Consider the following 229177-nt stretch of genomic DNA (forward strand, 5'->3'; position numbering starts at 1 on the left):
CGCCGCCATTCATAACTTCTGTTTCACTCTTCACAAAACCGCTTGGTGGGTCAAGAATGAGTGGTTCAGTGTCATCGTCATTGCCACATTTTATTTGAATTTCACTTCAGTCCACACGAAACAAGATGTGGCTGGCGGTTTAGCATTACTAGGCACAATATATTGTGCATTAGCACGGCTCTTTGCAGGGGGGGGGGGGGGGGGGGGGGGCACCACCGTCACTACTTCTAAGCTCGACTGTGGTGTCCACTCACCCAAAGAGCCAGTTATGAGCCTTGATTTCCTCAAAATCAACGGAGTCTAAGCCTTCCGTTGGTTTTGCGAAAAGAGGAGATGCATAACTGCCTCAATGTGTAGGCGGACGGTACCGCCCACTCAAATCGCGACTGAGGTGTCCACTGACCCCGTGAGCCAGTCACACCTGAAGTTGCCGGGTTCGAACCCGACCGCAGCAGCTGCGTTTCGATGGAGGCGAAACGCAAAGGCGCCCGTGTGCTGGGCGATGTCAGTACACGTTAAAGACCACCAGGTGGCCGAAATTTTTCCGGAGCCCTCCACTACGGCACCTCTTCCTTCCTTTCGGCGCGCTTCAGGTGTCGCCGATATGTGAGAGAGATACTGTGCCGTTTGCTCTCCGTAAAAACCAATTTTCTAAATTTCCAGAATCTTGCGGAATTTGTGGCACAAGTGATTCCCACGACTGTGAACAAATCTTGTATTGCTTTAAAATCTACTCGTCTATTCAGAGATGGCATTAAGCTTTTCATCTCCTCAAGCAGCGCACAGTGTTGAGGAAATGTTAGGCGCCATATTTCAAGATTTACGAGGACACTTTCGGCGGCTTTGCTGTAATACCAGCACAACTTGAGTTGTTTCGGAACATAACGTGGTTATCGCTATATGTTCATTTTTAGATGCCACAGCAGTTCGTGACGCAGATGTTTCATACGACCGCTAAGCCTTGTGGTCAGTGTCGAATATGTGAATTGTAAGGTCTGATGATGTCGTCACATATAACATTGCGAAATTAGCAGACTATTTGCATGGTTGAGCGCGGAATATCGTGTAGGAGCATTCGAGTTCGCTGGTGGAAAATTTGTTGTTGGGGAAAGAAAATTGCGCAGTATACGTTTCACATATCGGCGGAGACGTGAATCGCTCCGTAAGGGGAGAAACAGAGAAAACTTTATTGTCAGTAAGAAGATGGTGCTCTTGGGTTTCTTCAGCCGAATTAGACGGCCGGCAGTTTGTCGGTCGGCGACCTCTACGCTCTTGCTGTGGCCCGGTACTGAACGTCTGGGTCCGGGCTGGCGAGAATAGCTTCCAATTTAACCCAAAGATCATCCAGTATCAAAGGTCAATGAAATCATTCAGTATCAAAGGTCAATGGTCAACTCAAGGTCGGAGGTCAAAGATCAACTAAGGTTCATGCGTCAATGTCAGAAGTCATGGTTTCCACACCATAACTGTACCACATATGGTCATACGCGGCCAACGTGGTTGGGCTGAAGGTCGATCAAGGTCATTCTGCGGCCTACGCGACTACTTTACCTAACGAAGAGAAGCTTTTCACCTCAACATTTTCGGCCACCTGGGTATATTTATCGTGCACTGACATCGCACAGCACAGGGGCGAAGACCTCCTCGAATTTGGGGAATCCTAGGGACCGAAACCTTTTAAAACCAGACGACGAGTGCCATGAGAAGGAATCCTCGATCATCCTCAGATCTTCTCAGATCCTTCGACCTTCCCCCATCATCCTCCAATGGGTTCCTAAATCTTGTAATAATGTAAAATAAACCCCCTCTACAGTTTCCTTGATAACCAAGTCCGACAACGTCATTCGTAGAAGGGACCTGCGGCGCTGAAAGAGTCCGCTCACTCAAGGACCCCTCATCTCTAACAGCGCCCGTGCGCTGTGCAATGTAAGTGCACGTTAAAGATCCCCAGATGGTCGAAATTATTCCGGAGCCCTGCACTACGGCACCCCTTTCTTCCTTTCTTCTCTCAGTCCCTCCTTTATACCTTCCCTTACGGCGGGGTTCAGGTGTCCGCTGATACAGTGAGACAGATATTGCGCCACTTCTTTCCGCCCAAAACCAAATTTTCATAAAACGCCGGTGGTGGTGGTGGTAGTGGTTTTATTAGGAATAAAAGTAAAAAGGAAGGAAAAGATTTTTGATAGCCCCGGCATCTGCCATCGATACTGAAGCACTGGAGCTGGGGCAGAGGAAATAAAGGATAGCAGGCAGAATGGAGAAATGAAATGAAAGAGGTGACGGGACAGGAAAAGAGGATAGGGGGAGAAATATGTACAAACTGTTTGACAAGAAATGTGTCCAGGTTGTGCGCGTGATTAGTTCATTTTAGAGGAATTAAATCACACACGCGCACAGCACTGTGTTGGTTACAACTGGAGTGGGGCGTCCAGTTACTAATCGTTCAAGGCAGAACTCGTGGAGCGTTCGGTCACTGCATGTACTACCTGACGGAGAACAGACGGGACATCAAGCCCGTGTGTTCGAGGAATTCACAGAGGCTCACCAAAGTTCGCTCACGAGTGCGCGCACTGCCCTGCGGCAACAATAGCGTCTTAATGGAGTCTGGTAGTATGCCGTGCGCCCTATAAACCGCGAGCATATCGCTACGAGCATCGGCGAACGCGGCACAGTGAAGGAGCAGGTGTTCTAGTGTTTCCACTGCACCGCATCCGTCACACACATCACTCGTCGCGATTCCGTGATGCACCCGTCGTTCCCTGGGGCACATGCAGGCAATGCGCGCGGAGGATCATTGCACGTTTTGACGGTGTAAGTGCGCGACAGCCGGTGACACTGTCGATGCGCTCACCTCCCACGATGCATGGGTCGGGGTGCTGCTTTCAGAGATGGTCGTGGATGGCCGCACGCACGTCCTCCAGCGCAAGGGGCAGATCGCTCGCTGACAGGTAGTTGGTGTGCAGCGGTCGCGAGGTCGTCAGCTTCTTCGTTGCCGGCGATGCCGCAGTGACCGGGCACCCACTGTGCACGCACGGCACAACCTCTCGGCGCGAGGCGCTCGATGCGCGAGCGAATTTCCCGCACTAGTGGGGTACCGCGGCCGTTAGATTGCTGGCGGCCGAGGGCGGCGCGGGAGTCGCACAGCAGAGCACTCATGGGCGCAGGAGGGCCGAGGGTGAGCAGCAGGTCCAGCCCGAGCCGGTTCCCCATCAACTCCGCCGTTGTGGAGGAGCCCAGGAAGGTTGCGTGTTGCTGGCAGTGCAGTCGCAGGGCGGGGATGGTGGCCGCCGCAGCAAGGGAGCAGCTGTCGCGGGCAACTGAGCCGTCGGTGTACACGAGGAGATGGTCCTGGAGCTCCTCGTATATGACGGCTCTGGCCAGCTGCTGCACAGCACAGAGGGGTGTGCTCCGCTTTCCCGCAATGCCGACGATCTCTCGCTGTACCTCCGAGGCAGCAGGCCGGGGCGCGCAGGAGCCGTAGGGGGGTGGGCCTTGTGTCAATTGCTCATACTCGAGCAGCGCCGCGCCCATTCGTGAGCACGGGTGCGAGCGCATACGCTGCAGCAGCGAGCCGCCGTCCTGTGCGCGGTGAAGCCGGTCGATGTGATTCAATGCCCTGCGCGCTGCTTGGAGCTTAAGTGGCCACGCTCCTGCCTCGGCCAACGTTGCGGCGCACTGCGAGTTTTTGGGCAGGCCTAGGCACACGCGCAGAGACTTGCGGTGCTGAAGATCGAGTTTCTTCCAGCACGGCTTGCGCACCGTGACGAGCGGCAGCGCATAGAGCACCGCCCCTAAAGCTGCGGCATTGCATAGGCGCAGCGTGGCTTGCTGGGAGATTCCCTGGCCTCGAGCGGTGAGCTTGTGCGCGGCGGCGGTGATCCTCTTCGTTTGCAAACAGGCCTTGATCGCCACGGGGCGAAAGGAAAGGCTCCAGTCGATGTCCAGGCCAAGGTACCGCACCGATTTACGCCAAGGAATCGGAGTCCCGTCCAGTGACAGGGGCGCAAGGTGCGCGCCCGAGCGCGAAACGAAGGCCATGGCCACCTATTTGTCCGCGCTCAGCGACACACCAAGGCCACGCTAGCTAACATCGATTGCGGTCAGGGCTCCCTGAAGGCACCCCCGCACGCGGAACGCCTCGCCCGGTGGTCCCCGGCACCACAGAGCTATGTCGTCTGCATATATGGACATGTACACATGGTGTCGGCTGCTCGTGGGGAGGGAGGCCGGCACCACCGATATGGCCACACTAAACAGAAATGGTGATAGGACAGAGCCCTGTGGCACGCCCATGTCCACCGCGCGAGGCTTGGAGAGCTTACCCCCTACTCCTACGCGCATGGTGCGCCCGCTCAGGAAGCCATGAACGTATTGCAAAACACCGGTGCACTGATGCGTTCAGCGGAGCGGTAGGTGTGGTCCATGCGACTCCTGCCGTGGAGACCGACGCCGCACACTGCGGCCGTAAGATTAAATTGGCGCAGGACCGGTCTCACATATCGGCGGACACCTGAGCCGCGCCATAAGGGATAAAGGAGGGACTCCGGAAGAAAAAGCGGCGACGGCGGCGACGAAGCGCGCGGCGCACCCACTCCTCCTCCCCGGTTGCCATGGTAACGGCGCACGCGCACAACTTGCCTTTCGCGTGCACCGCGAAATGTTCGACCGGTAGCATAGTGTAGCTCCCGCTACATAAGAGGTGCAGTAGTGGAGGGCTCCGCAGTAGTTTCGACCTCCTGGGGATCTTTAAAGTGCACTGACATCGCAGAGCACACAGCCACGTTTGCGCTTCGCGTCCATCAAAATGTGGCCGGCGCAGCAGAGTTCGAACCTGGGTACGCCGAATCAGTAGCCGAGCGCATCGTTTTAAGAAAGGAAAGGTCGCAGTAGCTCTCACATCTCGCTGGGCACCTCAAGCGCGCCTTAAGGCATGCAAATGAAGGTGCATATGTCATCGGTGCGAACCCCTGTCGCAAGATATAGCCTCAAACTTGACTAAAACATTTAATCTATATGGAAAGAGAAGTGCTGTCACAACACCCGGAATGCTGTACGATGAACGATTGCTCAAAAATTTTTTTCCAAACCTAGTCGGCAATTATGCCCCCCTCCCCAATTAGTTGAGCCAGTGACGCTATCACTGGATTTAATCTGTCACCACTATGATACTTGATACCTGATTTAATATTTACTGCGGGTCCTTGGACCCAAGATATTAAACTCACTTTTGGAATATGGCGGTGTGCTCGGCTTGAAGCACTCTGGCGCGGGTTTGCCCCGTATTGCACTGCCTCCCTGAACGGCCCGGGGCATATTAGAGCGCACATTTTCTTTCTATTTTTTCTTCCTCTCCTATCCTTTAACTCTCCTACTTTCAGCACGCAGCAGCGAGCGTGGCTCGTCTTGAGCCAGTAGGCAGACGTTCATAATAATAATAATAATAATAATAATAATAATAATAATAATAATAATAATAATAATAATAATAATTGGTTTGGGGGGGAAAGGAAATGGCGCAGTATCTGTCTCATATATCGTTGGACACCTGAACCGTGCCGTCAAGGAAGGGATAAAGGAGGGAGTGAAAGAAGAAAGGAAGAAGAGGTGCCGTAGTGGAGGGCTCCGGGTTCTAGTGCATTGGGTTCTATTTGTGGTTTTCTCCACGATTACATAATTGCAACTGGTAGGCTGATGTGCTAATTCTTTTAAAGTTCTACGAGCTCTTCTTTTTCACAAAAATGCTCTCTGTTATTTAACTGTCAATATTGTTCTCTTGTTTTTATTCATTGATTTTTCAAAATTCACGATTGGTGCTACATTTCTGTCATCATCTTCCATGGAAACTTCTTTGTTTATTCACCTACACCTTGGCCAATCCCCCCGCGTGGGTATGTGCCAATACCTGGGGTGAAGATGAAGAGGGCTCCGGAATAATTTCGACCACCTGGGGATCCTTAACGTGCACTGACATCGCACAGCACACGGGCGCCTTAGCGTTTTTCCTCCATAAAAACGCAGCCGCCTCGGTCGGGTTCGAACTCGGGAACTCCGGATCATAGGCGAGCGCCCTAACCACTGAGCCACCGCCAGTACGTTCAGCACACACATGTTTTTATTGGACACACCCCGCGCAGGGTTACAGAAAAGAGCTCTGTGCACACTCATATCCCAGTAGAAACGCGTATGCAATGGCGACGTACCCGCCGTGGTGGCTCAGTAGTTAGAGCGCTCGGCTTCTGATCCGGAGGTCCCGGGTTTCGAACGCGACTGCAGCGGCGGCGTTTTGATGGAGGCGAAACGCGAAGGCGCCCCTGTGCTGTGCGATATCAGTGCACGATAAATATACCCAGGTGGCCGAAAATGTCGAGGTGAAAAGCTTCTCTTCGTTAGGTAAAGTAGTCGTCGCGTAGGCCGCAGAATGACCTTGAACGACCTTCAGCCCAACCACGTTGGCCGTGTATGACCATATGTGGTACAGTTATGATGTGTAATCCATGACCCCTGACATTGACCCATGAACTTTAGTTGATCTTTGACCTCCAACCTTGAGTTGACCATTGATCTTTGATACTGGATGATCTTTGGGTTAAATTGGAAGCTATTCTCGTCAGCTTGGACCCAGACGTTCAGTATCGGGCAAAAGCAAGAGCGTAGCAGGTCGCCGACAGACAAACCGCCGGCCACCTAAATCGGCTGAAGAAACCCAAGAGCAGCATCTTCTTACTGACAAAATTTTCTCTGTTTCTGCCCTTACGGAGCGATTCACGTGTCCGCCGATATGTAAAACATGTACTGCGCAATTTGCTTTCCCCAACAGCAAATTTTCCAACGCCGGGGAACTCGAATGCTCCTACACGATATTCCGCGCTCAACCATGCAAAGTCAGCCAATTTCGCGATGTTATACATGCCGATATCATCAGACCTTACAATTCACATATTCGACACAGCCCACAAGGCTCAGCGGTCGTATGAAATTCCTGTGTCACGAACTGCTGTGGCATCTAATTATGAACATATAGCGATAACCACGTTATGTTCCGAAACAACCCAAGTTGTGCTGGTATTACAGCAAAGACGCCGAAAGTGTCCTCGTATTTCCTCAAATATGGCGCCTCAAACTTCCTCAACACTGTGCGCTGCTCGAGGAGATGAAAAGCTTAATACCATCTCTGAATAGGCGAGTAGATTTTAAAGCAATACGAGATTTGTTCACAGTTGTAGGAATCACTTGTGCCACAAATTCCGCAAGAATATGAAAATTTAGAAAATTGGTATTTACGGAAAGCAAACGGCACAGTATCTCTCTCACATATAGGCAACACCTGAAGCGCGCCGAAAGGAAGGAAGAGGTGCCGTAGTGGAGGGCTCCGGAAAAATTTCGGCCGCCTGGTGATCTTTAACGTGTACTGACATCGCACAGCACCCGGGCGCCTTTGCGTTTCGCCTCCATCGAAATGCAGCCGTCGGGTTCGAACCCGGGAACTCCAGGTGTGACTGGCTCACGACATCAGTGGACACCTCAGTCGCGATTTGAGTAGGCGGTGCCGTCCGCCTGCACATTGAGGCAGTTATGCATCTCTTCTTTTCGCAAAACCACCGGAAGGCTTAGACTCCGTTGATTTTGAGGAAATCAAGGCTCATAACTGGCTCTTTGGGTCAGTGGACACCACAACCGAGCTTAGAAGTAGTGACGGTGGTGTCCCCCCTGCAAAGAGCCGCGCTAATGCACAATATATTGTGCCTAGTAATGCTAAACCGCCAGCCACTTCTTGTTTCGTGTGGACTGAAGTGAAATTCAAATAAAATGTGGTAATGACGATGACAGTGAACCACTTATTCTTGACCCGCCAAGCGGTTTTAAAGAGTGAAACAGAAGTTATGAATGGCGGCGTTTCCTCCAGATGACCTACCTTCAGATAGCAGATCAGCTGTTGTAGACGGCTTACAATGTGTCTCAGAATGATGGTGATACATCTGACAAAATGAACTGAAAGTCGCCTTTAATTCAGTTTGTTTACTAAGTATTTCTTCTTTTGTTAAGGGTTCATTGTTAAAACAGACTCGGGTTCACTGACCTGTGACTTGACAGAGCTCTAAATGTGAAGTAGTCGTTTTTTCCCTCCCGCATAAGCATGCTGCAGGCTTCCTCAAAGAATTAAAAAAAACTAGTAAAGATGACACCTTGGCGTTAGGTAATCATCATCATCAACGGTCGCACACTCTCTCAGAACGTTTTCGTCTTCGACGACCAATTATTCGTTCTACGCCCTGCTCGAGGAGCGCGAGCATCGCGCGAGCATCGCGAGAGCACCAGCGCTGTCCACGCGCAGCAGTCTGCCAGCGCTGCGCGAACGAACGGCTTTGTTCTTTCGTGGCGGCGACTCGACGCAAGAAGGTGAGCCCGTCGTTTCCGTTCTTTGTCTTTCGCAGAGCTTCGCTGCCTATTCTGAGGGCGAACAACTTTGACTGTAGAGGTTGAGGCTACGCACTCACCGCGGGCGATGCTCTCTTGGCGAAGTAGGCAGGACAGTGCTATCCGTCTGTTCAGCGCGACGAAGCGCAGTTGAGGGGAGCTTGCTCTCGTAACGCCCGAGAAAGGAACGGTTTACTCGGCACTGGCTTCGAATGAAGGTGCAAGTTCGCGTCAGCCTCTAATTAGCAAACGAAGGCGGTTCGAAGCTGCCGAGACTGCTTGAGCCTCATAGCTGCATGGAACGCGTGCTCAGCTAGAAATCGTCTTTTTGCACCAGCGTTATGGCACCACTCTAGTTCAGGCTTACCTCAGAATTCAGTGAGGCTTCTCGATCGCAGCAGCCATGCGGTTCAAACTGAGTCTATCTCTGCCAGCGCAAATTATCTCTGCCAGCGCAAAACTAGAGATTTTGTTTTAGAACCTGATGCCCATTGGCGTAAGCGAAAGTTCCATCTTTTGGAGGAAAAATTTCCGTTTGGGGACTTTATTCGCTGCACCAGCTTGAAAACTCCGTCAGTTTGAAAAATTGAGACGATTTAAGTTCTTACATTTGCTGACCTTGCGCAAAAATCCCCAAATGGAACATGACTGTTCAGAACGAGCGTTGCTGGTCGCGCCTCTCCTACAGCGCCTATTGTGTTAGAGCCATTGGTAATTTCATGACGTTCCGCCTCCCCAAGCGCACAGACCTATCACCCACACTGCACAACAGGATATATTAACATTTAAGCCTCCCCCAAAGCCACTGATGCAGGGCTTTGGCAGCCCCTCTGTAATACCCCTGGATCTGCTGTGGCTTGTCACTCAATCGCACAGGAGCGTGATTTATAGTCACGACCACACACGTTATATACCCCAGTTCTACCACGTTACATCCCAAGTCTGCTAAGGCAGATGCTCAACTGCCTCATATGCCAGTAAAGTGACTAACTCGTGCGGGAACTCTCAGACTCTTTGGTGGTCGCCCGGAATTATTTTGCGTTTGGCTCTACTATAGATTGAGTTCAGTGTAATCGATATTTAATGTAGGGCAGTCATTTTGTGAGCTCTAGAACGCGTCACCGAATAGGTTTCCACCGCGACTGATTACACTAGTCGGCATGGACGCTAATCATTTTCGGTATTTTATTAACTGGGGATGACGCCCTGACTTTATACCCCTGCGGGTGTTGGGAGACGGTGTGGTTATTAGCAAAGGTTTTTGGGCCAGAACTAATAACTCCTTTTTACCGGACGCTGCAGTTGTCAAGTCTCAGAGAACGCCTGCTAGTACCAAGCTAGTACCTAGCAGATTCACCATCGCCGCTGAGGACCACTCGCAGGTACTCGAGCACCCGCCTTGTAGCCAGCGTGCAATGAGCCGGACTCCGAAAGCCGCTGCCGGCCCCAACCAGCTGAGGGAGGAGCTGAGGCAGCAGTTGCTGACCACGTTTGCAGCGAACAAAAGGGAACCAGCAATGGGAGATGGCCCCCAGGCCGCGGATGATTCCTGTCCCACGGCGTCCGGAGAGCCGCCGAAAAAGCAGCCCGTGTCAGTAGTGTCCGCAACTAGCTGCGGCTGCCACAAGTACGATGACATACACGTGCACGTCACTGTGCTGTGTCCGTGCTCTCGGCCGACCACTACCGACAGAGCGACGCAGGTATTTAAAGCGTGAACTGCGATATCCATAACATGTCACTGAAATTTTATGCATTTTTAAAACTGTTGCACACGTGTCACATACGCAACTAAATTTTTTACTTGGATCGAAGTCGTGTTTAGGAAGCCCCCAGCCAGTTTTTCAAAAATAATCTTTCTCAGTTATAAACCTCAGTTTCGCGGCATAGTAATATCTCTTTTGGTGGACATCAGAAAAGAGGCAAGGAATGTTACTATTAAGCTGCTAAGTAATTCCTCATAGTGAACTTTCTAACTTTTAAACATTTCGCAGATTGCTCGTACTGGCGATATCAGTTTTATAATTGCTATAACGCTGTTACCCTCGCCACTGTGGCTCATTTGGCCCCCGAAAGAAGCGTGCTTTTCAAATGCACTTGTCTTTGGCAAGCGCAAAGCAACGCCCCCCCGAGCACGTCACTCCAGGCGCAGCACCTGTACGGGACCTCCTTTCTCCCGTGTGGGTGTCGAGGGCGGGGCAGAGAAGGTCACATGACATGTGTGACCCGTGTGCGAAGAGTCGGAGAATCAGAAAGTATTCGCAAAATTCTTGCATAAGATGTCTGATCGTCCTGTGTAAGTTTTTTCTTAGTAGCTTTTTGCGCCTCATGTGCCTTTCCGTCTCTGTGCAGACTGACATGGCGCGCACAGACGAACAGCAGATGAGCACACCGCGAGGAGCTGGGATCAGCGTCGACCACCTCCAGACGTCGAACGAAAGGGTGTTTTGCCAGACATGTTCACACGAGCTTGGAGCCAGCGTTCCTAGCGGAACTCCCGTCACTCTCAGCCTCCAAGGGACTCCGAACAGCGCTGACATTTCTGGTGAGTAGCAGAATAAGCTTCATGGTATTAGACGTGGCCTAGCTTGCGATATCGTGTGCGCACATTAAATTTATGTTCCCAATAGGGACAGTCCATATTGGTGTATCGGAGTGCATAGATAGCCGGAACACTGACATGTGTTAAAGGAGTATAGGCACCTAATTTTGGTGACACGTTTTTTTCTCTACAATGATGGGCAAGACATTACTACGCATGAATCACCATGTGGTATTTACCTACGGTCACTACAAAATTTATAATCATATTTTCCCGGTCATGCTGTTTCGGTATCGGTTTCAACAGCCGAATGATGGCTGGGACGTCAATGAGTGGTTTTATAATCACTGCTTCATCGTTTTAATTCAATACAGTGCTTACAAGGCAGCCTTCCTCAAGAGCAGGAATGACAAGTAATGAGGAAGCAGCGATTATATTGCAGTTATTCATGCCTCACATGACAAAACCACTCTTTGACGTCACAGTCCTCATTCGGCTGTTGAAACCGAAACAGCACGGGAAAGAAATGCGATTATAAATTATTTAGCGTTGGTAGGAGAGTACCGGATGTGGATCCATGTATATCAATGCCTTGCCCATCATTACAAGCAAGAAAACGCGCACCCAAAAGTTACGTGCCTATACACTTTTAATGAGGACACGTTGAATTTTGCTCAGCATCTGCCTTCTCCGAGCCAGAACTATGTCTTAATGCGAAAGTGCTGCCACCATGTTTCGCGGCCTCTGTCAGGATTCCTTGCCTTGGCGAACAGAAATGTTGTTGATGCAATGAATTCTTCCCACTACATGAAACCTTGCGGCTTCAACGAGGTCGTTTGAGTAGCGATAGTAATAGTGTTTGTGTTACTCTGTATGAAAGCAGCACGAGAAGCTGTCCGAAAAGTCGTTCAAGAATGTCGGCCCAATTGAGAAAGGGTGCCGCGGAAATCGTGTGCCAAGCTGGTGTTTTTGGAATGGCAATTGCACTTTAGAACTGCCTGGTTGTAGCCAGGGGTGGAACTCAAGGCAGTTCCTGTGTTCCTGGCAGCAGCAGGTGATCTCTGCCTCCAGCCACAGCTTCATCATTCCGTGGAATTACCACCTGCAAACAGTTCAGACGAACTCGAGAAGCTCATAAAACGCAATTATTGAGGTAATGCAATTCCTTTGAGGACATCTTTGAGAACTTTCGTATTACAACATTGCAGAAAGGTACCCATCTGTTAACGCTTGCTACAGTATAAGTGCAACCAAAGCATGCAGGAGAATTATTCCAATAAAGGAAGAAAAACGGTTAATCATAATAATAATAATTGGTTTTTTGGGGAAAGGAAATGGCGCAGTATCTGTCTCATATATCTTTGGACACCTGAACCGCGGCGTAAGGGAAGGCATAAAGGAGGGAGTGAAAGAAGAAAGGAAGAATAGGTGCCGTAGTGGAGGGCTCCGGAATAATTTCGACCACCTGGGGATCTTTAACGTGCACTGACATCGCACAGCACACGGGCGCCTTAGCGTTTTTCCTCCATAAAAACGCAGTCGCCGCGGTCGGGTTCGAACCCGGGAACTCCGGATCAGTAGTCGAGCGCCCTAACCACTGAGCCACCGCGGCGGGCGTTAATCAACTTTAGTGTTTTTTATGTGTTTTGTTACGTTGCACTTTGAGTACTTTGCAAGAATGCAACAACGACATAGAGGGAGAGAATCTATATATTGTGGTAGGCACTCGGAATGCCTGTATCACCGGAGACACGCCGCTGTTCTTTTTTTTTTACAATCGTTGCCTGTTTACGTGGCTACTAACCGCCTCGGGCACTATCAGTGGCTTCAACGTGGCCAGCGGCCAGCAGCAGGTTGAGAGCGACCGTGTGTGTCAAGCTCATCGCGAGCAGCTTTGGTCTATTGCTCTGGGGTGCCCATTATACTGGTTAATGGCTTAGTACGATTCCTAGGCAGCCAAATTTTCCTGTTACGACACACGTTGTCTCATGCGTCATAAACGAAGTTTTCGCACCAATGTCTAATTGCAGTATTAGCAGGTTTCGTGGCATCGTTTTTTCTAGTTTTTGCTGTTGTGGTGCATAGTAACGCAAACGCAGCGAACTGCAAAGATTGCAGCTGTGCATACTTGATATTGTTGGTAAATACAGTGCGGCAAGGTGCTTGTCTTTTTCTGAGGTGAAACTTTGGAAGAATAGGCACCTTTGTATGAATTTGCACCCCTTGAACCGGCAAGACGCAAGTAGAGAATGGCTTTTTTTTTTTGGAACCAGGTTGACAGCGCTGAGATAAAGAGCTTTAAATAGGAAAAAATATATTCCCGAACCTTTAACTACGGCTTCTTCCGTTGGCCATCTGTTGTTTTATGACATTAAACACTATAAGTCATGCCTCTACGCGCCTTGAAGCCTTAAAAAGAACGATATATCAAACACGTGCAAGCCGCATTTTTAGACCGAGAGGACCCTGCTTCATTCAACCCTGTTACAAGTTTCGCGTTCCGGATGTAGCGAGCGAAATCAAATAACGCCGCTAGCAGGCCTCAAAATCGTGCTCATCTATAGTAGGATACCACTTAACAAAAAACAGCAGTTGCTAACACTGGGCCATGGTGCGCGGCGTACTGTATTACTCCGCTAGCTCATTGTAATAGTAAACGAAATCAGCTTTTTAACGTTTGACTATATAAAACAAAAGATGTATCAACATTCTAGCTCCTCTAATTTTTTTCTTGTGATTAGTTTTTTGTTTAGGCAACAAGTAAAGTTTTAACAACGGGCTATACGTTTTTGTCGTGGAGGAAATCTATGAAGCGGTCGTGAGCTTCACTGCAGACTTAAATTGTATCAGACTATACTAACATTGCCTCTTCTGGTGCCGCTTAATGCTCGCCCCGACTTAACTTTTCGATAGCCTAATATAATTAAAAGCATCGATTCTAATTATAATAACCCGCCGCGGTGGCTCAGTGGTTATGGCGCTTGGCTGCTGACCCGAAAGACGCGGGTTCGATCGCGGCCGCTTCGGTCGAATTTCGATGGAGGCGAAATTCGAGAGCCCCGTGTACTGTGCGATGTCAGTGCACGTTAAAGAACCCTCGGTGGTCGAAATTTTCAGCAGCCCTTCACCACGGCGGCCCTCATAACCTGAGTCGCTTTGGGACATTAAGCTCCCATAACCCAACCCTCTAATTATAATGGTTTAGTGGTTACATTGCCCGCTGAAAATTGGAACGATGCTGCGAGCAATGTGAGGAACCTGTTCTTTCGTTCGGAGATGAGCAATGAAGTGCAGAGTATTATATTGTATATATGCTGCTCATCCCTGATACTATTTTTGTGAAGTGATAAACAACTTTTAACTTTCCTTTCCGCTATACCACGGAGCGAAAAAGAGACTACTGTTATAACGGTGCAAGGTGACAGCTACTAACATTTTACCTGGACACGGGTCCTTATACATCCGTCGTTTTAAGATGTGCTTTCGGAGCTCGACCCATGCAGATGTTTTAGTGAATTGGGTGACCGCCTTCTTCTATCGCATTTTAATTGCTTCAATGATTCATAATACTTCACTCATTCATTGTCCGCAGTGCAAACTTTCGAAGATGAAGGAAACGTCAGCATAGAGGACGGCAGCAAGTAAGTTTCCAAAGGCTTAATTTTTTAAAAGCATGCCAGGCATTCCAAATGAAAGGCGTAAAATTCCATTTTATTCAAAACCAGTGTAACCTGTTATTGCTTTTGAATGCGTTTTTAAAACTTGCGCGACTTCGAACTGTGCATTCATATTAATTGCGAAAACAGAATTGTGCAGTCAGGGATCGCTTTGACTACACGCTGTTCTAAGGTAAAAGAAAACGCCGACAGTACCTCTGCACATTGTAGTTACTTGACGTTGTTTCCGCGCTCTTTCTTTCCACCGTAGCCATGCTCACAGTTACGCAGCGGGAACTGCACGCTGGCACCATTAACTGCAGACTGCATGTAATACACGGTACTGCTGAGCAGACAAAGGAATGGAAATGAGGGGATTGTTATGACACATATGAAGGAAGCCAACAGTCTACAGCACCAAGAAGCATAGGGGAATGTACATAATTGTTTTAATAGCGGTGTTGATCAGTAAGGGAATAATAGTGTACATATTTTATCGCTGAAAGATAATTGGTTCGAAAGCAGAAGAATAAACATGCTGCCGGCTGAATCTGAACCCACAATCTCCTAGTTTGGCGGCAGCTGGCTTCCTTCACGCGGTACCGTTTTTAATTACATCGAAACCATGCTCTGGTTTTTATTCTGCATTCAGAAATTGAGTAAATGGTTCGCTTTTGAAGCCTGTTTAACTTACTCCTGGCTCAAGACTGGCGTACAGAAGTGGCGGCTTCAACTGGCATCCGCCGATTCCGTGCCGAATTTTTAAAACGTCATTGTATATGACGGTATATGACGTCACTCGAGCAATCACGCCAGACAGTGCGGGATGCTTTCATAGTTAGCCTCTGATTGGCTGGCTGAAGCTGTGGCTTCTGGAATTTTCTTAGCCGGTTCGTGCGTATTTGGTGGCTACAGACGTGACGAGGTAGATACAGCGCACTGTACTGACTGGAACTGACGCAGAATGGACTGCAGGAAAAGCGAAAGAAGAGAAGTCTGATTAAAATTTCCGGCCATGCGCTGGACTGGACATCGCGACAAAAGCTCCCACAGAGGCGCCAGTTGAACTGAACGTTCACGCCCTGCGCTTACAATATGGACGGTCGATAAGAAAAAATGAGTTGAAGCCGCACATACCCGCAACTGAACACTGATTTCGTGGCGTATGTGTTGTTATAGCGTTACGATAACTAAGTATGTGCTAAAGTGTCGCTCAGTGCATAACCACCATGATCATCATCAACCTGACTACCCCCCCCCCCCCTGCAGGGCAAAGGCCTCTCCCATGTCTCTCCAATTAACCCTGTCCTCTGCCAGCTGCGCCCACCCTATGCCTGCAAACTCACTGATCTCATCCGCCCACCTAACCTTCTGCCGCCTCATGCTACGCTTGCCTTCTCTTGGAATCCACTCCGTTACCCTTAAGGACCAGCGGTTACCTTACCTTCGCAGTACATGTCCTGTCCAAGCCCATTTCTTCCTTTTGATTTCGACTGGGATGTCATTAAGCTACCTTTGCTCTCTCACCCGCTCTGCCCGCTTCCGGTATTTTAACGTTACACCTATCATTGTTCTTTCCATGGCTTGCTGCGTTGTCCTTAAGTTAAGCTGAAGTCTTTCTCGTTAGCTTGCACGTTTCTGCCCCATAGGCGAGTACCGGTAAGATACAGCTATTGTATCTCGACCAAACTGTCCCGCTTCTGGTTCTTTATGCCAGAGCTACCGCTGTAGCCGAAAACGCAAGTTCGCCATCACACCGCGGTATCGGAAGAGCGCTTATGTACTTCACGTTATGTCAAATCAGTGCGGCCTCTCCAGTTTGGTATTTCCGCCATCAGCAAGAAATTTTTAATGAGCAATTTATTGAAGTATTATTTTTTGTGAAAAATGTAATTCATTGTACAAATGGAATCGTCCACTCGAAGCTCCTTGGATAGATTTTTCCGCATACAGCCGACTCTGGCTCTTTTGTCACTGTTCCTTTCACATGTCCGCTTAATTATATCTCTTAATGTGTATAACTTAAATTTAATCATGTGGTCATAATAGTGTTTTGTTTGTTTTTCTTTTAATGACACAGTTTCTGCACTCCTCTCTTTTCACCTGTTTCCTCCTCCTCCTGAGGTAGCACGACGGCATGTTAAGGTTGCACGACGGCAGGGTATAAGCATGCATCAATCGCTGCACTCTAATTAATGGGGTCTGCATCATCGCATAACAGATCTTTGGCACTGTACCACGCAGGGAAGAGGGGTACCCAGCACACCAAGTTTTCAACGGCGCTGACACCTCGCGGATCTCGCCCGCCGACAGGAGGCGCAGCGTTCACGAGGCGCTGGCCCGCGTGCGGGACACGCTGTTCGAGGCGCTCCGGGACACGCCTCGCGCCATGGCTGCCACTTACCGAGCCGCCATATTCGAGGGCGTCTTTCCCGCCATGCCAACCTCGCCGACTCCGTCACCACCCACAGCGCAGCCGCTCTCCTCGCTGCTTCGGGTACGTGCACATTAACTTTGCTGGCACAGTGAAGCTGCCGCGTCGGACGAGTTTGATGCATCATTTGTGATGGCACGCTTGTCGACGAACTTCTCTAGAGAGTTCGAGCGACATCTGCCGTTGGCCTCTCGGTTCGAGCGGAGTGTGGTCCGTTACCTTTTGTCGCCTTCCGTGGCCGGCTGTTGCTGCGCGCCTATTTCGCTGCCGGACGCACTATTTGTGAGTGGCTGCGCGCATCGTACATGACGCAGTGCTCTTTCGGCTGTTAGAAACTGAGGCCCCGGCAGCCGTAGTTTCTAAATACTACCTAGAGGGAAAGCTGGCGCCACCACCTATGCGTGTTTCTTAAACAGCACTTATTCCACCGCGGGAATGCCGGGAAGACGAGGTTTCGTTCTTGGCTTGGCTAGTGTCAGGCCGAAAGCGTGGATTCTACCTCAAAATTAGTAGTTGGAACGCGATTCTCACCTCTTTGCGCAAATTAAATTCATTCAATACTGCGTTTTTCGCTTCTTCAATAGATTTAACACAATTGAAAGTTGTGTATTAGGGTAATAAGGAAGCTTTTACAGCATTTCTTCGAGGACTACTTCGACAATAGTCGTATTGTTACGGCTAAATCCACTTTTTATGCCCAAGATTAGCTAAGGCAAGTAAGAAACGTCATCTTCCCGGCATTCCTGCGCCTGTGCACATAGGCTGAATTGTAGCGCCGCCAGTTCTCCCTCTAGTTATAAAGCAACGCTATGCCGGCAGCGAACAATGCGCAAAGCGAAAGGCGGCCTCTGAAATCCGAGGCGTTAAATAACTTTATAAACACCGCATTTTCGCTTGCGTGTTTTCTTCTTTCCAAAGATACCTTAGAGATTTTTATTCATTGAGCACCCCGTAGTGTTCGCCTACGACCATTAAACACATTTTAATTGAAATTTTCTTCACAATGGTTCGGTTTCATCAACCGAACTATGGCTGTGACGTGTAGTAGAACTTTACGTCACGTGCGGCACGGAAAAACGGCAATATAACAGCGAACTCGGCGTTCGTTGTATAGATCTTGAAGAGTTTTGCTTTAAATGCTTTAGGGTCTGAAAACTACGGATCAGCATTAATATTGTAGTTTTTCCGCGCATCACTGATGTAGAATTGAACTACACGTCACAGCCATCGTTCGGCGGAAGAAACTGAAACCGAAAAACATGAGCAAAGAAATTGAATTATAAATTACCGCAGTGTCTAAAAAGGAATTACTCTGCCGCTCCACGCGTGCTTGAATTCCACCGCGTGGATTCAATCTTCCCTGCGGTTTAGGTCGCCGTGAGGACGTGGCGTTGAGGAGTATCCGGGTTTATGCTGCTTTAACGCCTGTGGTCGGGTCCTCCTGGACATGACAGACCCTGCTTCTGAACTGCCCCTTCTGTTCTTTAACCCTCTCATGCAGAAAGCAATATTTGCGCGATAAAAATATATATTTTGCGCTCGTAGGCGAATACCCCGTGGTGATCTTTGTGTTCTAATATCTAACGCATTATGTGAAAGCAGAAAACACGCGTTAAATTAGGTGCCTATGGCAGCACGCTCAGGCAGGCTAATCGCGAACCCAGAGGCAAACAGTAGATATCGCTCAAGCACTGAAGAGCACGCTCCTCAAACATTCTAAACATGTGTGTACATCGGCTCAAAGGGAACAGAACATTGATCATCACTACAAACACGTGCGCACTTTTTTGTGCACATTCTTGCGTCTATCAGTTCTGCAACAGTTTGAGTAAAGTTTTTCTGCGGAAGTTATGCACATGTTTTTTAACAGGAAAAGTTGACGCTTCGTTTCTTTATACTGTTTATAACTCCGGTAGACGAATGCCGTCTATGTTTTTGCCCAGAAGGCTATGAATTTCGGATACGAGGAGCTTTCATTAAAACAGGCCTCTTCGACTGCAAACCCAGTCGAATAAAAAACTATAGGATCGTGCCCGAAATTCGGAAAAAAAATATTTTCTTCTTTTCTCGCAGTGACTGACTTCCACTAGTATTGTAGATTTTGTAGTGGTTCTGTTGCTACTCTAAGGAACAACACAATACTACAGAAAATCTGCTCTAAGTTCATGCACAGAAATTCTACAGAAATATGTTTTCACGGGCGGAAGTTTTCTCTTGTGTTCTTCGATAGGCAGCTTTTTTACTAAGTGATAGAATTAAAGCTGGTAACCTTCTTACTAAACTTAGAAATGCACTCAATACCTAGAGTATTTCACTTACACAGAACCTTCAGCAGTGGCGATGTACGCGTGCCGTCGGATTGCTGGTGGTATTTTCACAGAATAAGATTGAATTATTTTCCTTCAATTTGCAGCACGGACCCAACATTTTGAAGGCGTTATAGTGACGCTAAAACATGAATTTTCAACAGAAAACAAGACGTACAATAAACGAGCAGTTGTCGTATGACAACCTCGGTTGCTTACGCGCCAATTAACCCTGTAAAAAACAGCAGCCGCTTAAATCACCTCCAGCATAGGGTAATTAGTACTGTCCCCGCAGTTGACGACGTAGAGTGCCAGTCTCATTTTTTTGTGTCATGCAATGACTACTGGTCCTTTTGGTGAAAGTGAAACAATGTTGATGGTGCTTACAAAGCTTCTCTTCGAAAAGGAGGCGTTTCAAGGGAAAGTTTGAATCTTTCAAATCTGGCACCCAGCGTAGCGGTAACTACCTGCCGTGACGTCTACATAAGGCAAGCAGTCATCGCTTATCCGCATCATGAGAAGAATAAGAATGGGGCGGAACGCATATGGCACGTATGCTCACATCATGAAGAGCAGCTCGCCTGTATCCCTCAAGAGAAAAATTAACATAACAGCTGCATCTTACCGGTATTCACCTATGGGGTAGAAGCATGCATGGAGGTTAACAAAAAGGGTTAAGGGACCGGAAGCTAGCAGAGTCTTGAGTAGGTGAGGGAACAAAAGCGGGTTAATGACACCCTAGTCGAAATCAAGAGGAAGAAATGGGATTTGGCAGGGAAAGTAATGCGAAGGCAAGGTAACCGCTTCTCCTTAACGGTAACGGGGTGGATTCCAAGAGATGGCAAGCGTAACAGGGGGCAGCGGAAAGTTAGGTGGGCAGATGAAATTAAAGAACTTTGCGGGGATACGGTGGCAACAGACCGCTGGTCGTTAACGGTAATGGAGTGGATTCCAAGAGAAGGCAAACGTAGCAGGGGGTGGCAGAAAGTAAGATGGTTGGCTGAGATAATAAGTTTGCGGGAATACAGTGGCCACAGATGGCAAAGGGCAGGTTTATTTGGAGAGACATGGAAGACGCTTTGCACTGCGGTGGGCGTAGTCATGCTAATAATGACGTCGATATCTTGCCAAAAGAGCGTCATTATAAGCAGGTTTTACTTGGGTAAATTTGAATGAATAGATATTTAGATACGGAGTACAAGAGCAAAATCGCAGTATTACCAGGTGTTGAAATTGATTGTTATACGCGGTGTTCAGCGAACTTTACAGCCATATCGAAATATAAATCGGCTGCGTTTTTATGGAGGAAAAACGACAAGGCGCCCGTGTGCTGTGCGATGTCAGTGCACGTTAAAGATCACCAGGTGGTCGAAACTATTCCGGAGCCCTCCACTACGGCACCTCTTCTTCCTTTCTTCTTTCACTCCATCCTTTCTCCTTTCCATTACGGCGTGGTTCAGGCGTCCAACGATATATGAGGCAGATAATGCGCCATTTCCTTTCCCTAAAAACCAATTATTATTATTAAATATAAATCGACTTCCAGCGACTTTGAAATCGGAAGGAAATATTTTCAAGAACAACCTTCAGCGGATGTAGTTTAAAAAAAAAACCATTGTAATTAGGTGGCTATTTAACCAAATTTTCTGTTGACTTTTAATTAACTGTCTGGTGGTTTGTGCCGAGGTCACTTCGAACCCATGAATAATAATTATAATAATTGGTTTTCTTGGGAAAGGAAATGGCGCACTATCTGTCTCATATATCGTTGGACACCTGAACCGCGCCGTAAGGGAAGGGATAAAGGAGGGAGTGAAAGAAGAAAGGAAGAAAGAGGTGCCGTAGTGGAGGGCTCCGGGATAATTTCGACCACCTGGGGATCTTTAACGTGCACTGACATCGCACAGCACACGGGCGCCTGAGCGTTTTTCCTCCATAAAAACGCAGCCCATGAACAAAATGATGCCAGATAAAATTTTGATAGGTAGTAAAACTAATTGGCTTCCGCTTTGCAGCGCAATGAAGCAGAGCCCTTTTTTTCCGCGCAGAGCCGTCATTAACTGTGCGCAGGAGCGCGCAGGAAGCTCGATGCAAACGCAACGTCCACTGATGACATGTTGCAGCGCTTACACTCTACACACAACACCTATATGGGAGTAATGGAAGTCTAATGCACTCCCTTTTATTAAAGGGAGTCCACTAGAGGACAGCTTACTCCCGTTTAAAAACTCTCTGTTCAAGGTGTACGGCGCCCAATTAAAACACCCTGGCCCGTTGGAGCACATTGCGCGCATTCTTTTACTTCGTCACTTGGTGCAAAGAAAAGGATAGTAATCGGCCACTATGTGTTCGCTACTTTTGAAAGTGACTAACCATGAGACTTTCTGACCGAACTAACCAGCTGATTGCTCTAATTAATTAGCTCTTTAGTGAGCTTCACTTTCTAAGATAAATAATTAGGTTATATGTAGACGAAATAACGCCGGCCGCAGCGGACACTTTCGTCCTGAAAAGATTTTATTTCCATATCGAAATCCTTACGTTTAGGAATTCGTTATTCTTCGTTGAGACAGCTGGTGGCGTGTTACATAATCTGTCCATTTTCGATTTGCTCATTTCGTCCTCTGTCATTGATCACTAAGATATACCCGCGGCTTTCAAACTTCGGTTGCATGGAAGCGACGCGACCATTGAAAGTGGTTGGCGACCGGATCTCATCAATGGCTGCCATTGGCTGCGATATGCAACTACGTAGTGGTGCAGTCCGGTCACAACCGCCCAATGGTAGGTTCGCTTCCCCCAGACGCTTGAAAGAAGCGTATATAGTTCAGTAACCAATGACAGAGAACGAAATGGGGAACAAACAGTTATAGGATACAGTCCCGTGGTATATATATATGCAGAAGCGAACAAGCAAGTTAAACCACTTCTACGTTGTGATCATAGAAGCGGAACTCTGCGAATGAACTGCTTACTTGGTGTAGTTTTGTTGAAGAAAAGCCGGAGCGAGGAAACACTGCGAGGAATTAACGTGTAGGTAGCACCATGCACAAATATTTTACTTTCGGCCTTACAGGATTTTATTGGCAGGTCAGCATGGCTTAAGAGCCACGCAAGACCTTTATAGTTCAAGCTGTGCGTGCAGGTATTCGTTTTCGCAAAATCTGTTGTTGTCAGGAATGAAAAATTGTACAGTCAGCTCGTGAATATGCTTGGTTTTAGTTGGATTTATGGGCTTTTATGACGCCGCAGTGAAGGGCTCAGATTATTTCGGCTACCTGGGGTTCTTTAGCATGCACTGTCTTCGCACAGTACACGAGCATCTAGAATTTCGACTCGATCGAAATTCGACAACTTTGGCCGGGATCAAACCCGCGTCTTTCGGGTCAGCAGCCGAGTGCCATAACCACTGAGCCACCCCGCCGGATATGGTGGAGCCGCTTCCGCGAAGCGTCCAACGTATCCATCATTTCTTTTCCTTAGTCTTCAAAAGTTAAATGTACGTTCACCGAATGCTTCTTTTTCCATATATATTTCGCGTATTCAGATAATTCACGCATTTTCCACAAGGCCAAGAGGATGAATATTCCAAGCTTTATGATGACGCTTATCTACACGACTCGGCAACGCAGTATATGTTCTCCCAACCGGCCTTAACTATATATAGCTGGCACCATTTGCATCTGGAATTGGCATTACGAGAGCAATTACAGAAAATGACGCCGGAATGGAAAGCCGAGTGAGTTAAATGTACGTTCACCGAATGCTTCTTTTTCCATATATATTTCGCGTATTCAGATAATTCACGCATTTTCCACAAGGACAAGATGATGAATATTCCAAGCTTTATGATGACGCTTATCTACACGACTCGGCAACGCAGTATATGTTCTCCCAACCGGCCTTAACTATATATAGCTGGCACCATTTGCATCTGGAGTTGGCATTACGAGAGCAATTACAGAAAATGACGCCGGAATGGAAAGCCGAGTGGAATTCCACTAACCGCTGTATTGGGGAATTGACCTGGCATTGACCCCGGAGTAGGAAGCCTTAACGAAATCTTGCAGTTTTTTTGCAAATGTTTTTAAATGCACTGCAGGCACATGCCGGTGGCGATTCCCATGCCATCGTGAACAGCCTCCTGGATCCTATCGCCGAGGAGGAAGAGGGCATAGATGCACGCTCAGAGGCTCGTCGCATGATCATCAGCGAGGAGATGACTACCATCTTCGAGCACATCGAGTCGCGGTGGACGAAGGTGTGCGATCAGCTCCGTGTGGACCTGAACTGCAGGTGAGTACGCTCTATGAAGTACGTCTTTCGATAGAGTAAACGTTTGCTCCGTATTTAACCCCCCTTTTTTTACAGAATCGCCGCATTAACTTTGAAGTATGCCTTCGTTTTCTGGAATCCGCAATTTGAGAATTTTGATTGCTAAACTTCAACGTGTGCACAATCTGGCTGGTATAGTCAGTGAGCAAAAGGTATAAAGAAAAGGGGAGCATCACAGCCATTAACGCTTGAAGGGCCGGTGGCTTCTTATGAATAAAAAAAAGTTGGTTTCTGTGGCCATATGCTGTGGATTCTGTGGTTGGATTCAGTGTTGGATTCTGGTGGCTTCAGGGGCCAGGGCTGCGGCGCTTCTATAGTTGAGGCAGCGGTTGGGCGGCCCTGGCATACCTGGTCAGCAGGCGAGTGCCCAGGGTGTCGGGGGTGATGGGGCCACAGCAGGTGGGCAGCTCCGATGCGGTGTGGCAGGTAGCAGGGCGGCCTGGTTACAGCAGGGTGGCGACTGTAGGTCGCGGGAGGGGCGTAGCGTCGGGCCCTGTGCGCGGCGCGTTGCCGAAGCGTGATGGTGCCTTGTAGTTGCTAATGATGAACGTTGTCGTTCTGATGTGCCCTTCTTTTCCATCTGTGCCGAAAAAGGTCCACACATGTATCCAACTCCCGCAGCGCGTGCTACGTCGCTGTTCGACCTTCACGAGAGTCATGAGGGTTAACGCAAGTCAGTCTTGCGTGACAGTGATTGGCATGAGCGGCCCTTACGTTCATGCACCTGACGAGACTGCCTGCCGGCTCGCGCCCTCGCTCTGGGCTGCGCAGGCAGATCTGCTTCTGCCTATAAGGCGCAACTTATACCGGGACGCGTGGTTCGCCGGCTGATCGCAGCGCTCGTTATCCGACTGCGGCGCGGGTCGGGCTGTGTCCTGTAACCACTCATCTCGCTGCACGTAGCGTTTCAGGTCGCATACGTGCACCGGTCCGCCTGTCGGTTTCGACCACTAGTCCTCGAGCCTGTAAACGATCGAGGAAAGTTTCTCTTGCACGCGGAACGGCCCGATCAATGTCGGCGCCAAGGAGGCCGCAAACTGTTCGCTAGCGTCGCTGAGAACGTGCTGGCGTCCAAGCACCAGGCCGCCCACTTCGTAGTGAACACCCCGGTGCGAGCGGCCGTACTGTGCTTTCTGCTGTGCCCTAGCAGTGCCCAGGTTGCGGCGAGCCTTGCGTAAGGCTTCCGTCATCTTAGCGCGCAGCTGCGTCACGTATTCAGCTCGTGCGGACGAAGCGACTGGCGTCTTCCTGCTGTCCGATAGCATCCGGTCTCTCGGATTTAGCAGCTCTTTTCCCAGATTGAGAGAAGACGGCGCATACCTAGTCGAGCTGTTAACTGTATATAACGCAAAGCAAACGTGATCTCCGGCAGATAGGAGTTCCAATCTTAGTGCCTCTCAGAGTACACGACAAGCATGTGCTTAACGTTGCGATTGAATCGTTCCGTGGGGACCGACTGAGCATGATAGGTGGTCGTTTTCTTGTGCTTAATGCCGAGTGCAGCGCACGAATCAACGAACACCTTGGCAGTGAAGTAGGACGCGTTGTCCGTTATCAACTGCTCTGGGAAACCGAACCTGGTGAATACGTCGTTTTCTTGTGCTTAATGCCGAGTGCAGCGCACGAATCAACGAACACCTTGGCAGTGAAGTAGGACGCGTTGTCCGTTATCAACTGCTCTGGGAGACCGAACCTGGTGAATACGTCCATCAGCTTCTCCATGAACCCTCGTGCCGTCAGCTTTCTGAAGGGGAAAAGTTCCACACACTTGCTGAAGTGATCTGCGACCACTAGCAAGAACTCGTTCCTACTCAGTGATACGGTCCCAGACACACATGGCACGAGCGGGCATAGCGTATTACGTCCCTTTTCATACCTGGCCAGATAGCGAAGCGACACAACTTACTGTAAAGGGCGCTTCACATGCAAGCGATTGAGCGAACTGAGCGAACTGAGCGACCAGCGGCTCCGCGCAGCGATCCTTTTCGCAAGGTTCCGTTTCACATGCGCCGCTTCAGAGCGTTTACTGCCACGGCGAATCCCAGTGTTGCTGGCAAAGAATGCGAGCTCGCGGTTGGTTCCGGTGGTTTGCAACCATCAACATGAACAATGTTCATGCAATTTTTTTTCCAAGATTGCGGAAATTTTGCTAAGAAATAAACAATTCTTGTTTGTTAGATACTAACTACTTCTTATTTTCATGCCAATATCTTTTTTTTTAAGTTCGTACTTGCGTGTCGGAAGTACGTGTAGTAAACAAACATTGTCTTTCCTGCACGAATCCTCTTCTTGACACATGCCTTTTCCTCCGTGCAGTCATTGGTCAGAGGGCGGAGCTATCGCGCTGTCACCGCAAAAATTTACAACCTTTAGGAAACCCTACGCTCTGGCCGGCCGAGCCGCCGCGATGGGTCGAAACAGGTTTTTACTGCGCGGCGACAGGATTCGCTGGCATTTTCGCTTGCACGTGAAACACGCTTAACAGTGCTGCTCTCAACGCTCGTGGTATCACCACCTTGAAAGCGTCATTTGTGTCGTTCTCGGAGGGGATATACCTCAGCAGGACGCCGTCGGAATCCAGCAGATACGAATCCATCGCGCTCACAGCACTGCCAGCTGTTTCCAAGTGTTCCGCATCGACAGCAAAACCAGCTGTCACTGTGTGCGCGGCGATCCTGCCGGCCGGCACCCGGAGCCCGTCGATCACCTTTCGACAAAACGGATCCTTCTGCTGAGCTTAGAGCAGCTCTTTTCTGCTGAACACGATCCCTACGGAACTCGCGTAGTCCACGTGGTTCACGCTCTCGCCCTGGATCAACGGTTGGTCCGCGCTCCTTACTTGCGCTACGGCTCGAGTCTGTCCCTCACTCTCTCCTGCTGTCGGGCGGTCGGTCGCGTGACCTTCCTTGCACTGGACAGGAGCTCGCGAGAGTGCGTCAGCCACAGCGTTGTTTTTCCCTTTGCGGTAGCGCATGGTGAAGTCGTAACGCTACAGCAACAGGGACCAATGCGTTAAGCGGCCGCTCGGCTCGCTGAGTCGTATCATCCAGGTGAGCGCATTGTCATCCGTCTCGATCACAAATGCCATCCCATCGACGTAGTAGTCGAACTTTCGCAGAGCAAAAACTATCGCGAGACATTCCTTATCTGTCACCGAGTAGTTTCTCTCTGCCGGCGTCAACGAACGGCTCGCGAATGCTACCGGACGGAGAACGCCTTCATGCTCCTGAAGCAACACTGCTCCTAAGCCCAGGTCGCTTGCTTCGGTTTGAAACACAAACTTCTTGTTTAGGTCGGGTAGCTGCAACTCAGCCTTGTCAGCGAGCACTTTGGTGAGGCTGCGCAGTGCATCCTCTTGCTCGTGACCCCAGCTCCAGCGCTCGCCTCTCTTCAAAAGCTTTGTCAAAGGCGCCTGCAGAGCTGCGCAATCTGGAATGAACTGGCGATAAAAGTTCGCCATTACCAGGAAGCGTTTGAGACCGGCTAGATCTGTGGGCGGCGGAAACTTACCAGAGCCTCAAGCTTATCATCGCACGGCAGAATGCAGCCTCTGTCAATCGTGATCGAACCCCAACAGCGTTATTCGGGTAGCGGCGATCTGTGGCTTCTTCGGGTTCAAAATGATTCCCGCAGATCTCAGCCTCTCTACGACGTCCCTGAAGTGGCGCAGGTGTTCTTCGAATGTTTTCGAGTACTCCGCGATGTCGTCCAGGTACGCGAGCGCATGTTGCCACTTCGCATCTCCTAGAACACGGTCCATTAGGCACTGATATGTAGCCGGTGCTCCTACCAAGCCAAAAGACATTCTCTTGAATTGGAAAAGGCCTCTGTGACAAGTGAAAGCCGTTTTCTCCTTATCACACCCGTTCATTTCGACCTGACAGAATCGGCGGCTAGCAACGAGCGTTGTAAAGTACTTCGCCCCACCTAGGTTGGACACTAGGGAAGAAATGGTGGGTAGAGGGTAGGCGTCTTTCCTCGTAACCTCATTCAGCTTGCGGTAGTCCACGCAAAGCCGATAAGTATCGTCTTTCTTGGAGCTAAGACTACCGTGAAACCCCAAGGGCTGTTAGACCTCTTAAGAGCACTATTGTCGATAAGTTCGTCTAAGACGCTGTCCAGTGCTTTTCTCTTAGCCAAGTTAATTGTTCTAGGATTTCCCTTCCAAGGCGGTGCGTCACCCGTGTCTATTCTGTGCCTGACTAGTGTAGTGAGGTCAAGGCGGTCAGTGAATGTCGCGTTGTATTCGTAGAGGAGCGATGACAACGGTGCCTTCTCTCTTTCCGACATGCTGTTCACTTCTGACAACAAGGCGTGCGCTGACCTTCCCTGCACGGCAGAGCAGTTTTCTACCGCGGCAACCTTCTCTCTGCCCTCTCAGCGGCGATGGTCCGCTCGCCTCCTAGTTCTCGGGCGGGCGGGGTGAATTTTTCACGGTCTCACCCCGCTCGCGCCACGTTCGAAATCTGAGTTGTCTGCGACGCCGCGGGCGCTTTCGCGAAAAGCTTCAAGCCCCACCGCGGTGGCTCAGTGGTTAGGGCGCTCGACTACTGATCCGGAGTTCCCGGGTTCGAACCCGACCGCGGCGGCTGCGTTTTTATGGAGGAAAAACGCTAAGGCGCCCGTGTGCTGTGCGATGTGAGTGCACGTTAAAGATCCCCAGGTGGTCGAAATTATTGCGGAGCCCTCCACTACGGCACCTCTCCTTACTTTCTTCTTTCACTCCCTCCTTTATCCCTTTCCTTACAGCGCGGTTCAGGTGTCCAACGATATATGAGACAGATACTGCGCCATTTTCTTTCCCCAAAAAGCCAATTATTATTAAAAGCTTCAAGGCGCCTGACGTGCGCTCCCTGTAGCGTCCGCATCTTATGTCTTTCGCAATATCTGTCTAGGCTAGGAAGTCTCGCCCAAGTATTACAGGAACGGATAAACAGGGAAGATGAACGAGGCGTTGTCGCCGCACGCGTCTTTCCAAGCGAACCACTATTCCAACTGCACCTCCTGACTGCGTTGTGCCGCTCGCGAGGTGAAAAGTGGTATCGCACTCTCTCAACCGGATTTTGTTCTCCCGGAAATGGTTTAACTCCTCGTCACCGAACAAAGTAGCGCTTGCTCCTGTATCGAGTAACGCGGTGAATTTATTTCGAGCTATCGTTAGCTCAATGAACGGCGCGGACAAGTCAACAGAACTTCCTACGCGACATGCCAAAGGCGCTAGCAAACTGGGGTTCTCTGTGTACGCCGCGCGGGATCGAAGGTCGATCACTGGCGGCTTTGGCCGTTTCCCGACCATGTTTGGTCACGAGCGTGTGGAGGGCCACATCCGCGGGTGCAGTGCCCCCGCTGGTTGCATGGGCAGCAACGGTTGCCCGGGCCCCGACTAGCTAGGCGCTGGTCGCCCCGTTCCGGTCGGTCGTCTCGAACTCGCTCTGCGGACGGTAGGGGCCACTCGCGCGGCCGTGTGTCGGCCTCGCTATCTCGCCTAGGTTCCTTCAGCTCTGCGGCAGTGTGTGCTGTTCGCAACGCGGGGCTGAATGGGTCGAAAGCGAGGTCAGACAACTCCCAACCTCTTGGGACAAGTTGTCAGCAAACTGTGCTGACGCTTCAGCTCTGGGTGGACTGCGCGCTGAGCTGCCATCACACGCGCAGCGCGGCTCAGGTGACAGCTGTGCGGGCGGTGGCGGCCGATACGCACGCGCAGAGAGAATGTCTCCCTGAATGTGCTTCGCCTAGGCAGCCAGCTCATCGAAATCTCCGAATCTGACTCCTCTCAGATAGGCCGTGAAGGTCGGGTGCGCTTGTCTCGTGACACGGTCCACATTCTCCGTGTTTCTGGCGCGAGGGTCAGCGAGGCGAAAAAGGTCGTCCATCGCTCGGACGTACTCTAACAGAGACTCGTCGGTGTGCTGGGTGCGGAGCTCCAGCTCTCTCCTCAAACACCACTCGTAAAGGAATTCGTCGCGGAAGATTGTGCAGAACTCCTCCATTGTCCTCGCTCGGTTGCTGGATAGTCGGTACCAGCGAGCCGCTTGCTCCGTGAAAGAAACAGGCACAACACGCGCGAGCATTTCGGCGTCTGCGATTCCTGTCTCTTGGTGATAATGCAGCACGCGGTCGAGGTAGTCATTTGCTCCCGTACTGTCATGGTCCCCCGCGTAGGTAGGCAAGTCTATCCTAACACGTGGTGCCTGGGCCGTGGCTTGCAAACTGTTTTGCAAAATACCCGCTAGACTCTGCATAACCTGCATTACGTTCTGCAAGAGCACCTCGGAAGACTGCAGACTAACGCCCTCGGAGTTGGGCGCAGCCGCTGATGGCGTACAATGATGAGGCCTCAGTGCTTCATTGTCCGCGGAGCGGCGAGGGGCCCGATGTGGAGCCCCCCATACCAGGCCTCAGCCCTGCCAACGCGTCAGGGGTTGTCCCTCGGCTATTCCGCGTGCAACGCCCAAGATTTGCAACACCAAACCCTTCCAAAGGCGCGTGAAGTAGGGAGCACTGGTTCTGTGCCACTAGGTCAGACAGCATGAAGTAAGACTTAAAGTCGGGCCTATCAGCTCTCATTCTTTGTTAGGGCGACGGTAGTCGCTCGCTCGTACAAAGTTCACAGCTCAATCGCCTACTTAACCCCACGTTGGGCGCCAAGATATTGTCACTCTGCGTCCAGCCGGCCTTCCGTGCCAGCTACACGCAGGCGTTACTATTACGCAGCACGTTTCCCCAACCCGGGGTGCAGAGTCGCAGCCACGACAGGTCCGGACGAAATAGGCAACGACAGAGCACGCTAGGATATAGTTTATTACACTAACACGAGGCAAAGTACACTGCGGAAGAATGTTCTATCAGAAAACTAGACTTTCAGTAGCTCACCAAGTCTTTGATGTCGACCGGCGTTGGGTTCGGCGGCCGGCGGGCAATGAAGGGGTTCCTCGGGGACAGTGCAAGTGCGGGCCAGCAGCGAGAGAGAGCGTTCCCCGCCACCAGTTCCTCCTTTTATCTCCTCAGTCGATGCCTCCCTAAGAGCAAATCGTTGCCGACATGCTCAGGCGTGGAACCCTCTCCGCAGTAGGCAGCGCGCTGCCGTATGTCACAGCAGTGCTGGGGCTGAAATGAGCTGAGTCGCAGGGGTGCCTTCTCTCCACATTTCTGGAAGAGCGCGCGCGTGGAAGTCACGATCGCCGCTGGCGCGGGGACGAGGAGGGATACCAGTATATCCCACATTTCGTACTAGCCGCCTCGGTGCCTCAGTCGTTATGGCACTCGGCTGCTGACCCGAAAGACGCGGGTTCGATCCCGGCCGCGACGGTCGAATTTTGGTGAAGGCGAAATTCTAGAGGCCCGTGTACTCTGGGATGTCGGTGCACGTTAAAGAACCCCAGGTGGTCGAATTTTCCGGAACCCTTTACTACGGCATCCTGTTGCAGCAGCAGCGGCCTACGCCACCGGAGCAGCACCAGCCGCCGAAGATGAAGACGCCGAAGTGCAGCCGAATTTCGAGTCATGTACCTTCGCAAGAACCCTCGTTCGCTGGTTTTCCGTGAAATTCTCCTCCCTTCGTGGCCCGTCCCCATATCTGCGGGACGTCGGCCGGAACTCCGCGCCCTTTGGTTCCCTCTGCCTTTCGGCGTCTTGTCTTCGATGCCCTCCACGGCCTGTCCCATCCCGGAATTCGCGCCACGCAGCATCTTCTCACAAAACGTTACGTCTAGCCCGGCATCAACAAGGACGTGCACGTCTGGGTCCGTGCCTGCCTGGCTTGCCAGCAGTCTAAAACACTGCGGCATACGACCTCTCCCTTCGGCTCGTTCCCTCCGCCGTCAGCCCGTTTTGACAACATGCACATCGATATCTTGGGTCCCTGTCCACCTTCCGCTGGACAGTCATATCTTCTTACTTGCATCGATCGGTTTACTCGCTGGCCCGAAGCGTTCCCTCTGCCTGACGCCACCAGTGTCACAATCGCCAGAACCTTCATCGCCGGCTGGGTCTCCCGGTACGGGGCTCTCTCGACCATCACCACTGACCGTGGCGCCGAGTTTGAATCTTCACTTTTCAATAACCTTATGACTTTACTTAGAACTTCACGAATTAGGACCACTGCTTACCATCCCATCGCCAATGGTATGATCGAACGCTTCCATAGTTAGCTAAAAACATCCCTCAAAGGCCAACTCGACACCATCCATTGGACTGCCCCCCTACCACTGGTTCTGCTCAGCCTCCATGCTACACAGAACAAGATCTTCGTTGCACTCCGGCAGAGCTTGTCTTCGGCTCACCCCTGCGTCTTCCTGGCTAATTTTCCGAATCTACCGATTCGTCTACAAGTCCCAACCCTACCGATTACGTGACGCATCTCCGCTATTTTTGCCGCCATCTCAGACCGCCACATCTCCGACCGTCTTCACATGTTCCATCCAAACTAGCGACTTGCACGCACGTCTTTGTTCGCCGAGACTGTCCGCAAGCCACTTCAGCACCCCTACAACGGCCCTTTCCGTGTAATCGAAAGAACATTCATGGGCGCACTGACAACGTTTCAATCGACCGCTTGAAGCCAGCCTTCACAGAGGATGCCCCGCCCACTAGACCTTCATGTGTGCTTTCTCTGCCATAACCGGCCGGCTGCCCTCCTCCGCCGTCTTTCCCTGTCACTCCTCAGAAGCGGAAAGTATCGTTCCGGCTCCTAGCTTCACCGGACTCCTTCACTAGCGGGGAGGGGGGGGGGGGGGGGGGGGGTCAACTGTAGCAGCAGCAGGGGCCTTACGCCGCAGGAGCAGAACCAACAGCCGAAGATGCTGACGCCGAAGTGCAGCTGAATTGAGCTCCCTCCTCGTGCCGGCGTCTGCACGCCATCCATACGTTCTCATACTTCAGCCAGTAAATCAATCATTTCCTTCATCGTGCCGGCCTCATGCTGATTGGCGCGACAGTCCCTCATAGCCTAAGTCGGTTTGAGACGTAAAACCCCCATAAACGATAAACCAAACCATTTTGTATTAGAAAATACAAGTACAACTCTAGGCTTTGCTGGTCCATCTGTAATCTGCGCGCAGTCTTTTCTTTTTCCTTCCTGCACTTTCTGTTTATTTTGTAGTTTCGGTCCTTTTATTCGTCTAACTTGTCTATTTTGTCCATGGTCTCTGCAGACTCCTTTTCTGTTTTCTTTCTGGCGTTTTTCGCCATGTGCATGTTGCGTAGACTGTATATTTATTTATTTTAACAGCCCATTTCACGAATGTAGGCCTACTTACTGCGAGTGCTACTCAGTGTGTACACGGTCGAGTACATATTTTTGCATGCATTTTTCTTTCTACTGTTTCCGTACCGGCCGACTTGCGTCATATACGCGCTGTATATATACCCCTATTACAATATTCTCTGAACGTTGCAAGAAATTAGAAACTTTCTTCCCTGCAGTGAAGGTTCGCAAGGATTTCTTCAGTTAGCCGTACTCTGCCGAAGGAGGCATTTCCCTGTTTAGGTTATTTAGATTAATAGCAAACAGCCTATAAAGACAGTTCACCGGCAGGTTTCCTGTTTTTGCGAGAGTACCACTTTTTCGTGTGTATGGCCCTGGAATTTTACGCCCTAAAGCTGCATGAAAGCAATCAGAAACGACGCTGCGGAGGCCTCCGTATTAATTTTTTCCACCTGAGGTTATTTTGTCGTACACTGGCATTGCACACTACACAGGCGTTGTTACACTTTGCCTCGCACTAAAAAGCGGACGCTGATGTGGTAGCAGCAGTACGAGTGCTTTTGGAAATGGACACATCAGTTATGTTTATTCGATACTGCCACCTTGAGTCGCTGGCACCATTCAATGTTATTGTGCGAAATCACAGAATGAAATACCGTTAACTATAAGAAGATTCATAGTTACTATTCACCCGAGTGTCTTCGCATGTTTTGTCATCGCGTTTTCAATCAAGGTCAGCCTCTATCCAGACATGTTCCCAAAAGGAAAGTTATGCTCCTTTTGCACAAGTTTGAGAGTACCCTTGTGCCTTGCGGCATCGGAAGAGAGGCGTTCTGAAAGCAAGATGGTTCGGGGGGGGGGGGGGGGGGGATTAAAGTCCCAAAGCGACTCAGACTATGAGGGATACCGTTAGGAAGGGCTCCGAAAATTTCGACCTCCTGGGGTTCTTTAACGCTGGTGGTCCAAATTATCCGGAACCCTTCACTACGGACTGCGACATATTACTAGCGTTAAAATACAAAGGACAAAGAGCAGAAACACACAGGACAGAGCCTAGCGTCTGTCTAGCGTCTGTCCTGTGTGTTTCTGCTCTTTGTCCTTTGTATTTTAACGCTAGTAATATGTCGCAGTCTGTGGATCAAAAGTACCAACTAGCCCAACTTAATTCTTTAACCCTTCACTATGGCGTCCCTCATAGCCTGTGTCGCTTTGTGACGTTGAACTACCGCAAACCAAGCCAAACTATCTTGTTTTCAGAACGCCTCTTTTCCGATGCCACAAGGCACACGGCTACTCTCCTACTTGTGTGAAAGGAGCATAAGTTTTCTTTTGGGAATATGTGTGGATAGAGAGCTGACCTCAGATTGATTGATTGCAGGAGCTTTACTCTAGAGCGGCGACGAAAGGATGTGCAATGTTCAATGCACATACTGTAGCATCGTTTATCACACCACGTCTATACACTGCTCGCCCTCTCCTCCGCTGCGTGACAGGTACAACCAGTTCCTCGAGGATTGCCGCACCTGCCTGAAGACCGAACAGGGCGGCTGCGAGCGCGACCAGCTGCGCCACGAAATGGCCGAAGCTCGGCGAGAGTTGATCGCCGACATGAAGGAGAACTTCCGCACCGCCTGCGAGGCGTTCGAAGACTGGCGCGAGCGGTACCTGCAGCGCGAGCTGCAGGCGTCCTGCACGCAGCTGCACCAGGGAGACCGGTTCCGGGTTCTGTCCGCGGTGCTCCGCCTGGAGATCCTGGACAGCCTGCCGGAGCTCGCCACGCGCACCCGGGAGCGCGCCGCCGCGCTGTGGAAGGAGCTGCTCGAGCTCTGGGGGCCCGACGTTGACACGCTCTTCAACGAAGAGCTGTAGAGTTCGTCCGAAAAGAACGCTCTCCTCTCTGCAAACTCGTCTCGGCTGTTCCTTCTATTACCCGCCGCGGTGGCTCAGTGGTTACGGCGCTCGACTACTGATCCGGAGCTCCCGGGTTCGAACCAGACCGCGGCGGCTGCGTTTTTATGGAGGAAAAACGCTAAGGCGCCCGTGTGCTGTGCGATGTCAGTGCACGTTAAAGATCCCCACAATTATTCCGGAGCACTCCACTACGGCACCTCTTTCTTCCTTTCCTCTTTCACTCTCTCCTTTATCCCTTCCCTTACGGCGTGGTTCAGGTGTCCAACGATATATGAGACAGATACTGCGCCATTTCCTCACCCCCTCAAAAAAGACCAATTATTATTATTCATTCTATGCCACTGTGGTTACGTACAGCCCCAGCAAGAGTAGATTGCAGTGATGAAGAGTGACGCTCCCGTGCTCCCTACAGCAGCAGTCGTACTGGGTATACTTAGTGTGGTGCCTGTCGTTGATAAAGCAGTGTGACGTAGGCAGGCTATGGTATGTAACTTACGACCAGTTGATCTAACCCAGAATAGCGGCTCGTCCAACAAGAATTCTGGCTAGTATTCCGTTCACCGTGCGTACATAAGATTTAGTGCCGTTGCCTAGGAATCGAAGCTTCTACCCTAGTAATACTGGGGTCACCTCTGGTAGTGGGCAAGTTAGGGAAAGTTCGGAGGAGCGTCGCGCCAGCTGCGCGAGAGACTGCTCGGGAAGAGAAACAGGGGTCGCACAATCCCCTACCGGTGGCTATGATAAGAACAGACGTTAGTAAAAATTGCTTCACTTTACACAAGGACTGTAGCCGCGTATATGAACAGACAAAACTAAAGAATAAGGGCCACACAAGTTGAGTCAAGAAATTGCGGGGCAGTTCAGACTTCTAGGAATACTACTACTTTTCAATACCACTAGCGCAACGCAGACGTGGAAAATGTTGTAAAACGCGCCTACCTGTGCAGTAGGCATAAAATATCAATTCAATAATGAAACACGCACACCAGGAGGCCGAATCCGCGCAGAACACCATACACATGCGGAAGGTGTCTATCACAGCTTTGATATCATGCTCGACGATTTGCAAGAAAATGATATATCTAGGTATGAATTCACAACTGCTACACACAAAAGTTTGTATAATATACACAAGTACAGGCACTCTGCTGATAAAAATTGTTCACACTAAGATATAAACTTAAATTTAAACCGACACGAGAGTCAATGCAGTTGCTACTACAAAAAAACCTAAAACACCACAAATATGCAAATTCGCAACCTCATTCCGAACAGTGGCATCTGCCTCGGTTTTTTGCTATTACATCCGACGACTTTAAGGACGAAATTGATCAAACACTTCAGTTATTGTTAGTTTATCTCAGGCGTCTGGCAGTGCCGGGTATTGAATGATTATGTTCAACTGGCCGTAAAACATTTATTCCTAGGAAAGAGCATGGTGCTAAGAGATCGCTCTAAGTGGTCGAGAGTACAGGTGCAGTCAAAAGTAAATGGAAGTCGCAAGAGCGTGCCAAACTGTGTCGCAGCGCTTTCTACCGCCGGCTCTGGTAACTGACTAGCTCGGCCGCCATCAAGCAGCGCGCGCTGTAAGCCGACCCTTATCTGGAGCGTACGGCCATCCCTTTTGGCGGCTCGAATGGATGCTTGTTGCTTTTCAGATACGACACCACGGATTTCTCTGGCCCTACCGGCGATGTGTTTGAAGAGAGATTCGCGCCGTTTGGTAATACTCAGCAGCTGGCACGTGCGGCATCGGGCATACCTGGCAGCGAGCACTGCCACGATTGTTTAGTTATGTTTTTGCCACGAGCAGCGTGCTGGTGAGCACTTGTTTCATTTCTTATGCTCAGGTTGGAGGGATGGATTGCACCGGTTTCTCAAAGCGCGATGCCGTCCAAAATACCTGAATATGAACGGCGCAACATAATTCCCCTCTACATTGAAGGTGTTCTTCAGCACACTATAAGTCGCCGAGTTGGACGATCGATCGGTGCTGTGAATAGGATTTGCCAGGAATATCAAGATGAGGATGGCCGCATTGAAGACGCCCCTCGTTAAGGGAGACCATGATTCACATCGACAGAAGTCGACGAACTCATCGCGGCAGCGGTGGTGGCTGATCCATTTCAGAGTACGCGAGAAATTCTAGAGGCGCTATCTCTGAACATCCGTGAGGCTACAATCCGCCGACGCTTGCATGAACCAGGAATGAGCGGATGCGTGGCCGCTCAGACACACTATTTAACAGATCATCAGCAGAAGCGCGCTCGACTGGACTTCGCGCGAGCCCATGAAGAATGGGGAGTAGGCGATTGGGTTGAGGTCATCTTTACTGATAAGTCGACTATAACCTCAAGATGTGATCAACAGAGCCGAGTATGGCGCCCGTACCACTGCCGGTAAGAATTAACTATATTCACTTAATGATATCGCGCTTTGCAATTGCCAGTACAATGTTTTCGGCGTGGATGAATAATTCTGTGTGCAATGCTCAAGTGGGCGTTTCGTAATTTGTTCCAGAGGCCTTTAACTTTGTCTGGAAGCTAGAGATCATGCCTGCACGTCAACAAACCGAATTTTAAAACCGGTTCGAACCCGACCGCGGCGGCTGCGTTTTTATGGAGAAAAAACGCTAAGGCGCCCGTGTGCTGTGCGATGTCAGTGCACGTTAAAGATCCCGATGTGGTCTAAATTATTCCGGAGCCCTCCGCTACGGCACCTCTTTCTTCCTTTCTTCTTTCACTCCCTCCCTTATTCCTTCCCTTGCGGCGCGGTTCAGGTGTCCAACGATATAAGAGACAGATACTGCGCCATTTCCTTTCCCCCCAAAAACAATTATAAAACGGCGCTTTCCCACATGTCTAACGATAACGTTTTTTTTTGCACGTAGGTATCAATTGGGGTACTTGCACTATGTGCTCAGCAGTGGTCGCACGGCTGTGAATGTTTGGGGAGCCATCTGCAGAGATGGACTGGGCCCACTTGCGCAGCTTCCAGCGAAGTTTAACTCGGCGTCCTACTGTGATGTCCTTGACAGTTACCTCGTCCCGTTCGCCCTGTACGAGCCCTTTAAGGATGGCTTTTACTGGCTTCAGCAGGACCACAGCCCCGTCCACAAAGCTAAAGTCGTCCAAGACCTAATAGAAGAGCGAGGAGTTCGACAGCTGCAATGAGTGTCAAAGGCGAGGACTTCAACATTGTAGAAAATGTGTGTGAGATCTTAAATCTAGCTTGGCGCAAATGAAATTGGGTGAAACAAGCAATTAAGAATTGTCGCTTGCTTTTGCAGCGGAATGAGACCGCATTAAGCAAGGCGGCGAGTTTGTGCAATCTCTGTACGATTCTCTGCCCCGGCGCATGGGAGCAGCCATTCGCGTTAACGGCAGTTTCACGCCCTCCTCAACCGCGTTTACTTTTGCTGCTTGTATTTTTCGTTGTTGTGAAACTAATTCGTTGAAACTCTGCCTAATAAGAAAAATAAAGAATCCCCTTGTTACGTTCGACTTCCTGAGCACGCGTTACTACCTGGCTAATTCGCAATGCGTGCATTTCGCGTATTTTACTTCGTCATCTGTTACATAGAACACACAGACTAAACCAGCATCGTGTCCTTTTGAATATTGAGTGCGTATTCGTTCTAACATATGCGAGGGTATATGCACAACTTAAAATAAAACAAAGAAGGCAGCAAAAAAATAAAGGGCTGTCCATTGCTGGTCCTCTTTTCATGCGCGGACACTGGAGAAGCCACGATATACCATGTAAACCTAAGAACAAGAAAAAAAAACGCCCGCGACACGCCGCTCACGGCAAAAACATAGCTAAACAGCCGTGGCAGTGCTCGTTGCCAGGTATGCCCGCGGCCGCACTTGCCAGCTGCTGCGTATTACCAAACGGCGCGAATCGCTCTTCAAACACATCGCAGGTAGGGCCAGAGAAATACGTGGTGTCGTATTTGAAAAGCAACCAGCATCCGTTTGAACCGCCAAGAGGGATGGCCGTACGCTCCAGATAAGGGTCGGCTGATAGCGCGCGCTGATTGCTGGCGACCGAGCTAATCAGTTACCAGAGCCGGCGGTAGAAAGCGCTGCGACACAGTATCCCACGCTCTCGCGCCTTCTATTTACTTTTGACTGCACCTGTACTACATAGCCCTCGACGACTTTGTCAGTCCACACCCCCATCAGAAGTTTGATTGTGGGGCCAGACCTAGCCAACACGGTCTCTCACCGCTCGAGCGAAGGGTTGGTAACTAGGTCACCCGGGAGTGGCACTTTTTTTGCAGTCCAATAGAATGTGACCGTAGCTGGCTTCTCGGCCGCAGTGTTTTTAATTCAGGCTGTATTGGTCAGGATAAATGTGTGCGAGCAATTATGGGCGCGTATAGACCTCGTCTGCACAGGACATCACGTAACCTCTTGTTCTGTAGTCAGGCTTTTGTGCGGAGGGAGAAAAGTTTTTCTCTCTAGTTTAAAATGATTGGATAGATCATGATACGTGATCATGGAGTTATTCGTGAAATTCAGGGAGCCAGACTCATCCGTTGCCCGGTCGACGACACTTCGGAGTTTATTGTGGATTGCTCAGCGCGCTGCACTATGCCGCCGCCAGACTGGCCGCCACAGGCTTCTTATAGGCGTCACCACGTGGCGCCATCATCTTGCTGCACGCTTCTCCTGCTTGCACCCTGGCCCTGGTTCTTTAAAGCCCGGGCGGTCGTCATATTCGCGGTACTTCCTTTCGTCTAGAAGTTGTGGTTTCTTCCACCACAAGTCAGCTTTAAACGATGTGTGCCTCTTAGTACATGCCCTTCTGCCGCTTTTCAACAACGCACCCCGTTCTGTCTAAAAAAAAGAATAGTTACGAATAAAGGGGGTGTATTCAGAAAAAAACAACGGTGGGTGCACACACAATCTAGGGGATGTTTTGGGAAGTCGCAGAACTCCACGACGTCGGCAGCATCGCAGTCCGAAAACAAGCAGCTTTCGCATTTGTAATACAGGTGGCGCCGTCGGGTGGCTAACCGAGTAACGATTGTTTCACTAGAAGCTGCGATGAGGGGGGAAATGAGCGGTTCATTTTGAGACGCTTTACTGACTGCTTTACCCGTATTTAGCACAAGCGTACCTAGAAATCGACTTCAAACGATTCACTCATCTCCCCCCACCCCCCCACCACCACCTCATCGCTGCGTCAATAGTAAAGCAATTGATGGCGCTTAATTCTGATCGAATCAGGCAGGCACATCATCAAAACGTATTCTCCCCACAGCCACGGAGCAGGCGCGAATACTAGCCAATGCGGGAGAGTAGAAAAGGAGGATAGAAAACTGCCTTGATCGGTCGGATTTCTGTATAAGGCTGGAATTGCAAAAAAGAGGAGGTGCTGGTACTGGAATCAGTAATGGACATGATAGAATTTTTATAGCTAAAAGCAGGTTACACGCTGTAGCTGCGCCATATATCGATGCACCGCGAGGAACAAAAATCTGAATTATAGAGTCGGTATGTGGTCTCCGAAGCAGTGTGCACATACGTACCTAAACGCATATTGAAACGTCAAGGCACTTGGGTGGCACGTATTTCCATGAAACGCCGCCGTACTGAGCTGCTGTAAAACCCCGCAGCCGAGAGCAAACAGCGTGACACTAAAGGGATCACCTGAGCAGTCGAAGATAAGCCCTTCAGTGCAGTGAAGTTAGCGACTTCATTCCTTGTAGGCTTGCCGCGTTATCCGGCTCGTTATCCAGGACTCTTCTTCAAGCAGCATTTACTCTTTACTGTAGTAGAATACATATCGGCTCTGTATAACAAGCAAGAAGAACAACGCCAAGGTTCATAAGTTAAGCTTATAGAAGAAACTCTTCGTGCATTCTGATACTTCTGCGCTTCCTAGAAGTACATCGTACTCTAGCAAGCGAAGTTCATGCGCCGTTAATGGGCGAAGTGCCTGGCCGTCCACTTATAAGCTGCGAGACTAGATGGCCCTTGTGCGCTAGGCCCACTATAAACGTCGAGAAATGAGCTCAAGCTGCGATATAAAGTGTATTATCCGCCATAAGCGCGGATAAAAGACACGTTCTTGGGATATAGGAGAAAATGCACATGTGTTGTGAAAGGTAACCACCTGCAGTCAAGCTGGTAGAGCAGTAACTGTAGCAAAGACATACTGTTTTTTTCCTCTATGACTGATTTCGACCAACTTTCACCGCTTCCAGAAGGAAGACGATGTCAAATCGCAGTTCCTATTTTTTACTGCGATATAAGTACCAGTGGAATATAAGTACCAGTGCGATATAAGTACCAGTGCGATATAAGTACCAGTGTGTGTGTGTGTGTGTGTGTGTGTGTGTGTGTGTGTGTGTGTGTGTGTGTGTGTGTGTGTGTGTGTGTGTGTGTGTGTGTGTGTGTGTGTGTGTGTGTGTGTGTGTGTGTGTGTGTGTGTGTGTGTGTGTGTGTGTGTGTGTGTGTGTGTGTGTGTGTGTGTGTGCGCGCGTGCGTGCGTGCGTGCGTGCGTGCGTGCGTGCGTGCGTGCGTGCGTGCGTGTGTGTGTGTGTGTGTGTGTGTGTGTGTGTGTGTGTGTGTGTGTGTGTGTGTGCGCGTGCGTGCGTGCGTGCGTGCGTGCGTGCGTGCGTGCGTGTGTGTGTGTGTGTGTGTGTGTGTGTGTGTGTGTGTGTGTGTGTGTGTGTGTGTGTGTGTGTGTGTGTGTGTGTGTGTGTGTGTGTGTGTGTGTGTGTGGGTGTGTGTGTGTGACAGACCGGGCCCTAGACTACGCGGAGTGCGCGACAAACTAGTCACCAAACCGCTCCTCAGAAATATGCTACCGGGCTTGCGCGCTGGCAGAATACAAGCCGGAACGCGGGCCCTGCATATAAAGTACCTCAATCCTCCTACAGCCCTATACACCGATGCAGCCGATTTTATTTTCAGACAAGGGACCTTCGAGATCTGCGTATCCAAACTGATAGCAGTAAGAAACGAGTGCATCTCTGCGGCCTCGATCGCGGTCAAGTTCGCGGAGCAAGCAGGTGAAACGGCCATAGCCTTTGGCCATAGCCAATACTGACGCTGACATCATTGTCAGTGATTCAAATACTGTCATACGCAACTTCTAGCGTGGGAGAATATCCCTAAACGCTAGAAACATTTTAAAAAATGTTACACTAGAACTAGAGATTGAACTGTCATGAACTCCTGCCCATTCATTAAACCCAGCGAACGAAGCAGCCCACCAACACCTCGAGGTTTTGTCGGCCGAGCGGTGGGATCTCGTCCCGCGGTACCCGAGATGCATGGTGTGATTTCTTATTACGACATTACCCAGTTCTACAAACTCTCTAGAAGAATCTATCCTCCTCTGCACAACTCACTCTCCAAACACCAAGAGGTGGTTAGGAGAAGACTTCAAACCCCTTCTTACCCGAACCAGTAGAGCGCATATGGCAGGTTCTCTCACGTCATGAATGTGTTCATTTTTTGTTAATATTACTGACAATGAAGTGTTTGCATTTTCATTGTGACTGCCCTTGTAATAATTCTTTTTTGTTTTGTACGACCTACCCCCTTTACTATAATGCCACTGTGGCGCTGTGGGTAAATAAATGAATAAATGAATGAATGACCTTTACCAACATGCCTCAAGAGAAAAGTGTACAACAGCTGTATCTTACCGGCACTCACCTACGGGGCAGAAACGTGGAGGCTAACGAAAAGGGTTCAGCTCAAGTTAAGGACAACGCAGAGAGGTGTGTAAATAAAAATGATAGGTGTAACGTTAAGAGACCGGAAGCGGGCAGTGTCGGTGAGGAAACAAACAGGGGTTAATTGCATTCTAGTCGAAATCAAAAGGAAGAAGTGGGCTTGGGCAGGGCACGTAATGCGAAGGAAAGATAACCGCTGGTCCATAAGGGTAACGGAGTCGATTCGAAGGTAAGGCAACCGTAGCAGGGGGTGGCATTAGGTTAGGTGGGCGGATGAGATTAAGAAGTTTGCAGGCAAAGGACAGGGTTAATTGGAGAGACATGGGAGAAGCCTTTGCCCTGCAGTGGGTGGTTATGATAATAATGATGACCCCCGCCCCTACAGTTTCAATGAGGTCTATAGACGGCTAAGTATCGAAAAGTTCCAGGTGCAGCGAACGGATTTCCCGTAAATACAAGGGGTTTGCACGCCTTGGGATAGTAAGCGGTTCTTCGTACTAGCCTCAGCGCCGCTTTGCTTGCGACCCTAGTGATCCTCTTGTGTATTCGTATACAGTTCATGCTATTTCCTTTTTAAATATTCACAATTTAAACTTTTCATGGCCGGCCGGCTCACGAAGCTCTGGCCATAATATAAGGATTGAGAATGAAGTTCGCGCCGCTCCTCGCCTTCATTTCCAGAGGAGGCCTACTGCTCAGGCTGCAATGCTCAAGTCCACCTTCACAGCAGCATCGTAACAAATATTAACAAATATTGGCAGGGGTTTAGCGCTGCCGTAGACGTGCGAAAGCAGGTGCTCATACTGCAACTCGAGCAGACACGTTAAGCTCAGCCATAAGGGCATGACGTGTTATGCTTATTGGGTTAATGCCCACATAAGCAGGACTGGTCATTCTGTATTTAGTATTCATGGATGGCGGAGAGTGCTCATCCTACCAGAGTAGTGGTCACTGCACTGGTAGAAGTCTGTTCTTATCATAGCCACCGGTAGGGGATTGTGCGCCCCCTGTTTCTCTTCCCGAGCAGTCTCTCGCGCAGCTGGCGCGACGCTCCTCCGAACTTTCCCTAACTTGCCCACTACCAGAGGTGACCCCAGTATTACTAGGGTAGAAGCTTCGATTCCTAGGCAACGGCACTAAATCTTATGTACGTACGGTGAACGGAATACTAGCCAGAATTCTTGTTGGACGAGCCGCTATTCTGGGTTAGATCAACTGGTCGTGAGTTACAAACCGTAGCCTGCCTACGTCACACTGCTTTATCAACGACAGGCACCACACTAAGTATACCCACTACGACTGCTGCTGTAGGGAGCACGGGAGCGTCACTCTTCATCACTGCTATCTACTCTTGCTGGGGCTGTACGTAACCACAGCAGCATAGAATAATAATAATTGGTTTTTTTTTTGAGGGGGTGAGGAAATGGCGCAGTATCTGTCTCATATATCGTTGGGCACCTGAACCACGCCGTAAGGGAAGGGATAAAGGAGAGCGTGAAAGAGGAAAGGAAGAAAGAGGAGCCGTAGTGGAGGGCTCCGGAATAATTTCGACCACCTGAGGATCTTTAACGTGCACTGACATCGCACAGCACACGGGCGCCTTAGCGTTTTTCCTCCATAAAAACGCAGCCGCCGCGGTCGGGTTCGAACCCGGGAGCTTCGGATCAGTAGTCGAGCGCCGTAACCACTGAGCCACCGCGGCGGGTAATAGAAGGAACAGCCGAGACGAGTTTGCAGAGAGGAGAGCGTTCTTTTCGGACGAACTCTACAGCTCTTCGTTGAAGAGCGCGTCAACGTCGGGCCCCCAGAGCTCGAGCAGCTCCTTCCACAGCGCGGCGGCGCGCTCCCGGGTGCGCGTGGCGAGCTCCGGCAGGCTGTCCAGGATCTCCAGGCGGAGCACCGCGGACAGAACCCGGAACCGGTCTCCCTGGTGCAGCTGCGTGCAGGACGCCTGCAGCTCGCGCTGCAGGTACCGCTCGCGCCAGTCTTCGAACGCCTCGCAGGCGGTGCGGAAGTTCTCCTTCATGTCGGCGATCAACTCTCGCCGAGCTTCGGCCATTTCGTGGCGCAGCTGGTCGCGCTCGCAGCCGCCCTGTTCGGTCTTCAGGCAGGTGCGGCAATCCTCGAGGAACTGGTTGTACCTGTCACGCAGCGGAGGAGAGGGCGAGCAGTGTATAGACGTGGTGTGATAAACGATGCTACAGTATGTGCATTGAACATTGCACATCCTTTCGCGGCCGCTCTAGAGTAAAGCTCCTGCAATCAATCAATCTGAGGTCAGCTCTCTATCCACACATATTCCCAAAAGAAAACTTATGCTCCTTTCACACAAGTAGGAGAGTAGCCGTGTGCCTTGTGGCATCGGAAGAGAGGCGTTCTGAAAACATTATGGTTTGGCTTGGTTTGCGGTAGTTCAACGTCACAAAGCGACACAGGCTATGAGGGACGCCATAGTGAAGGGTTAAAGAATTAAGTTGGGCTAGTTGGTACATTTGATCCACAGACTGCGACATATTACTAGCGTTAAAATACAAAGGACAAAGAGCAGAAACACACAGGACAGACGCTAGACAGACGCTAGGCTCTGTCCTGTGTGTTTCTGCTCTTTGTCCTTTGTATTTTAACGCTAGTAATATGTCGCAGTCCGTAGTGAAGGGTTCCGGATAATTTGGACCACCAGCGTTAAAGAACCCCAGGAGGTCGAAATTTTCGGAGCCCTTCCTAACGGTATCCCTCATAGTCTGAGTCGCTTTGGGACTTTAATTCCCCCCCCCCCCCCCCCATACCATCTTGCTTTCAGAACGCCTCTCTTCCGATGCCGCAAGGCACATGGGTACTCTCAAACTTGTGCAAAAGGAGCATAACTTTCCTTTTGGGAACATGTCTGGATAGAGGGTGACCTTGATTGAAAACGCGATGACAAAACATGCGAAGACGCTCGGGTGAATAGTAACTACGAATCTTCTCAAACTTGTGCAAAAGGAGCATAACTTTCTTTTTGGGAACATGTCTGGATAGAGGCTGACCTTGATTGAAAACGCGATGACAAAACATGCGAAGACACTCGGGTGAATAGTAACTACGAATCTTCTTATAGTTAACGGTATTTCATTCTGTGATTTCGCACAATAACATTGAATGGTGCCAGCGACTCAATGTGGCAGTATCGAATAAACATAACTGATGTGTCCATTTCCAAAAGCACTCGTACTGCTGCTACCACATCAGCGTCCGCTTTTTAGTGCGAGGCAAAGTGTAACAACGCCTGTGTAGTGTGCAATGCCAGTGTACGACAAAATAACCTCAGGTGGTAAAAATTAATACGGAGGCCTTCGCTGCGTCGTTTCTGATTGCTTTCATGCAGCTTTAGGGCGTGAAATCCCAGGGCCATACACACGAAAAAGTGGTACTCTCGCAAAAACAGGAAACCTGCTGGTGAACTCTCTTTATAGGCTGTTTGCTATTAATCTAAATAACCTAAACAGTGAAATGCCTCCTTCGGCAGAGTACGGCTGACTGAAGAAATGCTTGCGAACCTTCACTGCAGGGAAGAAAGTTTCTAATTTCTTGCAACGTTCAGAGGATATTGTAATAGATGTATATATACAGCGCGTATATGACGCAAGTCGGCCGGTACGGAAACAGTAGAAAGAAAAATGCATGCAAAAATATGTACTCGACCGTGTACACACTGAGTAGCACTCGCAGTAAGTAGGCCTACATTCGTGAAATGGGCTGTTAAAATAAATAAATATACAGTCTACGCAACATGCACATGGCGAAATACGCCAGAAAGAAAACAGAAAAGGAGTCTGCAGAGACCATGGACAAAATAGACAAGTTAGACGAATAAAAGGACCAAAACTGCAAAATAAACAGAAAGTGCAGGAAGGAAAAAGAAAAGACTGCGCGCAGATTACAGATGGACTAGCAAAGCCTAGAGTTGTACTTGTCTTTTCTAATACAAAATGGTTTGGTTTATCGTTTATGGAGGTTTTACGTCTCACACCGACTTAGGCTGTGAGGGACTGTCGCGCCAATCAGCATGAGGCCGGCACGATGAAGGAAATGATTGATTTACTGGCTGAAGTATTAGAACGTATGGATGGCGTGCAGACGCCGGCACGAGGAGGGAGCTCAATTCGGCTGCACTTCGGCGTCAGTATCTTCGGCTGTTGGTTCTGCTCCTGCAGCGTAAGGCCCCTGCTGCTGCTACAGTTGACCCCCCCTCCCCGCTAGTGAAGGAGTCCGGTGAAGCTAGGAGCCGGAACGATACTTTCCGCTTCTGAGGAGTGACAGGGAAAGACGGCGGAGGAGGGCAGCCGGCCGGTTATGGCAGAGAAAGCACACATGAAGGTCTAGTGGGCGGGGCATCCTCTGTGAAGGCTGGCTTCAAGCGGTCGATTGAAACGTTGTCAGTGCGCCCATGAATGTCAACGACGAAGAACTTCGATGTTCTTTCGAGTACACGGAAAGGGCCGTTGTAGGGGCGCTGAAGTGGCTTGCGGACAGTCTCGGCGAACAAAGACGTGCGTGCAAGTCGCTAGTTTGGATGGAACATGTGAAGACGGTCGGAGATGTGGCGGTCTGAGATGGCGGCAAAAATAGCGGAGATGCGTCACGTAATCGGTAGGGTTGGGACTTGTAGACGAATCGGTAGATTCGGAAAATTCGCCAGGAAGACGCAGGGGTGAGCCGAAGACAAGCTCTGCCGGAGTGCAACGAAGATCTTGTTCTGTGTAGCATGGAGGCTGAGCAGAACCAGTGGTAGGGGGGCAGTCCAATGGATGGTGTCGAGTTGGCCTTTGAGGGATGTTTTCTGCTAACGATGGAAGCGTTCGATCATACCATTGGCGATGGGATGGTAAGCAGTGGTTCTAATTCGGGAAGTTTTAAGTAAAGTCATAAGGTTATTGAAAAGTGAAGATTCAAACTCGGCGCCACGGTCAGGGGTGATGGTCGAGAGAGCCCCGTACCGGGAGACCCAACCGGCGACGAAGGTTCTGGCGATGGTGTCACTGGTGGCGTCAGGCAGAGGGAACGCTTCGGGCCAGCGAGTAAACCGATCGATGCAAGTAAGAAGATATGACTGTCGAGCGGAAGGTGGACAGGGACCTAAGATATCGATGTGGATGTTGTCAAAACGGGCTGACGGCGGAGGGAACGAGCCGAAGGGAGAGGTCGTATGCCGCAGTGTTTTAGACTGCTGGCAAGCCAGGCAGGCACGGGCCCAGACGTGCACGTCCTTGTTGATGCCGGGCTAGACGTAACGTTTTGTGAGAAGATGCTGCGTGGCGCGAATTCCGGGATGGGACAGGCCGTGGAGGGCATCGAAGACAAGACGCCGAAAGGCAGAGGGGACCAAAGGGCGCGGAGTTCCGGCCGACGTCTCGCAGATATGGGGACGGGCCACGAAGGGAGGAGAATTTCATGGAAAACCAGCGAACGAGGGTTCTTGCGAAGGTACATGACTCGGAATTCGGCTGTACTTCGGCGTCTTCATCTTCGGCGGCTGGTGCTGCTCCGGTGGCGTAGGCCGCTGCTGCTGCAACAGGATGCCGTAGTAAAGGGTTCCGGAAAATTCGACCACCTGGGGTTCTTTAACGTGCACCGACATCCCACAGTACACGGGCCTCTAGAATTTCACCTTCACCAAAATTCGACCGTCGCGGCCGGGATCGAACCCGCGTCTTTCGGGTCAGCAGCCGAGTGCCATAACGACTGAGGCACCGCGGCGGCTAGTACGAAATGTGGGATACACTGGTATCCCTCCTCGTCCCGGCGCCAGCGGCGATCGTGACTTCCACGCGCGCGCTCTTCCGGAAATGTGGAGAGAAGGCACCCCTGCGACTCAGCTCATTTCAGCCCCAGCACTGCTGTGACATACGGCAGCGCGCTGCCTACTGCGGAGAGGGTTCACCGCCTGAGCATGTCGGCAACGATTTGCTCTTAGGGAGGCATTGACTGAGGAGATAAAAGGAGGAACTGGTGGCGGGGAACGCTCTCTCTCGCTGCTGGCCCGCACTTGCACTGTCCCCGAGGAACCCCTTCATTGCCCGCCGGCCGCCGAACCCAACGCCGGTCGACATCAACGACTTGGTGAGCTACTGAAAGTCTAGTTTTCTGATAGAACATTCTTCCGCAGTGTACTTTGCCTCGCGTTAGTGCAATAAACTATATCCTAGCGTGCTCTGTCGTTGCCTATTTCGTCCGGACCTGTCGTGGCTGCGACTCTGCACCCCGGGTTGCGGAAACGTGCTGCGTAATACTAACGCCTGCGTGTAGCTGGCACGGAAGGCCGGCTGGACGCAGAGTGACAATATCTTGGCACCCAACGTGGGGTGAAGTAGGCAATTGAGCAGCGAACTTTGTACGAGCGAGCGACTACCGTCGCCCTAACAAAGAATGACAGCTGATAGGCCCGACTTTAAGTCTTACTTCATTCTGTCTGACCTAGTGGCACAGAACCAGGGCTCCCTACTTCACGCGCCTTTGGAAGGGTTTGGTGTTGCAAATCTTGGGTGTTGCACGCGGAATAGCCGAGGGACATCCCCTGACGCATTGGCAGGACTGAGGCCTGGTATGGGGGGCTCCACATCGGGCCCCTCGCCGCTCCGCGGACAATGAAGCACTGAGGCCTCGTCATTGGACGCCATCAGAGGCTGCGCCCAACTCCGAGGGCGTTAGTCTGCAGTCTTCCGAGGTGCTCTTGCAGAACGTAATGCAGGTTATGCAGAGTCTAGCGGGTATGTTGCAAAACAGTTTACAAGCCCCGGCCCAGGCACCACGTGTTAGGATAGACTTGCCTAACTACGCGGGGGACCATGACAGTACGGGAGCAAATGACTACCTCGACCCCGTGCTGCATTATCACCAAGAGACAGGAATCGCAGACGCCGAAATGCTCGCGCGTGTTGTGCCCGTTTCTTTCACGGAGCAAGCGGCTCGCTGGTACCGACTATCCAGCAACCGAGCGAGGACAATGGAGGAGTTCTGCACAATCTTCCGCGACGAATTCCTTTACGTGTGGTGTTTGAGGAGAGAGCTGGAGCTCCGCACCCAGCACACCGACGAGTCTTTTAGAGTACGTCCGAGCGATGGACGAACTTTTTCGCCTCGCTGACCCTCGCGCCAGAAACACGGAGAATGTGGACCGTGTCACGAGACAAGCGCACCCGACTTTCACGGCCTATCTGAGAGGAGTCAGATTCGAAGATTTGGATGAGCTGGCTGCCTAGGCGAAGCGCATTCAGGGAGACATCCTCTCTGCGCGTGCGTATCGGCCGCCACCGCCCGCACGGCTGTCACCTGAGCCTCGCTGCGCGTGTGATGGCAGCTCAGCGCGCAGTCCACCCAGAGCTGAAGCGTCAGCACAGTTTGCTGACGAGCGTGTCCCAAGAGGTTGGGAGTTGTCTGACCTCGCTATCGACCCATTCAGCCACGCGTTGCGAACAGCACACACTGCCGCAGAGCTGAAGGAACCTAGGCGAGATAGCGAGGCCGACACGCGGCCGCGCGAGTGGCCCCTACCGTCCGCAGAGCGAGTTCGAGACGACCGACCGGAACGGGGCGACCAGCGCCTAGCTAGTCGGGGCCCGGGCAACCGTTGCTGCCCATGCAACCAGCGGGGGCACTGCACCCGCGGATGTGGCCCTCCACCCGCTCGTGACCAAACAGAGTCGGGAAACGGCCAAAGCCGCCAGTGATCGACCTTCGATCCCGCGCGGCGTACACAGAGAACCCCAGTTTGCTAGCGCCTTTGGCATGTCGCGTAGGAAGTTCTGTTGTCTTGTCCGCGCCGTTCATTGAGCTAACGATAGCTCGAAATAAATTCACCGCGTTACTCGATACAGGAGCAAGCGCTACTTTGTTCGGTGACGAGGAGTTAAACCATTTCCGGGAGAACAAAATCCGGTTGAGAGAGTGCGATACCACTTTTCACCTCGCGAGCGGCACAACGCAGTCAGGAGGTCCAGTTGGAATAGTGTTTCGCTTGGAAAGACGCGTGCGGCGACAACGCCTCGTTCATCTTCCCTGTTTATCCGTTCCTGTAATACTTGGGCGAGACTTCCTAGCCTAGACAGGTATTGCGAAAGACATAAGATGCGGACGCTACAGGGAGCGCACGTCAGGCGCCTTGAAGCTTTTAATAATAATAATTGGGTTTTTGGGAAAAGAAAATGGCGCAGTATCTGTCTCATATATCCTTGGACACCTGAACCGCGCCGTAAGGAAAGGGATAAAGGAGGGAGTGAAAGAAGAAAGTAAGGAGAGGTGCCGTAGTGGAGGGCTCCGCAATAATTTCGACCACCTGGGGATCTTTAACGTGCACTGACATCGCACAGCACACGGGCGCCTTAGCGTTTTTCCTCCATAAAAACGCAGCCGCCGCGGTCGGGTTCGAACCCGGGAACTCCGGATCAGTAGTCGAGCGCCCTAACCACTGAGCCACCGCGGTGGGGCTTGAAGCTTTTCGCGAGAGCGCCCGCGGCGTCGCAGACAACTCAGATTCTGAACGTGGCGCGAGCGGGGTGAGACCGTGCAAAATTCAACCCGCCAGCCCGAAAATCAGGAGGCGAGCGGACCATCGCCGCTGAGAGGGCAGAGAGAAGGTTGCCGCGGTAGAAAACTGCTCTGCCGTGCAGGGAAGGTCAGCGCACGCCTTGTGGTCGGAAGTGAACAGCATGTCGGAAAGAGAGAAGGCACGGTTGTGATCGCTCCTCTACGAATAGAACGCGACATTCACTGACCGCCTTGACCTCACTACACTAGTCAGGCACAGAATAGACACAGGTGACGCACTGCCTTGGAAGGGAATTCCTAGAACAATTAGCTTGTCTATGAGAAAAGCACTGGACAGCGTCTTAGACGAACTTATCGACAATGGTGCTCTTAAGAGGTCTAACAGCCCTTGGGGCTTCACAGTAGTCTTAGCGCCAAGAAAGACGATATTTATCGGCTTTGCGTGGACAACCGCAGACTGAATGAGTTTACGATAACAGAAGCGTGCCCTCTACCAACCATTCCTTCCCTAGTGTCCAACCTAGGTGGGGCGAAGTACTTTACAACGCTCGTTGCTAGCCGCCGATTCTGTCAGGTCGAAATGAATGGGTGTCATAAGGAGAAAACGGCTTTCACTTGTCACAGAGGCCTTTTGAAAATGAAGAGAATGTCTTTTGGCTCGGTAGGAGCACCCGCTACATATCAGTGCCTAATGGACCGTGTTCTAGGAGATGCGAAGTGGCAACATGCGCTCGCGTACCTAGACGACATCGCGGAGTACTCGAAAACATTCGAAGAACACCTGGGCCACTTCAGGGACGTCGTAGAGAGGCTGAGGTCTGCGGGAATCATTTTGAAACCGAAGAAGCCACAGATCGCCGCTGCCCGAATAACGCTGTTGGGGTTCGATCACGATTGACAGAGGCCGCATTCTGCCGTGCGATGATAAGCTTGAGGCTCTGGTAAGTTTCCTCCGCCCACAGATCTAGCCGGTCTCAAACGCTTCCTGGTAATGGCGAACTTTTATCGCCAGTTCATTCCAGATTGCGCAGCTCTGCAGGCGCCTTTGACAAAGCTTTCTTCTTGAAGAGAGGCGAGCGCTGGAATTGGGGTCACGAGCAAGAGAATGCACTGCGCAGCCTCACCAAAGTGCTCGCTGACAAGGCTGAGTTGCAGCTACCCGACCTAAACAAGAAGTTTGTGTTTCAAACCGAAGCAAGCGACCTGGGCTTAGGAGCAGTGTTGCTTCAGGAGAATGAAGGCGTTCTCCGTCCGGTAGCATTCGCGAGCCGTTCGTTGACGCCGGCCGAGAGAAACTACTCGGTGACAGAGAAGGAATGTCTCGCGATAGGTTTTGCTCTGCGGAAGTTCGACTACTACGTCGATGGGATGGCATTTGTGATCGAGACGGATGACAATGCGCTCACCTGGATGATACGACTCAGCGAGCCGAGCGGCCGCTTAACGCATTGGTCCCTGTTGCTGTAGCGTTACGACTTCACCATGCGCTACCGCAAAGGGAAAAACAACGCTGTGGCTGACGCACTCTCGCGAGCTCCTTTCCAGTGCATGGAAGGTCACGCGACCGACCGCCCGACAGCAGGAGAGAGTGAGGGACAGACTCGAGCCGTAGCGCAAGTAAGGAGCGCGGGCCAACCGTTGATCCAGGACGAGAGCGTGAACCACGTGGACTACGCGAGTTCCGTGGGGATCATGTTCAGCAGAAAAGAGCTGCTCGAAGCTCAGCAGAAGGATCCGTTTTGTCGAGAGGTGTTCGACGGGCTCCGGGAGCCGGCCGGCAGGATCGCCGCACACACAGTGACAGCTGGTTTTGCTGTCGATGCGGAGCACTTGGAAACAGCTGGCAGTGCTGTGAGCGCGATGGATTCGTATCTGCTGGATTCCGACGGCGTCCTGCTGAAGTATATCCCCTCCGAGAACGACACAAATGACGCGTTCAAGGTGGTGATACCACGAGCGTTGAGAGCAGCACTGTTAAGCGTGTTTCACGTGCAAGCGAAAATGCCAGCGAATCCTGTCGCCGCGCAGTAAAAACCTGTTTCGACCCGTCGCGGCGGCTCGGCCGGCCAGAGCGAAGGGTTTCCTAAAAGTTGTAAATTTTTGCAGTGACAGCGCGATAGCTCCGCCCTCTGAGCAATGACTGCACGGCGGAAAAGCCACGTGACAAGAAGAGGATTCTTGCGGGAAAGACAATGTTTGTTTACTACACGTACTTCCGACACGCACGTACTTAAAAAAAAGATGTTGGCATGAAAATAAGAAATAGTTAATATTTAACAAACAAGAATTCTTTATTTCTTAGCAAAATTTCCGCAATCTTAGAAAAAAAATGGCATGAACATTGTTCATGTTGATGGTTGCAAGCCACCGCAACCAACCGCGAGCTCGTATTCTTTGCCAGCAACACTGGGATTCGCAGTGCAGTAAACGCTGAAGCGACGCATGTGAAACGGAACATTGCGAAAAGATTGCCGCGCGGAGCCGCTGGTCGCTCAGTTCGCTCAATCGCTTGCATGTGAACCGCCCTTTACAGTAAGATGTCTCGCTTCGCTATCTGGTCAGGTATGAAAGGGGACGTAATACGCTACGCCCCCTCGTGCCATGTGTGTCATGGGACCGTATCACTGAGTAGGACCAGTTCTTACTAGGGGTCACAGATCACTTCAGCAAGTGGGTTGAACTTTTCCCCCTCAGAAAGCTGACGACACGAGTGTTCATGGAGAAGCTGATGGACGTATTCACCAGGTTCGGTTTCCCAGAGCACTTGATAACGGACAACGCGTCCTACTTCACTGCGAAGGTTGATTTGTGCGCTGCACTCGGCACTGAGCACAAGAAAACGACCACTTATCATGCTCAGTCGGTCCCCGCGGATCGAGTCATTCGCAACGTTAAGCACATGCCTGTCGCGTACTCTGAGAGGCACAAAGATTGGGATTCCTATCTGCCGGAGATCGCGTTTGCTTTGCGTTCGACAGTTAACAGCTCGACTAGGTACGCACCGTCTTCTCTTAATCTATGAAGAGAGCTGCTAAATCCGATGTACTAGATTCTATCGGACAGCAGGAAGACGCCAGTCGCTTCGTCAGCACGAGCTGAATACGTGACGCTAAGATGACGCTAAGATGACGGAGGCCTTACGCAAGGCTCGCCGCAACCTGAGCACCGCTAGGGCACAGCAGAAAGCCCAGTACGACCGCTCGCACCGGGATGTTCACTACGAAGTGGGCGACCTGGTGATTCGACGTTAGCTCGTTCTCAGCGACGCTAGCAAACAGTTTGCGGCCTCCTTGGCGCCGATATTTATCGGGCCGTTCCGCGTGCGAGAGAAACTTTCCTCGATCGTTTACAGGCTCGAGGACTAGTGGTCGAAACCGACAGGTGGACCGGTGCACGTATGCGACCTGAAACGTTACGTGCAGCGAGATGAGTGGTTACAGGACACAGCCCGACCCGCGCCGCAGTCGGATAACGAGCGCTGCGATCAGCCGGCGAACCACGCGTCCCGGTATAAGTTGCGCCTTATAGGCAGAAGCAGATCTGCCTGCGCAGCCCAGAGCGAGGGCGCGAGCCGGCAGGCAGTCTCGTCAGGTGCATGAACGTAAGGGCCGCTCATGCCAATCACTGTCACGCAAGACTGACTTGCGTTAACCCTCATGACTCTCGTGAAGGTCGAACAGCACGCGCTGCGGGAGTTGGATACATGTGTTGACCTTTTTCGGCACAGATTGAAAAGAAGGGCACATCAGAGCGACAACGTTCATCACTAGCAACTACAAGGCACCATCACGCTTCGGCAACGCGCCGCGCCCAGGGCCCGATGCTACGCCCCTCCCGCGACCTACAGTCGCCACCCTGCTGCTGTAACCAGGCCGCCCTGCTACCTGCCACACCGCATCGGAGCTGCACACCTGCCGTGGCCCCATTACTACAGCAACACAGGGCCCTCGCCTGCTGACCAGGTATGCCAGGGCCGCCCAACCGCTGCCTCAACTATAGAAGCGCCGTAGCCCTGGCCCCTGAAGCCACCAGAATCCAACACTGAATCTAACCACAGAATCCACAGAATATGGCCACAGAAACCAACTTTTTTTATTCATGGGAAGCCACCGGCCCTTCAAGCGTTAATGGCTGTGATGCTCCCCTTTTATTTATACCTTTTGCTCACTGACTATACCAGCGAGATTCTGCACACGTTGAAGTTTAGCAGTCAAATTTTTCAAATTGCGGATTCCAGAAAACGAAGGCATACTTCAAAGTTAATGCGGCGATTCTGTAAAAAAAAAGGGGGGTGAAATACGGAGCAAACGTTTACTCTATCGAAAGACGTACTTCATAGAGCGTACTCACCTGCAATCAGATCCACACGGAGCTGATCGCACACCTTCGTCCACCGCGACTCGATGTGCTCGAAGATGGTAGTCATCTCCTCGCTGATGATCATGCGACGAGCCTCTGAGCGTGCATCTATGCCCTCTTCCTCCTCGGCGATAGGATCCAGGATGCTGTTCACGATGGCATGGGAATCGCCACCGGCATGTGCCTGCAGTGCATTTAAAAACATTTGCAAAAAAACTGCAAGATTTCGTTATGGCTACCTACTCCGGGGTCAATGCCAGGTCAATTCCCCAATACAGCGGTTAGTGGAATGCCACTCGGCTTTTCATTCCGGCGTCATTTTCTGTAATTGCTCTTGTAATGCCAACTCCAGATGCAAATGGTGCCAGCTATATATAGTTAAGGCCGGTTGGGAGAACATATACTGCGTTGCCGAGTCGTGTAGATAAGCGTCATCATAAAGCTTGGAATATTCATCCTCTTGGCCTTGTGGAAAATGCGTGAATTATCTGAATACGCGAAATATAAATGGAACAAGAAGCATTCGGTGAACGTACATTTAACTTTTGAAGACTAAGGAAAAGAAATGATGGAAACGTTGGACGGTTCGCGGAAGCGGCTCCACCATATCCGGCGGGGTGGCTCAGTGGTTATGGCACTCGGCTGCTGACCCGAAAGACGCGGGTTTGATCCCGGCCAAAGTTGTCGAATTTCGATCGAGTCGAAATTCTAGATGCTCGTGTACTGTGCGAAGACAGTGCATGCTAAAGAACCCCAGGTAGCCGAAATAATCTGAGCCCTTCACTGCGGCGTCATAAAAGCCCATAAATCCAACTAAAACCAAGCATATTCACGAGCTGACTGTACAATTTTTCATTCCTGACAACAACAGATTTTGCGAAAACGAATACCTGCACGCACAGCTTGAACTATAAAGGTCTTGCCTGGCTCTTAAGCCATGCTGACCTGCCAATAAAAGCCTTTAAGGCCGAAAGTAAAATATTTGTGCATGGTGCTACCTACACGTTAATTCCTCGCAGTGTTTCCTCGCTCCGGCTTTTCTTCAACAAAACTACACCAAGTAAGCAGTTCATTCGCAGAGTTCCGCTTCTATGTTCACAACGTAGAAGTGGTTTAACTTGCTTGTTCGCTTCTGCATATATATATACCACGGGACTGTATCCTATAACTGTTTGTTCCCCATTTAGTTCTCTGTCATTGGTTACTGAACTATATACGCTTCTTTCAAGCGTCTGGGAAAGCGAACCTACCATTGGGCGGTTGGTGACCGGACTGCACCACTACGTAGTTGCATATCGCAGCCAATGGCAGCCATTGATGAGATCCGGTCGCCAACCACTTTCAATGGTCGCGTCGCTTCCATGCAACCGAAGTTTGAAAGCCGCGGGTATATCTTAGTGATCAATGACAGAGGGCGAAATGAGCAAATCGAAAATGGACAGATTATGTAACACGCCACCAGCTGTCTCAACGAAGAATAAGGAATTCCTAAACGTAAGGATTTCAATACGGAAATAAAATCTTTTCAGGACGAAAGTGTCCGCTGCGGCCGGCGTTATTTCCTCTACATATAACCTAATTATTTATCTTAGCAAGTGAAGCTCACTAAAGAGCTAATTAATTAGAGCAATCAGCTGGTTAGTTCGGTCAGAAAGTCTCATGGTTAGTCACTTTCAAAAGTAGCGAACACATAGTGGCCGATTACTATCCTTTTCCTTGCACCAAGTGACGAAGTAAAAGAATGCGCGCAGTGTGCTCCAACGGGCCAGGGTGTTTTAATTGGGCACCGTACACCTTGAACAGAGAGTTTTTAAACGGGAGTAAGCTGTCCTCTAGTGGACTCCCTTTAATAAAAGGAAGTGCATTAGACTTCCATTACTCCCATATAGGCGTTGTGTGTAGAGTGTAAGCGCTGCAACATGTCATCAGTGGACGTTGCGTTTGCATCGAGCTTCCTGCGCGCTCCTGCGCACAGTTAATGACGGCTCTGCGCGGAAAAAAAAGGGCTCTGCTTCATTGCGCTGCAAAGCGGAAGCCAATTAGTTTTACTACCTATCAAAATTTTATCTGGCATCATTTTGTTCATGGGCTGCGTTTTTATGGAGGAAAAACGCTCAGGCGCCCGTGTGCTGTGCGATGTCAGTGCACGTTAAAGATCCCCAGGTTGTCGAAATTATCCCGGAGCCCTCCACTACGGCACCTCTTTCTTCCTTTCTTCTTTCACTCCCTCCTTTATCCCTTCCCTTACGGCGCGGTTCAGGTGTCCAACGATATATGAGACAGATACTGCGCCATTTCCTTTCCCAAGAAAACCAATTATTATAATTATTATTCATGGGTTCGAAGTGACCTCGGCACAAACCACCAGACAGTTAATTAAAAGTCAACAGAAAATTTGGTTAAATAGCCACCTAATTACAATGGTTTTTTTAAAACTACATCCGCTGAAGGTTGTTCTTGAAAATATTTCCTTCCGATTTCAAAGTCGCTGGAAGTCGATTTATATTTAATAATAATAATTGGTTTTTGGGTAAAGGAAATGGCGCAGTATCTGCCTCATATATCGTTGGACGCCTGACCCACGCCGTAATGGAACGGATAAAGGAGGGAGTGAAAGAAGAAAGGAAGAAGAGGTGCCGTAGTGGAGGGCTCCGGAATAATTTCGACCACCTGGTGATCTTTAACGTGCACTGACATCGCACAGCACACGGGCGCCTCGTCGTTTTTCCTCCATAAAAACGCAGCCGATTTATATTTCGATATGGCTGTAAAGTTCGCTGAACACCGCGTATAACAATCAATTTCAACACCTGGTAATACTGCGATTTTGCTCTTGTACTCCGTATCTAAATATCTATTCATTCAAATTTACCCAAGTAAAACCTGCTTATAATGACGCTCTTTTGGCAAGATATCGACGTCATTATTAGCATGACTACGCCCACCGCAGTGCAAAGCGTCTTCCATGTCTCTCCAAATAAACCTGCCCTTTGCCATCTGTGGCCACTGTATTCCCGCAAACTTATTATCTCAGCCAACCATCTTACTTTCTGCCACCCCCTGCTACGTTTGCCTTCTCTTGGAATCCACTCCATTACCGTTAACGACCAGCGGTCTGTTGCCACCGTATCCCCGCAAAGTTCTTTAATTTCATCTGCCCACCTAACTTTCCGCTGCCCCCTGTTACGCTTGCCATCTCTTGGAATCCACCCCGTTACCGTTAAGGAGAAGCGGTTACCTTGCCTTCGCACTACTTTCCCTGCCAAAGCCCATTTCTTCCTCTTGATTTCAACTAGGGTGTCATTAACCCGCTTTTGTTCCCTCACCTACTCAAGACTCTGCTAGCTTCCGGTCTCTTAACCCTTTTCGTTAACCTCCATGCATGCTTCTACCCCATAGGTGAATACCGGTAAGATGCAGCTGTTATGTTAATTTTTCTCTTGAGGAATACAGGCGAGCTGCTCTTCATGATGTGAGCATACGTGCCATATGCGTTCCGCCCCATTCTTATTCTTCTCGATGACTGCTTGCCTTATGTAGACGTCACGGCAGGTAGTTACCGCTACGCTGGGTGCCAGATTTGAAAGATTCAAACTTTCCCTTGAAACGCCTCCTTTTCGAAGAGAAGCTTTGTAAGCACCATCAACATTGTTTCACTTTCACCAAAAGGACCAGTAGTCATTGCATGACACAAAAAAATGAGACTGGCACTCTACGTCGTCAACTGCGGGGACAGTACTAATTACCCTATGCTGGAGGTGATTTAAGCGGCTGCTGTTTTTTACAGGGTTAATTGGCGCGTAAGCAACCGAGGTTGTCATACGACAACTGCACGTGACGTAAAGTTCTACTACACGTCACAGCCATAGTTCGGTTGATGAAACCGAACCATTGTGAAGAAAATTTCAATTAAAATGTGTTTAATGGTCGTAGGCGAACACTACGGGGTGCTCAATGAATAAAAATCTCTAAGGTATCATTGGAAAGAAGAAAACACGCAAGCGAAAATGCGGTGTTTATAAAGTTATTTAACGCCTCGGATTTCAGAGGCCGCCTTTCGCTTTGCGCATTGTTCGCTGCCGGCATAGCGTTGCTTTATAACTAGAGGGAGAACTGGCGGCGCTACAATTCAGCCTATGTGCACAGGCGCAGGAATGCCGGGAAGATGACGTTTCTTACTTGCCTTAGCTAATCTTGGGCATAAAAAGTGTATTTAGCCGTAACAATACGACTATTCTCGAAGTAGTCCTCGAAGAAATGCTGTAAAAGCTTCCTTATTACCCTAATACACAACTTTCACTTGTGTTAAATCTATTGAAGAAGCGAAAAACGCAGTATTGAATGAATTTAATTTGCGCAAAGAGGTGAGAATGGCGTTACAACTACTAATTTTGAGGTAGAATCCACGCTTTCGGCCTGACACTAGCCAAGCCAAGAACGAAACCTCGTCTTCCCGGCATTCCCGCGGTGGAATAAGTGCTGTTTAAGAAACACGCATAGGTGGTGGCGCCAGCTTTCCCTCTAGGTAGTATTTAGAAACTACGGCTGCCGGGGCCTCAGTTTCTAACAGCCGAAAGAGCACTGCGTCATGTACGATGCGCGCAGCCACTCACAAATAGTGCGTCCGGCAGCGAAATAGGCGCTCAGCAACAGCCGGCCACGGAAGGCGACAAAAGGTAACGGACCACACTCCGCTCGAACCGAGAGGCCAACGGCAGATGTCGCTCGAACTCTCTAGGCAAGTTCGTCGACAAGCGTGCCATCACAAATGATGCATCAAACTCGTCCGACGCGGCAGCTTCACTGTGCCAGCAAAGTTAATGTGCACGTACCCGAAGCAGCGAGGAGAGCGGCTGCGCTGTGGGCGGTGACGGAGTCGGCGAGGTTGGCATGGCGGGAAAGACGCTCTCGAATATGGCGGCTCGGGAAGTGGCAGCCATGGCGCGAGGCGTGTCCCGGAGCGCCTCGAACAGCGTGTCCCGCACGCGGGCCAGCGCCTCGCGAACGCTGCGCCTCCTGTCGGCGGGCGAGATCCGCGAGGTGTCAGCGCCGTTGAAAACTTGGTGTGCTGGGTACCCCTCTTCCCTGCGTGGTACAGTGCCAAAGATCTGTTATGCGATGATGCAGACCCCATTAATTAGAGTGCAGCGATTGATGCATGCTTATACCCTGCCGTCGTGCAACCTTAACATGCCGTCGTGCTACCTCAGGAGGAGGAGGAAACAGGTGAAAAGAGAGGAGTGCAGAAACTGTGTCATTAAAATAAAAACAAACAAAACGCTATTATGACCACATGATTAGATTTAAGTTATACACATTAAGAGATATAATTAAGCGGACATGTGAAAGGAACAGTGACAAAAGAGCCAGAGTCGGCTGTATGCGGAAAAATCTATCCAAGGAGGTTCGAGTGGACGGTTCCATTTGTACAATGAATTACATTTGTCATGAAAAATTATACTTCAATAAATTGCTCATTAAAAATTTCTTGCTGATGGCGGGAATACCAAACTGGAGAGGCCGCACTGATTTGACATAACGTGAAGTACATAAGCGCTCTTCCGATACCGCGGTGTGATGGCGAACTTGCGTTTTCGGCTACAGCGGTAGCTCTGGCATAAAGAACTAGAAGCGGGACAGTTTGGTCGAAATACAATAGCTGTATCTTACCGGTATTCGCCTATGGGGCAGAAACGTGCAAGCTAACGAGAAAGACTTCAGCTTAAGTTAAGGACAACGCAGCAAGCCATGGAAAGAACAATGATAGGTGTAACGTTAAAATACCGGAAGCGGGCAGAGTGGGTGAGAGATCAAAGGTAGCTTAATGACATCCCAGTCGAAATCAAAAGGAAGAAATGGGCTTGGACAGTACATGTACTGCGAAGGTAAGGTAACCGCTGGTCCTTAAGGGTAACGGAGTGGATTCCAAGAGAAGGCAAGCGTAGCATGAGGCGGCAGAAGGTTAGGTGGGCGGATGAGGTTAGTGAGTTTGCAGGCATAGGGTGGGCGCAGCTGGCAGAGGACAGGGTTAATTGGAGAGACATGGGAGAGGCCTTTGCCCTGCAAGGGGGGGGGTAGTCAGGTTGATGATGATCATGGTGGTTATGCACTGAGCCACCCTTAAGCACATACTTACTTATCGTAACGCCATGACAACACATACGCCACGAAATCAGTGTTCAGTTGCGGGTATGTGCGGCTTCAACTCATTTTTTCTTATCGACCGTCCATATTGTAAGCGCAGGGCGTGAACGTTCAGTTCAACTGGCGCCTCTGTGGGAGCTTTTGTCGAGATGTCCAGTCCAGCGCATGGCCGGAAATTTTAATCAGACTTCTCTTCTTTCGCTTTTCGTGCAGTCCATTCTGCGTCAGTTCCAGTCAGTACAGTGCGCTGTATCTACCTCGTCACGGCTGTAGCCACCAAATACGCACGAACCGGCTAAGAAAATTCCAGAAGCCACAGCTTCAGCCAGCCAATCAGAGGCTAACTATTAAAGCATCCCGCACTGTCTGGCGTGATTGCTCGAGTGACGTCATATACCGTCATATACAATGACGTTTTAAAGATTCGGCACGGAATCGGCGGGTGCCAGTTGTAGCCGCCACTTCTGTACGCCAGTTTTGAGCCAGGAGTAAGTTACACAGGCTTCAAAAGCGAACCATTTACTGAATTTCTGAATGCAGAATAAAGACCAGAGCATGGTTTCGATGTCATTAAAAACGGTACCGCGTGAAGGAAGCCAGCGGTCGCAAAACTAGGAGATTGTGGGATCAAATCCAACCGGCAGCATGTTTATTCTTCTGCTTTCTAACCAATTATCTTTCAGCGATAAGATATGTACACTGTTATTACCTTACTGAGGAACACCGCTGTTAGAAAAATTGTCTACATTCCCCTATGAATCTTGGTGCCGTAGACTGTTGGCTTCCTTCATATGTGTCATAACAATCCCCTCATTTTCATTCCTTTGTCTGCTCAGCAGTACCGTGTATTACATGCAGTCTGCAGTTATTGATGCCAGCGTACAATTCCCGTTGTGTAACTGTGAGCATGGCTGCGGCGGAAAGAACGAGCGCGGATACAACTTCAAGCAACTAAATCGTGCAGAGTTACTGTCGGCGTTTTCCTTAGAGCAGCGCGTAGTCAAAGCGATCCCTGACTGCATAATTCTCTTTTCGCAATTAATACGAATGCACAGTTCGAACTCGAGCAAGTTTTAAAAACGCATTCAAAAGCAATAACAGTTAACACCGGTTTTGAATAAAATAAAATTTTACGCCTTGCCATTGGAATGCCTGGCATGCTTTTCAAAAATTAAACCTTTGGAAACTTACTTGCTGCCGTCCTCTATGCTGACGTTTCCTTCATCTTCGAAAGCTTGCACTGCGGACAATGAATGAGTAAATTATTATGAATTATTGAAGCAATGAAAATGCGATAGAAGGAGTCGGTCACCCAATTCACTCAAATTTCTGCATGGGTAGAGCTCCAAAAGCACATCTTAAAACGACGGATGTATAAGGACCCGTGTCCAGGTAAAATGTTAGTAGCTGTCACCTTGCACCGTTATAACAGTAGTCTCTTTTTCGCCCCGTGGTATAGCGGAAAGTCAAAAGTTGTTTATCACTTCACAAAAATAGTATCAGGGATGAGCAGCATATATACAATATAATACTCTGCACTTCATTGCTCATCTCCGAACGAAAGAACAGGTTCCTCACGTTGCTCGCAGCATCGTTCCAATTTTCAGCGGGCAATGTAACCACTAAACCATTATAATTAGAGGGTTTGGGTTATGGGAGCTTAATGTCCCAAAGCGACTCAAGTTATGAGGGCCGCCGTAGTGAAGGGCTGCTGAAAATTTCGACCACCGAGGGTTCTTTAACGTGCACTGACATCGCACAGTACACGGGGCTCTCGAATTTCGCCTCCATCGAAATTCGACCGCCGCGGCCGCGATCGAACCCGCGTCTTTCGGGTCAGCAGCCAAGCGCCATAAAAACTGAGCCACCGCGGCGGGTTATTATAATTAGAATCGATGCTTTTAATTATATTAGGCTATCGAAAAGTTAAGTCGGGGCGATTATTAAGCGGCACCAGAAGAGGCAATGTTATTATAGTCGGATACAATTTAAGTCTGCAGTGAAGCTCACGACCGCTTCATAGATTTCCGCCACGACAATAAAGTATAGCCCGTTGTTAAAACTTTTCTTGTTGCCTAAACAAAAACTAATCACAAGAAAAAAATTAGAGGAGCTAGAATGTTGATACATCGCTTGTTTAATATAGTCAAACGTTAAAAAGCTTATTTCGTTTACTATTACAATCAGCCAGCGGAGTAATACAGTACGCCGCGCACCATGGCCCAGTGTTAGCAACTGCTGTTTTTTTTTTTAAGTTGTATCCTACTATAGATGAGCACGATTTTGAGGCCTGCTAGCGGCGTTATTCGATTTCACTCGTTACATCCGGAACGCGAAACTTGTAACAGAGTTGAATGAAGCAGGGTCCTCTCGGTCTAAAAATGCGGCTTGCACCTGTTTGATACATCGTTCTTTTTAAGGCTTCAAGGCGCGTAGAGGCATGACTTATAGTGTTTAATGTCATAAAACAACAGATGGCCAACGGAAGAAGCCGTAGTTAAAGGTTTGGGAATATATTTTTTCCTATTTAAAGCTCTTTATCTCAGGGCTGTCAACCTGGTTCCAAAAAAAAAAAGCCATTCTCTACTTGCGTCTGGCCGGTTCAAGGGGTGCAAATTCATACAAAGGTGCCTGTTCTTCCAAAGTTTCACCTCAGAAAAAGACGAGCACCTTGCCGCACTGTATTTACCAACAATATCAAGTATGCACAGCTGCAATCTTTGCAGTTCGCTGCGTTTGCGTTACTATGCACTACAACAGCAAAAACTAGAAAAAACGATGCCACGAAACCTGCTAATACTGCAATTAGACATTGGTGCGAAAACTTCGTTGATGACGCATGAGACAACGTGTGTCGTAACAGGAAAATTTGGCTGCCTAGGAATCGTACTAAGCCATTAACCAGTATAATGGGCACCCCAGAGCAATAGACCAAAGCTGCTCGCGATGAGCTCGACACACACGGTCGCTCTCAACCTGCTGCTGGCCGCTGGCCACGTTGAAGCAGCTCATAATGCCCGAGGCGGTTAGTAGCCACGTAAACAGGCAATGATTGCAAAAAAAAATAGCGGCGTATCTCCGGTGATTCAGGCATTCCGAGTGCCTACCACATTATATAGATGCTCTCCCTCTAAGTCGTCGTTGCACTCTGAGCATAAAGTACTCAAGAGTGCAACGTAACAAAGCACTTAAACATCACTAAAGTTGACTAACCGTTTTCCTTCCACTTCTGGAATCATTCTCCTGTATGCTTTGGTTCCAGTTATACTGTAGCAGGCGTTAACATATGGGTGGTACCTTTCTGCAATGTCTTTGTAACACGAAAGTTCTCAAAGATGCCCTCAAAGGAATTGCATTACCTCAATAATTGAGTTTTATGAGCTTCTCCAATTCGTTTCAACTGTTTGCAGGTGGTAATTCCACGGAATGGTGAAGCTGCGGCTGGAGGCAGAGATCACCTGCTGCTGCCAGGAACAAAGGAACTGCCTTGAGTTCCACCCCTGGCTACAACCAGGCAGTTCTAAAGTGTAATTGCCATTCCAAAAACACAAGCTCGGCACACGATTTCCGCGGCACCCTTTCTCAATTGGGCCGACATTCTTGAAAGACTCCTCGGACAGCTTCTCGTGCTGCTTTCATACAGAGTAACACAAACACTATTACTATCGCTACTCAAACGACCTCGTTGAAGCCGTAAGGTTTCATGGAATGGGAAGAATTCATTGCAGCAACAACATTTCTGTTCGCCAAGGCAAGGAATCATGACAGAGGCCGCGAATCATGGTGGCAGCACTTTCGCATTAAGACATAGTTCTGGCTCGGAGAAGGCGGATGCTGAGCAAAATTCAAAGTGTCCTCGTTAAAAGTGTATAGGCACGTAACTGTTGGGTGCGCGTTTTCTTGTTTGTAATGATGGGTAAGGCATTGATATACATGGATCCACATCCGGTACTCTCCTAACAGCGCTAAATAATTTATAATCACATTTCTTTCCCGTGATGTTTCGGTTTCAACAGCCGAATGAAGACTGTGACGTCAAAGAGTGGTTTTGTCATGTGAGGCATGAAAAAACTGCAATATAATCGCTGCTTCCACATTAGTTGTCATTCCTGCTCTTGAGGAAGGCTGCCTTGTAAGCACTGTATTGAATTAAAACGATGAAGCAGTGATTATAAAACCACTCATTGACGTCACAGCCATCATTCGGCTGTTGAAACCGAAACCGAAACAGCATGACCGGTAAAATATGATTATAAATTTTGTAGTGACCGTAGGTAAATACCACATGGTGATTCATGCGTAGTAATGTCCTTCGCATCATTGCAGAGAAAAAAACGTGTCACCAAAATTAGGTGCCTATACTCCTTTAACACATGTCAGTGTTCCGGCTATCTATGCACTCCGATACACCAATATGGACTGTCCCTGTTGGCAACATAAATTTAATGTGCGCACACGATATCGCAAGCTAGGCCACGTCTAATACCATGAAGCTTATTCTGCTACTCACCAGAAATGTCTGCGCTGTTCGGAGTCCCTTGGAGGCTGAGAGTGACGGGAGTTCCGTTAGGAACGCTGGCTCCAAGCTCGTGTGAACATGTCTGGGAAAACACCCTTTCGTTTGACGTCTGGAGGTGGTCGACGCTGATCCCAGCTCCTCGCGGTGTGCTCCTCTGCTGTTCGTCTGTGCGCGCCATGTCAGTCTGCACAGAGACGGAAAGGCACAAGAGGCGCAAAGAGCTACTAAGAAAAAAACTTCACAGGACGATCAGACATCTTATGCAAGAATTTTGCGAAAGCATTTGCAATTACCCTCGATGATTACTTTCCGATTCTCCGACTCTTCGCACACGGGTCACACATGTCATGTGACCTTCTCTGCCCCGCCCTCGACACCCACACGGGAGAAAGGAGGTCCCGTACAGGTGCTGCGCCAGTAGTGACTTCCTCTGGGGGGGGGGGGGGGGGGGGGGGGCGTTGTTTTGCGCTTGCCGAAGACAAGTGCATTTGAAAAGCACACTTCTTTCGGGGGCCAAATGAGCCACAGCGGCGCGTTATAGCAATTATAAAACTAATATCGCCAGTACAAGCAATCTGCTATATGTTTAAAAGTTAGAAAGTTCACTATGAGGAATTACTTAACAGCTTAATAGTAACATTCCTTGCCTCTTTTCTGATGTCCGCCAAAAGAGATATTACTATGCCACAAAACTCAGGTTCATAACTCAAAAAGATTATTTTTGAAAAATTGGCAGGGGGCCTTCCTAAACAGGACTGCGAACCCAGTAAAAAATCTAGTTGCATAGGTGAAACGTGTGAAACAGTTTTAAAAATGCATAAGATTTCAAAGTGACAAGTTATGGATATCGCAGTGGCACGCTTTAAATACCTGCGTCGCTCTGTCGGTAGTGGTCGGCCGAGAGCACGGACACAGCACAGTGACGTGCACGTGCATGTCATCGTACTTGTGGCAGCCGCAGCTAGTGGCGGACACTACTGACAGAGGCTGCTTTTTCGACGGCTCTCCGGACGCCGCGGGAGAGGAATCCTCCACGGCCTGGGTTCCCTCTCCCATTGCTGGTTCCCTCTTGTTGGCCGCAAACGTGGTCAGCAACTGCTGCCTCAGCACCTCCCTCAGCTGGTTGGGGCCGGCAGCGGCTTTCGGAGTCCGGCTCATTGCGCGGTGGCTACAAGGCGGGTGCTCGAGTACCTGCGAGTGGTCCTCAGCGGCGATGGTGAATCTGCTAGGTACTAGCTTGGTACTAGCAGGCGTTCTCTGAGACTTGACAACTGCAGCGCCCGGTAAAAAGAAGTTATTAGTTCTGACCCAGAAACCTTTGCTAATAACCACATCGTTTCCCAACACCCGCAGGGGTATCCCCAGTTAATCAAATACCGAAAATGATTGGGTAAAAGAATGCAGCGCGAAAAAAACAAGGACGAACAGAAGTGGACAGGACAGGGCAGCGCCCTGTCTTGTCCACTTCTGTTCGTCCTTGTTTTTTTCGCGCTGCATTCTTTTACCACGTTCACTGACCAACATGCCCAAACAGCCGCTTTAGTTCGAAAATGATTAGCGTTCATGCCGACTAGTGAAATAAGTCACGGTGGAAACCTATTCGGTGACGCGTTCTAAAGCTCACAAAATGACTGCCCTACATTAAACAATGGCTAACATCGATTACACTTAACTCAATCCATAGTAGAGCCAAGCGCAAAAAATTCCAGGGGACCACCAATGATGCTGAGGGTTCCCGCACGAGTTAGTCAATTGACTGGCATATGAGGCGGTTGAGCATCTGCCTTAGCAAACTTGGGATATAACGTGGCAGAACTGGTGTATATAACGTGTGCGGTCGTAGCTATAAATCACGCTGCTGTTCGATTGAGTGACAAGCCACAGCTGATCCAGGGGTATTACAGAGGGCTGCCAAAGCCCTGCGTCAGTGGCTTTGTTAGAGGCTTAAAGGTTAATATATCCTGTTGCGCAGTGTGGGTGATAGGTCTGTGCGCTTGGCTAAGAGGAACGTCATGAAATTGACCAATGACTCTACAACAATAGGCGCTGTAGGAGTGGCGCGACCAGCAACGCTCGTTCTGAACAGTCATGTTCCATTTGGGGATTTTTCCCTTGACGGGATTTGAGGGCCAATTAAAAGAAAATTTTTGCGCAAGGTCAGCAAATGTAAGAACTGAAATCGTCTCAATGTTTCAAACTGACGGAGTTTTCAAGCTGGTGCAGCGAATAAAGTTACCAAACGGAAATTTTTGCTCCAAAAGAGGGAATTGTCGCTTACGCCAATGAACATCAGGTTCTGAAACAAAATTTCCAGTTTTGCGCTGGCAGAGATAAACTCAGTTTGAACCGCATCGCTGCTGCGATCGAGAAGCCTCACTGAATTCTGAGGTAAGCCTGAACCAGAGTGGTGCCATAACGCTGGTGCAAAAAGACGATTTCCAGTTGAGCACGCGTTCCATTGACAAGCTATGAGGCTCAAGCAGTCTCGGCAACTTCGAACCACCTTCGATTGCTAATTAGAGGCTGACGCGAACTTGCACCTTCATTCGAAGCCAGTGCCGAGTAAACCGTTCCTTTATCGGGCGTTACGAGAGCAAGCTCCCCTCAACTGCGCTTCGTCGCGCTGAACAGACGGATAGCACTGTCCTGTCTACTTCGCCTATAGAGCATCGCCCGCGGTGAGTGCGTAGCCTCAACCTCTACAGTCAAAGTAGTTCGCCCTCGGAATAGGCAGCGAAGCTCTGCGAAAGACAAAGAAAGGAAACGACGGGCTCACCTTCTTGCGTCGAGTCGCCGCCACGAAAGAACAAAGCCGTTCGTTCGCGCAGCGCTGGCAGACTGCTGCGCGTGGACAGCGCTGGTGCTCTCGCGATGCTCGCGCGCTGCTCGCGCTCCTCGAGCAGGGCGTAGAACGAATAATTGGTCGTCGAAGACGAAAACGTTCTGAGAGAGTGCGCGACCGTTGATGATGATGATTACCTAACGCCAAGGTGTCATCTTTACTAGTTGTCATCTTTACTTGACCCACCGCTTGGTGGGTCAAGAATGAGTGGTTCAGTGTCATCGTCATTGCCACATTTTATTTGAATTTCACTTCAGTCCACACGAAACAAGATGTGGCTGGCGGTTTAGCATTACTAGGCACAATATATTGTGCATTAGCACGGCTCTTTGCAGGGGGTGGGGGGGGCACCACCGTCACTACTTCTAAGCTCGACTGTGGTGTCCACTCACCCAAAGAGCCAGTTATGAGCCTTGATTTCCTCAAAATCAACGGAGTCTAAGCCTTCCGTTGGTTTTGCGAAAAGAGGAGATGCATAACTGCCTCAATGTGTGGGCGGACGGTACCGCCCACTCAAATCGCGACTGAGGTGTCCACTGACCCCGTGAGCCAGTCACACCTGAAGTTGCCGGGTTCGAACCCGACCGCAGCAGCTGCGTTTCGATGGAGGCGAAACGCAAAGGCGCCCGTGTGCTGGGCGATGTCAGTACACGTTAAAGACCACCAGGTGGCCGAAATTTTTCCGGAGCCCTCCACTACGGCACCTCTTCCTTCCTTTCGGCGGGCTTCAGGTGTCGCCGATATGTGAGAGAGATACTGTGCCGTTTGCTCTCCGTAAAAACCAATTTTCTAAATTTCCAGAATCTTGCGGAATTTGTGGCACAAGTGATTCCCACGACTGTGAAAAAATCTTGTATTGCTTTAAAATCTACTCGTCTATTCAGAGATGGCATTAAGCTTTTCATCTCCTCAAGCAGCGCACAGTGTTGAGGAAATGTTAGGCGCCATATTTCAAGATTTACGAGGACACTTTCGGCGGCTTTGCTGTAATACCAGCACAACTTGAGTTGTTTCGGAACATAACGTGGTTATCGCTATATGTTCATTTTAGATGCCACAGCAGTTCGTGACGCAGATGTTTCATACGACCGCTAAGCCTTGTGGTCAGTGTCGGATATGTGAATTGTAAGGTCTGATGATGTCGTCACATATAACATTGCGAAATTAGCAGACTATTTGCATGGTTGAGCGCGGAATATCGTGTAGGAGCATTCGAGTTCGCTGGTGGAAAATTTGTTGTTGGGGAAAGAAAATTGCGCAGTATACGTTTCACATATCGGCGGACACGTGAATCGCTCCGTAAGGGGAGAAACAGAGAAAACTTTATTGTCAGTAAGAAGATGGTGCTCTTGGGTTTCTTCAGCCGAATTAGACGGCCGGCAGTTTGTCGGTCGGCGACCTCTACGCTCTTGCTGTGGCCCGGTACTGAACGTCTGGGTCCGGGCTGGCGAGAATAGCTTCCAATTTAACCCAAAGATCATCCAGTATCAAAGGTCAATGAAATCATTCAGTATCAAAGGTCAATGGTCAACTCAAGGTCGGAGGTCAAAGATCAACTAAGGTTCATGCGTCAGTGTCAGAAGTCATGGGTTCCACACCATAACTGTACCACATATGGTCATACGCGGCCAACGTGGTTGGGCTGAAGGTCGATCAAGGTCATTCTGCGGCCTACGCGACTACTTTACCTAACGAAGAGAAGCTTTTCACCTCAACATTTTCGGCCACCTGGGTATATTTATCGTGCACTGACATCGCACAGCACAGGGGCGAAGACCTCCTCGAATTTGGGGAATCCTAGGGACCGAAACCTTTTAAAACCGGACGACGAGTGCCATGAGAAGGAATCCTCGATCATCCTCAGATCTTCTCAGATCCTTCGACCTTCCCCCATCACCCTCCAATGGGTTCCTAAATCTTGTAATAATGTAAAATAAACCCCCTGTACAGTTTCCTTGATAACCAAGTCCGACAACGTCATTCGTAGAAGGGACCTGCGGCGCTGAAAGAGTCCGCTCACTCAAGGACCCCTCATCTCTAACAGCGCCCGTGCGCTGTGCAATGTCAGTGCACGTTAATGATCCCCAGATGGTCGAAATTATTCCGGAGCCCTGCACTACGGCACCCCTTTCTTCCTTTCTTCTCTCAGTCCCTCCTTTATACCTTCCCTTACGGCGGGGTTCAGGTGTCCGCTGATACAGTGAGACAGATATTGCGCCACTTCTTTCCGCCCAAAACCAAATTTTCATAAAACGCCGGTGGTGGTGGTGGTAGTGGTTTTATTAGGAATAAAAGTAAAAAGGAAGGAAAAGATTTTTGATAGCCCCGGCATCTGCCATCGATACTGAAGCACTGGAGCTGGGGCAGAGGAAATAAAGGATAGCAGGCAGAATGGAGAAATGAAATGAAAGAGGTGACGGGACAGGAAAAGAGGATAGGGGGAGAAATATGTACAAACTGTTTGACAAGAAATGTGTCCAGGTTGTGCGCGTGATTAGTTCATTTTAGAGGAATTAAATCACACACGCGCACAGCACTGTGTTGGTTACAACTGGAGTGGGCCGTCCAGTTACTAATCGTTCAAGGCAGAACACGTGGAGCGTTCGGTCACTGCATGTACTACCTGACGGAGAACAGACGGGACATCAAGCCCGTGTGTTCGAGGAATTCACAGAGGCTCACCAAAGTTCGCTCACGAGTGCGCGCACTGCCCTGCGGCCACAATAGCGTCTTAATGGAGTCTGGTAGTATGCCGTGCGCCCTATAAACCGCGAGCATATCGCTACGAGCATCGGCGAACACGGCACAGTGAAGGAGCAGGTGTTCTAGTGTTTCCACTGCACCGCATCCGTCACACACATCACTCGTCGCGATTCCGTGATGCACCCGTCGTTCCCTGGGCCACATGCAGCCAATGCGCGCGGAGGATCATTGCACGTTTTGACGGTGTGAGTGCGCGACAGCCGGGGACACTGTCGATGCGCTCACCTCCCACGATGCGTGGGTCGGGGTGCTACTTTCGGAGATGGTCGTGGATGGCCGCACGCACGTCCTCCAGCGCAAGGGGCAGATCGCTCGCTGACAGGTAGTTGGTGTGCAGCGGTCGCGAGGTCGTCAGCTTCTTCGTTGCCGGCGATGCCGCAGTGACCGGGCACCCACTGTGCACGCACGGCACAACCTCTCGGCGCGAGGCGCTCGATGCGCGAGCGAATTTCCCGCACTAGTGGGGCACCGCGGCCGTTAGATTGCAGGCGGCCGAGGGCGGCGCGGGAGTCGCACAGCAGAGCACTCATGGGCGCAGGAGGGCCGAGGGTGAGCAGCAGGTCCAGCCCGAGCCGGTTCCCCATCAACTCCGCCGTTGTGGAGGAGCCCAGGAAGGTTGCGTGTTGCTGGCAGTGCAGTCGCAGGGCGGGGATGGTGGCCGCCGCAGCAAGGGAGCAGCTGTCGCGGGCAACTGAGCCGTCGGTGTACACGAGGAGATGGTCCTGGAGCTCCTCGTATATGACGGCTCTGGCCAGCTGCTGCACAGCACAGAGGGGTGTGCTCCGCTTTCCCGCAATGCCGACGATCTCTCGCTGTACCTCCGAGGCAGCAGGCCGGGGCGCGCAGGAGCCGTAGGGGGGTGGGCCTTGTGTCAATTGCTCATACTCGAGCAGCACCGCGCCCATTCGTGAGCACGGGTGCGAGCGCATACGCTGCAGCAGCGAGCCGCCGTCCGGTGCGCGGTGAAGCCGGTCGATGTGATTCAATGCCCTGCGCGCTGCTTGGAGCTTAAGTGGCCACGCTCCTGCCTCGGCCAACGTTGCGGCGCACTGCGAGTTTTTGGGCAGGCCTAGGCACACGCGCAGAGACTTGCGGTGCTGAAGATCGAGTTTCTTCCAGCACGGCTTGCGCACCGTGACGAGCGGCAGCGCATAGAGCACCGCCCCTAAAGCTGCGGCATTGTATAGGCGCAGCGTGGCTTGCTGGGAGATGCCCTGGCCTCGAGCGGTGAGCTTGTGCGCGGCGGCGGTGATCCTCTTCATCTGCAAACAGGCCTTGATCGCCACGGGGCGAAAGGAAAGGCTCCAGTCGATGTCCAGGCCAAGGTACCGCACCGATTTACGCCAAGGAATCGGAGTCCCGTCCAGTGACAGGGGCGCAAGGTGCGCGCCCGAGCGCGAAACGAAGGCCATGGCCACCGATTTGTCCGCGCTCAGCGACACACCAAGGCCACGCAAGCTGGCATCGATTGCGGTCAGGGCTCCCTGAAGGCACCCCCGCACGCGGATGCGGACGCCTCCTTAAGCGAATCTCCAACAAGCATCATGGCATGCGAGAGTCCAACCTCCTGCGCCTCGTTCAAGCTTTCGTCTGCTCCCGCATCACCTACTCTGGACCCTACTTACGTCTCACTCGTGCCGAAAGCGAACGGCTAGACGCGTCCCTTCGAAAAGCATACAAGACGGCCCTAGGTCTTCCCATGTCCACAGCTACCCATAAGCTCATGGCTCTCGGAATCTCCAATACCGTGAGCGAACTGATCGAAGCTACCCTCACCGCCCAGTATGAGCGGCTCTCACTCACACACGCTGGCCGAGCGGTACTGCAGCAAGTTGGGATCTCCCCGCCGAGATCGGCCCCAAGTTACGCTGAACGTACATCGGAATATCGCCTAAATCTCCGCATTCCTCCCATTCCCAAACGGATGCACCGGGAACACCACGCCGAGAGACGGGCCGACCGGGCTCGTCAGTTCGAGAAACGCTTCAGCGGACGTCCGGACGTCACGTATACGGACGCCTCTTACCATCCATCGAGGCCAGCGATGGTGGCAGTAGCTCTCGCCCCTCACCGCAGCTGGTACACAGCCTGCAGCATTCGCAATGCAGAAACAGTCACCGCAGCTGAGGAGGTTGCCATTGCGCTCGCGCTAGCCGACCCTAATACCAAAGTCGTCATCAGTGACTCTCAACAGGCTATTCGCAATTACGATGCTGGCCGTATCTCTTGCCAGGCGTTACACATTCTACGTTCTACAGCACCCTCTTCCACATCTCGCTTACTTCTTTGGGCTCCAGCCCACGAGTCGCTCAGCGGAAACGCCCAGGCACACACTCTCGCTCGAGATCTCAGCTGCCGAGCCGAGAGTATGATCAGCCACCCAGCTTCCGCTGACACTAATATCCCACGCGCTTCACTATCTCTACTCACCACTTACACGGACATACTCCAGCACTACAGACTCCAAAGGTGCACATATCCTCCCGCACACCGCGATCTAACAAGGCGCGAGGCCATCCAATGGCGCAAACTACAAACTGGCAGCTTCCCACACCCCCTCTTATACAGCAGGATCTTTCCGGAACAGATAGCCCCCATGTGTAAACACTGCTCAACTCCGGCCACACTCATACACATGGTGTGGACTTGTCCACATTACAACAGAGACAACGCAAACACCCCAGAGACGTGGGAGTCTCTCCTGTGTACTTCCAAGCCAGCAGACCAACGCTGGCTTATCCAGCACGCGGTGGAGGCCGCGGCATCCCAAAGGATCCCCGCCGACCTCCTCTAAGTCAGCGCAACCGGTCCTTTGACTGGTCCCCTGTTTTTGGGCGCAATAAAAGAGTTTACCTACCTACCCCGCACGCGGAACGCCTCGCCCGGTGGTCCCCGGCACCACAGAGCTATGTCGTCTGCATATATGGACATGTACACATGGTGTCGGCTGCTCGTGGGGAGGGAGGCCGGCACCACCGACATGGCCACATTAAACAGAAATGGTGATAGGACAGAGCCCTGTGGCACGCCCATGTCCACCGCGCGAGGCTTGGAGAGCTTACCCCCTACTCCTACGCGCATGGTGCGCCCGCTCAGGAAGCCATGAACGTATTGCAAAACACCGGTGCACTGATGCGTTCAGCGGAGCGGTAGGTGTGGTCCATGCGACTCCTGCCGTGGAGACCGACGCCGCACACTGCGGCCGTAAGATTAAATTGGCGCAGGACCTGTCTCACATATCGGCGGACACCTGAGCCGCGCCATAAGGGATAAAGGAGGGACTCCGGAAGAAAAAGCGGCGACGGCGGCGACGAAGCGCGCGGCGCACCCACTCCTCCTCCCCGGTTGCCATGGTAACGGCGCACGCGCACAACTTGCCTTTCGCGTGCACCGCGAAATGTTCGACCGGTAGCATAGTGTAGCTCCCGCTACATAAGAGGTGCAGTAGTGGAGGGCTCCGCAGTAGTTTCGACCTCCTGGGGATCTTTAAAGTGCACTGACATCGCAGAGCACACAGCCACGTTTGCGCTTCGCGTCCATCAAAATGTGGCCGGCGCAGCAGAGTTCGAACCTGGGTACGCCGAATCAGTAGCCGAGCGCATCGTTTTAAGAAAGGAAAGGTCGCAGTAGCTCTCACATCTCGCTGGGCACCTCAAGCGCGCCTTAAGGCATGCAAATGAAGGTGCATATGTCATCGGTGCGAACCCCTGTCGCAAGATATAGCCTCAAACTTGACTAAAACATTTATTCTATATGGAAAGAGAAGTGCTGTCACAACACCCGGAATGCTGTACGATGAACGATTGCTCAAAAATTTTTTTCCAAACCTAGTCGGCAATTATGCCCCCCTCCCCAATTAGTTGAGCCAGTGACGCTATCACTGGATTTAATCTGTCACCACTATGATACTTGATACCTGATTTAATATTTACTGCGGGTCCTTGGACCCAAGATATTAAACTCACTTTTGGAATATGGCGGTGTGCTCGGCTTGAAGCACTCTGGCGCGGGTTTGCCCCGTATTGCACTGCCTCCCTGAACGGCCCGGGGCATATTAGAGCGCACATTTTCTATTTTTTCTTCCTCTCCTATCCTTTAACTCTCCTACTTTCAGCACGCAGCAGCGAGCGTGGCTCGTCTTGAGCCAGTAGGCAGACGTTCATAATAATAATAATAATAATAATAATAATAATAATAATAATAATAATAATAATAATAATAATAATAATAATAATAATAATAATAATAATAATAATAATAATAATAATAATAATAATAATAATAATAATAATAATAATAATAATAATAATAATAATAATAATAATAATAATAATAATAATAATAATAATAATAATAATAATAATAATAATTGGTTTGGGGGGGAAAGGAAATGGCGCAGTATCTGTCTCATATATCGTTGGACACCTGAACCGTGCCGTCAAGGAAGGGATAAAGGAGGGAGTGAAAGAAGAAAGGAAGAAGAGGTGCCGTAGTGGAGGGCTCCGGGTTCTAGTGCATTGGGTTCTATTTGTGGTTTTCTCCACGATTACATAATTGCAACTGGTAGGTTAATGTGCTAATTCTTTTAAAGTTCTACGAGCTCTTCTTTTTCACAAAAATGCTGTCTGTTATTTAACTGTCAATATTGTTCTCTTGTTTTTATTCATTGATTTTTCAAAATTCACGATTGGTGCTACATTTCTGTCATCATCTTCCATGGAAACTTCTTTGTTTATTCACCTACACCTTGGCCAATCCCCCCGCGTGGGTATGTGCCAATACCTGGGGTGAAGAAGAAGAGGGCTCCGGAATAATTTCTTCTCTGCATGTTTCAAACGAACTGTTAAAAAGGCAAAGGAGGATTATAATCAAAATTTAAACACGTATCTCTCAAAACCCCAGAATAAGACGGCTCTCTATAGATTCATGGCGCAGAATAACAGCTCTCCGGCCTCCAATCGCATAAGGTCAACGGTAATGTCTCCGCAGGAGGCTAAGCAAAACCTTGAACGCATCGCGCAGGGGCTGGCCTTACGTTTCCAGGTACAGAAAGCAGAACCTTTGCACACTCTCACCCCCAGCTCGGACTATCCTGAGGTCGACGTGTCGGAGCTCCTGCAAATTGTTTCCTCGATGCACTCTGCTGCTCCGGGATCTGACGGGATTACTGTGGGCATGTTAAAGATTTTAGCGCACGACTTTCCAACTCACCTTCTAGATATTGTAAATGCGTCATTGGAAACCTCTTGGATTCCTCACAGTTGGAAAATTGCGAAAATAATTTTACTTTTAAAAAATGCAGACAATGGATTTCAATTAGACAATATTCGGCCGATTGCTTTAACCTCAAATTTAGTAAAGCTAATAGAAAGAGTAGTACACAGTCGCCTCACAAAGCATGTTCATCATATTAACGGCCTCAGCCCCGCACAGATTGGCTTTCGTCGCGGTTGTTCCATATGGTCCGCGCATGTGGATCTCGAGAGCCGAATACGACTCTCAATGCGCCAGAGAGAAGTTTCGGCCTTGGTGACGCTTGACGTTGCGAAGGCCTATGACAGCGTGGAGCACACAGTCCTCATTAACAAGCTTGCTCAACTACAACCACCGCATTACCTCTACGCCTGGATTTGTGAATTTCTAAAAGATAGATTTTTCTTCTGTACAGACGGATCTTTTTGTTCTAATACCTATGGTCAATCAAGAGGTGTGCCGCAAGGCTCTGTTCTTTCTCCGCTGCTTTTCAACATATTAGTTCGGGACATCCCCATTCATCCTAACGTTACAGTTTATGTATACGCAGATGATATAGCTTTTTTCGCATCAGCAAATGATATTCATGTGCTCTACGGGTATTTGCAGGCATATCTGAATGCTCTTGGAGTCTGGTTGGACCAAATCAATTTATCACTTAATGTCAGCAAATGCGGCGTGCTGGTATTTCCACCCGACGCTCCTATGTACATCTCGCTAGCCTACCGCTCCACTCCAATTCCGCAGGTGGAGTCGGTTAAATACCTAGGTGTTACTTATGACCAAAATTTGGACTGGCGACACCATATTAAGAATAATGTTATTAAAGGGGAACGTGCACTGGGCCGTTTGACCCGAGTTGGCAATAAAAAGTTTGGCATGCGTCGTGACACGCTACTGTTGCTCTATAAGGCTTATATGAGACCGATTCTGGAATTTGGTTGCCCCTTGTTCTCTGGTAGCGCGAACTACAAGCTGCAGCCATTAGCCTTACTGGAAAGACGTGCCCTACGGCTATGCCTCGGGCTCCCAAAATCAGCTTCCAACGCTGTCCTTTATCTGGAAGCGCGTATCCCCAACCTCTATTCCCGCTTCCAACTTCTAACAGTGCGTACTTTCCTCAAGTCTTTTGACCCGGCCCCAGGCGTTAGTGTTCCAATTTTTTGTATCCCAACCACACCTTTTTTTGACTAATCACTGGCCACGTTATCAGCTTCCGCAAGTTAGGTTCACGCAGAATCTGTTAGCTCCGCTTCAGTTTGGTCTGATCTCCTTGCAACGAGTTGCTGACACGCAGGCTGATCCCGTCTTCTATTACGACTTTATTTTCCCGTCCCATGCGAAGCATATGCCCGCACATACCCTAAATGGTCTTCTTTCTGAACACCTACAGAATTTTCCACATCATACTGTTCTCTCCACTGATGCCTCCGGCAGCTGTGAGAAGGCGGCGATTGGCATATATTCGCAGGATCTAGATTGGAGCTACTCCGTTCGTATCCCTGATTATACTCCTATATTCTTCGCAGAGTTTCTGGCCATTGGTTTGGCTCTTCTCAAAATTCCCAGACATGTCGCACGGGTTCTTATTCTCACAGACTGCCTTTCAGTTATTGTCTCTCTCCAAAATTCGAAAAAATCTTTCTTGACTCGTTCACTTAGGTTTTTTGTTCCGAGCACAGTGCGCGAGATCCGTTTGGTCTGGGTACCTGGGCATTCAGGCGTCTATTTTAACGAGGTGGCTGATTTATTGGCAAGGTCAGCTCTCAGCGCACCTGTAATATATCCCGTCCCTCACCTCATTCTGTTAGCAGCTTCACGTTTCCAGCGGTTCCAACATATTTCAGCCACTTTGAGTGATCCGTTGCTGAATACCGTGGACTTTCAACACCTAAAGTACCCATGGAATATCCGGTGGTGTAAGTCAAGGCTTTGTGAAGTGTCCATGACGCTCCTGCGATGTAGAATCCCTCACTTAAACTTGTACTTATGCAGGTGCGGGTTCGCTGCGACAAACCTTTGTGTATCATGTGGGCAAGTTGAATCAATCGATCATTTTCTCCTCTCTTGCCGGCGGTTCGCGGTTCAGAGAAAGCAATATCTGGAGGTTCCTCTTTCGAGACTAGGACTGCCTCTGTCTCTTACAGTTCTTCTATCGTTCGGTGCGAGTGCCAAGGGATTCCCGTTAAGCAGTGTATGCGGCTACCTTCACGATTACATAAGTGCAACTAATCGATTATCCTGTTAGCTATACACAAAATTCTTTCGCATGTCCAAAAAGGCTAGATTGATTCTATTCCGGATGACTCATACCTCTTGAATTCATTTTATTTTTCCCAATTTTTTTTTTTATCTTGATTCAGTCTTCTGACGTTTCCTTCCCCGCGCAAATGCTTCATTGGCAATCTACCCTATACCTTGGCCAATCCCCCCACGTGGGTATGTGCCATATTACTTGAGGAGAAGAAGAAGAAGAAGAAGAATTTCGACCACCTGGGGATCTTTAACGTGCACTGACATCGCACAGCACACGGGCGCCTTAGCGTTTTTCCTCCATAAAAAACGCACCCGCCTCGGTCGGGTTCGAACTCGGGAACTCCGGATCAGTAGGCGAGCGCCCTAACCACTGAGCCACCGCCAGTACGTTCAGCACACACATGTTTTTATTGGACACACCCCGCGCAGGGTTGCAGAAAAGAGCTCTGTGCACACTCATATCCCAGCAGAAACGCGTATGCACTGGCGACGTACCCGCCGTGGTGGCTGAGTAGTTAGAGCGCTCGGCTTCTGATCCGGAGGTCCCGGGTTTCGAACGCGACTGCAGCGGCGGCGTTTTGATGGAGGCGAAACGCGAAGGCGCCCCTGTGCTGTGCGATATCAGTGCACGATAAATATACCCAGGTGGCCGAAAATGTCGAGGTGAAAAGCTTCTCTTCGTTAGGTAAAGTAGTCGTCGCGTAGGCCGCAGAATGACCTTGAACGACCTTCAGCCCAACCACGTTGGCCGTGTATGACCATATGTAGTACAGTTATGATGTGTAATCCATGACCCCTGACATTGACCCATGAACTTTAGTTGATCTTTGACCTCCGACCTTGAGTTGACCATTGACCTTTGTTACTGGATGATCTTTGGGTTAAATTGGAAGCTATTCTCGTCAGCCCGGACCCAGACGTTCAGTATCGGGCAAAGGCAAGAGCGTAGCAGGTCGCCGACAGACAAACTGCCGGCCACCTAAATCGGCTGAAGAAACCCAAGAGCAGCATATTCTTACTGACAAAATTTTCTCTGTTTCTGCCCTTACGGAGCGATTCACGTGTCCGCCGATATGTAAAATATGTACTGCGCAATTTGCTTTCCGCAACAGCAAGTTTTCCAACGCCAGGGAACTCGAATGCTCCTACACGATATTCCGCGCTCAACCATGCAAAGTCAGCCAATTTCGCGATGTTATACGTGCCGATATCATCACACCTTACAATTCACATATTCGACACAGCCCACAAGGCTCAGCGGTCGTATGAAATTCCTGCGTCACGAACTGCTGTGGCATCTAATTATGAACATATAGCGATAACCACGTTATGTTCCGAAACAACCCAAGTTGTGCTGGTATTACTGCAAAGACGCCGAAAGTGTCCTCGTATTTCCTCAAATATGGCGCCTCAAACTTCCTCAACACTGTGCGCTGCTCGAGGAGATGAAAAGCTTAATACCATCTCTGAATAGGCGAGTAGATTTTAAAGCAATACGAGATTTGTTCACAGTTGTAGGAATCACTTGTGCCACAAATTCCGCAAGAATATGGACATTTAGAAAATTGGTATTTACGGAAAGCAAACGGCACACTATCTCTCTCACATATAGGCAACACCTGGAGCGCGCCGAAAGGAAGGAAGAGGTGCCGTAGTGGAGGGCTCCGGAAAAATTTCGGCCACCTGGTGATCTTTACGTGTACTGACATCGCACAGCACCCGGGCGCCTTTGCATTTCGCCTCCATCGAAATGCAGCCGTCGGGTTCGAACCCGGGAACTCCAGGTGTGACTGGCTCACGGGGTCAGTGGACACCTCAGTCGCGATTTGAGTAGGCGGTGCCGTCCGCCTGCACATTGAGGCAGTTATGCATCTCTTCTTTTCGCAAAACCACCGGAAGGCTTAGACTCCGTTGATTTTGAGGAAATCAAGGCTCATAACTGGCTCTTTGGGTCAGTGGACACCACAACCGAGCTTAGAAGTAGTGACGGTGGTGTCCCCCCTGCAAAGAGCCGCGCTAATGCACAATATATTGTGCCTAGTAATGCTAAACCGCCAGCCACTTCTTGTTTCGTGTGGACTGAAGTGAAATTCAAATAAAATGTGGTAATGACGATGACAGTGAACCACTTATTCTTGACCCGCCAAGCGGTTTTTGAAGAGTGAAACAGAAGTTATGAATGGCGGCGTTTCCTCCAGATGACCTACCTTCAGATAGCAGATCAGCTGTTGTAGACGGCTTACAATGTGTCTCAGAATGATGGTGATACATCTGACAAAATGAACTGAAAGTCGCCTTTAATTCAGTTTGTTTACTAAGTATTTCTTCTTTTGTTAAGGGTTCATTGTTAAAACAGACTCGGGTTCACTGACCTGTGACTTGACAGAGCTCTAAATGTGAAGTAGTCGTTTTTTCCCTCCCGCATAAGCATGCTGCAGGCTTCCTCAAAGAATTAAAAAAAACTAGTAAAGATGACACCTTGGCGTTAGGTAATCATCATCATCAACGGTCGCACACTCTCTCAGAACGTTTTCGTCTTCGACGACCAGTTATTCGTTCTACGCCCTGCTCGAGGAGCGCGAGCATCGCGCGAGCATCGCGAGAGCACCAGCGCTGTCCACGCGCAGCAGTCTGCCAGCGCTGTGCGAACGAACGGCTTTGTTCTTTCGTGGCGGCGACTCGACGTAAGAAGGTGAGCCCTTCGTTTCCGTTCTTTGTCTTTCGCAGAGCTTCGCTGCCTATTCCGAGGGCGAAAAACTTTGACTGTAGAGGTTGAGGCTACGCACTCACCGCGGGGGATGCTCTCTTGGCGAAGTAGGCAGGACAGTGCTATCCGTCTGTTCAGCGCGACGAAGCGCAGTTGAGGGGAGCTTGCTCTCGTAACGCCCGAGAAAGGAACGGTTTACTCGGCACTGGCTTCGAATGAAGGTGCAAGTTCGCGTCAACCTCTAATTAGCAATCGAAGGCGGTTCGAAGCTGCCGAGACTGCTTGAGCCTCATAGCTGCATGGAACGCGTGCTCAGCTAGAAATCATCTTTTTGCACCAGCGTTATGGCACCACTCTAGTTCAGGCTTACCTCAGAATTCAGTGAGGCTTCTCGATCGCAGCAGCCATGCGGTTCAAACTGAGTCTATCTCTGCCAGCGCAAATTATCTCTGCCAGCGCAAAACTAGAGATTTTGTTTTAGAACCTGATGCCCATTGGCGTAAGCGAAAGTTCCATCTTTTGGAGGAAAAATTTCCGTTTGGGGACTTTATTCGCTGCACCAGCTTGAAAACTCCGTCAGTTTGAAAAATTGAGACGGTTTAAGTTCTTACATTTGCTGACCTTGCGCAAAAATCCCCAAATGGAACATGACTGTTCAGAACGAGCGTTGCTGGTCGCGCCTCTCCTACAGCGCCTATTGTGTTAGAGCCATTGGTAATTTCATGACGTTCCGCCTCCCCAAGCGCACAGACCTATCACCCACACTGCACAACAGGATATATTAACATTTAAGCCTCCCCCAAAGCCACTGATACAGGGCTTTGGCAGCCCCTCTGTAATACCCCTGGATCTGCTGTGGCTTGTCACTCAATCGCACAGGAGCGTGATTTATAGTCACGACCACACACGTTATATACCCCAGTTCTACCACGTTACATCCCAAGTCTGCTAAGGCAGATGCTCAACTGCCTCATATGCCAGTAAAGTGACTAACTCGTGCGGGAACTCTCAGCATCTTTGGTGGTCGCCCGGAATTATTTTGCGTTTGGCTCTACTATAGATTGAGTTCAGTGTAATCGATATTTAATGTAGGGCAGTCATTTTGTGAGCTCTAGAACGCGTCACCGAATAGGTTTCCACCGCGACTGATTACACTAGTCGGCATGGAGGCTAATCATTTTCGGTATTTTATTAACTGGGGATGACGCCCTGACTTTATACACCTGCGGGTGTTGGGAGACGGTGTGGTTATTAGCAAAGATTTTTGGGCCAGAACTAATAACTCCTTTTTACCGGACGCTGCAGTTGTCAAGCCACAGAGAACGCCTGGTCCTCGAGGCACGCTAGTACCTAGCAAATTCACCATCGCCGCCGAGAACCACCCGCAGGTACCCGAGCACCCGCCCGGTAGCCAGCGTGCAATGAGCCGGACTCCGAAAGCCGCTGCCGGCCCCAACCAGCTGAGGGAGGAGCTGAGGCAGCAGTTGCTGACCACGTTTGGAGCGAACAAAAGGGAACCAGCAATGGGAGATGGCCCCCAGGCCACGGAGGATTCCTCTCGCGCGGCGTCCGGAGAGCCGCCGAAAAAGCAGCCCGTGTCAGTAGTGTCCGCAACTAGCTGCGGCTGCCACAAGTACGATGACATACACGTGCACGTCACTGTGCTGTGTCCGTGCTCTCGGCCGACCACTACCGACAGAGCGACGCAGGTATTTAAAGCGTGCCGCTGCGATATCCATAACATGTCACTTTGAAATTTTATGCATTTTTAAAACTGTTGCACACGTGTCACCTACGCAACTAAATTTTTTACTTGGTTCGCAGTCTTGTTTAGGAAGGCCCCCAGCCAATTTTTCAAAAATAATCTTTCTCAGTTATAAACCTCAGTTTCGCGGCATAGTAATATCTCTTTTGGTGGACATCAGAAATGAGGCAAGGAATGTTACTATTAAGCTGTTAAGTAATTCCTCATAGTGAACTTTCTAACTTTTAAACATTTAGCAGATTGCTCGTACTGACGATATATGTTTTATAATTGCTATAACGCTGTTACCCTCGCCACTGTGGCTCATTTGGCCCCCGAAAGAAGCGTGCTTTTCAAATGCACTTGTCTTTGGCAAGCGCAAATCAACGCCCCCCCCCCCCCCCCCCCCCAGAGCACGTCACTCCAGGCGCAGCACCTGTACGGGACCTCCTTTCTCCCGTGTGGGTGTCGAGGGCGGGGCAGAGAAGGTCACATAACATGTGTGACCCGTGTGCGAAGAGTCGGAGAATCGGAAAGTATTCGCAAAATTCTTGCATAAGATGTCTGATCGTCCTGTGAAGTTTTTCCTTAGTAGCCTTTTGCGCCTCATGTGCCTTTCCGTCTCTGTGCAGACTGACATGGCGCGCACAGACGAACAGCAGATGAGCACACCGCGAGGAGTTGGGATCAGCGTCGACCACCTCCAGACGTCGAACGAAAGGGTGTTTTCCCAGACATCTTCACGCGAGCTTGGAGCCAGCGTTCCTAACGGAACTCCCGTCACTCTCAGCCTCCAAGGGACTCCGAACAGCGCTGACATTTCTGGTGAGTAGCAGAATAAGCTTCATGGTATTAGACGCGGCCTAGCTTGCGATATCGTGTGCGTACATTAAATTTATGTCGCCAACAGGGACAGTCCATATTGGTGTATCGGAGTGCATAGAAAGCCGGAACGCTGACATGTGTTAAAGGAGTATAGGCACCTAATTTTGGTGACACGTTTTTTTCTCTACAATGATGCGAAAGACATTACTACGCATGAATCACCATGTGGTATTTACCTACGGTCACTACAAAATTTATAATCATATTTTACCAGTCATGCTGTTTCGGTTTCGGTTTCAACAGCCGAATGATGGCTGTGACGTCAATGAGTGGTTTTATAATCACTGCTTCATCGTTTTAATTCAATACAGTGCTTACAAGGCAGCCTTCCTCAAGAGCAGGAATGACAACTAATGTGGAAGCAGCGATTATATTGCAGTTGTTTCATGCCTCACATGACAAAACCACTCTTTGACGTCACAGTCCTCATTCGGCTGTTGAAACCGAAACAGCACGGGAAAGAAATGCGATTATAAATTATTTAGCGTTGGTAGGAGAGTACCGGATGTGGATCCATGTATATCAATGCCTTGCCCATCATTACAAGCAAGAAAACGCGCACCCAAAAGTTACGTGCCTATACACTTTTAATGAGGACACGTTGAATTTTGCTCAGCATCTGCCTTCTCCGAGCCAGAACTATGTCTTAATGCGAAAGTGCTGCCACCATGTTTCGCGGCCTCTGTCAGGATTCCTTGCCTTGGCGAACAGAAATGTTGTTGATGCAATGAATTCTTCCCACTACATGAAACCTTGCGGCTTCAACGAGGTCGTTTGAGTAGCGATAGTAATAGTGTTTGTGTTACTCTGTATGAAAGCAGCACGAGAAGGTGTCCGAAAAGTCTTTCAAGAATGTCGGCCCAATTGAGAAAGGGTGCCGCGGAAATCGTGTGCCAAGCTAGTGTTTTTGGAATGGCAATTGCACTTTAGAACTGCCTGGTTGTAGCCAGGGGTGGAACTCATGGCAGTTCCTGTGTTCTTGGCAGCAGCAGGTGATCTCTGCCTCCAGCCACAGCTTCATCATTCCGTGGAATTACCACCTGCAAACAGTTCAGACGAACTCGAGAAGCTCATAAAACGCAATTATTGAGGTAATGCAATTCCTTTGAGGACATCTTTGAGAACTTTCGTATTACAACAACATTGCAGAAAGGTACCCATCTGTTAACGCTTGCTACAGTATAAGTGCAACCAAAGCATGCAGGAGAATGATTCCAGTAAAGGACGAAAAACGGTTATTCATAATAATAATAATTGGTTTTTTGGGGAAAGGAAATGGCGCAGTATCTGTCTCATATATCTTTGGACACCTGAACCGCGCCGTAAGGGAAGGGATAAAGGAGGGAGTGAAAGAAGAAAGGAAGAATAGGTGCCGTAGTGGAGGGCTCCGGAATAATTTCGACCACCTGGGGATCTTTAACGTGCACTGACATCGCACAGCACACGGGCGCCTTAGCGTTTTTCCTCCATAAAAACGCAGTCGCCGCGGTCGGGTTCGAACCCGGGAACTCCGGATCAGTAGTCGAGCGCCCTAACCACTGAGCCACCGCGGCGGGCGTTAATCAACTTTAGTGATTTTTAAGTGTTTTGTTACGTTGCACTTTTGAGTACTTTGCAAGAATGCAACAACGACATAGAGGGAGAGAATCTATATATTGTGGTAGGCACTCGGAATGCCTGTATCACCGGAGACACGCCGCTGTTCTTTTTTTTACAATCGTTGCCTGTTTACGTGGCTACTAACCGCCTCGGGCACTATCAGTGGCTTCAACGTGGCCAGCGGCCAGCAGCAGGTTGAGAGCGACCGTGTGTGTCGAGCTCATCGCGAGCAGCTTTGGTCTATTGCTCTGAGGTGCCCATGATGCTGGTTAATGGCTTAGTACGATTGCTAGGCAGTCAATTTTCCTGTTACGACACACGTTGTCTCATGCGTCATCAACGAAGTTTTCGCACCAATGTCTAATTGCAGTATTATCAGGTTTCGTGGCATCGTTTTTTCTAGTTTTTGCTGTTGTGGTGCATAGTAACGCAAACGCAGCGAACTGCAAAGATTGCAGCTGCGCATACTTGATATTGTTGGTAAATACAGTGCGGCAAGGTGCTTGTCTTTTTCTGAGGTGAAACTTTGGAAGAATAGGCACCTTTGTATGAATTTGCACCCCTTGAACCGGCAAGACGCAAGTAGAGAATGGCTTTTTTTCTGGAACCAGGTTGACAGCACTGAGATAAAGAGCTTTAAATAGGAAAAAATATATTCCCGAACCTTTAACTACGGCTTCTTCCGTTGGCCATCTGTTGTTTTATGACATTAAACACTATAAGTCATGCCTCTACGCGCCTTGAAGCCTTAAAAAGAACGATGTATCAAACAGGTGCAAGCCGCATTTTTAGACCGAGAGGACCCTGCTTCATTCAACTCTGTTACAAGTTTCGCGTTCCGGATGTAGCGAGCGAAATCAAATAACGCCGCTAGCAGGCCTCAAAATCGTGCTCATCTATAGTAGGATACAACTTAAAAAAAAAACAGCAGTTGCTAACACTGGGCCATGGTGCGCGGCGTACTGTATTACTCCGCTAGCTCATTCTAATAGTAAACGAAATCAGCTTTTTAACGTTTGACTATATAAAACAAAAGATGTATCAACATTCTAGGTCCTCTAATTTTTTTCTTGTGATTAGTTTTTTGTTTAGGCAACAAGTAAAGTTTTAACAAAGGGCTATACTTTTTTGTCGTGAGGAAATCTATGAAGCGGTCGTGAGCTTCACTGCAGACTTAAATTGTATCAGACTATACTAACATTGCCTCTTCTGGTGCCGCTTAATGCTCGCCCCGACTTAACTTTTCGATAGCCTAATATAATTAAAAGCATCGATTCTAATTATAATAACCCGCCGCGGTGGCTCAGTGGTTATGGCGCTTGGCTGCTGACCCGAAAGACGCGGGTTCGATCGCGGCCGCGGCGGTCGAATTTCGATGGAGGCGAAATTCTAGAGCCCCGTGTACTGTGCGATGTCAGTGCACGTTAAAGAACCCTCAGTGGTCGAAATTTTCAGCAGCCCTTCACTATGCCGGCCCTCATAACCTGAGTCGCTTTGGGACATTAAGCTCTCATAACCCAACCCTCTAATTATAATGGTTTAGTGGTTACATTGCCCGCTGAAAATTGGAACGATGCTGCGAGCAATGTGAGGAACCTGTTCTTTCGTTCGGAGATGAGCAATGAAGTGCAGAGTATTATATTGTATATATGCTGCTAATCCCTGATACTATTTTTGTGAAGTGATAAACAACTTTTAACTTTCCTTTCCGCTATACCACGGGGCGAAAAAGAGACTACTGTTATAACGGGGCAATGTCACAGCTACTAACATATTACCTGGACACGGGTCCTTATACATCCGTCGTTTTAAGATGTGCTTTTGGAGCTCGACCCATGCAGAAATTTGAGTGAATTGGGTGACCGCCTCCTTCTATCGCATTTTCATTGCTTCAATGATTCATAATACTTTACTCATTCATTGTCCGCAGTGCAAACTTTCGAAGATGAAGGAAACGTCAGCACAGAGGACGGCAGCAAGTAAGTTTCCAAAGGCTTAATTTTTTAAAAGCATGCCAGGCATTCCAAATGAAAGGCGTAAAATTCCATTTTATTCAAAACCAGTGTTAACTGTTATTGCTTTTGAATGCGTCTTTAAAACTTGCGCGACTTCGAACTGTGCATATATATTAATTGCGAAAACAGAATTGTGCAGTCAGGGATCGCTTTGACTACACGCTGTTCTAAGGTAAAAGAAAACGCCGAAAGCATACTTGACGTTGTTTCCGCGCTCTTTCTTTCCACCGTAGTCATGCTCCAAGTTACGCAGCGGGAACTGCACGCTGGCACCATTAACTGCAGACTGCATGTAATACACGGTACTGCTGAGCAGGCAAAGGAATGGAAATGAGGGGATTGTTATGACACATATGAAGGAAGCCAACAGTCTACAGCACCAAGAAGCATAGGGGAATGTACATAATTGTTTTAATAGCGGTGTTGATCAGTAAGGGAATAATAGTGTACATATTTTATCGCTGAAAGATAATTGGCTCGAAAGCAGAAGAATAAACATGCTGCCGGCTGAATCTGAACCCACAATTTCCTAGTTTGGTGACCGCTGGCTTCCTTCACGTGGTACCGTTTTTAATTACATCGAAACCATGCTCTGGTCTTTATTCTGCATTCAGAAATTGAGTAAATGGTTCGCTTTTGAAGCCTGTGTAACTTACTCATGGCTCAAAACTGGCGTATAGAAGTGGCGGCTACAACTGGCACTCGCCGATTCCGTGCCGAATTTTTAAAACGTCATTGTATATGATGGTATGTGACGTCACTCGAGCAATCACGCCAGACAGTGCGGGATGCTTTAATAGTTAGCCTCTGATTGGCTGGCTGAAGCTGTGGCTTCTGGAATTTTCTTAGCCGGTTCGTGCGTATTTGGTGGCTACAGACGTGACGAGGTAGATACAGCGCACTGTATTGACTGGAACTGACGCAGAATGGACTGCAGGAAAAGCGAAAGAAGAGAAGTCTGATTAAAATTTCCGGCCATGCGCTGGACTGGACATCACGACAAAAGCTCCCACAGAGGAGCCAGTTGAACTGAACGTTCACGCCCTGCGCTTACAATATGGACAGTCGATAAGAAAAAATGAGTTGAAGCCGTACATACCCGCAACTGAACACTTGATTTCATGGCGTATGTGTTGTCATGGCGTTACGATAACTAAGCATGTGCTAAAGTGTCGCTCAGTGCATAACCACCATGATCATCATCAACCTGACTACCCCCCCCCCCCCCCTGCAGGGCAAAGACCTCTCCCATGTCTCTCCAATTAACCCTGTCCTCTGCCAGCTGCGCCCACCCTATGCCTGCAAACTCACTAATCTCATCCGCCCACCTAACCTTCTGCCGCCTCATGCTACGCTTGCCTTCTCTTGGAATCCACTCCGTTACCCTTAAGGACCAGCGGTTACCTTACCTTCGCAGTACATGTCCTGTCCAAGCCCATTTCTTCCTTTTGATTTCGACTGGGATGTCATTAAGCTACCTTTGTTCTCTCACACACTCTGCCCGCTTCCTATCACCTATCATTGTTCTTTCCATGGCTTGCTGCGTTGTCCATAACTTAAGCTGAAGTTTTTCTCGTTAGCTTGCACGTTTCTGCCCCATAGGCGAGTACCGGTAAGATGCAGCTATTGTATCTCGACCAAACTGTCCCGCTTCTAGTTCTTTATGCCAGAGCTACCGCTGTAGCCGAAAACGCAAGTTCGCCATCACACCGCGGTATCGGAAGAGCGCTTATGTACTTCACGTTATGTCAAATCAGTGCGGCCTCTCCAGTTTGGTATTCCCGCCATCAGCAAGAAATTTTTAATGATCAATTTATTGAAGTATTATTTTTCGTGAAAAATGTAATTCATTGTACAAATGGAACCGTTCACTCGAACCTCCTTGGATAGATTTTTCTGCATACAGCCGACTCTGGCTCTTTTGTCACTGTTCCTTTCACATGTCCGCTTAATTATATCTCTTAATGTGTATAACTTAAATCTAATCATGTGGTCATAATAGTGTTTTGTTTGTTTTTCTTTTAATGACACAGTTTCTGCACTCCTCTCTTTTCACCTGTTTCCTCCTCCTCCTGCGGTAGCACGACGGCATGTTAAGGTTGCACGACGGCAGGGCATAAGCATGCATCAATCGCTGCACTCTAATTAATGGGGTCTGCATCATCGCATAACAGATCTTTGGCACTGTACCACGCAGGGAAGAGGGGTACCCAGCACCCAGCGCTGACACCTCGCGGATCTCGCCCGCCGACAGGAGGCGCAGCGTTCACGAGGCGCTGGCCCGCGTGCGGGACACGCTGTTCGAGGCGCTCCGGGACACGCCTCGCGCCATGGCTGCCACTTCCCGAGCCGCCATATTCGAGAGCGTCTTTCCCGCCATGCCAACCTCGCCGACTCCGTCACCACCCACAGCGCAGCCGCTCTCCTCGCTGCTTCGGGTACGTGCACATTAACTTTGCTGGCACAGTGAAGCTGCCGCGTCGGACGAGTTTGATGCATCATTTGTGATGGCACGCTTGTCGACGAACTTCTCTAGAGAGTTCGAGCGACATCTGCCGTTGGCCTCTCGGTTCGAGCGGAGTGTGGTCCGTTACCTTTTGTCGCCTTCCGTGGCCGGCTGTTGCTGCGCGCCTATTTCGCTGCCGGACGCACTATTTGTGAGTGGCTGCGCGCATCGTACATGACGCAGTGCTTTTTCGGCTGTTAGAAACTGAAGCCCCGGCAGCCGTAGGTTCTAAATACTACCTAGAGGGAAAGCTGGCGCCACCACCTATGCGTGTTTCTTAAACAGCACTTATTCCAATGCGGGAATGCCGGGAAGACGAGGTTTCGTTCTTGGCTTGGCTAGTGTCAGGCCGAAAGCGTGGATTCTACCTCAAAATTAGTAGTTGGAACGCGATTCTCACCTCTTTGCGCAAATTAAATTCATTCAATACTGCGTTTTTCGCTTCTTCAATAGATTTAACACAAGTGAAAGTTGTGTATTAGGGTAATAAGGAAGCTTTTACAGCATTTCTTCGAGGACTACTTCGAGAAGAGTCGTATTGTTACGGCTAAATACACTTTTTATGCCCAAGATTAGCTAAGGCAAGTAAGAAACGTCATCTTCCCGGCATTCCTGCGCCTATGCACATAGGCTGAATTGTAGCGCCGCCAGCTCTCCCTCTAGTTATAAAGCAACGCTATGCCGGCAGCGAACAATGCGCAAAGCGAAAGGCGGCCTCTGAAATCCGAGGCGTTAAATAACTTTATAAACACCGCATTTTCGCTTGCGTGTTTTCTTCTTTCCAAAGATACCTTAGAGATTTTTAATCATTGAGCACCCCGTAGTGTTCGCCTACGACCATTAAACACATTTTAATTGAAATTTTCTTCACAATGGTTCGGTTTCATCAACCGAACTATGGCTGTGACGTGTAGTAGAACATTACGTCACGTGCGGCACGGAAAAACGGCAATATAACAGCGAACTCGGCGTTCGTTGTATAGATCTTGAAGAGTTTTGCTTTAAATGCTTTAGGGTCTGAAAACTACGGATCAGCATTAATATTGTAGAGTTTCCGCGCATCACTGATGTAGAATTGAGCTACACGTCACAGCCATCGTTCGGCCGAAGAAACTGAAACCGAAAAACATGAGCAAAGAAATTGAATTATAAATTACCGCAGTGTCTAAAAAGGAATTACTCTGCCGCTCCACGCGTGCTTGAATTCCACCGCATGGATTCAATCTTCCCTGCGGTTTAGCTCGCCGTGAGGACGTGGCGTTGAGGAGTATCCGGGTTTATGCTGCTCTAACGCCTGTGGTCGGGTCCTCCTGGACATGACAGACCCTGCTTCTGAACTGCCCCTTCTGTTCTTTAACCCTCTCATGCAGAAAGCAATATTTGCGCGATAAAAATATATATTTTGCGGTCGTAGGCGAATACCCCGTGGTGATCTTTGGGTTCTAATATCTAACGCATTATGTGAAAGCAGAAAACACGCGTTAAATTAGGTGCCTATGGCAGCACGCTCAGGCAGGCTAATCGCGAACCCAGAGGCAAACTGTAGATATCGCTCAAGCACTGAAGAGCACGCTCCTCAAACATTCTAAACATGTGTGTACATCGGCTCAAAGGGAACAGAACATTGATCGTCACTACAAACACGTGCGCACTTTTTCGTGCACATTCTTGCATCTATCAGTTCTGCAACAGTTTGAGTAAAGTTTTTCTGCGGAAGTTACGCACATGTTTTTTAACAGGAAAAGTTGACGCTTCGTTTCTTTATACTGTTTATAACTCCGGTAGACGAATGCCGTCTATGTTCTTGCCCAGAAGGCTATGAATTTCGGATACGAGGAGCTTTCATTAAAACAGGCCTCTTCGACTGCAAACCCAGTCGAAAAAAAAACTATAGAATCGTGCCCGAAATTCGAAAAAAAAAATATTTTCTTCTTTTCTCGCAGTGACTGACTCTCACTAGTATTGTAGATTTTGTAGTGGTTCTGTTGCTACTCTAAGGAACAACACAATACTACACAAAATCTGCTCTACGTTCATGCACAGAAATTCTACAGAAATATGTTTTCACGGGCGGAAGTTTTCTCTTGTGTTCTTCGATAGGCAGCTTTTTTACTAAGTGATAGAATTAAAGCTGGTAACCTTCTTACTAAACGTAGAACTGCACTCAATTCCTAGAGTATGCCACTTACACAGAACCTTCAGCAGTGGCGATGTACGCGTGCCGTCGGTTTGCTGGTGGTATTTTCACAGAATAAGATTGAACTGTTTTCCTTCAATTTACAGCACGGACCCAACATTTTGAAGGCGTTATAGTGACGCTAAAACATGAATTTTCAACGGAAAACAAGACGTACAATAAACGTGCAGTTGTCGTATGACAACCTCGGTTGCTTACGCGCCAATTAACCCTGTAAAAAACAGCAGCCGCTTAAATCACCTCCAGCATAAGGTAATTAGTACTGTCCCCGCAGTTGACGCCGTAGAGTGCCAGTCTCATTTTTTTTGTGTCATGCAATGACTACTGGTCCTTTTGGTGAAAGTGAAACAATGTTGATGGTGCTTACAAAGCTTCTCTTCGAAAAGGAGACGTTTCAAGGGAAAGTTTGAATCTTTCAAATCTGGCACCCAGCGTAGCGGTAACTACCTGCCATGACGTCTACATAAGGCAAGCAGTCATCGCTGATCCGCATCATGAGAAGAATAAAAATGGGGCGGAACGCATATGGCACGTATGCTCACATCATGAAGAGCAGCTCGCCTATATCCCTCAAGAGAAAAATTAACATAACAGCTGCATCTTACCGGTATTCACCTATGGGGTAGAAGCATGCATGGAGGTTAACGAAAAGGGTTAAGAGACCGGAAGCTAGCAGAGTCTTGAGTAGGTGAGGGAACAAAAGCGGGTTAATGACACCCTAGTCGAAATCGAGAGGAAGAAATGGGCTTTGGCAGGGAAAGTAATGCGAAGGCAAGGTAACCGCTTCTCCTTAACGGTAACGGGGTGGATTCCAAGAGATGGCAAGCGTAACAGGGGGCAGCGGAAAGTTAGGTGGGCAGATGAAATTAAAGAACTTTGCGGGGATACGGTGGCAACAGAGCGCTGGTCGTTAACGGTAATGGAGTGGATTCCAAGAGAAGGCAAACGTAGCAGGGGGTGGCAGAAAGTAAGATGGTTGGCTGAGATAATAAGTTTGCGGGAATACAGTGGCCACAGATGGCAAAGGGCAGGTTTATTTGGAGAGACATGGAAGCCGCTTTGCACTGCGGTGGGCGTAGTCATGATGATAATGACGTTGATATCTTACCAAAAGAGCGTCATTATAAGCAGGTTTTACTTGGGTAAATTTGAATGAATAGATATTTAGATACGGAGTACAAGAGCAAAATCGCAGTATTACCAGGTGTTGAAATTGATTGTTATACGCGGTGTTCAGCGAACTTTACAGCCATATCGAAATATAAATCGGCTCCGTTTTTATGGAGGAAAAACGACAAGGCGCCCGTGTGCTGTGCGATGTCAGTGCACGTTAAAGACCACCAGGTGGTCGAAATTATTCCGGAGCCCTCCACTACGGCACCTCTTCTTCCTTTCTTCTTTCACTCCCTCCTTTATCCCTTCCATTACGGCGTGGTTCAGACGTCCAACGATATATGAGGCAGATACTGCACCATTTCCTTTACCCAAAAACCAATTATTATTATTAAATATAAATAGACTTCCAGCGACTTTGAAATCGGAAGGAAATATTTTCAAGAACAAACTTCAGCGCATGTAGTTTTGGAAAAACCATTGTAATTAGGTGGCTATTTAACCAAATTTTCTGTTGACTTTTAATTAACTGTCTGGTGGTTTGTGCCGACGTCACTTCGAACCCATGAATAATAATTATAATAATTAATAATTGTTTTTTTTTGGAAAGGAAATGGCGCAGTATCTGTCTCATATATCGTTGGACACCTGAACCACGCCGTAAGGGAAGGGATAAAGGAGGGAGTGAAAGAAGAAAGAGGTGCCGTAGTGGAGGGCTCCGGAATAATTTCGACCACCTGGGGATCTTTAACGTGCACTGACATCGCACAGCACACGGGCGCCTGAGCGTTTTTCCTCCATAAAAACTCAGCCCATGAACAAAATGATGCCAGATAAAATTTTGATAGGTAGTAAAACTAATTGGCTTCCGCTTTGCAGCGCAATGAAGCAGAGCCCTTTTTTTCCGCGCAGAGCCGTCATTAACTGTGCGCAGGAGCGCGCAGGAAGCTCGATGCAAACGCAACGTCCACTGATGACATGTTGCAGCGCTTACACTCTACACACAACGCCTATATGGGAGTAATGGAAGTCTAATGCACTCCCTTTTATTAAAGGGAGTGCACTAGAGGACAGCTTACTCCCGTTTAAAAACTCTCTGTTCAGGGTGTACGACGCCCAATTAAAACACCCTGGCCCGTTGGAGCACATTGCGCGCATTCTTTTACTTCGTCACTTGGTGCAAGGAAAAGGATAGTAATCGGCCTCTATGTGTTCGCTACTTTTGAAAGTGACTAACCATGAGACTTTCTGACCGAACTAACCAGCTGATTGCTCTAATTAATTAGCTCTTTAGTGAGCTTCACTTTCTAAGATAAATAATTAGGTTATATGTAGAGGAAATAACGCCGGCCGCAGCGGACACTTTCGTCCTGAAAAGATGTTATTTCCGTATCGAAATCCTTACGTTTAGGAATTCGTTATTCTTCGTTGAGACAGCTGGTGGCGTGTTACATAATCTGTCCATTTTCGATTTGCTCATTTCGTCCTCTGTCATTGATCACTAAGATATACTCGCGGCTTTCAAACTTCGGTTGCATGGAAGCGACGCGACCATTGAAAGTGGTTGGCGACCGGATCTCATCAATGGCTGCCATTGGCTGCGATATGCAACTACGTAGTGGTGAAGTCCGGTCACCAACCGCCCAATGGTAGGTTCGCTTCCCCCAGACGCTTGAAAGAAGCGTATATAGTTCAGTAACCAATGACAGAGAACGAAATGGAGAACAAACAGTTATAGAATACAGTCCCGTGGTATGTATATGCAGAAGCGAACAAGCAAGTTAAACCACTTCTACGTTGTGAACATAGAAGCGGAACTCTGCGAATGAACTGCTTACTTGGTGTAGTTTTGTTGAAGAAAAGCCGGAGCGAGGAAACACTGCGAGGAATTAACGTGTAGGTAGCACCATGCACAAATATTTTACTTTCGGCCTTACAGGCTTTTATTGGCAGGTCAGCATGGATTAAGAGCCAGGCAAGACCTTTATAGTTCAAGCTGTGCGTGCAGGTATTCGTTTTCGCAAAATCGGTTGTTGCCAGGAATGAAAAACTGTACATGCAGCTCTTGAATATGCTTGGTTTTAGTTCGATTTATGAGCCTTCATGGCGCCGCAGTGAAGGGCTCAGATTATTTCGGCCGCCTGGGGTTCTTTAGCATGCACTGTCTTCGCACAGTACACGAGCCTCTAGAATTTCGCTTCTGTCGAAATTTGACCACCGTGGTCGGGATCGAACCCGCCTCTTTCGGGTCAGCAGCCGAGTGCCATAACCACTGAGCCACCCCGCCGGACATGTTGGAGCCGCTTCGCGCGAAGCGTCCAACTTTTCCATCATTTCTTTTCCTTAGTCTTCAAAACATAAATTTGCGTTCACCGAATGCTTCTTCTTCCATATATATTTCGCGTATTCAGATATTTCGCGAATTTTCCACAAGGCCAAGAGGATGAATATTCCAAGCTTTATGATGACGCTTATCTACACGACTCGGCAATACAGTATTTGTTCTCCCAACCGGCCTTAACAATTTATAGCTGGTATCATTTGCATTTTGAGTTGGCATTACGAGGACAATTACAGAAAATGACGCCGGAATGGAAAGCCAGATGTGGCATTCCAGTAACCGCTGTATTGAGGCATTGACCTGGCATTGACCCCGGAGTAGGAAGCCTTAACGAAATCTTGCAGTTTTTTGTAAATGTTTTTAAATGCACTGCAGGCACATGCCGGTGGCGATTCCCATGCCATCGTGAACAGCATCCTGGATCCCATCGCCGAGGAGGAAGAGGGCATAGATGCACGCTCAGAGGCTCGTCGCATGATCATCAGCGAGGAGATGACTACCATCTTCGAGCACATCGAGACGCGGTGGACAAAGTTGTGCGATCAGCTCCGTCTGGACCTGAACGGCAGGTGAGTACGCTCTATAAAGTACGTCTTTCGATATAGTAAACGTTTGCCCCGTATTTCACTCTTTTTTTACAGAATCGCGCATTAACTTTGAAGTATGCCTTCGCTTTCTGGAATCCGCAAATTGAAAAACGTGTGCAGAATCTTGCTGGTATAGTCAGTGATTAGAAGGTATAAATAAAAGAACATCACAGCCATTAAGGCTTGATGGGCCCGCGGCTTCCCATGAATAAAAAAAAGTTGGTTTCTCTGGCCATATTCTGTGGATTCTGTGGATTCTGTGGTTGGATTCAGTGTTGGATTCTGGTGGCTTCAGGGGTCAGGGCTGCAGCGCTTCTATAGTTGAGGGCGTGGTTGGGCTGCCCTGGCATACCTGGTCAGCAGGCGAGGGCCCAGTGTTGCGGTGGTAATGGGGCCACGGCAGGTGGGCCGCTCCGATGCGGTGTGGCAGGTAGCAGGGGCGGTCTGGTTACAGCAGGGTGGCGACTGTAGGTCGTGGGCGGGGCGTAGCGTCGGGCCTTGGGCGCGGCGCGTTGCCGAAGCGTGATGGTGCCTTGTAGTTGGTAGTGATGAACGTTGTCGTTCTGATGTGCCCTTCTTTTCCATCTGTGCCGAAAAAGGCCAACACATGTATCCAACTCCCGCAGTGCGTGCTATGTCGCTGTTCGACCTTCACGAGAGTCATGAGGGTTAACGCAAGTCAGTCTTGCGTGACAGTGATTGGCATGAGCGGCCCTTACGTTCATGCACCTGACGAGACTGCCTGCCGGCTCGGGCCCTCGCTCTGGGCTGCGCAGGCAGATCTGTTTCTGCGTATAAGGCGCAAGTTATACCGGGACGCGTGGTTCGCCGGCTGATCGCGGCGCTCGTTATCCGACTGCGGCGCGGGTCGGGCTGTGTCCTTTAACCACTCATCTCGCTGCACGTAACGTTTCAGGTCGCATACGTGCACCGGTCCGCCTGTCGGTTTCGACCACTAGTCCTCGAGCCTGTAAACGATCGAGGAAAGTTACTCTCGCACACGGAACGGCCCGATCAATTTCGGCGCCAACGAGGCCGCAGACTGTTTGCTAGCGTCGCTGAGAACGTGCTGGCGTCCAAGCACCAGGTCGCCCACTTCGTAGTGAACACCCCGGTGCGAGCGGTCGTACTGTGCTTTCTGCTGCGCCCTAGCGGTGCCCAGGTTGCGGCGAGCCTTGCGTAAGGCTTCCGTCATCTTAGCGCGCAGCTGCGTCGCGTATTCAGCTCGTGCGGACGAAGCGACTGGCGTCTTCCTGCTGTCCGATAGCATCCGGTCCATCGGATTTAGCAGCTCTCTTCCCAGATTGAGAGAAGACGGCGCATACCTAGTCGAGCTGTTAACTGTGTATAACGCAAAGCAAACGTGATCTCCGGCAGATAGGAGTTCCAATCTTAGTGCCTCTCAGAGTACGCGACAAGCATGGGTTTAACGTTGCGATTGAATCGTTCCGTGTGAACCGACTGAGCATGATAGGTGGTCGTTTTCTTGTGCTTAATGCCGAGTGCAGCGCACGAATCAACGAACACCTTCGCAGTGAAGTAGGACGCGTTGTCCGTTATCAACTGCTCTGGGAAACAGAAACTGGTGAATACGTCCATCAGCTTCTCCATGAACCCTCGTGCCGTCAGCTTTCTGAGGGGAAAAGTTCCACCCACTTGCTGAAGTGATCTGAGACCACTAGCAAGAACTCGTTCCTACTCAGTGATACGGTCCCATGACACACATGGCACGAGCGGGCGTAGCGTATTACGTCCCTTTTCATACCTGGCCAGATAGCGAAGCGACACAACTTACTGTAAAGGGCGCTTCACATGCAAGCGATTGAGCGAACTGAGCGACCATCGGCTCCGCGCGGCGATCCTTTTCGCAAGGTTCCGTTTCACATGCGTCGCTTCAGAGCGTTTACTGCCACGGCGAATCCCAGTGTTGCTGGCAAAGAATACGAGCTCGCGGTTGGTTCCGGTGGTTGGTAACCATCAACATGAACAATGTTCATGCAATTTTTTTTCCAAGATTGTTGAAATTTTGCTAAGAAATAAAGAATTCTTGTTTGTTAAATATTAACTACTTCTTATTTTCATGCCAATATCTTTTTTTTAAGTTCGTACGTGCGGGTCGGAAGTACGTGTAGTAAACAAACATTGTCTTTCCCGCACGAATCCTCTTCTTGTCACATGCCTTTTCCGCCGTGCAGTCATTGGTCAGAGGGCGGAGCTATCGCGCTGTCACTGCAAAAATTTACAACTTTTAGGAAACCCTACGCTCTGGCCGGCCGAGCCGCCGCGACGGGTCGAAACAGGTTTTTACTGCGCGGCGACAGGATTCGCTGGCATTTTCGCTTGCACGTGAAACACGCTTAACAGTGCTGCTCTCAACGCTCGCGGTATCACCTCCTTGAACGCGTCATTTGTGTCGTTCCCGGAGGGGATATACTTCAGCAGGACACCGTCGGAATCTAGCAGATACGAATCCATCGCGCTCACAGCACTGCCAGCTGTTTCCAAGTGCTCCGCATCGACAGCAAAACCAGCTGTCACTGTGTGCGCGGCGATCCTGCCGGCCGGCACCCGGAGCCCGTCGATCACCTTTCGACAAAACGGACCCTTCTGCTGAGCTTAGAGCAGCTCTTTTCTGCTGAACACGATCCCCACGGAATTCGCGTAGTCCACGTGGTTCACGCTCTCGCCCTGGATCAACGGTTGGTCCGCGCTCCTTACTTGCGCTACGGCTCGAGTCTGTCCCTCACTCTCTCCTGCTGTCGGGCGGTCGGTCGCGTGACCTTCCTTGCACTGGACAGGAGCTCGCGAGAGTGCGTCAGCCACAGCGTTGTTTTTCCCTTTGCGGTAGCGCATGGTGAAGTCGTAACGCTACAGCAACAGGGACCAATGCGTTAAGCGGCCGCTCGGCTCGCTGAGTCGTATCATCCAGGTGAGCGCATTGTCATCCGTCTCAATCACAAATGCCATCCCATCGACGTAGTAGTCGAACTCGCAGAGCAAAAACTATCGCGAGACATTCCAGCTCTCTCACCGAGTAGTTTCTCTCTGCCGGCGTCAACGAACGGCTCGCGAATGCTACCGGACGGAGAACGCCTTCATGCTCCTGAAGCAACACTGCTCCTAAGCCCAGGTCGCTTGCTTCGGTTTGAAACACAAACTTCTTGTTTAGGTCGGGTAGCTGCAACTCGGCCTTGTCAGCGAGCACTTTGGTGAGGCTGCGCAGTGCATCCTCTTGCTCGTGACCCCAGCTCCAGCGCTCGCCTCTCTTCAAAAGCTTTGTCAAAGGCGCCTGCAGAGCTGCGCAATCTGGAATGAACTGGCGATAAAAGTTCGCCATTACCAGGAAGCGTTTGAGACCGGCTAGATCTGTGGGCGGAGGAAACTTACCAGAGCCTCAAGCTTATCATCGCACGGCAGAATGCGGCCTCTGTCAATCGTGATCGAACCCCAACAGCGTTATTCGGGCAGCGGCGATCTGTGGCTTCTTCGGTTTCAAAATGATTCCCGCAGACCTCAGCCTCTCTACGACGTCCCTGAAGTGGCCCAGGTGTTCTTCGAATGTTTTCGAGTACTCCGCGATGTCGTCTAGGTACGCGAGCGCATGTTGCCACTTCGCATCTCCTAGAACACGGTCTATTAGGCACTGATATGTAGCGGGTGCTCCTACCGAGCCAAAAGACATTCTCTTCATTTTCAAAAGGCCTCTGTGACAAGTGAAAGCCGTTTTCTCCTTATCACACCCATTCATTTCGACCTGACAGAATCGGCGGCTAGCAACGAGCGTTGTAAAGTACTTCGCCCCACCTAGGTTGGACACTAGGGAAGGAATGGTTGGTAGAGGGCACGCGTCTTTTATCGTAAACTCATTCAGTCTGCGGTTGTCCACGCAAAGCCGATAAGTATCGTCTTTCTTGGAGCTAAGACTACCGTGAAGCCCCAAGGGCTGTTAGACCTCTTAAGAGCACCATTGTCGATAAGTTCGTCTAAGACGCTGTCCAGTGCTTTTCTCTTAGCCAAGTTAATTGTTCTAGGATTTCCCTTCCAAGGCGGTGCGTCACCCGTGTCTATTCTGTGCCTGACTAGTGTAGTGAGGTCAAGGCGGTCAGTGAATGTCGCGTTGTATTCGTAGAGGAGCGATGACAACGGTGCCTTCTCTCTTTCCGACATGCTGTTCACTTCTGACAACAAGGCGTGCGCTGACCTTCCCTGCACGGCAGAGCAGTTTTCTACCGCGGCAACCTTCTCTCTGCCCTCTCAGCGGCGATGGTTCGCTCGCCTCCTAGTTCTCGGGCGGGCGGGGTGAATTTTTCACGGTCTCAACCCGCTCGCGCCACGTTCGAAATCTGAGTTGTCTGCGACGCCGCGGGCGCTTTCGCGAAAAGCTTCAAGCCCCACCGCGGTGGCTCAGTGGTTAGGGCGCTCGACTACTGATCCGGAGTTCCCGGGTTCGAACCCGACCGCGGCGGCTGCGTTTTTATGGAGGAAAAACGCTAAGGCGCCCGTGTGGTGTGCGATGTCAGTGCACGTTAAAGATCCCCAGGTGGTCGAAATTATTGCGAGGCCTCCACTACGGCAACTCTCCTTAATTTCTTCTTTCACTCCCTCCTTTATCCCTTTCCTTACGGCGCGGTTCAGGTGTCCAACGATATATGAGACAGATACTGCGCCATTTTCTTTCCCCAAAAAGCCAATTATTATTATTAAAAGCTTCAAGGCGCCTGACGTGCGCTCCCTGTAGCGTCCGCATCATATGTCTTTCGCAATACCTGTCTAGGCTAGGAAATCTCGCCCAAGTATTACAGGAACGGATAAACAGGGAAGATGAACGAGGCGTTGTCGCCGCACGCGTCTTTCCAAGCGAACCACTATTCCAACTGCACCTCCTGACTGCGTTGTGCCGCTCGCGAGGTGAAAAGTGGTTTCGCACTCTCTCAACCGGATTTTGTTCTCACGGAAATGGTTTAACTCCTCGTCACCGAACAAAGTAGCGCTTGCTCCTGTATCGAGTAACGCGGTGAATTTATTTCGAGTTATCGTTAGCTCAATGAACGGCGCAGACAAGTCAACAGAACTTCCTACGCGACATGCCAAAGGCGCTAGCAAACTGGGGTTCTCTGTGTACGCCGCGCGGGATCGAAGGTCGATCACTGGCGGCTTTGGCCGTTTCCCGACCATGTTTGGTCACGAGCGGGTGGAGGGCCACATCCGCGGGTGCAGTGCCCCCGCTGGTTGCATGGGCAGCAACGGTTGCCCGGGCCCCGACTAGCTAGGCGCTGGTCGCCCCGTTACGGTCGGTCGTCTCGAACTCGCTCTGCGGACGGTATACGGGCCACTCGCGCGGCCGCGTGTCGGCCTCGCTATCTCGCCTAGGTTCCTTCAGCTCTGCGGCAGTGTGTGCTGTTCGCAACGCGTGGCTGAATGGGTCGAAAGCGAGGTCAGACAACTCCCAACCTCTTGGGACACGCTCGTCAGCAAACTGTGCTGACGCTTCAGCTCTGGTTGGACTGCGCGCTGAGCTGCCATCACACGCGCAGCGCGGCTCAGGTGACAGCTGTGCGGGCGGTGGCGGCCGATAAGCACGCGCAGAGAGAATGTCTCCCTGAATGCGCTTCGCCAAGGCAGCCAGCTCATCCAAATCTCCGAATCTGACTCCTCTCAGATAGGCCGTGAAAGTCGGGTGCGCTTGTCTCGTGACACGGTCCACATTCTCCGTGTTTCTGGCGCGAGGTCAGCGAGGCGATAAAGTTCGTCCATCGCTCGGACGTACTCTAACAGAGACTCGTCGGTGTGCTGGGTGCGGAGCTCCAGCTCTCTCCTCAAACACCACTCGTAAAGGAATTCGTCGCGGAAGATAGTGCAGAACTCCTCCATTGTCCTCGCTCGGTTGCTGGATAGTCGGTACCAGCGAGCCAATTGCTTCGTGAAAGAAACAGGCACAACACGCGCGAGCATTTCGGCGTCTGTGCTTCCTGTCTCTTGGTGATAATGCAGCATGCGGTCGAGGTACTCATTTGCTCCCGTACTGTCATGGTCCCCCGCGTAGGTAGGCAAGTCTATCCTAACACGTGGTGCCTGGGCCGGGGCTTGCAAACTGTTTTGTAACATACCCGCTAGGCTCTGCATAACCTGCATTACGTTCTGCAAGAGCACCTCGGAAGACTGCAGACTAACGCCCTCGGAGTTGAGCGCAGCCGCTGATGGCGTCCAATGACGAGGCCTCAGTGCTTCATTGTCCGCGGAGCGGCGAGGGGCCCGATGTGGAGCCCCCCATACCAGGCCTCAGTCCTGCCAACGCGTCAGGGGATGTCCCTCGGCTATTCCGCGTGCAACGCCCAAGATTTGCAACACCAAACCCTTCCAAAGGCGCGTGAAGTAGGGAGCCCTCGTTCTGTGCCACTAGGTCAGACAGCATGAAGTAAGACTTAAAGTCGGGCCTATCAGCTGTCATTCTTTGTTAGGGCGACGGAAGTCGCTCGCTCGTACAAAGTTCACTGCTCAATTGCCTACTTCACCCCACGTTGGGCGCCAAGATATATTGTCACTCTGCGTCCAGCCGGCCTTCCGTGCCAGCTACACGCAGGCGTTACTATTACGCAGCACGTTTCCCCAACCCGGGGTGCAGAGTCGCAGCCACGACAGGTCCGGACGAAATAGGCAACGACAGAGCACGCTAGGATATAGTTTATTACACTAACGCGAGGCAAAGTACACTGCGGAAGAATGTTCTATCAGAAAACTAGACTTTCAGTAGCTCACCAAGTCGTTGATGTCGACCGGCGTTGGGTTCGGCGGCCGGCGGGCAATGAAGGGGTTCCTCGGGGACAGTGCAAGTGCGGGCCAGCAGCGAGAGAGAGCGTTCCACGCCACCAGTTCCTCCTTTTATCTCCTCAGTCAATGCCTCCCTAAGAGCAAATCGTTGCCGACATGCTCAGGCGTGGAACCCTCTCCGCAGTAGGCAGCGCGCTGCCGTATGTCACAGCAGTGCTGGGGCTGAAATGAGCTGAGTCGCAGGGGTGCCTTCTCTCCACATTTCCGGAAGAGCGCGCGCGTGGAAGTCACGATCGCCGCTGGCGCGGGGACGAGGAGGGATACCAGTGTATCCCACATTTCGTACTAGCCGCCGCGGTGCCTCAGTCGTTATGGCACTCGGCTGTGGACCCGAAAGACGCGGGTTCGATCCCGGCCGCGACGGTCGAATTTTGGTGAAGGCGAAATTCTAGAGGCCCGTGTACTCTGGGATGTCGGTGCACGTTAAAGAACCCAGGTGGTCGAATTTTCCGGAACCCTTTACTACGGCATCCTGTTGCAGCAGCAGCGGCCTACGCCAGCGGAGCAGCACCAGCCGCCGAAGATGAAGACACCGAAGTGCAGCCGAATTTCGAGTCATGTACCTTCGCAAGAACCCTTGTTCGCTGGTTTTCCGTAAAATTCTCCTCCCTTCGTGGCCCGTCCCCATATCTGCGAGACGTCGGCCGGAACTCCGCGCCCTTTGGTCCCCTCTGCCTTTCGGCGTCTTGTCTTCGATGCCCTCCACGGCCTGTCCCATCCCGGAATTCGCGCCACGCAGCATCTTCTCACAAAACGTTACTTCTAGCCCGGCATCAACAAGGACGTGCACGTCTGGGTCCGTGCCTGCCTGGCTTGCCAGCAGTCTAAAACACTGCGGCATACGACCTCTCCCTTCGGCTCGTTCCCTCCGCCGTCAGCCCGTTTTGACAACATGCACATCGATATCTTGGGTCCCTGTCCACCTTCCGCTGGACAGTCATATCTTCTTACTTGCATCGATCGGTTTACTCGCTTGCCCGAAGCGTTCCATGTGCCTGACGCCACAAGTGACACCATCGCCAGAACCTTCATCGCCGGCTGGGTCTCCCGGTATGGGGCTCTCTCGACCATCACCACTGCCCGTGGCGCCGAGTTTGAATCTTCACTTTTCAATAACCTTATGACTTTACTTAGAACTTCCCGAATTAGAACCACTACTTACCATCCCATCGCCAATGGTATGATCGAACGCTTCCATCATTAGCTAAAAACATCCCTCAAAGGCCAACTCGACACCATCCATTGGACTGCTTCCCTACCACTGGTTCTGCTCAGCCTCCATGCTACACAGAACAAGATCTTCGTTGCACTCCGGCAGAGCTTGTCTTCGGCTCACCCCTGCGTCTTCCTGGCGAATTTTTCGAATCTACCGATTCGTCTACAAGTCCCAACCCTACCGATTACGTGACGCATCTCCGGTATTTTTGCCGCCATCTCAGACCGCCACATTTCCGACCGTCTTCACATGTTCCATCCAAACTAGCGACTTGCACGCACGTCTTTGTTCGCCGAGACTGTCCGCAAGCCACTTCAGCGCCCCTACGACGGCCCTTTCCGTGTACTCGAAAGAACATCAGTTCTTCGTCGTCGACATTCATGGGCGCACTGACACCGTTTCAATCGACCGCTTGAAGCCAGCCTTCACAGAGGATGCCCCGCCCACTAGACCTTCATGTGTGCTTTCTCTGCCATAACCGGCCGGCTGCCCTCCTCCGCCGTCTTTCCCTGTCACTCCTCAGAAGCGGAAAGTATCGTTCCGGCTCCTAGCTTCACCGGACTCCTTCACTAGCGGGGAGGGGGGTCAACTGTAGCAGCAGCAGGGGCCTTACGCCGCAGGAGCAGAACCAACAGCCGAAGATGCTGACGCCGAAGTGCAGCCGAATTGAGCTCCCTCCTCGTGCCGGCGTCTGCACGCCATCCATACGTTCTAATACTTCAGCTAGTAAATCAATCATTTCCTTCATCGTGCCGGCCTCATGCTGATTGGCGCGACAGTCCCTCATAGGCTAAGTCGGTTTGAGACGTAAAACCCCCATAAACGATAAACCAAACCATTTTGTATTAGAAAAGACAAGTACAACTCTAGGCATTGCTGGTCCATCTGTAATCTGCGCGCAGTCTTTTCTTTTTCCTTCCTGCACTTTCTGTTTATTTTGTAGTTTTGGTCCTTTTATTCGTCTAACTTGTCTATTTTGTCCATGGTCTCTGCAGACTCCTTTTCTGTTTTCTTTCTGGCGTATTTCGCCATGTGCATGTTGCGTAGACTGTATATTTATTTATTTTAACAGCCCATTTCACGAATGTAGGCCTACTTATTGCGAGTGCTACTCAGTGTGTACACGGTCGAGTACATATTTTTGCATGCATTTTTCTTTCTACTGTTTCCGTACCGGCCGACTTGCGTCATATACGCGCTGTATATATACCCCTATTACAATATCCTCTGAACGTTGCAAGAAATTAGAAACTTTCTTCCCTGCAGTGAAGGTTCGCAAGCATTTCTTCAGTCAGCCGTACTCTGCCGAAGGAGGCATTTCACTGTTTAGGTTATTTAGATTAATAGCAAACAGCCTATAAAGAGAGTTCACCAGCAGGTTTCCTGTTTTTGCGAGAGTACCACTTTTTCGTGTGTATGGCCCTGGGATTTTACGCCCTAAAGCTGCATGAAAGCAATCAGAAACGACGCAGCGGAGGCCTCCGTATTAATTTTTACCACCTGAGGTTATTTTGTCGTACACTGGCATTGCACACTACACAGGCGTTGTTACACTTTGCCTCGCACTAAAAAGCGGACGCTGATGTGGTAGCAGCAGTACGAGTGCTTTTGGAAATGGACACATCAGTTATGTTTATTCGATACTGCCACCTTGAGTAGCTGGCACCATTCAATGTTATTGTGCGAAATCACAGTATGAAATACCGTTAACTATAAGAAGATTCGTAGTTACTATTCACCCGAGTGTCTTCGCATGTTTTGTCATCGCGTTTTCAATCAAGGTCAGCCTCTATCCAGACATGTTCCCAAAAGGAAAGTTATGCTCCTTTTGCACAAGTTTGAGAGTACCCGTGTGCCTTGCGGCATCGGAAGAGAGGCGTTCTGAAAGCAAGGTGGTTTGGGAGGGGGGGGGGATTAAAGTCCCAAAGCGACTCAGACTGTGAGAGATACCGTTAGGAAGGGCTCCGGAAATTTCGACCTTCTGGGGTTCTTTAACGCTGGTGGTTCGAATTATCCGGAACCCTTCACTACGGACTGCGACATATTACTAGCGTTAAAATACAAAGGACAAAGAGCAGAAACACACAGGACAGAGCCTAGCGTCTGTCTAGCGTCTGTCCTTTGTGTTTCTGCTCTTTGTCCTTTGTATTTTAACGCTAGTAATATGTCGCAGTCTGTGGATCAAAAGTACCAACTAGCCCAACTTAATTCTTTAACCCTTCACTATGGCGTCCCTCATAGCCTATGTCGCATTGTGACGTTGAACTACCGCAAACCAAGCCAAACCATCTTGTTTTCAGAACGCCTCTCTTCCGATGCCACAAGGCACACGGCTACTCTCCTACTTGTGTGAAAGGAGCATAAGTTTTCTTTTGGGAATATGTGTGGATAGAGAGATGACCTCAGATTGATTGATTGCAGGAGCTTTCTCTAGAGCGGCCACGAAAGGATGTGCAATGTTCAATGCACATACTGTAGCATCGTTTATCACACCACGTCTATACACTGCTCGCCCTCTCCTCCGCTGCGTGACAGGTACAACCAGTTCCTCGAAGATTGCCGCACCTGCCTGAAGACCGAACAGGGCGGCTGCGAGCGCGACCAGCTGCGCCACGAAATGGCCGAAGCTCGGCGAGAGTTGATCGCCGACATGAAGGAGAACTTCCGCACCGCCAGCGAGGCGTTCGAAGACTGGCGCGAGCGGTACCTGCAGCGCGAGCTGCAGGCGTCCTGCACGCAGCTGCACCAGGGAGACCGGTTCCGGGTTCTGTCCGCGGTGCTCCGCCTGGAGATCCTGGACAGCCTGCCGGAGCTCGCCACGCGCACCCGGGAGCGCGCCGCCGCGCTGTGGAAGGAGCTGCTCGAGCTCTGGGGGCCCGACGTTGACGCGCTCTTCAACAAAGAGCTGTAGAGTTCGTCCGAAAAGAACGCTCTCCTCTCTGCAAACTCGTCTCGGCTGTTCCTTCTATTACCCGCCGCGGTGGCTCAGTGGTTACGGCGCTCAACTACTGATCCGGAGCTCCCGGGTTCGAGCCCGACCGCGGCGGCTGCGTTTTTATGGAGGAAAAACGCTAAGGCGCCCGTGTGCTGTGCGATGTCAGTGCACGTTAAAGATCCCCAGGTGGTCGAAATTATTCCGGAGCCCTCCACTACGGCACCTCTTTCTTCCTTTCCTCTTTCACTCTCTCCTTTATCCCTTCCCTTACGGCGTGGTTCAGGTGTCCAACGATATATGAGACAGATACTGCGCCATTTCCTCACCCCCTCAAAAAAAAACAATTATTATTATCCATTCTATGCCGCTGTGGTTACGTACAGCCCCAGCAAGAGTAGATAGCAGTGATGAAGAGGGACGCTCCCGTGCTCCCTACAGCAGCAGTCGTACTGGGTATACTTAGTGTGGTGCCTGTCGTTGATAAAGCAGTGTGACGTAGGCAGGCTACGGTTTGTAACTCGCGACCAGTTGATCTAACCCAGAATAGCGGCTCGTTCAACAAGAATTCTGGCTAGTATTCCGTTCACCGTTCCTGCTTATGTGGGCATTAACCCAATAAGCATAACACGTCATGCCCTTATGGCTGAGCTTAACGTGTCTGCTCGAGTTGCAGTATGAGCACCTGCTTTCGCACGTCTACGGCAGCGCTAAACCCCTGCCAATATTTGTTAATATTTGTTACGATGCTGCTGTGAAGGTGGACTTGAGTATTGCAGCCTGAGCAGTAGGCCTCCTCTGGAAATGAAGGCGAGGAGCGGCGCGAACTTCATTCTCGATCCTTATATTATGGCCAGAACTTCGTGAGCCGGCCGGCCATGAAAAGTTTAAATTGTGAATATTTAAAAAGGAAATAGCATGAACTGTATACGAAAACACAAGAGGATCACTAGGGTCGCAAGCAAAGCGGCGCTGAGGCTAGTACGAAGAACCGCTTACTATCCCAAAGGCGTGCAAACCCCCTTGTATTTACGGGAAATCCGTTCGCTGCACCTGGATCTTTCGATACTTAGCCGTCTATAGACCTCATTGAAACTCTAGGGGCGGGGGTTCATCATTATTATCATGACTGCACCCACTGCAGGGCAAAGGCTTCTCCCATGTCTCTCCAATTAACCCTCTCCTTTGCCTGCAAACTTCTTAATCTCATCCGCCCACCTAACCTAATGCCACCCCCTGCTACGGTTGCCTTACCTTCGAATCGACTCCGTTACCCTTATGGACCAGCGGTTATCTTTCCTTCGCATTACGTGCCCTGCCCAAGCCCACTTCTTCCTTTTGATTTCGACTAGAATGCAATTAACCCCTGTTTGTTTCCTCACCGACACTGCCCGCTTCCGGTCTCTTAACGTTACACCTATCATTTTTATATACACACCTCTCTGCATTGTCCTTAACTTGAGCTGAACCCTTTTCGTTAGCCTCCACGTTTCTGCCCCGTACGTGAGTGCCTGTTAGATACAGCTGTTGTACACTTTTCTCTTGAGGCATGTTGGCAAAGGCCATTCAATCATTTATTCATTTATTTACCCACAGCGACACAGTGGCATTATAGTAAAGGGGGTAGGTTGTACAAAGCAAAAAAGAATTATTACAAGGGCAGTCACAATGAAAATGCAAACACTTCATTGTCAGTAATATTAACAAGAAATGAACACATTCATGACGTGAGAGAACCTGCCATATGCGCTCTACCACATTCTTATCCTTCTAGTTATTTCCTCACATGAGTCGTATCAGCTGTCACTACGTGCTCTGAGTAGATGTCCTCCTTTACCACTTCCAACACCTCGCTTCCAATTGTGAACCGTTGTTCCCTTGTTAGACTGTTTAACATTGCTTTCATGTTCTGCGTGCTAATTTTTAGATCCACCGTTCTGATCTGCCTGTTCAACTCATTGATCATGATTTGCAGTTCATCTCCTGAGTGACTCAGCAAGGCAATGTCATTAGCGAATCACAGATTTTTTAGGTATTCTCCATTAACTCTTATTGCCGACTGTTCCCAATTCAGGCCTCGGAACACCTCCTGTTGACAGACGGTGAATAGCATTGGCGAGATGGTGTCTCCTTGCCTGACGCCCTTCCTTATTCGAACTTTATTGCTGACTTTATCGACGACTATGGTAGCTGTACGGCTGCTATATATATCTTCCAGTATTTTGGCATGAGGCTTTTCTACACCTTGATTTCAGAGACATAAGTCGCGCTGAAAAGCCCGTCAGGCATGTCGAACACGTTGTGACGCTCATATTCCTCGACGTAGGCGCTGGTCCGCCAGTGCGAGAATAGCGCTAGGCGCGTCTATGCAAGTGTCACCATGGGCGCATCTACTGCCACCAGCTGGACGTCATTCCCCGCGGCTGTCGTTGCCAGAAGCAGCGACCAATGGCAGAGGTCCAAACGAAATGGAAAGGCAGCGAAACGTTAGAGTACGCGGCCTCTGCTTGGTTAAAGGGGGCCGGGAACGGCACTTAGTGGCAATCCATTCATTCTCAGTTTAATTTGGCCGTGACGTCAGTCGTAACGAAAGCAAACGAGGAAGCAAACGGCCGTCAGGGATACGGCCGGCCTAGTTGCGTCAGAGCCGCTGGCCAGCCTACTGGTGTACTGCACAGACTTAAGCCGGGCCGGGCCGGGAAATGAGCTGTTTCGCCGGGCCTGAGTCGAGCCTGGGCCGGGCTCGGGCTTAAAGTTGCGGGCCTAAGTCTGGCTGGGGCCCTGCAAAAACAGCCGACTTTTCATTCACTATTGAAGAGTGAAGTACACAGCTGCGGCGTTGAAGCAGCAACACGGATGAACAATGAGTAAAGGTACGCGCTTAGAAAAAAAGTTAAGCTTGATTGAATAACTTATTTATTGATTTCTCCGCCCCGGTGGCTTAGTAGTGAAGGCGCTTGATTACTGAACTGGGGAACCCGGGTTTCATCTTAAACTCGGCGGCCGCATTCCTGTTGAGGCGGAAAGCATGGCAGCCACGTGCTTTGAGGTGCCAGTGCTCGTTGAAGAGACTCAGGTGGTCGAAATGATCCGGAGATTTTTGCTTCGGCGTCCCGCATAACCTGACTCCCTTTGGGCCGTTAAGCCCGAAAAACATAGCCTTTATTTTATAGCGGTATTTTTCTTACGTGAGAAAATTTACGAACAAACCTCTACATCACCAGTAAGTGTAAACTTCAACCGGTCTTATTTGGCCATTGATCGTTCGTCTTCCCGAAACATAAATGTACGCTATTAGAAATTAATTGGGGAAGAACGCATCCCTTTAGAACGCTTATAGTCTTCAAACACACACCGCGAAATACTGTAAGTATAAGTACTAAGTATAATCATGAGCAATAAGTTTAAGCACTTACTTGCACAATGAAATAGTTTACTAGTTCTTTCTAAGAAACATCAGATGTACCACAGTTTTGTGGGGCTGCTCTATTTAAATAAAATTAAATTAAAACTAATTTTTCTTCACGAATGTGCAGTTTTGGTAAATTATCTTCGTCCCTCAACGTGTATTTGAGCCGTATAATGGAGCAATCACTATTCAAGACCAAAGACAAGGACAACCGTTATTTGCGCCTCAACTAAATATACAGCTTCACAGATCCTCTGAATGATCCCCTAGAGGGCTAAAAGCACACGCTATGCCCTAAAGACTTTTGACGGGTGTGTAGGTTACAGGATTTTCTGGCCTAAACTTGCCACGGTGCCTGTACTTCCGCGACTTCGCGAGCTCATAGCGCCAACAAGCGGCATGCGGTTGAAGCGATTGACGTCGAGCGTGCTGAAAACTCATGGACACGTGGCGCATCCTTTCGGTCGACCTCCTAACTACTGCCCTTTGTTGGCGGGAGAAGCGTTTTGGACCGGTACACTCGCATTTCGGGAACTGTCTTGCTCGGAGCAGAATAACGTTGCATTCGTAGAAGCGCTCATGTAAGAAGCCGTAACTACAACCGAGCAAAGCCCTCGGCGTCGACATGACAAATAAACATGTTTCTGATTCTGTCTTCACACGTCACTGGAGTAGTCACGGATGAGCGGCTTATAGTGAGCACGTTTTTTATATTCAGGCCTAGTGCAAGGCATAATAGAAACAGTTCAGTGCGCTGAGAAATTCTCTGTGTCTGTTGATATTTCACATGGAATCGCGCGCAATTTCAGTCAAGGTTGTTTGCTAGTTAGAATTGTGGCTGAGCCTGAGCACTTCATGATGACTTCTGCAGCTTTAAGCTGCCATAGCACGGTGGTTATGTTAGTAGCGCGCTATATCTTCGCGCGCATAATACATCCAAAAAGCTGCCTCTCTAAAAACTTTAGCTCCGCGACTTAACTTGCGATGGCATGAAACAGATGTCATGGGGCCGATCATTACCGCGGTTCTACCACGCAATTCATCCACTTATAATCATTGAGAGCTTTATATAAGGGTGCAATATTCTTTCCTTGCATCAATACTTGCTCGTAGCGTGTTGCACGCTTAGATATACAGTGCTAATTTTTCTTTTTATTCAGTGCAGCCTTGAGAAACACCAAGGCAATATGTAACAGATTATTTCTACTGCAACAGCGTTTTCCTCAGGCTCCACCACAGCTGAAGAGTCATTGATATTATTTATAGAGCTTGCAATATGCCCCACGGGGTTGGACATTTGGGGCTGCAAACCTCCATGCAAGGGAAAAGCACGGTGTCAGCATCCGACTAGCAATCAAGGGAGTAAATGTTTTGGATGACATAGGTTGGTCCCGAAAACTGTAACCCAATGCCCACAACGATGCCAGCGCAAAACTACTACTTTGTAACCGACCTTACTTTCTGATTAAGTATTGCTCACAGGTTTCTTCTCTTTTGAACATAATTTGGCGACTGGCACCTTAACTGCAGAATACAGCTACTAGATCCGGGCCAAACAGTTTTTTTTATTCAAGAAATGTGCCATGAGGCTTAAGTTGAGATAGGGTGAATGGAAGGCAGGAGATAGAAAGTTAGAAGATGGACATGATGGTGAATGAACTATCGACTTACGTCACTGTCAAAGGAAAAAAACTCTTTCAAATCGTAATTCACATTTCATCAAACCGCCATATAAGAGAGGTATACTATATTAAGCAAAGTTTTTTCCATTATCAGGACTTAAGGGCGCATTCCAGGCAACTTATCGGACAATGTGAAATTTGGGTTTCCTATTGTAGCATAGCTACAGTACGGTAGCATTTCGAGCCTTCAGCGTGGCGACGCCGTGGCGGTGCCGGCGCTGCCATCCGGTGGCTGCGCCGCCATGCAGTCATGCGGTCGGTCACGTGGTGCGGAGCAGCTGCTGGCGGCATGGCGCCTTGGCTGATCACGTAGTTCGTCACGCGGTTGTTCACGTGACCAAGTTCCACCCGGCCAGCTGCAGCTATCGCGTCACTCCAGGTTTAACCAAAACTAAACCACTGCCGATCTTTTTGTACAAGAGATAGCACAGACACTGCAGGACGCACATCGCTTTAACCACTCATAAGCATACAACGATGCATACCTCTAAAGACGATAACTGGCGTGTTAGCTGTGGGATGTTTGAGATTTATAAGTCTCCTGCCACCGCTCCGTTTATTGATCTGATCCTTGGAGATTAGAAATTATAGCTTTTGCTAAAACTAGCCATGTGAATATCACTGCAATCACTTTGTCAGTGAACAGGCTTAATATTGTCATAAATAGGTTGCAGAATCAAAGGGGGCAGGCACAGGCCTCAAGTAGCAGTGTTCCAGCTGCAAAAGCACGCGCGTCTCACTTCCTTGTCCTCAAGGCACCGCCCGGGGACACCTGGCAGCATTATTCCCCCTCCCCCCCCCCACCCCCAAAAGAAAAAGAAGCAAAAACAGGGGCGCACATGGTGAGAACGGGATACTAAAATTCCTGATCCCTCCACACATCACATCAATTCGATTTCTTTGGGTTCCTGGGCACAGGGGTCTTCTATTAAATGAATCAGCTGATGCTTTAGCGAAGGCAGCCCTGAGTGGACCGATTGTTGACCTGCTTCCAAAAACTGCTTACATCATAATAATAATAATAATAATAATAATAATAATAATAATAATAATAATAATAATAATAATAATAATAATAATAATAATAATAATAATAATAATAATAATAATAATAATAATAATAATTGGTTTTTGGGGAAAGTAAATGGCGCAGTATCTAGTAGTAGTATGTTTATTTGGCCATATTATATACAATATGCCCTCGAGGTGAGGCTAAAGGAGGTAGACCAAGCATACCTCCTGACAAGGCCTACACCCCGATCACACATCATGGAAAACGGGGGCCGAATGGACAAAAGATAAAAAACAATGAGCAAACATGATCACAATAGAAAATAGTTATTGATAGACAATAATAAATATCAATTAACAATAAACGAAACATTTCATAATATGCACATTCAAAAAAATAATAAAGGAAACAGAACACAAACACACACTCAAAAAAAAAACTAAGTATACAGAATTAGCTGAAATTTAACCGGGGGGGAAAAGAATCGTCAGTTTTTTCTTGAATACAGACACACTATAACTTTCTAAAGCAATCTGAGTAAGATACTGGTAGGCATTACACAATGTTATAATTTGATAATCGGTTGTTTGTTTATATCTTTGGACACCTGAACCACGCCGTAATGGAAGGGATAAAGGCGGCACGCTTTCGACGGTACACTGTAATGAACGAATTGGGCGCATCAGCGCTTACTTCCTTGGACGACTTCCAGCACCTACTGTTCCCTTGGAGAAGCTCAGTCTGGCGATCGCGCAATCTTGAAGTTTCCTTCACGAGGCTTCGTTGCCGGGTGCCGCAACTAAATTTTTACCTCTACAGGCCTGGTCTGGCGATCTCCCCATTGTGTCCGTATTGTGCGGAGCCGGAAACAATAGAGCACTTTCTTTTTTTTTTTGCCGTCGCTACTCATCGATTAGGAGGCGACTATTAGAAGTTCCAATACAGAATCTCAGTTTGCGCCTGTCTTCTGCGGTTTTTCTGTCTCTTGGCGCTTCTATGCTTGGCCATACCAATGGGAATGTTTTCTCTGCCGTTTAAAATTATCTCCTAGAATCAAAACGTCTACCATCACGAGCTTTCGTCCTGCCCATCCCATTATCAGCTTCTGTATTTCGGTTTTTACAACCACTTATAGTAATCCCTACCCCTTCTTTGCCTAAATTTTAGTTTGTATGACCCCCCTAACCTCCTGCAACCACCTCGGCTACGGAAACTGTGCGATCCAAATTTTGGTAGGTCATCCCATGCTTGCTACATGCAACTGGTCATTTAAATAGTCACCGCCTGGTTATGGCCAATCCACCTTGTGGGTATGTGCCATTGTGTGAGGTCAACAGCAACAACAAAAACAAGAACGGGAGGAAGGAAAACAAGCGATCACGGGCCGCCGAACGGCTGCGGGCAAAAATGAAACAAAAGAAAACGCAAAAGAGGCGCCCGTTAGTGGGTAAAGTAAGGCGTAATACACAGTGCGTGCACGACCTCAGGCTGAGGTCGACAGCGCGAACTCGGCAGAGTGCCATCGGGGAGGACTCCATACGTCACATCCGTGATGCGGCGCAGCACTGTGTATGGTCCAAAGTAGCGGCTCAGGAGCTTCTCCGGCAGGCCGGGGCGACGTACTGGAGTTCATGCCCAAACTTTGTCGTCGGGGTGGCACTCGACGTGGTGATGTCGTTGGTTGTAGCGTTGCGTATCTGTTGCCTGCTGCCGGCGAATGTGCATACGGGCCAGTTGGCGGGATTCCTCTGCGTGCCGGGTAAATCCTTCGGCGTCTGGCGTGAGCGCCTGGTCGTCAGGGGGACACGGAAGCATGGCGTCTAGCATCGTTTGTACATCAGGCCCGTATATGAAGCGAAACGGCGCAAAGCGAGTCATTTCCTGAATCGCCGTGTTATAGGCAAACGTCACATATAGGGGGATGTCGCCCCAAGTCTTGTGCTGTACGTCGACGTACATTGCGAGCATGTCCGCTAAGGTTTTGTTGAGGCGCTCTGTGAGCCCGTTTGACTGCCGCTGGTATGCAGTAGTCTTGTGGTGGTTGCTGTGACTCAGCTGGAACACCTTGTGCATGAGCTGCGCTGTAAACACGGTGCCCCTATCGGTGTTGACGGAGGACGGGGCGCCATGGCGTTAAACAATGTGGTGTATGAAGAAGCGCGCTATTTCAGAGGATGTACTGCGCGGCACCGCCGGGGATTCAGCATAGCGCGTCATATAATCAGTCGCAACTATAATCCACTTATTGCCAGGATACGACACAGGAAATGGGTCCAGAAGATCAAAGCCGACTTGGTCAAAAGGTGTGCGAAGTGGCGCAATGGGTTGGAGCAAACCTGCGGGCTTGAGCGGTGGTGACTTTCGACGCTGGTACTCGCGGCAACCTCTGACGTAGTGGCGGATGGATGGAGCCACAAAGCTGCGCCACCTAATGCGCGGTGTTAAAGAGCAGCTTTTCGTCGGCCTCGGGCGCAGCCTCCCAAGCACTGTTGCCGAGTTTCTAGCGGAGGCAGTCACGATGGAGCATGTCCTCCGGCAGCGTTCCACCCCGTACGACCGGCCAGTCCTTGCTGCTTCTGTTACGGAGTCCCTACCGGCTTTCAACTGCAGTACCAACTTTTTCCGCGACATGATCCGCGCTGTTGTTTGTGACGAGCTAGAGAAGATTTGTGGTATATCGCAGCCAGCGGCTGGCTCCCTTATGAGCGTTATCCGCGAACAAGTGCAGCAAGCTATCAGGCCTCCGTTACTATACGCGCCGAACTACAGCCTACCCAGAACGACTACTGCCGTTCGACATACGCTGAAGCTCTGCGACGCCCTGCCCCAAATCCAGCGGCAGTTTCTCCCAGCCATCACGACGTCCTGCTACCCTCCGTGCAGCCAGGGCAGCACCGCATCCCGAGTGATCGACAATCTCTGCGCAGAGCGGACGTCTGGCGTGGCCCTGACCGCCGGCGTTTGTACTTCTGCTGTGGGGAGCCCGGTCACCTTTTCCGCCGATGCCCATATCGAGAGCTTGGCCCGCAGGGTGTTTCCTCCGATGCGACAAGGCCACGGTTCGGCCAGCGGCCCCGTGAGATTGAAGAGTACGTAACCCAGCAACCTCTGCGGTCCATGGCGCGCCGTTAGTCCCGATCGCCGTCACCTCGCCGATCATTGTTTTCACCGAATGCGCAGAACGCCTCGCGAGCGACGGCGGACCGCTCGGCCAGTTCTCGCCGGGAAAACTGAGGACAGCGACCTCCGGGGGCGTGGTCGCTGGATATCGAAGCTGTAAAGACCCCCTGACGACGCAGACGACGCAGACAACCGATTAGACAGCTTTGACGACGTAGACAACAGCAACTGTACTAAAGGACCGTTTCTCCCTCAACATACCCGTGCTTCTCGATGGTCACAGCATTAGCGCGTTGGTGGACACAGGAGCGGAGTTTTCAATTATCAGCAGCAAATTGTCAGCGCTTCTGAAGAAAGTTACAACTCCTTGCTGTGGCTTGCAGATCCGGACGGCGGGGGGCCATATCATTACTCCGCTTGGACAGTGCACGGCTAGGGTCCAGATCAGCGACTCGACGTTCATAGTGTGGGAAGCCTGCTAGATTCCCGCCGTGGCGTCTGCGCGGCATCCCGCGTCGCCCTCTTTCCCTTTCTCCCGCCTCGGGCGGCGGAGAGACGGCTGGTGGCTAATCGCTGTCATTCGGCCGCAGCTCCGCCCCCGGCTTCCCAAGGGCCTTTGCCATTGGTGACTTTTGGCGGGAATTCGGGACCCGTTTGGGGTGGTCGCGCGACCTTCCGAGCGGGGCCGAGAGAGGAGAGGAGACCCCTCCGAGACAGCGTAAGGTGCGTACGTTACTGTTCGTCCGGGCCGGCCTCTGCCGTTCGGACCAGTTCATACTCGAGCTCGCCAGCGTGGGTCCTTGATCCGCCGCGGCTCGAGCCTGTCCAGGGGTCCAACGGCCTCTGACAGGCGCACCTTGCGTTGACTGCCCACTCTCTCTCGCAAACGGCCCAACGGCCGACACGAGAGAGATCACAGCACTGCCGCGGGGACAATATCCTGCAGCGGCGTGCTAGCGGCGCGCATTTCTCTTGTTGCCCCGAGCGCGCACCGGAGCCTTGCTCTGAGCGCGCCCCGGGACGGGGTGACTGTTGAGTGTGTGTATGTACCGCTGGAGGACGGCGTCAATAAACGTCTCCTTCGTGAACTTGGAGGCCTGTTTCTTGCGGCGAGCCGCTCTCCTCTCTTCAGAGGTTGAACGCCGCCGCAGCGGTGCCCCAGGGTGCGTGTGGTGACGGCTGATCGGGGCCCTTGGCTCGCGCGAAGCTCGAACCCGCGGTGGGTAGTGGCCTGTGCCTACTGAGAAACCCACAACTGGCGCCCAACGTGCTAAGTCACTGGCTCTTAGCCTTTGATAGCATATTTGCCGAGCAGGTCGCCTTGACGATCACGCTTGCGCACCATGTCTGCCACCCCCATCGGGGCACTCGGCAGCTACGTGTCGGCTCCCTTAGGAGTCGAAGCGTCCTTTGATCCGTTGGCGGCTGTTTCTTCAAATAGCCAAACACCGTGGTTGGCCGCGGCCCCCATTGGGGCATACGGCGCTACAACCCCCAACGTCGATCACGCAGCTCCCATTGGAGCTGTATCGGGAGCACCCTGCGGTGCACCCGTCAATCACATGCCTCCGCTGTGCGTGCTTTGCACCCAGTGCGAAGGTGGTGCGTGCGACGCTGCCGCAACCGGCCGTCCTGCACAGCAGCAGCCGTGCCCCGCGAGCAGTCAATTCTGCTCTGGGAACGGTGAGGCGCTGGCCCGGCTCCCTGTGGAAACCGCGCCGCTCATCGAACTGGGCGCCTTGCCTCCTGCGTTCGTGCAGCCCGCCCAAGCCTCCTCCGAGGCCGGAGCGCAGTCGCTGCCCAAATAGCGCGGACCCGAGTTCAGTTGCTAGGGTTCATGCTGGGCGAGGGCTCCATTGAGCCCGATGCGGACAAACTCCGAGCCATACTCGAGTTTCCCGTGCCCAAGGACGTACGCGGCCTCCGCCGTTTTCTGGGAATGGCCAATTTCTATCGGTCGTTCATCCCGTCCTGTGCCCGCGTGCAGGCACCCTTGACCAAGCTCTTGGGAAAGACTGCCGCGTGGCAATGGGGGCCTGAGCAAGAGCGATCCTTTCGCCTCCTGTCTAGTGCCATTGCCGAGACAGCGCAGCTCAGGCTACCCGACCTGACCAGACAGTTCGTAGTCCAGACTGACGCGAGCGATCTGGGTTTAGGAGCAGTTCTCCTACAGGATTTCGATGGCGTGCTGCAGCCGCTGGCCTTTGCCAGCCGCTCCTTGCTGCCCTCGGAGAGGAATTATTCCGTGACCGAGAAGGAGTGCCTCGCCATCGTGTTTGCACTGCGTAAATTCGACGTCTACCTTGACGGAACGCAATTCGTGGTGCAGACAGACCACAGTGCGCTCAGTTGGCTGATGCGGCTCCGCGAGCCTGCGGGTCGGCTGGCGCGCTGGGCTCTCCTGATACAGCATTACGACTTTTCGGTGCAGTATCGAAAGGGGAGCACGAACGTGGTAGCTGACGCGCTATCCCGTGCCCCACTCGCCAGCGGCGCCTTGACGCCAGCAGGCGGAGCGGGCGAAAAAGCGGACGAGCCGCCGGGCGGCAAGGAGGGGGAGCCCGCAAACGGGCTAACCCATTCCGCTAACCAGGCAAGCAGCGCTTCGCAAAGCGGGCGGGAGGCAAAGCTCCGCGTGAGCGCCTCGGAGACGCCGTCGCGAGCGGAAATTTTGGCTGCAAACCTGAAGGGGGACGAGACCAGGCCCCCCTCTGGGGTAACAGGAATCGTTTTCAGCCGGAAAGAGCTGCTGAAAGCCCAGCAAAATGACCCCATGTGTCGCGAGATGAGCGACGGTCTCAGGGAGACGGAGCGCCGGGACGCTACTTGTATTGTAGCGGGCGCAGGGGGTGAAAGCCAGCGTGTGTCGCGGCGAGCCCCGGGGGGATTCATATTTGCTGGGCCATGACGGGCTCGTGCTGAAATACATAGCCACCGATGATGAGTCCATTGATCTGTTCAAGGTGGTTATCCCCAAAAGTCTGAGAGGCGCACTGTTGCGATTTTCTCATGACGAACCACTGGCCGGTCACCTGAGTGGCTCCAAAGTTTTTGCAAAACTGAGTCAATCGGTGACGTGGCCCGGCATGAAGCGTGACATTTTCCGCTATTGCCGTTCCTGCCATGTCTGTCAAGCGGTGAAGTCAAGGGGCGGCAAGCCGCCCGGAATGATGAAACCAATTGACAGTGTGCGTCCGTGGCAGATGGCCACCTGCGATCTGATGGGGCCTTTCCCCAGGAGTAAGCAGCGCAAAGGCACAACTGGTGCTGCGGAACGCAACCGTACCGAGCACCGGTACAATCTGAGGCGACGGTCACCGATGTGATTGATGCCGGATGGCGGACTCTTCCGCAACCGAAGGCACGCAGCCTCAGCTAGCTGGCGAGCTTTCTCGCCGGGCCCTACCCCAGGTGAAGCACGGCGATTTCTTTTTTGTTTTGTTTTCCGCATGCTCAGTTCCAGCCTTGTGCAGTTATTTAGTCGTTTGTTTGTTTTAGTCAGTCTTTAACATGTTTTTGTTTCCAGTTTATTCGTTGTTTCTCCTAACGTTCCGAGATCTGTACATATGTAATATACGTTTGCGTTGGCGTTCAGTTTTTTTTAAACCAGACTTGTACATATGTAAAGTTCAGCCTACTCGCGATTGCACTTTTCTTGTAGCGCAGAGATGGCCTTCTTTTGTACAGCGCGCCTTCTTTTCATTTATGTTCTGACCCCACGGGTGCGGCGAGGAAGAACACGGGACCGGTTGGTTCGCGGAGGGGTCGGCGAAAGTCTCCCCTTCCGGCTGGGGAGTGGTTTGCTCGTTAAGGAGCGAGTGTCTCGCAGCATGGTCTTTGTGTGGCTATGGGGAGCGTGAAGAGTGCGTCTGAAGAGTGTGTCCTTTGACCCCTGCCACGGCGCCTCGGAACGATTCCGACAAGCGGGTCGTTGTGACTGATCAATGTCCGCTTCCGTGCCGGTGCGTGCCTGGGATGATGTGCGTGTTCCCAAGAACAAAGGCAACGCCGAGAACGGGGCAGGAAGGACAGCACCCTTTCCCGTGCGGGTCCTCTTCGGGATCGTCGAGCGTCGTCAACTTCCTTACGCTCAACTGTGATGACCTTGTGGATAACATGGGACCGCCGTCAATAAATCGTCTACCGGGACCCTGAAGGCAGCAAAAGCGTGAGTTGGCCGCCGACAGGCCCATTGGGCCTCGCCACCGAACATTATGAGGCTGCAGGCCACCTGTAAGCTGGCCTTGTGTACAAACAGGCCACCTGTAAGCTGGCCTTGTGTACAGTGTACAGTGTAGTTAGTTTTTTTTCTCCTTGGAACGTATGCAAGTGTTGTTTGTTTTCTGTTCTTGTTTGTTTGTCTTTTGAGTGTATGGCTGGAACTGAAGTGTGGTAGTTTTATGTGGATTAATTTTTTGTTTTTTATTTTTTTTTGCCGCATGCTTTCGCCGATGGGTAGGAGGGCATTTAAGGAGAGGAGGATGTGGGAAGCCTGCTAGATTCCCGCCGTGGCGTCTGCGCGGCATCCCGCGTCGCCCTCTTTCCCTTTCTCCCGCCTCGGGCGGCGGAGAGACGGCTGGTGGCTAATCGCTGTCATTCGGCCGCAGCTCCGCCCCCGGCTTCCCAAGGGCCTTTGCCATTGGTGACTTTTGGCGGGAATTCGGGACCCGTTTGGGGTGGTCGCGCGACCTTCCGAGCGGGGCCGAGAGAGGAGAGGAGACCCCTCCGAGACAGCGTAAGGTGCGTACGTTACTGTTCGTCCGGGCCGGCCTCTGCCGTTCGGACCAGTTCATACTCGAGCTCGCCAGCGTGGGTCCTTGATCCGCCGCGGCTCGAGCCTGTCCAGGGGTCCAACGACCTCTGACAGGCGCACCTTGCGTTGACTGCCCACTCTCTCTCGCAAACGGCCCAACGGCCGACACGAGAGAGATCACAGCACTGCCGCGGGGACAATATCCTGCAGCGGCGTGCTAGCGGCGCGCATATCTCTTGTTGCCCCGAGCGCGCACCGGAGCCTTGCTCTGAGCGCGCCCCGGGACGGGGTGACTGTTGAGTGTGTGTATGTACCGCTGGAGGACGGCGTCAATAAACGTCTCCTTCGTGAACTTGGAGGCCTGTTTCTTGCGGCGAGCCGCTCTCCTCTCTTCAGAGGTTGAACGCCGCCGCAGCGGGGCCCCAGGGTGCGTGTGGTGACGGCTGATCGGGGCCCTTGGCTCGCGCGAAGCTCGAACCCGCGGTGGGTAGTGGCCTGTGCCTACTGAGAAACCCACAATAGTTAGCTGCCTGGTGCTCCGCGACTGTTCACGTGACCTGATTTTGGGCGTAGATTTTCTCCTTGAGAATGGTGCTGTTATTGACCTGAGTCACAGGACCGTTACGTTTTCGACAGCGGAAGCCGACGACACCTCCGACGTTCGGCAACGCAGCTCCGACCTTCGTATTTCCACTGAAAGTGTCTTGATACCGCCGCGCTCCAGTGTTTTTGCAAGAGTCGAATGCGATGCTGGGCTACGTGATGAACCTGCAGTCGCCGAGGGCAACCTTTTCTTGCTGCTGACACATGGCATTTGCGCGGCCCGAAGTGTTGTCCACCTCCGTAATGGTCGGTCGGAAATTCTTATTACTCATTTTACGAAAGAACCTCGTCACTTTTTCCGAGCTACTGCCGTCGCGTGGCCGATCAAATGGCTGATGTTACTGAGTGCTTTGAGTCCGAGGCCATGGTATGTCCGGACACGTCCCTGCATCGCATCGATATCAGGTCCGGCCTCTCAGCGACTCAAGAGCACGACCTCCGTGCCCTACTGCTCCAGTACAAAACCTGCTTCGCATCCTCCTCGAAAGTGCGGCAAACGTCGGTCACGAAGCATCGGATCATCACTTACGATGACACTCGCCCCATGCGACAGCAGCCGTATCGCATTTCCCCGAAGGAACGCGACGCCATCCAAACGCAGGTGAAGGAGATGCTTACAGATGACATTATTCAGCCCTCTAAGAGCTCGTGGTCGTCGCCCGTCGTGCTTGTTAAGAAGAAGGATGGGGCACTGCGCTTTTGCGTTGATTACCGTAAGCTTAACTCCATAACGAAAAAGGACGTCTACACCCTGCAACCCATCGACGACTCGCTCGACAGACTTCTCCGCGCCAAGTATTTTTCGTCGATCGACCTAAAGAGCGGACATTGGCAGATTGAGGTTGATGAATGTGACCGCCAAAAAACTGCCTTCATCACACCGGACGGCCTATAAGAATTTAAGGTGTTGCCCTTCGGCCTTTGCTCTGTGCCGGCGACGTTTCAGCGCATGATAGATAGTGTCCTGGCTGGCTTCAAATGGCAAACTTGTTTAGTTTACCTAGATGACGTGGTGGTGTTTTCAGAAACCTTCGACCAACACCTTGAACGCCTGCGGACCGTGTTGGATTCCCTGCGGTTGGGCGACTTGACACTTAAACCCGAGAAATGCCACTTTGGCTACAAAGAGCTCAAGTTTCTCGGCCATGTTGTGAGCGCCGATGGCATACGACCCGATCCCGAGAAAACTGCCGCCGCAGCCCAGTTTCCCCGTCCTACTACAAAGAAAAGGCCCCAGCGTTTCTTGGGTTTGTGCGCCTACTACCACAGTTTTATCGCCGACTTCAGCAAGGTCGCTGAACGCTCACCCGTTTAACACGTGACGATGCGCCGTTCGTCTGGACTGCCGAGCAACAGGCTGCTTTCACAGAGCTCCGCCAACGGCTGCACACTACCCCGGTGCAATACCGCCAGCAGGTGTCCCCGGGCGGCGCCTTGAGGACACGGAAGTGAGACGCGCGTGCTCATTCAGCTGGGACACTGCTGGACCGCTTGCGGCCTGTGCAATGCCCTTTTTGGTTCTGCAACCTATTTTTTTTAATTGGTTTTTGGGGAAAGGAAATCACGCAGTATCTGTCTCATATATCGTTGGACACCTGAACCGCGCCGTATAGGAACGGGTAAAAGACGGAGTGAAAGAAGAAAGGAAGAAAGAGGTGCCGTAGTGGAGGGCTCCGGAATAATTTCAACCACCTGGGTATCTTTAACGTGCAATGACATCGCACAGCACAGGGGCACCTTAGAGCTGGGTAAATCGCCTTGGAATATGTCGCACACCCCTCCTAACACCGAGGACCCCAGACCTCTCCCTGCCGACACGCCATTGCACCGGGTCAGCAGCCGAAATCTTGGACTGCCCCCTGAGCATAGGCTATTGGAGACAACCTCGCCGCCTGGCCGACTACCCCCTGTGCTCAGGTCATTCGACTCTACCTATGCGCCTACCCCTCAACCAGTCACGCAATAGCGCGCGGGTCTCACTTCCTTGTCCTCAAGTCGCCACCCGGGAAGACCTGGCCGCAATATATACCAGGATTCTACAGGGACCTGGAAGTAAAACCAGAAAGCAATTATCTGGATACCTCATGGAAAAAGAACGCTTGAAAATCATGTAAGACCAAATTTTTATGGGTAAGATGCAAAGGTTGCGTGACTGCGTCACCCCATTGTGGGGTATGTTCCTACAGTCACTTCACAAGCAAGCTAGTTAATGAAAGGAGGAGGAGGAAAAACTTTATTCAAGGCGAGCACTAATGACCAATGAAGGAGAGCGCTTGCTCTGTTAAGACCCATTGTTCATCTGCCGAGCCCGAGTGAAAGCAAGCTATCTAGGAAGGAGGAGGAGGGAAGGACAAATAGAGAGAGGTGATTATAGCGTTACATGAACACAGAATGTGTTGCCTGTCCTGATCTTCGGACAGCTGGGACAGCTAGCTGTGCCATGCCATGAAAGTTGTAGAGCGTTAGTCGGGCAGGAGAGTGCTGGTTAGATCTTTGTGAAGGACGTGTTCTTGTTCAGTGCTGAGAGGTCGGTGAAGCTCAGGCGCTGCCAGCACTCCACGTCGTCCAGTCCGTGCAATATGTATGTCGACGTATCAAGGGAACATGCACGCAAGACATCAAACTTGTAACGTCCACGACAGCTCAGGCACAAAAGACTCCCAGTGCATGAAGTAAACATGCAGTACATAACATGAGTTCAGTACCTTCTGCTGAAATGAGAAAACAAGTTAAAAGTACATTATATTTGACACACGGCGCCTCGCATCCAGCTTTGACCGCTGTACACAACCGAGTGGAAATTTTGCCCATAGCTCAGAAACCTTGCCAACTGGCCCTCGCTCTGTGCTATTCTAGAGTGCTGCATTTTCCTTTGTCTCTTTGTATTGAATACCCACATTTTTCTGTCTCTAGGCGTCCCTGGCTGCAGACTTCCACGCCGGAGGTCCTGGTCCGTCAAACCACCGACCTGCTGGTGGTTGTTGAGATTCACAGATAGCGTGTTTGGGGTTTAGAGCAGGAACGAGGAAGCGTGGGCAGGATTTAGAGCAGAAAACAAGGAAAAAGGAGGCAGATGGCTCCTTCCTCGGGAGTCTCAACACATTGGCGCTTCTCGAACGGAGCGCTGATACCCGAAGAGCGGCAGTGTTCTCGTAGCCAGGAAACCCGCCCTCAAAGTCTCTCGTAACCTCCCTTCAACCGCGCCTTAACGGAAGAGGAAAAGAGTCTGGAGGGCATACAATTAAAGGCGTATATGTCGTTGTTTTGAGCCCATGTTGAAAGTTAGCCTCCAACTTGGATGAGGAGGAGGAGAAGGGCGAAAAGGAAGAGGCAGGGAGGTTAACCAGAAGAATAGACGGTTTGCTATCCTGCACGGGGAAGAAGGGCTTGAGGGGAAGAAAAAATGAAGGAGAAAAAAGAGTAGCAGAGAGAAGAGGAGAGGTGGTAGAGTAGCCTCCAACTTGACTTGCACGTGTTATCTATATGCAAAGAGAAATCACCCGGAACGAAGGACGACAAATGATTGTGCCATAATTTTGATACGGATGTTGTCGGGAAAACTGGCGCCACATGAAGGGCGGCCAATGGCGAGTATATAAAGACAAACGACATGCATAGTATTTCCTGAAGTGGCGTTGCTTGGTTTCCTGTGTGAGTCATACGGCGGCTTGTTAACGTCGCCCTTTTCTTTCTTGTCATCGCTGAGATTTTGAGCACCACCTGCGAGTACAGACAAACACACACGCACACACGTTGCCGGCATTGATAGTAATGGGACTAGTCGTAAGGGGTAGTCTTCCTTCAATCTCGAAGTACTTTCCAAAAGTAGCTGTTTCGACGACTTCTGACATTGATGTGATGAACCCAAGAAGGTATGGTCCGTTGGGCTACTCTCGTTTTCTGATTCCCACTTTGATTCCTTTGGCAGTGAGCATTCCGTAGCCGTTGCGGAATTCCAGAGGTACCTGGAACACGGGCACCACATAATGGACAGCAACACCTCCGCAATACACTGTGGCCTGGAGATGGCCAGAGCAAACACGATATGTGAATACTTCGCAGCCCGCTGCATTTTTTTCACGGGGCTTGTTTTAGCGATATCTTTTTGAAGCTTAAGCGTTTCTAATGTCCTACCTCATATCCACCGCGGTAGAAAATTTTTTGGCGCATGAGACGCGCATTTTTTGATCGCGCTACTGAGAACGGCCGCTGGACATGTCTAATTCGTATAGTTTAGTCGTTCGGATCAGTCTCTCTGCTTATACTTGACATTACAGCCTTGCTACACACCTCAGCATGTAAATCTCACTACAAATGCTAGGTACCTGCTTATAATAATTTATGTTCATATGTTCAGCGTGTGCCTTTGCAGCCCCTAAGCATGCTTAAAACAGAAAATTGGTGAATTGCGACAATTTTCGCAAATTCCCGATTGTGGCTGATGCTACTGGGCTCGGACTTTAAATGCCTCTATGCAAGGCTTAATGTTTTTTCTCGGACAATCCATGCGGAAAAAGGTATGAGATCAGTAGAACAGGTGTGTCTATACTAACTTTTGTCTGCTCAGTGCGAACGAGCAGAACGTTCCGAATGTTGTGGAGCACACAAAGCTTCACTGTGTGGAGTGCGAAGTGCGTGGCGATGCAGTTGCGCGGACCAGCTCCGAATGGAAGGTATGTGTACGGTTGAATGGAGGCCATGTTCTGTTCGTTGAACCTGAAACAGGCATTCACAGACTTACTGAGGCCCAAAGCATGTCTCAAAAGTGGACAATCACTGCAGAGACAAATGGACTACAAGCAGGATGGAAACTACAGGACTGGAGGGACCAGCACGGAGCTTCTTTCTAACCTTTCAGGGTTGTAGGTCAGCGGGTCTGGAAAGTACTGCGGGTCGTGGTGCAAGGCATAGACAGGAACTGTGACGATGTCGTCCTTGTTTACTTTGATGCCGGTGTCTGCGAAAATGTAGTCTTGGCAGGGTGCTCTCTCGAGTCTGAAAAGAGTATGAGAAAAATTCATGTGCGACTCTACTATTGGCCTTTTCTTAGCTCAAGTAGCTCTTGTACTGGTTGAATTCGCGATAATGGCGCTACCTCATACCGTGTTACTGGCAGTTACTGTTTAATTTCTCCTCCGACGTAATACTACTGGCAATTTGAGGTGCTTGAAATTTTCAACCTCAGACACTTCAAGTGACTGCAGAAAAGTGTCGCGAAAGGACATCTTATATTCAGTCGAAAAGGAATTGATTTGTGTACTGTGCCAGCTAGTCTGAATTAGAAGGAAATAAAACGTCGTTTCTTTTTTCTTTTATAAAGTTTGTAAATGCAATAATAATAATAATAATAATTGGTTTTGGGGGAACGGAAATGGCGCAGTATCTGTCTCATATATCATTGGACACCTGAACCGCGCCGTAAAGGAAGGGATAAAGGAGGGAATGAAAGAAGAACGGAAGAAGAGGTGCCGTAGTGGAGGGCTCCGGAATAATTTCGACCACCTGGGGATCTTTAACGTGCACTGACATCGCACAGCACACGGGCGCCTTAGCGTTTTTCCTCCATAAAAACGCAGCAGCCGCGGTCGGGTAAATGCAACCGCAATACAGTTTTTTAATGCTGATCGCATCGAGAACGTGCGCAGTCCTAATCTAACTACTTCACCAAAACATTCATAAACAATTATGTGAGGAATCTGTTCACTAATCTGGCAATCCCGGCCTTTTCTAACTCCACGAAAGTATCGATACCTATGGTAGCTTTCAACTACAAAGTATCTTCAATGAAATGCGTAAACTGCTCAATATGGCAGTGACTAATCACGGTAGATATGGCCTCAGATACTAGAAACTTTTGGCTGCACACAGAGAGAAATTTTCCACTGATTATTTTTCTGCTACTTGTTACTATTGCCCAAAGCGATAAATAGAAAGACGCCATGAATAATAATAAAAAAAAACTACGGAACGGCTTGCCGGCTAGGCGTTGGAGAGAATAGTAAGTCTGGTCCGAAAGGTACGCATCGTATTGTAACTGTACTCAACGAAACTTGGAATCGATCGACCAAGGTCAACTTTGAAATTAGTTTTCACTTGCACAGAAACTTTACTCAAGGCTCACAGAGAACTACAAAAAATCGGTCTCCTTTCAATCGCTTTTTCAAATACGATGCCTCAAGCGTTCGCTCATCGACAACCTTCTCGCCACTCAACGAATTCATATGAACGATGACACGCGCAATTGCCCAGCTGCTTTAATGTTCAGCTGCTGATTCCAAGGTCCTGTTTGCAATCCGAACCGCGACGGCCGTATTTCGATGGAGGCGAATTGTGAGAGTGCACGTTTGCTGTGTGATGTAAGCGCAAGTTTAAAAACCCAACATGGTCTAACTTAACCTTGAGGTCTCCACTACGTCGTCCATATAGCCCATGCATCGCTTCGTAGCGGTAAATTTTACAATTTACAAATTCTTAGGAGCAAGAACTCTACTGATTGTGGCTGCAATGTAAATTACTGAAGGAGATCGGCGTAATGCCATATTTGTCAGAATGCGATCGGAGCACAATAATTTCTTGAATCGAAACGAGCCAAGCGATTTGTGTTTTCGTAATGCTAATGCTCTTTTGCTCCTGTCGGTACAGTGCCCAGATGTTAACTCTTTATGGCAGTTTGCGGGCGAAATTCATGTTGACATAGGAGCTGTACCATAACAATCATCATCAGTAGCGGCAAACATTACCGGGGAACAGGCGGGTACATGCGCAGCGACTCCGAGACAACGCAGTGCAGATACTCAAGCTTGTTGACCTCATCAATGCCTGGGCGATCACCCTGAAATACAAAATGAATGTATATTTTTTTATGCAAGGCGTTAAGCACCGCAAGCGAGAACTGCATTGACAGCCATATATTGACAGCACTTGTACACTAACGCTTTCAATGCATTGAATTTCAGTGGTGCTGAGTAGCATCTTGTGAGACCTGGCAACTTAGTACCAAAAGACATGTATTTCATAGTCGCTGCAAAGGTCGAAGGTCGAGCTTCGTGAAGCCATCTCCCTCCCAAGCTTATTGCAGCCATCTCCCTCCCAAGCTTATTGCAAGTATGACCTGGTCGTTATGCAGAGAGAGGAAGCTTTATTATCAAGGAAGGGTGGAAAGATCGGACAGAGGAGCATGTCTCTGGAAGGCAGCTCGACATTAAAATGACATTAAAATGAAAGCAAAAAAATGGTAGGGTTTTAAAGCAGTCAAACTACGTAGACGTTCGAAAGCTGGTGTTCAGCCTGATTGGCTCATGGTTTTGCTTCGATGGTTCGTGGGCGCGTCTGGTGACGATATTAGACTCAGGTTAAGCTCTGGTAAAAGTTAAGTTGATGTCATCTGTTCGCGCCGCAGATGGAAGTTGATGCAGACGACGATGAGCAATGCACAGCGCGAGAGTGTGTCGCAGTTTAACACGAGGCGTAATCGGCTGCTGCGATAGCATTGACAGTAAAGAATACAAGCGGCGATAGCATTGTGGAGCGGGTCCCGGCCCTTCAGAGCTATGCTCACAATTTTGTTCCGCACCACTTATCACTTTTTGGTAGAGCGCAGGCCTGCAACATGTTTCTGGCAACAAAAACTTGTTACGTTTTGCAGGTGCTCCAGTGCGCGAGACACTACATCCAAAACTTTCACCGAACATTTGCGACGTTTATATAGTCCTCCAGTTTTGAGCCGATGCGGAGCGATAACCTATAGAGTCTTGTTTCTGCTGGCGGACTAGGTTTCGCACATCCCTATTTATTATAGTTAGTTTCACGTTTCTTTTTTCTGTTACAGCTCCCATCCAGTTATTAGGGCATCCCTGCAAACGAACTTTGTGAACCTTCTTCCCAAACTTAGTGGTCTCTTGTAATTTTATCTAGCGGCCCATATTATTAGGTATTATGAAGGAAGTTTATGACTCGGTGCGTTTTCTGGAAATTCTCTTTTCTCTATGAATACAAATTCTCTGTTTCACACAAAAAAAATTATACAAAGGATTGATATGTATGCTCTTTTTGCCTCCGTTGTATCACTCACTCTACTCTAATTGTATTTGTCATGATGTTCTGAGACCAGTACGTAAAATCCCGATTTCACCTTTGTACCAAAAGGTTTTTCAGTTTTTCAACTACCCGCTGAAATTCTACCTGTCAAAATGTGGCTTCGCAAAAAAATATATTTTTTTTCTTCTGTTAATCGCCGGTTATGTGATGCACCTGAAACCATCGAACAATGTTTTATTGGCTGCAAAGACGCGATATTAAGTTGGGACATTCTACAAATGACACTGAAGAAAGAATTTGTTTTGAATTCTCAAAATGTGCGTTACCTAATGGCCATCCAATATGACCACGTACCCGTTTACGTGATTTTCCTGCTCGGGCTGCATAGCCTGTGGAAAACGCGCATGTTGGACCGGAATGCTGAGCCTGTCCTCTCCCCCGCACACATTTCGGCCAAGTGGTGCACCAGCTGAAAGGCGCTTACGAAGACAGTGACTATCAACCGGACTGCTTCCCGTTATTGATGTCTTGTCTTTTCTTGCCACCGTTTTAATTAAGTTGTGTTAAGACGCGTGTTTTAGTTGTGTTGTGCTGTTTTCCCATTTAACTTGCTCGGCTACTGGCTTATTACTTTGTAAATAATGTATACAGCTCTTTCCTGCATATAAACGCGTCTAATAAATATCATGCTAAAAAAAAACTTTGTGCTCCCATGCAGTCGCCAACGAAGCTGACCTGTTCCAACTGCCCTGTGTTCAAATTCCAATTCCGAAAAAAATTTGTTTTATTTATTGGTTCATTCAAGGCGAGGTCAAGTCATCCGCATGAATCAGCTTCGGCAGCTTTGGTGGTGAAGTAGAGCTTTCTCTCTAAAATGTTAGAGAGCGAAAATGAGAGGTGATGCCTTTATAACTTCATGAGCCCTACGCAATATCAATTCAAATGCACAACACGTATACATGCACCAAGCCGTATAGTTTACTGGTTTGAGAGCCACAAAGAATGGCTGACGTTCCAGATGGGCGTCAAAAGTGCTCGACAAAATTCCTCTACAGCTTGTGCTGCCTCAACCTTTTCACATTCGCTCTGCATGTACGGGATAAAAAGTGGGCTAACGGTAAGGATATCTCAAAAGGTTTCTGAGAAGTAAATTGAGGCCCTGCGTTATGCCAGTACTCGCCCGCGAATTGGTATCATGCACTGGCTGCTGAAGCTTTGAGGATAAAGTGCTGCTTAGAACAACGAGAGTAGCACGTACCAAACTATTTACCGGAGAACAGCTTTTAGTGATGGAATGCAGCGTGGGTCAGATACAAAGCGCGGGCAGGTATCTTACATGAAATAAGAAAGCTAAATTCTAGCAGTTCTTCTGTGCAGAACAGGTACCAGTGGTTGACGGTATGTTAGTGTGGAAGTGCGCACACGGAATGACGGATTACGCAATCAGCAGTGGCCAATAATTAGTGAAGACGAGGGGAAGGGGGAATGTTTTGCAGCTGTCCTAGGGTAAGGGAAGGTACAGACAACTGGAGATCAGCGGTGAAGCCTTTCCTCCTGCAGTAGTAGCGAGACTGATGATTTTGATGACGAGCTCTTGAAGCTGCTGTTACAACTGCCGTGATTACATATTTGCGGTCAGTGAAGACAATGTTGACATAGCAGTTAGTCATGCAGCGAAGAATGGTGGCACATACATGAGCTGTGAAGCACTCGTCCACTTCCTTTCTGAGCTTCTCCTGCACGTCGGGATGAACGGCCAGCAGGTACAAGGTGAAGGCTATGGCACTTCCAGCCTTCTCTTGACCGCCGATGAAGAAGAGTATGCATTGCGCCATGGCCTCCTCTTCAGTGAGTTCTACGAGAAAAGGCGTAAAGACAACAACGATGAGAGAGGTTGGAAGTGATTAACCTTTGATTCGTCTCACCTTTGACAGCTTTTGTCACCGCGTAGACATTTTGAACACTGATCCGTAAAAGATTCTCAAAGGCGGAAAGCTTAGTTAAACCACTAACACTTATCCTATGTGGCTATAAATGTGCTGCCGCGAAGGTTACTTTCTTTAGTTTTATCTATGCTAGAAGAGTCCTGATTGCACTAGAATGACAGTGAGCGCGCGCATGAGCTTCTGCGGTCGTATAAACTTTTTTGGGTATTTTAGGCCATCTTCTTTAAAATATTCGTTACTTTCAGCTGGAGCATCCGGTATTCGTGAGCACATGCATAACGACTTGATGTAAGTTATAAATTCGTAAGGCATGCAAGGGTATTACACATGCTGTTCAGCAAACAAAAATAATAAAAATTCATAACTTGCTACAAATAAAGAGTGGAAGCAGTTTCATTCATTCGATGTGCATGGATTGCATGACTCCTAGAATGTTTTAGCACGGCATGGAATCAGGCTGACTTTGCATATGTGCTCTAAATGCGATGATACATATGAAGGCAGAGTAAACAATTCGCTGCGTAAAAGATCGTGATAAAATATTTTATAAAAATACACAAAACTCTGAAAGCTTGCAATGGAGTGCAAGTAGGATTTCAGGGTAATTATGAAAAATAAAAAAAATATTCATTTACAGCCTGCGTTGCTTTCGAGTGATGTATCATCGACAGCAAAAGTGGCGTATAGCACGTGAACTTACACTAAATTGCACGATTGCTCCAAGAGTACTATGCATGCAGTTTACTGCTCATCACGTACATAGCAATTTCGCTCCTCATGGTATACACATGTGGTGCGCTAGAAACGAACAACAAAACGAGAAATACATAAATGTGTATATACGAAAACAAGTGCTCGGAAAACAACGAAATAAATAACAAAGCAGGGGCCCATTGAGGGAGCCGTGAATGGCCACAAGTTATTTCAGAACGCTTTCTGAATGAACGATGCTGTTGACACCGTCCTGCTGAGTGCTGCGCATAGCAGCTGAAGCGGGACACAAGGGTCATTGCATCGCAAACCCATCGCGCCACGAGCATTCTCCTTCGATATTAACCTGAAATTAACAATTAGCTCACCACCTTAACCCACCCCCACCTTTTATATTAGAAATAACTAGTTTACCACGACCCCGGTTACGCCGACGGCGACACTGAAGCCAGATACGGGAGCCTAACAGCTATCGCTGTAAAATAATGACTAGAAACTACTGGTTCCATCCCATCTCTTGTTTCTTTGGACGGCTGTTAGCGTCATTAGTTTCGTGTTTCAAGAGTCGCACTTTTGCTTTTCTTCCAGGCTGATAGCATAACAAGTACAGCAGACCTCGCAGTATAAACTACAAATGCACTATAAGTAGCTTCAGTCTGTCAGCAATTCAGTTCAACCACGATGCATGTAGCACTCGTTGTCTAGTTGGACGTCTCCAGTCGTCCATCACTTTGGAAAACTACGGCACCGGCTAACACACGGTAGCGCCACTCACGCCACAGAGCGGGCCTAAAGCTAAACATGAGGACACTCATCAGCATACGTAGCTTCATTAATGAGACTCGACAAGAGACATTAGTGGTGAAGGGGAAGGGGCCGTGCATTCGGTTTTATTGGTGGTGTGCTGCTTTTTTGTGTTCTTCTACTGCACCCACGACACTAATAATTAAAAACACCGTTGCTTTCATACTTTCCGTCGTTCCTGAAGAGTCCTCTCTCTCAATGTCTGAGTTGAGGTTGAAGAGTCGATTGTCTCTGTCAGTGCTGCTTTCCGGTGTGTTTCCGCCTCTTTCTTCATGCGCATTCATTAGGAGTCGGAAAAAGCTTTCTTCTTGCTAAAGGATTTACAAAATGAAAGATATGACAGTCAGCACAACGTGTACGTTCAGGAAACGGAAGAAACTTTCTTACATCCTCTGATTTGTTGTTTATTATGCGCTGCAAGACGTCCCTGAAGAACTGGAGCACGCCAGGCGGGAGGAGTGAAAGGCTTATCATCTTCGCGAACTTCGGGAAAATAAATGTAAATCAGGAAAAAAAGAAAACAGTGTGTCACAGGTAACACACGTGATTTATTACTACCATATAATTGAAGACAATACCGTTCGCTGAAGGTGTAGGGACGTAACTTAGAGTTATCGACTACCCGCATAAACTCGCAGCGCGCAATTCCTCGAAGCCTAGCGTTTAACTAGCGCTATACGCACCTACCGGCTGTGCGAACTGCGAAGAGTGCGATCGCTGCCTGAGACGCTAACTTGACAATTTCTTCACTACTAACTTTCATGTGGGCAGCCGTGATCTCAAATTGTTTAGCGCACTTGGCCTATGTGCATATGAGCAAACCTTGTCGGAACATTACACACCTCAATTTTAACTGCTAGCTTGAATAATGCCAAGCAGTAGTGTGCACCTTACCTCATTCCCACTGGTAATTAAATGTATTCCGCTCACTTACTTGCCCTTGGCTACGCATCAAATTGGACATGTCCCTATGCTGCGACAGTGGCGTTCCTGACAACCACCATAGACGTTTCATATTACGACTTTAAATATTGGCACCGTAATGAAGGCCATTTATTTCCTGACCATTTGTCCCTATCCTTTGCCATGTTCTCTGTCTTTACCTGCCGCCTTTACGGAAGCCGATCGCTCCGCGGGGTTTCATGTTGGGGAAAAATGCTGGCACAAATAGCCTTCTTTCCTTCTAGCATTAGTGTGAGCCACGAATCTTAAGCCGGCATAGCTTTCTCTCGTTCTCAATACTTTGTGCCATCGTTCTCAATTCCGTCTGACACCGTTCACCTGCACTGCAGAGTATCAGCCTTGAGCAGGCTGATTCATAGCCCAGTTTCTGCATTTTATTTGCTTCTATTAATTTTCCTCCTCCTCTATTCGGTTGACCGCAGTTAAATATCATCCGTGATATCGCACAGAACTGACCACGGCATGTGAACATTACATATATGAGAAGACGAACGAGCTGGTATATCTACTATAATTAAGGAAATCTAAGGAAGCAACTATACAGAAGATATAAAGGTGCTCCTGTAGTTGTCGGTTTTTTTTATAACTGTAAGTGCAGCTGCAGCCCCGGACAAATAAGCGAGAGGTGCCACTCACTAATCAGCAGTATGCGAAGCGTGACGCCTTTGGGAAGGATTTGCTTTGACCGAGTGACGAACTCGTTCTCTCTGTCTGAGTGAGAGTCCAGCCTTGTGGCGAAGACACATCTGGCAGTCACGTCCATTGTGTAATCACAGAAGAACCTCTAAAGCATAAGCGGGAAGAGACGCGGCGAAATTCTCACGAATCAATTTGTAATAATAAATGTGAACGGCGATATTTATTGCTGTGCTTTCGGCACGGATTGCAAAATAATTGCGTTCCTAATAAGGATTTTTTTGTCCGTACCAATGTTCTTTCACTATCATCAAAAGACAAGAAAATCTTTCTTCACCTCTTCCCTACCCCCAGTGCCGAGTAACTCGAGAAATAATCATCGCTCAGCCCAATATGTGCGACATTTACTATAAGAAAGCCGCTTCTCTCTCCCTTAAACCTAGTGTATTTTATATACAGTGGTGCGAAGCATGCTTACTGCAAAGTTATGTTTTAGACAGCGGGTTCTAACGCACTTGTGTTTTCAGTGCGATAGCATTAGAAGCGTCATCGGGGAAAAAAGTTAGTCGTCGGTCATAAGATTCGCCCATAGACTGAAGAAAAATGACGTCACCAGACCGGGTAAATCCCATTGGCTGGACAGAAGCGACGTCAGTTCTGGAAGAGGTATCAACCGCCTTTAATTCTACTCATTGCCAGCGCATTATGTACCTTGGTGCCCCTGTGAATTTTTTTCCCTGTTTATTATGAATGTTTTCCTTTATTCTATGAGTTTTGTCGAATGTGTGTCATGCTGCTGCCGCTTTGTGGCCCTAATGAAGAACGACAGCATTAACAGCGACATTTCAGAATCTCTATGACCACGTATTTTTGTCCGTCGGTCTGCCCACATCATGAGAAAACAGGAGCAAGTAGAACACATGCGGAAAGGTATGAGCTTGAGTGGGATTTGAACTCACGCCTTTTAGTTACCAGTATGTAGAGCGAACGCAAGAAAAAGGAAGCGTATCGCACGGGGCTGCAGAAATTCAGGTGGGCGGATGAGGACAGGAAGTTTGCGGGGATAGTGTGGCCGCATTCATTGCACGTTACGACAGGGTTATTGGAGGGATATGGAGAAGGCCTTTGTCCTGCTGTGGCTGTAGTTAGGCTGGTGATGATGGGTAGCGATAGTACGGCGACCTCAAGTACCTGGTGCTGCTGTAGGCCGACGGCGCTGCTGCTCTTGTCACACGGAACTGCTGCTGCTGAGATCCAAGCGAGAAAGAGGAGGAAGGGGCACGGTCCCGTCGACTGTCTCCAACGGGGCTACTATTACTGCGACGTGAAGAGAGAAGGAAGTTGGTAGAAACATATGCGAATGAATGAATAAAACCTTTATTACAAAAGAGGGGGAGGGGAGGGGGCGTAGTAGCTCTCAGCAGCTGTTGGGGAACTAGGAGAGATGAGGGTGTAATAATAATAATAATAATATAATATTTGGTTGTTTTTTTGGGGGGGTGGGAGGGGAAAAGAAATGGCGCAGTATCTGTCTCATATATCGTTGGACACCTGAACCGCGCCGTAAGGGAAGGGATAAGGGAGGGAGTGAAAGAAGAAAGGAAGAAGGAGGTGCCGTAGTGGAGGGCTCCGGAATAATTTCGACCGCCTGGGGATCTTTAACGTGCGCTGACATCGCACAGCACACGGGCGCCTTAGCGTTTTTCCTCCATAAAAACGCAGCCGCCGCGGTCGGGATCGAACCCGGGAACTCCGGATCAGTAGTCGAGCGCCCTAACCACTGAGCCACCGCTGCGGGTCTCTCACATATCGGCGGACACCTGAGCCGCGCCATAAGGGATAAAGGAGGGACTCTGGAAGAAAAAGCGGCGACGGCGGCGACGAAGCGCGCGGCGCACCCACTCCTCGTCCCCGGTTGCCATGGTAACGGCGCATGCGCACAACTTGCCTTTCGCGTGTACCGCGAAATGTTCGACCGGTAGCATAGCGTTGCTCCCGCTACATAAGAGGTGCAGTAGTGGAGGGCTCCGGAATAGTTTCGACCACCTGGGGATCTTTAAAGTGCACTGACATCGGAGAGCACACAGCCACGTTTGCGCTTCGCGTCCATCAAAATTTGGCTGGCGCAGCAGGGTTTGAACCTGGGTACGCCGAATCAGTAGCCGAGCGCATCGTTTTAAGAAAGGAAAGGTCGCAGTAGCTGTCACATCTCGCTGGGCACCTCAAGCGCGCCTTAAAGCATGCAAATGAAGGTGCATATGTCATCGGTGCGAACCCCTCTCGCAAGATATAGCCTCAAACTTGACTAAAACATTTAATCTATATGGAAAGAGAAGTGCTGTCACAACACCCGGAACGCTGTACGATGGACGGTTGCTCAAAAATTTTTTTCCAAACCTAGTCGGCAATTATGCCCCCCTCCCCAATTAGTTGAGCCAGTGACGCTATCACTGGATCTAATCTGTCATCACCATGATACCTGATACCTGATTTAATATTTACTGTGGGACCTTGGACCCAAGATATTAAACTTACTTTTGGAATATGGCGGTGTGCTCGGCTTGAAGCACTCTGGGGCGGGTTTGCCCGGTATTGCACTGCCTCCATGAACGGCCCGGGGCATATTAGAGCGCACATTTTCTTTCTGTTTTTTCTTCCTCTCCAATCCTTTAACTCTCCTACTTTCAGCACGCAGCAGCGAGCGTGGCTCGTCTTGAGCCAGTAGGCAGACCCGTGCACTTTCCTTTTCTTCCTATTAGCAACAGCAGCAGCAGTACGTTCATAATAATAATAATAATAATAATAATAATAATAATAATAATAATAATAATAATAATAATAATAATAATTGGTCTGGGGGGGAAGGAAATGGCGCAGTATCTGTCTCATATATCGTTGGAAACCTGAACCGTGCCGTCAAGGAAGGGATAAAGGAGGGAGTGAAAGAAGAAAGGAAGAAGAGGTGCCGTAGTGGAGGGCTCCGGGTTCTAGTGCATTGGGTTCTATTTGTGGTTTTCTCCACGATTTTCATAATTGCAACTGGTAGGTTGATGTGCTAATTCTTTTAAAGTTCTACGAGCTCTTCTTTTTCACCAAAATGCTGTCTGTTATTTAACTGTCAATATTGTTCTCTTGTTTTTATTCATTTATTTTTCAAAATTCACGATTGGTGCTACATTTTTGTCATCATCTTCCATGGAAACTTCTTTGTTTATTCAACTACACCTTGGCCCATCCCCCCGCGTGGGTATGTGCCATATACCTGGGGTGAAGAAGAAGAAGAAGAGGGCTCCGGAATAATTAGTGCCATATTACTTGAGGAGAAGAAGAAGAAGAAGAAGAATAGAAGAAGAAGAAGAAGAAGAAGAAGAAGAAGAAGGGTGCTTGGCTTCGAGCTCAACTGTGGTGTCCTGGTGGTGCCTACGTGGTCATCTCTGGTGAGGCCGTTCTGTGTGGGGGATTTGGCCAGGTCTCAGGTTAGGTCTGTAGGCCAGGTTAATGTGCATTTGAGGGTGCGTTTGGCTCAGGTATGTCGCTGACCTCCCCGGGTGGAGGGACGGCAACCTGGTTTGCCAGCTTGCCCACCCAAAGCTTGCCGCTAGAAAATTTTCGTAAAAATGGAATTGACATCATCCCTGTGGCTCTCGTGCCGATCGGTGAGGGAACGATCAAGATGAAAAGCCCCAAGGTCCTTCAGCAGGAGCTAAGATCTCTCACCACCCACTACCTCCAGATCTCTGAGGTGCGACCGTTCGGCCGGAGAGGCATTGTTTGCAGGTCCGCTGACATGGATTGTGTCACAGACCTGCTCCAGTGCAAAATATTTCAGTCCTTAGCGGTTAAAGCCTTCATCCCGGAACAGCTCGCATGTTCCAAAGGTATTGTTCGTGGCGTGGACCCAGCATGTTCCCCGCAGGATATACTGGAGGAGTTTCAGGATGCAGGTGTGGGGGTTCTTTCTGTCTACCGGTGCAGTAGAGAATTCAATGGTGTGCGTGTTGCGACAGAGTCAGTTATCACTACGTTTGCTGGTTCCTCCTGTCCTTCTGAACTCAAGGTTTGGCCGATAGTGTATCGTGTGGACCCTCTGCAGCCCCGTCCTCTTCAGTGCAACAACTGTTGGCGTTTCGGTCACAGTGGTAAAGCGTGTAAGTCGGCGACCCGCTGCCGGGTTTGTGGAGAAGGGCATTCAGATGACAGCTGCGCCTCTGATCAGCCCCAGTGTTGCCTATGCAAGGGCAACCACTCAGCTGATGATGTCAACTGCTCGAAACGAGCCGACGAACAAAGCCTGCTCGATATCATTCAAGCGAAACGATGTTCGAGAGCAGATGCTTATGCACTTCTGGATCGGAGGGATAATACATATGCCAGCCGTGCGCGAAGCTCTGTTGCTGATATACCGTCAAGTTTGACTACTTCAATAGTGTCCTCAGTAGAACAGGCTCTTTCTGTGGTGGTCGAGCGAATGCTGGGCAGTTTCACCGAGGCTCTATCTCAACTTGTTGCTGACCAATCTCTGCCTACTGAATCACATGTTTCGGCGGCTACGCCGGCATCACTCCCGAGTACTGCTAGTAAGAGTCATTCCATGTCGCCTCCTACCGTGCCCCAAGTACCGCCTGCCAACAGCGCTCCTGACAGTGTCGCTCACGTAGATCCTTGTAGCATGGACGTTGAAATGCTCACCACTTCCCTGAAGCGTCGAGCTTCTTCCTCACCCTCGAAGTCAGCTGTTCCGCAAGTCAAAGCAAAGAAAGGACCCCCCAAATTAATTCCCCAGACTGATGTGCTGAAGGAGGCTGTTGATGCCTCTTTAACCAGTCGATAATCATGGCGGGTCTAAAAGTTATGCAGTGGAATTGTCGCTCCGTACTTTCTTCTTTACCGGATCTTGAATTACTTGTTCATAAACATAATCCAGATATTGTGATTTTACAAGAAACGTGGCTCTCTCCACTTAAATCATTCACATTTAAAAAATTTCGTGTTTTCAGGGTAGATCGCGTGAATGGCAGGGGTGGTGGGTTAATAACTATGATCTCTACGAAAATATGTCACCGGGCATCAATCTCGCAGACAGTTATGCGCCCTGACTGTGAGTTGTTGGCGGTTGAAATCTCCCTTCCACAGTGCGCCAAAGTCACTAATGCTAACGTCTACTTCCCAATCGGTGTTCACAGGACAGACTGTTTGGACACCTTACTGAGCGGCGCAAACAGCACAGTCATCGCAGGAGATTTTAATTCGCACCACAGTGCCTGGGATAGTCGCTCTGACTCCTGCGGCCAGCTTCTGTGGTCCTGGATGTCAATGAATGCAGTGCGCTGCTGTAATTCCGGAGCAGTAACCTTTATGCGTGGAGGATCCCGTTCGATCATAGATTTAACATTAGCATCTCGTGGGGTTGGCGTATCTGCATGGTCAACTGAAGAATCAGGTACATCTAGTGACCACTTTCGAATAACCTTTTCTATTATATCCTCGCCTATCAGAAAAGGTGGTGCAACCATGAAATTTCTAAACCACATTATGTACAAAAAATTGATATCTGCCTCACTCCCCTCCATAGTTAGCTCAGGTCGAGCACAAAGAGCTCAGCGGACAATTACCTTTCTGCAAGATGCTGCTGAGAGTTCTGTATTCTCGGTGTGCACTACTGCTCCTGCCAGACAGCCGTCTCCTTGGTGGACGGAGGAGTGTGAGAAAGCTTATCGTCGTAGAAAAGCAGCCTGGAAAAGCCTTTCCTATAATCAGAGCCCAGCTAATTGGATAAATTATAAGTTCTTCTCTGCATGTTTCAAAAGAACTGTTAAAAAGGCAAAGGAGGATTATAATCAAAATTTAAACACGTATCTCTCAAAACCCCAGAATAAGAAGGCTCTCTATAGATTCATGGCGCAGAATAACAGCTCTCCGGCCTCCAATCGCATAAGGTCAATGGTAATGTCTCCGCAGGAGGCTAAGCAAAACCTTGAACGCATCGCGCAGGGGCTGGCCTTACGTTTCCAGGTACAGAAAGCAGAACCTTTGCACACTCTCACCCCCAGCTCGGACTATCCTGAGGTCGACGTGTCGGAGCTCCTGCAAATTGTTTCCTCGATGCACTCTGCTGCTCCGGGATCTGACGGGATTACTGTGGGCATGTTAAAGATTTTAGCGCACGACTTTCCAACTCACCTTCTAGATATTGGAAATGCGTCATCGGAAACCTCTTGGATTCCTCACAGTTGGAAAATTGCGAAAATAATTTTACTTTTAAAAAATGCAGACAATGGATTTCAATTAGACAATATTCGGCCGATTGCTTTAACCTCAAATTTAGTAAAGCTAATAGAAAGAGTAGTACACAGTCGCCTCACAAAGCATGTTCATCACATTAACGGCCTCAGCCCCGCACAGATTGGCTTTCGTCGCGGTTGTTCCATATGGTCCGCGCATGTGGATCTCGAGAGCCGAATACGACTCTCAATGCGCCAGAGAGAAGTTTCGGCCTTGGTGACGCTTGACGTTGCGAAGGCCTATGACAGCGTGGAGCACACAGTCCTCATTAACAAGCTTGCTCAACTACAACCACCGCATTACCTCTACGCCTGGATTTGTGAATTTCTAAAAGATAGATTTTTCTTCTGTACAGACGGATCTTTTTGTTCTAATACCTATGGTCAATCAAGAGGTGTGCCGCAAGGCTCTGTTCTTTCTCCGCTGCTTTTCAACATATTAGTTCGGGACATCCCCATTCATCCTAACGTTACAGTTTATGTATACGCAGATGATATAGCTTTTTTCGCATCAGCAAATGATATTCATGTGCTCTACGGGTATTTGCAGGCATATCTGAATGCTCTTGAAGTCTGGTTGGACCAAATCAATTTATCACTTAATGTCAGCAAATGCGGCGTGCTGGTATTTCCACCCGACGCTCCTATGTACATCTCGCTAGCCTACCGCTCCACTCCAATTCCGCAGGTGGAGTCGGTTAAATACCTAGGTGTTACTTATGACCAAAATTTGGACTGGCGACACCATATTAAGAATAATGTTATTAAAGGGGAACGTGCACTGGGCTGTTTGACCCGAGTTGGCAATAAAAAGTTTGGCATGCGTCGTGACACGCAACTGTTGCTCTATAAGGCTTATATGAGACCGATTCTGGAATATGGTTGCCCCTTGTTCTCTGGTAGCGCGAACTACAAGCTGCAGCCATTAGCCTTACTGGAAAGACGTGCCCTACGGCTATGCCTCGGGCTCCCAAAATCAGCTTCCAACGCTGTCCTTTATCTGGAAGCGCGTATCCCCAACCTCTATTCCCGCTTCCAACTTCTAACAGTGCGTACTTTCCTCAAGTCTTTTGACCCGGCCCCAGGCGTTAGTATTCCAATTTTTGTATCCCAACCACACCTTTTTTTGACTAATCACTGGCCACGTTATCAGCTTCCGCAAGTTAGGTTCACGCAGAATCTGTTAGCTCCGCTTCAGGTTGATCTGATCTCCTTGCAACGAGTTGCTGACACGCAGGCTGATCCCGTCTTCTATTACGACTTTATTTTCCCGTCCCATGCGAAGCATATGCCCGCACATACCCTAAATGGTCTTCTTTCTGAACACCTACAGAATTTTCCACATCATACTGTTCTCTCCACTGATGCCTCCGGCAGCTGTGAGAAGGCGGCGATTGGCATATATTCGCAGGATCTAGATTGGAGCTACTCCGTTCGTATCCCTGATTATACTCCTATATTCTTCGCAGAGTTTTTGGCCATTGGTTTGGCTCTTCTCAAAATTCCCAGACATGTCGCACGGGTTCTTATTCTCACAGACTGCCTTTCAGTTATTGTCTCTCTCCAAAATTTGGAAAACTCTTTCTTGACTCGTTCACTTAGGTTTTTTGTTCCGAGCACAGTGCGCGAGATCCGTTTGGTCTGGGTACCTGGGCATTCAGGCGTCTATTTTAACGAGGTGGCTGATTTATTGGCAAGGTCAGCTCTCAGCGCACCTGTAATATATCCCGTCCCTCACCTCATTCTGTTAGCAGCTTCACGTTTCCAGCGGTTTCAACATATTTCAGCCACTTTGAGTGATCCGTTGCTGAATACCGTGGACTTTCAACACCTAAAGTACCCATGGAATATCCGGTGGTGTAAGTCAAGGCTTTGTGAAGTGTCCATGACGCTCCTGCGATGTAGAATACCTCACTTAAACTTGTACTTATGCAGGTGCGGGTTCGCTGCGACAAACCTTTGTGTATCATGTGGGCAAGTTGAATCAATCGATCATTTTCTCCTCTCTTGCCGGCGGTTCGCGGTTCAGAGAAAGCAATATGTGGAGGTTCCTCTTTCGAGACTAGGACTGCCTCTGTCTCTTACAGTTCTTCTATCGTTCGGTGCGAGTGCCAAGGGATTCCCGTTAAGCAGTGTATGCGGCTACCTTCACGATTACATAAGTGCAACTAATCGATTATCTTGTTAGCTATACACAAAATTCTTTCGCATGTCCAAAAAAGGCTAGATTGATTCTATTCCGGATGACTCATACCTCTTGAATTCATTTTATTTGTCCCAATTTTTTTTTTATCTTGATTCAGTCTTCTGACGTTTCCTTCCCCGCGCAAATGCTTCATTGGCATTCTACCCTATACCTTGGCCAATCCCCCCCACGTGGGTATGTGCCATATTACTTGAGGAGAAGAAGAAGAAGAAGAAGAAGAATTTCGACCACTTGGGGGGAGTGCCGAAAGCAAGGCTGCACATCTATGTTCAGTACTGGACCATGCAAGGCAAAAGTCTGAATTTTTGGTTAAGAGAACAAAGGGTGCAATCGCGAACAGTTGGTGGAATTCGGAGTGCACGCGTGCATATAGACGACGGAAAGCAGCTTGGAAGAAACTTCTCATCAATCAATGCCCAAGAAATTGGCTGGATTATAAGTATGTTGCAGCAACATTTAAGCGCACTGTCGCCCGTGCAAAGGAGGAGTATAATACAAATCATTATGATTTCCTTTCCCAATCGGGAAGTAAACGAGCCTTGTTTAGTTTCATGAGGCGCAACAAGGTGATTCCTCCGACTGCCAACATTGAATCCCTCGTTCAGTCCCCTGCTGACATCGCAAAGGCCTTAGAAGATATTGCGTGTGGCCTAGAGCTTCGCTTTACATCTGCTTTACCTTCTCCTACTATATTCACATGCACCTCAAGTGATTTCACTGAGGTCTCTATGCCTGAGCTGTCGCAAATTGTTGTGCGCTTATCCCCAGCGGCTCCTGGCCCCGATAAGGTCACTTCATCTATGATCAAAATTTTGTTCAATGAATCTCCTGCAGACCTGTTGGCTCTAATTAACCATTCTATTAAAGGTCCTTGGATACCGCATGAGTGGCGTCTTGCTGAAATAGTTCCATTGCTTAAAAAGCAAGGGGAGGGCTTAACTTTAGACAATATACGCCCTATTTCGTTAACATCGAACCTAGTGAAATTGGTGGAAAGGGTCCTTCTCGGCCGTGTCATGTCATTCATTTCAGAAAATGCTGTATTGAATCCATGTCAAATTGGTTTCAGGCCGGGTTGTTCAATTTGGTGTGCTCATACTGATCTTGAGAGTCGTATTAAATTAGCTCGCAGTAGAAAACAGTTTGCTGCGCTTGTCACCTTGGATATCAGTAAAGCATACGACAGCGTGGAGCACTCGACTCTATTACTAAGATTACAGGAACTCAACTTCCCAAGCTATTTTGTAGCCTGGATTTCTGTCTTTTTAGAAAATAGAGAATTTTACTGCTGCCAAAATGGTATTTCCTCAAGGAGATTTCCACAGACAAGAGGTGTTCCGCAAGGATCAGTTCTCTCCCCTGTTCTTTTTAACATTTTTCTAAGCTCAATTCCATGCATTCAAAATGTGAAAACTTATGTGTACGCCGACGATATTGCATTTTTTGCATCAGCAGGTGACATTCACACTCTTTATCGAACCCTGCAAAATTACCTCAATGTTCTTGACAACTGGCTAGGAAGAATTCATCTGTCCCTTAATGTGAAGAAATGCGCATTGTTAGTATTTCCAGTTTCTGTTCCTGTAAACATCTGCCTGGTCTATAGAAATAACATAATACCTCAAGTTAAGACGGTGAAGTATCTCGGTGTAATATACGACTCTACTCTCTCCTGGCGGCCACACATTGAGCAAGTTTCTGCAAAAGGAGTTCCGGCCATTGGCATCCTGCGCAGGCTTTGTAGTGCTAGGTCAGGCATGAGAAGGCATACGCTTCTGATGATTTATAAAATGTACGTCCGCCCAATTTTGGAGTTCGGGTGTGTTTTATTCTCAGGAGCTCCTGCCTATAAACTTCGCCCTCTTGTGCTTTTGGAGCGTGAGGCGTTGCGCCTTTGTCTGGGGCTTCCAAAATATGTCGCCAATGCTGTTCTGCACCTTGAGGCGCGAATGCCTTCGTTATCAGCTAGGTTTCGCCTTTTCACAGTTCAAACATTTTTAAAATTGTGCGACTCCCCTCTTCACGCTTCCAGTATAATATTTCTTAGTCAACCTTCCGCCTTTTTTAGTGCTGCCTGGTCTCGATTTCATACCCCGCAGATATGTTACGTGCAGTCCCTCCTTGATCGCATAAATATCCATTTCACTGATGTCCGCCAAATATATAACAACTCCTCATCTGTCCAGATTGAATTCGATGACATTTTCCCATCGAATGCAAAGCTGCAGCCCTTCCCGCTTCTTCAGGGTCTATTGCAGGACCACCTAAGGTCCTTTCCCTCTCATGTTCTTATTGCTACCGATGCCTCGCAGGATCGCGAAAAGGCAGGTGTGGGAATTTTTTCACCTTCACTGGATTGGTCTTTTTCTCTCCGTCTTCCTGACTTCACTCCAATTTTTCTGGCTGAATTATTAGCAGTAATCTTAGCCTTACGAAAATTAGAATCTACCGTTTCCCAGGTCGTGGTTATGACAGACTCTCTGTCCATTTGCTCTTCCTTATCCTCGCCCACTGACTCTCGGCCATTACGCCTCTTTAAGTTCCTGATTCCGCTGCATCTAAATTCGGTAAGGTTGCTTTGGGTACCAGGTCACATGGGCCTTCACTTAAATGAGGTTGCAGATTCCTTAGCAAGAGCCTCTCTCAGCGGCCCAATTGTTGCTGTCCTACCATCGTGTGCATATACAGCTGCGGTGAGGTTTCGCAGCTACACAATATTTCAGGAATTTGCTGCCTCGGCTCTTACATCGTCTCCCGAATATCAGCATCTTCTGCATCCTTGGAGTAGCAAAGACTGGCGCTCACGCACACTAGAGGTCTCTTTCACGCGCTTGCGTTGCCGGGTTCCCCTTCTAAATTTCTACCTTCACAGATCTGGCCTGGCAGCTTCCCCACTGTGCCGTTTTTGTGCCGAACCTGAGACAATGGATCACTTCCTGCTGTTCTGCCGCCGCTTTTCTCATTTGAGGAAGCGTCTGTTGCAAATTCCATTTCATCAACTGGGCTTGCCTGTGTCTTCCGCGGTTGTTCTTTCCATTGGCGCTTCTTTGCTTGGACGAAGCGACAGGAGTGTGCGCTCTGCTGTGCAAAATTTTCTTCAAGAAACGCAGCGACTCCCATTCTAATTTCTTTTTCCTGATCTCTGTCAGTAAGACATTGCAACATTACAGGCATTGTGTACTATTATGCACATTAAGCAATTGTCCCGTCTTCGATCTCCAAGTAAACTGGACCCCTTTCCTTCCCTCTTCCAATCTATCAGACTACATACTATTTCCACTGCTTTTCCCGTCAAAAATTTCCTGTATCCAGTAATTAACCGCCTGTGTCTTGGCCACTCCCCCGTAGTGGGTATGTGCCAGCAACGTCTGAGGCCTTCCTTCCTTCCATCTTTAACGTGCACTGACATCGCACAGCACACGGGCGCCTTAGCGTTTTTCCTCCATAAAAACGCAGCCGCCGCGGTCGGGTTCGAACCCGGGAACTCCGGATCATAGGCGAGCGCCCTAACCACTGAGCCACCGCCAGTACGTTCAGCACACACATGTTTTTATTGGACACACCCCGCGCAGGGTTGCAGAAAAGAGCTCTGTGCACACTCATATCCCAGCAGAAACGCGTATGCACTGGCGACGTACCCGCCGTGGTGGCTCAGTAGTTAGAGCGCTCGGCTTCTGATCCGGAGGTCCCGGGTTTCGAACGCGACTGCAGCGGCGGCGTTTTGATGGAGGCGAAACGCGAAGGCGCCCCTGTGCTGTGCGATATCAGTGCACGATAAATATACCCAGGTGGCCGAAAATGTTGAGGTGAAAAGCTTCTCTTCGTTAGGTAAAGTAGTCGTCGCGTAGGCCGCAGAATGACCTTGAACGACCTTCAGCCCAACCACGTTGGCCGTGTATGACCATATGTGGTACAGTTATGGTGTGGAACCCATGACCTCTGACACTGACGCATCAACTTTAGTTGATCTTTGACCTCCGACCTTGAGTTGACCATTGACCTTTGATACTGGATGATTTCATTGACATTTGATACTGGATGATATTTGGGTTAAATTGGAAGCTATTCTCGCCAGCCCGGACCCAGACGTTCAGTACCGGGCCACAGCAAGAGCGTAGCAGGTCGCCGACCGACAAACTGCCGGCCACCTAATTCGGCTGAAGAAACCCAAGAGCACCATCTTCTTACTGACAATAAAGTTTTCTCTGTTTCTCCCCTTACGGAGCGATTCACGTGTCCGCCGATATGTAAAACATGTACTGCGCAATTTGCTTTCCCCAACAACAAATTTTCCAACGCCAGGGAACTCGAATGCTCCTACACGATATTCCGCGCTCAACCATGCAAAGTCAGCCAATTTCGCAATGTTATACGTGCCGATATCATCAGACCTTACAATTCACATATTCGACACTGACCACAAGGCTCAGCGGTCGTATGAAACATCTGCGTCACGAACTGCTGTGGCATCTAATAACGTACATATAGCGATAACCACGTTATGTTCCGAAACAACTCAAGTTGTGCTGGTATTACAGCAAAGCCGCCGAAAGTGTGCTCGTAAATCTTGAAATATGGCGCCTAAAACTTCCTCAACACTGTGCGCTGCTTGAGGAGATGAAAAGCTTAATACCACCTCTGAATAGACGAGTAGATTTTAAAGCAATACAAGATTTGTTCACAGTCGTGGGAATCACTTGTGCCACAAATTCCGCAAGATTCTGGAAATTTAGAAAATTGGCTTTTACGGAGAGCAAACGGCACAGTATCTCTCTCACATATCGGCGACACCTGAAGCGCGCCGAAAGGAAGGAAGAGGGGCCGCAGTGGAGGGCTCCGGAAAAATTTCGGCCACCTGGTCATCTTTAACGTGTACTGACATCGCCCAGCACACGGGCGCCTTTGCGTTTCGCCTCCATCGAAACGCAGCTGCTGCGGTCGGGTTCGAACCCGGCAACTCCAGGTGTAACTGGCTCACGGGGTCAGTGGACACCTCAGTCGCGATTTGAGTAGGCGGTACCGTCCGCCTACACATTGAGGCAGTTATGCATCTCTTCTTTTCGCAAAACCAACGGAAGGCTTAGACTCCGTTGATTTTGAGGAAATCAAGGCTCATAACTGGCTCTTTGGGTGAGTGGACACCACAGTCGAGCTTAGAAGTAGTGACGGTTGTGCCCCCCCCCCCCCCTGCCTGCAAAGAGCCGTGCTAATGCACAATATATTGTGCCTAGTAATGCTAAACCGCCAGCCATTTCTTGTTTCGTGTGGACTGAAGTGAAATTCAAATAAAATGTGGCAATGACGATGACAGTGAACCACTCATTCTTGACCCACCAAGCGGTTTTGTGAAGAGTGAAACAGAAGTTATGAATGGCGGCGTTTCCTCCAGATGACCTACCTTCAGATAGCAGATTAGCTGTTGTAGACGGCTTACAATGTGTCTCAAAATGATGGTGATACATCTGACAAAATGAACTGAATGTCGCCTTTAGTTCAGTTTGTTTAATAAGTCTTTCTTGTCTTGTTAAGGGTTCATTGTTAAAACAGACTCGGGTTCACTGACCTGGGACTTGACAGAGCTCTAAATGTGAAGTCGTATTTTCCCTCCCTCATAAGCATGCTGCAGGCTTCCTCAAAGAATTAAAAAAAAACTAGTAAAGATGCCACCTTGGCGTTAGGTAATCATCATCATCAACGGTCGCACACTCTCTCAGAACGTTTTTGTCTTCGACGACCAATTATTCGTTCTACGCCCTGCTCGAGGAGCGCGAGCATCGCGCGAGCATCGCGAGAGCACCAGCGCTGTCCACGCGCAGCAGTCTGCCAGCGCTGTTCGACCGACCGGCTTTGTTCTTTCGTGGCGGCGACTCGACGCAAGAAGGTGAGCCCGTCGTTTCCTTTCTTTGTCTTTCGCAGAGCTTCGCTGCCTATTCCGAGGGCGAACTAGTTTGACTGTTTGTGGAGGATGACGCTACGCACTCACCGCGGGCGATGCTCTCTAGGCGTAGTAGGCAGGACAGTGCTATCCGTCTGTTCAGCGCGACGAAGCGCAGTTGAGGGGAGCTTGCTCTCGTAACGCCCGAGAAAGGAACGGTTTACTCGGCACTGGCTTCGAATGAAGGTGCAAGTTCGCGTCAGCCTCTAATTAGCAATCGAAGGTGGTTCGAAGTTCCCGAGACTGCTTGAGCCTAATAGCTTGTCAATGGAACGCGTGCTCAACTGGAAATCGTCTTTTTGCACCAGCGTTATGGCACCACTCTGGTTCAGGCTTACCTCAGAATTCAGTGTGACTTCTCGATCGCAGCAGCGATGCGGTTCAAACTGAGTTTATCTCTGCCAGCGCAAAACTGGAGATTTTGTTTCAGAACCTGATGTTCATTGGCGTAAGCGAAAATTCCCTCTTTTGGAGCAAAAATTTCCGTTTGGTAACTTTATTCGCTGCACCAGCTTGAAAACTCCGTCAGTTTGAAAAATTGGGACAATTTCAGTTCTTACATTTGCTGACCTTGCGCAAAAATTTTCTTTTAATTGCCAATCAAATCCCGTCAAGGGAAAAATCCCCAAATGGAACATGGCTGTTCAGGACGAGCGTTGCTGGTCGTGCCACTCCTACAGCGCCTATTGTTGCAGAGTCATTGGTCAATTTCATGACGTTCCTCCTAGCCAAGCGCACAGACCTATCACCCACACTGCGCAACAGGATATATTAACCTTTAAGCCTCTCCCAAAGCCACTGATGCAGGGCTTTGGCAGCCCCTCTGTAATACCCCTGCATCAGCTGTGGCTTGTCACTCAATCGAACAGCAGCGGGATTTATAGCTGCGACCGCACACGTTATATACACCAGTTCTGCCACGTTAAATCCCAAGTTTGCTAAGGCAGATGCTCAACCGCCTCATATGCCAGTCAATTGACTAACTCGTGCGGGAACCCTCAGCATCTTTGGTGGTCCCCTGGAATTTTTTGCGCTTGGCTCTACTATAGATTGAGTTAAGTGTAATCGATGTTAGCCATTGTTTAATGTAGGGCAGTCATTTTGTGAGCTCTAGAACGCGTCACCGAATACGTTTCCACCGTGACTTATTTCACTAGTCGGCATGAACGCTAATCATTTTCGGTATTTGATTAACTGGGGATACCCCTGCGGGTGTTGGGAAACGATGTGGTTATTAGCAAAGGTTTCTGGGTCAGAACTAATAACTTCTCTTTACCGGGCGCTGCAGCTGTCAAGTCTCAGAGAACGCCTGCTAGTACCAAGCTAGTACCTAGCAGATTCACCATCGCCGCTGAGGACCACTCGCAGGTACTCGAGAACCCGCCTTGTAGCCACCGTGCAATGAGCCGGACTCCGAAAGCCGCTGCCGGCCCCAACCAGCTGAGGGAGGAGCTGAGGCAGCAGTTGCTGACCACATTTGCGGCCAACAAGAGGGAACCAGCAATGGGAGAGGGAACCCAGGCCGTGGAGGATTCCTCTCCCGCGGCGTCCGGAGAGCCGTCGAAAAAGCAGCCTCTGTCAGTAGTGTCCGCCACTTGCTGCGGCTGCCACAAGTACGATGACATGCACGTGCACGTCACTGTGCTGTGTCCGTGCTCTCGGCCGACCACTACCGACAGAGCGACGCAGGTATTTAAAGCGTGCCACTGCGATATCCATAACATGTCACTTTGAAATTTTATGCATTTTTAAAACTGTTTCACACGTTTCACCTATGCAACTAGATTTTTTACTGGGTTCGCAGTCCTGTTTAGGAAGGCCCCCTGCCAATTTTTCAAAAATAATCTTTTTGAGTTATGAACTTGAGTTTTGTGGCATAGTAATATCTCTTTTGGCGGACATCAGAAAAGAGGCAAGGAATGTTACTATTAAGCTGTTAAGTAATTCCTCATAGTGAACTTTCTAACTTTTAAACATTTAGCAGATTGCTCGTATTGGCGATATTAGTTTTATAATTGCTATAACGCTGTTACCCTCGCCGCTGTGGCTCATTTGGCCCCCGAAAGAAGTGTGCTTTTCAAATGCACTTGTCTTTGGCAAGCGCAAAACAACGCACGTCACTACTGGCGCAGCACCTGTACGGGACCTCCTTTCTCCCGTGTGGGTATCGAGGGCGGGGCAGAGAAGGTCACATGACATGTGTGACCCGTGTGCGAAGAGTAGGAGAATCGGAAAGTAATCATCGAGGGTAATTGCAAATGCTTTCGCAAAATTCTTGCATAAGATGTCTGATCGTCCTGTGAGGTTTTTCTTAGTAGCTCTTTGCGCCTCATGTGCCTTTCCGTCTCTGTGCAGACTGACATGGCGCGCACAGACGAACAGGAGAGGAGCACACCGCGAGGAGCTGGGATCAGCGTCGACCACCTCCTGACGTCGAACGAAAGGGTGTTTTCCCAGACATGTTCACACGAGCTTGGAGCCAGCGTTCCTAACGGAACTCCCGTCACTCTCAGCCTCCAAGGGACTCCGAACAGCGCAGACATTTCTGGTGAGTAGCAGAATAAGCTTCATGGTATTAGACGTGGCCTAGCTTGCGATATTGTGTGCGCACATTAAATTTATGTTGCCAACAGGGACAGTCCATATTGGTGTATCGGAGTGCATAGATAGCCGGAACACTGACATGTGTTAAAGGAGTATAGGCACCTAAATTTGGTGACACGTTTTTTTTCTCTACAATGATGCGAAGGACATTACTACACATGAATCACCATGTGGTATTTACCTACGGTCACTACAAAATTTATAATCATATTTTACCAGTCATGCTGTTTTGGTTTCGGTTTCAACAGCCGAATGATGGCTGTGACGTCAATGAGTGGTTTTATAATCACTGCTTCATCGCTTTAATTCAATACAGTGCCTACAAGGCAGCCTTCCTCAAGAGCAGGAATGACAACTAATGAGGAAGCAGCGATTATATTGCAGTTTTTTCATGCCTCACATGACAAAACCACTCTTTGACGTCACAGTCTTCATACGGCTGTTGAAACCGAAACAGCACGGGAAAGAAATGTGATTATAAATTATTTAGCGCTGGTAGGAGAGTACCGGATGTGGATCCATGTATATCAATGCCTTACCCATCATTACAAACAAGAAAACGCGCACCCAACAGTTAACGTGCCTATACACTTTTAACGAGGACACGTTGAATTTTGCTCAGCATCCGCCTTCCCCGAGCCAGAACTATGTCGTAATGAGAAAGTGCTGCCACCATGTTTCGCGGCCTCTGTCATGATTCCTTGCCTTGGCGAACAGAAATGTTGTTGCCGCAATGAATTCTTCCCACTACATGAAACCTTGCGGCTTCAACGAGGTCGTTTGAGTAGCGATAGGAATAGTGTTTGTGTTACTCTGTATGAAAGCAGCACGAGAAGCTGTCCGAGGAGTCTTTCAAGAATGTCGGCCCAATCGAGAAAGGGTGCCGCGGAAATCGTGTGCCGAGCTTGTGTTTTTGGAATGGCAATTACACTTTAGAACTGCCTGGTTGTAGCCAGGGGTGGAACTCAAGGCAGTTCCTTTGTTCCTGGCAGCAGCAGGTGATCTCTGCCTCCAGCCGCAGCTTCACCATTCCGTGGAATTACCACCTGCAAACAGTAGAAACGAACTGGAGAAGCTCATAAAACTCAATTATTGAGGTAATGTAATTCCTTTGAGGGCATCTTTGAGAACTTTCGTGTTACAAAGACATTGCAGAAAGGTACCACCCATATGTTAACGCTTGTTACAGTATAACTGCAACCAAAGCATGCAGGAGAATGATTCGAGAAGTGGAAGGAAAACGGTTAGTCAACTTTAGTGATGTTTAAGTGCTTTGTTACGTTGCACTTTTGAGTACTTTGCAAGAATGCAACAACGACATAGAGGGAGAGAATCTATATATTGTGGTAGGCACTCGGAATGCCTGTATCACCGGAGACACGCCGCTGTTCTCTTTTTTTTTACAATCGTTGCCTGTTTACGTGGCTACTAACCGCCTCGGGCATTATGAGCTGCTTCAACGTGGCCAGCGGCCAGCAGCAGGCTGAGAGCGACCGTGTGTGCCGAGCTCATCGCGAGCAGCTTTGGTCTATTGCTCTGGGGTGCCCATTATACTGGTTAATGGCTTAGTACGATTCCTAGGCAGCCAAATTTTCCTGTTACGACACACGTTGTCTCATGCGTCATCAACGAAGTTTTCGCACCAATGTCTAATTGCAGTATTAGCAGGTTTCGTGGCATCGTTTTTTCTAGTTTTTGCTGTTGTGGTGCATAGTAACGCAAACGGAGCGAACTGCAAAGATTGCAGCTGTGCATACTTGATATTGTTGGTAAATACAGTGCGGCAAGGTGCTCGTCTTTGTATGCACTTACACCCCTTGAACTGGCATGACGCAAGTAGAGAATGTCATTTTTTTGGAACCAGGCCGACAGCACAGAGATAAAGAGCTTTAAATGGTAAAAAATATATTCTGGAACCCTTCACTACGCTTTATTCCGTTGCCCACCCGTTGTTTTATGACGTTCAACGCCATAAGTCATGCCTCTACGCACCTTAAGGCCTTAAAAAAATTTATGTATCCATAAGGTGCAAGCCGCATTTTTGGACCGAGAGGACCCTGCTTCATTCAACTCTGTTACAAGTTTTGAATTCCGGATGTAGCGAGCGAAACCGAATAACGCCGATAGCAGGCCTCAAAATCCTGCTCATCTATAGTAGGATACAACTTTAAAAAAAAACAGCAGTTGCTAACACTGGGCCACGGTCCGCGGCGTACTGTATTACTCCGCTGGCCCATTGTAATAGTAAACGAAATCAGCTTTTTAACGTTTGAATATATTAAAGAAGCGATGTATCAACATTCTAGCTTGTATAATTTTATTTTCCTTGTGATTAGTTTTTTGTTTAGGTAACAAGAAAAGTTTTAACAACGGGCTATACTTTTTTGTCGTGAAGGAAATCTGTGAGTCAGTCGTGAGCTTCACTGCAGACTTAAATTGTATCCGACTATACTAACATTGCCTCTTCTGGTGCCGCTTAATGCTCGCCCCGACTTACCTTTTCGATAGCCTAATATAATTCAAAGCATCGATTCTAATTATAATAACCCGCCGCGGTGGCTCAGTGGTTATGGCGCTTGGCTGCTGACCCGAAAGACGCGGGTTCGATCGCGGCCGCGGCGGTCGAATTTCGATGGAGGCGAAATTCGAGAGCCCCGTGTACTGTGCGATGTCAGTGCACGTTAAAAAACCCTCGGTTGTCGAAATTTTCAGCAGCCCTTCACTACGGCCTTCCTCATAGCCTGAGTCGCTTTGGGACGTTAAGCTCCCATAACCCAACCCTCTAATTATAATGGTTTAGTGGTTACATTGCCCGCTGAAAATTGGAACGATGCTGCGAGCAACGTGAGGAACCTGTTCTTTCCTTCGGAGATGAGCAATGAAGGGCAGAGTATTATAATGTATATATGCTGCTCATCCCTGATACTATTTTTGTGAAGTGATAAACAACTTTTAACTTTCCTTTCCGCTATACCACGGGGCAAAAAAGAGACTACTGTTATAACGGTACAAGGTGACAGCTACTAACATTTTACCTGGACACGGATCCTTATACATCCGTCGTTTTAAGATGTGCTTTTGGAGCTCGACCCATGCAGAAATTTGAGTGAATTGGGTGACCGACTCCTTCTATAGCATTTTCATTGCTTCAATGATTCATTATACTTTACTCATTCATTGTCCGCAGTGCAAGCTTTCGAAGATGAAGGAAACATCAGCATAGAGGACGGCAGCAAGTAAGTTTCCAAAGGCTTAATTTTTTAAAAGCATGCCAGGCATTCCAATGCAAGGCGTAAAATTTTATTTCATGCAAAACCAGTGTTAACTGTTATGTTTTTAAAACTTGCGTGACTTCGAACTGTGCATTCATGTTAATTTCGAAAACAGAATTGTGCAGTCAGGGATCGCTTTGACTACACGCTGTTCTAAGGTAAAAGAAAACGCCGAAAGCACCTCTGCACATTGTAGTTACTTGACGTTGTTTCCGCGCTCTTTCTTTCCACCGTAGCCATGCTCACAGTTACGCAGCGGGAACTGCACGCTGGCACCATTAACTGCAGACTGCATGTAATACACGGTACTGCTGAGCAGACAAAGGAATGGAAATGAGGGGATTGTTATGACACATATGAAGGAAGCCAACAGTATACAGCACCAAGAAGCATAGGGGAATGTACATAATTGTTTTAATAGTGGTGTTGATCAGTAAGGGAATAATAGTGTACATATTTTATCGCTGAAAGATAATTGGTTCGAAAGCAGAAGAATAAACATGCTGCCTTCTGAATCTGAACCCACAATCTCCTAGTTTGGCGACCGCTGGCTTCCTTCACGCGGTACCGTTTTTAATTACATCGAAACCATGCTCTGGTCTTTATTCTGCATTCAGAAATTGAATAAATGGTTCGCTTTTGAAGCCTGTGTAACTTACTCCTGGCTCAAAACTGGCGTACAGAAGTGGCGGCTTCAACTGGCACCCGCCGATTCCGTGCCGAATTTTTAAAACGTCATTGTATATGACGGTATATGACGGCACTCGAGCAATCACGCCAGACAGTGCGGGATGCTTTAATAGTTAGCCTCTGTTTGGCTGGCTGAAGCTGTGGCTTCTGGAATTTTCTTAGCCGGTTCGTGCGTATTTGGTGGCTACAGACGTGACGAGGTAGATACAGCGCACTGTACTGACTGGAACTGACGCACAATGGACTGCAGGAAAAGCGAAAGAAGAGAAGTCTGATTAAAATTTCCGGCCATGCGCTGGACTGGACATCACGACAAAAGCTCCCACAGAGGCGCCAGTTGAACTGAACGTTCACGCCCTGCGCTTACAATATGGACGGTCGATAAGAAAAAATGAGTTGAAGCCGCACATACCCGCAACTGAACGCTGATTTCGTGGCGTATGTGTTGTCATGGCGTTACGATAACTAAGTATATGCTAAAGTGTCGCTCAGTGCATAACCACCATGATCATCATCAACCTGACTACCCCCCCCCCCCCCCTGCAGGGCAAAGGCCTCTCCCATGTCTCTCCAATTAACCCTGTCCTCTGCCAGCTGCGCCCACCCTATGCCTGCAAACTCACTAATCTCATCCGCCCACCTAACCTTCTTCCGCCTCATGCTACGCTTGCCTTCTCTTGGAATCCACTCCGTTACCCTTAAGGACCAGCGGTTACCTTACCTTCGCAGTATATGTCCTGTCCAAGCCCATTTCTTCCTTTTGATTTCGACTGGGATGTCATTAAGCTACCTTTGTTCTCTCACCCACTCTGCCCGCTTCCGGTATTTTAACGTTACACCTATCATTGTTCTTTCCATGGCTTGCTGCGTTGTCCTTAACTTAAGCTGAAGTCTTTCTCGTTAGCTTGCACGTTTCTGCCCCATAGGCGAGTACCGGTAAGATACAGCTATTGTATCTCGACCAAACTGTCCCGCTTCTAGTTCTTTATGCCAGAGCTACCGCTGTAGCCGAAAACGCAAGTTCGCCATCACACAGCGGTATCGGAAGAGCGCTTATGTACTTCACGTTATGTCAAATAAGTGCGGCCTCTCCAGTTTGGTATTCCCGCCATCAGCAAGAAATTTTTAATGAGCAATTTATTGAAGTATTATTTTTCGTGAAAAATGTAATTCATTGTACAAATGGAACCGTCCACTCGAACCTCCTTGGATAGATTTTTCCGCATACAGCCGACTCTGGCTCTTTTGTCACTGTTCCTTTCACATGTCCGCTTAATTATATCTCTTAATGTGTATAACTTAAATCCAATCATGTGGTCATAATAGTGTTTTGTTTGTTTTCCTTTTAATGACACAGTTTCTGCACTCCTCTCTTTTCACCTGTTTCCTCCTCCTCCTGCGGTAGCACGACGGCATGTTAAGGTTGCACGACGCAGGGTATAAGCATGCATCAATCGCTGCACTCTAATTAATGGGGTCTGCATCATCGCATAACATATCTTTGGCACTGTACCACGTAGGGAAGAGGGGTACCCAGCACAGCAAGTTTTCAACGGCGCTGACACCTCGCGGATCTCGCCCGCCGACAGGAGGCGCAGCGTTCACGAGGCGCTGGCCCGCGTGCGGGACACGCTGTTCGAGGCGCTCCGGGACACGCCTCGCGCCATGGCTGCCACTTCCCGAGCCGCCATATTCGAGAGCGTCTTTCCCGCCATGCCAACCTCGCCGACTCCGTCACCACCCGCAGCGCAGCCGCTCTCCTCGCTGCTTCGTGTACGTGCACATTAACTTTGCTGGCACAGTGAAGCTGCCGCGTCGGACGAGTTTGATGCATCATTTGTGATGGCACGCTTGTCGACGAACTTCTCTAGAAATTTCGAGCGACATCTGCCGTTGGCCTCTCGGTTCGAGCGGAGTGTGGTCCGTTACCTTTTGTCGCCTTCCGTGGCCGGCTGTTGCTGCGCGCCTATTTCGCTGCCGGACGCACTATTTGTGAGTGGCTGCGCGCATCGTACTTGACGCAGTGCTATTTCGGCTGTTAGAAGCTGAGGCCCCGGCAGCCGTAGTTTCTAAATACTACCTAGAGGGAAAGCTGGCGCCACCACCTATGCGTGTTTCTTAAACAGCACTTATTCCACCGCGGGAATGCCGGGAAGACGAGGTTTCGTTCTTGGCTTGGCTAGTGTCAGGCCGAAAGCGTGGATTCTACCTCAAAATTAGTAGTTGGAACGCGATTCTCACCTCTTTGCGCAAATTAAATTCATTCAATACTGCGTTTTTCGCTTCTTCAATAGATTTAACCCAAGTGAAAGTTGTGTATTAGGGTAATAAGGAAGCTTTTACACCATTTCTTCGAGGACTACTTCGAGAAGAGTCGTATTGTTACGGCTAAATCCACTTTTTATGCCCAAGATTAGCTAAGTCAAGTAGGAAACGTCATCTTCCCGGCATTCCTGCGCCTATGCACATAGGCTGAATTGTAGCGCCGCCAGCTCTCCCTCTAGTTATAAAGCAACGCTATGCCGGCAGCGAACAATGCGAAAAGCGAAAGGCGGCCTCTGAAATCCGAGGCGTTAAATAACTTTATAAACACCGCATTTTCGCTTGCGTGTTTTCTTCTTTCCAAAGATACCTTAGAGATTTTTATTCATTGAGCGCCCCGTAGTGTTCGCCTACGACCATTAAACACATTTCAATTGAAATTTTCTTCACAATGGTTCGGTTTCATCAACCGAACTATGGCTGTGACGTGTAGTAGAACTTTACGTCACGTGCGGCAGGGAAAAACGGCAATATAACAGCGAACTCGGCGTTCGTTGTATAGATCTTGAAGAGTTTTGCTTTAAAGGCTTTAGGGTCTGAAAACTACGGATCAGCATTAATATTGTAGTTTTTCCGCGCATCACTGATGTAGAATTGAACTACACGTCACAGCCATCGTTCGGCGGAAGAAACTGAAACCGAAAAACATGAGCAAAGAAATTGAATAATAAATTACCGCAGTGTCTAAAAAGGAATTACTCTGCCGCTCCACGCGTGCTTGAATTCCACCGCGTGGATTCAATCTTCCCTGCGGTTTAGCTCGCCGTGAGGACGTGGCGTTGAGGAGTATCCGGGTTTATGCTGCTCTAACGCCTGTGGTCGGGTCCTCCTGGACATGACAGACCCTGCTTCTGAACTGCCCCTTCTGTTCTTTAACCCTCTCATGCAGAAAGCAATATTTGCGCGATAAAAATATATATTTTGCGGTCGTAGGCGAATACCCCATGGTGATCTTTGTGTTCTAATATCTAACGCATTATGTGAAAGCAGAAAACACGCGTTAAATTAGGTGCCTATGGCAGCACGCTCAGCCAGGCTAATCGCGAACCCAGAGGCAAACTGCAGATATCGCTCAAGCACTGAAGAGCACGCTCCTCAAACATTCTAAACATGTGTGTACATCGGCTCAAAGGGGACAGAACATTGATCGTCACTACAAACACGTGCGCACTTTTTTGTGCACATCCTTGCGTCTATCAGTTCTTCAACAGTTTGAGTAAAGTTTTTCTGCGGAAGTTACGCACATGTTTTTTAACAGGAAAAGTTGACGCTTCGTTTCTTTATACTGTTTATAACTCCGGTAGACGAATGCCGTCCATGTTTTTGCCCAGAAGGCTATGAATTTCGGATACGAAGAGCTTTCATTAAAACAGGCCTCTTCGACTGCAAACCCAGTCGAAAAAAAAACTATAGAATCGTGCCCGAAATTCGAAAAAAAAATATTTTCTTCTTTTCTCCCAGTGACTGACTTTTACTAGTATTGTAGATTTTGTAGTGGTTCTTTTGCTACTCTAAGGAACAACACAATACTGCAGAAAATCTGCTCTAAGTCCTTGCACAGAAATTCTACAGAAATATGTTTTCACGGGCGGAAGTTTTCTCTTGTGTTCTTCGATAGGCAGCTTTTTTAATAAGTGATAGAATTAAAGCTGGTAACCTTCTTACTAAACTTAGAACTGCACTCAATACCTAGAGTATGCCACTTACACAGAACCTTCAGCAGTGGCGATGTACGCGTGCCGTCGGTTTGCTGGTGGTATTTTCACAGAATAAGATTGAACTATTTTCCTTCAATTTACAGCACGGACCCAACATTTTGAAGGCGTTATAGTGACGCTGAAACATGAATTTTCAACGGAAAACAAGACGTACAATAAACGTGCAGTTGTCTTATGACAACCTCGGTTGCTTACGCGCCAATGAACCCTGTAAAAAACAGCAGCCGCTTAAATCACCTCCAGCATAGGGTAATTAGTACTGTCCCCGCAGTTGACGCCGTAGAGTGCCAGTCTCATTTTTTTGTGTCATGCAATGACTACTGGTCCTTTTGTTGAAAGTGAAACAATGTTGATGGTGCTTACAATGCTTCTCTTCGAAAAGGAGGCGTTTCAAGGGAAAGTTTGAAACTTTCAAATCTGGCACCCAGCGTAGCGGTAACTACCTGCCATGACGTCTACATAAGGCAAGCAGTCATCGCTTATCCGCATCATGAGAAGAATAAAAATGGGGCGGAACGCATATGGCACGTATGCTCACATCATGAAGAGCAGCTCGCCTATATCCCTCAAGAGAAAAATTAACATAACAGCTGCATCTTACCGGTATTCACCTATGGGGTAGAAGCATGCATGGAGGTTAACGAAAAGGGTTAAGAGACCGGAAGCTAGCAGAGTCTTGAGTAGGTGAGGGAACAAAAGCGGGTTAATGACACCCTAGTCGAAATCAAGAGGAAGAAATGGGCTTTGGCAGGGAAAGTAATGCGAAGGCAAGGTAACCGCTTCTCCTTAACGGTAACGGGGTGGATTCCAAGAGATGGCAAGCGTAACAGGGGGCAGCGGAAAGTTAGGTGGGCAGATGAAATTAAAAAACTTTGCGGGGATACGGTGCAACAGACCGCTGGTCGTTAACGGTAATGGAGTGGATTCCAAGAGAAGGCAAACGTAGCAGGGGGTGGCAGAAAGTAAGATGGTTGGCTGAGATAATAAGTTTGCGGGAATACAGTGGCCACAGATGGCAAAGGGCAGGTTTATTTGGAGAGACATGGAAGACGCTTTGCACTGCGGTGGACGTAGTCATGCTGATAATGACGTTGATATCTTACCAAAAGAGCGTCATTATAAGCAGGTTTTACTTGGGTAAATTTGAATGAATAGATATTTAGATACGGAGTACAAGAGCAAAATCGCAGTATTACCAGGTGTTGAAATTGATTGTTATACGCGGTGTTCAGCGAACTTTACAGCCATATCGAAATATAAATCGGCTGCGTTTTTATGGAGGAAAAACGACGAGGCGCCCGTGTGCTGTGCGATGTCAGTGCACGTTAACGATTACCAGGTAGTCGAAATTATTCCGGAGCCCTCCACTACGGCACCTCTTCTTCCTTTCTTCTTTCACTCCATCCTTTATCCCTTCCATTACGGCGTGGTTCAGGCGTCCAACGATATATGAGGCAGATACTGCGCCATTTCCTTTACCCAAAAACCAATTATTATTATTAAAGATAAATCGACTTCCAGCGACTTTGAAATCGGAAGGAAATATTTTCAAGAACAACCTTCAGCAGATGTAGTTTTGGAAAAACCATTGTAATTAGGTGGCTATTTAACCAAATTTTCTGTTGACTTTTAATTAACTGTCTGGTGGTTTGTGCCGAGGTCACTTCGAATCCATGAATAATAATTATAATAATTGGTTTTTTTGGGAAAGGAAATGGCGCAGTATCTGTCTCATATATCGTTGGACACCTGAACCGCGCCGTAAGGGAAGGAATAAAGGAGTGAGTGAAAGAAGAAAGGAAGAAAGAGGTGCCGTAGTGGAGGGCTCCGGGATAATTTCGACCACCTGGGGATCTTTAACGTGCACTGACATCGCACAGCACACGGGCGCCTGAGCGTTTTTCCTCCATAAAAACGCAGCCCATGAACAAAATGATGCCAGATAAAATTTTGATAGGTAGTAAAACTAATTGGCTTTCGCTTTGCAGCGCAATGAAGCAGAGCCCTTTTTTTCCGCGCAGAGCCGTCATTAACTGCGCGCAGGAGCGAGCAGGAAGCTCGATGCAAACGCAACGTCCACTGATGACATGTTGCAGCGCTTACACTCTACACACAACGCCTCTATGGGAGTAATGAAAGTCTAATGCACTCCCTTTTATTAAAGGGAGTCCACTAGAGGACAGCTTACTCCCGTTTAAAAACTCTCTGTTCAAGGTGTACGGCGCCCAATTAAAACACCCTGGCCCGTTGGAGCACATTGCGCGCATTCTTTTACTTCGTCACTTGGTGCAAGGAAAAGTATAGTAATCGGCCACTATGTGTTCGCTACTTTTGAAAGTGACTAACCATGAGACTTTCTGACCGAACTAACGAGCTGATTGCTCTAATTAATTAGCTCTTTAGTGAGCTTCACTTTCTAAGATAAATAATTAGGTTATATGTAGAGGAAATAACGCTGGCCGCAGCGGACACTTTCGTCCTGAAAAGATTTTCTTTCCGTATCGAAATCCTTACGTTTAGGAATTCGTTATTCTTCGTTGAGACAGCTGGTGGCGTGTTACATAATCTGTCCATCTTCGATTTGCTCATTTCGTCCTCTGTCATTGATCACTAAGATATACCCGCGGCTTTTAAACTTCGGTTGCATGGAAGCGACGCGACCATTGAAAGTGGTTGGCGACCGGATCTCATCAATGGCTGCCATTGGCTGCGATATGCAACTACGTAGTGGTGAAGTCCGGTCACCAACCGCCCAATGGTAGGTTCGCTTCCCCCAGACGCTTGAAAGAAGCGTATATAGTTCAGTAACCAATTACAGAGAACGAAATGGGGAACGAACAGTTATAGAATACAGTCCCGTGGTATATATATGCAGAAGCGAACAAGCAAGTTAAACCACTTCTACATTGTGAGCATAGAAGCGGAACTCTGCGAATGAACTGCTTACTTGGTGTAGTTTTGTTGAAGAAAAGCCGGAGCGAGGAAACACTGCGAGGAATTAACGTGGAGGTAGCACCATGCACAAATATTTTACTTTCGGCCTTACAGGCTTTTATTGGCAGGTCAGCATGGCTTAAGAGCCAGGCAAGACCTTTATAGTTCAAGCTGTGCGTGCAGGTATTCGTTTTCGCAAAATCTGTTGTTGTCAGGAATCAACAATTGTACAGTCAGCTCGTGAATATGCTTGGTTTTAGTTGGATTTATGGGCTTTTATGACGCCGCAGTGAAGGGCTCAGATTATTTCGGCTACCTGGGGTTATTTAGCATGCACTGTCTTCGCACAGTACACGAGCATCTAGAATTTCGACTCGATCGAAATTCGACCACTTTGGCCGAGATCAAACCCGCGTCTTTCGGGTCAGCAACCGAGTGCCATAACCACTGAGCCACCCCGCCGGATATGGTGGAGCCGCTTCCGCGAAGCGTCCAACGTTTCCATCATTTCTTTTCCTTAGTCTTCAAAAGTTAAATGTACGTTCACCGAATGCTTCTTTTTCCATATATATTTCGCGTATTCAGATAATTCACGCATTTTCCACAAGCCCAAGAGGATGAATATTCCAAGCTTTATGATGACGCTTATCTACACGACTCGGCAACGCAGTATATGTTCTCCCAACCGGCCTTAACTATATATAGCTGGCACCATTTGCATCTGGAGTTGGCATTACGAGAGCAATTACAGAAAATGACGCCGGAATGGAAAGCCGAGTGGAATTTCACTAACCGCTGTATTGGGGAATAGACCTGGCATTGACCCCGGAGTAGGAAGCCTTAACGAAATCTTGCAGTTTTTTTGCAAATGTTTTTAAATGCACTGCAGGCACATGCCGGTGGCGATTCCCATGCCATCGTGAACAGCATCCTGGATCCTATCGCCGAGGAGGAAGAGGGCATAGATGCACGCTCAGAGGCTCGTCGCATGATCATCAGCGAGGAGATGACTACCATCTTCGAGCACATCGAGTCGCGGTGGACAAAGGTGTGCGATCAGCTCCGTGTGGACCTGAACGGCAGGTGAGTACGCTCTATGAAGTACGTCTTTTGATAGAGTAAACGTTTGCTCCGTATTTCACCCCCCTTTTTTTACAGAATCGCCGCATTAACTTTGAAGTATGCCTTCGTTTTCTGGAATCCGCAATTTGAAAATTTTGATTGCTAAACTTAAACGTGTGCAGAATCTGGCTGGTATAGTCAGTGAGCAAAAGGTATAAATAAAAGGGGAGCATCACAGCCATTAACGCTTGAAGGGCCGGTGGCTTGTTATGAATAAAAAAAAGTTGGTTTCTGTGGCCATATTCTGTGGATTCTGTGGTTGGATTCAGTGTTGGATTCTGGTGGCTTCAGGGGCCAGGGCTGCGGCGCTTCTATAGTTGAGGCAGCGGTTGGGCGGCCCTGGCATACCTGGTCAGCAGGCGAGTGCCCAGGGTTGCGGTGGTGATGGGGCCACGGCAGGTGGGCAGCTCCGATGCGGTGTGGCAGGTAGCAGGGCGGCCTGGTTACAGCAGGGTGGCGACTGTAGGTCGCGGGAGGGGCGTAGCGTCGGGCCCTGTGCGCGGCGCGTTGCCGAAGCGTGATGGTGCCTTGTAGTTGCTAGTGATGAACGTTGTCGCTCTGATGTGCCCTTCTTTTCCATCTGTGCCGAAAAGGTCAACACATGTATCCAACTCCCACAGCGCGTGCTACGTCGCTGTTCGACCTTCACGAGAGTCATGAGGGTTAACGCAAGTCAGTCTTGCGTGACAGTGATTGGCATGAGCGGCCCTTACGTTCATGCACCTGACGAGACTGCCTGCCGGCTCGCGCCCTCGCTCTGGGCTGCGCAGGCAGATCTGCTTCTGCCTATAAGGCGCAACTTATACCGGGACGCGTGGTTCGCCGGCTGATCGCAGCGCTCGTTATCCGACTGCGGCGCGGGTCGGGCTGTGTCCTGTAACCACTCATCTAGCTGCACGTAGCGTTTCAGGTCGCATACGTGCACCGGTCCGCCTGTCGGTTTCGACCACTAGTCCTCGAGCCTGTAAATGATCGAGGAAAGTTTCTCTCGCACGCGGAACGGCCCGATCAATGTCGGCGACCAGAAGGCCGCAAACTGTTCGCTAGCGTCGCTGAGAACGAACTGGCGTCCAAGCACCAGGTCGCCCACTTCGTAGTGAACACCCCGGTGCGAGCGGCCGTACTGTGCTTTCTGCTGTGCCCTAGCAGTGCCCAGGTTGCGGCGAGCCTTGCGTAAGGCTTCCGTCATCTTAGCGCGCAGCTGCGTCGCGTATTCAGCTCGTGCGCACAAAGCGACTGGCGTCTTCCTGCTGTCCGATAGCATCCGGTACATCGGATTTAGCAGCTCTTTTCCCAGATTGAGAGAAGACGGCGCATACCTAGTCGAGCTGTTAACTGTATATAACGCAAAGCAAACGTGATCTCCGGCAGACAGGAGTTCCAATCTTAGTGCCTCTCAGAGTACGCGACAAGCATGTGCTTAACGTTGCGATTGAATCGTTCCGTGGGGACCGACTGAGCATGATAGGTGGTCATTTTCTTGTGCTTAATGCCGAATGCAGCGCACGAATCAACGAACACCTTGGCAGTGAAGTAGGACGCGTTGTCCGTTATCAACTGCTCTGGGAAACCGAACCTGGTAAATACGTCCATCAGCTTCTCCATGAACCCTCGTGCCGTCAGCTTTCTGAGGGGGAAAATTTCCGCACACTTGCTGAAGTGATCTGCGACCACTAGCAAGAACTCGTTCCTACTCGGTGATACACTCTCAGACACACATGGCACAAGCGGGCGTAGCGTATTACGTCCCTTTTCATACCTGGCCAGATAGCGAAGCGACACAACTTATTGTAAAGGGCGCTTCACATGCAAGCGATTGAGCGAACTGAGCGACCAGCGGCTCCGCGCGGCGATCCTTTTCGCAAGGTTCCGTTTCACATGCGTCGCTTCAGAGCGTTTACTGCCACAGTGTTGCTGGCAAAGAATACGAGCACGCGGTTGGTTCCGGTGGTTTGTAACCATGAACATGAACAATGTTGATGCAATTTTTTTTCCAAGATTGCGGAAATTTTGCTAAGAAATAAAGAATTCTTGTTTGTTAAATATTAACAACTACTTATTTTCATGCCAATATCTTTTTTTTAAGTTCGTACGTGCGTGTCGGAAGTACGTGTAGTAAACAAACATTGTCTTTCCCGCACGAATCCTCTTCTTGTCACATGCCTTTTCCGCCGTGCAGTCATTGGTCAGAGGGCGGAGCTATTGCGCTGTCACTGCAAAAATTTACAACTTTTAGGAAACCCTACGCTCTGGCCGGCCGAGCCGCCGCGACGGGCCGAAACAGGTTTTTACTGCGCGGCGACAGGATTCGCTGACATTTTCGCTTGCACGTGAAACACGCTTAACAGTGCTGCTCTCAACGCTCGCGGTATCACCACCTTGAACGCCTCGTTTGTGTCGTCCTCGGAGGGGATATACCTCAGCAGGACGCCGTCGGAATCCAGCAGATACGAATCCATCGCGCTCACAGCACTGCCAGCTGTTTCCAAGTGTTCCGCATCGACAGCAAAACCAGCTGTCACTGTGTGCGCGGCGATCCTGCCGGCCGGCACCCGGAGCCCGTCGATCACCTTTCGACAAAACGGATCCTTCTGCTGAGCTTAGAGCAGCTCTTTTCTGCTGAACACGATCCCCACGGAACTCGCGTAGTCCACGTGGTTCACGCTCTCGCCCTGGATCAACGGTTGGTCCGCGCTCCTTACTTGCGCTACGGCTCGAGTCTGCCCCTCACTCTCTCCTGCTGTCGGGCGGTCGGTCGCGTGACCTACCTTGCACTGGACAGGAGCTCGCGAGAGTGCGTCAGCCACAGCGTTGTTTTTCCCTTTGCGGTAGCGCATGGTGAAGTCGTAACGCTACAGCAACAGGGACCAATGCGTTAAGCGGCCGCTCGGCTCGCTGAGTCGTATCATCCAGGTGAGCGCATTGTCATCCGTCTCGATCACAAATGCCATCCCATCGACGTAGTAGTCGAACTTTCGCAGAGCAAAAACTATCGCGAGACATTCCTTCTCTGTCACCGAGTAGTTTCTCTCTGCCGGCATCAACGAACGGCTCGCGAATGCTACCGGGCGGAGAACGCCTTCATGCTCCTGAAGCAACACTGCTCCTAAGACCAGGTCGCTTGCTTCGGTTTGAAACACAAACTTCTTGTTTAGGTCGGGTAGCTGCAACTCAGCCTTGTCAGCGAGCACTTTGGTGAGGCTGCGCAGTGCATCCTCTTGATCGTGACCCCAGCTCCAGCGCTCGCCTCTCTTCAAAAGCTTTGTCAAAGGCGCCTGCAGAGCTGCGCAATCTGGAATGAACTGGCGATAAAAGCTCGCCATTACCAGGAAGCGTTTGAGACCGGCTAGATCTCTGGGCGGCGGAAACTTACCAGAGCCTCAAGCTTATCATCGCACGGCAGAATGCGGCCTCTGTCAATCGTGATCGAACCCCAACAGCGTTATTCGGGTAGCGGCGATCTGTGGCTTCCTCAGGTTCAAAATGATTCCCGCAGATCTCAGCCTCTCTACGACGTCCCTGAAGTGGCGCAGGTGTTCTTCGAATGTTTTCGAGTACTCCGCGATGTCGTCCAGGTACGCGAGCGCATGTTGCCACTTCGCATCTCCTAGAACACGGTCCATTAGGCACTGATATGTAGCCGGTGCTCCTACCAAGCTAAAAGACGTTCTCTTGAATTGGAAAAGGCCTCTGTGACAAGTGAAAGCCGTTTTCTCCTTATCACACCCATTCATTTCGACCTGACAGAATCGGCAGCTAGCAACGAGCGTTGTAAAGTACTTCGCCCCACCTAGGTTGGACACTAGGGTAGGAATGGTTGGTAGAGGGCACGCATCTTTTATCGTAAACTCATTCAGTCTGCGGTTGTCCACGCAAAGCCGATAAGCATCGTCTTTCTTGGAGCTAAGACTACCGTGAAGCCCCAAGGGCTGTTAGACCTCTTAAGAGCACCATTGTCGATAAGTTCGTCTAAGACGCTGTCCAGTGCTTTTCTCTTAGCCAAGTTAATTGTTCTAGGATTTCCCTTCCAAGGCAGTGAGTCACCCGTGTCTATTCTGTGCCTGACTAGTGTAGTGAGGTCAAGGCGGTCAGTGAAGGTCGCGTTGTATTCGTAGAGGAGCGATGACAACGGTGCCTTCTCTCTTTCCGACATGCTGTTCACTTCCGACAACAAGGCGTGCGCTGACCTTCCCTGCACGGCAGAGCAGTTTTCTACCGCGGCAACCTTCTCTCTGCCCTCTCAGCGGCGATGGTCCGCTCGCCTCCTAGTTCTCGGGCAGGCGGGGTGAATTTTTCACGGTCTCACCCCGCTCGCGCCACGTTTTAAATCTGAGTTGTCTGCGACGCCGCAGGCGCTTTCGCGAAAAGCTTCAAGCCCCGCCGCGGTGGCTCAGTGGTTAGGGCGCTCGAGTACTGATCCGGAGTTCCCGGGTTCGAACCCGACCGCGGCGGCTGCGTTTTTATGGAGGAAAAACGCTAAAGCCCCAACTCGATGGGCACATCCTACGCGTACGCGCAGAGCGCCTGTGCGCCCAGCGTCGCGTCGCGACGGGCGTCGCAAGTGCTGTGCACCTCCATAGCCTGGCGGTGACTCGCGCTCGTGCGCGCGCTAGCACGTTGTTGCTAGACCTCATAGATTGGAACTGGCCAAACCAGTTAGACTGCCAGTTGAAATCTTTAGATTTTGAAAGTAGCAAGGCAAGTTATGTAATACATAAACTGAACTGTAGTTTTAATAGTAGCTTTTCATTCAAACTGGCACGTATTTCAGTGCAGTTTTCTCAGGTCTTTATTTTAACCAACAGCAACATCGAGCTTATTTTTGTGGTGTTTGTGGCTGGCAAGCCACAGCGAGCGGCGCCTCTCAACAGCAGCGATTAATTTTTCATTGCTTATTAGGTACGACATGTTTGCGCAGGGGGCGGTCGCAGCTCGTTGACAAAAAAAAAGTCGGGCTCATTCCGGATATTGCGGGAACTGTGCCCTCTCATTGGCCACAAACCAGCGAGCCACATCCGGCGCGTGCGCCAGCGCGCCGCCAGGGCCGAAAATATCTGACATCAACAGATATCTATCAACGCGCGCGCCTGCGCGCGCGTCTCGCTTTGCGCATGCGCAGACAAGATCCAGCGTACGCCCGTGCGCGTAGACGCTCAGCCGGTACGCGTAGGATGCGTCCATCGAGTTGGGGCTTAAGGCGCCCGTGTGCTGTGCGATGTCAGTGCACGTTAAAGATCCCCAGGTGGTCGAAATTATTGCGGAGCCCTCCACTACGGCACCTCTCCTTACTTTCTTCTTTCACTCCCTCCTTTATCCCTTTCCTTACGGCGCGGTTCAGGTGTCCAACGATATATGAGACAGATATGCGCCATTTTCTTCCCCCAAAAAGCCAATTATTATTATTAAAAGCTTCAAGGCGCCTGACGTGCGCTCCCTGTAGCGTCCGCATCTTATGTCTTTCGCAATACCTGTGTAGGCTAGGAAGTCTCGCCCAAGTATTACAGGAACGGATAAACAGGGAAGATGAACGAGGCGTTGTCGCCGCACGCGTCTTTCCAAGCTAACCACTATTCCAACTGCACCTCCTGGCTGCGTTGTGCCGCTCGCCAGGTGAAAAGTGGTATCGCACTCTCTCAACCGGATTTTGTTCTCCCGGAAATGGTTTAACTCCTCGTCACCGAACAAAGTAGCGCTTGATCCCTATCGAGTAACGCGGTGAATTTATTTCGAGCTATCGTTAGCTCAATGAACGGCGCGGACAAGTCAACAGAACTTCCTACGCGACATGCCAAAGGCGCTAGCAAACTGGGGTTCTCTGTGTACGCCGCGCGGGATCGAAGGTCGATCACTGGCGGCTTTGGCCGTTTCCCGACCATGTTTGGTCACGAGCGGGTGGAGGGCCACATCCGCGGGTGCAGTGCCCCCGCTGGTTGCATGGGCAGCAACGGTTGCCCGGGCCCCGACTAGCTAGGCGCTGGTCGCCCCGTTCCGGTCGGTCGTCTCGAACTCGCTCTGCGGACGGTAGGGGCCACTCGCGCGGCCGCGTGTCGGCCTCGCTATCTCGCCTAGGTTCCTTCAGCTCTGCGGCAGTGTGTGCTGTTCGCAACGCGTGGCTGAATGGGTCGAAAGCGAGGTCAGACAACTCCCAACCTCTTGGGGCACTCTCGTCAGCAAACTGTGCTGACGCTTCAGCTCTGGGTGGACTGCGCGCTGAGCTGCCATCACACGCGCAGCGCGGCTCAGGTGAAATCTGTGCGGGCGGTGGCGGCCGATACGCACGCGCAGAGAGAATGTCTCCCTGAATGCGCTTCGCCTAGGCAGCCAGCTCATCCAAATCTCCGAATCTGACTCCTCTCAGATAGGCCGTGAAAGTCGGGTGCGCTTGTCTCGTGACACGGTCCACATTCTCTGTGTTTCTGGCGCGAGGGTCAGCGAGGCGATAAAGGTCGTCCATCGCTCGGACGTACTCTAACAGAGACTCGTCGGTGTGCTGGGTGCGGAGCTCCAGCTCTCTCCTCAAACACCACTCGTAAAGGAATTCGTCGCGGAAGATTGTGCAGAACTCCTCCATTGTCCTCGCTCGGTTGCTGGATAGTCGGTACCAGCGAGCCGCTTGCTCCGTGAAAGAAACAGGCACAACGCGCGCGAGCTTTTCGGCGTCTGCGATTCCTGTCTCTTGGTGATAATGCAGCACGCGGTCGAGGTACTCATTTGCTCCCGTACTGTCATGGTCCCCCGCGTAGGTAGGCAAGTCTATCCTAACACGTGGTGCCTGGGCCGGGGCTTGCAAACTGTTTTGCAACATACCCGCTAGACACTGCATAACCTGCATTACGTTCTGCAAGAGCACCTCGGAAGACTGCAGACTAACGCCCTCGGAGTTGGGCGCAGCCGCTGATGGCGTCCAATGATGAGGCCTCAGTGCTTCATTGTCCGCGGAGCGGCGAGGGGCCCGATGTGGAGCCCCCCATACCAGGCCTCAGTCCTGCCAACGCGTCAGGGGATGTCCCTCGGCTATTCCGCGTGCAACGCCCAAGATTTGCAACACCAAACCCTTCCAAAGGCGCGTGAAGTAGGGAGCACTGGTTCTGTGCCACTAGGTCAGACAGCATGAAGTAAGACTTAAAGTCGGGCCTATCAGCTGTCATTCTTTGTTAGGGCGACGGTAGTCGCTCGCTCGTACAAAGTTCACTGCTCAATTGCCTACTTCACCCCACGTTGGGCGCCAAGATATTGTCACTCTGCGTCCAGCCGGCCTTCCGTGCCAGCTACACGCAGGCGTTACTATTACGCAGCACGTTTCCCCAACCCGGGGTGCAGAGTCGCAGCCACGACAGGTCCGGACGAAATAGGCAACGACAGAGCACGCTAGGATATAGTTTATTACACTAACGCGAGGCAAAGTACACTGCGGAAGAATGTTCTATCAGAAAACTAGACTTTCAGTAGCTCACCAAATCGTTGATGTCGACCGGCGTTGGGTTCGGCGGCCGGCGGGCAATGAAGGGGTTCCTCGGGGACAGTGCAAGTGCGGGCCAGCAGCGAGAGAGAGAGCGTTCCCCGCCACCAGTTCCTCCTTTTATCTCCTCAGTCGATGCCTCCCTAAGAGCAAATCGTTGCCGACATGCTCAGGCGTGGAACCCTCTCCGCAGTAGGCAGCGCGCTGCCGTATGTCACAGCAGTGCTGGGGCTGAAATGAGCTGAGTCGCAGGGGTGCCTTCTCTCCACATTTCCGGAAGAGCGCGCGCGTGGAAGGAGGGATACCAGTGTATCCCACATTTCGTACTAGCCGCCTCGGTGCCTCAGTCGTTATGGCACTCGGCTGCTGACCCGAAAGACGCGGGTTCGATCCCGGCCGCGACGGTCGAATTTTGGTGAAGGCGAAATTCTAGAGGCCCGTGTACTCTGGGATGTCGGTGCACGTTAAAGAACCCCAGGTGGTCGAATTTTCCGGAACCCTTTACTACGGCATCCTGTTGCAGCAGCAGCGGCCTACACCACCGGAGCAGCACCAGCCGCCGAAGATGAAGACGCCGAAGTGCAGCCGAATTTCGAGTCATGTACCTTCGCAAGAACCCTCGTTCGCTGGTTTTCCGTGAAATTCTCCTCCCTTCGTGGCCCGTCCCCATATCTGCGGGACGTCGGCCGGAACTCCGCGCCCTTTGGTCCCCTCTGCCTTTCGGCGTCTTGTCTTCGATGCCCTCCACGGCCTGTCCCATCCCGGAATTCGCTCCACGCAGCATCTTCTCACAAAACGTTACGTCTAGCCCGGCATCAACAAGGACGTGCACGTCTGGGTCCGTGCCTGCCTGGCTTGCCAGCAGTCTAAAACACTGCGGTATACGACCTCTCTCTTCGGCTCGTTCCCTCCGCCGTCAGCCCGTTTTGACAACATGCACATCAATATCTTAGGTCCCTGTCCACCTTCCGCTGGACAGTCATATCTTCTTACTTGCATCGATCGGTTTACTCGCTGGCCCGAAGCGTTCCCTCTGCCTGACGCCACCAGTGACACAATCGCCAGAACCTTCATCGCCGGCTGGGTCTCCCGGTACGGGGCTCTCTCGACCATCACCACTGACCGTGGCGCCGAGTTTGAATCTTCACTTTTCAATAACCTTATGACTTTACTTAGAACTTCACGAATTAGGACCACTGCTTACCATCCCATCGCCAATGGTATGATCGAACGCTTCCATCGTTAGCTAAAAACATCCCTCAAAGGCCAACTCGACACCATCCATTGGACTGCCCCCCTACCACTGGTTCTGCTCAGCCTCCATGCTACACAGAACAAGATCTTCGTTGCACTCCGGCAGAGCTTGTCTTCGGCTCACCCCTGCGTCTTCCTGGCGAATTTTCCGAATCTACCGTTTCGTCTACAAGTCCCAACCCTACCGATTACGTGACGCATCTCCGCTATTTTTGCCGCCATCTCAGGCCGCCACATCTCCGACCGTGTTCACATGTTCCATCCAAACTAGCGACTTGCACGCACGTCTTTGTTCGCCGAGACTGTCCGCAAGCCACTTCAGCACCCCTACAACGGCCCTTTCCGTGTACTCGAAAGAACATCGAAGTTCTTCGTCGTCGACATTCATGGGCGCACTGACAACGTTTCAATCGACCGCTTGAAGCCAGCCTTCACAGAGGATGCCCCGCCCACTAGACCTTCATGTGTGCTTTCTCTGCCATAACCGGCCGGCTGCCCTCCTCCGCCGTCTTTCCCTGTCACTCCTCAGAAGCGGAAAGTATCGTTCCGGCTCCTAGCTTCACCGGACTCCTTCACTAGCGGGGAGGGGGGGGGGGGGGGTCAACTGTAGCAGCAGCAGGGGCCTTACGCCGCAGGAGCAGAACCAACAGCCGAAGATGCTGACGCCGACGTGCAGCTGAATTGAGCTCCCTCCTCGTGCCGGCGTCTGCACGCCATCCATACGTTCTCATACTTCAGCCAGTAAATCAATCATTTCCTTCATCGTGCCGGCCTCATGCTGATTGGCGCGACAGTCCCTCATAGCCTAAGTCGGTTTGAGACGTAAAACCCCCATAAACGATAAACCAAACCATTTTGTATTAGAAAATACAAGTACAACTCTAGGCTTTGCTGGTCCATCTGTAATCTGCGCGCAGTCTTTTCTTTTTCCTTCCTGCACTTTCTGTTTATTTTGTAGTTTTGGTCCTTTTATTCGTCTAACTTGTCTATTTTGTCCATGGTCTCTGCAGACTCCTTTTCTGTTTTCTTTCTGGCGTATTTCGCCATGTGCATGTTGCGTAGACTGTATATTTATTTATTTTAACAGCCCATTTCACGAATGTAGGCCTACTTACTGCGAGTGCTACTCAGTGTGTACACGGTCGAGTACATATTTTTGCATGCATTTTTCTTTCTACTGTTTCCGTACCGGCCGACTTGCGTCATATACGCGCTGTATATATACCCCTATTACAATATCCTCTGAACGTTGCAAGAAATTAGAAACTTTCTTCCCTGCAGTGAAGGTTCGCAAGCATTTCTTCAGTCAGCCGTACTCTGCCGAAGGAGGCATTTCACTGTTTAGGTTATTTAGATTAATAGCAAACAGCCTATAAAGACAGTTCACCAGCAGGTTTCCTATTTTTGCGAGAGTACCACTTTTTCGTGTGTATGGCCCTGGAATTTTACGCCCTAAAGCTGCAAGAAAGCAATCAGAAACGACGCAGCGGAGGCCTCCGTATTAGTTTTTACCACCTGAGGTTATTTTGTCGTACACCGGCATTGCACACTACACAGGCGTTGTTACACTTTTCCTCGCACTAAAAAGCGGACGCTGATGTGGTAGCAGCAGTACGATTGCTTTTGGAAATGGACACATCAGTTATGTTTATTCGATACTGCCACCTTGAGTCGCTGGCACCATTCAATGTTATTGTGCGAAATCACAGAATGAAATACCGTTAACTATAAGATGATTTATAGTTACTATTCACCCGAGTGTCTTCGCATGTTTTGTCATCGCGTTTTCAATCAAGGTCAGCCTCTATCCAGACATGTTCCCAAAAGGAAAGTTATGCTCCTTTTGCACAAGTTTGAGAGTACCCGTGTGCCTTGCGGCATCGGAAGAGAGGCGTTCTGAAAGCAAGATGGTTCGGGGGGGGGGGGGGATTAAAGTCCCAAAGCGACTCAGACTATGAGGGATACCGTTAGGAAGGGCTCCGAAAATTTCGACCTCCTGGGGTTCTTTAACGCTGGTGGTCCAAATTATTCGGAACCCTTCACTACGGACTGCGACATATTACTAGCGTTAAAATACAAAGGACAAAGAGCAGAAACACACAGGACAGAGCCTAGCGTCTGTCTAGCGTCTGTCCTGTGTGTTTCTGCTCTTTGCCCTTTGTATTTTAACGCTAGTAATATGTCGCAGTCTGTGGATCAAAAGTACCAACTAGCCCAACTTAATTCTTTAACCCTTCACTATGGCGTCCCTCATAGCCTGTGTCGCTTTGTGACGTTGAACTACCGCAAACCAAGCCAAACCATCTTGTTTTCAGAACGCCTCTTTTCCGATGCCACAAGGCACACGGCTACTCTCCTACTTGTGTGAAAGGAGCATAAGTTTTCTTTTGGGAATATGTGTGGATAGAGAGCTGACCTCAGATAGATTGATTGCAGGAGCTTTACTCTAGAGCGGCGACGAAAGGATGTGCAATGTTCAATGCACATACTGTAGCATCGTTTATCACACCACGTCTATACACTGCTCGCCCTCTCCTCCGCTGCGTGACAGGTACAACCAGTTCCTCGAGGATTGCCGCACCTGCCTGAAGACCGAACAGGGCGGCTGCGAGCGCGACCAGCTGCGCCACGAAATGGCCGAAGCTCGGCGAGAGTTGATCGCCGACATGAAGGAGAACTTCCGCACCGCCTGCGAGGCGTTCGAAGACTGGCTGCAGGCGTCCTGCACGCAGCTGCACCAGGGAGACCGGTTCCGGGTTCTGTCCGCGGTGCTCCGCCTGGAGATCCTGGACAGCCTGCCGGAGCTCGCCACGCGCACCCGGGAGCGCGCCGCCGCGCTGTGGAAGGAGCTGCTCGAGCTGTGGGGGCCCGACGTTGACACGCTCTTCAACGAAGAGCTGTAGAGTTCGTCCGAAAAGAACGCTCTCCTCTCTGCAAACTCGTCTCGGCTGTTCCTTCTATTACCCGCCGCGGTGGCTCAGTGGTTACGGCGCTCGACTACTGATCCGGAGCTCCCGGGTTCGAACCAGACCGCGGCGGCTGCGTTTTTATGGAGGAAAAACGCTAAGGCGCCCGTGTGCTGTGCGATGTCAGTGCACGTTAAAGATCCCCACAATTATTCCGGAGCACTCCACTACGGCACCTCTTTCTTCCTTTCCTCTTTCACTCTCTCCTTTATCCCTTCCCTTACGGCGTGGTTCAGGTGTCCAACGATATATGAGACAGATACTGCGCCATTTCCTCACCCCCTCAAAAAAAAAACAATTATTATTATTCATTCTATGCCACTGTGGTTACGTACAGCCCCAGCAAGAGTAGATAGCAGTGATGAAGAGTGACGCTCCCGTGCTCCTTACAGCAGCAGTCGTACTGGGTATACTTAGTGTGGTGCCTGTCGTTGATAAAGCAGTTGACGTAGGCAGGCTACGGTTTGTAACTCACGACCAGTTGATCTAACCCAGAATAGCGGCTCGTCCAACAAGAATTCTGGCTAGTATTCCGTTCACCGTGCGTACATAAGATTTAGTGCCGTTGCCTAGGAATCGAAGCTTCTACCCTAGTAATACTGGGGTCACCTCTGGTAGTGGGCAAGTTAGGGAAAGTTCGGAGGAGCGTCGCGCCAGCTGCGCGAGAGACTGCTCGGGAAGAGAAACATGGGTCGCACAATCCCCAACCGGTGGCTATGATAAGAACAGACGTTAGTAAAAATTGCTTCACTTTACACAAGGACTGTAGCCGCGTATATGAACAGACAAAACTAAAGAATAAGGGCCACACAAGTTGAGTCAAGAAATTGCGGGGCAGTTCAGACTACTAGGAATACTACTACTTTTCAATACCACTAGCGCAACGCAGACGTGGAAAATGTTGTAAAACGCGCCTACCTGTGCAGTAGGCATAAAATATCAATTCAATAATGAAACACGCACACCAGGAGGCCGAATCCGCGCAGAACACCATACACATGCGGAAGGTGTCTATCACAGCTTTGATATCATGCTCGACGATTTGCAAGAAAATGATATATCTAGGTATGAATTCACAACTGCTTTACACAAAATTTTGTATAATATACACAAGTACAGGCACTCTGCTGATAAAAATTGTTCACACTAAGATATAAACATAAATTTAAACCGACACGAGAGTCCATGCAGTTGCTACTACAAAAAACCTAAAACACCACAAATATGCAAATTCGCAACCTCATTCCGAACAGTGGCATCTGCCTCGGTTTTTTGCTATTACATTCGACGACATTAAGGACGAAATTGATCAAACACTTCAGTTATTGTTAGTTTATCTCAGGCGTCTGGCAGTGCCGGGTATTGAATGATTATGTTCAACTGGCCGTAAAACATTTATTCCTAGGAAAGAGCATGGTGCTAAGAGATCGCTCTAAGTGGTCGAGAGTACAGGTGCAGTCAAAAGTAAATGGAAGCCGCGAGAGCGTGGAAAACTGTGCCGCAGCGCTTTCTACCGCCGGCTCTGGTAACTGATTAGCTCGGCCGCCATCAAGCAGCGAGCGCTGTAAGCCGACCCTTATCTGGAGCGTACGGCCATCCCTTTTGGCGTCTCGAACGGATGCTTCTTGCTTTTCAGATACGACACCACGGATTTCTCTGGCGCTACCGGCGATGTGTTTGAAGAGCGATTCGCGCCGTTTGGTAATACCCAGCACCTGGCACGTGCGACATCGGGCATACCTGGCAGCGAGCACTGCCACGATTGTTTAGTTATGTTTTTGCCACGAGCAGCGTGCTGGTGAGCACTTGTTTCATTTCTTATGCTCAGGTTGGAGGGATGGATTGCACCGGTTTTTCGAAGCGCGATGCCGTCCAGAGTACCTGAATATGAACGGCGCAACATAATTCCCCTCTACGTTGAAGGTGTTCCTCAGCACACTATAAGTCGTCGAGTTGGACGATCGATCGGTGCTGTGAATAGGATTTTCCAGGAATATCGAGATGAGGATGGCCGCATTGAAGACGCCCCTCGTTAAGGGAGACCATGATTCACATCGACAGAAGTCGACGAACTCATCATGGCAGCGGTGGTGGCTGATCCATTACAGAATACGGCCGATATTCGAGAGGCCCTATCTCTGAACATTAGTGAGGCTACAATCCGCCGACGCTTGCATGAAGAAGGACTCAGCAGATGCGTGGCCGCTCAGACAACCTATAGTTAACAGATCAGCAGAAGCGCGCTCGACTGGACTTCGCGCGAGCCCATGAAGAATGGCGAGTAGGCGATTGGGTTGAGGTCATCTTTACTGATAAGTCGACTATAACCTCAAGATGTGATCAACAGAGCCGAGTATGGCGCCTGTACCACTGCAGGTAAGAATTAACTATATTCACTTAATGATATCGCGCTTTGCAATTGTCATGCAATGTTTTCGGCATGGATGAATAATCCTGTGTGCAATGCTCAAGTGGGCGTTTCGGAATTTGTTCCAGAGGCCTTTAACTTTGTCTGGAAGCTAGAGATAATGCCTGCACGTAAACAAACCGAATTTTAAAACGGGTTCGAACCTGACCGTGGCGGCTGCGTTTTTATGGAGAAAAAACGCTAAGGCGCCCGTGTGCTGTGCGATGTCAGTGCACGTTAAAGATCCCGATGTGGTCTAAATTATTCCGGAGCCCTCCGCTACGGCACCTCTTTTTTCCTTTCTTCTTTCACTTCCTTCTTTATCCCTTCCCTTGCGGCGCGGTTCAGGTGTCCAACGATATAAGGGGCAGATACTGCGCCATTTCCTTTCCCCCCCAAAAAAACAATTATAAAATGGCGCTTTCCCACATGTCTAACGATAACGTTTTTTTTTTTTTTTGCACGTAGGTATCAGCTGGGGTACTTGCACTATGTGCTCAGCAGGGGTCTCACGGCTGTGAATAATTGGGGAGCGTCTGCAGAGATGGACTGGGCCCACTTGCGCAGCTTCCAGCGAAGTTTAACTCGGCGTCCTACTGTGATGTCCTTGACAGTTACCTCGTCCCGTTCGCCCTGGACGAGCCCTTTAAGGATGAATTTTACTGGCTTCAGCAGGACCACAGCCCCGTCCACAAAGCTAAAGTCGTCCAAGACCTAATAGAAGAGCGGGAGTTCGACAGCTGCAATGAGTGCCAAAGGGCGAGGACTACAACATTATAGAAAATGTGTGTGAGATCTTAAATCTAGCTTGGCGCACATGAAATTGGGTGAAACAAGCAAATAAGAATTGTCGCTTGCTTTTGCACCGGAATGAGACCGCATTAAGCAAGACGGCGAGTTTGTGCAATCTCTGTACGATTCTCTGCCCCGGCGCATGGGAGCAGCCATTCGCGTTAAAGGCAGTTTCACGCCCTCCTGAACCGCGTTTACTTTTGCTGCTTGTATTTTTTGTTGTTGTGAAACGAATTCGTTGAAACTCTGTCTAATAAGAAAAATAAAGAATCCCCTTGTTACGTTCGACTTCCTGAGCATGCGTTACTACCTGGCCAATTCGAAATGCGTGTCTTTCGCGTATTTTACATCGCCATCTGTTACATAGAACACGCAGACCAAACCAGCATCGTGTCCTTTTGAATATTGAGTGCGTATTCGTTCTAACATATGCGAGGGTAGATGCACAACTTATAACAAAGAAGCCAGCAAAAAAATAAAGGGCTGTCCATTGCTGGTCCTCGTTTCATGCGCGGACACTGGAGAAGCCACGATATACCATGTAAACCTAAGAACAAGAAAAAAAAACGCCCGCGACACGCCGCTCACGGCAAAAACATAGCTAAACAGCCGTGGCAGTGCTCGCTGCCAGGTATGCCCGCGGCCGCACTTGCCAGCTGCTGAGTATTACCAAACGGCGCGAATCGCTCTTCAAACACATGGCAGGTAGGGCCAGATAAATCCGTGATGTCGTATTTGAAAAGCAACGAGCATCCGTTTGAACCACCAAGAGGGATGGCCGTACGCTCCAGATAAGGGTCGGCTGATAGCGCGCGCTGATTGCTGGCGACCGAGCTAATCAGTTACCAGCGCCGGCGGTAGAAAGCGCTGCGACACAGTATCCCACGCTCTCGCGCCTTCCATTTACTTTTGACTGCACCTGTACCAAGGCGGATTTATAGTGGTGGCGAAGGCTGGGCCGAAAAGTGGTTTAGCGCGACTGCAGCACAACCAGAGGATGGGGGGCAAAACACTCATATAAATAAATGATAAAACTACAAAATTGGAATGTAATCTGCCAATAGAAAAGAAAAAATATATTAGCACCTTGTTTTATGAAAGAGGTAAGTCATTTTATTAAAACCTGGCAAATTTTGTATTTTTGCAACACTCTTGACCTGCCCCCTATTCATGAGTGTGCGGTGCATTACAGCGCGTCTTTGCAGGCCTTGTTTCGATACCCGGCTAACCCGGCCACAGTGGCGATTTCTTATCGCCAGCTGTCTGCGATGGCACGCCTGGTAAAGCGTATAAATTTAGCTCGCCGGTCTCAAAATGCTCCTTTTGCGAAGTTTTCGTCGTCCTTGCACGTCGCTTCTTTGTCACCGTTCGGTAAGATTTGCACCCCGCTGCACCGCTGCGGCAGTTTTCTCGGTTTTGTCGTTTCCTTCGGCGTGCGGCCAGTGCGAAGTCTTTTTCCGTCTTTGCACGCTTCGCGCTCTTCTTTTGAAGCGCTTAGCGCTTCATTTCAAGATGAGCTTGCGGCATGTGAAGAAACGATGCTCCGTGGTACACCAAGGCGGTACACTGCGACAGCGTGGATAGTACCATTGGTGTCACGCTACACCGATTCCCGCTGGACTTTCACAGGTGTGTCGTCTGCTCTAGGTATGCGCGATAGCTTCGATATGGTTTCGCCGGGCTGTTCGCTCGTGTTTCATAGCTGTAACCCGTTCGTGCGTACTTGGCTTCATGTCTTTTTCAATGTATGGTATTTGCTCCTACGTTGAGCACGTTTGAGGGTGCTAAAGCTGGCTTTAACATTGCCTTGCAGATGTAAACGCACCTGCTATATTCTTTCAGCTGAAGAAATTAAATGTGAAGAATAATCCCAGTGTGCCCTATGGTCTGTGTTGATGCGCCTACTTATGTCATGTTATGTTTGCTTCAATTGAAGCTGTCGTAGCATTGTTTTCTATACTTTTCAATTTCCTGACAACGTTCGTGGCACTTCAGGGCTTTTTCCTATCTGCACTGTGACTATTGAGATGATTAGCCAACTTAAACAATACTGCTTGTGCTGCCTGTGACATGTATTTTTTGTTTGTGTGCCAAGGGTGTGCTTTGTGACTGTATTTGTTTGGTTGCTGCAATAAACAATGAATATGAAACTATGAAAACCATACTTGCCGTACACTCTATTGCGAACTGTGCACTTGAGCCAGTGTTTTGTGCATCATACCTTGCTGTACTCAAAAGCTCTCAAAAGTACTAGCACCAGTATTTGCACTACGAATCATGCATGCTTCGCCAGTGTCTGGAAGTGTTGCTGCCTTTCTATGCTGCCCCTCCTTTACCAGTCACTTTCATTGCGTTCCCAATTGCACAATAACAAGGCCATAACTAGCAGGAACTCGAGCACATTTGACTGGCAAAGGTTGGGGCGCGCTGAAAGGCAGCAACCTTCGAGAGATACGGGCTCGAAAACGCGGTTTCTACAGAAAGACCGCTTTATAATTCGCGCCAAAAGCATACGTATGCGTGACGTCATTCTACGTCACGTTTGCGTAGTTTGCCCCCCAAAATCCAGGGGGCGCTGGAGTGCCCATGAGCCGCCATTTTTTGGACCAATGGGCGTCTATGGAGCCTTCGCTACCAGTATACATCTACCTTGCCTGTACTACATAGCCCTCGACGACTTTGCCAGTCCACACCACCGTCAGAAGTTTGATTGTGGGGCCAGAGCTAGCCAACACGGTCTCTCACTGCTCGAGCGTAGGGTTGGTAACCAGGTCACCCTGGAGTGGCGCTATTTTTGCAGTCCCATAGAATGTGACCGTAGCTGGCTTCTGGGCCGCAGTGTTTTTAATTCAGGCTGTATTGGTCAGGATAAATGTGTGCGAGCAATTATGGGCGCGTATAGACCTCGTCTGCCCAGGACATCACGTAACCTCTTGTTCTGTAGTCAGGCTTTTGTGCGGAGGGAGGAAACTTTTCCTCTCTAGTTTAAAATGATTGGATAGATCACGATACGTGATCATGGAGTTCTTCGTGAAATTCAGGGAGCCAGACTCATCCGTTGCCCGGTCGACGACACCTCGGAGTTTATTGTGGATTGCTCAGCGCGCTGCTCTATGCCGCCGCCAGACTGGCCGCCACAGGCTTCTTATAGGCGTCACCACGTGGCGCCACCATCTTGCTACACGCTTCTCCTGCTTGCACCCTGGCCCTGGTTCTTTAAAGCCCGGGCGGTCGTCATATTCGCGGTACTTCCTTTCGTCTAGAAGTTGTGGTTTCTTCCACCACAAGTCAGCTTTAAACGATGTGTGCCTCTGAGTACATGCCCTTCTGTCGCTTTTCAACAGAGCACCCCGTCATGTGTAAAAAAAGAATAGTTACGAATAAAGGGGGTGTATTCAGAAAAAAACAACGGTGGGTGCACACACAATTTAGGGGATGTGTTGGGAAGTCGCAGAACTCCACGACGTCGGCAGCATCGGAGACCGAAAACAAGCAGCTTTCGCATTGGTAATATAGGTGGCGCCGTCGGGTGGCTAACCGAGTAACGATTGTTTCACTAGAAGCTGCGATGAGGGGGGGAAATGAGCGGTTCATTTTGAGACGCTTTACTGACTGATTTACCCGTATTTAGCAAAAGCGTACCAGAAATCGACTTCAAACGATTCACTCAACTCTTCCCCCTCCCCCCCCTCCCACCACCTCATCGCTGCGTCAACAGTAAAGCAATGGATGGCGCTTAATTCTGATCGAATCAGGCAGGTACATCAACAAAACGTATTCTCCCCACAGCCACGGAGCAGGCGCGAATACTAACCAATGCGGGAGAGTAGAAAACGAGGATAGAAAACTGCCTTGATCGGTCGGATTTCTGTATAAGGCTGGAATTGCAAAAAAGAGGAGGTGCTGGTACTGGAATCAGTAATGGACATGATAGAATTTTTATAGCTAAAAGCAGGTTACACGCTGTAGCTGCGCCATATATCGATGCACCGCGAGGAACAAAAATCTGAATTATAGAGTCGGTATGTGGTCTCCGAAGCAGTGTGCACATACGTACCTAAACGCATATTGAAACGTCAAGGCACTTGGGTGGCACGTATTTCCATGAAACGCCGCCGTACTGAGCTGCTGTAAAACCCCGCAGCCGAGAGCAAACAGCGTGACACTAAAGGGATCACCTGAGCAGTCGAAGATAAGCCCTTCAGTGCAGTGAAGTTAGCGACTTCATTCCTTGTAGGCTTGCCGCGTTATCCGGCTCGTTATCCAGGACTCTTCTTCAAGCAGCATTTACTCTTTACTGTAGTAGAATACATATCGGCTCTGTATAACAAGCAAGAAGAACAACGCCAAGGTTCATAAGTTAAGCTTATAGAAGAAACTCTTCGTGCATTCTGATACTTCTGCGCTTCCTAGAAGTACATCGTACTCTAGCAAGCGAAGTTCATGCGCCGTTAATGGGCGAAGTGCCTGGCCCTCCACTTATAAGCTGCGAGACTAGATGGCCCTTGTGCGCTAGGCCCACTATAAACGTCGAGAAATGAGCTCAAGCTGCGATATAAAGTGTATTATCCGCCATAAGCGCGGATAAAAGACACGTTCTTGGGATATAGGAGAAAATGCACATGTGTTGTGAAAGGTAACCACCTGCAGTCAAGCTGGTAGAGCCGTAAATGTAGCACTAGAAGAATGAGTACTAGAAGAAGACGAAGACCTAGTGGGTGGATACGTGTCTGCTTCTAGGTCTGTGTTTTCGCTTTTCGCTGTCTTCTCGTGTGTGGCGTGGGTCGGACAGTGCCCTCCGTGCGACCGAATGCTGACGACGCCCCTACGGAGAAATTCCCGGCACGGCGGGCGCATTCTCAAGTGAGAAAACCCAACCGGAACCCTCAGGGGCAAGCTAGGCTTAGCTCGGCGCTGCCGAGCGAGGCCGCGCTACGCGTCTGCATGGATTCTGCGTTGTCGACGACGGCTACGCGGATGCCCGCTGTGTTGCCACCTGACGCAGCCTCCACGTCCACGCAATCGTCAGCGCCTCTAGGCCTCCAGCCTGCGCCGTCTTCCGATGCTACGACTTTGGCCTGTGACATGGACTGCTCTACCGCCTCCGTGCCCGTGGCACTCCCTCAAGAAACTGTGCCCGTCGCGCCAGTTCAGTATTCCCACCAAGGGCCGTCACCAGCGTCTGAGCCTCCTCCACAGATGCCTCCCGTGAGTCAAGGCTCTCTTCCGCCTGCTGCGAACTCGTTCCGCGTTACCATCAAGCCTACATTGCGCTTTGATATGACTGCCATCCCTGCCCGGAATGTTCAAGCCACAATTGACCATGCCCTTGGCTCTTCGAATTACTGCGGGTTTGTCGTCCATCGCCCATCGAACATCATCACGGTAAACTTGTCATCCTTGATGGACGCCCAGAAACTTTGCGCAGTTACGCGGATCCCCCTGGATGACAGCAAGCATGTCCCGGTGCAAATATATTTTGCATCTGGTCCTGACACACTCCGCTGCATGGTTTATCATGTCGACAGCACGAGCCCTCCCGAGGAGGTGCGCGCAAATATTCGCTGCTCAACTCATGTTGTACTGCAAGCACGGCCTATGGGTCGTCTGGGCTCATACCTGCTCATCCTGCAAGGCCCGTTGACTCTCCCGAAGTACCTTACCTACTACGGTGCGATCGTCAAACCACAGCCCTTCCGACCTCGTCGTATTTTTTGCTATCACTGCCACAAAGAAGGACATATGCAAAATACCTGCCCTAATCCAGCAGCTGTGGCCGACATGAATGAACCAACAGCTCATTGTGCCCTGTGCAAATCGCCGGACCATGACATTCGATCCCCCGGTTGTCCAAAGAAGAAGGAAGCGAAGAAGTTTCACAAGTCGCCTGCAAAAATGGATGTCCCTACAAGTAATCGCTTTGCAGCTCTCGCATGTGACGACACCGACTTCCCTGAACTTCCTTTATCTGAGCCTGCTGCTCACCATACGTCTCCTCGCCAGCGTACATATGCACAAGCGGCTCACCTTCCCGGATCAAATGGTACGCCCAAACGTCCAGTGCATCCATCACATGTGGATACTACAGATGAAGACACAGCTTTAGACAATGCAATCGCGGAGGCTCGCCGCCGACTAGACGAACTCACCCAGCGCCGGGAACAGCGTCGTTCTCAATCCTCTCGAAGAATTCTCATAACTCGGGAGCAATCATCAGAGGAATCACCTAGGGTAAGCACTGGCCCACAATCAGGTGCCGACCACCTGTTAGCCGTGGGTACCCCGACAGTGGACAAGATATTAGCGCTGATGAAGCAGGTGACATCCCTCATCGTGGAAGCTCTTCGGCCTCGTCATGGATAGCGCATCATCATCGGTGGTGGTGCAGTGGAACTGTCGAGGTTTCGCTAATAAGGCCTCTGAAGTGAACATCCGCCTTCGCGACGGAAAGCTGAGGGCATGGGCGTTCCTACTGCAAGAGCATAATGCACTCCCACGCCTTTCAGGTTTCTGCGCATACCATTCACTATCTATCCCTGATCGCCGTTGCACCGCCTCCTCCCTCAGCCCAGGTAAATCTGCAATTTATATTCACAGTTCAGTTCCGCACACACCGCTCGACCTTTCACGGTGGTGCAACACACGTCAAGAGGTTGTCGCCCTTCTCGTAAAACCTGCACGCACACCCCTTATTCTAGTTTCTTTTTATAGTCGTCCTGGCTCCGCATCTCCCAATCTGGGATGGGTTCGTTTTCTACGTTCTACCAACTCGGGTATCCCTATTCTAGTTGGCGGTGACTTCAACGGCGCACACACTGCGTGGGGTTACCCATCGGATTCCTCAAGGGGTTCACACATCCAAGGGAGCTTTTCAGATCATTCCTTTCAACTTTTAAACCACCCGAATACTTCTACCCGCCCACGAGGTGGCCCGTATTCACCTGATTTGACTTGGTGGTTAGGCCCCGGTAACCCTCGTTGGGCTGTTGATTCTGATACTTGGGGTAGCGATCACAGCCCTATTTTTATCTCCCTCACGCCTACGCGTCTACGGAAAATACGCCGCACTGTACGAATAACATCATGGGATTCTGTACGCGCAGACAATCATTTATCTACATTCAACCCCTCTTCAGCATTGTCTACTCTATCTGATGTTCTCGCTACTCACACTATTACCACTACTGTAAATGAAGATGACCCAAACCCGGACATACATCTCTTGAATCTGTGGGCTCTTCGTCGCCAGGCGGATCTTTACGCTACTCGTCACCCCGATGACCCTTCGGCTCTTCCTACTCTTCACCGCGCTACCGCACGGGCGCGGCGCTATGCAAAGCGGCTAGGCAGGCAACGCTGGGTTGCATGGTGTGCCCGCCTGTCCTCTACGCAGGGCAATCGACATCTTTGGAGAGTGTTTCACGCCATGGAGCGCCCTTCTCAGGTTGCAGATTACACAGAGAGCATTCGCCTCGCGCTAAATGGGGATGAGGACACATTTGCACAACAAGCGGCCCGTCAATTTTTTCCACACCATGACTGCACCGCTACGTCTCCACCTGACTTATCGGTAACAGAGCCCCCCGATGGGATTGCTTCTGACCTCACCATGGCAGAGCTGCTGGCCTCCATTGACCGTTTAAAAACTACTACTACTCCCGGGCACGACGGCATACCTAACTCCTTATTCCGTAACTTGGAAGGGAGGGCTTTGGAAACCCTACTTGATACTTTTAACGAAGTGTGGCTTTCTGGCATCATGCCGGGAGACTGGAAGCATTCTATTGTGGTTCCAATCCCCAAGTCAGGTCAGCCTCCAGTATCTCTCTCGGCCCTTCGTCCAATTTCCCTTACCCCTACCATCTGCAAGCTTTATGAAAACATTCTAGCCGCACGCTTATCATGGTGGCTGGAATCCCATGATTGTTACCCAGATTCCCAAATTGGTTTCCGCCCACATATTGGAACGGAGGACGGCCTTGCTACTTTGGCTGCTGACGTGCTTGACCACTCTCCACAGAGTCACCTTGTACGAACCGTAATCGCTACAGACATAACAAAGGCATATGATAACATCCTTCACTCTGCCATTCTTGCCTCCCTTCAAACTCTTGGTCTCCCTCACCGGTTCCTCCTCTCCATTCACGCCTTTTTAGCAAATCGAACCTTCAGCGTGCGTGTCCACGGAAAGCCCTTTGGTAATTTCACTTCCAATAGAGGAGTGCCGCAGGGCTCCGTTCTCGCCCCCACATTATTTAATGTGGCTTTAATTCCTCTGGTTCGAGCCCTAGAGACCATCCCTTCTATCCGCGTGCTTGCATATGCCGATGATATCACCTTGTGGTGCTGTCATCCAGATGCGTCTATTCATCAGTCGGTCCTTCAACACGCGCTGGATGTATTGACATCTCGCCTCCCACCTTTGGGTCTAACACTCTCTCCTACTAAATCATGTTTCATTCGAATTGGAAATAAAGCCGCCTTACGGAAAGCTCCCCCTTTAAATTTTACGGTACATAATTCTCTGATTCCTCAGGTAGAAACTGTTCGTATTCTTGGTCTTCTCCTCCATACATCTGGGACTGGCACCCCGTGGCTGACAGCCACCCGTAAATCGGCTCACGCTACTCTAGGTCTGATTCGTCGCATAGCTATGCGCTCTGGTGGCGCACGTGCTCATACGGCCCGCCAGCTTGTGCGCTCTATCCTTCAGCCACGGATAGTATATCAGGCTCAATTTCAACGTCTCACCCGCAGACAGTGGGACTCCCTTGAAGCTATCAATCGTGAGGCTATGCGCGTCATAACATATCTGCCTCGTTTAACACCCATACCTGTGCTACAGGAGTTCGCCCAACTTAATACACTCAGTGAGATCATCGACCAACGGGTGGCAAATAGAGCTCGAAAACAGTCTCTCAAACTTCATCGTTTAAAGACACTTCCACCGTGGTCCTATTGCCAGCTCACTGACAATCGCCCCACTGTTTCCCCGTCGGTATCAGCAGCGTATCTGCCTGAAGGGTGCATATTATACACGGATGCATCTCATTCTGCAGAGAGGGGAGTTACTGCTGTGTATAGTCCATCTCATCCGCATCTCAACTCTCGCGCGACGTATACTGCGGATACGTGCACTCCCCTGGCATTGGAACTTCAAGCCATTTACAATGCCATTGCTTCCCTTCCGCTCGTTCCAACATTCAATACAGTTCACATTTACACCGACTCCCGCGCCGCCCTTAAACAGCTGAAGGCTGTTCGACGAACGTTCCAGATTTCACAATCTATTCATGTGCTCTGCGCAAAGTATCCATGTCCTGTGCGCATACACTGGATTCGCGGCCATGCCCAGGATCCACATAACATTCAAGCGGATGCTATGACTCATCTTCATACATTAGACGATCCGCCACCTTCCCCTCTTCCCCCAGATCCGTTCCTGTCCCACGTTTCCGATTCCGAAGTTCTGCGCCAGCGAACACGCGCTCTAATTCCTCCGTGTTCGCACCCTCTCCCCCGTAGTCTTACTCGGCAGGAGGAGGTATCCGTGCGCCGGATTCGGGCAGGGGCGGCTCTGACACCATCTGTCCGTCATCGGTGGCGTGCCAAAGATCTGCCACTACCTGACAGGTGCCCTCACTGTGGCGCTGCACCGGACATATGTGATGTGCGGCACTTGTTGTGGACGTGCCCAGCGACGGCTGCTATCAGAAAACGGCCCCTCAGGGAGGTTGGCCTGCGGTGGAACCGCGAAAGTGACTTCGTGAAGTGGACAATGGACAACCGTTTCATTAACAACCTCTGCGACTACCTCAGCGCAACGGTTCTTCACTCCTTCTTTTAACTTTCAATCCCGTGCATTCCTTCCCCCCTTTCCTTTTTCAACTTATGCCTCATGGCACACTTCTCGAATAAAAAAAAAATGTAGCAAAAACATACTGTTTTTTTCCTCTATGACTGATTTCGACCAACTTTCACCGCTTCCAGAAGGAAGACGATGTCAAATCGCAGTTCCTATTTTTTACTGCGATAGAAGTACCAGTGGAATTTGGCTAACATGCTAACGTTTTCTGTGTGAAGCCTCGCAGAGTGACGCCTTCACCTTCCACCTCCACACGAAGACAAACAAGCGCTTATTTGTCTTCGTGTCTTTCTGTGATCTCTCATCGCCCTGCTGAAAACGACATAGCGATGCTACATTTGTCGGATTGTGGGGGGGCATGTGCTCATCCATGACCACGTGACCGCGCCAAGCACGCGTGCAGACCTTCGCATTTCGTTGGACATGCACAAATTTTCCGTGTTCGGTGAGGATGCGCGCCGCAAGACGCCGTCAGCCAGCTTGAAACCACTCTCAGATGGTACGCATGACCGGGAGGTGAGCGCCCGCAAACATGTCGAGGTCTCTCACGCAGAGAGCACATGCTACGCACCAGTCATTTCGCTTGAATAATCCTTATTCTATTCTTTTTTAATCACGGCGGAGAATCTTTGTTATCTTTGTCATGTGTGCCGGAGTCGTAAATATCGCTAGCCCTACATCGCACATCGATTTCACACACAAAAGAAATTAAGTAAGGCTTCCACTTGTCTACCTTTAGCACCCCTCCAGAAATTTGATTAATAATAATAATTGGTTTTTTGAGGAAAGCAAATGGCGCAGTATCTGTCTCATATATCATTGGACACCTGAACCGCGCCGTATGGGAAGAGATAAAGGAGGGAGTATATATATAATTGTTTTTTTTGGGGAAAGGAAATGGCGCAGTATCTGTCTCATATATCGTTGGACACCTGAACCGCGCCGTAAGGGAAGGGATAAGAGAGGGAGTGAAAGAAGAAAGGAAGAATTAGGTACCGTAGTGGAGGGCTCCGGAATAATTTCGACCACCTGGGGATCTTTAACGTGCACTGACATCCCCTAATTTCATTTCTTGGGGAAACCTCTGGAGGGAACTCCGGCCGCAGACATGCAAGCCGAATACAAAAGGGAAGCTAAACTAACAAAAATGTTGTTAATTATAGTGTCGTGAATATTTGGGCGTTAGCTATTGCGTGAAATCGAAGAATTTTTGTAAGGCATGTTTGCTTATGTCGGTTTTTGTAATGAGGTTCTAAATCATTCGACAAGGCATGCTAAATATTCCTACGAGAAGCATGATTCACGACCTCCATGAAGAAAAGAGTCGCCGTGCTCGATGTAGTGCTTTCGTGGCGCCCTTTACACGCAGCGCCGGAAACTAGCTCTGCCCGTATTTTTCATGCCTCTCGTATTTTTCATGCCTGGACATCTGCTCAAAAGCGGTCGCTCAAGCAAAGTTAAGGCTACCAGTTCTGCATGCGGACAAAGTGTGAGGATGTGAGGAGAGCGTTTCGCTACGCGCCTGATGCGCGTGCTGCTGGTTCGCGCGAACTTCAATCTCTAGGCCGCGAGCGGGTTGTCTGCGATTCGAACGCGTCATCAAGGCCACTGGATAGGATAGCAGAACTTTATAGGATAGCAGATGAGCCCATCTCCGCAACGGTCGGCTGCCCCTATTCCAGGGCTTCGCTGGATGCTGCCGTCAGCTGAGCTCGCCGTATCAGACCGATCTGGTCATCGCGACAGTCGCTGGAGAGCATACCCTCCCATTGCTCCGCACTTGGGTTCGGTATAATTGGAATGACGTCGACTTTTTGGCATGCCCATGTTGTGTGATATAGTTCATGTTTTTCATGGCACCACGGACACTTGTGTTCGTAAGAGTGGGGTGGATTTTACTTAGTGTGTTTAGGTTTTGATGTGACCCCGTTTGTAGTCGCCTCCATGTGACAGTATCTTCTTTGTTTAACGATTTCTTCCCTGGTGGGTACCGCATCCTGATGCCTTTGTAGTTGTTTAGTATGGCCGAGTATTCCAGAGATACTGGCAGGGATTTCTCAAGGTCGTTGACGTTGGATTCCCGGTAGTTAGTATATCCTAAGTGCGCTGCGATGAACCAGCAATGAACGAGGTTTCAGGTATTTTCAGATGCGAGCGCCTCTTCGTGGCGAGCGTCTCATTCATTCTCCATGCGTACTTTTGCCGACCGCTGACAAGCGGCGCTCGCAGCCTTGACGAAAAGTGCGAGGGTCGGCATGTCGGCATCCTTTGATCTTTGCGCCGATGGCTAGGCATGGAAAATATAGGAGGCTCTGGCCCGGCGCTGATGAGGGAGACACGGTTTTGAGGCGCCCTCTGGGGTTAGCGACACAAACTTGCACTGGAACCGTGCGTCGCGGCAAGGCGCAGTTTCGTGGCGCGCTTTTTGCACAGGCTAATTTCCGGACGTCGATGACGACGCCTTAAGATTGGGGTATGAGCTTCGCACCGTTTGCCACATTCTACGTAGTTCCAAGCGCGAGCGTTCTTGCTCAGAAAAAAAGGGAAAAAACAATATGTGGATTATCTAAGCTCATGCACGGTATACGCAGCGAAAGCAGTCGGCGTTCATTGTTTTCCGTGGCGTTGGCGTTGACAACGTTTTAGACGCCGATGATTTTGAGAAAAGTGCGCCTAACTGGCTCCCTGTACCCGAGGCGGTGGCTCAGTGGTTAGGGCGCTCTGCTGCTGATCCAGATTATCTGGGTTCCAACCCGACCATTGCGGCCGCGTTTCGATGGAGGCGAAACGCTGAGGCGCCAGTGTGATGCGCGATGTCAGTGCACGTAAAAAATCCCCAGGTGGTCGAAATTATGCCGGAGCCCTCCACTATGGCACCTATTTTTTCGTTCCTACTCTTAGTCCCTCCTTTATCACTTCCCTTACGGCACGGTGCGGCTAGGCGGCGCGGCGAAGTCACGTGATGCATTGCTATGGCAGCGGCGCGGCAAGGACGTTCAAGGTCAAACTGCATCCCACGGCGAAATCGGTGCCGCTAGGCTAGTAAAGCTCTCGCTTTAAAAAGCGACCATTCTCGTTCCGACGAAGATTCAGAGGGCGCTCGTCTGCGTAGGAGCCATAACCTGTTATGATGCCCCCGCGGTGGCTACGTGGTTAGGGCTCTCGGCTACTGAGACGGAGCACCCGGTTTCGAACCCAACCGCGGCGGCCGCGTTTCGATGGAAGTGAAACGCAAAAGGCGCCCCTGTGCAGTGCAATGTCAGTGCACATTGAAGATGCTGAGGTGGTGGAAAATATATGGAGCCCTTCACTACGTTACCTCTTTCTCTCTTTTGCTCTTTCACTCCCGCCTTCGACTAGGTGTCGCATGACGCAGTTCTAGGAGGCCTCTCGAGCATAAATGTAGGTGACAAAACCTACTAGTATGTCAGCTCTTTCCTATCGAGGAAAATGGCAGAACTCTTAATCGGGGGAATCAGGTCGGACAGGATAGCACTGAGAGATAGAGGCACGACGCAAGTTTCTGTCGTGACACCCTTTCTCTTCAACCTATCATTCGTAGCGCTGCCTAGCAAGCTAAACGCTATAGAGGACTTACGTCATACTCTCTATGGGGACGACGTGACCCTATGGGTGGCGAATGGTTCCGAAACTCACATAGAAGAAACTCTTCAGAAAGCGCTACAAGTAGTCCGCGAGAACACGCGTAGCATAGGACAAAAATGTTCTCAACCCAAGTCAGAACTCCTAATCAGGCAGAAAAAACAGAGAGAATACGCCATAGAGGTGAGCCTTCAACGTCTACCGATAGAGGAGGTCGAAACCATCCGAATACTAGGTCTCTACATTCAAAATATTCGGAAGAGCAACATTACAATTAGCCGTCTGGAAACAATGGTCAACCAGATAGTCAGGCTCATACAAAGAATCACCGCTAAAAGGGGAGGTATGAAGGAGGCCGACAACTGTCGACTTATGCATGCATTCGTCATTAGCAGATTCATCTGCACTCTACCATACCTCAAATTATTTAAGGTGGACATCGACAGATTAAACAGGTTATTCAGATAAGCTTACAAAGCTGATATACGGCTTCCTAGAAACGCACCCACGGGCCGATTTTTATCTTTGGGTAGAGACAACTCTGCAGAACAACTGATCACTGCGCACAAGGCGATGCAAATCCAAAAAGACTGGCCAACACTACAGCGGGAAGAGAGATTCTAGATCGAATAGGTGTAAACGTTGAACCCGTGTCTAACCTAAGAGAACTTCTTGTTGGGCTGATTGGTAACTGATCATCGTAATTTAAAGGCGCAACCCCCCCCCCCCCCCCACACACACACACGCACGCACGCACACACTCACACACGCACGCACGCACGCACGCACGCGCACACGCACACGCACACGCGCACGCGCGCATGCACACACACAATCTGCGCCGCACACATCGAGAGGCACAAAATGCTGTATACGTCAACGTAGCAAGGTACCCCAATTCAACAAACGCGGTGGCGGTCGTCTTGGACACCAATTTCAAGGAAATCGCCAGCGCCTCCCTACGAAACTGCTCTCCCACAGTAGCAGAAACTGCTGCAATTGCCCTCGCAATCCAGCACGGCGATGCTACGGGAAATGAGTTAAAAATTATTACCGACTCCTAGTCCGCGTGTCGCCTCTTCCTCTCTGGCAGACTTCCACACTCCGTCGCTCCCATTCTGACTACCCCACAAGTTCAAAATTCCACATGCAAGCACCAAATCACTTGGACTCCTGGGCACGAGGGGCTCGAGGGAAACGAGGCCGCGGACAGTCTAGCTCGAGGATATACTAACCGAGCGACTAACCTCCCCGACATCACCCCTCTCCCCTCTACGTACGGCGAGTGCCTCCTCCTTCTCCGAACACAAAGACAAGTCTATCCCCCACCACACCGTAAGCTAACGGCGGCAGAGGCGAGGGAATGGCGACAACTACAGACGAACACCTTTCCTAACCTACACAAGTACCACATAATCTTCCCCGACAGATAGGACAGCATCTGCCCCTGGTGTGGCGGAATTCCAACAACATATGTAACATGGGGCTGCTCTGGTCCCAAGCCCCCCGAGCTAGACAAACATCAATCCGAGGAACAGTGGGAGTCTGCCCTGCTCAGCTCTGACTTGGCGACGCAGCGAAAGCTGATATCCCAAGCAAGAGCAACTGCGGTGGACATTGGTGTCCTGAAATAAGGACTCCACCCAAAATCTGTATTTTCGCCTCTCTATCCTACCTTTTTGGAATAAATGTTTTCTACTCTACCAGAGAAGAGAACGGCGCTCTGCTCTGTTCTCTGCTGTCGTGTGTGTGTGCGTGCGTGCGTGCGTGTGCGTGTGTGTGTGTGTGTGTGTGTGTGTGTGTGTGTGTGTGCGTGCGTGCGCGTGCGTGCGCGTGCGTGCGTGTGTGTGTGTGTGTGTGTGTGTGCGTGTGCGTGTGTGCGTGTGCGTGTGCGTGTGTGCGTGTGCGTGTGTGTGCGTGTGCGTGTGCGTGTGTGTGTGTGTGCGTGTGTGCGTGTGCGTGTGCGTGTGCGTGTGCGTGTGTGTGTGCGTGTGTGTGTGCGTGTGTGTGTGTGCGTGTGTGTGTGTGCGAGATTGTGCACACGTTGAAGTTTAGCAGTCAAATTTTTCAAATTGCGGATTCCAGAAAACGAAGGCATACTTCAAAGTTAATGCGGCGATTCTGTAAAAAAAGGGGGGGGGGTGAAATACGGAGCAAACGTTTACTCTATCGAAAGACGTACTTCATAGAGCGTACTCACCTGCCGTTCAGGTCCACACGGAGCTGATCGCACACCTTCGTCCACCGCGACTCGATGTGCTCGAAGATGGTAGTCATCTCCTCGCTGATGATCATGCGACGAGCCTCTGAGCGTGCATCTATGCCCTCTTCCTCCTCGGCGATAGGATCCAGGATGCTGTTCACGATGGCATGGGAATCGCCACCGGCATGTGCCTGCAGTGCATTTAAAAACATTTGCAAAAAAACTGCAAGATTTCGTTATGGCTTCCTACTCCGGGGTCAATGCCAGGTCAATTCCCCAATACAGCGGTTAGTGGAATGCCACTCGGCTTTTCATTCCGGCGTCATTTTCTGTAATTGCTCTCGTAATGCCAACTCCAGATGCAAATGGTGCCAGCTATATATAGTTAAGGCCGGTTGGGAGAACATATACTGCGTTGCCGAGTCGTGTAGATAAGCGTCATCATAAAGCTTGGAATATTCATCCTCTTGGCCTGGTGGAAAATGCGTGAATTATCTGAATACGCGAAATATATATGGAACAAGAAGCATTCGGTGAACGTACATTTAACTTTTGAAGACTAAGGAAAAGAAATGATGGAAACGTTGGACGCTTCGCGGAAGCGGCTCCACCATATCCGGCGGGGTGGCTCAGTGGTTATGGCACTCGGCTGCTGACCCGAAAGACGCGGGTTTGATCCCGGCCAAAGTGGTCGAATTTCGATCGAGTCGAAATTCTAGATGCTCGTGTACTGTGCGAAGACAGTGCATGCTAAAGAACCCCAGGTAGCCGAAATAATCTGAGCCCTTCACTGCGGCGTCATAAAAGCCCATAAATCCAACTAAAACCAAGCATATTCACGAGCTGACTGTACAATTTTTCATTCCTGACAACAACAGATTTTGCGAAAACGAATACCTGCACGCACAGCTTGAACTATAAAGGTCTTGCCTGGCTCTTAAGCCATGCTGACCTGCCTATAAAAGCCTGTAAGGCCGAAAGTAAAATATTTGAGCATGGTGCTACCTACACGTTAATTCCTCGCAGTGTTTCCTCGCTCCGGCTTTTCTTCAATAAAACTACACCACGTAAGCAGTTCATTCGCAGAGTTCCGCTTCTATGTTCACAACGTAGAAGTGGTTTAACACTCTTGTTCGCTTCTGCATATATATACCACGGGACTGTATTCTATAACTGTTTGTTCCCCATTTCGTTCTCTGTCATTGGTTACTGAACTATATACGCTTCTTTCAAGCGTCTGGGGGAAGCGAACCTACCATTGGGCGGTTGGCGACCGGACTTCACCACTACGTAGTTGCATATCGCAGCCAATGGCAGCCATTGATGAGATCCGGTCGCCAACCACTTTCAATGGTCGCGTCGCTTCCATGCAACCGAAGTTTGAAAGCCGCGGGTATATCTTAGTGATCAATGACAGAGGACGAAATGAGCAAATCGAAAATGGACAGATTATGTAACACGCCACCAGATGTCTCAACGAAGAATAACGAATTCCTAAAAGTAAGGGTTTCGATACGGAAAGAAAATCTTTTCAGGACGAAAGTGTCCGCTGCGGCCGGCGTTATTTCCTCTACATATAACCTAATTATTTATCTTAGCAAGTGAAGCTCACTAAAGAGCTAATTAATTAGAGCAATCAGCTGGTTAGTTCGGTCAGAAAGTCTCATGGTTAGTCACTTTCAAAAAGTAGCGAACACATAGTGGCCGATTACTATCCTTTTCCTTGCACCGAGTGACGAAGTAAAAGAATGCGCGCAATGTACTCCAACGGGCCAGGGTGTTTTAATTGGGCGCCGTACACCCTGAACAGAGACTTTTTAAACGGGAGTAAGCTGTCCTCTAGTGCACTCTCTTTAATAAAAGGGAGTGCATAAGACTTCCATTACTCCCATATAGGCGTTGTGTGTAGAGTGTAAGCGCTGCAACATGTCATCAGTGGACGTTGCGTTTGCATCGAGCTTCCTGCGCGCTCCTGCGCACAGTTAATGGCGGCTCTGCGCGGAAAAAAAGGGCTCTGCGTCATTGCGCTGCAAAGCGGAAGCCAATTAGTTTTACTACCTATCAAAATCATTTTGTTCATGGGCTGCGCTTTTATGGAGGAAAAACGCTCAGGCGCCCGTGTGCTGTGCGATGTCAGTGCTCGTTAAAGATCCCCAGGTGGTCGAAATTATCCCGGAGCCCTCCACTACGGCACCTCTTTCTTCCTTTCTTCTTTCACTCCCTCCTTTATCCCTTCCCTTACGGCGCGGTTCAGGTGTCCAACGATATATGAGACAGATACTGCGCCATTTCCTTTCCCAAGAAAACCAATTATTATAATTATTCATGGGTTCGAAGTGACCTCGGCACAAACCACCAGACAGTTAATTAAAAGTCAACAGAAAATTTGGTTAAATAGCCACCTAATTACAATGGTTTTTCCAAAACTACATCTGCTGAAGGTTGTTCTTGAAAATATTTCCTTCCGATTTCAAAGTCGCTGGAAGTCGATTTATATTTAATAATAATAATCGGTTTTTGGGTAAAGGAAATGGCGCAGTATCTGCCTCATAAATCGTTGGACGCCTGAACCACGCCGTAATGGAAGGGATAAAGGAGGGAGTGAAAGAAGAAAGGAAGAAGAGGTGCCGTAGTGGAGGGCTCCGGAATAATTTCGACCACCTGGTGATCTTTAACGTGCACTGACATCGCACAGCACACGGGCGCCTTGTCGTTTTTCCTTCATAAAAACGCAGCCGATTTATATTTCGATATGGCTGTAAAGTTCGCTGAACACCGCGTATAACAATCAATTTCAACACCTGGTAATACTGCGATTTTGCTCTTGTACTCCGTATCTAAATATCTATTCATTCAAATTCTGGGAAGCCTGCTAGATTCCCGCCGTGGCGTCTGCGCGGCATCCCGCGTCGCCCTCTTTCCCTTTCTCCCGCCTTGGCGGCGGAGAGACGGCTGGTGGCTAATCGCTGTCATTCGGCCGCAGCTCCGCCCCCGGCTTCCCAAGGGCCTTTGCCATTGGTGACTTTTGGCGGGAATTCGGGACCCGTTTGGGGTGGTCGCGCGACCTTCCGAGCGGGGCCCAGAGGGAGAGAGGAGACCCCCTCCGAGACAGCGTAAGGTGCGTACGTTACTGTTCGTCCGAGCCGGCCTCTGCCGTTCGGACCAGTTCATACTCGAGCTCGCCAGCGTGGGTCCTCGATCAGCCGCGGCTCGAGCCTGTTCCAGGGGTCCAACGACCTCTGACAGGCGCACCTTGCGTTGACTGCCCACTCTCTCTCGCAAACGGCCCAACGACCGACACGAGAGAGATCACAGCACTGCCGCGGGGACTATCTCCTGTAGCGGCGTGCTAGCGGCGCGCATTTCTCTTGTTGCCCCGAGCGCGCACCGGAGCCTTGCTCTGAGCGCGCCCCCGGGACGGGGTGACTGTTGAGTGTGTGTGTGTACTGCTGGAGGACGGCGTCAATAAACGTCTCCTTTGTGAACTTGGAGGCCTGTTTCTTGCGGCGAGCCGCTCTCCTCATTTAAAAGGTTGAACGCCACCGCAGCGATGCCCCAGGGTGCGTGTGGTGACGGCTGATCGGGGCCCTTGGCTCGCGCGAAGCTCGAACCCGCGGTGGGTAGTGGCCTGTGCCTACTGAGAAACCCACAAAATTTACCCAAGTAAAACCTGCTTATAATGACGCTCTTTTGGTAAGATATCAACGTCATTATCAGCATGACTACGCCCACCGCAGTGCAAAGCGTCTTCCATGCCTCTCCAAATAAACCTGCCCTTTGCCATCTGTGGCCACTGTATTCCCGCAAACTTATTATCTCAGCCAACCATCTTACTTTCTGCCACCTCCTGCTACGTTTGCCTTCTCTTGGAATCCACTCCATTACCGTTAACGACCAGCGGTCTGTTGCCACCGTATCCCCGCAAAGTTCTTTAATTTCATCTGCCCACCTAACTTTCCGCTGCCCCCTGTTACGCTTGCCATCTCTTGGAATCCACCCCGTTACCGTTAAGGACAAGCGGTTACCTTGCCTTCGCATTACTTTCCCTGCCAAAGCCCATTTCTTCCTCTTGATTTCGACTAGGGTGTCATTAACCCGCTTTTGTTCCCTCACCTACTCAAGACTCTGCTAGCTTCCGGTCTCTTAACCCTTTTCGTTAACCTCCATGCATGCTTCTACCCCATAGGTGAATACCGGTAAGATGCAGCTGTTATGTTAATTTTTCTCTTGAGGGATATAGGCGAGCTGCTCTTCATGAAGTGAGCATACGTGCCATATGCGTTCCGCCCCATTCTTATTCTTCGCATGATGCGGATCAGCGATGACTGCTTGCCTTATGTAGACGTCATGGCAGGTAGTTACCGCTACGCTGGGTGCCAGATTTGAAAGATTCAAACTTTCCCTTGAAACGCCTCCTTTTCGAAGAGAAGCTTTGTAAGCACCGTCAACATTGTTTCACTTTCACCAAAAGGACCAGTAGTCATTGCATGACACAAAAAAATGAGACTGGCACTCTATGGCGTCAACTGCGGGGACAGTACTAATTACCCTATGCTGGAGGTGATTTAAGCGGCTGCTGTTTTTTACAGGGTTCATTGGCGCGTAAGCAACCGAGGTTGTCATACGACAACTGCACGTTTATTGTACGTCTTGTTTTTCGTTGAAAATTCATGTTTTAGCGTCACTATAACGCCTTCAAAATGTTGGGTCCGTGCTGTAAATTGAAGGAAAATAGTTCAATCTTATTTTGTAAAAATACCACCAGCAAACCGACGGCACGCGTACATCGCCACTGCTGAAGGTTCTGTGTAAGTGGCATACTCTAGGTATTTAGTGCAGTTCTAAGTTTAGTAAGAAGGTTACCAGCTTTAATTCTATCACTTAGTAAAAAAGCTGCCTATCGAAGAACACAAGAGAAAACTTCCGCCCGTGAAAACATATTTCTGTAGAATTTCTGTGCATGAACTTAGAGCAGATTTTCTGTAGTATTGTGTTGTTCCTTAGAGTAGCAACAGAACCACTACAAAATCTACAATACTAGTGAAAGTCAGTCACTGCGAGAAAAGAAGAAAATATTTTTTTTTTCGAATTTCGGGCACGATTCTATAGTTTTCGTTTCGACTGGGTTTGCAGTCGAAGAGGCCTGTTTTAATGAAAGCTCCTCGTATCCGAAATTCATAGCCTTCTGGGCAAAAACATAGACGGCATTCGTCTACCGGAGTTATAAACAGTATAAAGAAACGAAGCGTCAACTTTTCCTGTTAAAAAACATGTGCGTAACTTCCGCAGAAAAACTTTACTCAAACTGTTGCAGAACTGATAGACGCAAGAATGTGCACAAAAAAGTGCGCACGTGTTTGTAGTGACGATCAATGTTCTGTTCCCTTTGAGCCGATGTACACACATGTTTAGAATGTTTGAGGAGCGTGCTCTTCAGTGCTTGAGGGATATCTACAGTTTGCCTCTGGGTTCGCGATTAGCCTGTCTGAGCGTGCTGCCATAGGCACCTAATTTAACGCGTGTTTTCTGCTTTCACATAATGCGTTAGATATTAGAACACAAAGATCACCACGGGGTATTCGCCTACGACGGCAAAATATATATTTTTATCGCGCAAATATTGCTTTCTGCATGAGAGGGTTAAAGAACAGAAGGGGCAGTTCAGAAGCAGGGTCTGTCATGTCCAGGAGGACCCGACCACAGGCGTTAGAGCAGCATAAACCCGGATACTCCTCAACGCCACGTCCTCACGGCGAGCTAAACCGCAGGGAAGATTGAATCCACGCGGTGGAATTCAAGCACGCGTGGAGCGGCAGAGTAATTCCTTTTTAGACACTGCGGTAATTTATAATTCAATTTCTTTGCTCATGTTTTTCGGTTTCAGTTTCTTCCGTCGAACGATGGCTGTGACGTGTAGTTCAATTCTACATCAGTGATGCGCGGAAAAATTACAATATTAATGCTGATCCGTAGTTTTCAGACCCTAAAGCATTTAACGCAAAACTCTTCAATATCTATACAACGAACGCCGAGTTCGCTGCTATATTGCCGTTTTTCCGTGCCGCACGTGACGTAAAGCTCTACTACACGTCACAGCCATAGTTCGGTTGATGAAACCGAACCGTTGGGAAGAAAATTTCAATTAAAATGTGTTTAATGGTCGTAGACGAACACTACGGGGTGCTCAATGAATAAAAATCTCTAAGGTATCTTTGGAAAGAAGAAAACACGCAAGCGAAAATGCGGTGTTTATAAAGTTATTTAACGCCTTGAATTTCAGAGGCCGCCTTTCGCTTTGCGCATTGTTCGCTGCCGGCATAGCGTTGCTTTATAACTAGAGGGAGAGCTGGCGGCGCTGCAATTCAGCCTTTGTGCATAGGCGCAGGAATGCCGGGAAGATGACGTTTCTTACTTGCCTTAGCTAATCTTGGGCATAAAAAGTGGATTTAGCCGTAACAATACGACTCTTCTCGAAGTAGTCCTCGAAGAAATGCTGTAAAAGCTTCCTTATTACCCTAATACACAACTTTCACTTGTGTTAAATCTATTGAAGAAGCGAAAAACGCAGTATCGAATGAATTTAATTTGCGCAAAGAGGTGAGAATCGCGTTCCAACTACTAATTTTGAGGTAGAATCCACGCTTTCGGCCTGACACTAGCCAAGCCAAGAACGAAACCTCGTCTTCCCGGCATTCCCGCGGTGGAATCAGTGCTGTTTAAGAAACACGCATAGGTGGTGGCGCCAGCTTTCCCTCTAGGTAGTATTTAGAAACTACGGCTGCCAGGGCCTCAGTTTCTAACAGCCGAAAAAGCACTGAGTCATGTACGATGCGCGCAGCCACTCACAAATAGTGCGTCCGGCAGCGAAATAGGCGCGCAGCAACAGCCGGCCACGGAAGGCGACAAAAGGTAACGGACCACACTCCGCTCGAACCGAGAGGCCAACGGCAGATGTCGCTCGAACTCTCTAGGGAAGTTCGTCGACAAGCGTGCCATCACAAATGATGCATCAAACTCGTCCGACGCGGCAGCTTCACTGTGCCAGCAAAGTTAATGTGTGTGGTATACTGATAGCGCATGTTTTAAACTGCATTTTCATGTATCGCTTATCAGCCACGCAAGCAGTCGTCGGCAGATCACATGTTCATCGGCCTATAAAAAGGCACTGTCTCAATAAACGTTTGTTCAGTTCCAGCCTGGCGTCCGTCTGATACACAACAGTTGGCGACGAGGATGGGACGTGGTAGTCCTCACTTGTGACTGGGTCAACTACGAGCCGCGTCCTGGCGCTCCTCAACTGGTTGCGGTGCCTGTGATGACGCTCGCCGTTGTTTAGCTGTACCACGTACGACACCGGACCTCTGACTGCCACAACACTGGCAGCCTTCCACCTTGGACCTGGGCAAAAGCTTTTAGCGTAGACCGCGTCACCGACACGAAACCTCTTAGTCTCCGGTCGTTGTAACTCAGGCGCGTGTTGCCGGTCCGGATGGAGTCTGTCTAACGCTGACCTCAGTCTTCGTCCGAACATTAACTCTGCTGGCGATTTTCCCGTGACCGAATGTGGCGTCGTGTGTTGCTTAAACAGAAACCGGGAAATCTTGCACTGTGTCGAACCTTCCTGCTGCTTCTTCAATGCTTCTTTAACTTCTCTTACCATCCTCTCCGCCCTACCATTGCTGGCTGGATGATAAGGTGCAGTGAAAATTGCACGCACGCCATTACACTTCAAAAACATTTGCAACTCTGTGCTAGTGAAAGCTGTGCCGTTATCTGAAACGATAACGTCCGGTACACCATGTGTCGCAAACATCTTCCTTAAGCTGTTGACGACAGCCGTAGCTTTCATGGATGGCATGATTTCGACTTCAGCCCAATTGCTGTACGCGTCTACCACGACTAAGAAAACGTCTCCTTTGACTGGGCCAGCGAAATCAATGTGCAGTCGACTCCAAGGCTGATCTGGCTTGATCCAAAAATGCACTGGAGCCTTGGCATCACTTTGCCGGTTATTCTGGCACGGATGACAGTGCCGAACAAACTCCTCAATTTCGTGGTCCATCTTCGGCCACCACATGAGCCCTCTAGCTGATGCTTTCATGGCACTCATCCCTGGATGATTTGCATGCAGGAGTTGCAGCACATTCTCTCTTGCTGCGGTTGGAATTATGACGCGATTCCCCCACAGTATGCAATCACGATGCAATGACAACTCCGACCGTCTCACCTCATAAGGCGCAAACTTGCTGTCCACTTGTGTTGACGGCCAGCCACTGAGTAGCCATTCCTTTACCCGGGATAGAACCGAGTCCTTTTTGATCAGCGCAGCAATGTCCGCCGCTTGCAGCGGTGCGCAGTCGACCGCTTCCAACAAGAGCACGTCCCCAGGCGGTCTTGGCTCGTCCTCGTCTCCCGGGGCTGGTAGACGACTGAGTGCATCGGCGTTGGAGTTGTCTTGGCCTCGTCTGTACTCAAGGTGGTAGTTATACGCAGACAACAGTAAAATCCAACGCAGCATTCTGGGCGACACAACTTCGGGCACTCGCTTGTCCGTGTTAAACAGGCCAAATAACGGCTTGTGGTCTGTTATCACTGTAAATTCTCGCCCAGCTAGGTACTGGTGGAACTTTTTTACGCCAAAGACCACAGCCAAACCCTCTCTATCAATCTGAGCATAGTTGCGTTCACTGACGCCAAGAGTGCGAGAAGCATAAGCTATGGGCTGCTCCTTCCCGTCATCCGCACGATGGGCTAGCACTGCCCCCACCCCCACAGGCGATGCGTCGCAGCACAAAATTAAAGGACGCTTGCAATCGTAGGGCACAAGTACGGCGTCTGAGCTGAGTAAATTTTTCAGTCTCTCAAAAGCCCGCTGATGCTCACCTGTCCACTTCCATTCGTGGTCACGGTTTAGCAGTCGATAAAGCGGTTCGGCCGCTTCCGTCCTGCCCTTGAGGAAACTGCTGTAGAAATTCAGCAATCCCAAAAAGGCTTGCAGCTCCTTTTTGCTTGCGGGCGCAGGCGCTCGCTGGATGGCGTCCGTCTTGCTTCGGCTGGGATGTACTCCTGAGTCATCAATCCTGTGTCCCAAGAATTCGATGCTCGTCTGGTTAAATTCACACTTGTCCTTGTTTACTCGTAGCTGTGCCTTCTGCAGACGCGATAGCACAGTCTCTAATCTCTCGGCGTGCTCTTCGGCGTTACATCCAGAAATTAATATGTCATCCAGATAAGCTTTCACTCCGGGAACGCCCGCTAACAGCGTGTCGATGACTCGTTGAAAAACCCAAGGTGCGACCGAAATGCCAAACGGCAGCCGCTTAACCTTGTACAGTCCCTTTATCGTGTTAACTGTGAGCACCTCAGCCGTCTCGTCGTCTAGCGTAAGCTGCTGATAAGCTTGGGCTAGATCCAACTTGGTAAAAAACTTGCTTGAACTTAGAGCTGTGAGCATTTCCGCTGTAGTGGGCAAGGGGTATCCACTGCTCTTATAGCTTTGTTTACGGTACTGCGATAGTCGCCGCAAAGACGTAAAGTTCCATCTTTTTTTCTTACCACTACCAGTGGTGTTGCCCAGTTGGAGTAGCTGACGGGCTCCCATACACCTTGTTGCACCAAGCGGTCCACTTCGTTGGCCACGTCGTCCTTGAGGGCCAATGGAACTGGTCGACTTTTGAGGAACACCGGTTGGGCGTCATCTTTCAGTTCGATGTGAACTGGCGGTCCGTTGAAGCCAGGAAGGTCTCTGCGAAACACCTCGGGAAATCGCGAAGGCACGTCCTCCACGTTTACTTGCTGTATACCCCGCAAGCCAATACCTAACGGGTTAAACCAGTTTCTCCCAATCAGGCTGTTGCCTTGCTTCTGTACTACGAGCAAAGGTAGCTTTGCCTTCCTGCCTTTGAATTCCACCAAGACACTTGCTTGACCCAGCACGGGTAACGCCTCCTTTGACCAGGTTACGATAGTTGTTCCAGAATCTTGCAGTGGTATTTTACCGTGATTCCTTTCAACAACCCTGAACGTATCTTCACTCACAATTGAGCACGATGCGCCAGAATCAACCTCCATCGGAACTTCTTGCCCTTCAATCGTTACTTGAACCATGAACTTCTGTTCTTGCTCATTCACTTCGCACAGGGAAAACAACGCACTCATTTCGTACACGCCCTTGCTCTTATCTCCTTTCTTCTTTTGCTCATACGCTGTCTTCCGAGCAGTTCTACTGTCGTCTTTCGACCGACAAGCCTTAGCTATATGTCCAACCCTTTTGCAGTTGAAGCATGTCGCCTTTCTAAAACGGCACAAATGTGGAGCGTGCTTACCGTTGCACCGGTAACAGCTGGACCCCTCCGCTGGGGTGTCTTGCTTCGCACGGGTTGCTTGTACCATTTCCTGGCAGTCCGTCTCGTATCGACCGTGTTTGCGTATGTCTCGCTGTTGCTTAGCGGTTGCTTCTGCAGTTGTGGCCAAGTCATACGCAACCTTAAACGTAAGGCTGTGTTCTGCGAGAAGTCGCTGTTGAACCCCTTCGTTCCGGAGTCCGCATACGAAACGATCCCGCATCATGACGTCCAACGGGAGTTGGGCGCTGCCAAAACCGCAGTCTTCGGCTAGCTTCCGAAGCGCCGTGACGTAGTCCGCAACCGATTCCTCGGCAGCCTGGTTTCGCCTGTAGAACAAAAACCTTGCATACAGCTCCGAAAGCTTTGGATGCAGGTGCTTGCGAACGGCAGTCTTGATTTCTTCGTAGGTTGCTGCTGTCGGTCTTTCTGGCTTTACCAAAGTTACGATGAGCCCGTACACTTCTTCGCCGCAGCTGCTCAACAGGACTGCTCTTTTCTGCTCTTCTTTCGTTATCTGGTTCGCTTCGCAGAACATTTCCAGGCGCTCGACGTATTCGTCCCATGACGCGTTCGTGCCGAGACGATACTCGCCGATCCTGCCGACGGCCATCGCCGTCGCTGCCTCGTCGCCAACTGTTGTGTATCAGACGGACGCCAGGCTGGAACTGAACAAACGTTTATTGAGACAGTGCCTTTTTATAGGCCGATGAACATGTGATCTGCCGACGACTGCTTGCGTGGCTGATAAGCGATACATGAAAATGCAGTTTAAAACATGCGCTATCAGTATACCACAATGTGCACGTACCCGAAGCAGCGAGGAGAGCGGCTGCGCTGTGGGTGGTGACGGAGTCGGCGAGGTTGGCATGGCGGGAAAGACGCTCTCGAATATGGCGGCTCGGGAAGTGGCAGCCATGGCGCGAGGCGTGTCCCGGAGCGCCTCGAACAGCGTGTCCCGCACGCGGGCCAGCGCCTCGCGAACGCTGCGCCTCCTGTCGGCGGGCGAGATCCGCGAGGTGTCAGCGCCGTTGAAAACTTGGTGTGCTGGGTACCCCTCTTCCCTGCGTGGTACAGTGCCAAAGATCTGTTATGCGATGATGCAGACCCCATTAATTAGAGTGCAGCGATTGATGCATGCTTATACCCTGCCGTCGTGCAACCTTAACATGCCGTCGTGCTACCGCAGGAGGAGGAGGAAACAGGTGAAAAGAGAGGAGTGCAGAAACTGTGTCATTAAAAGGAAAACAAACAAAACACTATTATGACCACATGATTAGATTTAAGTTATACACATTAAGAGATATAATTAAGCGGAGATGTGAAAGGAACAGTGACAAAAGAGCCAGAGTCGGCTGTATGCGGAAAAATCTATCCAAGGAGGTTCGAGTGGACGGTTCCATTTGTACAATGAATTACATTTTTCACGAAAAATAATACTTCAATAAATTGCTCATTAAAAATTTCTTGCTGATAGCGGGAATACCAAACTGGAGAGGCCGCACTGATTTGACATAACGTGAAGTACATAAGCGCTCTTCCGATACCGCGGTGTGATGGCGAACTTGCGTTTTCGGCTACAGCGGTAGCTCTGGCATAAAGAACTAGAAGCGGGACAGTTTGGTCGAGATACAATAGCTGTATCTTACCGGTACTCGCCTATGGGGCAGAAACGTGCAAGCTAACGAGAAAGACTTCAGCTTAAGTTAAGGACAACGCAGCAAGCCATGGAAAGAACAATGATAGGTGTGACGTTAAAATACCGGATGCGGGCAGAGTGGGTGAGAGAACAAAGGTAGCTTAATGACATCCCAGTCGAAATCAAAAGGAAGAAATGGGCTTGGACAGTACATGTACTGCGAAGGTAAGGTAACCGCTGGTCCTTAAGGGTAACGGAGTGGATTCCAAGAGAAGGCAAGCGTAGCATGAGGCGGCAGAAGGTTAGGTGGGCGGATGAGGTTAGCGAGTTTGCAGGCATAGGGTGGGCGCAGCTGGCAGAGGACAGGGTTAATTGGAGAGACATGGGAGAGGCCTTTGCCCTGCAAGGGGGGGGGGGTAGTCAGGTTGATGATGATCATGGTGGTTATGCACTGAGCGACACTTTAGCACATACTTAGTTATCGTAACGCCATGACAACACATACGCCACGAAATCAGTGTTCAGTTGCGGGTATGTGCGGCTTCAACTCATTTTTTCTTATCGGCAGTCCATATTGTAAGCGCAGGGCGTGAACGTTCAGTTCAACTGGCGCCTCTGTGGGAGCTTTTGTCGTGATGTCCAGTCCAGCGCATGGCCGGAAATTTTAATCAGACTTCTCTTCTTTCGCTTTTCCTGCAGTCCATTCTGCGTCAGTTCCAGTCAGTACAGTGCGCTGTATCTACCTCGTCACGTCTGTAGCCACCAAATACGCACGAACCGGCTAAGAAAATTCCAGAAGCCACAGCTTCAGCCAGCCAATCAGAGGCTAACTATTAAAGCATCCCGCACTGTCTGGCGTGATTGCTCGAGTGACGTCATATACCGTCATATACAATGACGTTTTAAAAATTCGGCACGGAATTGGCGGGTGCCAGTTGTAGCCGCCACTTCTGTACGCCAGTTTTGAGCCAGGAGTAAGTTACACAGGCTTCAAAAGCGAACCATTTACTGAATTTCTGAATGCAGAATAAAGACCAGAGCATGGTTTCGATGTCATTAAAAACGGTACCGCGTGAAGGAAGCCAGCGGTCGCCAAACTAGGAGATTGTGGGATCAGATCCAACCGGCAGCATGTTTATTCTTCTGCTTTCTAACCAATTATCTTTCAGCAATAAAATATGTACACTGTTATTACCTTACTGAGGAACACCGCTGTTAGAAAAATTGTCTACATTCCCCTATGATTCTTGGTGCCGTAGACTGTTGGCTTCCTTCATATGTGCCATAACAATCCCCTCATTTTCATTCCTTTGTCTGCTCAGCAGTACCGTGTATTACATACAGTCTGCAGTTAATGGTGCCAGCGTACAATTCCCGTTGTGTAACTGTGAGCATGGCTGCGGCGGAAAGAACGAGCGCGGATACAACTTCAAGCAACTAAATCGTGCAGAGTTACTGTCGGCGTTTTCCTTAGAGCAGCGCGTAGTCAAAGCGATCCCTGACTGCATAATTCTCTTTTCGCAATTAATACGAATGCACAGTTCGAACTCGAGCAAGTTTTAAAAACGCATTCAAAAGCAATAACAGTTAACACCGGTTTTGAATAAAATAAAATTTTACGCCTTGCCATTGGAATCCCTGGCATGCTTTTCAAAAATTAAACCTTTGGAAACTTACTTGCTGCCGTCCTCTATGCTGACGTTTCCTTCATCTTCGAAAGCTTGCACTGCGGACAATGAATGAGTAAAGTATTATGAATCATTGAAGCAAATAAAATGCGATAGAAGGAGGCGGTCACCCAATTCACTCAAATTTCTGCATGGGTCGAGCACCAAAAGCACATCTTAAAACGACGGATGTATAAGGACCCGTGTCCAGGTAAAATGTTAGTAGCTGTCACCTTGCACCGTTATAACAGTAGTCTCTTTTTCGCCCCGTGGTATAGCGGAAAGTCAAAAGTTGTTTATCACTTCACAAAAATAGTATCAGGGATGAGCAGCATATATACAATATTGCCGCGAATATTTCCAGTGTTTGTTCGTTTTTCAAATCTGCCGCGACACCGCCTTATCGCTTTGTTTGCGACGCAAGACGCGACTAGATTTATCTCGATTGATCGCAGCCAGGCAAAGCTGATTCTACGTTGTTCCGGAATGTTCTAGTAACTTTGCGCCCTTTATCTCGAATGTTCGCTATCAGCTTTAAATTGAGCACGGCCGACAGCGGCGGGCATTCTGTTCGACGACCGCCGAGCACGCTTGTCGCTTCGCCGCCGCCGAGTGATTCAGTCCATTTTGGGTCCAAGTCAGCCCAATAAACAGTTCTTTTAGAAGATCCTTTCGTCCGTCTTCATCGCTGCTTCGACTGCCGTCACCACTACGTGACATCTGGTGGAGGTGCTGGGTAGCCTTCCATGTTCCGGACGCCCCCTTCAAGTCGTGAAGCCAGCCCTGAGCGCTTCGCACCCGAGGACGAGCCAGCAGCTCAGCGAGCCAGCCGACGTCTCCAGGGAGAGGAGCCTGAGTTCGGGAAACTGCCGGACCGCACAAGACAGCGAAAAGACGCGGCTACCAGCACTGCAACCTCGCCGAAGATGTCGACACCGATCATACTGCAGCAGCCGCGGGTGCCGCCAACTTTCAATGGATCCCTAGGCGAAGACCCTGAAGAATGGTTGGATCAATTTGAGCGCGTGGCGTCATTCAACAAGTGGGATGATGCGGCAAAGATTGGACACGTGTTTTTCTCATTGGATGGCTCCGCACGCACGTGGTACGAAAACTACGAGTCGTCCCTTACGACATGGGAGCTATTCAAGAGAGAACTATTGAAGGTATTTACCAGTGTCGTGAGGAAAGAAAGAGCCGAACGACTCCTCGAGTCCAGGATCCAGCTTCCGAATGAGCCCGTCCGCAGCTACGTCGAGGAGATGAAGCGCCTATTTCGCCGCGCCGATGCCGGGATGACCGAGGAAAAGAAAGTTCAGTTCTTAATGCGCGGCGTAAAAGAACAACTCTTTGGCAGCCTCGTCCGTCAGCCGCCAAAAACGGTCGACGAATTCATGCAGGAAGCCTGCACGATTGAGAAGACCCTCGACGTCCGAGCTCGGCAGTACAACCGCCCTTCCTCTGCCTATGCAATCCGTTCGGACACGCCGGCCACCACCAGCGACAGCTTGCGGGACGTTATCCGCGAAATCGTCCGAGAGGAGCTACGCCGATTACTGCCATCCTCCCCACAGCCACAAGCATCGAATCTGATGGACGTGGTACGGGAAGAAGTGCAACAGGCACTTGGCACCCCGACGGCCACAGAACCCCAGGCCATGACCTACGCCGCTGCAGTAAGGACTGCTCAGCCCCAACGACAACCCCCACGTCCTCCCCGAGATGAGCCACTTGGTCCACAACGCCGCCTCCCAGCCCCCGCCCGCCCAGCCTATGACCGACCCTCAAGCCCCAGGAAATGCGACGCCTGGAGGACTTCCGACAACCGGCCGTTGTGCTTCCATTGCGGTGAGGCCGGCCATATTCTTCGTCACTGCCCGTACCGACGTATCGGTCTTCGAGGATTTGCCGTTAACGCCCCACGACCACGCTTCGGACAACGTCCGCACGAAATCGACGAGTACCTGCGTCGAGAAGAGTACACGCCGAACCGCTTTTCGCGCTCACCATCGCCGTCAACCTCGCGCTTTGCGTCGCCACGCCGCAGCTACGCAGCCGCGGTACGAGGAAGGTCGCCCAGCCCCCGTAGGGGAAACTAAAGGCAGCAACCTCTGGAGGTGAGGTTGCTCACGAGCTAAACGCCGAAGATCCTCCACCGACCACGCCCCATGAAGACGCTGCACCCGCGACGCCGCATGAAGAACCGACACTCGCTGCACCGACGCCGCACACAATGAGAACCTCGACCACGACGCAAGCTACCTTGAAATCGACGCCGCCACCCAGAGTAGCTTCGACCACACGCCCAACCCGTGACTCGCATACGCGACGAAGCCGTGACCCGACGCCGAGAGCGACATGCAATGCAAGAGCCAGGACCTCCGACCTAGAAGTGACTATCGACGGCCGGAAAGTTACCTCTCTAGTCGACACAGGAGCCGATTACTCGGTGATGAATGGAACATTCGCTGCGCAGCTCAGAAAAGTCACAACGGCTTGGGACGGCCCACAAATTCGCACCGCTGGGGGCCACCTCATTACGCCATCAGGACAATGCACAGCGCGAGTGACTGTCAAAGGACATACCTATCCTGCGACCTTTGTTGTGCTACCGCAATGCTCCCGCGAAGTGATCTTGGGTATGGATTTCCTTAATGAGCATCAGGCGATCATCGACCTGCGATCCAAGCTGATCACGCTTTCGACGGACGAAGCCATCGCTTCGATGAAAACTCGGGAAAATCACGTTGCCCTAAGTGTCCTGGAGGAAGAAGTGAGCGTCCCACCCCGTTCAAGCGTTATCGTGACCGTAGGCGCCACGAAAGCCATAAACACTGAAGCCATCATCGAGGGGAACATGCAGTTGCTACTAGACCGAGGAATCAGCATCGCAAGAGGCATCGCACATTTCCGCAATGGCCAGGCCGAAGTACTGCTGACTAACTTCAGCGAAGAATACCGGCATATTAACAGAGGAACGACGATTGCTTTCTACGACGAAATATCTAACGTACGAGATTCCTTCGCCCTCTCCGACCCCTCCGCAGAAGATCCGCCTGACCAAGAGAACTCGCCCACTTTCGACATCAACCCAGCCCTGCACCGGAACAGACAAGACCAAATCCGCAATCTGCTTCAAAACTACAGTGAGTGCTTTTCGACATCGCCGAAGGTGCGACAGACGCCAATTGCCAAGCATCGCATTATAACGGATCAACACGTCCGACCTCTCCGTCAAAGCCCCTACCGTGTGTCTCCGCGAGAACGACAAGCCATCCGGGACCAAGTCGAAGAAATGCTTCGCGACGACGTCATCCAGCCTTCAAACAGCCCATGGGCGGCACCGGTTGTTCTAGTGAGAAAGAAAGACGGCGCACTTCGATTCTGCGTGGATTACCGCCGCTTGAACAACATAACAAAGAAGGACGTCTACCCCCTCCCCCGCATCGACGACACACTGGACCGCCTCTGCAACGCCAAATATTTCTCATCGATGGACCTCAAGAGCGGCTACTGGCAAATTGAGGTCGACGAAAGAGATCGTGAGAAGACAGCATTCATAACTCCGGATGGGCTGTTTGAGTTCAAGGTGATGCCATTTGGTCTCTGTTCCGCACCAGCGACGTTTCAGCGAGTAATGGATACAGTGCTGGCAGGCCTGAAGTGGCAGATTTGTCTGGTATATTTAGATGACGTCGTTGTCTTCGCCTCGAACTTTGAAGAGCACCTGAAAAGACTTCGAACAGTACTAGACGCAATCAAGTCGTCTGGCCTAACCTTGAAAGCAGAGAAATGCCACTTTGCCTACGAAGAGCTGCTGTTTCTAGGCCACATCGTTAGCAAGGAAGGAGTACGCCCAGACCCGCAGAAAACAGCCGCTATTGAACAGTTTCAACCGCCGGCCGATAAAAAAGCAGTGCGCTGATTTCTCGGACTATGCGCATATTACCGACGATTTGTGAAAAACTTTTCGCGCATCGCCGAGCCCCTGACCCAACTGACGAAGGCAGACGTGCCGTTTAAATGGGAAGCGCCGCAAGCAGAAGCCTTCAAGGAACTTCAGCGTCGTTTACAGTCCCCACCGATCCTCGCGCATTTTGATGAAAACGCCGATACTGAAGTTCATACCGACGCAAGCAGCGTGGGACTAGGCGCCGTACTCGTTCAAAAAAGTGACGGGCTGGAGAAGGTCATCGCATACGCTAGCCGTTCCCTTTCCAAGGCCGAGGCTAACTATTCGACCACTGAGAAGGAGTGCCTTGCCATCATCTGGGCTACGTCGAAATTCCGCCCCTACCTCTACGGACGGCCGTTCAAGGTGGTCAGCGACCACCACGCGCTCTGCTGGCTTGCCAATTTGAAGGATCCCTCTGGCCGACTCGCTCGATGGAGTCTGCGTCTCCAGGAGTTTGACGTCACCGTCGTTTACAAGTCCGGACGCAAGCACACTGACGCCGATTGCCTCTCACGAGCCCCTGTAGATGCACCGCCGCTGGACGACGATGAGGACGCCTTCCTGGGACCCATCAGCGCAAGCTCTTTTGCTCAGCAGCAACGCTCGGACCCCAACCTAAAAGGCCTCATCGAGTACCTAGAAGGCAAGGTTTCTTCACCCCCCGCTTCATTCAAGCGAGGACTGTCTTCTTTCTGTGTGCAGAATGAGGTCCTTGTGAAGAAGAACTTTACAGCGAACAAAACAGCCTACCTCCTTGTTGTACCTACTTGTCTCCGCGAAGAAGTTCTACAGGCTTCACACGACGAGCCGACAGCTGGACATCTCGGGTTTACCCGCACCCTCCGCCGCATTCAAGACAAGTATTACTGGCCCCGACTGTCTGCCGATGTCGCACACTATGTGAAAACATGCCGAGATTGTCAGCGACGAAAGACCCCTCCTACACGACCAGCAGGATTTCTGAACCCCATTGAACCTCCCTCAAGACCCTTTCAGCAGATTGGCATGGACTTGCTTGGCCCTTTTCCAACGTCAACATCTGGAAATAAGTGGATCATCATAGCGACCGACTACCTGACCCGCTACGCCGAGGCGAAAGCCCTACCGAACGGAACAGCAGCAGAAGTGGCCAAATTTTTCGTGGAGTGCATTCTTCTTCGACACGGCGCCCCCGATGTGCTCATCACGGACAGAGGAACAGCATTTACGGCGGAACTCACGCAAGCCATCCTGCGCTACAGCCAAACCAGCCACCGGAGGACAACTGCATACCATCCGCAGACCAACGGACTGACCGAGCGCCTGAACAAAACCATCGCCGATATGCTCGCTATGTATGTCGATGCCGAACATAAAACCTGGGATGTCATCCTGCCTTACGTCGTCTTCGCCTACAACACCGCAGTGCAGGAGACCACCCAGATGACGCCTTTTAGGCTCGTCCATGGCAGGGATGCCACGACCACGCTAGACGCAATGCTGCCCAACGTTACAGAAGAAGAGAACGTCGACGTTGCCGCCTACCTTCAACGCGCAGAAGAAGCTCGAAGGCTTGCCCGATTACGTATCAAAGATCAGCAGCGGTCCTACGCCAGACGCTACAACCTACGAAGACGCAACGCGGAATACAAGCCAGGAGACCAAGTCTGGGTGTGGACACCCATTCGCCGCCGTGGATTGAGTGAAAAGCTTTTGCGCCGCTATTTCGGCCCGTACAAGGTTCTTCGTCGGCTGGGTGAACTGGATTATGAAGTCATCCCTGACGCAATGACTGCATCCCAGCGACGGCGCGTACGACCAGAAGTTGTCCATGTAGTCCGTCTGAAGCCGTATTATGCGCGCTAAAGGCCGCTGCATTTCCATGCTCTATTTTCCCAAGATCCGTTTTTTTTCCCTTACTAGTCGCATTATTTGTTTTAATGCATCGGGTCGATGCTTCTTTGAGAGGGGAGTAATGCCGCGAATATTTCCAGTGTTTGTTCGTTTTTCAAATCTGCCGCGACACCACCTTATCGCTTTGTTTGCGACGCAAGACGCGACTAGATTTATCTCGATTGATCGCAGCCAGGCAAAGCTGATTCTACGTTGTTCCGGAATGTTCTAGTAACTTTGCGCCATTTATCTCGAATGTTCGCTATCAGCTTTAAATTGAGCACGGCCGACAGCGGCGGGCATTCTGTTCGACGACCGCCGAGCACGCTTGTCGCTTCGCCGCCGCCGAGTGATTCAGTCCATTTTGGGTCCAAGTCAGCCCAATAAACAGTTCTTTTAGAAGATCCTTTCGTCCGTCTTCATCGCTGCTTCGACTGCCGTCACCACTACGTGACAATATAATACTCTGCACTTCATTGCTCATCTCCGAACGAAAGAACAGGTTCCTGACGTTGCTCGCAGCATCGTTCCAATCTTCAGCGGGCAATGTAACCACTAAACCATTATAATTAGAGGGTTGGGTTATGGGAGCTTAATATCCCAAAGCGACTCAGGTTATGAGGGCCGCCGTAGTGAAGGGCTGCTGAAAATTTCGACCACCGAGGGTTCTTTAACGTGCACTGACATCGCACAGTACACGGGGCTCTCGAATTTCGCCTCCATCGAAATTCGACCGCCGCGGCCGCGATCGAACCCGCGTCTTTCGGGTCAGCAGCCAAGCGCCATAACCACTGAGCCACCGCGGCGGGTTATTATAATTAGAATCGATGCTTTTAATTATATTAGGCTATCAAAAAAAAAGTCGGCGCGAGCATTAAGCGGCACCAGAAGAGGCAATGTTAGTATAGTCGGATACAATTTAAGTCTGCAGTGAAGCTCACGACCGCTTCATAGATTTCCTCCACGACAATAAAGTATAGCCCGTTGTTAAAACTTTTCTTGTTGCCTAAACAAAAACTAATCACAAGAAAAAAATTAGAGGAGCTAGAATGTTGATACATCGCTTGTTTAATATAGTCAAACGTTAAAAAGCTTATTTCGTTTACTATTACAATCAGCCAGCGGAGTAATACAGTACGCCGCGCACCATGGCCCAGTGTTAGCAACTGCTGTTTTTTTTTTTAAAGTTGTATCCTAATATAGATGAGCACGATTTTGAGGCCTGCTAGCGGTGTTATTTGATTTCACTCGCTACATCCGGAACGCGAAACTTGTAACAGAGTTGAATGAAGCAGGGTCCTCTCGGTCTAAAAATGCGGCTTGCACCTGTTTGATACATCGTTCTTTTTAAGGCTTCAAGGCGCGTAGAGACATGACTTATAGTGTTTAATGTCATAAAACAACAGATGGCCAACGGAAGAAGCCGCAGTTAAAGGTTCGGGAATATATTTTTTCCTATTTAAAGCTCTTTATCTCAGTGCTGTCAACCTGGTTCCAAAAAAAAAAGCCATTATCTACTTGCGTCTGGCCGGTTCAAGGGGTGCAAATTCATACAAAGGTGCCTGTTCTTCCGAAGTTTCACCTCAGAAAAAGACGAGCACCTTGCCGCACTGTATTTACCAACAATATCAAGTATGCACAGCTGCAATCTTTGCAGTTCGCTGCGTTTGCGTTACTATGCACCACAACAGCAAAAACTAGAAAAAACGATGCCACGAAACCTGCTAATACTGCAATTAGACATTGGTGCGAAAACTTCGTTGATGACGCATGAGACAACGTGTGTCGTAACAGGAAAATTTGGCTGCCTAGGAATCGTACTAAGCCATTAACCAGTAGAATGGGCACCCCAGAGCAATAGACCAAAGCTGCTCGCGATGAGCTCGACACACACGGTCGCTCTCAACCTGCTGCTGGCCGCTGGCCACGTTGAAGCAGCTCATAATGCCCGAGGCGGTTAGTAGCCACGTAAACAGGCAACGATTGCAAAAAAAAAATAGCGGCGTATCTCCGGTGATTCAGGCATTCCGAGTGCCTACCACACTATATAGATGCTCTCCCTCTAAGTCGTCGTTGCACTCTGAGCATAAAGTACTCAAGAGTGCAACGTAACAAAGCACTTAAACATCACTAAAGTTGACTAACCGTTTTCCTTCCACTTCTCGAATCATTCTCCTGCATGCTTTGGTTGCAGTTATACTGTAGCAAGCGTTAATATATGGGTGGTACCTTTCTGCAATGTCTTTGTAACACGAAAGTTCTCAAAGATGCCCTCAAAGGAATTGCATTACCTCAATAATTGAGTTTTATGAGCTTCTCCAATTCGTTTCAACTGTTTGCAGGTGGTAATTCCACGGAATGGTGAAGCTGCGGCTGGAGGCAGAGATCACCTGCTGCTGCCAGGAACAAAGGAACTGCCTTGAGTTCCACCCCTGGCTACAACCAGGCAGTTCTAAAGCGTAATTGCCATTCCAAAAACACAAGCTCGGCACACGATTTCCGCGGCACCCTTTCTCAATTGGGCCGACATTCTTGAAAGACTCCTCGGACAGCTTCTCGTGCTGCTTTCATACAGAGTAACACAAACACTATTACTATCGCTACTCAAACGACCTCGTTGAAGCCGTAAGGTTTCATGGAATGGGAAGAATTCATTGCAGCAACAACATTTCTGTTCGCCAAGGCAAGGAATCATGACAGAGGCCGCGAAACATGGTGGCAGCACTTTCGCGTTAAGACATAGTTCTGGCTCGGAGAAGGCGGATGCTGAGCAAAATTCAAAGTGTCCTCGTTAAAAGTGTATAGGCACGTAACTGTTGGGTGCGCGTTTTCTTGTTTGTAATGATGGGTAAGGCATTGATATACATGGATCCACATCCGGTACTCTCCTACCAGCGCTAAATAATTTATAATCACATTTCTTTCCCTCGCTGTTTCGGTTTCAACAGCCGAATGAAGACTGTGACGTCAAAGAGTGGTTTTGTCATATGAGGGATGAAAAAACTGCAATATAATCACTGCTTCCACATTAGTTGTCATTCCTGCTCTTGAGGAAGGCTGCCTTGTAAGCACTGTATTGAATTAAAACGATGAAGCAGTGATTATAAAACCACTAATTGACGTCACAGCCATCATTCGGCTGTTGAAACCGAAACCGAAACAGCATGACCGGTAAAATATGAATATAAATTTTGTAGTGACCGTATGTAAATACCACATGGTGATTCATGCGTAGTGATGTCCTTCGCATCATTGTAGAGAAAAAAACGTGTCACCAAAATTAGGTGCCTATACTCCTTTAACACATGTCAGTGTTCCGGCTATCTATGCACTCCGATACACCAATATGGACTGTCCCTGTTGGCAACATAAATTTAATGTGCGCACACGATATCGCAAGCTAGGCCACGTCTAATACCATGAAGCTTATTCTGCTACTCACCAGAAATCTCTGCGCTGTTCGGAGTCCCTTGGAGGCTGAGAGTGACGGGAGTTCCGTTAGGAACGCTGGCTCCAAGCTCGTGTGAACATGTCTGGGAAAACATCCTTTCGTTGGACGTCTGGAGGTGGTCGACGCTGATCCCAGCTCCTCGCGGTGTGCTCCTCTGCTGTTCGTCTGTGCGCGCCATGTCAGTCTGCACAGAGACGGAAAGGCACATGAGGCGCAAAGAGCTACTAAGAAAAAAACTTCACAGGACGATCAGACATCTTATGCAAGAATTTTGCGAAAGCATTTGCAATTACCCTCGATGATTACTTCCGATTCTCCGACTCTTCGCACACGGGTCACACATGTCATGTGACCTTCTCTGCCCCGCCCTCGACACCCACACGGGAGAAAGGAGGTCCCGTACAGGTGCTGCGCCTGGAGTGACTTGCTCTGGGGGGGGGGGGGGGGGGGGCGTTGCTTTGCTCTTGCCAAAGACAAGTGCATTTGAAAAGCACACTTCTTTCGGGGGCCAAATGAGCCACAGCGGCGCGTTATAGCAATTATAAAACTAATATCGCCACTACGAGCAATCTGCTAAATGTTTAAAAGTTAGAAAGTTCACTATGAGGAATTACTTAACAGCTTAAGAGCAACATTCCTTGCCTCTTTTCTGATGTCCGCCAAAAGAGATATTACTATGCCACAAAACTCAGGTTCATAACTCAAAAAGATTATTTTTGAAAAATTGGCAGGGGGCCTTCCTAAACAGGACTGCGAACCCAGTAAAAAATCTAGTTGCATAGGTGAAACGTGTGAAACAGTTTTAAAAATGCATAAGATTTCAAAGTGACAAGTTATGGATATCGCAGTGGCACGCTTTAAATACCTGCGTCGCTCTGTCGGTAGTGGTCGGCCGAGAGCACGGACACAGCACAGTGACGTGCACGTGTATGTCATCGTACTTGTGGCAGCCGCAGCTAGTGGCGGACACTACTGACAGAGGCTGCTTTTTCGACGGCTCTCAAGACGCCGCGGGAGAGGAATCCTCCACGCCCTGGGTTCCCTCTCCCATTGCTGGTTCCCTCTTGTTGGCCGCAAATGTGGTCAGCAACTGCTGCCTCAGCTCCTCCCTCAGCTGGTTGGGGCCGGCAGCGGCTTTCGGAGTCCGGCTCATTGCACGGTGGCTACAAGGCGGGTGCTCGAGTACCTGCGAGTGGTCCTCAGCGGCGATGGTGAATCTGCTAGGTACTAGCTTGGTACTAGCAGGCGTTCTCTGAGACTTGACAACTGCAGCGCCCGGTAAAAAGAAGTTATTAGTTCTGACCCAGAAACCTTTGCTAATAACCACATCGTTTCCCAACACCCGCAGGGGTATCCCCAGTTAATCAAATACCGAAAATGATTAGCGTTCATGCCGACTAGTGAAATAAGTCACGGTGGAAACCTATTCGGTGACGCGTTCTAAAGCTCACAAAATGACTGCCCTACATTAAACAATGGCTAACATCGATTACACTTAACTCAATCTATAATAGAGCCAAGCGCAAAAAATTCCAGGGGACCACCAAAGATGCTGAGGGTTCCCGCACGAGTTAGTCAATTGACTGGCATATGAGGCGGTTGAGCATCTGTCTTAGCAAACTTGGGATATAACGTGGCAGAACTGGTGTGTATAAAGGTGTGCAGTCGTAGCTATAAATCACGCTGCTGTTCGATTGAGTGACAAGCCAAACCTGATCCAGGGGTATTACAGAGGGGCTGCCAAAGCCCTGCATCAGTGGCTATGGGGGAGGCTTAAAGGTTAATGTATCCTGTTGTGCAGTGTGGGTGATAGGTCTGTGCGCTTCAGGAGGCGGAATGTCATGAAATTGACCAATGGCTCTAACACAATAGGCGCTGTAGGAGTGGCGCGACCAGCAACGCTCGTTCTGAACAGTCATGTTCCATTTGGGGATTTTTGCGCAAGGTCAGCAAATGTAAGAACTTAAATCGTCTCAATATTTCAAACTGACGGTTTTCAAGCTGGTGCAGCGAATAAAGTCCCCAAACGGAAATTTTTCCTCCAAAGGATGGAACTTTCGGTTACGCCATTGAGCATCAGGTTCTTAAACAAAATCTCTAGTTTTGCGCTGGCAGAGATAGACTCAGTTTCAACCGCATCGCTGCTGCGATCGAGAAGCCTCACTGAATTCTGAGGTAAGCCTGAACTAGAGTGGTGCCATAACGCTGGTGCAAAAAGACGATTTCCAGTTGAGCACGCGTTCCATTGACAAGCTATGAGGCTCAAGCAGTCTCGGCAACTTTGAACCACCTTCGATTGCTAATTAGAGGCTGACGCGAACTTGCACCTTCATTCGAAGCCAGTGCCGAGTAAACCGTTCCTTTATCGGGCGTTACGAGAGCAAGCTCCCCTCAACTGCGCTTCGTCGCACTGAACAGACGGATACAACTGTGCTGCCTACTTCGCCTAGAGAGCATCGCCCGCGGTGAGTGCGTAGCGTCATCCTCCACAAACAGTCAAACTAGTTCGCCCTCGGAATAGGCAGCGAAGCTCTGCGAAAGACAAAGAAAGGAAACGACGGGCTCACCTTCTTGCGTCGAGTCGCCGCCACGAAAGAACAAAGCCGGTCGGTAGCACAGCGCTGGCAGACTGCTGCGCGTGGACAGCGCTGGTGCTCGCGCGATGCTCGCGCGATGCTCGCGCTCCTCGAGCAGGGCATAGAACGAATATGGTCGTCGAAGACGAAAACGTTCTGAGAGAGTGTGCGACCGTTGATGATGATGATTACCTAACGCCAAGGTGGCATATTTACTAGTTTTTTTTTAATTCTTTGAGGAAGCCTGCAGCATGCTTATGCGGGAGGGAAAAAACGACTTCACATTTAGAGCTCTGTCAAATCACAGGTCAGTGAACCAGAGTCTGTTTTAACAATGAACCCTTAACAAGACAAGAAAGACTTATTAAACAAACTGAACTAAAGGCGACATTCAGTTCATTTTGTCAGATGTATCACCATCATTTTGAGACACATTGGAAGCCGTCTACAACAGCTAATCTGCTATCTGAAGGTAGGTCATCTGGAGGAAACGCCGCCATTCATAACTTCTGTTTCACTCTTCACAAAACCGCTTGGTGGGTCAAGAATGAGTGGTTCACTGTCATCGTCATTGCCACATTTTATTTGAATTTCACTTCAGTCCACACGAAACAAGATGTGGCTGGCGGTTTAGCATTACTAGGCACAATATATTGTGCATTAGCACGGCTCTTTGCAGGGGGGGGGGGGGGGCACCACCGTCACTACTTCTAAGCTCGACTGTGGTGTCCACTCACCCAAAGAGCCAGTTATGAGCCTTGAGTTCCTCAAAATCAACGGAGTCTAAGCCTTCCGTTGGTTTTGCGAAAAGAGGTGATGCATAACTGCCTCAATGTGTAGGCGGACGGTACCGCCCACTGAAATCGCGACTGAGGTGTCCACTGACCCCGTGGGCCAGTCACACCTGAAGTTGCCGGGTTCGAACCCGACCGCAGCAGCTGCGTTTCGATGGAGGCGAAACGCAAAGGCGCCCGTGTGCTGGGCGATGTCAGTACACGTTAAAGATCACCAGGTGGCCGAAATTTTTCCGGAGCCCTCCACTACGGCACCTCTTCCTTCCTTTCGGCGCTTCAGGTGTCGCCGATATGTGAGAGAGATACTGTGCCGTTTGCTCTCCGCAAAAACGAATTTTCTAAATTTCCAGAATCTTACGGAATTTGTGGCACAAGTGATTCCCACGACTGTGAACAAATCTTGTATTGCTTTAAAATCTACTCGTCTATTCAGACATGGCATTAAGCTTTTCATCTCCTCAAGCAGCGCACAGTGTTGAGGAAATGTTAGGCGCCATATTTCAAGATTTACGAGGACACTTTCGGCGGCTTTGCTGTAATACCAGCACAACTTGAGTTGTTTCGGAACATAACGTGGTTATCGCTATATGGTCATTTTTAGATGCCACAGCAGTTCGTGACGCAGATGTTTCATACGACCGCTGAGCCTTGTGGTCAGTGTCGAATATGTGAATTGTAAGGTCTGTTGATGTCGTCACACATAACATTGCGAAATTAGCAGACTATTTGCATGGTTGAGCGCGGAATATCGTGTAGGAGCATTCGAGTTCGCTGGTGGAAAATTTGTTGTTGGGGAAAGCAAATTGCGCAGTATACGTTTCACATATCGGCGGACACGTGAATCGCTCCGTAAGGGGAGAAACAGAGAAAACTTTATTGTCAGTAAGAAGATGGTGCTCTTGGGTTTCTTCAGCCGAATTAGGCGGCCGGCAGTTTGTCGGTCGGCGACCTCTACGCTCTTGCTGTGGCCCGGTACTGAACGTCTGGGTCCGGGCTGGCGAGAATAGCTTCCAATTTAACCCAAAGATCATCCAGTATCAAAGGTCAATGAAATCATTCAGTATCAAAGGTCAATGGTCAACTCAAGGTCGGAGGTCAAAGATCAACTAAAGTTCATGCGTCAGTGTCAGAAGTCATGGGTTCCACACCATAACTGTACCACATATGGTCATACGCGGCCAACGTGGTTGGGCTGAAGGTCGATCAAGGTCATTCTGCGGCCTACGCGACGACTACTTTACCTAACGAAGAGAAGCTTTTCACCTCAACATTTTCGGCCACCTGGGTATATTTATCGTGCACTGACATCGCACAGCACAGGGGCGAAGACCTCCTCGAATTTGGGGAATCCTAGGGACCGAAACCTTTTAAAACCGGACGACGAGTGCCATGAGAAGGAATCCTCGATCATCCTCAGATCTTCTCAGATCCTTCGACCTTCCCCCATCACCCTCCAATGGGTTCCTAAATCTTGTAATAATGTAAAATAAACCCCCTGTACAGTTTCCTTGATAACCAAGTCCGACAACGTCATTCGTAGAAGGGACCTGCGGCGCTGAAAGAGTCCGCTCACTCAAGGACCCCTCATCTCTAACAGCGCCCATGCGCTGTGCAATGTCAGTGCACGTTAAAGGTCCCCAGATGGTCGAAATTATTCCGGAGCCCTCCACTACGGCACCCCTTTCTTCCTTTCTTCTCTCAGTCCCTCCTTTATACCTTCCCTTACGGCGGGGTTCAGGTGTCCGCTGATACAGTGAGACAGATATTGCGCCACTTCTTTCCGCCCAAAACCAAATTTTCATAAAACGCCGGTGGTGGTGGTGGTAGTGGTTTTATTAAGAATAATAGTAAAAAGGAAGGAAAAGATTTTTGATAGCCCCGGCATCTGCCATCGATACTGAAGCACTGGAGCTGGGGCAGAGGAAATAAAGGATAGCAGGCAGAATGGAGAAATGAAATGAAAGAGGTGACGGGACAGGAAAAGAGGATAGGGGGAGAAATATGTACAAACTGTTTGACAAGAAATGTGTCCAGGTTGTGCGCGTGATTAGTTCATTTTAGAGGAATTAAATCACACACGCGCACAGCACTGTGTTGGTTACAACTGGAGTGGGGCGTCCAGTTACTAATCGTTCAAGGCAGAACTCGTGGAGCGTTCGGTCACTGCATGTACTACCTGACGGAGAACAGACGGGACATCAAGCCCGTGTGTTCGAGGAATTCACAGAGGCTCACCAAAGTTCGCTCACGAGTGCGCGCACTGCCCTGCGGCCACAATAGCGTTTTAATGGAGTCTGGTAGTATGCCGTGCGCCCTATAAACCGCGAGCATATCGCTACGAGCATCGGCGAACGCGGCACAGTGAAGGAGCAGGTGTTCTAGTGTTTCCACTGCACCGCATCCGTCACACACATCACTCGTCGCGATTCCGTGATGCACCCGTCGTTCCCTGGGCCACATGCAGCCAATGCGCGCGGAGGATCATTGCACGTTTTGACGGTGTAAGTGCGCGACAGCCGGTGACACTGTCGATGCGCTCACCTCCCACGATGCGTGGGTCGGGGTGCTGCTTTCGGAGATGGTCGTGGATGGCCGCACGCACGTCCTCCAGCGCAAGGGGCAGATCGCTCGCTGACAGGTAGTTGGTGTGCAGCGGTCGCGAGGTCGTCAGCTTCTTCGTTGCCGGCGATGCCGCAGTGACCGGGCACCCACTGTGCACGCACGGCACAACCTCTCGGCGCGAGGCGCTCGATGCGCGAGCGAATTTCCCGCACTAGTGGGGTACCGCGGCCGTTAGATTGCAGGCGGCCGAGGGCGGCGCGGGAGTCGCACAGCAGAGCACTCATGGGCGCAGGAGGGCCGAGGGTGAGCAGCAGGTCCAGCCCGAGCCGGTTCCCCATCAACTCCGCCGTTGTGGAGGAGCCCAGGAAGGTTGCGTGTTGCTGGCAGTGCAGTCGCAGGGCGGGGATGGTGGCCGCCGCAGCAAGGGAGCAGCTGTCGCGGGCAACTGAGCCGTCGGTGTACACGAGGAGATGGTCCTGGAGCTCCTCGTATATGACGGCTCTGGCCAGCTGCTGCACAGCACAGAGGGGTGTGCTCCGCTTTCCCGCAATGCCGACGATCTCTCGCTGTACCTCCGAGGCAGCAGGCCGGGGCGCGCAGGAGCCGTAGGGGGGTGGGCCTTGTGTCAATTGCTCATACTCGAGCAGCGCCGCGCCCATTCGTGAGCACGGGTGCGAGCGCATACGCTGCAGCAGCGAGCCGCCGTCCTGTGCGCGGTGAAGCCGGTCGATGTGATTCAATGCCCTGCGCGCTGCTTGGAGCTTAAGTGGCCACGCTCCTGCCTCGGCCAACGTTGCGGCGCACTGCGAGTTTTTGGGCAGGCCTAGGCACACGCGCAGAGACTTGCGGTGCTGAAGATCGAGTTTCTTCCAGCACGGCTTGCGCACCGTGACGAGCGGCAGCGCATAGAGCACCGCCCCTAAAGCTGCGGCATTGTATAGGCGCAGCGTGGCTTGCTGGGAGATGCCCTGGCCTCGAGCGGTGAGCTTGTGCGCGGCGGCGGTGATCCTCTTCATCTGCAAACAGGCCTTGATCGCCACGGGGCGAAAGGAAAGGCTCCAGTCGATGTCCAGGCCAAGGTACCGCACCGATTTACGCCAAGGAATCGGAGTCCCATCCAGTGACAGGGCCGCAAGGTGCGCGCCCGAGCGCTAAACGAAGGCCATGGCCACCTATTTGTCCGCGCTCAGCGACACACCAAGGCCACGCTAGCTGGCATCGATTGCGGTCAGGGCTCCCTGAAGGCACCCCCGCACGCGGAACGCCTCGCCCGGTGGTCCCCGGCACCACAGAGCTATGTCGTCTGCATATATGGACATGTACACATGGTGTCGGCTGCTCGTGGGGAGGGAGGCCGGCACCACCGACATGGCCACATTAAACAGAAATGGTGATAGGACAGAGCCCTGTGGCACGCCCATGTCCACCGCGCGAGGCTTGGAGAGCTTACCCCCTACTCCTACGCGCATGGTGCGCCCGCTCAGGAAGCCATGAACGTATTGCAAAACACCGGTGCACTGATGCGTTCAGCGGAGCGGTAGGTGTGGTCCATGCGACTCCTGCCGTGGAGACCGACGCCGCACACTGCGGCCGTAAGATTAAATTGGCGCAGGACCTGTCTCACATATCGGCGGACACCTGAGCCGCGCCATAAGGGATAAAGGAGGGACTCCGGAAGAAAAAGCGGCGACGGCGGCGACGAAGCGCGCGGCGCACCCACTCCTCCTCCCCGGTTGCCATGGTAACGGCGCACGCGCACAACTTGCCTTTCGCGTGCACCGCGAAATGTTCGACCGGTAGCATAGTGTAGCTCCCGCTACATAAGAGGTGCAGTAGTGGAGGGCTCCGCAGTAGTTTCGACCTCCTGGGGATCTTTAAAGTGCACTGACATCGCAGAGCACACAGCCACGTTTGCGCTTCGCGTCCATCAAAATGTGGCCGGCGCAGCAGAGTTCGATCCTGGGTACGCCGAATCAGTAGCCGAGCGCATCGTTTTAAGAAAGGAAAGGTCGCAGTAGCTCTCACATCTCGCTGGGCACCTCAAGCGCGCCTTAAGGCATGCAAATGAAGGTGCATATGTCATCGGTGCGAACCCCTGTCGCAAGATATAGCCTCAAACTTGACTAAAACATTTAATCTATATGGAAAGAGAAGTGCTGTCACAACACCCGGAATGCTGTACGATGAACGGTTGCTCAAAAATTTTTTTCCAAACCTAGTCGGCAATTATGCCCCCCTCCCCAATTAGTTGAGCCAGTGACGCTATCACTGGATTTAATCTGTCACCACTATGATACTTGATACCTGATTTAATATTTACTGCGGGTCCTTGGACCCAAGATATTAAACTCACTTTTGGAATATGGCGGTGTGCTCGGCTTGAAGCACTCTGGCGCGGGTTTGCCCCGTATTGCACTGCCTCCCTGAACGGCCCGGGGCATATTAGATCGCACATTTTCTTTCTATTTTTTCTTCCTCTCCTATCCTTCAACTCTCCTACTTTCAGCACGCAGCAGCAAGCGTGGCTCTTCTTGAGCCAGTAGGCAGACGTGCATAATAATAATAATAATAATAATAATAATAATAATAATAATAATAATAATAATAATAATAATTGGTTTGGGGGGAAAGGAAATGGCGCAGTATCTGTCTCATATATCGTTGGACACCTGAACCGTGCCGTCAAGGAAGGGATAAAGGAGGGAGTGAAAGAAGAAAGGAAGAAGAGGTGCCGTAGTGGAGGGCTCCGGGTTCTAGTGCATTGGGTTCTATTTGTGGTTTTCTCCACGATTACATAATTGCAACTGGTAGGTTGATGTGCTAATTCTTTTAAAGTTCTACGAGCTCTTCTTTTTCACAAAAATGCTGTCTGTTATTTAACTGTCAATATTGTTCTCTTGTTTTTATTCATTGATTTTTCAAAATTCACGATTGGTGCTACATTTCTGTCATCATCTTCCATGGAAACTTCTTTGTTTATTCACCTACACCTTGGCCAATCCCCCCGCGTGGGTATGTGCCAATACCTGGGGTGAAGAAGAAGAGGGCTCCGGAATAATTTCGACCACCTGGGGATCTTTAACGTGCACTGACATCGCACAGCACACGGGCGCCTTAGCGTTTTTCCTCCATAAAAACGCCGCCGCCTCGGTCGGGTTCGAACTCGGGAACTCCGGATCAGTAGGCGAGCGCCCTAACCACTGAGCCACCGCCAGTACGTTCAGCACACACATGTTTTTATTGGACACACCCCGCGCAGGGTTGCAGAAAAGAGCTCTGTGCACACTCATATCCCAGCAGAAACGCGTATGCACTGGCGACGTACCCGCCGTGGTGGCTCAGTAGTTAGAGCGCTCGGCTTCTGATCCGGAGGTCCCGGGTTTCGAACGCGACTGCAGCGGCGGCGTTTTGATGGAGGCGAAACGCGAAGGCGCCCCTGTGCTGTGCGATATCAGTGCACGATAAATATACCCAGGTGGCCGAAAATGTTGAGGTGAAAAGCTTCTCTTCGTTAGGTAAAGTAGTCGTCGCGTAGGCCGCAGAATGACCTTGAACGACCTTCAGCCCAACCACGTTGGCCGTGTATGACCATATGTGGTACAGTTATGATGTGTAATCCATGACCCCTGACATTGACCCATGAACTTTAGTTGATCTTTGACCTCCAACCTTGAGTTGACCATTGACCTTTGATACTGGAAGATCTTTGGGTTAAATTGGAAGCTATTCTCGTCAGCCCGGACCCAGACGTTCAGTATCGGGCAAAGGCAAGAGCGTAGCAGGTCGCCGACAGACAAACTGCCGGCCACCTAAATCGGCTGAAGAAACCCAAGAGCAGCATCTTCTTACTGACAAAATTTTCTCTGTTTCTGCCCTTACGGAGCGATTCACGTGTCCGCCGATATGTAAAACATGTACTGCGCAATTTGCTTTCCCCAACAGCAAATTTTCCAACGCCAGGGAACTCGAATGCTCCTACACGATATTCCGCGCTCAACCATGCAAAGTCAGCCAATTTCGCGATGTTATACGTGCCGATATCATCAGACCTTACAATTCACATATTCGACACAGCCCACAAGGCTCAGCGGTCGTATGAAATTCCTGCGTCACGAACTGCTGTGGCATCTAATTATGAACATATAGCGATAACCACGTTATGTTCCGAAACAACCCAAGTTGTGCTGGTATTACAGCAAAGACGCCGAAAGTGTCCTCGTATTTCCTCAAATATGGCGCCTCAAACTTCCTCAACACTGTGCGCTGCTCGAGGAGATGAAAAGCTTAATACCATCTCTGAATAGGCGAGTAGATTTTAAAGCAATACGAGATTTGTTCACAGTTGTAGGAATCACTTGTGCCACAAATTCCGCAAGAATATGGAAATTTAGAAAATTGGTATTTACGGAAAGCAAACGGCACAGTATCTCTCTCACATATAGGCAACACCTGAAGCGCGCCGAAAGGAAGGAAGAGGTGCCGTAGTGGAGGGCTCCGGAAAAATTTCGGCCGCCTGGTGATCTTTAACGTGTACTGACATCGCACAGCACCCGGGCGCCTTTGCCTTTCGCCTCCATCGAAATGCAGCCGTCGGGTTCGAACCCGGGAACTCCAGGTGTGACTGGCTCACGGGGTCAGTGGACACCTCAGTCGCGATTTGAGTAGGCGGTGCCGTCCGCCTGCACATTGAGGCAGTTATGCATCTCTTCTTTTCGCAAAACCACCGGAAGGCGTAGACTCCGTTGATTTTGAGGAAATCAAGGCTCATAACTGGCTCTTTGGGTCAGTGGACACCACAACCGAGCTTAGAAGTAGTGACGGTGGTGTCCCCCCTGCAAAGAGCCGCGCTAATGCACAATATATTGTGCCTAGTAATGCTAAACCGCCAGCCACTTCTTGTTTCGTGTGGACTGAAGTGAAATTCAAATAAAATGTGGTAATGACGATGACAATGAACCACTTATTCTTGACCCGCCAAGCGGTTTTTGAAGAGTGAAACAGAAGTTATGAATGGCGGCGTTTCCTCCAGATGACCTACCTTCAGATAGCAGATCAGCTGTTGTAGACGGCTTACAATGTGTCTCAGAATGATGGTGATACATCTGACAAAATGAACTGAAAGTCGCCTTTAATTCAGTTTGTTTACTAAGTATTTCTTCTTTTGTTAAGGGTTCATT

The 229177-nt window shown here is 49.8% G+C and overlaps 7 protein-coding genes across 8 annotated transcripts; 3 read left to right on the forward strand and 4 right to left on the reverse strand.

Annotated features, from left to right (window-relative positions):
* The first annotated feature begins 8383 nt into the window (after positions 1-8383).
* Positions 8384-107811, forward strand: LOC144094395 (uncharacterized). The gene is made up of 7 exons (XM_077628360.1): positions 8384-8397; positions 83175-83578; positions 84246-84438; positions 88028-88076; positions 90310-90550; positions 96645-96838; positions 107436-107811. The coding sequence occupies exons 2-7, from the start codon at positions 83291-83293 to the stop codon at positions 107809-107811; spliced, it is 1341 nt and encodes a 446-aa protein (XP_077484486.1). The 5' UTR covers positions 8384-8397; positions 83175-83290.
* LOC144093902 (uncharacterized) lies at positions 9499-34797 on the forward strand. Its single transcript, XM_077627653.1, has 6 exons — positions 9499-10118; positions 10768-10960; positions 14550-14598; positions 16858-17110; positions 23456-23649; positions 34387-34797. The coding sequence occupies exons 1-6, from the start codon at positions 9831-9833 to the stop codon at positions 34760-34762; spliced, it is 1353 nt and encodes a 450-aa protein (XP_077483779.1). The 5' UTR covers positions 9499-9830; the 3' UTR covers positions 34763-34797.
* On the reverse strand, positions 44234-219054 carry LOC144093904 (uncharacterized). Its single transcript, XM_077627656.1, has 6 exons — positions 218934-219054; positions 218060-218252; positions 208801-208849; positions 206296-206548; positions 195139-195332; positions 44234-44644 (listed from the first exon to the last, which is right to left on the reverse strand). The coding sequence occupies exons 2-6, from the start codon at positions 218244-218246 to the stop codon at positions 44269-44271; spliced, it is 1059 nt and encodes a 352-aa protein (XP_077483782.1). The 5' UTR covers positions 218247-218252; positions 218934-219054; the 3' UTR covers positions 44234-44268.
* LOC144093905 (uncharacterized) lies at positions 55438-67424 on the reverse strand. Its single transcript, XM_077627657.1, has 4 exons — positions 66919-67424; positions 66040-66232; positions 60218-60470; positions 55438-55569 (listed from the first exon to the last, which is right to left on the reverse strand). Exons 1-4 carry the CDS (start codon positions 67204-67206, stop codon positions 55536-55538), a joined length of 768 nt encoding a protein of 255 aa, XP_077483783.1. The 5' UTR covers positions 67207-67424; the 3' UTR covers positions 55438-55535.
* LOC144094396 (cytochrome P450 3A31-like) lies at positions 126248-134173 on the reverse strand. The gene is made up of 6 exons (XM_077628361.1): positions 134076-134173; positions 132143-132303; positions 129152-129243; positions 127263-127406; positions 126965-127127; positions 126248-126376 (listed from the first exon to the last, which is right to left on the reverse strand). The coding sequence occupies exons 2-6, from the start codon at positions 132281-132283 to the stop codon at positions 126299-126301; spliced, it is 618 nt and encodes a 205-aa protein (XP_077484487.1). The 5' UTR covers positions 132284-132303; positions 134076-134173; the 3' UTR covers positions 126248-126298.
* LOC144093903 (uncharacterized) lies at positions 149680-176243 on the forward strand. 2 transcript variants are annotated; one of them, XM_077627654.1, is made up of 6 exons: positions 151315-151619; positions 152286-152478; positions 155722-155770; positions 158017-158269; positions 164360-164553; positions 175857-176243. In XM_077627654.1, exons 1-6 carry the CDS (start codon positions 151332-151334, stop codon positions 176206-176208), a joined length of 1329 nt encoding a protein of 442 aa, XP_077483780.1. In that variant the 5' UTR covers positions 151315-151331; the 3' UTR covers positions 176209-176243. The 2 variants fall into 2 exon arrangements, with proteins under 2 accessions (XP_077483781.1, XP_077483780.1); XM_077627655.1 differs by lacking the exons at positions 151315-151619; positions 152286-152478 and adding an exon at positions 149680-149876.
* Positions 219055-219068: 14 nt separating the features above from the next.
* On the reverse strand, positions 219069-222651 carry LOC144095402 (uncharacterized). Its single transcript, XM_077629155.1, has 3 exons — positions 222622-222651; positions 220636-220750; positions 219069-219334 (listed from the first exon to the last, which is right to left on the reverse strand). The coding sequence occupies exons 1-3, from the start codon at positions 222649-222651 to the stop codon at positions 219069-219071; spliced, it is 411 nt and encodes a 136-aa protein (XP_077485281.1).
* Between the last annotated feature and the right edge of the window lie 6526 nt (positions 222652-229177).

This window comes from Amblyomma americanum, chromosome 6 (assembly GCF_052857255.1).
Source record: "Amblyomma americanum isolate KBUSLIRL-KWMA chromosome 6, ASM5285725v1, whole genome shotgun sequence".
Classification (NCBI taxonomy): Eukaryota; Metazoa; Arthropoda; class Arachnida; order Ixodida; family Ixodidae; genus Amblyomma; species Amblyomma americanum.

Bases quoted from the DNA above. Each gene is read 5' to 3' on its own strand.
- LOC144095402 (XM_077629155.1), bottom strand. From the start codon at position 222,651: ATGACCTTGATCGACCTTCAGCCCAACCAC. The intron at 220,751-222,621 runs GTTGGCCGCGTA...CTGCTCGAGGAG, and splicing joins TCGACCTTCAGCCCAACCAC to CGCGAGCATCGCGCGAGCAT. The intron at 219,335-220,635 runs GTGAGCCCGTCG...CGGGCGCTGCAG, and splicing joins CGGCGACTCGACGCAAGAAG to TTGTCAAGTCTCAGAGAACG.
- LOC144093902 (XM_077627653.1), top strand. From the start codon at position 9,831: ATGAGCCGGACTCCGAAAGCCGCTGCCGGCCCCAACCAGCTGAGGGAG. The intron at 17,111-23,455 runs GTACGTGCACAT...AATGCACTGCAG, and splicing joins CGCTCTCCTCGCTGCTTCGG to GCACATGCCGGTGGCGATTC. The intron at 23,650-34,386 runs GTGAGTACGCTC...GCTGCGTGACAG, and splicing joins CGTGTGGACCTGAACTGCAG to GTACAACCAGTTCCTCGAGG.
- LOC144093905 (XM_077627657.1), bottom strand. From the start codon at position 67,206: ATGAGCCGGACTCCGAAAGCCGCTGCCGGCCCCAACCAGCTGAGGGAG. The intron at 66,233-66,918 runs GTATTTAAAGCG...GTCTCTGTGCAG, and splicing joins CTACCGACAGAGCGACGCAG to ACTGACATGGCGCGCACAGA. The intron at 55,570-60,217 runs GTACGTGCACAT...AATGCACTGCAG, and splicing joins CGCTCTCCTCGCTGCTTCGG to GCACATGCCGGTGGCGATTC.
- LOC144093904 (XM_077627656.1), bottom strand. From the start codon at position 218,246: ATGGCGCGCACAGACGAACAGCAGAGGAGCACACCGCGAGGAGCTGGG. The intron at 206,549-208,800 runs GTAAGTTTCCAA...TGTACCACGCAG, and splicing joins AGCATAGAGGACGGCAGCAA to GGAAGAGGGGTACCCAGCAC. The intron at 44,645-195,138 runs GTGAGTACGCTC...GCTGCGTGACAG, and splicing joins CGTGTGGACCTGAACGGCAG to GTACAACCAGTTCCTCGAGG.
- LOC144094395 (XM_077628360.1), top strand. From the start codon at position 83,291: ATGAGCCGGACTCCGAAAGCCGCTGCCGGCCCCAACCAGCTGAGGGAG. The intron at 83,579-84,245 runs GTATTTAAAGCG...GTCTCTGTGCAG, and splicing joins CTACCGACAGAGCGACGCAG to ACTGACATGGCGCGCACAGA. The intron at 90,551-96,644 runs GTACGTGCACAT...AATGCACTGCAG, and splicing joins CGCTCTCCTCGCTGCTTCGG to GCACATGCCGGTGGCGATTC.
- LOC144094396 (XM_077628361.1), bottom strand. From the start codon at position 132,283: ATGGCGCAATGCATACTCTTCTTCATCGGCGGTCAAGAGAAGGCTGGA. The intron at 127,407-129,151 runs GTAATGTTTGCC...TACTCTTTTCAG, and splicing joins ATGTACCCGCCTGTTCCCCG to ACTCGAGAGAGCACCCTGCC. The intron at 127,128-127,262 runs GTTAGAAAGAAG...TGCCTGTTTCAG, and splicing joins CTGACCTACAACCCTGAAAG to GTTCAACGAACAGAACATGG.
- LOC144093903 (XM_077627654.1), top strand. From the start codon at position 151,332: ATGAGCCGGACTCCGAAAGCCGCTGCCGGCCCCAACCAGCTGAGGGAG. The intron at 151,620-152,285 runs GTATTTAAAGCG...GTCTCTGTGCAG, and splicing joins CTACCGACAGAGCGACGCAG to ACTGACATGGCGCGCACAGA. The intron at 164,554-175,856 runs GTGAGTACGCTC...GCTGCGTGACAG, and splicing joins CGTGTGGACCTGAACGGCAG to GTACAACCAGTTCCTCGAGG.